Source organism: Ilyonectria robusta (assembly GCF_021365365.1).
Source record: "Ilyonectria robusta strain PMI_751 chromosome Unknown BGZ61scaffold_14, whole genome shotgun sequence".
Lineage (NCBI taxonomy): Eukaryota > Fungi > Ascomycota > Sordariomycetes > Hypocreales > Nectriaceae > Ilyonectria > Ilyonectria robusta.
The window spans coordinates 1-252,649 of record NW_025764448.1 but is presented as its reverse complement, the minus strand read 5'-3'; the positions used below and the strand labels follow the sequence as shown (position 1 = coordinate 252,649).

Below are 252,649 nucleotides of genomic sequence, written 5' to 3'. Positions count from 1 at the left end.
TTTGACTACTACGACGGCCAAGCAAAGGACGTCGAAGCCAAGGCGCAGAAGCCCGCGTTTTCCATTAGCAACAACCTCGGCCAGAACGGCGTTCATCGTGCGCGTTTCCTTGACGAGCTTGTCAAGCTGGCTCCCCCTGAGCTTGCATCCTTTGGGAAACGACTTGAAAAGTTCGAACAGGCCGAGGATGGACAATATACTCTGTTCTTCTGCGACGGATCGACCGCGCAGGCCGATGCTATTCTGGCTTGTGACGGCATCAAATCCCAAGTCCGCCGGTGTCTCTTTGGTGCGGACCACCCCTGCGCATTTCCTTCCTACACACACAAGTACGCCTATCGGGTACTGGTGCCGATGGAGGATGCGGAAAATGCCATCGGGAAAGAGAAAGCCCAAAACGCGGGCATGCATGTATGATTTCTCGATGCGAGCGTTGATGGTTGCCAATGGCGCTGACATACAGGCAGATGGGCAAAGGCGGCCATATTCTAACGTTTCCCGTGAACCATGGAAAGACGCTGAATGTTGTTGCCTTTCATACTACTTCAAGTGACTGGCCTGACAGCTCGAGGCTGGTGGCACAAGCTACGCGCGAAGATGCTCTCCGGGATTTTGCTGGGTTCGGAGATACCGTTACAAGTCTGCTGAAGTTGGCAACGCCAACCCTTGAAACTGTAAGTACTCTCTGACATTTTGATTTACAGAGCGGCACTGACACCATGTCCAATAATTAGTGGGCTATTTTCGACTTGGGAAAGAATCCTCCGCCTGCATTTGCCCGAGGCCGCGTTTGCCTGGTTGGCGACGCCGCGCACGCAACGTCGCCGCATCACGGCGCAGGTGCGGGAATGTGCATCGAAGATGCCGCTGTGCTCGCCCATCTCCTGTCAGACCCAATTGTGACGGGCCGCGGTGAAGTTGAGCGAGCGCTTGAAGTGTACGATAGCGTACGGCGAGAACGCGGATCATGGTTGGTTCAGAGCAGCAGCCATATTGGGAACACGTACGAGTGGCTGGCGGAAGGAATCGAGGATGATCTGGTCAAAATCGAGGCTGAGATTAATCTCCGCAATGGCCTTATTGCCAATGTCAATGTGGCAGAGATGTGCCAGGCGGCGCAGGCTGAGTTGGCAACGAGATGCAGGGCTGGGATGAGTGAACTAGCTAGGATTTGAACATGGCTGGAGGGGACACTTTACTGTATAAAAACCCCCGCTCTGCTCTACGCAATGATTTAATGTTACAATCCTCCCTTCTCTATAACGATATTTTTCCGCTACCCACATTCGTCATGATAAATTAGGTTGCAACTGGAACAACTCTAACCAAGTCATATCCGTCGACTGCGTGTTCAAGTACAGCTCGCTGAATCCATCCATACCAAATGCATCCGCCATATCTGGGCCATGATGTTCGCCAACTTCTGGCCCAGCCGCCGGGGTCAGGCTCCCACCTAATGTCGGAGTCAAATCAGATCCGACTAGGTCTCTCGAAGGCTCGTCTAAGTATGACGCGCGTTAGACGTGAGAATTGATGTTAGATGATATTGACTCGTACCTTGGACATGATCATTTTGGAAGATGCGCATCTGGACTGCCTTCAGCGAATTAATCGCATGAGAAGCTGATTGCACCCTATCTTGATAATGTTCCAGGATCGCCAAGCAGTGGTCCCACCGAGTTTGGAAGTCGACTTGGTTTGATTCAATACTAAGCATACTGCATTTCAACGAGGCCATCAGGACGATCGCTGAGGAGAACGTGACTTGGTAAGATGTTAGTCATTTCCAGCAACAATACAAGGGTTGACCAACAATATACAGCATGCCAGCATGAGCTGCGGTAGGGAGTTCTGAGGCTCGCATAAACGGTGTCGATGAGTCGAAACGCTGTCTGAACACAGAGTTCACAACACTGTTTGATCATGGCGTTGGTTAGCATTGACTGCCCGGTGGCGTCAGGAAACCGGGCTTTAGGCTCGTCCATGGTTATCGTTAAGAGCAATAAAGGTCGCAAGAGAAGCAACCTCGTGAGGAGAAACCTGATAAACAGGTTAGCTTGGTTGGCTGGCTGAGATTATCTCTAAATACCTGCAATCCAGCACGTGATTCTGCAGCATCACTCGATTTGCATCTGGACTGTCTGAGTCCTCTTGAACCGCAACCCTGAGGTATGACGGAATACTGATTGAGAAGTCATCAAGTTGGCGATTCAGATCCAAGACAGCCATTACCATCTCTGTTCTATACTTGGAAGCCTCAAGTTGACTCTCAAAGCTTGGGGTGTGCTCATTTTTGGAAAGAAACTCCAAGACCTTTTCTAGCAACTCCAGGAGTGTGCATGACGAGACGAAGAGTCCAAGGTACGACGGGGTCTCAGGGGGTTGTACACCCTCGGCGTGTTCGCTGAGGAATTCGTCATCGACCATGGCAGGCAGTGGAACCGCATTGCCTTTATTAATCATGGTGGGACGACCAAAAGTCATTGCGAGCAATCTGTGTAGTCAGCTTTTGAGAAATCTTGGTTAACTGAACGAGTGCAGCTCACCGATCGAGATTCACGCAAGTATGCCAGACCCGTCTTCTCACCTCGCGTTCCAACTGAGATGTTGCCTTGCGGACGTCCAGGTCAGCGTGCAATCCAAGTCCTTGGGCAACACGAATAGCCAGGCCTATCGAGTTCCAGCAACGGTTGGCATGCCGGGTGGATTGAAGGTAGATGCCGTTCAAGAGCCACATCTGAACTAATGGCAACGATGCCGAATCCAGAGCATCGAAATTGGACAGCTGCCGCGACTTTTGATAAAACCCATCAGCGGCGGATTCCTTTTGAGCGTCTGGGATGGCGTTGCTGAACTTGCACCCAAGAGCAAAGACCAGATTCATTGTCGATAGGAAGATGACATTCTCCCCTGCGGAATCTGAAGATACATCATCGGCACGGCTCTCGGTGGCCCAAAACTGCTCATACTGCTTGCCAAAGGTCGTCTTGTGCAGCACTGGAAACGTGGGGTGGATAAATTCCCAGTAGCAGAACAGAAACTCGTCCGCACTGCGTCGCCGCGGTAGTTGGGCCATGGCGTCGTTTTGTCGAGGAATGCGCTCCGGAATATGTGCTGATACGAGGCTATGGGTCGGTTGCGTTGTGGGATCGTGACTGGATTTGGTTAACAGCCGGCGAAGGAACGCTACAGTGGATGAAGGTCCGTAAATGGAGTTATCATGGCGGCCAGCTAGGATTGCAAGCCCGTCGCTGTGTGTCGAAGACCATGGTTGGCAAGACGCGTCGCTGGCGGTATTGTTGTCGACGACTCTCTGAAGACTCGGATGACTTTGTTCTGTTGGTAGATATTGCGACCTTCTCGATACCCATTCCGCGTTTCTTGACTCCCGATCTGATTCCGAAGGTATTGCCATTGGCCTACGTCGACGACGCCGGTTTATCTTGTATACACAACTCGAACCAACGCCTCGATCCTCACACGCCTGACACACGGGCTGACGTCCATCGCACCGCGTCTTCCGGTCTCGACACGCGCCACAAGCTTCAGCGACTCGCCGGCGTTTCCGCGCGGCACCTTCGCGTTCCGCATACGCTGGATCCATGATATCGGCGTCTGTTCCAACCGCATCGGGGGCCTGGCCAATTGATGTCCAAAGACGGTACATGTTCGGTCACTCGATGTATGGCGGCTCGGTGTAGCGCGCACGAATCGAGAATGCGGGGAACATGTTGAGTCAGCTCTGTTTCCGAGGTGAAGAAATTAGTCGAGCCGATCGAGCCGTTTTCGAGGCTAAGGCAGCGTAACTTATTAGCGTACGGAGTAGTCCGAATCGAATCAAGTCATTTTTTGTCATTCTGACCATCTGGTTGAGTGGCATTGAGAGTTAATTTCTCCGCAGAGTCGAATGGCGGCAAGGGCATTTATGCAATTGATGCTAGAAAACCCTGGGAATTCGCGAAACTACAAGCTTTGATTTGTATGGACAATCGTTGAACTGCTTTATGCAACAGAGAAAACCTACTACTGGTATTTGACACAAAGATCAACATTGCGGCGATTGTTTTCTTAGGTGGACAGACGATCGTTTGCTATTGCCATCATGTGCCTCGCATCGGCTTTTGACATCAGGCCTGCACCACGAGCAAAGTTTCCTATTAAGATGGAAGATTTTCCCTATTATATTCCAGGAATTTTAGGCGTAGAAATGCCCATCAATATTGTACCGCGCAACGCGAAAAGACTAGGACAGCTCGATGGGTACTTTGGAGAGGCTTTAGCCGCCCGTCCTCAATATGTGAGTCATGCTCTTGAAAATAATATTGCATAAATCTAACATTATGAAGAGGTCGTTGGATATGGATTCTTGAGCTATCATATCGGTGCCAGGCCCTTGCAAACGGGCTGGGATCTGGGACGCGCAGTCGTTATGCGACCAAAATCCGTTCCATCATGCATGAATCAATTCCCTGCAGGGGTCACCATGATCCCAAGGCAATCCGGCATTTGTATAAGCAATCGATATGTACCTTCAATATTAGTGCATTACTCTTGAGCTAGATGCAATTTGATGACCTCACTACCTAATATCCCATCTCGCAAACTGGTGAACATAGCATGCGATTGTGTTTCAGAAACATCAACACCTCCTTCAAGGCTAAAATGATGACGTTGATATTAGAAAGACTTCAAGTTTATGGCAAAGATCAGTGTGTAACAACCGTAGGGTTCAGCTACTGTCTTGTTTAGTGCTGAGTATAGCACTAAATGGATGTCTTTATTGTTTGCAAATACTGTCTGGCGTTAATCTACCCGATAATGTCGAGTAAAGAAAAACAAAAACAAAACAAATACTAGAAATATCGAAGCACTCTTGTTGCCGGCGAAGTTGAGAAAGATCTGGGTTAGGGACTAAGCCCGGACTTGTGGCCGTCGATATCTTTATCTTCTTCTCCATCCTCCTCCTTTCCATCCCCGTTGCCTCAGCCCTTTTTTCTCAGTTCTATCCCCATGGCGCTTTTGCACCGTTCTTTAGTTCCCTAACACCTGTTGTTCATCGCGTACGTGCTCAGTTCGCTCACTGAATCCCGAAGTGGGATAGACGTGCCTTGTTTGCTCTGGATAATGTTGGAAGGGTGGAAGACGTTGAAGGCGACAGAGGTGATGATCATGGGCAGTGCGTCAAAAATGTAGATGTAGATCTCCTTGGTCATGAGCTCCCCCTCCTTGCCTCCTGCGTACTCGGCAACTCGGAAGATCGATCGTAACATTATGAGAAAACTCGTCCCGTATAGGACCATCAGTAGCGTTTTCCAAGGCGCGGTGATTTTGCAGCTCCTGGCAGTGGGCTGGCGGTGAATCCGGCAGTGAAAGATTACAGTGGCAACCATAAACAGGCCGAAAAAGACAATTTGGACCCCAAGACCAAGGAGGATAATTGTCTGTCCCCGGTCTAAGGCCTCTTTAGTATCTGCATTTGAGAGCATTCCACCACCTACGTCACGAGTTAGCCAATTTATTTTTTTCTTATTACCAGCTTGGAGATGGTAATATAGCTCACCCGCTCCTTGCGCGACAATAGATATAATATCGCCGACAAGAAAGAATTTTGTCAACCATTTAAGCCTAATCAGAGAGTAATTTTCCGCATTCAAGAGACGGATGAGTCGTCCTAGCACCATGTAGATAGAGACGGCGTAAAAGGGGGGACCGAGGAGCAGTAAGAGCGACTGCAAAATAAACGGAAGAAGCGTCTGGTAGTTGGTGTCTTGAGTGGAGCTTATAGCTCGGCCAGCATATCCGCCCACCTCAACTGCAGAGCAATGATCAGCTATAACTTCGGAAACACTGATATGAGAGTGCAGGGAGCAGAATCTTACGAAGACAACCGACGAGAAATGGAATAAAGTACCATGATTTCAAGCGGTAAATCTGCCATGTGTGGTACCCAGAAGAGGCCAGAAAAAGCAGTACAAAGATGACGGCGGCCCCAAGAGAGGGGTCGTAAGCATAATAGTTCGTCTCCTCTTTGCCGGCTTTGTCGGACATCTTGTGCTGAAGTCACGGTCACTCGATGCTGGGTAGGGTGTTATTGGGCTCGGAGAGTATTGCGGTCGTAAACAACCCTCGGGCGATTGCTGCAGCGATCAAGGTCGTGGTATCTCTCTACAATGCTGAGAGGTAGTTGAAGTGTGATCTGTATCTTTAGGAAAACCTTTGGCGGCAACGGGTCCGTTATTTATATCATCTTCCCCTTCAGCTATACCGATTAGCCCACGACGGGAACCAGGTTCCCGAAATGAGAGGAACAAGTCTGCGTGCGTGGCTCGCACAGCCCCTATCGGTCACACGGCTCCCTGACGACAGCAAACTACGTAGGTATTGCTATTCGCGGCGATGCAACACTCGTTGTCACCCTCGTATCTCGGGAGGAATCTAGAGCCCACTGAAGAAGAAACACGACAGGTAAGTAGACGGAGCTTTAAGTTGCCAAGAGAAGTAAGTGTCTGGGACCAGGATCCCTGGTCATCGACGTCGTATCTCGTCGTCGTATCTCGCTTTCGTCGTCGTATCTCGCTTTCGTCGTCGCATCTCGCTTTCGTCGTCGCATCGTCCATCCTGTTGTTGAGGCTTAATTGAACTCCATCTCTAAGGTTCTCGGCTGCTCTTGATCATTGCTTCGGCTTGCCATAAGTCGCACTACACTCATGGTGCACATTGGACATTTCTCTGACATTTAAGGCTGCTGCACCAACTTCTAGAATCAGGGGAAGCGTAAAGGTACACAAGGTACACTATCGGATCTACATTATGGAGTGTTTCATTTTGCAGACTGACTCGACAGTAAGATTGGGATTATGGATTCTCCGTTTAACCTCTCCAGAGCTTATATACCTTACATGTTTAATTGTAATCAATCACCTGCACCAGTACCCTAGGCTCCTTCTGTACTGCATTACCTCTTACATCTCCCGTCTATTTCATCAGCATCAATCGTAGAAATGCAAACATGTCCCTGTTTGACAATGTGGTGATGGCCAACAGTAGGGGACTTTGTATCATGATAGGTGACCGTTACACTGCAGTTCCTCAATTCGAAACACCCTGAAGTAATCGGTATCGTGTTCAACCTAGGTAAAAAATGCAAGATCAGCATGATCGCAAAGCAGATGACGAAACCAGCAGGAGTTGTTACCCTCAAACATCCCCCTAACATTGTGATTTGCCTGTCCATTTTTCCAGAGCCTTGCATACAATTTCTCCATTGACTTGGAATCATAGCAGATAGGATTGATCCTTGAGGCCGAAAGTGCGTGGCACGCCATTCTTCTAGCGTGCGAGACGCGTAGCTTTCGCACCAATGCTTCTGCCCTTTTTTGGTCACTCTTGACGGCAGTACGACTTCACGTCCCTCGGCATTCTATCACACCCCCACCGGCCTGTCTCACATAATGTCATAGCTAACAACCGCCAGGGCACTGAAGTCGGGGTCAACAGCAAGGTCCCCTGCGAATAGGTTCTTAGTAGGGAGTGGACTAAGTGACCTCTCGGTACTAACCAACTCTGCACCCGCCTACCTCGCATTCGTGACGACGACGAATGCGAGCGAGGGACTCGGCAATGAAGACTCGGAATTCAGAACTAGGTACACAAGTGTGCACAGCTCACTTTTGTTGCTCGCGTTTGCAGCCCGGTTTCGTGCCGAGCTGGGCCAGTCTTCGGATCGCCCAGGTACTCGGCACTCAGGGAGGCGAACGTGTATTTGGCGAATGCGCAGCACGTTTTCTCGACGTACCCAATTCACAATGCTTTTATAAATACACCATCTTTTTACCTCACTGTGGGCTGCTGTTCTCATTCAGTTCCCATCCCCCTAACAAACACAAACAACCAACTTCCCCTCGACCGTGGCGCCTCGTTTGTCTCCTGAATTCCTCGCACATTGTAACAACTATTGTCCACCGCTTCTTCTTATCCGTCGAACATGGCCGACCAGAACCATCCGACCTACAGCAGCTGCGATAGCGTTAGTCCGCAATGCCCGGTCTCAGCAACACTCTACGGCGACTTCTTCGCCAAAGGCCCAACACTCTTTTTCTCAATCGCCTTCGGCACCGCTCTGCTGGTCCAGGTATACTTCGGGTGGAAGTCAAGGGCATGGTCATTCGTCTCATGGCTCGCCATCGGGACTATCCTCGAGCTCGCCGGATACATCTCTCGCGTCGCCATGAGCTCGAATCCGTGGAACTTTCCCGCATTCGCGACGCAGCTGCTAACGCTCATTCTGGCCCCGACCTTCGTGGCCGCCGCTATATCCATCACCTGCAAATACTTTGTCCTATACTACGGACCCGAGTTGTCCCCAATTAGACCGAAGCTCTACCCCTGGATCTTCGTCGGATCCGACTTTCTGTCCATCGTCATCCAGGGAGCCGGTGCCTTTGTCGCTGCCGCCGCCACTTCGAGCGACCCCCCTAATAAGTCTCTCAGCGACGTGAGCGCCGGCTTGTTGATCACCGGTGTCAGTTTTCAAGTTGCCAACATGCTTGGCTGCGCAGGTCTTATGGTGGTGTTCTGGCGTCGCTATAAGAATAGGCACTTGCAGCAGGGTACGCCCGAGGGCGGTTCTGGATGCGACATGGCGGTCGACATGAACTCCTCTAGGAGCCATGCCGATGTGCGGCTTAACGAACACAAGATCCGCATTTTCGTCTGGGTAGTCATTGTGGCCTTTATCGCCATCATCATCCGTTGTATCTATCGGTAAGTCCTCCTGTCGGAAGCTTTTTCCAGAGGTGTTTAACGAGTCGTGGCTAACGTGGGATTATGCAACATATAGTGTTCCGGAGATGGCCTCTGGCTGGGGCAGTAGCCTCATGAAGGACGAACTTGCCTTCCTAATTCTTGACGGTGCTATGATACTTATATCAGTAGTGCTACTCAGCGTCATTCATCCTTGTGTCTTCTTCCCCTTGGTCGGCAACGAGAAGATGGTCACGGAGTTGAACAAGAACACTATTCCTTTAAAAAAAAAGCGCTCCAGACGGTCCAGGCACAGGGCAGTGTAGACTTTTGCCGACCAGAATAATATCCATCCCTCTTACTTTTCTTCTTCTTTCTTATTATTTTTGGGGACGCTGAGTTTGCCACGGTATATAGAAGCATTTCCATTTCCTCAACTCTGCTTTCCTGTTTAAGACATCAATTCGGGCAGTCTCAATTGATACTTTTACGCATGCACTCATCGTTCGTTCCAATACCTGATGAATGAGTGAATGGGTGACTTGATCGAGTACGTACATGTAGGATGTTGGCGATCACCTCCACAAGACCGATAATGTCGCTGAAGTTGCCGTACCCACACGCTATTCCGCACAGGGGCTTTCCATGGGGATAAGGGACTACGGTGGCTCAAAAAGAAGAGGTGCAACAGTTGAATGGTGCTATGGCTCGCGAATGAGTGTCCCGTCAAATCGGCCAGTGCAGGGAGGACAAGGTCGCCGCTTTAAAGACCTCCCCGAAAGAATACATTGGTCAATTTATTTTATTACAATGAAAACATTTCAATCTCACCGGCAAACTTTAACTCCTTGTCTAGTTGGGCATGGGTTGGAGGTCTATCAAGCTTCCCTCTGCCTGCACTCTAGTGCTGCGTGTCAAGCGTTGAAACAACGGTAACCGCCGTACATAGTCCTTGCATATTCTCGTCGATCAAGTTCAACGGCCAGTCAAGCCATGCTGCCCAATGCGAATCACTCACCTGGTTCGCGATGGCGTGAGACAACGCTGGCGCCCAAGATTCAAAACACCAGGACCTTTCGGCAGCCCAGTGAATGAGAACACAATAATGCGCAAGTATGAGCAGAGCAATGGGGTCTCCTCTTTCAGCCAGGCCGACGAATTTTGGCGGGACAAGCATTGGCCAGAGGAATATGGCTCTTAGCTCGGCTGGTGACGCTGACGTTTGATGGTTGGCGACTCTTACAGTGGCAGCAACTAAACTGTCCACGGCCGAGACCAAGGTTGTCTTCGTCTCACATTCTTGGCTCTCCGACTCAATTGACAACTTGAGCTCCTCAAGTCGAGCCGACAACGACAACACCCTAGTGCTCTGAGCATGAGAGTCCTGGCTGAACAGACCTTCGAGCGGCCCGTCGCGTATGTCGTTTTCTGATGAGCGGAAAACGCTATCCATACCATGTAACATGGTGAAGATCTCTAAGAGGCTTTCGGTAGGCATCGAGCAGCTGTGATTCCGGTGTTGAGGGTCGACTGCCGTAAAAGCGGCAAATTTGCTGAGAATGAGGAAAATCGACGTAACGTAGAGGGTGTGGCAGTTTTGAGGAGTCAAATCCTTGGAAAGACTTTCCCTCAGACCTCTAATGGCAAGGTCTTGGTTCTTTGAGGCTACTAAGAGATAGGTCTGGCGTTTCTCGGGATGGAGATAGGCAAGGTGGAAGCCGGAGAAGGCCATAATCTCCCGCAGAAGAAATGGGTGAGACAGAGCCTCACGCGGCAAGTCAGACTGAAGGAACTTGGCAAGGGCGCCAGTGAAAGAGAAAGTACGGTAGGTGACGGTAGTGTAGTGAATCAGGAGTTCGGCATTGGACACCCAGCAATCCGAAGACTGTGAGGAATCTAAAGAATCTAGGAAAGCTGAGCGTGCCGTGCCAAACGTGGGCTGAGGGCTTGACGTGGAGCTGGTGGCGGGAGGAGGTATGTCACTCTGTGTCTTGGTCAGAAGGGATGCCACGATGTGTCGTCATTAGGATAGTAGACCTGCCTCGGCGCTTCTGTCTCGTGAGCCAGCGGCTGCTGTGTGCAGACTGGCAGAATTTTGAGGGACCTCAAGGCTGCATACTGTATTGTGTCGAATGCATGCTGTACACGGAATCGCTTCATCACACTGCAGACTGATGTCAGAGGAAAAGGCATTTATGCGGAAGCTTTGGGCAAACTTTGGAGCCGAGAGCCAACCGGTCGTCCATGCAGATCCAGCCTGCAAAACGAAGTTATGGGACTGAATTGGGTGAAGATTTTGGGAGGTGGAGGAGAGGCTGGGGCAAGAAATAAATGACTCGCTCACGGCGTACCTTGACACGTCTCTTCTTGCACCTGCGGCATCCGTTGCGGGACTTTGTAAAGCCGAGTCTCTTAGGTCTCGCATTCGAAGCAAAAATTTGACTGTTAGGCGGGGTTGCCATGGTCTTGATGATCGTCAGGGTGGTCGATTCCGACTCTGGCGGCATGCAGAACTCGACGGGCCAGGAGTGAGGCTACGGCTACAAGGGGGAGGGGTTGGATTTGGTAGATGTATCCGCAGGAGAAGAAAAGAGCCGTCGTCACGGAAGTAGACCAATCCCTTTTCTTAAGTTCGTTTGTGGTCGATCAAGGGGCACTTGAGAAAGGCTCAGATCAGCAATGGAGACGTGCTCTCAACAGATAGATTACGTGGGACTAGCAGCTCAGCCACAATTGCCGAGACAAGGCGACATAAACAGCCTGAGCAAGATTGGCTTAGCGTTTGACAAGTGTTACCCCCTGATCCCCGATAATTACACAATCGTGCACCGTTCTCGTCGGAGCCAAATCGAAGCACATTGTGGACCCGCCTAGCCATGCCTCATTGCCTTTATGTCTTTAGCCATCAGGATTGATGTCACGGTCCAGGCTCAGACCAGGCGGTCACAAATAGCAGTGAACGTGACGCCTCCCTTTTCACCTGACTAAAGACACACCCATATATAGGTGAGAGTTTTTATACAATAAACAGAGCACTATGCTCTTCGGCTTCAGCTATCAATTATAACTTGGGTACTTAGCTTACTGCACCTGCCAATGATTCCCAGATTTGACCAGTACAAGGCCCGCTACCGTACTGCTAACCGTCACAGCAGTAACAACTGGCCGCTTGCATCAAACACCTCGATCCGTATTTAGACCTGAACCCCCATGATCTGTACTTACCCTATACCTCATAAGTGGAAATGGATTACCCAAAGGGGCAAAAAGAGGTCATCACCGTCAGGGATGTAAAGTTGAATTACTTAACTTAAATTGAATTATCTAGAGTTCAAAAGGAAGCCCTAAAGGCTGCCTTCAAGGACCCTTGTGGTACAGTGTGATCCCACAGTGTGTGGGATGACAGCACTGTGCCACGTGATGAAAGTGGGCCCTGTCCTTCACATCATGTACAGCCTAAGCAGGGCCGTCAAGAATGTAGACGCTTGGGGCTTTGCAGGTAGAGAAGAGATATGGTCCAGTGGCCGCAAACTTGAGGTTTGACTTGCTTGTGCAGACCCAGATATGGAAAGAAAGTATTGGACGAGAAGACAGACATCGCTCAAGCTAAGGCTTGGCATATGAAGCGAATATTAGCCTTACCCATGTCCATCGTATTTTCAGTTCTCCATCACTTACGCGGGAGTCGGCAAGCGTCTTTAGTTCCTTTATTGGGGATCCGCCCGGACTGAAGTTTAACTCATTTTAGTATACTAGTCTGGAGGATGGTCTGCACTCGTGGGGACAGGGGGCATCTCGTTAATCTCGCATTTCTCGCATTCGCATAACCATGAATATGATTCGTCGTACATCGAACCAACGCCACCGCTTCACCCCGAACTTGCAGGCATTACGGCGCCTGGCGAAACCCTGCGGCTAGGACACGTCATCGGTGCCAGCGAAGACGTTGCGGTCGGCAAAGTCGAAGCAGAGTAAGTCTCTAGACGAGATGAACTGAACATGTGAGATAGGTTTATCCCCCCACCAAATGGAGGCTGAGGAAAAGTGGACGTATGTTAAGCCCCGGAAGGGACCTCTGAAATGGAGTCCAACTACCATTTTGTATTTCGATATCTCGCATCTGCCTCGTGGAGGCCTGCAGCCTCTCCCATGACGACCATCCTTACCCCCACAATCTCCAAGTAGCCTGATCGGAGGGCGACTGTACAAATCTCCTCTGGCCAGCGACCCGGCACGACTGGCCCGTTGTGATGGAGCAAGTTCAGCAGGTGGAGAGCAGCACTAATGCAGGAACAGTGAACTCGTTTCCTGTCGAGACTGCGATTGCTGCGAATAGATCACCGATGCTGCTGCCGATGCTGGCAGATAAAGGGCAAATCGAGGATGTCGACATGGGGGCCGATACGCTACATGCCGATCGATCTGGATGAAGACAGTAGTCACATCGTCCTTGGGCAAGACCCGGTTGCGCCGAAAGATGAGTCGCTGAATTTAACTGGGAGAATCGAGGCTCTGTTTTCAACCGGCGAGCTCCTCGTATCCGTACCTAACCAGAATAAGTCCGGGGTCAGGATGGGCCCATTGTCAATGGAAGTCAACACAGCCGCTGCGAGAGGGGGATATGTGCTAGTACGGAATCCCAAGCTCAAATCAAATCCGCGAGCGAGTCCGGAACCAAGATAATGGCGTTGGTAAACTTATACGACAGGAACTACCTGGAGCTGGTTTCTCGGTCGATGCTAAAGCAAATCTCCCCGCGCGCCAGAGTTGTAGATGAAATGATCCAAGGCCACAAAAGAATGGGCGAGGAGACACGAAACAATGGGAAGGATAGGTGAGGCCAGGAGCTCATTCAAGTTGCCGATGTAGAAGAGTGCTGAGATAACGCAGGGAATTGTCAACAAAGCGTTACCTCACAGCCCAAAACACTGTCCATGCATTATATTACACAGGGTTGGTGGCTGTTATTTAGAGTCGTACTGGCTCTCGAAATATCCAAGCGCAGACGCGCGGCCTCTTGGGCAAAGAAGGCTCCCACTCCACAGTCTTGGGTTTCAAAGACCTAGAGAACGTAGCTGTGTTTCATCACGTTACTATCCTCTCAAGGTTTCAGTATCATCATTGACATTATCCCAGTATTTACAAAATTAAACACCAACATCACCTTGGTGCTATTACCACAGGCTAAATACACCATTTGGCACATCCTGGTCTCGCTTCAGCAATGGGCTCGAAGTATCGTTCCTCGTGACATTTTGAACAGTGCACCCCTCAGTCTTGTAAGCCTCGGCATATGTACCGGTTAAAACTGCCGCCAACCACTCCAAAGCAGCTGAAAGTCCGTAGTAGGCCTCCTCAGAATGGGTACCAAGAGTATTTCTCTGGTACAAAATATTGGCACCAACATTGCAATACTTTTCAACGAGAGCATCCGTGTCGGCAACTTTGCTAATCTCGTCATGAATCGCCTTGTATGCAAAGATGGGCCATTGAGGCACGCCGTGGTAGCCCATAATTCCATCGCGGTTGACAATCTTTATAATCTTGGGGTCGCGGAAGGTAGCAGAGCCTTTTTTGAAGTAGTCGGCGATATTGACGCCCGCGTAAGCGACACCAGCCTCGGACAGAGTGAATTTCTTGGCAGCCAAGAAACCAGTCTTGTTATGAGGCCCTGTGGTCTTGAGCAGAGAGATCAGGTACTTTTGCACCTTGGGATACTGGCTCGTCAGACCCAGCATAGAGCTTGGGGCCAACCCGGCTGCGTTTGTGCCCGAGATGGACTCCAGGACGCTGGTGATATTCGGCGTCAAGCCTCCCAGTGCTGCACCGACGATGGTCTCGGACAGGTCTGGTGCATATTGAACTGCGAGCTCAGAGGCCCATTCGCTAGCCAGTGCGCCGCCAGAGTAGCCCCAAAGCGCGACACGGGGCGATGATGTGTTCAGACCCAGACCGAGCGAGAGCACGGCGCGGACCGAGTCAAGCGTTGCATGTCCAGAGACGACACCCGCAGTAAAGGAAGCCAATGGCCCTTCGTAGTCTGGCACAGAGACGAACAGCCCGAGTCCCAAGGCAGCACCGTACGGAGCAGCCGCATTGGTGGTGTACAAAGAGTAGCTGGGACTAGAATCGACATCGGCAGAGTCGTACGGCACCTGGTAAGACAGAAGAGCAGCCTGGTGAAAGAGGCGAGCCGCAGGGCTCTTGGGACCAAGCTCGGGAACGAGCAGAGTGGTGACGGCCCATGTGGGCTTATACTGGCTATCGGTGGTGCGGAAGAGGATGTTGTACGTGGCAGAGCTGTTTCCAGTGATCTCGGTCAAGTTTCCAGGCGCAGGTCGCACACGCAATACAGTTCCAGGTTCCGTGTCCTCATACCCGGGCGGAGCAGAGTACCAAGGATCCTGACTCGGCGGAAGAATTCCCAAAGGAGCAGCTCGCTTGTGGAATTGAGAAGCACCGGCAGCAGTCGCAAATGCCACGCAAAAGCACAGAAGAGCCAGGGCACGTTGAAAAGCCATTGTGACCAAAGCTGTGAGGTTGGAGAAACACAGGACCCGATCAGACCACGCTGGCGAGGGAGGGGGTTTATTCAAGTGTCCCATCGGAGACTTCCATTTGTCCCCTCGGAGACTTCCATCTCTGATCTGATGATGACGCTAATACTCCAAGGCTGAGCCGAGAATCCCGGCTATGTCGGCTTCGCTCCGCCGCTAACTCCTTCGTAGTATGACGAAGATGACGGCATTAGTCGTGAGGTGCAGAGGGGCGCAAGGAATTCGCGAATCATCACGAGAGTGGCTCAGACTATTGCCAAGAGTAGTGAAAGCCACCGCTTAGTGTGTCCATTTCTGTCAGAACCATTCAGCGTACCTAGATCGGGTCCAGATTCGTGGCACCGCCCGAGGCTTGCTCACCGCATGCGGAACCACATGCAGAGACATGCAGGTCTACGCCAATTATAGGAACCAGGACCGAAGCGATGACCATATTTCATTTGGTAAACAGGTGAAGGGAGTCTCCAGTTTTTTACATTCCACAACCAATTGGGCGCATCGATGTCAATTCATCCAGGGTTACCTTCAGGTCCTGTACAGAATCTTCCTAGTTCCATCAACTACCCTACACCGATCGGCTCTTCAGAAATCACTGTGCATACTTCTTCAGTAATTCCATCACCGATAGGCGCGAGAACTCTTGTACCACACGATCAAACCATCGGAAATGCACATTTGACGATGAGACAATGCTCTAGTGCACATAACTCAAAGTAGTCTCCACGATAGGATTGGGGAATTTACTACTGGTACAACATGCTGTTTGAACTGGCCTCGTACTGATCAAGTTATCTAACACAGAAAATCTTTGTACGACATGGCCTTGTGAACGACAGCGCACTTTAAACGCGGAAGACAAGAACTGCAGCACGTGAGACCGAGGCGCAGTCGCGGGACGATGAGAACAACCGCCAAGCCGATCCCCACCAACAAATGTGAATGACCCCCGAAGAGCATGTTGCACATTTTTTTTTATAAAAAAAAAGAAAGAGCGCCATTCGAAGACCAGAAAAAAAGGTGACAAAGGAAAATGGCTGTATGACGATGGCTTCATTAGATGAACTACCCGGGGAATGGTGATGCACTTCTCTACTTGGACATGTCTTCATCTGCCTGATGCAACACCGTTTTTTTCGCTCCACCCATGGCTAAAAGACGAGTTAGGCGATATGAATGAAGTAGAAGAATTGAGTGTCCTCATTCAACCATACATCTCCGTCTCGTTCAAATGTTTCGAGAGCCATGCAAGTTCACCATATGTGATTGAAGAATAACCCCGCACACTTGAGGTGACTATAACGCGGTCATCCAAGCTCCATACGAGGAGCGACTTTCTCTGCGGCTTGAGGGAAACAGAATGGAACAGAATCCAGGTGTTGTCCGGGGTAATACCTACAACGCACAGCACTGGCAGCGCGAATGCTAGATGAGTTAGAGGCGAGAGCTAGCTGGGGAGAATAGTTGGATGCCCTTGAGGCCTGGGCTTGGATACACAGCCAACTGTGCCTTTTCGGATCCACATTATCTCCGAGCCTAGTGAGGTTATGGGAACGATTGCTACTCTTCCCAGCTGGAGAGTGAGGACCTGGGGCATACCTCAGGGCATGTATGGGAGAATCGCGATAGCGCCGGCGACGACGGACATCGAGATCATGTCAAGGTCGATTTCAAGGGTATATTTTCCTGGTTCTACGATGCGGCGCACGTAGAAGTCGACCTCAAATCCATATGGTACCAGCCACGGAGCATGGGGGACTAGATATGGATGTGTTCAGAATAATTTGGAATCCATCTCAGGCAGGAGAGATGATGCAGCAGTTCTTGGGTTAGTAGCAGCAGGAGGATGCATTTTCTCTTTTTTGTTGCCGTTTCGGGATAAGTGATCCTAGATTAAGATATTGCCCCAGTCTTGTGGAGCTTCCCGTTCCCTGTTCATGCGGAGCCGAGTCTTCCGGGGCCGCTTTTCAGCTGCTACTCCTGGTTGTCATGGGACTATTGCGGGGGCAACGAGTCTACTCCGCGATCAAGAGGCCTGTGCAAGCCCCACAAGGCCGGCGATCCGGATCTTGCTCGTCATCGGTTAGATACATCTGGTGCAGCTCGTGATCTAGAAAGGTCGGATGCGATTAAAAGATAGAAAGATGGAAGGTCTGCAATTACCCCCCTAGAAGAGACAGCTTGAATATGACGACGCCACGTGGATAGTAGGGAAATTAGGGATATAGTGGCATGGGCCTGTCGATATGACTGGCTGATAGGTCAATTGCGAGCAATCGATACCCCAATGTGCAGGAAATCTGATGTGAAAAGGGATGTCCCGTCTAGTAGGGGCCTTACGCCACATCCAGCTTGAATACCGGGTGACTGGTAGAGACAGCAGCCCGTCCGAACGTCCCGACGAGCTGGACGGAGCCTCGGGCACTATATAGCACGTAAGCGTGGGAATTCGAAGCTGATAAGCCAATATTAAGGACCGAGTCTAGACCCATTTCCCCATGTGCGCCCGCCATGTGCAATATCCCTAGCTGAAGCTAAGACGGAGCTGTGCGGGGAGACGCGTCCAAGCCAATGGGCAGCGCGAACGAACAGGGGATCAAAGCTTAAACCAGTCCCATCGGCAGTTGGAGGCGTTTTGGAGAGTCATTTACCGATATGAAAGTCCTGCTGAGACTGGCCTTGTATTCCGCGGCCAAAGTTGTGTCTGCCGGCCTCGGGATCCTGGCCTTCCCCTCAGCCACCGGCCACTTAACGCGTTAGAGGTGCGTTTCCGGTAGTTGCAATAGTCAAGAGCAAGATCAATCTCGCCTGCTAATTGTCATTTATCTTCCCCACATGCCCCACACTCGTAATCCGGGGGCCCCACGAAGTGCAGACCTCGGGACGCGTAGGGACTCGATCGAGCATCTATAAACCTGACGCCCAGTTCGTCATCGACACAGATATATCGACTCCCAGTCTAGGGCCCGTTCAGCACCTAATCCGGTCATCACAACACATTAATCAATCCGAAACACAGTCACAGCGTTTGCGCAATGGCCAAGGACGATGCCGCGCGCCGGGCCGAAGCGGTCCAGGCCCATATCGAGTTTGAAGAAGATCCTCATCGCGCCGCCGTCGAGGACAATCCGGCCGAGATAGGCGTGGGCTACAGGACCTGGCTTGCCATCTTTGTAGGATCTCCCTCTCCTCGCAGCTGGCTTTGATCCAAATCGCTAACTCTCTCAGTCCATGGCAATGTCCTTCGGCCCTGCGGTCGGTCTCCCCTTTGTTTGCGCAGCCGCCGTCGTCGTCCAAATATCGCAAGACATCGGCGGCGCAGATAAAATCGCGTGGGTTGTGGGTGCGTGGTCGTTGTCCACGGCAGTCTCCTTCTCCCTCGGCGGCCCCCTGAGCGACGTCTTTGGTCGGCGGAGTCTTATCCTCGGCGGCCAGGCTGTCGTCACGATAGGCAACATCGTCGGCGGCACTGCGCAGAGCATGAACAGTTTGATTGCCGCTGAGACGCTCATTGGCGTCGGTACCGGCTTTGTCTTTGTGTCGTATGCCGGCGTCCCCGAGATGCTCCCGAATAAATGGCGGTCTCTGGGGTTGGGAATTCTCGAGGGTGGTATCTCTATTCCTTGGTAAGTGAGGACCCGTCCTTTCCTTCAAGGCTTTGGCTAACGTTACGGCGGCTAGGGGCGTGGTTTCTGTTCTCCTCGCAAACGCACTGTACCAGTACGCATCCTGGAGATGGATCTTCTATATGGGAATCATCGTCGAAGCCGTGGCTCTTGTCGGTACTGCCCTCTTCTACTGGCCCACGCCCCGACCCCGCGGCGACTTCGACAAGTCGCGATGGACGCAGTTTAGAGAAATCGACTGGATCGGCTTGTCTCTCTTCACAGGTGGCCTGACGACATGCCTCATCGGTCTGACCTGGGGAGGCACCGCTGCTTATCCGTGGAAGAGCGCCGGTTCCATCGTCCCTATTGTTGTTGGGTTTCTTGCACTTGCCGCTGCCTTTATTTACGACTTCTATTGGGCTGCGGCTCCAGTTTTCCCCCCAAAGCTGTTTAAAATGGTCCGCGGGTATCTGCTGATCTTGGTTGTTTTGTTTATCTCAGGCATGAACTTCAATGCCATGTCGGCCTTGTTACCTCAGGGTTCGCTTTATATGTTCACCACAGATGGTATCGAGATTGGTGTGCTTTCACTTCCGAACACCCTCTTTTCCGGAGTGACGGGAGTTCTTGTCCCGCTCTTTGCGCACAGAATTCGATATATCAAGTGGCAGCTCGTCGTCGGGACGGCGTTGCAGGCGATCTTTATTGCAGCCACCGCAGCCACCGTCAACCCTAACCACAAATTGGCATGGGCATTCGTACCAGCATTTGGCGTCCCTATGTTCGTCATGGTTACTATTCTCAGCTACGCCATCTCCAGTCTGCATGTACCGCACTCCCACCTGGGCGTTGCCATGGGTCTCCTAGGGACTTTCCGATCCGGAGGCGGTGCGGTGGGCAATGCAATCTTCAATACTATCTTCCAAGATAAGTTCCGGACCTATGCTGGAGAGGAGATCTCCCAGGCGGCCCTCAACAGCGGGCTCAATGCTACAGATTTGGGGGCCATTATCCCACAGACCATCGAATACAATTTGGGCGTGCCTGGAACCTTGGTTGACATTCAAGGAATGACGCCGGCTATTCAAGCTACCCTTCGAGCAGCGGTCCGCACTGCATATGGCCGAGCGTTTCAATTCGTCTTTTACATCACCATTCCATTCAGTGTGATTGCACTTATTTGCTCTCTGTTTGTGGAGGATCCCACGGCTTACATGACCAACCACGTCCAGTCCGCCATGGAAGCTAGAGGAATCACCGAGCCGCAAACGAACGCCAATTTGAGCGAGGATGAGAAAGGCACTTCGAGTCGAGATGAGGGAATCGATGTGGGCCATACGGGCACGGTGAGCACGACAGAAGACGTTAAGTCGGCTTGAGAGGATGGTTAGGCCAGATGGAGTGTTGGCACGTCGAAGGCTGAAATGTCAGGTAATTTACCGTGTACGAATTGGGCTGGTGTAGCCGATGTTGATGCCGACAAGCACAAAGTTTGCTTACCTTTCCTGGGTTCAGTGGCAGAATCCTGGGTATGGGCCTTATACTATCATTGTTTGTACAAAATGAAAGCTAGCTAGTTACATAACAACGTCGTTATTGAGAAAGCTAGTGTGAGAGCACTGCATCGCTTCTACGGAGAGGTTGATCAATTTACGCTGTTACCCTATATCTATACCTACGCGAGTGACTGTTCAGCTTTGCATACAGTTGATGTGAAGCCTCATGCGGAATACGGAAGGCCAGAGAATATAACACAGAAAAACAAAATTTATGTACATATTATTATTACTGGTATCGGTATTACATTATCGAAAGAATTGCCAAGTGTAACAGTAGAATCCATAGGCCCACCTTATAGCCACCTGAGGAAGAATTATGTGCTGGTGGAAATATGTACGGTTGCCAGCCACTCTCGTCGTCCTCGCCATCCAAGTTACAGACAGAGGCTCCAACATGTCCATTCTCTGCAGGACTTGTACCGCTGAGATTATAGACAACTTCAATCCACTGGACTTCCAGGAGGGCTGACTTTCCCAGCGTCATGTTTCCCGTCCACGTCCCACCGTTGCCTGAATATTACAAGTCAGCTGCTTTCGTTGAACGCGCCTAGGGATTTAAATGGAACTCACCCCACATCGCGATGGACAAACGGCTGGGCTCAACGGGCACATTGACCGAAGTGTTGGCCATGTGAACACCATTGACATACCATACCACCTGGTCCCCCACCCAATCCATACGGTAGTTCACCCAGCTGTCCCTCGTGACGTTATTAGGGAACGACATGTTCCAGTGTGAGTCGGGAACGAATTTGCCATGGATGTCTATCGTAGGCTGGGTATTGAAGCCGACGACATCCGGTTTATTGCGCGTCAAGAGCTCAATGTCGGCCTCTTGCGTGTCGTTCTCGTACGTAAAGAACGCAGTGCAAGCGCCTGGTGCGCCGGTAATACGTGCGTAGAGACGGAGCGATAGGTGTAGGATGGATTGGTCGTTGAAGTCGATGCCGCTGGACTGGTGCGCGCTTTCGGACTGGCGAGAGCTTACGAAGGCTAAGGCGGTTTTAGCACTGTCGTCCAAGCTGTTAGGTATATTCTCTGCATACCAAGATGAGTCAGTTAATATTCTCCCATCATGAAAGAGCTGCGTGAGTCGTGTTGATCATACCTATATGCACCTTGTCTGGCTGATAGTCTATCGGCAACAGGTTAGCCCCAACATCCGGGCCTGGATATCGCAAGCCATCTCTCCGTACCCAGTCAAGCTGCCACGACATTTCGTCTGTCGAAGCGCCTGCGGTAATATTGTTGGGGCTTTTGGGTTCCTCAACCGAGTCCCAGGTGTCTGCAGAAATGTTCCGGAAATCATAGAAGCGGTAGTAGGCAAACTGCGAAGCAGCGCTGCCGTTTGTGGCAAAGGAGGAGCAATTGGAATACCTGCCCTCTGCGGCGGCTGCGAAGGGGGTAGGAGAGACCAAATCCAGGTGAACAATAATGCAGAGGTGGTACGGTAGGGTTGGAACGCCGGTGGCTGCTTGCCCTGGCATCATGACAGCTACCCGGGCATTAGAGCGGAGTAGAGTTGTGGTAGATGTAGCAACTCGCTGGCGAACGAGGTTCAGCCCGGCTGCGAGTACATCAAAGACGCGGTACGACAACTCCGAAGCAAAGCCTCATGCGTGAAGAAAAGGGAGTGTTATGTGAGGGAGACCATGTTTACTTTGTTGGCCGCTCCGGAATAGCTAGCTTCCAGGTATGAGCAGGCTAGAATTGGATCATTGAGTGGGCTGTGGGGTCTAGATCGACCCACGCGCTTGAGTCTAGAATCCGCGCCAATATCGTAAGAAGGATCTGAATTAGTGTCAAAGCGGGAGATGCTAGTGCATCTTGGCAATGTCTTGCTTGGGCGAGCTATTGGAAGCTGAGCTGCATCCCTTACATGTGGCCCCACAGGAAGGCATCTTTTTATGCCTCTCAAATGATGTTGGAGGACGATTGCCCTAGGTGACCGCGCCGAGAAAGGGTAGAAATTAATACGATATGACACGTATTGATCGTGTCTTGCCTAACAAAAGCAATTGCTCCAGCATGTCTGACTGCGTAATCTTAAGCTTCTTCCGCTCATCGGACATGTGCTGATCCGTGTCGTGGACAGGAATACCGCATATGTTCCTGAATTCGACGACCAAAAGATGTTTGCCTTGGAGAATAGACTCATCCTATGGGCGGAGAGAGGACTAGTTGCAGAGTGCGGTGTTCCGGGATGTGTAGAGTGCTTGCTCACGATTGTCCAAGTCTTCCCGTGATAATCATATTACAACATGACAAAAACAAAAGTAAATAGCCCCTTGAATAGGCGGAGCTATAGCCAAGCCATTAGTTACCTCACAGCCCTGGCTCCTCGCATTACTAGCGGAGCGGCAGTCCCAACTTTCGCACCCCACGCGTCTAGACCATCCATCACAGCCGCCTGTCGATGCAAATCTCCGCATTCAGCTGGGATTACAACCAACCGCTGACACGGCGGCCCTGGGACTAAGGGAGAGGGGCTACCTTTTGGGTAGAATCTAGACTAAGATGGGTCGGAAGATGAATTGAGTTCTGGTACCTGCAGCCGGTCTCACCTGTTTGAGAGATGACCAACACGCAGCGCAGTTTATGGGCTCAAAGGTATTTCTACTGCCGCCATTCATTGACTCCAGGATTTCGGTATCGCTTCTCTTCTCACTGTTCTCTGCAGACCATAGCTTCACTCGTTCCCATGGCTTCTGCTTACACTCGTTGATCATCGTTATAGGCAACTTCCGTTGTCTTCTTCCTCGTTTTCTTCTTCTGATAGTCAAACCCTCATACATTTGTCACCCAGCCCATCATGAGCTCTGTCAATGTGTCCAGAGCGCCTGAGAGCGACCCCATCACTTGTACAGCTATGCCTCCACCACCCTTTCCACTCCCCGTTCACACAGCACCCTCTCGAAAGCCTCCAGCACCACCAGGGGTCTCCATCCAGACACCACGGCCGTCAACAACAGATTCTCCAACGTCGAGCATTTCGCCAACTTCTAGGCCGCGAGCTCCGCGCCCCGTGCAGAATAGTGGCTCCTTGTTTTCGTTTTTGAGCACGAGCAGCTGAGCACCTTCAACCCTCTTCGAGGACGGCGCTGCAGACCGCTCAGCATTCAGCTCAGCCCAAACACTTGGCTCGATCAAATCGTACCGCACAGCCTCGTCCAACTCGCCGCTGTACATGTTCAAAGATCCCATGACGGCCGGAAAGCAGCTTCCCTTTGAGGAGCCGACGCTCAGCAATGAGGATTTCGAAATCTTTTCGAAGCTCACGCACGATCAACAGGCGATCGATGCTCCCGGGTTCTGGTTCAAGTCGGCGGGTAGAATACTATATCTGGCGCTGCTCTTGAACATCCTGTACTTCGGTTTCATCGGCTGGCCGTTCTGGGAGGGCGGTGTGCACTGGTTCTGGCGTGTCTACCACGGCGACGCTGGCGAGCACCAGGTCTGGGGCCTCGTTGCCTTTCTCCTGGCTGGCTCGATTCGCAACTTCCTGCCACAGTTCTTCTGTACATTCGACCGCAAAGAGCCAGACTCGGACGCGGAGAAGCCCCGCGATGCGTCTGAGTGCTGTGTCATCATCCCGTGCTACAAGTCGGCCGAGACGCTTCGCTCGACGCTGCCAGCCTGCCTTGCCATCTTCAACCCCGAGCAGATATTTGTCGTCGCCAACGGCAACTCGCCCGTCCCACTAGACCACACTGCCGACGTGTGCGCCGAGTATGGCGTGAGGCACGTCTGGGTACCGGTTGGAAGCAAGATCACGGCCGAATTTGTCGGCGTAGCGCTGGCGGCGAAGTACAAGTACTGTATGCTGATCGACGATGATGTACTCCTCCCGGCCAACCTGCCTCTCCCTACGCACCTCTTTGGGGATCCTGATGGCAGTAAAAAGGTGGCCTGTGTGGGCTACACCATCAAGAGCGTCGGCGCAAACTCCTCACGCGGCACTCTCATGCAGCAGGTCCAGGACATTGAGTACAAGCTTGCTGGACTGGCCAAGGTCTTTCAGAGCTATTACGGGAGCGTCATCTTCCCTCATGGCGCCGTCGCGCTATGGCGTCGAGACGTGCTCGAGAAGATTTTCCACGCTCACCCTGGATATCACATCTCCGAAGATTGGTATCTCGGCCACACGGCGAGAGCTGCTGGTTACCGCATTGTCATGAACTCGCAGGTCTTTGTCGAGACCGAAACGCCGCCTCGTCTCTTCCCAGCCCTGTTCTCCAAGGGCGACTCGCGCGGCGGTTACGGCGAAATGTCCATCTACAAGCAGCGCTTCTTCCGCTGGAACTTCTTTTTCCTGTTCCGCATTTGGACCAACCTAGCATACCTCATATTCAGTTGGCGACTGGGCTGGCGGGAGCTCTTCACCAAGGTATGGGTGCTTGGCGAGTGTTACGATTCTCTCATCATGCTCTTCGCCCCCATTGTCCTTCCCATCTCTCTGGCGACGAGCTGGCGCTTCACCCTGATTGTTAGTGGCAGCGTTTTGGGTGCCAATTTCTTTCTTGCCTGTTGGTTCAATGTGGTTCACTTGGGACTTTTTCGAAGATCTCGCCCCGGTGAGGAGCGGGTAGCATGGATTGCCTTCCCAGCATACATGTTTCTCAAGTTTGTCATGCTATTTGTTAACGTTGCGAGTGTGTACTGGAGCATCTACGAGTATGCGCTTTTCTTCACTCAGCAGCATCTGAGGGTGACCGAGAGCGTTCCGGCGTGGAAGGTCATTAGGGAAAATACGCAACGTAGCACCCCGGAGTGAGGTGCATCTTGCTTCATCACATGTTCACATATTTCTACAAAGGCTTCTGGATAATGGTGATTAGATATATTGGGATCTGGGATTTGGGATTTCTTAATGGTATTGATCGGCTTAGTTTGAGTAATCACAGGTTCATGGAAATAAACGTTAATTACCTCCTATCCTTATGTGTATGTCCTCTGGTATTATAAATTAGTACTGTGCACATTCAACCAATCGGGCTAAGGGAACCAAAAGCCCTACGTAGCTAGCAGGAGCCTTCTTACAAAATGATACCTCAAGTAGCTATCCTATACATGAGTTAGCTTGTGGATTCTATTAAAGCAGACATCAATCCCTGGATTGCACACACACCAGTCCTAGCAAAGATATGCCTTGAAAATTTCTTGAGTAAATCTCGCATCATCGTCTCGAATCTAATATAACCCAACCTTCTGTGGATAAGTTGTAGGCAATAGCAGCCTACGATGCAATCTAGATACAATCTCGGCAAAGTCCCTATCGTTGTCGGCATTGATAATGCCATGCCGCACAAAGAAGTCTATCATCACACATGCGCAACTAGGCTTAAACTCGCGCCGGTCAAGAGCGGCCTTTACTTCACCGACACTGAGCAACCGCAGCCAATCGATTCCCGCCTCTGCAGGATGCAGCACAGTTGCGGTGTCCACTTCCAGGTCGTAAACATACTGGACACCAGACTCCACCGGGCCCGGATGAATGCCCGATCTTGTATCTTTGATGTTGAACCAAGATACAGTCCCACCGGACACGGCGGCCTTGGCGTCCATTCTTAGCTCCTCCTCCGCCTCGCGCACAAGGCTTTCGAACGGCATCTCACCATGTTTGACAGCCCCTCCCACGGCGTTGTCTAGCATACCAGCGTACATGGGTTTGTTGGCGTCACGCCGAGCGATCCAGATACTCGCAATCGACCCACTCTCACCCCGCGAGAAGACATTTAGTTGGACGCCGGTTGAAACAATTCCGAAGTACGGCGCAATTGCTCGGTCAATTGCAAATGGGAAAGGCGCACCAAGAATCGGAAATTTCTCGCCTGGCCAGTTAGAAAGTTTCGTGAATGAGCCTGCGTCTTGAGCTGCTCTCAAAAGCTTGGTCATCGCAACGGCGCTGGAGGTGACAAGATCAGTGCTGTCTTCCGGCACCAGACGGATGGTTCGAGAAGATTGGTCGAGTTGAAATTCAGACGTCCAGGGCATTTGTGACACAGTAGTTGGGATGAGAAATCCGAGAGTGCGATCATCTCCTGGCAGGTTGATGCGAGGAAATATTTCAGTCGTTTTCAACCTCCTCCGTCAGGTGTCTGGAAACTAAAAACTCGAATTTGGGGAGGCCTCCAAAGTATTATTTTAGTTCCATCGGGGGAGCCTCAATTTCTAGGCTCCTTGTCAACTAATGTCTCCAGACCTGTTGATTCCTAACTTCAGAGACTAGAGATTCGGCCCGAGTAGAATAAAAAATGCAGCTTACGTCTCACAATGGCGGTGCTTTAGCCAATGGAACTACCATGTGGTGTGAAACATGATTGACAACAATAAGTACACCGAAGCACGGCAAGCATTGTATGATGTGAAGACGGCTACGTGATGCTGTTTCTGTGACATGTTTGCGGCTCGCACCAGAGAAGGGCGGTCAGGCGGACCGTGGGTTACACAATTTAGGCATAACTGAAAGGCCACTTGGTTACGTCTCTTGCTATGAAGCCCTGATATTCTCCTTAGAGTTCCCCTCAAAGCCATTCTGCTAGTTTTCTGTTATTTCCTCTTTTATTAGCATCTACATGGAACTGTTATCCCGGGTATCTCCCTACCAAGCAGCTTTTGCCTCGCAATATACAACAATCGAAGCTCCTACGCAAAAAGGGCTGCACCAGGCGGAATCTACAACGGCATACTGAGAGAAGAAACATCACTTATTATCTGGCCGTGTCAACATGTCACCAGAAAACAGTGAGAAACGACTTAAATTCGCTATCGTAGGAGGCGGTCCCGGTGGTCTCGGCGCCGCGATCGAGCTGGCACAGATGCCTTACATTGACTGGAACTTGTATGAAAAGAGGCCGAAGCTTAGTGAGATCGGGAGAGGGTTCACGTTGCAGCCGCAAACATGGACGTTACTCGAGCGCAACGGTGCAGCTGACAACATCGGCATCGAAGACTATTACCGGTTTGCCGAAGGGTTGGTCGAGCAGAGACGGCAAGTACTCCATCATCTGAAGCGTTTGCTCCCAAATCACTATTAACCCGTTCTGACTAGCAACGGAAGGACTGCGGAGTTACTCAGTCAGAAACAGAATCCGCGGGACGTGCTGCCGAAACACCAGAGTTGTCGCCTTGCTCGAGCCAAGCTACAAAGCGCGCTGCTGAAAAAGGTAGACCTGACTCTCGCGTACATCTATCGAAGAGGCTCGTTGGCGTAGAACGTCTGCTAGACAACTGAATTAGAATCTCGTTTGAGGATGGTGCTATGGACGACGTCGACTTTCTGATCGCACGCATCAGAGCCTTGAATGTTTTACTACCAAATTGACAAAGTTGTGGACGAAGCGCTTCGTAAAGAAGATAGACGCATCTCAGAAGACCAGGGACGCAATACGCCGGCTTAGAAAACGGCGGCCAGTCAGACCGATAGCGTTGTTCGGGCGAAAGAAAACGAGAAGCCCACACTGGACCAAAAAGGAATCACGGAATGGGGAGGGGAGGAGGCCTAGAACATTCTGCAGTAGACTGATAGGAAGGAGAGCGGCATACGGATTTGTTGAGATGAAATGATCAAACTAGACGAACGAACGAAATTGCCCCAGAGGAATGTCCCATCACAATCGCATCGCCAAAGTAGCCACATCAGTAGCATGGTACTCATCAGGAAGCCAAGGCACGTTTTTCATATCCCTCTTTAGCCTGTTCTCAGTGACAATCAGGGCATGCGAACGAGTCAAGGAGCGATTGGGAGGAGGAGAATAGCCCGAAACAGAAATCATATCCAACGCCCCTCTTTCAGTCTCGATGAAACGACCACAGGGGGAAAATGACAGTCTGCGAATCACTGCACCTACATCAAGTGAGCTCCTGACTGATTTGGTCTTCCCATCCCAGAATTTGTCGTCCCATTGGTTGAACAGCATGCCAGCAACTGATCGTCTGGCGTGAACGCGACGAAATTGGCCGGCAGAAGCGAGCCGCTGTCAATCTTAACGCGCAGCATCCCATCTTTGCTCCAAACTCGGACGGTGGCGTCCTGTGAGCAAGATACAAGTAGTTCGCTGTCTGAAGAGAAAGCAACTGAGTTCACTGGGCCGAAGTGGCCTCTGAACGCTGCGGTTTTTGTTTGGGTTGACAAGTCCCAAAGGAGTGCGGTTGTATCCATCGACCAAGACACAATGGATCGATTATCCGGCGAGAATGCAATCCCAGTGACTGCACCCGAATGATTTTCCAGGTTGCCCAAGACTGCTCCTGATTCCGGGTACCATAGCCTCACAGTTTTATCGTTTAATGCCGATGCAACTAGGTGGCCGTTGGGCGAGAATGCGAGATGGTTGATGCCGCCAGAATGACCCCGGAGTTCGCAACGCTCTCTACCTTCGAACCATAGCTTGATGTGGTATCTTCCGAGCGAGAAGCGAGCCAGAAGCCATCTAGTCAGAAGACAACGCGAGTAACTCTGTTCGTATGACCTTTGAAGCCTAGTGTACTCTCTGTCCTCACCAGAAGCTGAGTCATAGGGTCGTTGGGTTACCAATGTGCCGGAATTGATTTCTGACGCCCTTGATACCCAAAGATCTAGGTGGTTGAGTTCAATCTAGATTCGAAGGGATCCATGGTATGGCTCCGGTCCTATGCAAAGCTGAGTTTTCCTATCGGGCTGTCTGACGACAGGCTGCGGACAAGCAGGGGCGTGTCTGGCCTGTTTTCTTGCATCGCATGATTTTTTAAATTAAAAAAAGGTGAAGATGTAGTTGACAACTGGTAGGGCTAAAAGGCATCATGATCGGGGTTGTATTGGGAACGACGACCACTCCTCGGGTCCGCCCTGATTGTTTGATCGCCTGGAGGACTACACGGGGTCTCCAAAGCGAAGAAACTTGTTCCAAAAGCCGATATAGGTATTCAATGAAGTCTCGGGACGCCAAACCTGAGAGAAATAAGCCATTTATGCGTGAATGGATCAATAGTTAAAACAGGTGATTCTTATCTAACGAGGCACGTTACGTGAACGGGCGAGACACGTTACATTTACTAAAGGTCTACTCGAGAAGTAGATACATATCCTCTCTCATCTCAGCCATCCGCTACCACACTCACTTAAGAGGCACTCTTCCGATAGTTTGCATCGCGCTAAGGCAGCGTGACTAGCTTGACCAAGCCCTAATTCAACAGTATAGAGTAGTATATCGATCGTTACACAATACTGGTGTGACCGGAAGATGCCAAATGCGGGCGGGAAAAAACTACGTCACGTGTTTTCTTGTGCGAATAGCAACAGTATTATTTTATATCCCTCAGTCCATCCCAGTAATGAACAAAGTTGTGTTGCTTGAACCAGTTATCACCATGTCGCCTTCCCAGCAGTTGCCCATTATCATAGTAGGAGCAGGCATTGTAGGGCTCACGCTCGCTCAAGCTCTGAAGAAAGAAGGTATACCGTTCCAGGTCTACGAGCGTGACCGATCCCTCGACGCAAGATCCGCTGGGTGGGGTCTGTCCATATATTGGGCTTTGTCCACCCTAGAGAATTGTTTACCGCCTGATCTGTTCAAGGAGCTGGATTCGATCCAGGTCGATCCTCAACAAAGTCTCAAAGGTATGGCAAGCGTGCTCGCCACTCATCTTTTTTTTTTTTGGGAAAGGGAACCTGCTAACTGGATGGAACGACCGACAGATACCGGAAGATACGTCTTTTTGGATCTCGAGACAGCAGAACCTCGATACGTAATCCCACCTAGCTTCCGCCGCCGCGTCAGTCGTCTGAAGTTGAGAAAACTGCTCGCCAAGGGGATTGATGTGCGTTGGGATAAATGCATCTCTGGCTTCAAGCACACCGAAAACGGCATCTCAGTATTTTTCACTGATGGCACCGAAGCCGAAGGCTCTGCACTAGTGGCAGCAGATGGCAGCGGAAGCAAGATCAGACAAATTCTCATGGGAGATGAGCTGGGATGTTTAAACAAACTACCAGCACACTACCTGTCTGCCACACTGCGTCTAACAGAGGAGGAGGTCAATCCGTTACGAAATATCGACCCTTTGATGTTTCAGGGTAGCCATCCTGACACAGGCTTCTACCTGTTCTATTCGCTCCTCTCAACACCAGAGGTGAATGGCAGCTCTGAAACAGATGGCCCTTACTATGAGGCTCAGTTCGACGTCAGCTGGGCTGTCAAAGGGCCAGAAGATCATGTGCCCGAGACAAATGCCGACCGGCTTGCTAAAATGAGATCTGCACCGGCAGCTGGCACTGGATTTGAGAAGACTTTACGGGAGATTATCGAAAATATCCCCGAGGGCACGTTCGTTTCAAATATCACCCTAGCGGATTGACCTACAGTCCCGTGGCCAGGCCTTGAAGGCAGGGTCACGCTGGTTGGTGATGCAGCGCATGCCATGACGATGTGTAAGTGTCTCACATATTCGAATCTGGCCACCAAGCTTACCAACCTCAACGCGCAGACCGAGGCCAAGCAGCAAATCATGGAATCACGGATGCCGCAAACCTCACGCAGCAAGTGAAGTTATGGCACCAGGGCAAAAAGACACGCCTTGAAGCGCTGGCGGACTATGAAACAGAAATGATCAAGAGGGGGTATGAAGCTGTGATCTTGAGTCGACAAGCTTGCTTAGATTCCTATAACATCCAAAATCTAAGACCAGATAGTCCTTTGGTTGGGCGAAGGTAGGGGATGGACCAATGTGTTTACACTTGGCTGGAGGGTGTGGCCGTTAAGTGACTCTAGGACCGTGTATCTACGAATGTCGGACACGCAATACCTGGATGGGGTCTTGGCGCGGGAATTTGTGAAGGCGACGATTTCTCTCACCGGACACACAGTGACCGGGTATGGATGCAGATTGGAGTTGTATGTAGGCAGACATCTTAGTATTATGCTAATTACGACACGCTGTTTACGATAAGTAGAATAGTTGAATATCCTCTAGGGCAAAGTAAAACGCACAAATCAAGTACACTATGATGATCATGTATCTAGAAATGGACAAAAGAAATGCTCCCGGCCGCGTGTCCTATGACTACTGTGTCCGCCAGGGTCACTACGCAAGTCGCCTGATACTCGTCCGGAAGCCAAAGAGCATTCTCCCCCGCCTTCCTGATCCAATCTTTCGATGCAAAGAGTGTTAATGATCGGTCTGATGAAGATGAAGAAGAATCAGGAGGAGCCGAGCCAACGGCCAGCGTCCCTCTGTCAGTTTCAATATACCGACCGCAGTTGGAGAAGGACACGGTGCGAATCGCCATCGTGAATTTGAGAATCCTTTGAGCCAAATTGTTTTTCGCATCCCAAATTCTGACCGTCAAATCATCCGAGCAAGATACCACAAGCGTGCCGTCTGAAGAAAACGCTGCCGAGTTGACGGTAAGCGTATGGCCGTTGAGGACACTGCACGCGGCTCCAGCTGTATCCCAGAGTCTTATTGTCTTATCCGCCGAGCAAGAGATCAACAGCTTGCCGTCCGACGAAAACGAGATCGAGTTCACCGTGTCCGAATGGCCCCGGAACGTGTGAGCGACCCCTTCTGTGGACACATCCCATAGTTTGACTGTCGTATCCGCTGAGCACGACGCGAGAAAGCGATTGTCTTCGGGTGAAAATTTGACGTCAGTCACTGTGTCTGCATGACCTGCAAGCCTGCTGATCATTATACCTGTTCCTACATCCCAAATTATAGCTGTCTTGTCCGTAGAGCATGAGGCGAGGAACCGGCCGTCGGAGGAAAATCGGATGAGGCGGATATGGCTAGAATGACCCTGAAGCGTATGCCATTCTGCTCCCGTTTCTGTATTCCAGATCTTTGTCGTCTTGTCTGCCGAGGCTGATGCAAGCAATTGCGTATCTGGCGAGAATGTGAGGCAGGTGATACTGTTAGAATGGCCTTCCAATCGCCAGCGCTGCACTCCGTCTCTAGTCCATAACTTGACCGTAGTATCGTTCGAGCCGGACGCGACTAATTGACCATCCGGTGAACAGACTAAGAGGCTGATCGTGCTTGAATGCCCTTTCACGCTTTCTGCCGCAGCGGCGCTAGCTTCCAGCCTCAGAGCCTTCAACCTTCCGCGCAAGAAGGGCAAGTCATCCTCTTCAAATTCATCGAACTTCCCGCATCCCTCTCCAGTACTGATATTCCAGAGTCGTACCTCGTCGTTAAACGAGCCCGAAACAAGAAGCTGGCTATCGGGAGAGAACGTGACAGCATTGATACCGCTCGTATGACCCCTGAGTGTACCCAGTTGAGATCCGGTACTTGCGTTCCAGAGAATGATCGTCATATCTTCGGAGCCCGAGGCAATGAAACGAGCATCCGGAGAAAATGAAACAGCCATAACCCTTCTACAATGGCCTTTGAGCGTTGTGTGCTCTGTCTCTCCGTTTATATCCCACAGCTTGAGTGTCATATCATCTGCCGCAGAAATGATCCTCTTTCCGTCCGGCGAGAAGCGAACAGAATTGACAGCACCTGCGTGGCCGTCCAATAATAGCGATGTCTCTCTCTGTCTAACATCCCAGACGCGAACCATTCCATCTGCTGAGCCCGAAGCAATCAATGACCCGTCGGGGGAGAAGGCAACAGAGTTGACACAACTTAAGTTGCCTTTCAACATGCAAAGTTCCTGTCCTGTCTCGGTATCCCAGATTCGGATCGTTTCGTCCATGGAGCCTGACGTAAGGAGTTTGCCATCTGGTGAGAAGGCCACAGAATTCACCCAACGTGAATGTCCTTGGAGGTTGTAAAGCACAATCCTTAATCTCAAATCCCAGACCATGACAGTACCATCATCCGAGCCTGAAGCGATCATCAATCCGTCTGCTGAAATCGCAACAGAGCTGACTTTTTCCGTTTGGCCCACGAGTGTGCCCAGTTTAGCTTTTGCCGTCACATCCCAGAGCCTCACCGCTTCAACCACCGACCCAGATGCGACCTGTCGGCCATCCGGGGTGAATGCTATGTCATTGGCAAAGAATGTTTTGCCCGTTATTGGCGTCTTGGCCTTGTCTCTGGATGACTCGGCGATTCGGACATCTTGGATCCAGTGTCGCATCTGACTCTTGAACCGCTGCCGGAGTCTGTTACTGGGTTGGGTGAACGCAAGGGCAGCACAATACGTCTGGAGAGGCGCCACTTCGATGATTGAATGGAAAGCAAAAACGAATCGTCTCGCATCCTGCACAAACACCAATTGACTTGGATTTTCTCTGGCCTAAACATAACGATGTTAGTAATTCGCTGGTGGTATTTACTCGTCTTGTACGCCTGGACACATACCCCAAGGAGAGCCTCGTACATCCTTATTGTTGCAGGTACTTCAGAGAAATGCCCAGTCAAGCTCATCAACTCAAGCCAGTACAGGAAATAGTCCTCGATAAAACGATGAGCTTGGTTGCCATCGCAGAGGCATATCCCGCTTTCTCGGTAATGCTGCACCCAGTAGCGACCTGCATACTCGAGCTCCGGAGGAATGCATTTCTTGATCAGATTCGGATCAAGGTCCTTAGTAAGGGTACCTGGTGATTGCAGGCCGCACATGTCTCTTTTGAGTATCTTCGACATGAGTTGTATGCAGTTGTCGGCCATAGCCTTGTGTACCTGCTTCTCGTCTACCCAAAAGTTCAAGTCATAGCAGCGATCCTTGTTGAGAAGGAAATCACGGAATGTCGGATGATGTAAGCGAATCGGGCGATGCATCTGGTTAGGGATGTTGAGAATCGTATGACAGTCCGCAAGTGTCTCATTGATGTCGCTCGAAGAGAGAGGGAGCAGATGTGATAAGGAATCCATCGAAAGAGGCGAGAAGAGAACAACAATGCTTCCAAGCACCTCTCGCAACATGTCGTACACCACTTGTTTCTCCTGGTCATTGTATTCCTGCTGAATGCAGCCCCTCAGAACTGTCGTATAAATATCGTCCAGTTTCTTCTCAGGGCCTACGCCCGAGCACTGACCAATGAGCAGATCGGATAGGCGGTTTACGGCAAGCCGTCTGCCCTCGCGAATGAAACGACACGCAGTCGAAGCCCAGATGAAGAGACCACCCGAAATCTCTATCAAGCGCCTGATACTTTGCATTCCGGGCCAGTTCTTGTCAAAGCCACGTTCTTCTCTGATCTTTGTGAGGTTGTGTTCAAAGAAAAGACCCAAGTCATGATCCACGATTTCCGGTAGTATGTCGTGAAGAAGGAAGATGTGTCGTTCGGCTTCCGGTATCTGATAGAAGCTGCAGCGGATGGGAATCTCTGGTCTGCTTGTAATGAATACCCGCAGGCGTATGCCTTTTAGCGACTTGGTTGAAGCCAAGAGCCTGAGAATAATTCGGACGTCTCTCTCGCTATTGCACTCATCTAGTGCGTCCATCACTATTACAATAGTTGATGGAGGAGTTTTGCTGCCGAGCTTCGAAAGAGGCTTGAAGATCAACTGGTCCCATTGATCCCGAAGAGATTGATCCGCAATATTCTCCTGGTCCGTGATCGCTTCTCCGATATACCCTCTTACTTGTGGTATCTTGGCAGCTAGCTGCCATGCAAGAGTCGTGAATAATCTGTCCGCACGAGATACATCTCCTCCACCTCTGGAGAAGAAGAAGCTTGCCCCCAGACACCCTCGGTCATGGAATGTCCTAGCTATCGTACGAGCAACAGTGGACTTGCCCGTGCCAGCTATCCCGTTGAGCCAGAAGATGCAACTCTTGTCTGGTCCATCGACCCATCCGATGATCTCTTGGAGCAGTTGGACTCGGGTGCCTGTAAGACACATGGATCCATGCTGATTCTCAAGTGAGTTGAAGGCTGCTTGAGGAATCACAGGAAGTTTCGACAGAAGAAACTTCTGTCTGGTGCCTTCTGCATCCTTCTTCTCGATCTCTTCCTGCAACCGCGTGAATGCGTTGTTTCCCTCTCCGTATATGAGCGGCATAAAGACACCAAAGAGTCCCAGTAAAGAGTATGCCCTGTCTTCCTTGCGCTGAGTTTGTCGGTTCTCTGCCCACGACAAACGCTCGGTCACGCTGAAACTGGTCATTTCAGCCCCACGCAGAGCCCGATGAGGAATCCCGGTGATCTCATGAATCAAATCCTCCAGTGAATTCTTGTCACCCAGTCGTACGCCCTGGATAGAAAAGAACTCAACAGACGTCGGTGCAATTAGTTCCTGAAGAGTCCAGCCTCGACTGAACCACCTGCTTTTTCGAAAAGCTGACTCCCATGGATGCAGAAGGCCTTGGTGTGTCGATTTGAATTCTGCCGCTGAAACATCCGACAGATAGACATAGCACTTAGCGGCGTTACGGTACCAGGAAAACATGGTCGTGATAGCCTCTTGGAGCTCTGCGCTACTTGATTTGTTGATGCAACAGGTATCGACCCAGGAATATTCGAGGCCATCTTTGGCAGCTTGCTCCACGCAGAACCGGATCTTGTCATAGCTAGCAGCTTTATGAAGAGGATGACCCCCGATCATGTCTTCGAAGGAAACCTCTTCGTCGTCGCCCAGCCATGTGTGTGACAGAATAGCGTACTTCGGTATCGTGTTCTCTCGACATTGAATCAGGCGAAGGCTGCCATCTACTTTGCGCTGAAGTAGTCGCATCGTTGCGGGTCTGTGTGGAGCTGGTCTAACGGTGCGTGGAGTCTAAAATCACAAGGGAACACCCTCAGCTTGTTAGCCCACTGTGCATACAGTCCAATACCAGACGGTGCTCATCATGGGTTACTGCTGGACTTACAATAACAAACTGGCTACGCTATACGGGCAAACTTTTGGCGAGTTCCCGCCCAGCGACGATGCCACCGAATTGTAAGGCTGCGACTTCCGAAGGGATCCGATCCAAAGAAAAGCGAAAGATTGCCAGACGGTCTGAGTAGGTATGAAGAGGTTGTTGAGGATGGGTGTCCGGTTCTGTGTATAGACAGATAAGAACCCACAGTAGGGGAGCAGGAGAATAGGAGGCTCTTCAGAGATGCTGGAGATCCCTTTGCTGGTTTTGAAACAAGGCACTTGATATCCTGCCAGCGACCAAAAGCGGGGAAATATAATCATCTGACGATATCCCCTGGTTAATTTGCTTGACTAAGCAAAAGTAGAGACCTCACCCTGCTTGGTATTGTGTTAACCAGCTGTTTAAGCCAACCAAAGGGGGTATGCGGTACCACAACGGACATTCGTCATTTTCTGACAGCCAAATTTCAAGCTTACTCCTAGTACTAAGGGGGCCTCAAAAGCGGCTCCGTGTGACTCGTTTGTCCTACACGAACGAGTCACACGGGGTGGCCGGTTTTGAGGCCCCCTCAGTGTTACGGTAGCCAGCATTATTCAGGTATATGATCCAACACTCGGCAATATTGGAGATACTGTACCTTATATTGCATATTCACTAATACTACCGCATCTCAACCCCACTTTTGCAAAGATCGCAGTATAGTCCAACAGTATTCATGATGGGTTAATCGAACCGGCGAGTCATATCTGAGCCCCTTCTGACTCATGTGAGGACATCAATCTATCAGAGGTTTTGTAATACAGGGTCATGTTTCAACATCGCGCCATTGTTGCATGAATTCCTAGTGTGAGGGCATAAGGCGCCGGATTGGCACAATCCTCTAATATATGAATATCTTGACCTTGGTCAGAGGACTAAAACCCCGTCTAACCAAAGAGCGGGTCGGGGGGGCCCAGATCAACGCAATGACCAGATTCAGGGTTCACACTTAATCTAACAAAAAATCCTTCATCGAATGTGTCGTACAGTCTACAAGGATTACAAATGTCAGCTTGAAACTTGCCCCGGTTTTGTAGATACCTTATCGTTGGCACTGATATACCCTTAAAGTAGGGTACCTCAACAGGTCAATTGTAGCAAATTGTAAAGTCTTGATCTACCAGGACCGACGAATAGGGGCATCTTCCGACGTTCGAGAGCCTCTCAGCATTCGCTGTTCTAGGTGGCGATATACTGTCAACCGGCTAACATTTGTAATCCTTATGGGCTGTACGCTATCTAACAAGTACCACATAGCAGATCACGATGCTTACTCTCTCTGAGGACCTGAAGCTGGGAAGCAATTGGACGTTTTACGGCTGCCTAGGTAACACAAGTACGCAATGCATAGGCAACACAAATACGCAATGCATAGGTAACACAAATACGCAATGCATTTCGTGGCAGCGCTCGATAGGGGTATATGACACCCTCTCGGTCAAGCGGGGCTGCAGGACATCCTGGATTAGCACAATCATCAGATTCCGAACGAAAACTTCAAAGCCGTATCCAACAGTGTCACAATCCAATAAAATCACATTGGAGCACCAATAAAATCCATACACGTCACTGTGTTTGTCGCTCAAATTGCCAGTCAGGTACTCTAGCGGGATATATCAGGGCCTACCGTCCGCCACGTAGTATGACATGGACTAATTACTCTTTCTACCGAGATAACGCCAAAATGTACAGTGGCACTCCCTTCGGACTTTCCATTCTGTTTAACCTCGTGGCCGTTGCCGTGTTCGGGCACATTCTGAGGTCACTATGGACGTACTGGAGGCGGCCCTACTCATCTGTTCTTGCGCGTGTCCGAGGACCCCCGACGAAACATTGGTTCTTCGGTTTCCTCACGCCTTCCGAGGCCAAGTCCTTGAGCATGTCGCCGAAGATGCTGCAACTCTGTGACGACTTCGACGATATATGGTATGCCACCTTCACAAATCGACGTCCGACGCTGTGAGTTTGACCAATCCTTCGCATCTGTGCATACCCGTCGCAGGGGCGTTTATGAAACTGCTTTCTTCAGGATGCAATACGGCTAACAGATACTGTTTTACTTAGTGTCATAAGAGACCCAGAAGCTATTAGCTATGTACTGAATGATAGCCAGACGTATGTGCGGACTAAAGCGCAGACAAATGTCACCCGACTGATATTTGGCGATGGCCTCGCAACCGTCGATGGCGAGCAGCACCGGATGCAGAGAAAGGTCATCGGGCCCGCTTTCACGGCTAGGGCAGTCGAGGGAATGGCCCCCGTCTTCTACGAAAAGGCGCAAGCTTTGGCTGATGGTTGGGCACATAAGCTGCGCAATATAGCTGGCCAGGAGACAAGAAGCATGGAGATCAATGCCTACCAGGAATTTGAGGCCTTGTCTTTGGATATCATCGGCACCGCGGGCTTCCAATATGACTTTCACTCGTTGAGCGGGCATCGGAGTGAGTTGGAGGATGCTTTTGTCAATGTCACAAAGAGCGCGGCGACGGGATCTTCATACTCGACTCTGCGATCTCACTTCCCTTGGGTCGGCATGCTGGGAAGCTTCTTGAGCCAGGAACAGAAGACTCTGGACAAACATAAACGGCAAATCTGGCGAGTTAGCAAGGACCTTTTCGAGAACGCTAAGAGAGAAATGCAAATACAAGGCAGCCAGCGGACAACCGAATCAGGTTGTAGAGATATCCTCAGCCTCCTCGTTGAGTCGAACACCAGGGCCACAGCAAAGGACCGTCTGGGTGACAAGGAGATTATCTCCATGGTCCCGACATTGCTCTCAGGAGGGTACGATAACAATGCGTCAGAGATGTCGTATGCCCTCTTCGCGCTTACAAACTTCCCTGAGACGCAACGCCGTCTCCGACAAGAACTGCTCAGCCCGCCCCCGAACGGCCGGGACTGGCACAAGGACCTCAGATCCCTCGAGCGTCTTCCCTATTTAGACGCCGTCGCCAAAGAAACCTTTCGGTTGTACAGTTCCGCGCACTCGATCCCCCGAACCGCCGCAAGAGACGATTGTATTCCTGTAAGTAAAAATATACAGCTCCGCGATGGAAGCTGGGTGAACAAGATCCGCATCGGCCGCGACGACGACGTGGTCATCGCACAGAAGTGGGTGAACGTGGCATCGCGGTTCTGGGGACCCACCGCCCATGTCTTCAGGCCGGAGCGGTGGATTGAGGATACCAAGCATGAGCATTACGAAGGTGGACTGCCATGCACTGTGACGGGGGGAAGGGAAGAAGGGAAGAAAGAGTTGCCCGGATGGAGTCATTTAATGACTTTCTCGATTGGGCCGCGGAATTGTCCTGGCTACAGAATGGCAGTTGCGGAGTTCAAGGTCGGTTTGGCGGTCCTAGTCTCAAGGTTTGATTTCGTAAGGCACGAAGCTATGGATGAGGTGTATGGAGAGGTGCAGATTGTAGATCGACCACGGGTAAAGGGGAGAGAAGGGTATTATATGCCGTGCTGGGTTAAATCTTTAGAGTAAAGTAATTGCTGCCGGGCTCGTAGCGTCAGTCGAGCCGACGATAGTTCTTGTGGATGAAGCAGGCATGATGACTTCGATATGTGAGATGAATGAGAAGATGATATGTGAAGGAGGGAAAGAATCAGGCCTCAGCTTCTTAAGCCGACTACAGCTTATATATTTATACAGGTTTTAACCTTTTTAAATTAAAAGGCTTTATACTTGGTTATTATAGTAGTATTAGGTAATAAACACTTGAATTGTAGATAAAACTGTATTTTTTTGACCTTGTGCCGGCAATTTGCTTATCTTGAGGGAGCAGACAGAAGTTAAATTAGTTTATAAAATCTATTATTATATTATTACTATTGTTCTTAAAATCCTTCAATCCGTTGTTAAAGTCGAATTCACCATCCAACTCATAGTATCCCAGAACCCCAAATTCAATGCCAGTGTCTTGTCACTTAACTTGATGCCCTTCTTGGAGAAGAAATCGACAGACTGTGGAGCAAGGAGCTCCTGGAGCGTCGAACCACGAGTAAACTATTTATTGTTGCGAAAAGCTGGTTCCCATGAAGTTGTGGGGGAGTGTTTATTTCTGTTATGCCCAGTTTCCTGGCTTACCGAAACATCCGTTAGGTATGCCTAACATCGAGATGCGTTACGGTACCAGGAGAAATTGCTTGTCCACGCTTTCGAGAGGATGGCGCTGCTCTCCTTATCGGCGCAACATGTATCTAGCTAGAAATATTCTAAGCCGTCCTTGGCCGCTTGATCACCACAGAATCGGATTTTGGCATAACCGGCTGGCTTGGTATGGATGTTTCCTCGTTGCAGGTCTTTGAAGGTGACCTCGCTGTCGTTGTCCAGTAGCCAGGTGTGTGACAATATGGCATACTTGGGCACCTCATCTCCCATCAAGTCTCTAGTGAGCTCAAGTGTGCCGTCTCCTTTGCGATGGAGAAGCCGCATATTGAGCTACAGGCCGCGGAAGATTCAAGCAGGAAGGGGTTTCGGTCAAACTGATATGTTGGAACAGCCAAACTGGTCTTGCCAAGGTGTGTAGAAGTTATACAGATAGCTCAAACGAGGAAGGTCATAAAAGGTTCGGTCTCTCGACCAAGGAATGTGAAGCTATTGTGGGCGCGAGACGAGTGGGAAGTGGGATTCTGGCCAGCTATGGGGGATGGGCATATATGTAGGCCAGAGACGGGAGGCAGGTAACAAAGCAACCTGCTGATACGATCCCTAGACGAAGGATTGACGCTGTGTAGCCGGGCCTCGTTTTGCACAAAAAGGAGGCCACAACTTGGTCTCACCTCGGTGGAGAAATGCAGAAGCCCGCAGCCGTCACCGGAAGCCCACATCGGGTTTCTAGACCCAATAGCCACGGCGGGGCTGCGGGGGCCGAATTCCCTGCAATCTTTGCACGTTAGAGCTAAAGTTCCGTTATTGGCGTAATAAAGGTCTGATGGGGGCTATGAGGACTGGAAGGTACTGCCTACGTACTGTATCACCCTGCACATCCGGTACATATCTGTCTGCCTTGGGAAGTTGTCAAATTCCCGGCCTTCGTAGAACGCGTGCTTGAGAAATTGCGGCATTTTGTAACGGTTATGTTTCATGTAACACTGCAGCCTCCTCCGAGTGTATGGAAATAATTGGTCGAGATTGGGGGTCGACACCCGCCTCACGTTCTTTGTTATCGTTGTTATCGCTTAACTTTCTTCCTGATGTTAGGTTAACGATGTCTATTCATCATGTGTATGACCAACCGGCTAGGCGAGTGCATCTAGGGGGAGTAGGGACCGGCTGGGTGTGGGCTTCCTTCAACACTTTCTCACTTCGTCACTCTCACAGGTGCTGTTGAATCTAGCAGATAGAAAAGCTATTACTATTAATCCTATCTAACAGAGGGTCTTTGGGTCAGTCTTATAGATGAATATGACTTCGCATGACCTCGGACTGCCAACAGGTTCCAGCTGACTAAATTAAAAAAATAAAAAGCTAGCCCTAGGCCTAGACCGATAATAAGACAGGTGGCAATGGAAGCCCGTGATAAAGGCGATATGTGCCTATGAAGGAAGAAAAACTTCGCCGCCGTCACAACCGGATTCCTCTTGAGATTCGGAATGAATGACAGTCCCCGGCGTCACAACCGAATTTCCTCTTGGGATTCGGAATGAATCACAGTCCCCGCCGTCACAACCGAATTTCCTCTTGGGATTGGGAATCACAGTCCTCGCCGTCACAACCGAATTTCCTCTTGGGATTGGGAATCACAGTCCCCGCCGTCACAACCGGATTCCTCTTGAGATTGGGAATCACAGTCCCCGCCTTCACAACCGGATTCCTCTTGGGATTGGGAATCACAGTCCCCGCCTTCACAACCGGATTCCTCTTGGGATTCGGAATCACGGTCCCCGCAGTGACAACCGTAGAAATCCCATTTTCCGACACATTTGACACGCGAAGACAACTGTTGATACCCAGCGAGCGTTAGCCGTTAGCCACGTCAGTGGGGAGGATCTGAGCAGTACCTGTACCTTCCAACCACCCTGGGCCATGAGTTTCTCGCCAAGTACTCTGCTAGTCCTCAGGAGCTGCTGGTCACGGAACCTGGGGGCTACAAGAGATATGCCGACAGGCATGCCGTTTGCCCCGACAAACGCGGGAACGTTGATGATGGGCATGTGAAACCCCTGTGTCAGGTTAGCAAGATCATTAATCACGCAAATAGATGCACTCGCCGTCCACATGGTATTGAAATGTGCGCGCCCCATGTCAGAAAGCCCGAGTGGAGCTTCGTCCACGGCGCTAGGTGTGAGTATGACAGAATAGTTGTCGGCGAGATCGTTGACGATTTCCCGCATGCTGGCGCAGGTCTCGGAGGCCCTCACCAGCCCTTCGCGTGTGCCGTTGGACGTGTTTTCGACTATGTCACAGATCTCTTGAGCCAGGCTTTCCTTGCCGATTTGATACTCCCTGAGAAGGCATGCCTGGGCTTCACCAAGAACGATGACCTTCAGTATTCGCCTCAGGCCGGGTCCATCGGCGACCTCGGGTGGAAACGCAACTTCTTGGACCTTTGCGCCACTGTTCTTGAGGATTTCCGCAGCCTCTTCCATGGCGGACACTGTACCGGGTCCTGCCAGGGACCACAACGGGGTTTTCATCAGGGCAACAGAGGTTTTCTCCAGCGGCATGTCCTGGAGGGGATTGTCGTCCTGGAGGGCAAAGACATCTGCAAGCAGCTGTAGATCTTCAACGCCGCGGGCAAAGAAGCCGAAGGTGTCAAAGCTCGGGGCAAATGGTTTGTGGCCCTCGACTGAGATTGCATTGAAGGTTGGTTTCATGGCAAAGACGCCCGTGAAGGATGCTGGGCGAATGATGCCCCCGCCGGTCTGGGCTCCAAGACTCAGCGGCACATGAAAGTCGGCTACGGCTGCGGCAGATCCGCACGAGGAGCCGCCTGGGGTGCGATCTGGGTCGTGAGGGTTCGTGGTGTTGGGTCCCGAGTTGGTGACGGCGAACTCTGTCGTGGTTGTTTTGCCTGCGAGTGAAATTAGGAAGGGAGAGAAGGGAAAGTTATGAGCCTACGAACCGAAGATGAGAGCTCCAGCCGCTCGTAGAATCGCCACTGCAGATGAATCAAAGCGTGGCTGGTGCCCCTTGTAAATGGGAGAGCCGAATTGCGTGGGCATGTCTAAGTTGCTTTAGCCAAGGGAGCGGACGTGGCATTGATAGTGCGTGGTACCTTCGGTGTTCATGATATCTTTTACGCCTATCGCCACTCCGTGCAGTGGCCCCCTCTGGGCGTCAGGGATCTGGTCCAGAGCTCGTGCCTGGCTGAGTACGAGCTCGGGATCTGATGCGAAATCAGCACACGTCTCGGCACGATTGACAGGTCAACGAGAATAACAAGCAAGGCGTAGGCTTACCGAGGTACGCCCAGGCTTTGACAGTGCTGTCGTGCGCCTGGATGCGGTCCAGGAGAGAACTAGCGTATGCCTCTACCGTGAGCGTGTTGTTCTTGAGTAACTCAAGCACTTGGGTCGCTGTCAATTTGTACGGCGATGGCATCATGGCTGGTGATAGTAGCAACTGAGAAGGAGGCGAGAAACAGAGATGAAGTGGACTGAAGGAGAGAGAGGGCGGGAAATCTGAGAATCCGCCGACTGCAGCTTGTGTGCAAGGCGGAGAAAGGGCGCGGAGAAGGTAAAGGAGCCAACGCCGCATGGTGTGAGGTGGAGATGCAAGACAGTGAAGTGAGGCGGACGTGAGGCAGATTGCTTGGAGCCTCAATTGTGCTGAGTCATCCGCGTGGAAAGGGAAAGTGAGAGTGAGAGTGGCATGGCGCATGCACGAAGGAAACAGTGAGGGGTGAGGCATACGGGATTTATTATTATTATTAATATTATTGAGTCGGGGTTTTTCGGTCTTTAGGGATCAAGGTCATCTGATTAGATGCTTGCAGCCACTGGGGCTAGGATTGGTGGATTCCTTCAACAGGAATCTGACCGATTGGGACCATAAATTAAAAAGTCTCTGACAGGATATATTAGACAGTATTGTCCCTTTTAGCATCTCATTCAATTGACAGTCTTTTAGCCTATTCTTTTGAGACCTCTCAGAGATCTATTTAATTAAATAGTATCAGCTGGGTGGGTTGTGTGTTCTTAGTGCCCTCTGCTCACTTCCTCACTTCTTATTCTTCTTCTTAGTATTAGTATTAGTATTAGTATTAATTATTATTATTCTTTTTAGTATTAGTATTAGTATTAATTATTATTATTCTTTTTAGTATTAGTATTAGTATTAGTATTAATTATTATTATTCTTTTTAATATTAGTATTACTATTAATTATTATTCTTCCTTTTAATATTAATATTGGTATTAATTATTATTATTAGTCTTAGTATTAGTATTGTTATTAACTATTATTCTTAGTCTTATTATTCTTAGTATTATTATTTATTATATAAAAGGCCGGTGAAGTTTTTCTTCCTTTATAGGCATATATCGCCTTTATTACAGGCTTCTATTGCCACCTGCCTTATTATCGGTCTAGGCCTAGGGCTGCTGTTGGCAAATATGACCCGCTGGCCTGGACCTACAGCTTTGCTTACCCTATGGCAGCTTACTGACATCGGACCTAGTTGTACATATCATCCTGAGCGAATAAATGTAACCATGATTATGCTATTGAGAACCGCGGAAGCCTTGTTTTAATCACTTTCAATCACCATGCACCAGGCTGAAAACTGTTGGGCTGTAACTGCGGGATAATGTCACCCAACACGCACGCTACTACGCCTTGAGCAAAGCACCAGAGCCTTAGAGCCTCATTAGGTAAATAGATCATGGGCTGACGCCCGGAATCTTTACTTCACAAGTGCACACAGCGTAGGTGCGGGCGCACACGTCAGGCCGGGAATTTGTGATCAAGCCGGCAGTGTGCATGTCTATTCTCGCATAGCTGCCCGTGTACACGTCAGGCCCAGCTGCAAGGCGTATCCATGAGGCTTACAATTTGGAATCAGGCTGGCAACTTGCATCATTGTTTTCGCCCAGCTGCAGGTGTACACTCAGGCAGCAATGTGATTATGCATCTTCGTTAACAGCAGTCCAATCACCCTCCTGCATGCCGGTGCCATATGTCTTGGTTGCCGTAGTACAAAGGCGACTCGGGAGCAAAATGTCCACCATGTCTCACAACTGTAGCTTACGGAAGAAGTTCCGACGGGTTCCGACGGAATTGCTCATGTGGCGGGCTGGACCAATAGAGATCCACTCGGTGAGCAGCTCAGACAACGCCTTGCAACGAGGCTAGTGAATATGCCTACGCTAAATGACTCTCCAAAGCCTCCCTGCATTGTCAGTGACACAATGCGTTCTGGATTGATTTTGCGTATGAGACAACACGGCCTGGATCCTCCTGGTGAGACAACTACGGCGCTTCCGTTTTGTGCTTGCAGGGACTGGCATCTCATACGAAAATTTATTCCCGCCACACCTTTTGGTACGTTTCGTACGACTACAAATTTCTTACAACTCATTTTCAAGGCGTTCGAGGAATAGCACGCTAAATTTGGTTTCTTTAAAAAACAAACTCAACAAGTTGGAACAATGAGTACATCTGGCTTGCGGGACACGTATGGCTCGGTGGGCTATCGCACCTGGAGAGCTACCCCATAGCAATGTTCTGGCTCTTAGAAAAGGAAAAAGAAAACCTAAAATTACTCCCATTTACGTATATCTTTCCGCGTCTGCTCCATGTCTGACTTCCATCCCCTTGAATAGACGGAAGCCACAGCTGAAAACTACATCTCAGCCTCCTTACCCCTTACACCTCGTGGCGGTGGCTATTTTTCAGCTAGGGTCTTATTAAGATCCGTGTCTGAAAAAAACATGCCACACGCTTTTTAAAATCAGGGCGGCAGGGCCAGCCACGCGCTTGTGGAGATTAATCAGGGCCAGATCTTGTTTATTTTTGTCGCAGATCCCTTGAGGTGGATCCGCTAGTATTCAATACAGTCAACAATATTGACGCCTGTCATTTTACAGCGACGAATCATGGATCGAATATGAACCCTTCAATTTAGATTTCCTCGGACTCGACATTGTCCTTTTGTTCGGGAGGTGACTTTATTACGTGTCAAGTACCGATGCTCCAGCACACAACGAACGACAATTATGTATTCTACCGTAGAGACTCGACAAATTCGCCCGCAATTTTGCACACTAATACACGCAAATCACTGTGTAGATGTTTGACAGGTCTGCTAACGACCAATAATTTTGGAGCCCTTGGCCTTAATGCCTGTAGATCCCTTCCTCATACAGTTAAATGAGAGGCATTTGGCGGGCACTATTGTGAAAAATTGCGGGCGAATTTGTTGAGTCTCTACGATAATTCTTTCCATAGCATTTGTCTCAAATTTAAAGATTCTTTTATGCTTGAAATCTAAATGCCAAGATGATCTAGATTGTAAAGCTGTAGCCCCCTTTTGTATGGTAGCCCCACTTAGAACACAATAGTTCATATCTTAATCTCGCAGTATTCGCTTGTATGTGTGACTTTGAGCGAATGAAGCTGCAGATCCGTCGCTACACCTTTCCGAAGCAGGCTTTTCAACAATGACCCGGGCGACCAACACCCGAGTCTTGACATAGGAACAAGTTCTGGAACCTGAAAGATAGACGAGTTAAGGGATTGGAAGGCTCCAAAGGAGGGAGGAGAAAAAGGAAAAAAAGGCAAGGGAAGGAACAGTTGGCTGGTTGTTTCTTCCCCCTCTCTCTCGGGGTATATATGAAGATCAAAAAGATACTCTCCAGTCATCATCACACACCTTCTTTCCCAAGCCTCGAGACACACATTTACTCCATCTTCAATTGGTGATTTTACTCTAAGTGACTAGCGGCCCTCCTCTTTCACATCGTCAACCCCAAGTGTGAGATATTCCTGTTCTTGACAAGAGGATGGCGCAAATCAACACTTTCACAGCCACTCTCCAGAAAGATTCGGCACTCTCACTTGACCTTCTGAGCAAGACTGCTCTTGAGGGGCAATCATGGCTGAGCCACGAGCACAAGCGCAAGAGTGGCCTTGAGACGCCACCGTCTGAAGCCTCAACTCCCGTGATCGAGAAGGACCTCGATCAGCTTCTGGAGCGAGCAGACACTTGTGTGGACGACACTCTCTCAGTCATTTCACCCGGTGATGCGCCTACGGTCGCTGTTCTGGGGGTTGGCTACGTCGGAACTCATCTCGTCAGCACCTTTGCCACGAAGTATCCCGTCATCGGCTTCGACGTCTCAAAGACCCGGATCAACGACCTGCTGGCTGCACAAATGCATGATCCCGTCGAGGAGCAGAAAGACATCAAGTATACCTCTGATACTGCCCTTCTTCGCCGAGCCACCCACTTTTTGATTTCGGTACCCACGCTCCTGCGCCCAGATCGCACCGTCGACGCGTCGTTTCTTTGCAGCGCCCTTCAGACGGTGGAGAAGCACGCCCATCGAGGTGCGACTGTTGTTATCGAGAGCTCTTGGGGCCACTGGCCATGCGAAGGGGGCTGTTTGCCGGCATGTCTCCAGAGGTGAGCACTTCCCCATGCCTTTTCCACGTTTAGATGTACTGACCAACTTTCAGCGTGTTGATCCCGGGCGTAAGGATCCGCCTCTTTCTTCGATCCCTAAGATTGTCTCTGCCCTGGACGTCATTCGACCCGGCTCTCTCAGTGCAATTGTCCAGCTCTACTCGACGGTATTTGACACTGTCGTGCCTGTTTCCTCGCCAGAGGTTGCCGAGATGACCAAACTGTACGAAAACTGCCAACAGATGATTTGAATTGCGTACGCCAACGAGATGGCCGATGCCTGCACCACACACCGCATCGACCCGTACGAGGTCTGTCGGGCCGCATCAACCAAGCCATTTGGCTACATGAACTACACACCTGGCCTGGGTGTTGGAGAACACTGTATCCCAGTCAACCCCTTCTACCTGCTGTCCAACTCGAGCTTCCCGCTACTGGAGGAGGCGACAAAGCGCATGCACGAGCGGCCAACGCGCATCGGGGCTCAGATTCTTGAGGGACTCCGCGCCAGGATGTCTTCTGGGACCTTTGGTCATAGGAAGCCACGTGTCTTGGTTGTCGGCATGGGTTTCAAGAAGGGCCAGTCGACCTTGAGCCATTCACCTGGTATCGAGCTTCTCAAGACACTTCATCTCGCTGCAGAGGCCGATGTAACATGGGCCGACAGTCTGGTGTCTCAGGATGCCATCTTCAGCGTGCCAAAGCTTCATGATGAGCATTGGAACAGCGACGATTTAGCCGCCTTTGACCTCATCCTTGTCGTCTTTCTACAGCCGGATATGAGCCAAAAGGTCCTCGAGACTTTACCTGCTCATGTAGAGCTCGACTGGCTGAGCATGCGGCCAAATTAGGCTGGATCTGAGTACATAGGACTTGCACGTTCAATCTTGTCAGTCTTTGTCGTTGCAAATATTGTTTATAGACGATACATGTACTATTGTGGATGGTGGATGGTGGATATTTAAAAACGTTTGTTGGACATATCAAGCCTCCACTACAATGGAAATCGGGGGTTCAATCCGGACGATTTCCCACCCCGTCCAAAGATTTCTTTCATCGTAATTAGCACTTTCAATAGTCAGCTTCAACCTTTCGTATTAATTTTAACAATATAAATTCGCCTTCATCTTAGAATCTAGAGCCTTCAGCTCAAGTCCTAGTAAAGAGAGGCATTTCGGTTCTTCCACCTCATCCCTTTATGTCCCAACCATCCGATCCTTGACCGCGTCTGCCCAGTATGCTGAATGATATTGGGAAGCCTGTCTGTTCCTCCATGTGTACCCTAATCTTACACCTGGCATGTCACGATCTCAACAAAACAATGAAGATTGTGACCATCAATATTTCTGTTTTAGGCGGAACATTACGTTCCTCAAGTTCATAATATACCTGAACACATATCATGGGGAGCACATAAATAAAGATTATCGTAGTAGGAAACGATCCTCGGCATAATCCCCCTCTATATATTCTGATATTTATCCCTTCGATCTGTTTTGCAATGTTCCCCGCGGAAGGCAACACATCTGCGTGCCTTCTAGTAGGATTGGTTATCCAACAACACATCTCGAATGCCGGTTTAGATGTGGGAGGGTCTACGCTGCCCATGTGATAAGATTCAATAGTTCCCGAACTCCCTTGTACGTGACCGCTCAGATTGGGTCGTAATGCGGATCTAGCTATACCAGGTTCGTCCAATACATTTAGATTGGCTCAAGATATCCTGCTCCGTATGTAGTGATGGCCGAAGACCATCCGAAAATCAAGGAGTTACTCCCGAAGGACTGCACAGCGCCGAAATGCCGGAACACCCCGCCGTCACAACCGGCTTTCCTGTTGGGATTGGGAATCACGGTCATCTGAAGTCATCGGCTTGGATGCAATACTTTGCGAAATGAATTTTTGGCCTCTCACCCGACAGCCGTATCCAATGTCTGTTGATTTACTACGGTAAAAGGTATATTTCGAATGCCAGGTCGTCTTACGTGCCGAAAACATCGGACATTCGGTTGGAATAATATAGCAACAGCCGAGGTCAAGAAGCTACCATGTACACACTACAATTTAGAATCACCCATTAAGCAGATCTCCCTCTCAATATTACCACTGCAAGAGCGGTAATAGTGCAACTTGGAAAAAAATTCGTATTTAAAGTAATCAGTAGGTGTAAAACTTTTCCTTCATCAATTTAAAAGATATTACAAATGTCTATAGATTTGAGTAGATCACTCCCACTGAATCCGCAGAGAAGCGCCAAACCATCCACGGAAATGTGAAACTAGGAATTGGCCCAGTTGTTACAATTTCCGGCATCCTTATGCGTCACCCTTTTGTTGCATGTTGCTCACAGCAGTCATCTTCCGTCTCTTTGAAGCATCCCAAAGCGCTACACTCGTCTCGAGCAGGTGGATAATAAAGAAGGGAATGAGGTTGTACTGCCAGCCACGCATAATGCGCAGGTGGCTATTGATGTCGCTCCTTTCGCTGGAATCAACCAGGTCAAGCTTGAGAAAGGCGGAAAACCAGTTTTGCGGCGTCCAGGAATCAATGTCGTACTTTTTGCCGTCGAGGCTTGCCGCGACGCTGGGGTCAATCGTTTGACCCTTGTGGTTGTTTGTGACGACGAAGGTGTAGATGAGGGCCGACAGGACGAGCAGAAGGCTGAGGACATTGGTGACCAGCCAGGCGTGGTAGAAGGCGATGGTGATTTTGCCAGGGTTTGGTCTCGAGGAGAGCCAGAGAATGAGGAAGCCGCCAATGCCGATGAGGATGAAAGCCGTCCCCGCCGCGCCATTGCTGGTGTGCCCTTGATCCACGATGAAGTTTTTGGGTTCGCCTTTCAAATCGTACGTCGAGCCGTCGAATGCGAATTTAAAGGTGCCGCTGGCAGTGGCATGCAGCCATCCAACCATTGCCGAGATGAAGGACAGCTCGATGATGGCCACGACCATCAACAGCGCCAGAGAGGCGTAGAGGGCGATGCGAGAATTCATTTTGACGTCGAAAAGAAGGATGGAAAGCCAAGGTCCAGTGCCGGGCGCGGGCTGGTCTGGGAGACTTGTTTTTAAAGCTGAGTTGATGATGGTCAGCGTAGTATAAAATCCGCTTCAGCATTAGTGCTGACCGCCAGTGACTAGAATCAAGACTCATTTCCACTCCCGTACGGAGCGTACCGTAAGCATGACCTTACATCATCCAATAATAGTGGCAAGATTAGCACACGTCATGGTGCTTACAAGCCACGGTGTACACACAGCCACTGATGCAATTTATACATTGTGCCGCCAGAACTGCGGTTGGATCAGCGGTGAACTAGCCCCATATAAGCCGCTCTTTGGGGGCCGCTGACTTCAACGATTTATAACTCAAAAGTCGCCCCAGGCTTACTCCGGGGGCAAGACTCCACAAGCGCTGAGCTACCAATGTACATCCCCTATTCCGATTCGATATTACCGTGGATATTCTTCCTGGTGGCTAATCAATGACCCTGGTACGGTGAGTGTTGATGTTTGACCAGGTGCACATTTTGACGGTCCCGGCGAGCGCATTCATATCGGATTCTATACCCGTGGCAAGATCTCTCGTCCGATGGAAATGAAAAGGACACTCATTCATAAATTTCCACGGTCCATTCGACCTGGCTGTTAAAGTTATGTGGCACTCAGGCTTGAACTAACGAGGTCAAAAAGGTACGTGACTTGGTTAGGGACTAGACTGAGCACATTCAAGCCCAAGCCAAAAAGTAGGTATATGGGTAGATGGTTCGGCAACCAAACAACCGCTGCGACTGCCATCATGCGTCCTCTGGCTTCTGCGCATACACCACGTAGCTGGAGAAAACATCAGTACACACCCCAAGACCAATGAACGCTACCATCGCTCGCGAGCCATGGATGGAGGAACATGTCTAGGGCTCACTCACTAGGGCCAATACCCGTGCATCCGCGGGTTCTTCACTTCCCTCCTCAGGAACGCCAAAAACACGACGACCTCCTCGTCTGACCAGCCAAGGCCCTTCTGGAACATCCTCGTGACCATGGCCTCTAATCCGCTGAGGAGGTTCTCCATCTCCCAGGCACCCAGAAGCTTCATGCGTGGGTCTTTGGGCCACGGGTTGAAGGGCAGCTTGAAGACCTTTTGGGTGACGTTCTGGTAGCCTCGTTCCTCAAACCAGCCCTTCCATTTTATGGGGTCGGTAAGGCTGGCGCCGTACTGGGAAGACGCCGTCTCCATCATGCCGGAGAACTTGCGCAAGTAGCTGTCCTCGGCGATTGAGTCGTCGTCGCACCCGAGGAGGCCGACTATGGCCTGGAACTCAACCCAGCCCCCAGGCTTCAGATGGCTGAGAAGAGGATATGTCAGCAATATTAATATTGGACTGTACCGGCAGTGCTGGTAAGACCCGCAATCCGGTCCAGGATTTGGACGGGGACTTAAACGCACGTGTAGGTTTGATCAATAAGGGCCGGCCAATTTCGAATAGCGAGCAATAGGTCCCGCGAGAAGATGAAGTCGAGGCTGTTCTCCTTCCACGTCCATTCCCTCTCGATGTCGTCGAGTTCAAAGCTGCAATTAGGCGGCACCCTACAGGTTGATATTCAGCCGTTATGTCGATCAGTGCCAAGATCCATGCTGATCTGTTCTTACCACTCGGGTTGTGTTGGGGCCACGTCGGTGCCGACGACCTATTTTCCAGTAAGCCGCCAAAGATGAGTAGAGGAATATACGCATGCAGTCAATGGCAGTCTTTCCCCTTCCCACATATCTTCTGCCACTGGTCGCAAGGCCATGGTCGGATGGACTTACCTCAGCGCCGGGGAACTCCTCGGCCATTTCAATCGCCCAAATTCCTAGGGTTTAATATCATCAGCGCGGTGTTCCCACATGGAAAACAGCACGACGAGCGCTAACAATTGAGGGAAAATACGGACCGGTGCCGCAACCAAGATCCAAGATCTTTTGAGGGTTGGAGATGGGCGCCAAGTAGCGGTTTTTATCGATGAGCGCACAGTACTTGACGTGGCACATGTCGATGCGGTCGAGTTCGGCCTCGTCCATGGGCAAGCCGTATTCTAACAAGGTGAAAAGTGTCGTTAGCATACTTCCAGGCAAGTTCGCCATCGGGGGCTTTGCGCTCGCACTATGAATGTCAAGAATGATGACCAGATACTTCAAGATGCGGCAGAGTTGAAGGGGTCGGCTATTCGAGCGATCCAAGGTTCAGTTCTCTCACCTTCTTTGCCATAGACAGCGTAAGTCCTCCCTCCTTCAACCATGCCACTCAAAACCGACGATGTCAAAGATGTCAAGGACGATCTATCGCTCTGATCATCGTGGACCTAATGCGGGAAAAAGGGCCACGGTTAGCGGGCCGATCCATTAGTCGGTGGAGTTTTCCACTCCTACACGAGTGGAGCGATGCAAGCGGTCGATCCCACGTGGTGGCCGTCGTGATGGCACACAAGGCATTTCAACTTGCCAGGCACTCATCCGACTAAGTAAAGTGGCAGGGCACATCCATTTGGGAGTGGGTTGAAGTCTAACCGACGTGAGCAAACCTGACGATATGAAACGATACCAACCTCATCTTCATCGACACTCGGTTGGTTCTGCGGAATACCCGAGGTCAGCCTAAGTTTTCCGGTCCTCGACAGATGCTAATACGTCACAGCTGCTCCAGGCAGATGGAAGGGACGTACACCATCGGGTTGAATGAATAGTTCCTCCTCCTGGCGGGTGTTGGGGGAAGACATGATCGGCCGACCCAGTGGAAGAGGATTCCGCCTGGTGTTTCGCGTGATGCTTCACGAGCTGTCAACGCAAGCTGGCTCCTTTGCGGTAAGTGGAAATCGTGTGCGGACTCGACTATGCTATACAAGAAGAAAATTTTAGATATAACGGCGCATATTCTTCGTGTGAATTTTCTGCATGGTCGTGACAGCGAGAGAGTCAGTCAGTGTCCAACGATTGTGGATGAAGAAGATGGGACGACCAGGAAAATGCAAATCCGGGGGACGAGGCCAGGTCAGGCCAGGGCTTCGACACACCGGTGTCGGGAAAAGCAAAACCAAGAACCGGCCTCGTTCTAGAGGAGGGCCGTACGCAATACTCTCCAGCCAACCCGTTTTCCGCGCGTGCTTCTTGGCGGGGAGATTCCTTCGGTCGGTCTCGGAGAGCCTCGGGCCACTGATTGGACTGTTGGTTGTACGGCAGGACGGTGTGATACGCTGTAATACGTGAGATACAGACGGAAGCATAGCTCCGGCGAGCATGTCCACACCTACTAACCCAGCTGGGGAGGCTCATGATGGCCCGCTGAGAGCCTGGGAGGGCTACGAGTCCCTTGCCTTGTTTGGTTACTTGGCCGGAGCATTTGGGTACCCGCTAATTCAAGAGCCGCAGAAAGAGTCTAAATACCTCAGTGAGAAAGCGCACAGTCCTGCAAAAACCTCCCAAACTATCTCCATGTCCATTACATCTCAGTATTCATCCCCATTCTCTCCTCCCACTATTCCAAGGGAGACTTAGTAACTCGCCGTCTCTACTCTAGAGGTCTCTTCTGCGTGAAAGCCGAGGCGACGTGGGTCATCTGCAGGTTAGTGGCGTGCATCTCCTACCGCCCTCACCTGATAATCGACGTCCGCCCCCTGTAGCCATCGACTGACTGACTGTCCCGCCTTTTTAAAACCCCGCCTGCCTCACCTATTACTGCATATACTCATTCAGTTACATACGTGCCGTCACAGCCCAAAGTCACACAAATCTGTCCACGGAACATTCGTGAGGTGTATCTACTGAACGAGCCATTACTGGGTTATCCGGATTGCCGGGTCGTCCACTTGTAGTTCGAGCTCACCACTCTTGCCATCCAATACACTACATATCATTTATCACACCCCCCTTTACTCCCCCTCCTTTACCTTAGTTTCCGTCTCCCCGCGTTTAAGCCCTGGAAACGCCCCAAAAACGCTCATCCGCAATGGTTCACCCCAAAGTCAGCAAGGCCCTTGAGGAGGCCAAGAAACTTGTCGCCGATCTCGAGGCGTACGAGGACAATCCCATCAGCCACCAGGCCGTCATTAAGCAAACCGAGCGCGTCCGCACCGCTCTGCAGGAGCCCATCGATTTGGTGACACGCATGTTCGAGTTCCTCAGTCTGGGAGGCGCATTCCACACTATCCTGGGTATCCGTGCCTACCATGCCATGCCCAAGGATGGCAGTTCTATCACCGCCGATGAGCTAGCCCGAATCACCAATGTCGACAGCACCGTCATCCACCGCATCTACCGCGTTGCTGTTAATCACGGCCTCTTCACAGAGACGGCCCAGGACACGTATGCCCACAACGACCTCTCCCGCACACTCGATCCGAAGGGTCTCGGCTCGTTCTTCATAATCACACTGGAGTTTACCCGCGCCTGGATCCATCTACCAGAATACCTCAAGTCGCACAAACCTGAGGATGTATTTGACCTGGTCAAGTCTCCCGCCGTGTACTCGGTGGGCAAGGAGCACCTGGGTAAGTCGTACTACGAGCTGCTCGACATCGACCCGGACCCAGAGCGCCGCGAGGTTTGGAACACCAACATGTTCATGGTCGACCAGCTGATGCCCGTCGTTGGCATGTTTCCATTTGCGTCCCTCAAGGAGGAGGTGGAGCAGGATCCCGACCGTCCATTCCTCGTTGACATAGGTGCCGGCCGCGGTCAGTCATGCTTCGCTATCCGGAACGATATCAACGGCGCTTTTAGCGGCAAGTTTATCCTGCAAGACCTACCCAGTGTCATCAACAGCATGAAACCAGAAGACTATCCGGGATTCGAGCTCATGAGTTACGACGCCTTTACGCCGCAGCCCGTCCAGAGTACGTACTTTGCTAAAGCTTGTCCCTGATTGCCGTAGGGACAGCAATGTCCTCAATCTGCTGTGAAGACCCTAAGCTAAAGCGTTCATTGTGTCTGTTACAGACGCTCACATCTATTTTATGCGCCGCTTCCTCCACGACTTCTATAGCCCGGTCTGCATCGAGTTTGTTAAAAACACCGCAGCAGCAATGGGACCGGACTCGCGGCTCCTCATCTGCGACATGCTAGTCCCAGACCTGGTCGAGGTTTACGAAAACATGGACCTCTATTGGCTTGACTTTGCCCTCCTATGCATGACCGGTCAGGAGAAGAAGAAGGCCGACTTTGTAAAAATATTTGATGCCGCCGGCCTGGAACTCGTTAAGATCTACCCCTCCGCTTATGGGCGGACAGCGATGCTCGAGGCTAAGCTAAAGAAGTAGTCAGTCCCAGGTCACTCATGACAAACGGTAGCAGTTTTATGCAAAGAACCATAGACAGGGTATGACCGCAATCAAGCTACAGCCTTTTATGGTTCTTCAATCATGCACTCTATTGCCGAATCTGCGACAACAGGACCCTTGAAGTGGTACTGCACCTCAGAAATCGCTATGAGCCTGGTTGACGTATCTCAAATCCCAGACACTACTCGTTTTAATTAATGGCGATCGCGGAGCGGTGCAAGGTGACTCGTCAGAGGTGAATCGCAGCCCTGTCAACCGACATACACAAGCCTCACCGCTTCCGAGCCGATGGTGTTGCTGCGCACCTGTACCCTTTTTTTCTCTGATAGAAGATAATTGCCTCCGAAGAATCGACTAAACCAGCTCTGGATATAAGTAATAGCCGTTAGTCTCGATTTGCGAACTACGAATAGCCGTAATTTGTCAAACACGACCATCCTTTTCACGTCCAACGGAGCAGAAAGTGGGTTAGTGTGCGAGATCACCGAGCAAATTAGCGGGTCATGTCCGAAGACGCGCGTCACCCTGCCCCGTAGATTGACGATATCAATCTCTCGACCTCGTAGACAGTGTTGTGATAATACCTCACGCATACTTTTCTGAATCTCGAGTTCCATTCAATCCTGAGAAGCCCGCTTCCATGAGCCTACGTTCTCTCCTGACTGCCTTCGTGGCGGTTTCGGCCGTCCCGCCAACGCTGGCTGAGCTCTCGACCCTTGAAGGGTTCGGGCCAAGCGCCGAAGTCGCTGCTCAGCGAGGTCCTCAAGTATTCAACTCGGTGTACGATGCACTAAGGAAATGGGGAGCCGTCGTTCACCCAAATGGCATGTCCCTCTTCCTGGCCACGGTCCCCGAGGGTGTCATGCTGCATCATGGCAATAACCGCAACCAGACTCCCACCCAGCTCGATTGGCTAGCCTACGAGATTGAGCATTCAGAGATGTTCGCTCGTCCTCGAGGTCCTCCAGGAGGTTCCCCAGGAGGTCCCCCAGATCACGAAGGAGCATCAAACCACCACCACAAACGGGAAAAGGATGATCAGGCGCCTCTATTCGACTACGGCGCCATGCCACTCAAAGACGAAAGCGCAAGCGGCTGGCTGCACACTTATCGAACCACGAGGCCGCTTCGCTTCCTCTACATCGACGGCATGAGTGGCAACAAGGGCAGTTCCGGTGTCAGCGATACCCAAGACTTCCTTCTGCGTGGCGTGAGAGACGTCGACTCAGACTGGCCCCCGAGTCCCAAAGACGGCAAATCGACGAGGGGACCTCCAGGCGAGCACCAACGCGCGCTGGATCTTTGCCAGCTCTGCGCCGAATGGGACCTACAGGGCGTTATCCGAACCGAGAGCCCTGGCTTCGAGATCATCAAGTGCAACTTCTTTGACGGGCTGGAGCAGATCCAGTCGCTGCAACGGTCGGGAACAAGCGGCAACCGTCCCCCAGGTCCGCCTCGAGGAGACAAGCCAGGAAAATACGGTGGTCCTGGGAAGCCGAGGGGGCCAGGAGGACCTGGAGGACCTGGAGGACCTGGAGGACCTGGAGGAGGTGGATGGCGCCGAGATGAGGCAGATCGGAATCGCGAGGTTGGTTCCAGCCGCACCCTCTTGGACTACTCGTCCATGGTCTCAGCCTATTTCTTCCCGGTCAACATCACAAATCCTGACAGCAGCACACCGGAGCTTCCGCGGCTTGTGAATACTACCCAGGCGGAGATGGCTGTCGTCAAGGCGTATCTGGCCAAGGTAGTCAAGGAGCGACACGATGTCCCCATCTCGTCCTTCAACTGGCGCGATATCGCAGACCTTGTCGTCCGCCGCTACGCCCCCAGACTTCCAGCCATGGCTAACAAGACCGAGTCGGTGGACGACATGGCTCAGCAGATTCGGTTCCTGCTCGAGGTTTTCATCGACTACTCTGTGGAAGATGCTGAAACTCGCGACGCAGAGGCCCAGGAGCGCTGTGCGACCTTTTATCTTCAAACGATGCCAATAGAGACGGACGCCGATCGGTTCATTTATGCTGCGTTCAAGGCCGTCAATGAGGAGATTTGTGCTGCCCTCTTCAAGGTTCGAAGCCTCGTCGTCCTTGACCCAGATGCCGGAGACGAGTTACTCGCAGAGGCCAAGTCTATCGTGAATTCACTGATCAGTTATTTGGCGTGGACAGTACTGGAATAGTATGTGTATAGTATCTGATGCAAAGTTGTAGATATAAATTCAAGGAAATTCAGTAGCTAGTTGTGTTCATAACTAAAGGTCTTCGAACTTCAAGATAAATCAAGACTGGTGCAGCTATTCCTACTCACACAGCTCCTTTCTAGGACGATCCACGAGTTTCCTTCGCGATCTTGTCGTCGTTGATAGTATCGCTGGATTCGCCAGAGCCGAACACACCGTCCTGATCATTGCACCCCGGAACTTCCAACCTCATACCAGTGCTCTGCATCAAAACCGTCGAAGCACTACTCGCGCCTTTTGTAGCACCCAGCGTATCAAAAACATCGCCAATCGCTACCATAGCTCTGCTCCAATTGCGGCACTCTCTTAATCTTAGAATATGGCCAACCATAAATGGGATCCGCCACTCAGATCGCAAATAGTTTGGCCCAAAGCTCTCTCGTAACAACGCGTCGCATTTCGTTTGAATTGTCTTCATCAACCCCCAGTTCGGTTGGTGCATCAGAAGGTACGGAAAGGCGAACTCCACGACTTCGGCTTGCATTGCCAATAAAAGAGAGCCCAGCAGTTCACCAGCCAAGAAGCGCTGTTTCGTAGCACCTGCGGCTCTTTTACTCCTAGGGTCTCCCCGTCCTGGCTCTTGGGCACCCCTGGTGCCTCCTGCGACCCTTACACCAGCGATTTCCTCTTCTTCCAATCGGCTTTTCAAAAGAAGCTCTTTGATAGACTCCGGACTACAGGTGCTAGGGCCAGTAGTATACCGGTATCTAGTCAGGAGACCGCGGGTAACAGTAGCACCGAGTTTGATGAATCGCCCACCGGCTTTAGAGTAGTGATACCTGTTCGGTACGGCCCCTGGCGTTAGACGCCTCCGGTTTGTGAAAAAAAGATGCAGAAACTCCAATTTGTAGCAGGAATCGCTTGATATAGTCCACGCGATTCGTTGGTCTTGTCCCCACGAAGAACTGGTCTTCCCCAAGCTCCTTGAACAGAAGCTCCATCTCGTACCACACACAACTAGTCAACCTCTCGTTCGAAACGGCGTTGTAAAGGTGTGCTGGCAGTATAATGGTGCGCCATACATTAGTAGCAGCAATTCCGATCTGATGCATCAAAGCTCGGCAATGATACAAGACCAATCCAGCCACAATCGGAGAGAGCCTCAAGAGTCGATGCTTCTTGATTGTTTTCGGTAATTCAAGCCTCTGGGGGCCTTCAAACTTTATATTCGATATATGCAGAGGATCCTGTATTATCTCGTCAATGAACTCTTGGCTATCCTTGAGGTAATCGTCGGTGGCAGTCGACTCAAAATGAGTCTTCAAATTCTCGTGGAATCTGATGTGCGATTTAAGAGTTTCACTCATGCTCGACAATCGGTCCAAAAGAATAGTGGCTGAGGTTTCACCGTGGCCTCTGAGTCTGTGGTGTATGTCGAGTGTCATTTCGGCCGCAAAGGTGAGATAGAACGGAACCTTCTGGGTTTCATGGAATTCCCGGACCCCGCGGATGAATTCATCCACAATGAGGTAATCGGGAACGTGATGAACAATCGTCAATGCCTCCATGAACAGCTCGGTGAGGATCATCTCATCTTCTTTGAACTTCTCGTGCCCGGTCTTGGCCTCCCAATCAGTTGCTGTGTCGTAAACCCCAAATGCGCCGTCTGGATGGATTGGGGCGTAGTCTTTGAATAAGAAGCGGGCAAGAGACTTGATGATGATACCGGTATTGAAGTAGCATCCCGAGGCGGCGTTGTAGAAGTCACGTTTGGTGTCTCCTTGCGTCCATGCCCGGATATCCTCCCCAGAGTACCCTCTTTTGACCAAAAGCCGCTCAAAATACTCTTTGCAGACGCTGTGAGTGCCACCATAATCCTCAAATGCAGGCGAGGCGTTTTCTATGAGGATTCTGGCGAAATCAATGCCGGTGTTTGTCGCCAAGGCCATAGCGGCCGGGTCGAGAAACTTGTCCGCTCTTTCAACAGAGTCTGACCATGTGTTGGAGATGAAGTCTCGAATTTTTGCCAAATCATCCAACATCATCCAGAAAACGACAAGAGCATCCTCAAGCGAATGTGGTGGCTCGGCTTCATAGATGATGTTCTCTGCCCCAGTCTTGCCAGGTCTCTCAATGTCAGGTGCATTGAGGAAGGCTTCAGACGGTTCGTAGACCTCGAGACCATCAAACCTGTTCAAAGATTCAATGGGGTCAGAGGAGTCAGAGGAGGTAGAAGCAGCTGTAGACACGAGCGGGCTGAGAAGGTCTCGGACTTTCTCTAGGACGCCAACAAAGTAGGAATGTTCGACGACAGACTGGGCATCGGCTTCCACTCCGTCCACGCTGAGTTTTTCGCCAAACCTAGACCTGACCGCAATGACTCGGTTGAGTGCCATGGAAAATGCGACTGGGATCGAAATGACAGGGTCTTTGGAAGCAGAGATGCATTCGGCCAGCGGAATGAAGTTCTTCATCGCAATGACGTATGTAGTCGCGGCTTGAGGCGCAGCTCTAGACCCTGCCTTCCCTTTCTTCTTGCCTCCCCTTCTGGGCTTTCCATTCGATCGACCACTCGTTTTCGGTTGTTTTGGAGGAGTTGGAATTGGAACCAGATCAGCGGGAAATCCGCAAACCTTGGCTGTCGAAGCGAGCCATGATGCCACCAAATTGGTGTCCTTCTTGTACTCTTGATACACACTGACCAGAGAGCTGGGCAACATGTTGACATGACCGGATTGTCTCAGGTGCGGGGAAGCCACGCATGCAGATGTTGTGATGTGTCTTGCAGCCTTTGCTGACAGGAGGCGGTTATCTCAGTGGTTGCTTTTCCGTGACTAAGCCAACGCCGAGACGCATCGCTGTTTCATTTCACTCAGAATCACATTGCGATAGATAATGAGACATTATACACAAGTATCAACTGGTCCTCAACAGGCTGCAACAGTAGTTTTGGGTTGGCAGCTAACTTAAGTTAAAATGTCAAGAAGTTTCCCGATGCGCTAGCGAACAACATCAGTGAGGTTACCCTATATCAACCAGGCAGTTTTGATCCGATTAAACATGTCCCAATCAAATAGCTTTTATGCTTGTAGTTGCAAGTTCGGACAGTAATATCCTGGATAAAATAAAGAAGCATTTTCTAGAATTTCTTATAGCTAATTTGCCCTAAAAAAGTAGAGCTTTTGTTAAAGTGAAAGGTGATACTCACATTCTGAGTGACACCTGTATCCGTCCAACTATCGAGTTAGCACATACAAGCCAGCCATACTCCCTCTCCCATCTTGGTTCTTCATTGACTAGTCCTTCTTTTGATCTAAGCCCGCCTGACGTCCGGTAGCACCCTGAACTTTGGCCGCCATAGCCGCGACCACAGCCTTTAAGGCAACAGGGTCCGCACCTCTGAGTCTGTCGACAAGTCCATCCTCCGTGAAGCTGACAGATTGACGGCCTTTGATTCCTTCAACAGCTACCGCCTTGGGTTTTCCATTCTCGAACAATACAAACGTAGGCATGGCAGAAACGGAATACCGCCCGGCCACGTCATTTACATGGTCGACGTTGACTTTGGCAAAAGCCAGTTGGCCCTTGGCCGAGTGAGTATCAGCTAGTTGAGAGAAGATGGGCGCAATGGCACGACAGGGAGGGCACCAGTCCGCGTAGAAGTCGACGATGACATGAGTGGTGGATGACAAAACAGCATCAAACTCGGGTGCTTTGGTGATCTTGAAAACCTCGCCGGATGTTTCGGGAATGGGGGAGCGGTCCGCGAAAATTGCCTTGCAGACGGTTAGATTCCGGTTCGAGCGATTGAAGTCAATGAAAGAGGGGTGGTCGAGGCATAGGGCGAGCGGTTCATATCGCAAGACTCAGTATGGCGAGAGACAGCAGTGAATGTCTTGAGAAGCCATGCCTCTAGACGACCTCGATATGACAAGATGCAAGTGATGTAAAAGTGACATACCGGTCCGATGATGAAAACGGCGATAACCGCCAGTATGATATAGTAGATGGTCTCCATTCTTTGGTCTGAGCAAGTCGCCGGTTTATCGTAAGGAGTGATGAATATGAGTGAGCCGAGGCGACGTGAGACTGAGGTGACAGCGGATTGTTTTGAATTTGATCACGTTACTCTCCTATACGGGTTAGCTCGTGTTCTAATGCCGACCGCCTTCCTCTCTGGGCTGCTGCAGTACAAACTTGCCAACAGGAATAATTCCTGGGAGTGCAGTGCTTTAAAGACTACTATTATTCCTTACTATAATAATCCTTTTGGTAAGTAATTTAGTAAGTCATTTAGTATTAGAGTGCTGAGAGTGAAGGCAGACTGGGTGGCAGAAAGTACTATGTCAAGAATACCACTCAGAATAGTGAACACCTCAAAACCGCTCCTATATCTAGTCGACTAGAAAAATAGCTGCAGAGGAATCTAAGAAATTATTGGACTACTTAATACGATAATTTGAACGTGGTAAGCTGGCCGGCTAGGATAACGGCACAACCGTTGCACATATGCCTGTGGAGCGTAAACTTGGACCCCAGCTCGGCAGCCATGTCGCGGACGCCGATGCAGACAAGCTCCACTTCGCGCAGGTAACACACGAAGGCTCAATGACAGTTGAATAGATTGGCGTGGGCGTTTGATCATTTTGGGACGGTCTGAAGTGTACTCACTGTTAAAATGGCAGAGAGATCTGTATCGGTAAAATAACGCACACAATTCTCTAAACCTTGTAACCTCCTCGACATGTCCTGCAACATGATGCGATGCTTCCTACAGAGCAGCTGTATGTCCGCCGTTCTCGTTAGACGATCTCAGCTTCGCCCATTTCAGGCTCAACACACAATGAGTCAAGATCAACACTATCTTGTTCATGAAGGACGAAGTGCCCCAGTCGACGATATTGAGGCAACCGGTTTGACCATGTTCCGAGTTGTTCTAGCATAATGCATACAATGCGACGTGTCGTTGTTTCGTCCTGGAAGTAGTTATAGCCGAGCTTCAAAGGCATATAAGAAATTTTCCTGCCTTGGATGACTTGCACATCTGAGGTGTCTAGAAAGATCTGTACACGGAACTCGCCGGCAGAAGTCTGAAAAGTGACAAACGGCAGATCGACAAGCTCGCAAATTGCCGGTATGACTCTGGCCCTGAGGACAGCCGAGGCACGTAGAACGGTGGACATCTTGTCTGGCGTGCTGGTTTCTACTGTCGTGCGCACTAGCTCTACAAGACATTCTGCCTTGGCTGACAGTCCCCATAGTTTGACAGGTCCATCAACAGATGCCCAAGACCAGGACGGAGCTCGGTAATCTTGTGTGAGACGTGGTTTAGGCTCATGTATTCTCCAGTCCAGCATGAGCTCAAATCGTGATTTCCACAAACCAGCCACGTATTCATCGCCGGTAACTTTCTCAAACCATTTAGCAACCCCAGCTATGGCGTGAAGTTTGTCGGAGGGATGCGTAAGCTCACAACGAGAGTACTCTGTTATCAGACGACCCCAAAGGCTCATTGACCTCACATTCTTTACGTTGTTCTGTGGGGAGGGCGCTTCCAGCTCTACCCTGGGGAGGTTCAATGTCTTATCAGAATGATGAAAGGGAACTCCTTTAGGAAATGCTTCGCATTTGTGCTCAGTCCAACATTCCCAGAGAATCTGATGTCGTCCAAAGAAGAGAGTGCGTGGCGAAAGATGTCGTTCTTGGAATACCCAACCACGATTGTGTAAGGGGCCCTCGTGGATCTGGCGGTCCCAATAATTGTAGTCCAAGATGTAGAAAGACTGGGGCTCATCAGAGCACAACGTGCTTTGAACCATACCGGGACGAATAAAGGCTGGGACTCCCTCGTGAAAGAGACTATCATCTGGGCTTGTAGACCCCGAGGCAGCAATTGTGCATACAGAGTTGGAGTAAACAAGATGCATGGTTGAGGCCTCTCTGGCCCAGTCGTCCTGCTGGTCTTGGATGATACATAGAGCATCTATCCAGACGTAGCGAATATAAAATTGCCGGGCAACTTCGAATACGTCTCGAAACAAGACGGGAAGTTCAGCGATTGGCCAACCTCTGCGAAAGGCTTCAACGTTGGAAGACAAGAGACGAATTGGATTCGAGCCCCAGCGGTAGCTGAGAGTAAGGTAACGTGCTGAAGACGGTACCGCACCTTCGGCTGTTACGCAGAGTCTCCAGCTTGTGGAATCCTGGCTGCCAATATCCAGCATCCGCGTAGGATGCCAGCTTTTGGGTGAGAGATGGCTTTCTCTACAAGCCGGGTGGGAAGCGCGGCAGTGCGTAAGCCATTGGAGTCCGGTCGCAGTCGCAGCGCTCGCCGATAAGACATTCTGAAGGACTGCTGTTTCAAGCCTCCCCTTGTATTCGGCGTCTGAAAAGGGGAACATCAGCTCGAGGTCCATTTGATTTGAGGTTAGAGCATACCGTCAATAGAAACGAGAGAAAAATGAGCTCCAGCACCATTGCTCGTCGAAGGGTTCGAATAAGAAACATACAGCTCAAAGGCCGCATTCGAATCTACAGTTGCATTGAACTGCATAGGCCTCCATAACTCAGGCGATTCAGACCATCGATGACGATATTGACGGCTCAGGTTCCATACGACGGAGCAGATGTAACACCTATTTCGTACAGCTTCCCTGAATACTTTGAAGGTCTGCTCCTCGATTATGACAGTCTTCTTAGAAGCGTCAGATGTCTTGACGAGAAGAACGCCCCGGCAATCTGAACAAAGGCCATCCTGAAGTTTGACATGGGCTGCCATAGAGAGCTTGGATGGTGTATTGGCGAAGGGAAGTAGTGGGCATTGTCCATCCTCTATGGAGGGAAATATGGGAGTCAATGGGTTCACGGGTATCTATTGGCTTCCGGCAGCGGCAGATCTTTCAGCCGGTGAGGGGCTTCGCGACTGGACGCGGGGTCCAAGATCTGTAGCAAAACACCTCTCGACATCTCTCAACACATGGGGAAACAAAAAAAGAAACGCGCCCAATCCCCCGCCAGCATAAAACCCAGCAAAGCTCAGGGTTGTTGTTACCTTGGGAAACCTAACCATCACTGGCGGCAAACCTTTACCGTTTAGAGAGGTCAAGAAGGCCCCTGGGTCAAAGTATGCTGGGAAGGAAAGGCTATAACAGCTCCTAGCTCCTTTATACATCTGATGCAACGCAACAGCGCTCCTCACATAACAACACTGTCTCGGAAACAACTTAAAACAAAGGTTCCAAGGAGAGCCCGATAATAATTCCGACATTCCACGTCTCTCACGCCTCGCGCTCCACCGAGAAAGCCTCACCAGAGGTTCTAGAAAGATACCACTTCACCCCAATACCACAACCTCTCTAGTCTGCAACAGGTTTGCGTCGATTTTTCTTTCGATAAGTTTGATAGTGGAACAATCTGAAGTAGGGCTCATGCACAGATCAATTTACGACACTGTTGCTAACTCGCAAACCTAGAAACGTCTTTCTGCTGCTTTCCCTTATTTCCATTGCTCCAGCATGTCAACTCCCCATAAGGTCATTCTGGTATCTTCCCAGAACCCAATCAAGATCAAGGCAGCCAAAGAAGGGTTTATGCAATTGATTCCTGGAAATTATGACATCAGAGGGGTCAGTGTCTCTTCAGGTGTGCCTGAACAACCCTTTTCAGACGAGGAAACACTCCGAGGCGCCGTGAACCGAGTACAAAATGCCAGACACCTTACTCCCGATGCAGACTATTGGGTAGGAATCGAGGGTGGAGTGGAAGATCGTGACGGATCGATCATCAACTTTGCCTGGATCGTGGTTGAGGGTCGGGAAGGCCGAACAGGCAAAGCACGAACAGCTTCCTACAACCTACCGGAAGAGACGGCCGAGCTTTTGCGCCAAGGAATGGAGCTAGGACATGCGGATGACAAGATATTCGGCAGGGTAGACTCGAAAAGAAGCAGTGGCTCAGTTGGATTACTTACGGATAATGTCGTAGATCGAGCGAGTTTTTACACTCAGGCCGTCATCTTGGCGTTGATTCCTTTCAAGAACACCAGCCTTACATTCAAATAGAAATACTGCGTTGACTGATTATAGACCTTATATCGCTCATAGCATCAAAGCCATGATCATATTTATCTACAGCATTGAGTCTTATAGTTGTACTGCTGAGTTGCCTTTGGACGATGGCGACAAAAAGGTTACGAGTCGTTCAAGAAGTGGGTTTACACGATCGAGCCAAAGCTGATACTAATAGTCATTTAATCTAGGAGTTTACGTACTCTAACCCATGTTCTTTTGTATTCACGCAGACAGCATGGGATTCGGCCACAGGTAGGGAGCCATTCACCTGACATGCGACAAGAATATTCCCAACGAAAAGGAAGCCGGGAAAGGAATTCGAAGTTAGAGAAATAGACAGAGAGGGCTTTTATACACCAGGCGCTCCGAGAGGTCAGAGGGACCAAGCACCTGTCCAGTCATAAGAGAGTGTTGCACAATAATTGTCACAAACTCTGCTAAATGAAACCTATCACGATCGGCTCTACCCCCAATAATGGGACATGCACGTACAGAGCCCCTCCAATAATGATATCAGGGCCACTCACGGCTATGCATCATTGTTAGTGCGACCAAAGGGATGAGAGTTTGGAACCGAGTGATGACAATTCATTTCGACTAGGATGTCAAACATGGGTCGGTCAAAGTCGGGGTCATTGCGCGCGTTCATTGCCGTTTTATGCAAATGTGAGCTAACTTTTACCTCAGAAAACGACATGTTGCATTTATGTGACTGAGTTCAACACTTCCTCTTAACCTCATGATACCAGGCCACGTCATCAGGATGCGCGGGGACAGTTACATCTCGGGTACACACAGATGTGGACACGGGCTCGCGTACATTAGAACCCGCCATTGGACAGGATCCGTCGCACATCATCCACAACGAGAATTCACGACATGGGGATCTCGTTCAAAAAGGTCGCAGTGCATTTTTACCGGGGAACCTAGTGAGAAATGCTGGCATGCTCATAAAATATAACAAAGAGAGTCCCCGAAATGACCGACAATGCGGACCTTGAATGAGCCAAATTAAGCCGACTGCCAAAAAGGATGACTGGAAGAACTCCGGAGGCTTCTGTTGGCCCTGATGACCTGGTTCGTGATTATGCTCGCCAGGATAGCATTTATGAACCGAAGCTTACTTTCTTAGCCGGCGTCTGATGCCGACTCGACCTTTGGCGACGTAAGTCGGTCTTCTTTAGCCAATCCACAAGGGGCAATATCCTGACACTACTTTTCTATTAAGGAGTTATCGTCGACCACTAGTGTCACCGACTCTATTCTCCAATACCGCAAAGAAAATGGGAGGACATACCATGCTTATAAGGATGGAAGTAAGAAACCCTTCTGATGTGATGATTGATGCGAATCTCGAGCCGATTTAACGTGTTGAAGAGTACACTTTGCCGAACGATGAGATGGAGAATGAGAGACTAGGTACCGTATCAATCATTCTATTCATTCAAGAGCGAATTCTCATATGGAAAGATCTCCAACATAATCTGCTTATCCTTACGCTTAACGACAAGCTCGGATTAGCACCACCAAATAGCCCCGACGCGAAAGTTAAACATGTCTTGGATGTCGGCACTGGTACTGGAATCTGGGCTCTTGACTTTGCGGATGAGCATCCAGAGGCCAAAGTGAGTGAGGACTTTGAAGTAGGGATACGATTTAGTGTCACTGATAAAAATGTTCAGGTCATTGGCGTTGACCTATCTCCGATTCAACCAAGCTTGTAAAGAAAACCGGGCTGTTATTCCATATTGTCAATTGCTGACGAAACAAAAGTGTTCCTCCAAACTTGACCTTCCAAATCGACGACATTGAAGACGACTGGACTTACTCGACGCCCTTCGATTATATCCATAGCAGCTTCATGACGGCCAGCATCGCAAACTGGACCGAATTCCTGAGAAAGTGTTTCAAGTACGTCCATTCCGTTATCTGATTTCACTACACTGGATCCGACTGTGTCGCTCAAACTCCATTTCTAACATTTCTCAGCCATCTCGAACCTGGGGGCTATGTTGAGATCCAAGAGCCAGACCTAGCGTGGAAGTCTGACGACGGGACGCTGCTTCCCAACAACGCGCTACTCCAATGCGCCCAGCTCCTTCAGGGGGCATCGGAGAAGTTTGGCCGTGCCTACCAGGACATACCATCGCTTGTCAATATTATGACTGAAATAGGGTTCGTGGATGTTGTCATCGAGGCGTTTAGGTGGCCGAATAACCCCTGGCCGAAAGACAAGAGGCTGAAAGAGCTGGGAGCGTGGGTTTACACTAACTTTTCAGGTGGCTTAGAGGGCATCACGATGGCGCCGCTCACCCGAGCGTATGGCTGGACACCTCAAGCTGTTGAAGTTTTTCTGGTGGATGTGAGGAAGGTTTTGGGTGACAGAAACACTCATGCCTATATGCCGATGTGAGTGTTTCCTGGGTATTTGTGACCGTCCACCTCTGACTTGATTTTAGTTACTCGATTTATGGCAAGAGACCAGAAGCTAAGCGCACAGCATAAAAGAATGAGAACCTTGCGTATGTCGGAACTCAAAGTGTCTCCCTTGAATAAATCTCATTCCAGTATCTCAATGCTAAATTGCGATATCCGAATGCCTTGAAAGTAATGTTGGGGTTCATAGCTAGCATAATACTTATTGGAATAAGTACGTCCTCCTCAACTGCCGTAGGTAGGCTGGCAGCGCCCTCGCCCGCCTCATGGAGACCCGCGTTACAATGGACACACGTATCTCAATAAGGCAGACAATTTCAATAGTGGTAGGTGTAGTGAGCTGGCTGATTGATCGAGTATGATCAACCAGCATTATTTATTGGCAAAATTCCATCACTAGACGACTATACAATAAAAGAGGCTATGATCAAAAGCGTGGCAGTGAAAACCGCACCGAAGGCGTATGGATTTGAGTTAGAGCCCGCGTTCGTAGAAGTCTCTGAAGCCTTTGCCGTGTTTGAGGCAGCTGTTGCCGTGTTCGATGCAGCAGTTGCCTTGTTCGAGGCAGCAGTGGCCGTAGCCGACTTGGTCGAAGCAGCTGAAGCAGAACCAGACTCCGTCGTGGAGGATTCAGAATCGGCGGTCTTGGTCTCCGCGGCAGTGGCCACTGTGCCGATGGGAGGAGGGTAGCCGGGCTTCTTAGTAACGGTGATGTCGTCGGATGACTGCTTGTAGAGGTCGTAATACTGTATTCCACCCATCAACGCTCCGCAGGTTCCAACATCCGGGTCATCGATGTAGCAGAAAGCTTTGCATCTGTCGTCGTCCGAAGTGACGACACTGATTCCCTCGAGGCTTTTGCTGGCACACCGACAAACGTCTCCAATGGCGGCGAAGTGGCTGCCCGTCTTGGAGGAACCGCACTGAGAGATGCAATCATCCTGAGAAAGAGGCTTGAACTCGGTGGGGAAATCCTGGCGATCGATCGAGACACAGCCAACGCGGACCCATCCGTCTGGCGGGTTGGGGCGAGAGACACCTGCAGCGGCAGCAGCAGACGCGAGAATGGAGAGGGTCCCGAGGAAGAATATTCCGGCCATGGCTTTAAATTGGCGTGGAAGCCGTGGCAAAAACCGAGGGAGAATGCGACGTTGTGAAGCTGGTTTAAATGCTGTCAAAGTTGGGATCTCGGGCAGATTCAAGAAACGCACCCCAGGGAGCAGAAGCGCGCCTTGAAAAGGAGCTGAGAACAATGAACAATAGCTTGGAAAAGCGCGGGGAAGCCATCACGTGGGAAGCTTGGTTAATCTCGGCTCCATCCAAGGGCAACAAAAAACGCCTCTCAGCTCGTGTCCCCAATCGCGACTAAACACGTTACATAATTTCCGCCAAGATACGGCTTTTTGATCTATATATAGGACTTGAATACGAGACGGCCCAAGATTCGGCACAGTCTGCCGAGATTCTGCCAATAGCGTTCCCCTTGGGAGCTCGCTAGGCTTAGGCTGTCCGAGCTGAAATTGAGCGGCACCATTAGTTCGCAATATACGGGATTCCGTTACTTCGTCTACATTTAAGACATATCCGCTTACCCGTAACATTATGCTATCGGGTTAGCTCCATATCGGGTTCTTGGGCATCATATTACGAGTTTCTGTTCCTCATTCTGGTTGTTGATAGATGACATTCTTCATTCCTCTCTCGGGGCGATTGATGAGTTCATCTTGCTAGCGCGTGTCCAATTTTATCACGTATTACAACATATCGCCTATAAAATGACCATTGGCTTTGTCGCATCTAAAAGGGCCACTGAAGGCGGGCAAATGTGCTGAGGTGGTATGGCAAGAAGCGATTGATGTCGTCACTGTGACCGTTCTCAGACTTGGAACGTCCAACTACAGCCTACCCATGTCGCATCCACTGGTGCGGCGACAGACGTGGCCGCACTTATCGCCAAATGGAAATGCGGTTGCATCAATAACTGACTGAAGCCGAAGTTCCTAGTCTGAGAACCACCGCCGCATCGGCATTCCGGCATCTGCTAAGCGAAACACATATAAAACTTGGTGGATTTCTCTCCAAGTAATTACCTCGCGGATCTTCTCCTCGGTTCTTTTAAGCACCTTGCACTGTTTTTCCCTTTCACATCCACCAGAAAAGACGTGCCAAATTATCAGGGTAAGGTAGTCGTTGATGCCCATAATAGCTTTCGCATCCTACTGATGACCTTGCGCGGAAACAAATAGTACTGCGGTGATGGGGCTGACCGGCATACTGGGGATTAATGGCAGCAGGTCTAGCTTGACCAGACTAGAGTCTAATTAAATGAACGGCTCTTCCCATAGTAGAGAGGCATGCTTTCCCCCCCTTTTTCAAATTTGAACTTTTCGAGAGTCCTTGTTATTAACTTGCCATTTGACCAGTCGCAGCAACCCTTATCCATTCTTTATCGTTCTTTTCCATCGTATTGTATGCAGAAGCATTTGATCAAGTTTTTATCTTTCTTTTCTGGCCAAATCCTTCCGCTGGTCTCTGCTGTTGGACCTTGTTCCCGCCCGAACTACAGGGTATTTCAGACTCTTGCTGTCGCCGGCCCGCTCTGCACTAAGTGCATCTCCCACCATCAAACTGCGCCATTTTAAAGCGCCAAAACAGTGTTTAGCGAAGAGAAATTACAATTGAGTGGTTAAAATGTTTATTTGAAAGCTCTACTTCACCGCTTTAGTTCCCTCTATTCATATAACATCATTTCATGACAGCCTTGGAAGGCTCATCATCGTGTCTCAATTCTAGTTGCTTCTGGTACGAACAAGACAGTACAAGGAGCTTTTAAGCGAAAATACCAGAGTCGCAAGCCTTGACAAAGTAATTGCTGGTGGTAGACAGGGTCTGGCCACTAGGAGTCCGGATCTGGAAGTGGCTGCGTCCAACACCACCACCATTGGCCCACAGCCAGGTCAAAGGGATGGCATCTCCCTGGTTCAGAGTCAAGGTGGTAGAGCCACCAATGTAGCCAGCCTGGGTTCGGCTGGCCTTGTAAGCGGTGTTGGAGTCAGACCAAGCGCTTTTACCACTCCTTACTGGTACCACTTAGGCTATTTCCCACGGTGACTACTCTACTCGGCCGCCTCCTCCGCTTCCATCTTGGCCCTGAGCAGCGTCTTCAGATCGGTGTGATTGCATCCGGGCTGGAAGCCGGGCATGGGGTAGCCGTCGTAGTAGATCATAGCCACGAGCGTGGGGTTCCAGTGCATGTAGCCCCAGCCCTGGCCGCGGTTCTGGCAAAAGTGGTACCAGAGGTCATCCGTCATGTCCAGGCCGTCGTCCCGGTGAAGTAGCCCCGAGGGCACTGGTCCTGGTTGCGGATCGTGAGCTTGATCGAGCCCCATCCCCAGTTGAACTGCTGCATGGATGTTGTATTCAGATAAACATCAGCTACTATGATTACTTGAATGCAAGTGATGCGGCAAAAACTTACGGCCGATGTAGTTCCAACTCCAGCGTTCGTAGCCCTTGAAGATGGCTTTGGCATACTGGAAGTCGCTGTGGTAGCCCTGGCGCGAGTTGGCGCTGAACCACGACGCCCACTCGAAGCAATTGCCGCGGACGTAGACGCGCTTAGCCAGCAGCGGGTTGTCTGCGCCAGCCGGCGACTGGCCGAAGACGTCGAGGACATGTCTGGAATGCCGTGAAGCTGGGGGATACAGGCATATTAAATATTCGCTCAAAACATGTGTTTGACTCCGTGAACCATATATTACTGGAGAATACTACACCCATCGACCGGAGATATTCCCAGTACTGGCTTCGGCTGTGGAGAGTTAAGGATCCCATGTGCTACCGCGGCAACCTGTCACCTATTTCTTACTGTCCCTTCTTAGGGCTCTAATTCGTCACTCTGTACTAATATGTAGTTCCACCCGTTCGCAGCGAGTGAGTTGACCATACACGTGCTCCTCATGCGAGTGGCATCGTTCAGCAGAATGTGATGCAAGTAGATCGCCGACAGAATTGAGCTTCTTCCATCTCCTCCAATGAGGTTGGCGAGGTAAATAACTTTCGACAGAGATGCACAACTTAACGTTACATCAACCTCATGAGTGGTGGAATAAGGAGAATTTTACTAGCAAAATTCCCCGACGCTACGACAAATTCAGATTCCTTTCCAGCTGATTCTTCGAAATCAATAGATGCGTGCTCGGAACCGGCAATGCGGAAAAGCTCTGTCATGTGGCTGCTCAGTTGCCCCATTTCCGGACAGAGTTGATGAATCCTCGGCCCAATCCGGCCGGATCCGTCCCAAGGGTCTTCCTTTTCCCACCACTCCCGGGCACCCCGACTATTACTTACAGGTCAATGACTTTCGATTTAGGAGCTAGCGGTGTTCTTGTGACCGAGGATAGAGAGCGGATCATGCAGGCCAGTACCTCTTTGAAGTTTGGCCACCGAACGAAAACTAAGTGCAGAGAAGAACAGGCGAAGGGAAAGGTGTCCCCGGAATACTGTTTTTGATACACATTAAGTGCTTGTAGAAATAGTGCAATATTCACTACGATCGAAGTAGTATGTGGTATTTGGTTTGACTATTATATCTGTGGCAGATAATCGATGAAAATAAGTAGGCTAACTAGACAACGCATATCCCCAGCCTCTATATCATAAGCGGCATCGATGGCAGTAAGACCTTAGTCTAAGAGGTGCTACAGACGTTCAATCCATTGGCCTTTTAGACAATACGAGTTCCAAGGGTAAGGAAGCAAGATCAAATCTGGATATATAGCCAGCATTTTCAATGCGATAGAACTCGTTAAGATGGGCATGTGGGTGAACGGCTTTTGAACATATTGGCTAGGATTCATTGGGAGTAAGCTGCTCTGGTTTCAATCAATTTAATGTACTTATGGACACTTGTCCCATACCCATAATACTTCAGCAGCACATTCTTGCCATCAGCATAGACGCTTCAGTACACAAGCTAGTATCGTCTCAAATGCCCGAGTCACCCTCAAAGAAATCCATTTCGTTTTTCTGCCACTTCTTCCACGCACGGCATACACGTTTTGCTTCAATCATATTCGGGGACTTTTTCGGGAAAAGTTTGTGAGCATCACTCTGACGTTCCAGAATCTGCAACGCAAGACCTTCGGACGCATGCCGAGCTATGTGGCAATGCATGAGCCAACTGCCAGGGTTATCCGCCTTGAAGGCGATGACGACGAAGCCACCAGTCGGTAACAGTACTACATCCCGTCGTGGAGGATTGTCAAGTTTGAGGTCAAGACTGCTTGGGTCGTACTCCTTACCCTCGACCTGCTGAAGGATGGCAAAATCGTGGCCGTGAAGGTGGATCTAATGAGATGTGATGAGCTTTCTTCCTCGTTTCTGACACCACAAAGGAAGTCATAACATACCGGGTGTGCCCCAGTAATAGAACTTCCATTTTCCATAGTCAACACAAGGTATACCTAAGAACAGTATTAAAACAGTAGCCTTAGTCAAGTACTGAAAGGTCGACCATACCCATTGCTTCTCAGTGTAGTCTTCAGGGATCACAACCCATTTTGAGGGAAAGTTGTGGCTAGATTCACCTAAATGCATCAAAGTTGGGTTCGAATAGTCAATTTGAAGCGGTGTGAAATCAGTAGGCGCGCTGCCAGATCGCTGCAACGAAAACGCGGCCAAGGGATAGTGGGCGAACAGCGGCGTGTTCTTTGCCGTCGTGTTCAAGGTGACATTGAACTGTTCACCAAAGTCGTCGAACTGGGCGTTTGCAGCTTTACCTACAGTCCAAGGGATCTTCGGCCTCAGCGAGGTGTATGTCTCATCGGAGCATGCCTTGCTTATTTTAGCCCAAGGCTGCGATGTTGGCAAGTCCGGGCTGTCATGGTCGTATCGCAGGATACCAGTCCTTTCATAGCCTGGGCCTCCAGGTTTTATCCCACATTTATCCGCAACCCAAGTTCTGATCCAGAAATTGCCATCGTCTGGGACGGGGTTTCTGTCTCCTCCGAGGGGGTTGGCTTCCACGATGACATTGTATCGCTGACCGATGCCTATCAAGACGGACGTGTTGAAATAAGGCTCAATAGGTACGAAGTCTGCCGTCACAATTTGAAGCCAATGGTTATCAATGGAAAAGACGAATGTCGAGTCAAATGACGTGTTGATCAAGCGAAGCAAGTATCTTATTGGCCGCCTGGGCTTGTCGGTTGGCGTCTTGTTGAAATACAACTCATAATTCGGTGGTACCGGGAGTGTGGGAGTACCTCCATAGTGGGACACGTTTCCGCGGCCATTCAGAAGGATGGTCATGTTCCCTGAATTGCGATTAAATAGAAGTTGGTAGGCACTAGTGTGAGCTTTTGTGGTTACTCGCTTTAGCACTCGAACATTCTCATATTCATACGGTAATCACTTACACCAGTCAGTCATTAGCAACGGGCGCTTCGATGCATCAAAGGGCGCCGAAGATGGACCGTGGATCGTCTGTGTATTTTTTCAGCTGATTTTCAAGGCGGAGCCGGAAAGCTGTAACAAATAGACGTGGGTAAATTGACTTACTAGTGGACCCTGCAAGCCATCTGCGTATTGCACAGAGTAGTGGCTATGATACCAAGAGGTTCCATACTGGGTAGCTTTGAAGGTATATGTAAATGAGTCGCCAGGTGCGATAGGGCACTGCGTGATGCCGTTGACACCGTCCATGTCCATCGTCTGCTTCTGTCGAATGCCGTGCCAGTGAATGCTAGTGCCATTCTTTTTCATTTTGTTGACTATCGTGATTTTCAGGGTCTATTCATGAGTAAGTGTGCGGGCATAGCATGACTGCCTCGCGTAGCACTTACATCTCCCCAGCACGCTTCGAGCCAGGGTCCGGGATATGTTTTATTAAACAGCTTGGCATCGACGAAGGGTAGGCCGTCTGCGTTGTAAGAACTCTCAGTAACATTCAAAGTGTAATATCGAGTAATACCCCGAGGGGCAAAGTTCTCGTAGTCTGTATGGATGTTATACTCGCGGCCATCTTTATGTCGAAGCCAGCATTCTCTGTTCTCGGGGATAGAGCAGGGATGCCATCCCTTCATTCGGCTGTAATCGCACTTGAAGTCATGATCGCTCGGGTTTCCTGCTGGGGGCCTGAAAACGGGAGGATCTCCAGGTAGTAGTCCAAGTGGATGCTGAGATGGATGAAGCCCGAATTCGGCCACAGGCGACATAGTCAGCCATGTGGTAAGGTCCACGACAGCATGCCAAAAGCGACCGATGAGAGTCATTGCGATACCGATGTATAGATTTGCCCGTTCAGATCTCCTCGAGTAATTGCTAAGATTCAAAGGGCTGACAAGAAAGGGAGGCCGATTGAATGCATCGGCGTTATTGGGTTCTTTTGTTAACGGAGAGCAGTCGACGCATTCTCGCCCTACGTAAGAGGCGCTGTCGTTCCGGACGCCATCGGCGGCATGAACTAACTACCAGATGATAGAATGAGACTGGGTTTCCAAGTTTGCACCTTGATTCCGGATCCGGCCAAAGCTGAAAAAAAATGAGGCCGGCTGAAGGACGCATCGAGTTTCGAGTTCTCGCAGCTTATCTAGACTAACCACTAATGTGACTCAGCCAGCCACACCGCATCTAGTCCGCTCAATAGTCACAACGATTGGGTATAGCTGGGGCGTGGACGGGACGGAACGGCAAGTCCTGCGGTTTGTCCTAGGCAAATGGCCCACGTGCCGCCGCCACATGGCATCCGGCAGTCCTTAATGGTAGCATTCGGGTCTTGTTGTTTACATATGTGACCATGACCGCAGAAGACTGTGATGGATTGGGTCACATGCCGGCGGAATTACAATAGTGTTGCTGTGGCGTAGTCTAGAACTCCGGCTTGTGGGGATGGTTCCGAGACAGTCGTACAGCATGGTCGCGAATACAGAATGAGTGCACTTCATAGGCAGACTCGATTTTGAGGCAGGATAGATAGGTGGTCATCAGCGAATCTCAGAACCAACCCAGTTAATCCCACCTCCAAGGTTGTTATATTCCGTTTTCAAATAAATTTGACCAGTAAGTGAGATATGTTAAACAGTGCATGTGCTGTACAACATGGTTTCTTATCTTACCAGCCTCGCTAAAAGAAAAAAGTAATTTCATTGCTCTTGGAGGTAAGATCAGTACCCAATGTTGGTTTGCCCCCTGCCAATCCGCCAACTAGTCACATATTGCGTGCCTTGACCGGTGTGGAGAATGCGCCACTGCATAATTTCGTCACATTCCCTTTCCCTGCTGACCGCTATTGCACAATTCCATGTCAGTAGCGTGTGGGAAGGAAGGCAACCACCCAAGCGAAGCAATAATGACAGGAAGAATGGCATTTCCGCTGGGAAGCAAATCAGTTAGATTGGATCTTCGCGGATAAAACAATATCTCTCCACTTAAATATAGTCGACCGACTTTTATCTCGCATCTAGTTCTCCTTAATGTCAACCCGTACATGTTGTGAAACGCCTTACCCTATACACATTAGGTTAGAATTGAAGTAAAAGTTGTGGTTTAAAATCGGGTGCAGAACATGATTAAAAACATGGAAGCGTAAATAAGTTATTTATTGAATGTGTGCAGTTGCGTGATCTCTTTTCTCTATCCCTGCCTTTTAGATGAATTCTAATAATCATTTGAGTTGCTTCCTTTTTTTTTTGGCTTTTCAGTCCGTAAGCGAGACGAGACGACTCGATCACTACACCATGAGTTATGCGAACTTAACCTTGATGAATTCTACTTGTACCCCCCTAAAATATTGAGCGATTTCTGGTTCGGTTTTTTTATAATTTTTTCATTTTGGAAATCATCCCCGTCGTCGTCATATTCACTCTCCCCAAACATTGCTGGGACACTCTCATATAGCTTGTGAGTTCGTCTACGATTTGGCTTTGAAAACGTGCATAAGCACTTCAAATGTCGCAGTGACAATGCGTGGGCAGTGTGAGCTGGTTAGAAACATCGAAATTCCTGCTTTACATCTCGAAGAGATGTTCTCTCACCCGGTAGGTGATGCTGCAGCACGACTGTAGTATAGTCGCCCTGGAAATCAAATTGCATGACACCGATTCTGTTGTGGCAAGGAGTAGACATAGCATATGTTTTAAATGAAAACCATTCAATGTCACAAACACAAGCAAATGGGAGAAGTGGTGCGGATTACAAATAAATATAATATTACGGATTAGTCTGGTGTGTGAGTAGAGAACGTAATATGAACCGGCTATCCGGTCATCTGTAATCTCAGGGGAAATATGTGCTTCGCTCTTCAACTATATGCGTCGTCTCTCTTCATCCACGACCCTTCATCGGCGACCCTAAACTCCAGGAGTAGTGAAGCCCGGCAAGTTGGGCCAGTTGCCCAGCGAAGCCGGGTCGCCACCAATGCGGACCCAGGTGGCGTGCGACGGCGTGGGACCGTCGAGGATGAACATCTGGTACCACGACGGGGGGCTTACGAAGCCATTGGGCGGCGCCGTGACGGTGCAGGTATTGCCAGAGCAAGAGAAGGCTGGGAACAGCGTGCGTTGGCCCATGGTGACGCCGTGGGTAGACCCAATAGAAGCCATGAGGGAGACGCGCATATTGGAAGCGCCCTCAGCCAGTGTCGAGGTCAACGTGAAGCTGTAGGTGCCGCCGTACGCCCAGTCACGATCAGTGATGGAAAACTCAGGCTGTGCGGCACCTGACAGCAGGTAGTCGGGCCAGAAGTACTCAAGGCGATGCTCCTGGGGGTGCTTGCCCTGGTCCTGTGGGTCAGAGCCCGAGATCAGCACCTTGCCATCGCTGAGGAGAACACCCTCGGAGTGGTACATGCGGGCAATGGTGGTGTTGGCCAAGACTGTCATGCGGTGGCCGAGGGGCTGCGAAGGGTCGTACATGACGGCGTTGAGGTTGGAGTTATCAGCCAGACCGAAGCCACCACGGCCAACCTTGGCACCGTTGACCATGAGGTAGCGGCCGTCAGGGAGAGCTACCATGGTGGGCATGACACGCTTTGAAGGCTGTTGAAAGTTAGCATATGCAAGGTAGAAGGTGACTAGAAACACCAGGGAGATTATCTTACCATTCTCTCAATGGTCCACTCGGCTCCAGGGACCTCAGGCTGCATGATGACACAGTTGTCGAGAGCGTTGTTTCCAGGCTCAGCAGTAGTACCACCGCATACCAGAACGGTCAGAGGATCTGTGAAGGGGGCCGTTTGGGGCATAATCATCATGGTGCCTTGCAGGGGATAGTTGCGGCCAGTCAAGGGATTGTCGACGGCGCCGGGCATGTCAGGCAACTTCCGGATGGACTGGAAGGTGGTCTGAGAGATGATGCGCGTCTCGTTGAACTGGGCAAAGAAGATATCGCCAGTCGGCAGGATGGCCATGAAGGGGTATGAGTTGCGGCGGTTGATGGTATCGGCATGGGCGAGGTAGTCGAGGTAAGTAGACTCAGTGACACCCGCAGGATGAGGAAGAACCTCACACGATGGCACCATGGGCGCGTCAGAGCCAGACTCGCCACCCATAGCGAGCAACGAGCCGTTGGACAGAATGATGGCCGTAGGATACCAGCGGGGATCAAAGAGGCGCAGGATTGTGTAGTCCTCCTCCCAGTTGTTGGTGCCGTTGTCCACACCCTGCGGGGAGTCGGGAGTGAAGAAACGGATACCGTAGACAGACTCGGCCGACCAGCCACCGATATTGATCATACGGCCGGCTTTGTCGGGCAGGGTGAAAGAGGCCGCGCAGAAAACATCAGTCTTGAGAGCGAGCTCACGGTATGTGTTGGTGGAGTAGTCGAACTCAAAGGAGCCTTCTGTGTTGTCCAGAGACGTTCCGTGCTTCTCAACGAAGACGACCTTGTTGTTGATGCCAACAGAGGAGATCAAGGGCACGATGGGTGACGTTGAGAAGAAGTCATACTCGCCCGCAGCATTGCCAGATGCGTAATGGAACGTGTTGAGCGAATCACCCGTCCATTCGTAGTAGCTGATGTGGTTGCCGGCACCGCACGTGTAGTTGCGGTCGCCAGGGCAGGGCATGCTGCAGAACGAGTCCGACTTGAAGACATCACCGCGAGCCTCGACGGCGAGAAGATCACCACAGACGCACTGGCGACCGTACTCGACGCCGCCGGCCGAGTAGCCGAACTTCTGGCAGCGCTTGAGACAGAGCTCGACCGTCATCTTGCTGCTGGCGTAGTTGGGGGCGTCCTCCCAGAGCCACTCGAGGACGTAGGGGTTGTTGTTGTCAAAGACGCAGCCCTTGTACTCCCAATCTCCAGGCAGGTCGGTGTCCTTGACCACGGGCACCGGGAAGATGGTGAAGTCGCCCTTGGAGTAGAGGGACAGACGGTTGCCGGCACCGCACATTTGGGTGTTGTCGCCGGAGCAGGCCATGTTGCAGTCCGACTCTTCAGCCTTTTTGGCGCCGTTGTTCAGCGCGTTGCCGCAGTAGCACTCCTCCGAGTACTCCATGCCGGCAATGTTGAAGCCGTTGGCGATGCATGTGGCGATGCACTTCTCGGGCGTGTTGCTGGACGAGGGAAATCCCGGAGCGCCGTCCATGGCACGGCCGGGAGGGTCAACATAGCAGCCCTTGTACGCCCAGCCGCTAGGCAGGCCGGAGACGCTGGCAGCTTCTGACGAGGTTGAGGACACGGCAGAGGTAGTAGACTCAGCAGTAGTAGACTCAGCAGTAGTAGACTCAGCAGTAGTAGACTCGGCAGTAGTAGACTCAGCAGTGGTAGTAGACTCAGCAGTGGTGGTCTCGCCAGCAGTGGTAGTAGACTCAGTCTCACTAGCAGTGGTAGTCTCGCCAGCAGTAGTAGTGGACTCAGCAGTGGTAGTATCACCAGCAGTAGTAGTAGACTCAGCAGTGGTAGACTCAGTCTCGCTAGCAGTGGTAGTCTCGCCAGCAGTAGTCGTAGACTCAGCAGTGGTGGTAGACTCAGCAGTAGTCGTAGACTCGGCAGTGGTAGTCTCGCCAGCAGTAGTAGTGGACTCAGCAGTGGTAGTATCACCAGCAGTAGTAGTAGACTCAGCAGTGGTAGACTCAGTCTCGCTAGCAGTGGTAGTCTCGCCAGCAGTAGTCGTAGACTCAGCAGTGGTGGTAGACTCAGCAGTAGTCGTAGACTCGGCAGTGGTAGTCTCGCCAGCAGTAGTAGTAGACTCGGCAGTGGTAGTAGACTCAGTAGTAGTAGTAGTCTCAGCCTCACTAGCAGTAGTGGTAGACTCAGCAGTGGTAGTAGACTTAGTCTCACTTGCAGTGGTGGTAGAATCAGTCTCACTAGCAGTGGTAGTCTCCCCAGCAGTAGTAGTAGACTCTGCAGTGGTGGTGGACTCAGCCTCGCTAGTAGTGGTAGTATCACCAGCAGTAGTGGTAGACTGAGTCTCGCTGGCAGTGGTAGTATCACCAACAGTGGTAGTGGACTCGGTCTCACCAGCACTGGTAGTGGACGTCTCATCTGAAGATGAAGTGACAGATCCCGTGACTATCGTCGTAAAGGACGAAGCCACAGAGCTCGAGATGGCGGTGGAGGAGTCCACCGCGGTGGAAGAGTCCACCGGGGAAGGGCTATCAGAGGACACAGGTGATTCTCCACCCAGACTCCAGGCATCGAGGCGGTTGGGGCCACCACAGGTCTGGGTCTTATTTCCATTGCACCCCATGGTGCAGCCGTCAGCTAGATCACCACCGCCATTCTCATACTCGTTGCCGCACCAGCACTCGCCAGCGTACTCAGTGCCGGCCAGGGTGAAGCCATTGTCGTCACAAGCGGCGACGCACCGCTGGTTGGTCATGGAACTGGCACCTCCTGATAACCAGACTTGGCTGGTCAGAACGCGGCCAGTAGATCCCTCCCTGCAGCCCAGGTTAGCTCATACACGGACATGACAGATGCTGCAATCAGAACGGAGATCACGTACTCGATGCAGCCGAGATAGGTCCAGCCCTTGATGGAGGGAGGCACCTCGGGAGCAGGTACAGCAGGCCCCTTGAAGACAGTCAACCTGTCCCCAGCGCCGCAGGGCTGATCGGCGTCGCCAGAACAAGGCATGCTGCAGTCCGAGTCGTCCACCTTGTTGGTGGGCGCCTTGTTTCCACACCCTGCAAGGCGCGATAGTCAGTCCTCGGGCTCATAAGCTTTGGGTCTGGTGGGTCGTCACTTACAGCACTCGGCCGTGTACTCCATGCCGGCGTAGGCGAAGCCAGACTCATCGCAGAAGTCGACACACGTCTCAGCCGTCAAGCCGTCGATATCATAGTGGACGGCACCACCAAGGACGCGTTTGTCAGCGCTATCAACGAAGCATCCGAGGTAGCTCCATGCAGTCTTGGGAGTCTGCGGCGGCGTCAAGTCCCTGCGGAGAATGACACTGGCCGAAGTCAAGTGAAGGAACGCTGCAGCGAGTGCAGCACACCGAGTGACGGCCATCTGAAACCAAGCGCCAAGAAATGTTGATGACCAGAACGAATGTACTGTGAGAGGCTAAAGGCCTTTGCGTGATTTCCTACAAGGAGTAGAGGAGGGAAACCCTGGTGGCTCGAAACCTGCACCTTATATCTCTTAGTTACACAGAGACGACCAGTCATCCCAACCTCCCCTTCCCCCGACCACGGCCCGCCTCTGTCCAATAGTTCCAGTCGACTCATCGCTGAACACCGACCAAGGCTGATGAGAGCAGGACTAAAGCCGAACCATGGTTGCCATCATGCGATCCGACGGGGGCCTTGGCCAAGCTGGGGTGAAGCTGAACAGCCCCGTGGGGATTGCAAAAACAATAGTCGTATTCCAAGCAAGCCTTGCAATCTCCACGGTGCTGCCGTACGGTGAGAGTCTGGCGCACGCTGCCGTCTGCCGGCCTTGGAGGGTAGCCAGGCGTCGGGGACGGCAGCAGAGCGTCTAGCTTGGCCATGCAGCTCTCCGAGATAACGAAGCAACCAACCATGAGGGCGTAACTCGGCGAGCGTTGGGTTAGCCCCTGAGCGCCATCCCGGGTGGCGCACAGCTCAGGACAGGGGTTCGAAGGATTGCCTGGCCACGCTCGTGGCTGTCAGCCTGCAGGTGTTTAGCTGAGGGTGCATCCAGACCGCTGCGGTACCGCGGGCACAAGTATAGCCGAATTGGGCTGGCGGTTCCAGGTCGAGACAGTGTTGGCTTGTGCCAAGGCTCACACTATCGACAGGTTGATGACGAAAAGGGACGCGAACAGCACGTGTGAATTTATGTTGGGAGCTGATTCTTGTAATTGTTTGACACGATTGCCCCTATGGGAAAGCGTCTACATCACAAGCGTGTATATCAGAAGCGTGTCCATCAGAAGCTTTGTGCAATTAGTCAACATGGTCGCCGAATACGAGAATGAGCAAACATCAGAAGCTTCTCGGCACAAACAGCATCTGCACGAACTTTTCAATATCAATTGCAGTGCCGATCCTTGCCAATCTCTCTTAGACTCTTACACATGCCACGCTTTCCCGCGGCTAGGGCATCAACAGCCTAGCGTCCTCGGGTAGATCAAAGCACCCACACAGAAATTGGCGTGGCATTTAGGGAGCAAATACTCGGCGGCTTCAGTGACGCGTTGAGCTCCCTAATCTTTAGCCTTAAAAATAGACGACAAGCCAAGGAAAGACGGAGAGCAATAGTGCAAGTAAGTACAGCACAGGGGGGCTAGATCCAGATGCGCCACGTCCATATCGGAAGGTGACACTAGAGACGCACTCGTCATTGGCATCCATACGCAGCTGTGCCAAGCGAAGGCGAGGTAGATAACAAGAGAGTGCATACTGCATAGTACAGGCATCTGCATAGTACAGGCATCTGCATAGTACAGGCATCTGCATAGTACAGGCATCTGCATAGTCCAGGCAACTGCACAGTCCAAGGCACATTGTGCATTGTGACGTGTTGGGGGTAACACTAGATCCGCGGCCTGGTGCATCGGCCATCACTCATCACATCTTATGCCGATGCAAGATTTCTCGTATGGGAATCTACGCCGTCCTTATCGGCATGCATGGATGCACTTGGACGGAGGAGGGACAAAAGATCCCGGACCGTTTGAGACGGAGGGAGCACGATACGGCATGTCAGACACGTTGAGCAAGGAGGGTCAGTGACGGCATTAGTATATCTTCTACAGGCTACTACAGAGTAAGCTCCCAGTATGAGAAATATAAAACAGAGCACTACCAAAGCGACCCGACGCCGTAGCCCGATTCCAGTCTAGAGAATGATCCCAGCTGCCAACCAACAGCAGCTCCACCGAAACACACACATTAGAGGATGTTAATCCCGGCAGGGTAGCATTGTTTCCCCTGTCGGTCCCCACTCGGTGTGCGTGATAACAGTTCCCCGGTACTAAGGTTCTGTTGGGGGGCGTTTCTAATTCGGCGCGATGCATTGGTGCGCGCGCACTCAAAAGTAAAAAAGAAGCAGAAGAAGAAGAAGCAGCAGCAGCAGAGAACGGGAGGCAACAGCACAAGCAGAGGCGGAAAAGAGCGCAGTCTAGGACCGTCGCTTAGCACTTTCCCTCCTGCCACATCTTGACCGACTTGATGACCATGCCACGCTCCTCCTTGGGACCCCAGCTCGGCAGCCAAGTCGAGTTGGACTTCCAAAAGTCCCGCATGGGCGTCTCGCTGTTGTCGGCCCAGGGTTTACCACCCACGGCGTCGCTGCGGTAGAAGATCAGCGTTAGCAACGGGCATCGACGGGACGAACGGTACTAAGAGAGGGACTAGGAGGAAACAACGGGGAATTAAGTGAAAATCGTGAGCTTGGGAGAGAACAAGGCTGGCCGGCCAGGGGAAACGGGCAAACGTGGGGGGGCGGACAAGCCCAGCTCATCTCGTCAGTGGGGGGGGGGGGGGGAGGGGGGGGAGTGGGTGTGCCCGAGACTTTGTGTGAGTGGGCCAACAAGCATCTATTTAGACTTACGGGAACCAGCCATTCGTGGAACCGACGGCGACGTTTAGGATGAGGAAAAAGGACTGGTCGAAGGGCGTGTTGGCGCGGCCGGTGCTGCTCCAGGGATCGACAGGCACGGAGCCGTTGACGGACGAGCCGGCGAACTCGCCGTACGTCCACAGGTTTTTGTTCTTGGTGAAGTCGAAGAAGATGACTTGCTGGAGATTGACGGCTGGGATTAGCGCAGTTCTCTTCAAATTACAGGGTGGAAAGGGGAGTGTTAGTTAGCTGGAAAACGAGGGTGGAACGCCCAGCCGCATCGTCGCCCGGAAGCGAGCCGCATCGTGACCCGGCTCCAAGCTAATCGCCACCAGCCCGCTCGTAGCGTAGCCTTATGGAACCAGGCGAAGCACAGACGCGGCTGGCGGGAAGTTGTCGTGGGGGGCAAAATGGAAGAGGTCTGGGGAAGAAAGAGGAGCTCGCGCTAGAAGCAGAGAGAGAGAGAGACATGGCCGCTCTCTACAACACCACGAGATATCGAGACTCACCCGAAGACGCCCATCCAGCGTGGTAAACAGATACTTCTCGCTCCACTCCAGCCCGTACGTGTGGAACTTCTCGCTGTAGCGCACCCGCTTGCCGCCCCATTCGCCGTAGCTCCTCCGCCAGCGATCGTTGACCGAGGCGGTGCCCCAGTGAAGGGCCGAGGAGACCAGGTTGTCGCCCATGTCGTAGCTGCGCGCATCGTTGCCGCGGCTCTCGGCGATGTCGATCTCGCCCGACTTGGGCCAGTCGCCGTAGACGTTGTCCTGCGGCATCATCCAGATGGCCGGCCACAGCCAGTCGCCCTTGGGCATGCGCGCCGTCACCTCGACGCGGCCGTAGCGGATCGTCTTCTTGCCCTTGGTGTTGAGCCGCGCCGACCGCACCGGGTTGATGATCTGGCCCTTGGTCGTGTTGCTGACGGCCGCGCAGGGGTATCGCGCGTCCAGGTCGTCCATCTGCGTCTCCGTCGCGGTGCATTTGCCGTCGGCGCGGCCATCCGTCGTCAGGTTGACTGTGTGGCCGTTGACCAGCTCGTCGTAGGTGATGTCGGTGCTCTCGAGCGTCATGGTCGGCACAATGTGCAGGCCCTCCGCATCGACGTACGAATTGGCCTTGTCCTTGGTGGTCCAGTCAAAGGAACCGGTGCTGCATCGTCATCGTCAGCCCTGCTACTCGCGACCAGGGGGATGGAGTACCCGAGATAAGTTCCAGGGAATAATCCCCGTCAATAACCGATCAAAGGGGGGCGATGCAACGTACCCGAATCCATTCATCTGCACCTCGTAGTTCCAGTTGTCCATGTTCTCGAAGCGATCGTCCATAATCAGGCAGTACTGCGACACTCGGTTAGCCAAGGTTTTGGGTGTAAGTGGCATTGCCTTGGATGGCACTCACATCAGGGTTGGGGATGTTGCGGGTGGCATTCCAACAAAGGTATCCGCCGATGCCTGGTTCGAGGTCAATGGTCAGCGTATGATTCGGATAGATTGGCAGGGAGAATGGCAAGGAAATGGGCAGAGAGGTGATAACAGAAGGGCCAAGCAGATGATGGGAACCCACCGAGACCGATGCCGATGGCCGTGTAGAAGATGATGCTGTCCCAGTTGACCTGCTTCTTCCCCGTGTTGAGCCACGGCTTCTCGAAATCGCCAACGAGTCGGCTGCTCTTGAAGCGCCGACGCGGCCCTGCGACTGGTTTGTGTCAGTTCAAAGTCAACACCAGCGAATCCTGCCTCGTGCGCATTCAACGTACCCTCATACGTGGAAGCATTCCGTATAAACGTCGCTCGCCGAGACGTCAGAGAGGGCGCAACTGGTGTCGCGGCGATGGGAGTTGCAAAGGGGTTCTCGGGCGACTCATTACCCGGTGTTCCCAAGGGATTCACCGATGTCGAGGCGGCTTCCTCGACCGTGTAGTTGGCCGTCCTTGAGGATTCCATTGTCCAAGCGGGTAGCAGTCAATGTGTGAAGCCTCGACGTGCCCAAGAGCCGGATGCCAAGCGAGAAGACTCTTGACTTGGTCCCAGGACGTCGTGATGATATGGAAACGCTGCTCCGCTCTGAACGGCCTTGTTCTCGGAATCCAAACAAAGCTGGAGCTAGGCTGGGTCTCGAAACATTCAAGGATGACAACACTAGCTAGGGTCGAGATATCAAGGTGGTCGAGACCTTGATATGGCGCCTGAGAAACCGGCTGAAATGCAGCCATGTATGACATGGCAATGGATCTATTGAATGCTATCTCCTCGATGCCGTGATTTGAATGCCGCCTGGAGTCATGGACCGAGATACCGCCTCGCCGAAACCCCGGTCGACTGGGAACAGGGATTCGGGCTGTGGGATGCCCAGCCACGAGGGATTGTGTACAAGACGACGAGGTACAAGCCGACAAGGTACCAGACTTCGGCAGTACTCCAACGGCCTCCAGGCATCCAGACCAGGTCCGGAAGGCCAGGATCATCTGTCATCGAGATACGGATACACCAATGCGTCCAGCCGAGGGCCAGCCTATCTGTGCATGCAAGTGGCGTGCATGCATTTGCAGGGGACCGTTGGACGCGCTGAGGCTCTGATAATGGAGTCAACGACTCCATCCCGGTCAGCGTAAGCATCTTTTTAGCGTACGCAGCAACTCAAAAGCCATTTGGGTGGATCCTGCAGCACGTTCAGAGCAGTACGACGTAGTATTCCGTTGTGGCTTTAGGCTGCGTGGGCTCCAGCCAAGACGACAGCTCGAAGTTGAGTGCGCATGGTTGCATTGCGCTCCCCTGGTTCATGCGCCGCTAAGCCGCAAGCCGTAAAGCACGCGGCGGCCACATCGCCACCATCTTTTTATAAACAGGCGCCACAACTGCGTTGCCGAGTTGTTGGTGGAAGTTGACCTGATAGTGCTCCGTTGTTGAGGCTCTTGGCAGCGCATCGCGAGATAGGCGACTACGACGCATACTCCCAGGTCTCGGTTTAGGACGCCCTCCGATTGGGCGTAGCGCTGCCAGGGTCCGTCCTGACGGGCGCGTTTCGCATGCGAGACTAGGGAAGCGCCCGTCATCGAGTGCCGGAGACGAGATATTGTGTCTTCCGAAGGCGAGATAGAGCAATCGTCCGGTGGCTGGTTGGTCGAGTCCCACGTTGAGCTCTCGCACACTCCCATTGTCTAAAGTCGCCGAGGCCAACGCAAGCTGCCCCTGGCTATCATGGATCCCCTAATGCACCGTCAGCTGTGCCAAGGTCAATAAAGCTTTTCTCCTAGACAGGGGACATATGGCGCGGATCTCGGCACAAACAGGCTCCATTGAGGAGCCCGGCAGTTGCCATTTTCCCTCTCAAGGCGGCCCTGGCCTTATCGATCTTGCGGACTGGGTCCAGGAGATTCCGCAGTCGTACACTGCCCGTGGGGTCTCGGGTAGATCCACTGCGGGCAGGGCAGCTTAAGCCTTGTCTCAACTCAGGAACAGGCTGCTATCAACATGGGATTCTTAATACCGATCGAAGCTGGGTCTGGTGTACAGTCAGCGGCCTAAACACCGCCAACGCGGCAGAAAAGAAACCGGGAAAACCCAACTCCCTATCCATCGTCTGGTTGGTGGCTGTTTCTCGAGCCGCCAAACACAACAGCAACACACCATGATTGGCCATGTCGTATACGGTATCGGATTGACGCTCTCTGCAACCTCCTCTGCAAACCCCTTGCTAGTTACCTGCACCAACGGCCGCACCAGCTGGCTTGACCATGTCCTCCTGGGCGGCCTAGCGTTGGGATTATCGACGCGGCCCTACGTATTGATAAAAACTGCAGCATGATTGTCTCCATCTGGCTGCTGACGGCAGGACCGCCACGGGGCCTCGATGGTCCCGAACCTTGGTTCAGCTGGCAACTAACCAGCTTCCCTATCTGGTGGCGGTTGCTGAGTTGTCAGGTCGAGGCGGCGTTTGCGTGCCAGCCTCGGCCGTGTCAGCTCTCCGACCTCACCGTAACCCCTGGGCAAATTTCCACACCTCCACCAGCCGCTCTGGGCAATCTAGAGCCTTGCCAGGTTGGCTGAGAGGAGGCCGGTCCATCACAATGCAGGCTGCCGACCCGGACACGAGCTCCTTCGAGGCCCGAACAAGGCGTAATCCCCCTCAGGCTCACCAAACTTGGACACGCATCTGGAACACGGTCCGACGAGTAACTTTCATAACATGGCCTAGGGTCGTTCGCCCTCTGCCTCCCCTCTTGGCCTGATTAACTTGACTTGATTTCCGTCTTCTTCCCAAGGCCTTCCCCCTTTCCTCCCCCGAGGCAGATCTTCAGGTTTGTGTGGAAAAGGATTCCTGCGTGCAAGCTTTCCCTGCGAGCAAGCCCCCATCCTCTCCAACAATGGCCTCCGAGAAGATGCGCTCTCGCTTCCGCGAGTCGATTACGTCTATGCCTGCCACGCCTTCTGCCGATGCGCAGACTCTGAAGAAGCTTGAGGGTGATTTTCCTTCAGTCCTTTCTCCTCAGTCCCCCGAGCGGCCTCTGAGAGGATACCCTCCATCACGGTCTGGTCACAGCTCCTTTTCAGGGACGCCTGTGATGAATCCTCCCGATGCAAAGGAGCCGGCACTGGTGAGTCCTTTGACACATGTCTATCTCGCTTCACTCACCCCATGCACTGCCCACGCAGAGTGACCACGTTGAGGGTTACCCTGCCACTCTTGTCTTCCTTCCTTACTGGGGCACCCCAATTGTTTCATGACTCTACCCTGACTTTATCTCCTTCACCCCTGCCCATGCATCTGTCTGCAACTGTGACGAGCTTGCAGCTCTCATGACGGAAAAATCTAACAGGGCTTAGGTTGCCAAATACCTCGCCCGTCGAGCAACCCTGCTCGGCTGGTTTGAGGAACCTGCCGCGGCCGCCATTACCAGTGGCTGGTCTTCTACCTGCGTTGCGCTGAAGAAGCCTGACGGCACTTATGCCTATGCACCAGATGACCCAAGCCCTGACCTGGTGGCTGCTGTCGCCCGCCTGGAAGAGAATGCCGTCGTGTCCATGGCCTCGGAGGTGACCAACACCGTCCTTGACACCATCACGCCTGACCAGGCGAGCCTGCTCGTGGAAAGTACCGGCGCCCGCATTCCCATTGTTCCCAGCTTGGCCGACGTCCGTCAGTCGCTTGTGCACTCGACCAGCTCATGCATCGTCGTCCAGGAGCGCTGCGTGCTCATCTGGTCCAACGTACCAAACACGGTTATCAATGTAGCACACAACGTTGAGAAGCAGCTACTCGGCTTTGTAAGTCGCGGTTGAACCCGTCCCTCCATCTCACTAGCAAGACAAACCAACCGCATTTGGCAACGTCTTGGGGGCCAATATTTTAAGAAAAAGCGTCATAAGGAAGGGGCTGACTCGTGATTGGACAGATTGTTGGCCCTTCAATGCCCCGCGGATTGCTTGCTCAAACCGAGGAGCAGTCAATTGACGGCCTTCCTACGCCTGTCCGTGGTGCTATTGACGAGAAGAATTCGGTCTACCAACTCGCCATCAAGGTCGAGGAGGGCGAGGACGCAGATGAGGACCTCGAGGGTAATCCGCCTGTGCGGCCTGCCCTGAGGGTGCACTCGTTCCGAATTGGTATCGTCATGATCTTGGTCATTCTCACGCAGAGCATGGGTGTTTCCAAAGTGAGTTGATTATGATTAAATCCAATCATAAAACCTGCCAGAAACAAGGCGCGCTAATCGACAATCACTACAGCTTCTGCATGAATTCACTTGGGACGGCGATTACAAGCGATTCATCTTGGTGAGTTGTATTGGTGCTGTGACGCTGTTTGAAAAAACTGACCCCAAAATAGGTTGTCGTTATCCCACCTCTCTGCCTCCTGTCACTGGTAAGTGTTTCTTCCTATCCAGACTAGAAATTCGCAATTGCTGACTGACTGATTAGTTCTTCTTCATTGTCGTTGTCAGCAGTGTCTTTCAGCTGCTTCTCCCGGCCGGCATGTGTTTGAGAAACTCGAGATACCATTCTGGTGAGTAGCGCAGGCTGTCGCCCTTTATAGCAGGAACTTGGAGCTGATCTTATGTGTGCCATAGCTGTCAAGCCCAATCGCAAGCGCTACGTCAACTATGAGCTGCCGCACATCACCGTGCAGATGCCCGTATACAAGGAGGGTCTTCGCGGGTAAGTGGATTTATAACACACACATGATTTGAAATTCTCTAACTCCAATCGAATAGTGTCGTTGTCCCAACTATGGTCTCTGTCATGGCTGCTATCCAGTACTACGAGAACCAGGGTGGCACTGCATCTGTCTTCATCAATGACGACGGCATGCAGTGCATCCAGCCTGAGCTGGCCGCAGCCCGTAAGCAATACTACCGCGAGAATGGCATTGGATATTGCGCACGCATGCCCACCATGAAGACCGCAAAGGGTGGCGGCTTCCTCTCGTGGTTCAAGCGATCTCCCCCCGTTGACCCCGAGGTGGACAACCAGGATGAGAGCGAGCTCAGCCCGCAAGGTCGCGCCAACAAGCTTGGCTTCGTGCGCAAGGGCAAGTTCAAGAAAGCCAGCAACATGAACTATTGCCTTGCCTTCTCCAACCGCGTCGAGGACGAGCTGCACCGCTTGACGGAGCTCGAGTGCACCAACCGCAACTGCACCTATGAGGAACTATCTGCCGAGGACGACGATGCACTCTATGAAGTGGCCCTGCAGAACATGCTCGACGCTGACGAGGGCAAGACTTGGGCTGAGGGCAACATCCGCATGGGCGAGATCATCCTCATTATCGACTGCGACACCCGCGTCCCCATTGATTGTCTTCTCTATGGCGCTCTCGAGATGCATGAAAGCCCCGAGGTCGCCATTCTGCAGCACGGCTCAGGTGTCATGCAAGTTGCCCACAACATCTTCGAGAACGGCATCACCTACTTCACAAACATTGTCTACACGGCCATCAAGTACGGTGTTGGCACCGGTGATGTCGCTCCCTTCGTCGGCCACAACGCCTTCTTGCGCTGGAAAGCCATCCAGAGCGTTGCCTTTGTCGATCCCTCCGACGGCATCACCAAATGGTGGTCTGACTCGCATGTGTCCGAAGACTTCGACATTAGTCTGCGCATCCAGGTAGCCGGCATGGATTGTCGTCTGGCTACCTACCATAACGGCGGCTTCGAAGAGGGTGTCTCGCTGACTGTCTACGACGAGCTGAACCGTTGGGAAAAGTACGCCTACGGGTGCAACGAGCTTGTCTTCCATCCCTTGTAAGTTCTTCGATATGCCAGAGCCCTGATACGTGACTAAATGCATTGTGCAGCTACCAATGGCCCTACAAGGGCCCCGTCACGAGGCTGTTCCTCCGCTTCCTCTGGAGCAGCATGCCAGTTTCCAGCAAGGTTTCCATCATTGCTTATATCTTTACCTGTAAGTGCAATTCTCCTATTCTAACTCCTCGGGGCTCACGAAGCTGACTATTGCAGATTACGCCATCGCTGCCGGTATGCTGCTTACCGTCGTCAACTATGTGCTTGTTGGCTTGTTCTTCATGGAGCTCGACCACTTCTATACTCCTTCATGGGGTATCTGGGTGTCTCTCCTGGTCGTCTTCAATGGTGTCGCCTCCATATCCTTCAGTATGACGCGTCACCGGCTCAAGGAGAGGTCGTTCTGGGTCACCATCCTCGAGACCGTCAAGTGGTTACCGTTCCTGCTCCTATTCTTTGGTGGCATTAGCATCAACTGTGCCAAGGCACTATTGTGTCACGCCTTCTCCGTCAACATTGAGTGGGCTTCCACCTCCAAGGAGCTTGGCCCCACGGGTATCTATATTGGTCTGAACAAGATGATGCACCGGTTCAAGTACACATTCTTGATCTGCTTCGTTATCGCTGGAGGCATGATCTACATGGCCGTCGGCGCGCCGTGGGGCTGGACCATTGCCCCTGGTCAGTTCTCGACCGGTACCTACGCCATCGTTCCGCTCGCTGTGCAGGTGGCCTGTTCGTTCACTCTCCCTCTGTTCCTCGGCCTGACTTGAGCGGGTGCCCTCAGGAAAAGTTAACGACTTAATAACCTCTGTGCTCTATATGAGCGAAGAGGAAACATGGATGTCGCCGTCCCTAATTCATTCCTTAATGTTCCGCTAGATTCACTTCTCTGCGGATGGCTTGACAGATATACTACGCTATTGGATCGGCGTTTAGAGTTATTGCGTTATTGAGTAGGACTTTTCATGTGGAAACATAAGATTGGATGGAAGTTTACGGTAAATAGTGGGTATTTATATAGACATGGGTATATTTAATAAGAAGCATGGGGGTAATAGACTTTGTGGTCCCAATAGTCAATCCGGATCCTGCCCATTTGGGGGATTAGCGATAGGTGCTAATTCGAATGATGATAGACTCTTCCCATGTGGCACAAATCGAAAACAATGTGAACGGTGACACTAAGGACCAATCTTTTGGCAATGCAAAACCATGTGTCTGTTAAATCCTTCCCCTATTTTATGTTTCTATTTGAAAAGCATTGGTAGACCCGGAGAGTGGGAGAATTCCGAAAGTCAGATTATGAAAGAATATGACAGCGCTCTTGGACATGTCTTGCCTGTAGTCCTGAAGTTGATACAGTAATCAGTGAGAATGAACTGACTTTCTCAAAGTACTAATAATCTATCTAAAGGACATTACAATAAATTTCACACAATGTCAATATCCTACCAAGTGGTAGGTTTGAGCTGCCCATCCTCAACTGAGTTATTTAGACAAATATCTATATAACTGTAGAGATAACAATCCCCGATGAACCTTGCTGTGGGGATTGAGATCTAAGAAGTGGTCCGTTGCTGTAGCCTGCATTAAATGACATCAATTTCACAAAACCCAGCAGAACTATTCAGATAACCACAAAATCTCCCACATCTCAGAAACTCTTCCAATTGTGCCTCTCATCCCTGCTTTTGCTCCCACTATTCATACAATCGCTTCCGATTCAAACCAGTTGAGACCGTGGGCTTGTCATCCTCCTCGTCACCTTCTTCCGAGTTAACCTGCACCACTGAAGGAACCGCCCTCAACGCGACATAGCCATTCTCATCGTCAGGCCGTACATCAGACAGCTCCAGTCGCACGTCTCGCAGCCGTCTTGACCTGTCTGTACCATCGAGGTGCGACCCTCCCGGTGGCAGAGGCACGTACGGGTTGTCCCTGGTCATGGAACTGGCGAAGCCCAAGATGTCTGGTCCCCGGATGAAGGCTTCGAGCACTAGTCCAGAGATGGCGAGTATCTGGAGAACCATCGTAGTGAAGAGCAGGATACCGATCCAAATGCTATTCGCCCGATATACCTCGGGAGATGTTATTCTTGTTCCAATTGTTGTATTCATGAATGGCTGGTCAGTTGTCTGGTTATTCATAAGACCAAGAACGTTGTGTTCAGGGATAGTATCGAATGTGACGTTGGTGTGACCATGAGGGTTGAGTGTAGAGGTCCAAAACGTGTTGAAAGCTGTAGTAATCCGGCTAGAAAAGACTGATGGGAACACTGAAAGGTCGCTTTCTGTCAAAGGCTTGACAACCTCGCCAGAATAAGGGTTGGAACCCTTCATGATGTAGAGGTCAGTGGGGCTCGCTATATATTCGGTCTTCTCATTAGATATAGCAGCCCAATCCGCCAACATAGACTGTGCATCCTCGGCTGAAACAGCTGTGGGCAGTCGGGCAGATGGGCTGTCCAAGCGACGCTGCCTTCTCGCCTCGCAACTTGTCGCCGGATCGCCGGGACCGCAACGAATGGCAGTTTCCAGCAAAATCTCGTGCATAGAACAATTGACAATGTAAAGGTCACCCCCACGCAGTTGCTTTACGTATTGAAACCAGTAGACCTCGGAGTTTTCCTCCCAGTCTTCATTAATAACGTAGAAAGATGCGAATGACGGGTCGATTGCCTGTATCAAAAGGCTCTGGTTTAGGTCAAATCGTCGCGTAACGGATTAAACGTGTCAACAAGGTCGCAGCTAATGTCAAAATATGAGGTTTGGACACTAAAATCGAAGTGGGTTCGGAAGTTTGTTCCCGCGAGTCCCTTGATGCTAATGCCGAGTAGTGACGAATAGAACTCCTTTCCAGATTTCAGATCTGGTTGGCTCACGTTATATAATCGATTGTTTGTTCTGGGTCGTGGCCATTGAGGAATCTTCGGAAGTCCCCAGAGGTCCCTTGGCGAGCCTTTTTGTTCTGGGGACGAAAACAGGCTTGTTGAGTACAATACCTCGGTACTGGGTCGAGACTCTGCGGTAATCCTCCTATCTGCCACTATTGAATAGTACGACATCTGATAAGCTGGATTGGCGTAATAGACAGTACCGTTTGATTCGAAAGAGGTGACACCGTTGTACAGTAACCTTGATGCACTTTGGCCTCCCAGAGGCGACATAGCCCATGTCAGGAGGATAACAGAACCAACAACGGCTTGAGTACGGATAAAAAAGACTCGTTCGAATGCTGCAACAAAGCTCTGACTGCCGAAGATCTGTTCCAGAACGGCCAGTCGGATTCCGCCAGGCTTTTCAAGATACCACCGAGCGAGGGCCTTGTAGAATCGACTGACAATAGCTGCAAAGAGGATAGGGTAGATGGTTGGACTCAGCCGGGTCAATTCGACAACTCTTTGTCCAAACTGGGAGTGCGGCTGGTTATCCAATCTAATAGCAACGAAGGCAAGAGCTGAGAAAAGAAATAGATTAGACCCCAGAATAATAACCAGTGCACGAGGGGGAAAGTATTACCAATGAAACAGAGCGGAAGAAAGGTAAGAACCAGGTCCCAAATCCGGTCCAGGAACCAAGTAATATCTGGGCTATGCAGTCGCTTCGGGCCTCCGTGCCAGTTGACCGGTAGATCAATATGACCAAGGGTATCATCTCGAATGCCGGACTGGGGTTTATCCTGGCTCGGTTCGTATGCCAAAAAGGGAGGGTACGTCGTCTGGCGTAGAGGATGACGTTTGCTCAGCGTTGAGGTAACCCTGCGTTGATATCAGTTCCATGACGTAAACAGTTAGTATCTTAAACGAAAACGTACCTGAATCTCCAAAAAGAAAACCAAGCAAAAGCAACACAATCACGAGAACACTAGCACATATTCCCGCTACCATACCTGGGCCTGGCGTAAATTCACTCGCCCAATCGCTGTCAGAGACATCCACAAATTTGAGTGATTGAGTAGATTCTGGAGCTGGATATGATGCCGAACCAGCCATGCTCTCATAATCAATATCCGGTTCAAGAAAACTTTTGCGGAGAGACTCGTTAACAGGGAGCGTCGCCGCAATAGTTTCGTTCATCGGACACCCAAACTCAAGTCCACACGCCGCAACACGGCAACATCCATAGAAAGACGGCTCAGTATAAATGCATGCGTACTACGCGTGACTGCGAGTGGGATCATCGCAACCCAGAGTGGGTATTTGTCCATAGAGGCTCTGAGAGAAAGCCATCTGCCTCAGCTTGCCTTTGGGACAGACACCTTTCCCACCAACGCAAGGGTCGCTGTTACAACAGCCGACGAATTCGGTTTTTGCATCTTTGCAGATGTAGAACTTGCCCCCTCCCAGGCACCTGAAGCCATAGAACCAGAGGATGTTGCTGTAGTTCACAGTCATTGCGGATGGGGCGGCGCGAAGGAAGTATGGAAATAGTTCGGTGGGCGAATATTCAAGACAGAAGAAGGGGAATTGAGGCGAAAACAAGAAGGGGGACGGAGGGGCTTATAATAAGGCAGGCGTTGGTCAGAGATTTCAAGGGCAGACGCCACCAATATATTAGCCAAACATATTAACCCGATTGTGAGGTCTTGCAGTTGCCTGAATACCATTCTGTTTGTTACATAATATGCATGTCTTACGCAGCTATCAGCGCCTTCTATTGGATTGTAATGCACTTTTAGTCTGATCAATCAGAGTAAGTAGGCGGTATAGGAGTAATTGCGGGTGCTCAGGCTTTAAAACCCACTTCTAGAATAATATATATATAGCTTAATAGATATTAAAAGCTTATTAACTCAAGCTCTATAGTTATATATAAAAGCCTCCCTCTAATTAAAAAACTCTTTACTTATAGTTAACTTTTAGCTTAAAAGCTTTTTATTTATAAATAACTTATAGCTTTTTTTAAGGTTTTTATAGTAATTTTAATAGCTTTAATAATTATATATTATTTTAGTTAATACTATTTAATTTATTTATTTTAGTAATTATATTATTAATTATTATATTTAAATAAAAAATTTTTTAAATTATTATTTATAATTTAATAGTAAAAAAAAAAAAAAAATTAACACCCAACATATTAACTTACCCTAGGGGAAAATACACAAAGAGTCATCGCACAGGCATCTTAGCTGGTTAGCCCGAAGCTGCACCAGATTACGTATATAAGGTCGGATCAATCTGAGGCTTATATCTCCTAATAGGGAAGCATCTTATAAGATAGAATATCGGGTCGGTCGCAGGAAAGTTCGCTGGCAAGGTATCAATGGGGCCTGCAGCAGCCCGATATCTAAGGGAGGTTGAAGACGGAGGTTGGACAGGGAACGGAGTAACAGCAAGAAGGTTCAAATAAATCTCTCAAAAATGAAGGCAATTAATTAATAGACTCCATAGCAGCCTTAAGCCCTTCTGGCCTCTCTAACTTCTAGGAAGAATCTCTAATAAAAGAAAAGATGATGATTTTCCCCAGTGATAGCACTGACCTCCCCTTTTAACCCCATCCGGGTCACCCTAGAGATACCCCAGCTAGCGACTAGCTAGCCCAGGCATCCCTAACTGTCTGTTATAATAATAAGTTTATTTTAAATTTAAATTTACTAACTAAATATAAAATTATATAATATTTTTATTTTAATTTCTATAATATTCTTAAGATATTAAATATATTCTAATATTAATAGGATAATATTATTTAAATTAAAAAGGAATTTAATATAATTAAAATTAAATATTAAATAATATATTAAATAATTATTAAATTTATTATATTAATACAATTAACGACAGTTCTCAACATAGAGACCTAGAAGCCAGGGAAAGGAATAATAGCTTGGATCTCTCGCTTAGATCGTCAATCTCGAGGACTGGAGCTAGGAACGTTCGGACCCCAATTGCTGTCCAGTGCATTCCGAGAGCAGTCTGTAAGCTAGGGAACCAGAACGGAGCAGTATCTTAGCACAATCATTCTGGCAATCCACCAATTCATTCGCAGGGCGCTGGAAGAGGTTTGCGCGGATGTCAGAGTTCGTGAAGAACTGATGTCTAGCATCAAGCCTGCACTCCTAGTTAGGTACCGGTACGGGATGAAAAACGCCATGTCCTTGTTAGAAGGAGGGAAAAGGAACCGTACACCCTCAACCATTACTTCAACAGCAAACTGCAAAAGTCTGGTAGTATCAGAATGAGAAATGCACTCGAAGCCAGTGCTCTCAAAGAAAAGAACCCGGCATTCGGAAACCTCGTCGTCGACCTCCAAATCATTCTATTTGCTGTGAGTAACAGGAGCAACGCGGAGCATACAGCGGAAGACCTTCACGACATCCTTCATGCCTACTGCAAAGTGGCCTGCAAGCGATTCATTGACAATGTCTATCACCAATCGGTAGACCACTTTCTTCTCTCGGGACCCCTGAGCCCTCTGGGAGTTTTCTCTGAACAATGGGTGTTTCGATTGGAGAGCGACAAGCTTATTGCGATCGCGGGAGAGTCCCGTCGGAGTGGGATAAGCGAGAGAGACTGATGAAGATGATTGAGGACTTCGAAGAGGCTGTCAAGATTCTGCGTGGGTGAGATGTGGTTATACGTGGTGCTTTGGGAGATAGACTTGTAAGTTTGTGAGACTAGCAGGTTGAATAGTGGTGTAGAGGAATATGCTCCATTCTTTCCAGTACCTGGTGAACTTCCCTCTTATATTGTGTTATATACCGTGAATATCCTATTGTTATTGACCTTTACGTCTGTTGCAAAAAGACCAACGTCTCCTGCGAGGCTGCATACCCCCTTATATCCTTTGCAACAACGTCACTAGGCCGGAAGAATATGTGGTTGTGAGTAAAGGAGTTATTTAGCTAAACACGACTACTTAATTTTAGGCAGGGCTTACATACAAATTGAAGGTACCTTTTTTCATTTGTTGAGTCAACGACTTTTTGCTTGGCCAGTGACCCGCCATGTCATTTTGCATATGCCTGCACTTCGCCACATCTAACCGACCGAGCGCTCTGGCTCGTGAGGCTGTGCCCAACCTAGCTGTGTGCATAATCAGTTTTCTTTGCTCTTTCCACTGCATGCGCGATTATTGTGCTAGACCCCACCGCTCGGCATATTCACACTCGACATCTTCTACGAGTGGCTGTGATGAGGTGGGGAGCATCTCACTTTCTGCCTTGGCACACTCAAGGGAGAGTGCCTTACCATCGTATTTTGCGTTGTCCCTTGCTCGGCACTCAGCCCGAGAACCATGGCATAGCCCAATGACGCCATCGGGCATCAGTCAGTACTTATTTATGTCCGCCATAGATAGCAGTTCAAGGAGTGCAAAAAGTCCTTACCAGGTTTGAACAGTCCAAATGCACAAAGAATTTCACGGAACCCTCCGAGCGCATTCTAGTGATTATCCCGCCTAACAAAGTTCGACTACTATCGTGATCATGTGGCTACTCGACGCGAAGTCCATGCGACTTGACCGTATCGATGACGAAGAAAAAGTCCCACCGTACGCGATTCTTTCACACACCTGGGCCAATGATGAAATATCATTCAAAGAGATGAGATCTGTTGATACCGGCACCAACATGACCACGAAGGCCGGATGGTTGAAGATAGAAAACACCTGTCGATTAGCCTTGGAACATGGACTCAGCCATGCCTGGGTTGACACTTGTTGCATCGACAAGTCTAGTAGCGCTGAATTACAAGAGGCAATCAACTCCATGTTCAAATGGTACGAGCATGCAACCATCTGCTTTGCTCACCTTGCAGACGTCGCTGCAGACGAAGATCCTGCTGATGAAGGATCGGCTTTTCAAGGCTGCCGCTGGTTCAAAAGAGGCTGGACGCTTCAGGAGCTACTTGCTCCATCTGAAGTCGAGTTTTACGATAAATGTTGGAAACAAATTTCTACCAAGTCGCGTCTTCAAGGCTTGATCGAGAAAGTCACGGGTATCAAGTCCTATTATGTCTGCCCGTCGGGTGGACTTGAAGGCGCATACGACAGACTATCAGGGGCAGGTATCGCGGAACGAATGTCTTGGGCAGCCGAAAGGGAAACAACACGGATAGAAGATCTTGCGTACAGTCTCCTCGGCCTTTTCGATATCAGCATGCCTATGCTCTATGGAGAAGGTCCCAAAGCCTTTCAAAGGTTGCAGGAAGAGATTATGAGAGTCAATGACGATAGCTCTTTGCTCGGTTGGGGATATCAAGAATCCTGCGACGATTGGCGCTGGGGGACGGATTCTATTCTTGCACCGCACCCGCTATGTTTTAGGAACTGTCGAACCATTGTCGCTTGCGCACTCAAGGGGTTCAGATCAGCTTCTTTTTCCATGAGCCAAAGGGGATTACAGATGAAAGCCCCTGTGCGGGCCGACCTAACACATAAGCAACTCGTATACATGATTTTGGGTTGCGGGCCACGCTCAGAGAGAGGGTGGTATCGGCAGGAAGACGACTCCTGCTCCTTTATGGCGATACCGCTGATTTGCACAAGCGCATGCGATACAATTCAGATCGGTGATGGACTGCAGGACGGAGAGTATCTGCGTCCAAAGTGGTGCAGGCCGGCTCTGGTCTCCGAAGAATTCTTGAGCCAGGCGGAATGGAAGGAGCTGGTTATCCGACGACCCTCCCGGCAATATTCCAGACTTCGAAAATTGCCAATATCCATCGCAATTGCTCCCATTCCGAACCAAATCCACAGAATAATCGGGACTTACCCACCTCAACCGATCGGGGCTCAATTTGTTTCTCTTTGCCAACATCCCGGGCATCAAATCGCCCCATGGGCAACGAATACCCAACACCTATCCGAGGTCCAACAAGCAGGCGGGAATACCAACAGGAACCTAACGCCTGGACACTCCGCAGAAGACCAGAGAATGATTCAAATTGAGATCCCGTTCCGCGGAGTCTTTCTCTTCGTCCTCGATTATACGGCAATAGTCTCACACATAGGTCACATACCTGTGTGGCAGTGTTCGGATTTCCGAAGCCGGGTTTTTGCCTTTCCCGACCAATTCAGCCTAGAAATCATGCACAGGCTGTCCGTCACTCAGGATTTCAGTCACCTTAAGGAATTAGACACCCAGTGCCAGGGAGAACGCTATATGTTTAAAATTGACGACAAACCTCATACATTTCTAGAAATTCAGTTGGAAAAATTCTCTCTCATTACAGATATTTACATTTCGATCCTTACGAAATCAACAAGTCCTCATTTGACCATGTTGCAGGAAAGGGCTGGAGAATCTTTGCTCAACTGGTTGGAAAGACGCAAGAGAAGAAGGGAAAGGATGCCTGGTAAAGGGAGAATAGCAGCCCGAATTGCTGGCCAGAACGGTGTGTTATGAGGCTAGTTACAGTACTATATCAGCAGCTGGCTGCTACATTTCGACGGCCAGGCCGATCTCCTTACGGACTATCGCAACTAGACTACACCTTCGCCTTGGACTAGGTTAACAGGTTAGACATCTATCCGATTTGGCCTCTGTCATTTTAACTTATACCGCTTTGACCTCTGTAGCTTTGGCCTCTAGACTTTCTTTTTATATCTATATGGCCTCATTTCTATCAAGTCGCTCACTTTCCTATCAGATCGGCCTATTTCCTATCTTTCCTAGTAATACCAGTCTGTTCCTATAAAACCAGCCCTCTCTCTACTATTCAATAATGACCTATATAAGACCATCTGTTAGGCATCTCATTAGCTAGGAATCAATAACTTCTCTACACTCCCTTCCCACCTAAAGTTGCGATAAGTACCACTGCTTTCCTTAAATACGATTACGTCAAGCATAGCTTCATTGACTCTTTATATCCAATTTTCAGCAGGGGCTGGTGTTTTCAAGAGCGAGTTCTGGGAAAAGGTATCTTATATTTCACAAGCGCGGGAATCATCTTCGAATGCAACGAAATTTGTTTTGAGAATGGAGTCATGGAGTCTGGGCCCCTATTCCACCCCAAAATCTGTATAAGCGATCTCTGAGCAGTATCTTGGCGCCCCCTACATCGGCAAATGACCAGCAATCGCAAACTCTGACCGCACATCGCTCGCGAAGGAAGGTCTTTCAGCGGGTTCTCTCGATAATATCCAAGACAGTTTCGCCACCCATGGCTTCGAATGTCAACAACGACAAAATACGAGACGCCAATAAACTCTGGCACAGACTTGTTGAGCAATACTCCGCCAAGCATCTGACTGTTGTACGGGACGTGCTCCCCGCGTTATCTGCGGCCGCTCAGCAGACCAAGAATTGGGTATTGGGTGAATACCTGACAGGGATGTAGAGCGGTTGCCTTCTGGAAAACATTCTATGGGAAGCAAAGCTCAGGCAGATGAGCACAAGGCCATCGGAGTACCGAGCACCCTCTTTCTCATGGGCTTCGACTATCGGGCCCATTACATATCGTGCCACCCCAGAAGGTGCGGAGTCTCGCATCACCATTCTCAGAGTACGATGCCACCCAAAGTCGAAAACGTATCCGTTCGGAGAGGTCAAGTCCGGATATTTGATCGCCACCGGCCAATTGATTACTGCGCAATTCCATCCGCGGACATGCACCTGTCGCGCAAGACAAGAATGGGAGGAGGCTTCTTGCCATGTATTTCGGCACGGCCATCGCGTACAGGACTTCCAAATTGACACCATTGACGATGCGATGGATGCAGTTGGTAAAGAATTCTTCTGCCTATTGATGATGGCAAGTTATGACTGGGAGCACCCTTCTTTGAGAGTCGGTTGGGAGAAACTCGCAACCGCAGTTTCTCAAACCATCACAGAATCAAGGAAGCGTTTGAGCGGATTGGGGTTTCACGGGAAGTCGAGGTGGCCTTTTTCGAAGGGTCTATTCAACAGAAAATTAAGATAATCTGACATAAGAGGAATATAGTGAGCGCATTAACGCGGTCCTTATTCAAAGCATGATATTTAAGAAAATAGAAAGCTTCCTCTCCCAGTCCTTCCTACAGCCCCCTGTTCTCTTAGAACTTGCACTGCTTTATCGTGGCCTCCGACCGCGGCGCTCTGAAGCGCAGTCTGTCCTCTTACTCTCCTAAAACTGCAAGCATTTACATCAGCACCAGCTGCCAATAATCTCTCGATGACATCTACGTGACCCCTCTCAGCTGCAGCATGTAGAGCCATTCCATCTCCGTACTCGCCTCCCAATGCGTGAACGTCGGCACCTTTGTCAAGGAGAAGGCCGACCACTTCGATATGACCTCGTAAACATGCTCCCTGGAGAGCAGTGTAGCCCTTGTACTTTGCTGCGGCCCCATTGATGTCAGCCCCGTGTTCAAGGAGAAGCTTCAGTATTTCCGTGTAGCCGCCGCCGGCAGCAGCCTGTAATGCCGTGAGGCCTGCTGATGGTGACGGAGGAGCATTTACATCTGCGCTCAGCTGCAACAGTCGTCTAACCAGATGCACATGTCCTCGCTCTGCTGCTGCCTGCAGTGCTGTTCTTCCGTTGTACCGCGTGACTGAAACTAATGAATTTGTTGACCCAGGTCTCCGAGTTGCGGGAGTTGAGGATACTTCGTTTATCTTGGCCCCCGCACTCAGCAGAATGTCGACGACCTTCTCGTTCCCATGTCCGCAGGCGATTTGCAAAGCATTCCTCTTGAAGTTGTTCCCGTTGCAGAAGTGGATATCGGCTCCGGCGTCGACCAACATCTGGACGGCCTGTTCGTGACCATGCATGCATGCAGCTTGGATGGCCGTCTGGCCGTAGTATCCGCACGGGGGTTCGTTGACGGCGGCTGGGTTGGCGGCAAGGATTTCCCTTATCTTGTCTATTTCTCCGCCTCTCGAGGCAAGCTGCAACGGCGTCCAGCAGTATTCCTCGCCGTCCTCAGTCTGCAGGGTCGGATCCCACGCCGCGTCCAATGGTGGCAAGGATGTCTGCATGGTATCGCTTGTGTAGGACAGCCGAGGTTCGAAACGGGTACTGCAGAATCAGGATGGAATCACTTGGCATGGAAACCGTTGGACGATGGGGCTTGTTGCGGAACTCTCAAAACAAGCAAAGGTGCCTAACGAAGCCAGTTAAATTTATGAGTCGAGGATGAGGGGCTTGGTGCTATGTTGTTAGATATGTGACTACCGGAAAAGCGCTGACATGGTTGAAAAGAGAGGTTGAAGCCAACAAAGAAAAATAACCCAAAAATTATGATTAGTTAAAAAATTGCAAATTAAATCCACTCGAAAGCTATTTCATCATATCTGAAATACATCTTCTGTACCTTCTCCTCCCCCCATTGTCTGAGGCATTTTAGGGTGTCCATTAAGTCCCGGACGTGGCCAAAATCGCCTGCCTAATTGGGATGTTTTGTCTGACATGTGGTAGTTAACCATGTCCACTTGATAGCTTACACTCGCTATCTTGTGGCCCGCATCCTTGTCATATTCGGCATTCGGCACGGATTGCGGGCGCGTGGACCGAGATCGACGAGGAAGATGCGGGGACAACAAGCCGTGGGTCTACTACGAGTTATTCTAAGAACTAGACTGCTGCCCTTTAGACCCCTTCGTATGTACTTCTCTTGAGGAGAAGTCAGGAAGCTGGCCCGAGATGTTTGCTATGAGATTGAAAAGGCTGAATTGAATCTAAGCTTTCTCGAGTCCTTCCGTCTGGCTTAGCGTAAATTGGGGTTGATGAGGAGATTGTTTAGACTAAATCACGTTCTCTCATGCCTCTTAATGAAGATAATGTAAAAATATGATCATAGCATAGTACCGGTGTATCAAAAGACATCTCACGTTAGTGCGTCTTCTGGGCCGACTATCTGTATATTTCGCCAGGCCAACTGCCGCTGGACTCCGCGCAAGGGGATGGTACCCTAGCAAATAGCCTTAAAGGAGAAGCTATCCAGCATGAGACATCATAGTACTCGTGGTCGGGCTGTTACAGGTGAGTGATGTTCTGTGCTGCCTTGGAGATGAGATTGGGGTTGATCTTGGACCGATCCGCGCGACCCGAGGCATTTGTAGTCACCTCTTTAAGCTGGATGTAGTGACGGGCTGATCATGAGCCTGTCAATCCCGAGTCTCAGCTGAGTGATTGGAGCATCGCATGCATATTCCCGAGAAGTCAGTCTTGGGGACAGTGTCTGTGACACCCCAGATGAAGGCGCTTACCTCTCCATGCACCTTCAGGGCTGTTCACTGGCGGATACAGCTACGCGCACCGTCAAAATGCACGACGAACTTGGCGTGAATGACCCTGACATCGATGTCTCGCGCAGGTCATTGCGGAAGAGACTATGGGAGGCCTGCGTTATGCTCGTCGTGACTTGTTGGGCTGGCGCCGCCTCCTCCTCCGTCAGGTGTTGCAGTCTAGCCTTTGAATTTTGTGTATTTAATGTCAACCTTTTTTCCATGCACTTTCTAGTTAAAGGACTACTACTTTCTTCCCTATTCTGAAATGTGTCAAGAACAGCATCGCTACAATAAGCTGCTCCTACATTACTCGCTATTTGTTGCATGCTGCACTCTGAGACCCATATCCTCTCGTTCACGTCAACGTGGAAATCCTCCACCAGCAACTCCACGACACTGAGGTTAGGAATATCGCTCTAGACTTCGTCTGTGATGGAAGATTTCGGGATACTTTCGACGTTGAATTGTGGGAATGACCCTTCCCTCCGATTGTGACTCCCCCGCCGGCCGGTTGGCGTACCACAACCCTGCTTTGGATCTATCCCCAAAAGCATGCCAATCCCCTTGCCCAAGTGCGCTTTTCGCCTCGCATACAAATTCCCTTGGCCAGCGAGGTAAAGCCGTGCTGCACTAAGAGGGCAAAGTGACTACGATGGTATTCGTCCCGCAGATTGAGGAGAAATCTGGCCCCGCCCTGTGGGAGGAGAAACACCACAGTCTCGGGTCTGCCGCTTCTAACAGCGTAATCAAGCGGACTGAGTCCATTTTCATCTGTCGTGTTAATGCCATCGATTTGGCGTCTGTGACCAACGCGGTTCGGGGGAAGGGTCTTTGGCTCTGCGGGTGACTTTCGGGGTGATGCTTTACGCAGCGAACGCACGAGTTTGCCGACAAGGTTACACTCTTCTGCGCGAGTTGCAAGATGCAGTGGCGTGAGACCTTCTTGTGTAGTGGAGAGGAAATGAGACCGGCTTGGGCGATAAACACGTTGCAGGCTGCAGATAGTTACTTAAGTGCCAGGACATATGTCAGCTGAACCAAACTGTATTTAACATGGCTGCATGCATCTCCCTTATTGGTATCGCTTCCCAGTTCGTCCGCTGCCTTGCGAACTTTTGCTAGAATTAGCTGCTCGTCGTCCGGGCTCGTGGTCAGCCGTAAAATGCCAAGGCTCTTTCGTGGTACTGATGATGTGCGCGTGACACCTCATGTACAAAGCCACTTGCGTCACAGCTGAGCGTGGATGCAATTTGTACACATTACCCCACAGAGAAAGAAGAGCTAGAGGGAAGAGGCTCAGCCAGCCTAGTAAAGATGTGTGGAAACTTAGTGTTCGCGTGGAAACTCTCAATACAGCGTGTCAGATTATAATGGATCGCAAACTCCTTTTAAATTGTTGGTGAAGACCAGTGGAATAAGTAGCAAATTTAATCAAAATAGCCCCTTGAGGCTGCTGGAGACAGACACCCTGTTGGCTACCGTCACACCTTTAGTTGAAAACATTTTTGAATGCTTTCAATCACCAAAGGAATGCACATTGATTTATCTCAACAGTGTTGTTGACACCTACATTTGTAAAATGAGCTGGTCAGTAGAGTCGTCTGATGTGACATCTACCTCACACCTGGACTGAGTCCGAGGGACACAGCATCGGGGGTAATGGGTGAGAAATACAACACGCAGTAAATAAATGTAGATGTGAGTTAGGTGATGAGACTTGGCAAGTTCAAGCGTCGTTGTGTAAAAATGTTTACCAGTTGAGAAAGTTCAATGTCAATTTTTTGTTCGAAAGTCAAACCGAAAACGGAAAACACATTGAGGGTTATTTAAGCAATCTTGGACAAGATTCACTTGATCATTTCTCTCACAGCCTCTTAAAAAATCCAATCGGTCTATAACAACAGTGCCCAGTACGCCACGTCTATTCCCAATTGCATTACCCTACACCTTGTATGCATAAATGAAACCTAAACTTAAAGTAGTAGTGCTCTCCTCTTGCAGATTAACTCTAAATGCTGTTGCGTGTGATAGTCGAAAGGCTATTAAAATCGCGAGCTCATCAAGAGGCGCGCGCGACGGATTTTAACAGTAAGCTTAGACCTTGGCATTGAGTAAACTCTCATTTAAGAATTAAGGACCGCCTAAAACGTCCGGAGAATTCACTATGATCATTGAGTTCAACCCTTAAATCTTGGCACTCCCGGAAAGGGAAAGGAAGAAGAAAGAGGAGGATGGCACCACCAACTCCCTTCCCCTGTCGGAGGGTTACAGCGCACTGCTCTGACTTGACTGCGGTAATAACCTGCCTATTCTTCGCTCAGGGGACCACCTCTGAGGCCGGCGTATTTGCATCTTGCTGGCATCGTTCATTCGCGGCCAGCTCGGGCTGTTACTGGAGGTCGACGTGCCGTGCTCGATGTCAGCTTGGGCGACTTGAGGCTACGCTTGCATCCCTGTGCAAGCAGCAGCCGTAACCGACACGGCTTCGGCTTCTTCACTTGATCGCGCTACCTCCTAAGCCATGTTAGTTTAGCAGGTCGGCGGCTTGCGCTGGCACCGCTGCGCACAGCGGAGCCTCTTCCCAGAAGCCTGGCACTGCCTCTCAGCAATTGGCTGCTGACGGATTATGCATTCCTCGCCTTCGCGAGGAATGCGCCACAACTTTGTCCAACATGTCTCCAACCTGCGGTCTGCCTTCTTTGTAGGCCATGCCCAGGGTAACCGAGTCACAGTATTGATTTTGAAATTAATTTGAACTTATCGTAAGGCGGAGCGCACATATATCAGGGGCTTCCGCCAATTGAACCAAACCTATCATTAAATCATTCGTTGACATCCATCTTTGCAGGCAACATAACTTCAATCTTCATTCACTTGAAAAACTTCACTGTCATGGCTCGATCCATTCTCCTCGCCGCACTCATTGTGCTATCCGCTGAGGCCGACAACGGTGTCCCTTCACCAGATCCAATCCAGGGCTGGGAGCACGTTGGCTGCGTTCAACTCAGTCGCAAAGAATTCACCTTCGGGTATCCTCTCGCGGCCGATCAGAATAGCTGTCTCAATTCGTGTGATTATTACGAGAGCAACTACGCCGCCATAGGAGAGTGGTGCTGGTGCGGCACGGAAAACATAACCCAAGTCTCTGTCACAGATGCCCCAGAGTCGAATTGCGAAAAGTTCTGCTATCCGGACGCGCCAGACACTGGAAGCTGTGGAGACTTCGTCAACAACATCCAATACTATGATCTTTTCAAGAAGTCCGATCCGGGAGTTGTGATCGTAAAGTTACCTGCCACCCCCAACACTCCAACGCCAAGCTCTTCTACTCCAAGCTCTCCGACACCCGGCTCTACTATTCCAAGCTCTTCAGCGCCTAGCTCCCCTACTACCAGCTCTCCGAGTCCTGGTTCTCCTACTACATCAAGCTCATCAACTTGCCCACCTGGGGGATGTGTTGCTCAAACCATCACATCTTCTATCCTCTCTACAGCCACGAGTCTCACAGATACTGTTTATCAGGGATCTGGGTCGAAGACTACGGCCCCCAATGGGTCGAGCGAGACAGTGATAGTGGATCCTGGATCTGGGTCAACAATTACAGTCCCCAATGGGTCGGGCGAGACAGTTGTGGTTGGTCCTGGCTCTGAATCAACGACCACAGTCCCTACTGGCTCAGTATCAACACTACCGGAAACCAGCAACGCTCACTCCGGTCACAAGCCGTACCCTGCTATTGTTTTGACACTTTCTGCATTTGCTGTACTGGCGTCGTACCTGGCATAGTCCATACTATTCATGTACTGAGTGATTATTAAATAAGCTAGGCTCGAAGCTTATTATTCCCAGATAGCTTGCTGACTCGTATTATTGACAGTTAGCTTGCGTAGACTAGCTACTCAAAGTCACTCTACTGCTTGAATACTGTATCAGCCAATATTTAATTTTCTTCTCCGACTTGTACCCAGCGTGGCTTCTGATAAGATCAATAAATAAGTACTCCATACGTGTGTAATCTAGAGTTGGCAGGGTTGGCATTGTTTGCAGGGGTACAGTAATAAATCGGCGCGTTTGAGAATGAGCGCGATGCGGGGTATTTAGTACAGACGGGTCAGGTCTATGTTTTGATGAGGCCAAGAAGCTTACGCGTCTTCTCATCTCAACATTTAAGAAATGACACAGGAAAGACTTGCCGAGACCCAACGAAGGTCACAATTATGGCATCTTAGGAGGATCCGCATCTCCAGCATTCTTTGAATCACCAGTACTGTCCACACCGCCTGGCTAGCAAGGGTTAGAATTCGAGACGTGTTGAGGGCTGTTGGTTGCTTCTCTGATCAGGGATAGACCTCCGAGCGGCTTTTAACCCTATTGGCTAGAGAAAAATACCTCGCTTTACTAGATCAAATATGATTGATTGTGCAGCTGCGGCGAACCATATGAGGATGTGACACATGTCTAGAACCCCCATGGTCTGATAACGCGTGGTGGATATGAGGTGATCGGGGAGACAAGAGCCAGGTTAAAAGAGGGGTTCGCGCCAGCTTAGCCTCCCATTCCTATTTCCAACTTGTGGTTTTGAGATGCTCTCACCGAGTATTTCCAGCAATCATGTGTCCAGAAACGGAAACGGATCCTCCGGCACAATTGCTGGGATCGCTAGCTGAGAACCCATTGCAAGCGGACGTGAGTAACCACTTCAAGCAATGCGGTGTATTTTCTTGCTGAGGTATGAACTCACACTGCTCTTTCTAGGAAAATCCCCTAGACGACGATTCCGCCCTTGGAAGCTCGTAAGTCTTGCTATTACTCATTCAGGAAAATCGTGCCTAAAGGTATGTCCAGCTATGGCTCGGCTAGTTACCAAACAACCCTAGCTTCCAGTGTAATGAATTACAAGTAAGCTAGCCCCAGATTGTTATAGATCTTTGATGAGTTTTATTAAGCTGATGTCTTTACTTGTTTTAGATATGAAGTTAGTTCCAGAGAACAGTCGGTTGCTTCATGAAACTGACGATTCTTTAGAATGGGCGACGTTATCATGCATTTCGCGAAGGCTCCTATCTACTTGTAATTCTTCATCAAACCCTTGCTGAAATGAGAAAGATATCTAATTTCATCACAATAGCCGAACGATGAGGAAGAACAAGATCGCATGGATCTAGTACACCACCTGTATTGTCTGGCTCTCGGAGGCAAGCTCTTCTTTGCTCCTATCCAGGACAAGCCCCAGCGAGTGCTTGATCTAGGCACTGGTACTGGGATCTGGGCAATGGACTTTGCAGAGTGAGGCCTCTCACAACATCAGTGTCCTTAGGGTTACATCTAACACTCAGAACTCTAGCCAATATCCATCGGCGCAAGTCATTGGGACTGATCTAAGCCCCATCCAACCCAAATGGTGCGTGATATATCGCGCTTTGAACTTCTTTCAACTTTATGTACTCGTCTCTGATCACCTTTTTATAGGACTCCACCGAATTGTACCTTTGAAGTTGAAGATTTTGAGGCAGAGTGGCTCTACGAAAAGCCGTTTGATTTCATCCACGGTCGGGAATTGGAAGGATGCATAAGCAATGACGACCAGCTATTCCATCGAGCGTTCAAACACCTGGCGCCTGGCGGATATATTGAATTCCAGGCGACTAACCCCGGGTTTCTTTCTGATGACGATACCGCTAAGGATGCAGTGAATGCCCAGCTGTGGCTGAAACATTTAGTCGAAGGAACAGCGAAGTTTGGTAAGCCCATGGATGGTGTGTTTATGTGGAAAGAGAAGTTAGAGAGTATCGGGTTTATTGATGTTCAGCAGCTAATCTACAAGGTGAGTGAAGCTTCCCATTAGACGCCTCTGGAGTGGAGATATGTCTATCGTTTATTTACTGACTAAGTAGGTTCCTGTTGGTGCTTGGGCTAAAGATCCAAAGCTCAAGGAGCTTGGCAGATTCCAGGGAATTCAGCAGGTGCAAGCGGTCGAGTCATATACACCGGCACTCTTCGCTCGCATTCTGGGTTGGACTGAAGAGGAAATCCAGGTCTTCATTGCCAAGGTTAAGAAGGACCTGACGAATCCAAAGATCCACCTTTACATTCCAGTGTTTTTCGTCTGGGGACGGAAGCCAACTGCCGGGAATAGCGAATGAATTATTACGGCGAGAAGACAATTTATCTCCATTACAGCGATCCGTGCAACTCTAATTTGTGATAACCTACTTGATCGTACTCATTTTTTACATCCGGGCTCTACTTCTCGATTTCTAACTCTAATAAGTTGAACACTCGATCCAGTCAGCAGTCGCTATACCCAGTCCTGCCAAACCGTAAAGAGAACATCTCTCCTAACTTTTTGTGAATTCAGCCCTGCAAATATTTCCCACGTATAATTGGTGGAGTCCTAATTCGACCGATCTTTGAGGCGCCATCACCACATTGGCTCGCGCGGAAGGACATGTTCCGTAGTCATGAATTCTGTATCTCCCCGAAGGCCGAACGCGACACTACCTGCACAAATCCACAAATAGGCAAAATATCCTTCTGAATTTCGTTTGCCATTGTGTGCCTCATTGGGACAATTTCATCATCGGGTCAGTGAGTGCCGAGCTCAAACATTCGACGCTACGTAACGGGAGTAGGATTGGGACGCGTCCCCATCTACATCCATTGATCGACAAGTGCTAGTGCTTGCTGGAACAATTGTTTTCCGCACTAATTAAGTGACCTTGGTCACAATGTTGCATTTTGAATATCTACAGTTCGGCATCCTGGGTTAATACTGGACGAATATACCTGCATTGCATATGAGTGGAAATTCGGAAGTGGCGGGGATAAAATAAATATAACTCGCCACGATGCCACTGCGATTGTCAGATGGGGCATCCGTAGACTCCAGCCACACTGTCGGTTCTATAGCAGAACAATCAAGATGATGTTGTCCGTTATTTTCACCTTCCTCTTGGCGTGGACTGTCTCAGTCCTCGGCATAACTGTCACCACGACCACTTCAGCCTACACCATTAACACGGAGAGCAGCTATGGGTTTGTTGTCGCCATTAGTCGTTCGACCTGCGACATCACGTCGATGAAGTTCTACGGGACTGAGTACCAGTACTCGAGCACCTATAGCCACATTGCATCTGGCCTGGGTTCTGCAACCGTTTCATATTCTACCTCCGGTGAGCGTCTTCTGAATTGACTAGTCTCGTGCCAAGGCCGTGCTGATGGACCACTCCAGGGGACTACGTGATCGTCAAGTGCGTCGCCGACAATGACTCGTTTGATCTGACACATTACATGGTCTTTGAGGATGCTAGCAACAGCATCTACATGGGCACATATACCGTCTCCGAGCCCACTGTTGGCGAATTGCGCTTCATTTTCCGCCTAACAGGCCTGACAACTGCGTATCCCTACGCCACCGTCTCCGACACCAGTGGCGGCACCGCAATTGAGGCTTCCGACGTCTACACCGTCAGCTCGCAGACGCGCAGCAAGTTCTACTCGTCGGAGAGATTCATTGACGACAGTGCCTATTGTGCTACCAACTCGGATGCTTCCATCCACGCTTGCTGGGTGCGTCCCAACCAGAAAGCTACCGAGAAGAGCAGTGGCGGACCCTTCTTCAGAGATATAAACCTCAACTGGGGGGGCAGCTACCATAGCGTCACGTACTATATGAACTCGGGCCATGTGCAGACCGAGAGCAATCGTCAGGGTTTCCACGGCCCATACGTGTTTAGTTTTAGCCGCAGCGGCATTCCCTCTGCATCGGGCTTTGACGTGTCTTTCTTTGACAATCTCGGCTTGACTGGCTACGTTGGCGCTTCTGGTCGCGGGTACGTCAAGGGCACGGCATCGGGCGTGTCGTCCAGCTTTCCCATCGTGGTCCACTGGTACAACACCAACTATCAAGGTTGGGCATACGCCTCTTCGTCAGGCGCATTCACCAGTCCAGCGCTCGTGGCGGGCACCTATACGATGAAGCTGTACCAAGATGAGTTCCTGGCTGCTACATCGACCGTTACTGTATCTGCAGGCGCCACGGCAACAGCAAATATTGCCGCAAGCAACACGATCCTCACAAGCAGCCACACGACGATTTTCAAGATGGGTGACTACGATGGCCAGCCGACCGGCTTCCTAAACGCCGCCAATCAGCTGCGAATGCATCCGTCCGATAGCCGCATGTCAAGTTGGAGCCCCGGCACGGTAGCCTCAACTTCCGCTTCGAGCTGGCCCATGGCTATGTTCAAGGACGTCAATAACGGTCAGAAGATCTCTTTCTCTCTCTCCTCCGCCATCAGCTCGACTGCTACTCTGAGAATCGCTACCACGCTGTCATTTGCCGGTGGGAGGCCACAGGCCACTGTGAACGGCTACACTTGCTCTGCCCCGGCGGCGCCCGCGACAATTGACAGCCGGGGCGTCACGAGGGGTGCTTACAGGGGCTGGGGAGATGTTTACGACTGCAGTATCCCAAGCGGGAATCTAGTCAGTGGTACGAACACGGTCACAATAAATGTCATCTCGGGAAGTAGCGGTACCGCTTACCTGAGCCCCAACGTAGTAAGTATTCCTATGTATTAACCTGCTAACAAGTTTCCTTCTCCCGCTAACCTCTTGCCAGATCTTTGATGCCATTGAACTGTTCTACTAGAGCTGAAAGGTACCGATTGGGTGGATGGTTGAAGAGATGCTACGATTGCTTGACAAGAGACGACGACCACCTCCAGAAGCAATCACTGTCAATGTGGAGGTTGGACGAACGTAGTATATAAGGGGACTTACTGACAGTACAGTTTGGACGATCCATACTCGGTTTCTACATAGGCTTCCAAGGCTTGATGAGAGGATTTAGATAACTTTATATCGTCAATGTACTCAGTTTGTTCTTGTTTCAGCAAATTTGAGCTGCCAAAAAGGTTCAATATGTAGGCACAAGTAGAGATAGTTACTGCCCGAAAACAAACAAGCTACATAAGAATTAAACTAAACAATGTAGTTAGGATAATTATTACGCTCTGGTACCACGGGGCACAGGATGTAGTTCGTCCGCCCACCTCCAATATGAATTGCGTTCTGGTCTTCTTCGCCATGAGTTTCGCCATACCAGAGTCGCATACCAGGGGATTTGTAGCCAGGGATGTTGGGCTGATCTTCAGAAGGGCAAACGTCCAGTCGCAACTTCCAACCCTTGCGGACTCTGGCAGCTGCTGGCAGAATCTCGATGGCGATTTCCACAACATCTTCCGCTCCACGGAGTGGTCCAAGATGCTCCTTCAGGTGGGTGTGCCAAGGCCTCCAGGGAAGTGATAGCTCTGGATCTGTATGGCGATGGCTGACACGCAAGAAACCTTTCGCAACCGGCTCGGGGTCATCGCTGGAAGCTCCGTAGCTGACAACAGTCCCTGTCTCATCAACAGCCCAGAGAAGGGCAGTAACGTCAGCATCGGCTGCGGTTGAAGAGACACTCAACACTGCAACGAAATGTCCCGCGAGATCAACGTCTTCCGTGAACGCAGGAGAGTGGAAGCTCACACCGGATCTGCCTACCGAAGGCGCCCTCGCTGAGTATGCGAGTCGAGTCTCTGGCGTTCCCTTTTCCAGGGGTGTAGACGACAAGCCACCATCAGGAGTAAGATGCCAGTTCGTGTATTTTGTTCCGGGAACCGGCCAACTTTGCTCAGTGCGCCAATACCAGTCTCGATTGCCAAGCCTCATCTGGATACCAACCCGTTCAGGCGCCAGGGTCTCTTCTCCTTTGAGATAACGGTCCAGAAACTGCATAATCTTGGTGGAAGATTCCCGGCTCGGCCACGAATAGTAGTTGGAATCAACCAGCTGGAGATGCGTGTTCTCAGGACGTCGGGCCATCCACGCTTCAAAAGCACCCCTTCCATGGATCATGAAGATCTGAGATGCTGCCAGGAAGCATGGGATGTCGATCGACGCTTCTGTACTGCTGTCGAGCATCTCCCAGAATTTGCTGTACGTCTCGTTGGCCTCCATCAGAGCTTCCACGTCCATGGAATCCTTCCACTTAGGTGACACCTCGCGAACTCGCGCGAACCAATTCTTCAGATACCGGATTGATGGAATGCCGCCAATATTTGCGGCCTCGCGGTACGAGTCGATGTCGGCTGTCAACATTCTGGTTAATAACCCTTGCCGCATGCATATAGAGGGACTTCCAAGCAACAGAACTTACTTGCATAGGGCACAAAGCATTTTAAACCCTTTGGCTTAGCTCCTGCTACTGCCCACTGGGTATTTGCTCCGTAAGAGCTTCCGACTAGGCCGGCATTGCCATTGCTCCACGGCTGCTTGACTGACCACTCCACCGCCGCCAAGAAGTCATCAGGCAGGTCTCCAGGAGCCCATCTTGTACCGGGTGTCTGGGAGACACCCTTGGGGTCGATCTTGACCATAGCGTAGCCGTGGGGTACATAGCTAAAGGTGTTAAAAGTGGCAATGTTCTCGAAGCCTCTTTGTGTCGGGAAAAAGCCCAACCAGGGGCCTGCATCATGCAAGTCGACCTCAACTCCTTCAGGAGTCGAGTGCCAGTGATCTTCCGCCCTCTCAAACCTCATGATATCCTGCTCATCCTCAATATCTGGACCACTCCAGGGAACTCGTCGTCCGTAGAGCGTACAGCTAAGAAGGACTGGAAACTTCTTCCTGGGTTGTAATGGGAGATATACATCGGCGAGGATGTATCCGCCATTGGGAGAAGGGATCTGAAGATCTCGCAGAACCTTAAACCCGGCTGTTTCCCGGCGCAGATGGTTCCGGGCATGAGGCACCGATTTTGGGCGGAGACCGAGCTCGTTACAGATCTTTCCCAGGGGACCATCAAGCGACGACAGGTCCTCGGAGTCCAAATTGATCTCCTGCGCGTATTTGCCGATGGTTTCCTCGACCTATATGAGGAGATTGAGTTAGCCCAGAAGGGTTTCGGCAATGGGGGGGGGGGGGGGGGGGGGGGGGGCGGTTAATTGCAAGGATGCTAGGTCATGAGCATTATGAGGGCTTCTTACCTTCTGGTCAATTTTGATGCCTTGTTCGAACCCTTGACCCGGCGTCAGGCTGAAGAGTAATCGAGCTCGATTAACCAGGCGGGGGTCAAAGGTTGGGATGTCAACGGAGACCAAGTCAGAGACAGTGACCAAGGACTTTCCCACACAGGAGCCCAGTACAACATTGCCAATAGAGAATGTCACCTCTTCGCCGGGGTTATACGAAAATTCCGAATGAACAGTCGTTTTCCCAATGACACCACCAGTCTTATAGGAAAGACCAACCACGTCAACAAAAACTCCAGTTAGAGTCATGATGAGTCAGAACGCCTGTATTTTTGGTGTTGGAAATGGAGAGTTTGGATTTTATCGAGAGAGAATAGAGCTCGTCAATGTTGATCTGAGGAGGCACTTAAATTCAGCGTGTATTAAGGCCATATATATATATATATGTATGCCATGAGAAGCTGCCTTTACGGCTTGTGAAAGTGCATGAACATGGGTCCGTTTGACGGGGGTGGAGTTGTTCCATTGCCGGGACACATGCCAAGTTCGGCATTATGCTGCTTCACTCCTTACCTCGGAGCTATTCCTATTTGTCATTATTGAGAGTTGCGGAGTAACCAGAGAGAGTCGTGGCTATTCCTCCCCAAGAATTATCCCGATAAGCTGTCGATGCCTCGCTTCTCAACCACCGGCAACTCGGTGGATTTCCTAATAAGGAAATCATCCAGAAGTTGGCGCTAACTGTAACCATATTAGCCCTTGAAGTCTCTTGGCACGTCACTCAGATATCACCGAGCCGAGTCCTCTTCGCCCGATGCGGTCTTTTAATAACCCGTCTTTGCTATAAAGCGATTCTAGTCGCGGCCCCCTGGCATGGCCCGATTCTGTCATGACCGCTGCTCCACCAACCAAAAGTTGATATGAATTTTGAATGACAGATCCGGCAACAGACATGACGCAAAAGGAAGAGAGCGATAACGCGCCAAATTCTGTGCGGATCGATCCCGGCGGCAATGGTACAACTCTCGACAATAATCCACCGCCGAATGAGGAGAACCGCACATTGTATACTGCCTCACATGAACCAGCTCGTGATGCGGAAGCAAATCACCTCGCTCAAGACGAAAAGGACCCCTTCGACGTCGATTGGGATGGTGGTGACGATGACCCGCTGTGTCCAAGAAGTTTTAACAAAACAAAAAAATGGTTGATTGTGGCTATTGTTTCGCATGTCAGCCTATGCCTGTGAGCTTATATATCTGTGAAACTTCACAAATACCAACTTGACCTTGAACTGATATCTCTTGATAGTACCTGCGCCAGCTCCATTTACACATCAACGTACAGTGGGATGCAGAAAGATTTCCACAACTCAAGGATCGTTTCTGTTCTGGGCCTATCGACTTTCGTATTAGGCGTCAGTTTTGGCCCGATGTTTCTTAGCCCACTCAGCGAGTTCTATGGCCGAAGGCCCATTTACCTGGTTTCATGGACAATGTACGTCGTCTTGCTCATACCCCAAGCCGTCGCCAAGAATATCGCCACTATTATTATCTTTCGTTTTTTCGGCGGCTTCGCAGGCAGTGCATTTCTAGCTGTATCTGGTGGGACAGTTGGAGACCTGTTCTCCAAGAATGAGCTACAAGCTCCTATGGCGTTGTTTTCTGTGGCACCATTCATCGGTCCTAGTTTGGGACCATTGCTCGGAGGCTTTATCAACTACAATGTTGGTTGGAGGTGGACATACTACGTTCTGATCATCTGGTCGTTTGCGGTTTGGATAGCCATCGTCTTTTTGGTTCCCGAGACATACCGTAACTCTCACCGTGGATATTTCTCAATGTCTGTAATCTGCTGACTTCAAATTAGACCCGATATTGCTGAGAAATAAAGCCCAAATGATGCGAAAGGAAACAGGAGATAGCCGATGGGTTGCCCCTATGGAAAAAGTTAGGAAGTCGCCTATCCGAGGTCTCGGTCTCTCGCTTCTGCGCCCCTTTCAGCTCCTCATCTTTGAGCCTATGTGCCTCAACCTGTGCATATTTTCCGCCCTCTTGCTGGGCATCATCTATCTTTTCTTCGGTGCATTTCCTCTAGTCTTTGGCGACATATACGGGTTCAACCTTTGGCAAAACGGCGTATCGTTCCTTGGAATTATGGTATCCATGCTGCTTGGCGTAGCAACTGACCCTATATGGCGTAGGGTCCGCGACAATCTCATTCGCAAACATGAACGTGAAACTGGGCTGAAGGGTAAAAGCGAGCCTGAATTCCGGCTCCCGCCCGCAATTCTCGGCTCAATTCTTGTTCCGTGTGGCTTATTCATTTTCGCATGGTCAACATATCCATGGGTTCATTGGATAGTTCCAATTGTTGGATCGGGCTTCTTTGGAATTGGGTGAGCATTATTCCTGCCCTTTCATTGCGCTTCACACCATACTGGACCAACTCAATTATCACAATTCAACCTATTGGTTGGAATGTGATACCTTCCTTGTTTGGGATAGATCCAGGTATTATGCTCCAGGATGCACTTGGGAGATGTTGCATTTAACTGCAATATATGATAGCTTAACCACCCTATATACCCACTATTAACACAGGCACTTCAAAGCTGACATAGCGGGTTGTGTAGGAGTGTGCTTGTGTTCACAGGTATCTTTACATTTTTGGTGAGTGACAGTGCTTAAAACAGCGCAACATAATGAGGAGTAAAGCACTAACAAGCTTCAATAGGTTGATGCGTATCCGTTGTATGCTGCAAGTGCTCTGGCCGCCAACTCATTCTTGCGCAATATTTTTGCTGGTAAGACAAAAAAGAATAAACTCTTTAGAGCATCTCAAACTCCTTCACTGTCCCGATCAGATACTTGTCACTGTTATTCAACGTTCATCTGAAGAGAATGCTTACTTAAGACTATAGCTGCATTCCCCCTTTTTGGAAATCAGATGTATGAGTCACTAGGTTATCAATGGGGCTCATCTCTCCTTGCATTCCTCACTCTTGCTATGCTGCCGTTTCCATACATTTTCTTTGTAACTGGGATGAAGATTCGACGCAAGAGTAGATTTGCCACATATTAGAACTATAGAGGTATCGGTTTAGGAAAATGACGCTGCATTAACAGTCCAGCCTAGTTAGACTATTTGATTTATTTTTGGCTTTACTCAATATCATCAGATCGATTAAAGCCATATAGTATTTACTTATAACAGACGCATTTGTCTTGCAATATGTCTGCTATCCGAAAATACAAAGATAAACAGCTAAGTGGTTGCACATTCATTTTTGTCTAATGCTTGTCATTCAACCCTACTGTCCTCAGCCTTGTTAACTATAGACAATGGCCTTGGACACTACAGATAATACCCTCATCCTGAGTCATAATATAATAAGGGCTGACGGTTTTCGCCGTGAAAAGGTCAACTTCTCATGGTGGAAAGTATCCAGCAACTATAACATAGGCGTTTGGGAGATTCTGCTATGGTATCTTTAAATCCGAGACTACAAGAGTTAGGATGGCTGTAGGCGGAAAGGTTAGATAGGCTTCCGAAAGGTCGACCAGAAAGAGTTTGAACCCAAACGTGGGCCCTGGAACATACGCAACGAAAACGCAGTATGTGCAAACGTCGGGTCCCATCATCGAATATTGGACTATTAGTCCGGACTACAATACAAAACTAAGAGTAAACTCCGCCAAAGTGCTCTACAAACTTTCCTCACTAATATCATACACAAGTGTCTTTTGTCCAAAACCAAAAGTCTGCAGGTTTAAAATGCGGTAGACAGTTAAAAACGCCACCATAACAAGCTCGTTAAACCAGAGACGCCAGGGACCCGTCTTTTTGCGCATTGCACCATTTTTCTTTGCTGTCTTGTATATCTCATCAACCCTTGGTCTGCGCTTCCCCTCATATCTGGTAAAAACATCGTTCAGTTCAAGCGAAGGTTCACCCAGTAGACGAGAAAGAAAAAGAACATCCTCGAGCGCCATAGAAACGCCTTGGCCAGCGTGAGGCGACATTGCATGGGCTGCATCTCCCAATAGCAGACATCGCCCCTTGTGCCATACTCCACCGAGAGGAAGGGTGCATATAGGGTGAAATTTCAAAACTTTGCTCTTGTCGATGAAGTCCGTCAGCACATTGCCCCACTCCCCCTTGACCTTACTCGCAGCATTGCGCATGACGGGCTTGAAATTGTGGACAGTCCCGTCTGGGTTTGTGCTTGAAGTTGAGGCAGGAAACTCAGAGGAAAAGAACCAGTAGTTGACATCCCTCGATTTTGTGCAACACATGAGTGCAAAGAATCCATCTGTTGTAAAAGTTGCATGGGTTGCTCTGGGAAGTCCGGTTGGTGTTGGGTGGTCAGATGTCGGAACAAGGGAATAGATGTCTGATATCCCAGAGTATTCGGGTTCAGTTTCAGGGTCCACATACAATGTTCGAACGCCTGACCGAAGGCCGTCACAACCGAGGAGAAAATCGGCTGTATCTGTCGTCCCGTCCGAAAAGTTCGCCATGACTTCCCGGTCTCGTTCCTTGATTTCCACAAGGGTCTTGTTATAGTGAATCTCAAGGTCTGCTTCTCGAGCCGCATCGCAAAGCACTTCCATGAGATCGACTCTCCGAATCTCCAACTGGCAACACCCGGTCTTCTTTTTGCTCCAAGAAACAAAATCGAGCTGGCCCATGACTGAGCCCCGAACAGAATGTAAGGTTACATTGGTTCCGGGTGACCCTCTGGCAATAAGCTCATCGTACACGCCCAACAGCTTGAAGATTCGCATGCCGTTCGGCTGGATTCCAATCGCGCCGCCGATTGTGGTTGGCTCGGGACAAGCTTCATAGACAACAGGTCTTAGGTGATTCCTCTGCTTCAAAAGTAATGCCGCCGCAAGTCCAGTCGGACCACCCCCGATGATGACCACCTTAGTGCAAAGTTAGACTCGCTCCACAGCTCAAACGCAGAGTCAAGGAAAGTGACTGTACCTTTTTTAATTCGCTCATTTCAAGAAGAAGTATGTCGAGTTATAGAACGCCGATTGAATACTTGATCGAGTCACTCACATGCAGCTTTGAACACTGCGAGTTGTGTATGGTCAGGCTTCGGTGGATGGACCTATACTGATAGAGTACCTGAAGTTGAGACGGGTGGAAACTTAAATGCGAGATGACTGTCCGGTACGGGTTCTTCAGACTCTCCGACTCCGACTTCCGTCACTATGCCCAGTCATACTTGCATGTGTGCTTGAATTCTCAGCTCACCTGTCTTTGCCATATCCCTGGTCGGAAAATGAATCAGGGGCACTGGGTTTAGGCCTAAGTTCTTTCTGGTAATGTTCCGGTTAAAGAGTTGGGTCGAGCTATTTCTTAGTGGAGATCTCCCCTGAATGCCTGAAAAGTCAGATTGACTCTAAATTCGGTAACCCGGAGGTTTTTATAATGTCCGTTCGCCACGACCAACTCGGATCCCTGTAAGTTCATAAATTTTGCGGACTGGTTGCACCAACCACCCCCGAACGGCGGCTTTGTTAAGGGTTCATTAGAAGAACCGTGATCCGAGACTCGGATGAACGCCGTGTTTCCCATTGTGTTTTCTATTGTTTACATGCTTGAGAAAAACAATAACTTTGATCATTTTTGTGACGTACGCGCCGTTACGAGATTACTACCTTTCTCAAAAGCTGAATTGCATTACTCCTTTTTTTTTTTTTTTTTAAAAAAAGAAAAGAAAAAGAAACCCAGGCCGACGCTTCTGCCGGCTTTCATCGCTTCCATTAGCTGGACTGTGATGTCAAATGTGCAATTTCCCCGAGAGTGAACAACAGGATACTAACTTCTTGTAATCCGAGCGCCCAATCTTCTCCGTCTCTTGCCGCAATTACTCTATGGGCCGTATTTTTCCTTGCTCTCTCTTTGCAACAGTGCTAAATCGAGTCCAGATAATCAGCTGTTAAGGATATATTGTTCTTGACCACGCCATGTTATCCAATAACTATCAGAGTCCAGGACTAGGATCTATTTCTAGTCTCTACTACTTCAACAGGCGACGAGCTTTGATTTCATCAAAATATCCTCCCACAATACATGGCGGAACGAGGTACGAGTGTTCTGGTAAAAGTGGGAACTTACCTCATGGGTCAAACAACCACACCAATACCACAGGACATTTAGGGTAGCTGAGATAACATCATCGCAATTCTGCCAAAAAAATACGATCTTGGAAGAGAATGGTCCCAAGGCCAGACTAGATATCATCAATCGGATATGAGAGAATGTGTGATGATATCATTTTCAACAGACAACATCAAAATTCGGGGAGAAAAGAGCAAAATTGCCACCTTATAGGCCCCTGTTTTGACAAGGATCCCCCTTCAAGCGTACACCTCGTCAATTTCTTCTCACAGTGAATTTCACTGCTTCTTATCTACAACATCGAAGTCTACCGGGTGGGAAATCGAGGAACTATTGTGTGTCTATCCTCTGTCTACTCTACCAATGCGCAACTTCAAAGCATAACTGGCCCTCTGTTGATTTCCATCCTCCTGCATCAAAGCGACTGCGGTGGGAACAATGGAATTTGGTCCGCTGAAAAACGTGTAGAACACGTCGTATCCGTGGATGGGGGGGAGGTTGCTGAATTTATACCGGTACGAAAGTGAATCGAGTTGGCGGAATGCTTTTTGCAGGTAATACGTGTTGCAAATGAAGCCAGCCTCGGCTAGCGACAGCTTGGCGTCGGCGAAGAAGTCGACCTAGGGCTGGCTGCCGTCGAAGGTGGAAGGGTAAAGATCCTTGGAGACGTACTCGACAACGGCCTCCTGCGCGCCTGGGAATGTCGTCCCGAGATTTTTGACGTTGGCGGTGTTAATGATGTTGTTCTCGCTGGTGAACGACAGGGTCTCGTTGTGGTTCCAAGCGGCCATGATCTTGACAGACTTGTCAAAGCCACCCTGCGCGAGAGGTGCTGGGCGATTGCGAAAAGCAATGGTATCGAGCTGGCCGACTTTTACGAGTGGAATCCGGCTGTGCAGACGGACTGCTCAGGACTGCAGGCCAATGTGTATGTGTGTATTGGGGTGTAGAGATGCGTTAGGGAAAAGAAAAGGGGGGGACATGGTACTGCTGAAGCCAGATTATAAGACCTCCAATCGGTCTTTTGGCTCAAGGATATATACCGATAATATGGGTTCAGAGCAATGACGCGACTGCCGACCGTCCCATCTACCATGTTTCTGGCTTACCATGTTTCTGGCTTGCCCTCGTGGTGCTTCATCCACCAGTCATCCTTTGCCCGGTATCCCATCACCGTCAGCTGAGTGTAGGACACATGGGGTCGTTCAAAATAGGGATCAAATACATCTACCGTGGTGCCTGTGCCCAGCTCGATATTGCAATCACGAAAAGGGTTCTCGCCCTCACCGTATAGAAAGTCTTCAGCCTCACGACTGACGCGGTTGTGCATATTGGGCAGTTGGTTTTGTTCCCGAGCGTGAATGATGACCCTGGGCCTCTTCCCAGGCGATCGTTCCCGCCAGTCCAAGGTGCTCCTCATGTCCTCCAACAAGCTTTCGTGGCTGCCCTGGTCAAGAAAGGCCAGGAAGCTCAGCTCCACCGTTTGAAGCGTGGGAGACAGCGCGAGGAGCAGGTCAATCAGATCTCCTTGCTTTATGATGACGCGAAAGAGACCAAAGTCGCGGAGATGGGACCAGGTATCGATGGGGAAGATGTCGCGCAGCGGGATAAAGTGTACGTCATTGTCGCCCATGTCCCACAGGTTAAAGTCTTTGTCATTGCCGAGGTTCGTCGCCAAACGTACACTCTTGAGGCCTGGCACCGCCTGGAGAGCTCTCCGAAGATGGCCACTGCGAAAGGTCTGCCAACGTGTTGCATCCTGGCCGTTGATGAAAAGGGCGAGGTCAATGCGAGAGAACCCGGGCCGGCTGAGGATGTCGACAAGATCCTTGTACACGACGCTATCGCCCTCTTCAAAGATACGACAGTCGATGCCCGTCAAGAGTTCATTGGTGTCAACGACAAACTCACACAGGCGCGCAGCGGGATGCTCACGGCCAAATCGAGCGACGACTCGTGTCACGAGATGGAAGCCTCGCCAATGGACCTCTCCGTTGCCCGCCCACGGCTTCGCTTCGGCCGTGTTGTCGTGATCTTTATTGACGGGCCAGCCTTGAGGCAGCGGATAGATGAAGCCACGTGGCAGCGAGCGGATCATGGGCGTCTCGTACAGAGGCCGCACAGGACTACCGTGGACGGCTGGCGTGATAGTGACTCTTCTGAGATTTGGGAAGCGCTCGAGGCCGTACTGGAGTGCCTCTTCGTCGCTGTTTGTGTCAATGACCTGGTCTTGCTCGCGGAGCAGCATTTGATAGAGCCGGTACGATTCTCTGACATTGGTCCGGGTCTTGTACCGCTTGATCACTTCGTAGTGGTGCAGCCGCTTGACATCCTCGCGCCCGTAATGGTCTATGGTGAAAGAGTTGTAGCGATAGATGCGCCGGTACCAGGCCGGGATTCCTGATGAGGATGGATCGCCTAAGTCTTGATACTCTTGTCTCTCGTAGTGAAGACGTGCGGCGCTGTTAGAAATGTTATAGCTTCTATCTGTGCCGTGCAACTCATGAGCGAAGCGTGCATCATCGTACACGATCTCGACAATGTTCTTTCTAAACTGCTCGTGGTCCGCAACGGCCCTGAATACCTTGACGTCACGGGGACTGGCGGAGAGAAACACGCGACTGAAACGCAGCTGAACAACGCGGCCGAGATGAATGCATGTTGCGCGGAGGCTCTTGAGGTCACAGTTGGGCAGCTCCGAGAGGACGATTTGCAGGATTTCCAGCGGGAGGTGGACGAGAGATGGCCGAGACATTTGCTCTCTTGCATCGGGAGGGTCCATGACAAAGCAATGATTGGTGCGCAGGCGGAGGATGAGAAGAGGATAACCCTGCAGGAGTTGGTTGTTGGTTTGAAGGTATTCAGACCCCGGCCATTCGGAACGAGAGGTTCTTCCGCGCCCTGATTGTGCTTCGCCACGCTAAGCCACAATTCAAGAACCCATAAGCCACGATTCTTCAGTTTGTCGGTCCTGGGTGTGTCCCTGGAAGAACATCATGGATGTGCAAAGGAGGGTGTTGTAGAGAATCAGAAGATAGAATGGAGAAGACAATTGTGAGGTCGACCCTCCACGGCTACAGTTGGTTGAAGTAAAAATAAAAATAAGTCTTGTAAATTCAGGCTCTTTAAGTAGACAGTATACCGAGTAAGATACTGGCTAATTTTTTCTGCCTCTAGAGACCAGTTAGTGTTTCTTATCCAGTAAATAAGCTTAATTACAAATTGCCCCTGTGTCTACCGGTGTTAGTCTGCGTCTTCGTATCCCTCGCTCTATGATTGGGTGGCCTATGCAATCCTGATGAGGCTCAGACAATAGCCACCGTATCGCGCTAAGTTCCATGACGCGAAGGGGGTTTTATTGGATTGTGGAGGGGGGCAAAAGCACATTAAAAATCGACGCTACTGATTTAAGATTTGACAATAAACTGCGATTCGATGAAGTGACATACAACAGGTGACAATTACGGGAGCCTCCGACATGCGGGCATTCCGCCAAGACAAAAACGCCTTGCGGAAGAGGCTGTGCGAGCGGCTAGCTGATGCCCTGTACGAATTACGGAGTATTTCCATAAAGTTAATTACAAGCTCGTTCTCGCATTACTACATGATTGGCTAGGGCATGAAGCGACGCTGGACACTTGGCGCACAGTCCGGTTAGATCAAACTGGACAGAGCCTATTCCACCTATTCCGCCTTGTCTCAACGCGCCTCAGCCATGCCTGATCGCGTCATGTTTATGGCTTGTCGTGGCGTACCAGAAGCCGTTGTTGGGTCGTCAGTGATGCACCGCCTCCGTACGATTCGAGGAGCTCCCCGTGAAGACGTATAAACAAAGGACTGCGGTTTTCAAGTACCAGGGCCACAAATACTCTCGTTTTCTCATTGTTCGAACACGTCACATACACCCTCGTCATTCTCACAACCACCCGAGATGAAGCGCCTCGGGTACACCAAGTCACGCAACGGCTGTTCGCGATGCAAGCAGAGACGGGTAAAAGTAAAGCCATGCCCCCCAGCCCGCCACTACACCCATTCCATAAGCAACTTGTCGCTGACGCTCAGCTTCTGGCACAGTGCGATGAACACGCGCCATGCCAGGCATGTTCAAGACATGGCGTGCGGTGTAGTCTTCAGTCAACCGGCTCGAAGCCCCGCCCAGATTCAACATCCTCGCAGTTGCCTGAGAAAGTTAGAAAGCCACTTGTTATAAGAAAAAAGGTGAGTAATCTTTCCGAGGGCCAATTCTACCCTGTATTAATTACTTCTCATCTCAGCGGCAGACAGCGTCACGCCCTGTGCCCTCCCTTATTTCCACCCGTGCCGGATCGTTTCTTGAGCAAACCCTGAAACAAGAATCCGCAGCGACGGCGCCGCCCCCGTTTACTTACTTCTCAAAGTTCTTATGTGAGATGAACACGGGTGCCCGCACTGGCTTGATCTTAGACCTCGAGCTTATGCATCACTACACTGGTGTTGCACACTGCACAATCTACTCGTCTTGCCCCCACGTGTACAAAGTCCTTCAGCAAGATGTCACAAAAGAGGCTTTCTCCTTCCCGTTTCTTCTTCAACAATTGCTTGCGTTCTCAGGCTTTCACATGGCGTTCCTGCACCCGGATCGCCGCCATCAGTATCTGTTTCAGGCCTCACAGCACCAGAGTTTGGCAATTGCCGGCATGAGCTCCATCCTCACGGCAGACTTGATTCCAAGCAACTGTCATGCTCTGTATGCAAGCTCGGTGTTTGTCATCATCAGCGCGTTCGGCGCGTACCCAAGCTGTGACAGATATAACAGCTCCTTCCAGCCAATCGATAGTTTAGTCGATATTTTCATCCTGATCCGAGGCATGAGTATGATTCTCGATTCTTCGGGTCCCCATCTTAGGAATGGGCCTTTGAAAGGGCTCTTTGGTTCGTGCTTGGGTCCCCAGGTGGACTTGACGAAACACCTCCAACCAATAGCCGACCAACTGCATCAAGTCAAGTTACACCTAGCAGAGCAAAACTCCAGTCTGGATGACAATGAAAGAGACGCCTTGCTAGACGCGGTCACTTCACTCACTGATCTCATCGCCGAGGTTACCAGTAGCCACAAGATGGCCGCAACGCCTGAGTTGAGGGCCGTTTTTGCTTGGCCCATGAGAATCTCGACCACGTACCTCGACTTAATGCGGCGTTGTCATCCCTTAGCCCTTGTGGTTCTTTCATATTACTGTGCCCTATTGCACTCAAGGGAAGGCAACTATTGGTTCTTCGAAGGATGGGCTAATGCATTAATTAATCTTATCAAGGAGCAACTTGTCGATTCACCCTGGGCGGAACGCATTCAATGGGCAGTTGAAACTATTCAAAAGTCAGAGGTTTAGAAATAGTGCAAAAGACTAAATGTTGATTTCATAAACCGTATTGTCAAACTGCAACTAGTCAGATTCGTGGTGAAAATAGGGGCTCATTCCCCAAAGAGAGACGGGCTCCAAATCTCCCAATTTATCGAAGACTAAGTATCTGATTTTAAAGGTTTCAGACCCTGCTAGCGAGGGTAACAGTGGCAGTTTACGTAGTCTCGCTAGGCGGAACCAATAATATCCTAAGTCAAGCTGAAATGTTCGCCCTAGTGATATTGCTCAAAATGCTAAGAGAATACAGGTCGATCTTGTAAAGACCAATGCGCTCCTGGCAGCCACTTAGTGCCACCTTGGCAGGCGTATCGACGTTATGACTTACCTACAGGACGAGGCGAGCATGTCGGTCAACCGGGTCGAGTACCATTGGGACAAAGAGAATCCCGATGCGTGCAAAATAATGGGTCATGACACGGCGCTGCACTGCGCGGTGTCGAATAAGCACCTTGAGAATGTCAAGTTCTTGCTTGACCGAAGAGCTGATCGAAGCATTAAGAATCCACACAGAAGGACGGCGGTTGAACCACCAGGGAGAGGGGTTTCAAAGAAGTAATTGACCTGCTGGATCTTGGAGAAGAGAAAATATCACGGGTTCATGAACAGAGGAAATATTTTGTCCTATCATCTGGCATAAGGCACTGTTTTTATCTGATTCAATAGTCACTGACCCCGTCTCCTACGGCCTCGTTCGTTTTCGCCTCCGTCTTTGCCCTTTCGATGATATCCTCCCAAGTCTGAGGCTTGCACCGTCGATCTAAAGCCGCCGCTTCTGCATCAAAGCCAAACTTGAGCAGCGCATCTTCACTGCACCATTCACCAGCCGCCATTAGACCAACAGGGACCATGCCCTCAGTCTCCTTACTAGCAACTTCGCCAGCTCCTCTGCTGCCCTCGGGAATGACATAGCCTGCCGGCACGCTCAAAGCCGGAAGGCCACAGAAGTTGGCCAGCCATACGTATTCCATGCTCTCCAAAGTGTAATCTCCGTTGTTGAGGCCGTAAGACAATTCTGTTTGGCCACCGCGAATCGGCCATCCCGCGCATGCTGTTGTGGGTGTGATGATGAGCATACCGGGATACGTTTGCCAAAGGTAGGCCAAGTGTTGCATCAGCAGGCCACGCAGCTTCTGCGCTAGGAGATAGTCGGTAGAGGGAGTTGTGCGACCGAGAGATATGAGGACTTTGTTGGCTGCCGTGATGCCTTCTGTGTCATCAAGGAGGGTCGCGGCATCGGTCAGAACAGTAAGCGCATGTGCCATTTGCCCTTCGGGAGCAAATGGAATTTCGATGGGGACGACATTATAGTCGTACTTGGCGACCAGAGTATCTACAAGGCTGCGAACTAGGGTCTGAACCCCGGGCTGTGCTCGGGAGAACCACGCTTCGTAGATTCCGAGGACTTTCGTCACTGGAGGCGCTGGCTGAAGGGCCAAGGGAGGGTATTTGGTTGATGGATGAGGTTCTGCGATGGCCTCGTACACAGATACTAGAGATTTCATATCAATCGCGAGAGGGCCTTGGACCGCGCAAGTTGAAGAGTGATTGACGCCAGGCCAGGTCGCAAGACGAGCATGCGTGGGCTTCAGACCAAAAACAGAGCAGAACGAGGACGGGATGCGAATGCTGCCACCTCCATCGCTGCCAAGGGCGATGGGGATAATGCCAGTGCCGACAGCGTAACCCGGACCGGAAGAACTCCCGCCAGTATAGTAACCTGGGTTGAACGGGTTGGGAGGCGTGCCTTGGATGGGGTTATTTCCAGTCGTATCTGCCAGAGTCAGTAGTAATACACAGCAAATGAGAGGCTATAAGGTAGACATGCCTAATCCAAATTCATGCATGTGCAGTTTACCAAGAATTATAACGCCTGCCTCCTCAAGCTTGCGGGCCAACCAGCTCGTCGACGATGTCTCATCAGATACTGCAACGGCGTAGTCTGTGGCGGAGCCGAGGGTAGTAGCGTAACCATCAAGGTCGTAATCGTCCTTGATACCTGAAGGAATCCCATCTAGAGGTCCAAGAGATTGCTTGTTCTTGTAGCGTTGAGTCGAAGCCTCGGCTGCTTTCATGATCTGATCTTGCTTAATCTCACTCCAAGCTATGGAATGCTTTCCAGGCTGGGCGCCATCGCGGCGTATGAGAAGTAGAATAGCTTTGACAACGTCCGTTGGGGTCAATTCTCCCGACAGGTACAGAGCACGGTAGTCAGCTACCGAGTATAACCCAAGATCGTGAGGCCGGTCATTTGCTTTCAACAAAGCCGAAAGCTGGTCCTTTCGCCCCCGGGCTTTTGCTTCTGACTCGTTAAGAGGAAGCGGGATAATGGTCGGTTCGTAATGAGGCTCGTAATCCTTAATGTAGGCCTTGATCTTGCGGAGTGAGTCAAAGCCCGCGTTGCGCCACGCCGCTTCTCGGATGATCCGGAACCATTCCATCCTAGGAGAGGTAAGTAAGCCAAGGACGGTAAAAGCGTCTGGAACGGCTCACAAGAAGGCAGCCACAACGAGAAAAAGCCCGGTCAAGACGGGGTTCGAGCTGCTTTTGATCGAATAGGGTACACTGGGCCTGGTAAACGTGTCAGCTTAAAGTCTGTCCTGGTGTGATACCATTCAACACGTTACCCTTTCTTCGGCACCGGATAGTTGAAGAAACTCGTTCTACTCCCTTCTTGACTCATGTTGGCGGCTGGCTGTTGTCTGGATAAATAATATTATGAAATGAATGATCAGTTGATTGAGGGAAAAAGTAATTTGTTGGTGTGTGAGATGAGATTTTGTAGGATTGAGAACGACGGCCGCCGCGGACACCGACCAACTTACACGTACCAGGTAGCCAGAGGGATCCGCCAGCCGTGATGACTAAGGAAGCGAGGGCCTCGGAGACGGTAGATGGAGGAATCCCTCGCCGGTCAAGATGATTAACAACACAGTCAATGAATCAATCATGGCCACTTTATCAAGGTCGTGAATATCGTTAATTCAGCCAGTCTATTTTGGCTTCATCTGATGGTACATTTCCCTGTGCCAGAGGTCGCGAGATCTAACACATGTACACAACGCATGATTTGCATGTGCATGGATCAATCAAAGCCTCGGCACTTGGATAAAAACAGCCCCATTTTGTTACCGTTCACGCTCAGCCATGATTAATTACGTACTGTGCAGGGATTATATCGGTTGACTTTGTCCATCTGTTCATCTTTGAACTCTTTGTCACCTAACTTACTGTGTATCGCGCACGCAATCGACTAGCGCGTAGACAGGGTGGGGATAATTTAGTGTGTTTTTTAGCTCCCAACGGTAAAAGTATGCCTGAGCAATGATGGCAAGCATAAGGCTTCTCCTTCGTATCGATAGATAGGTGAGCACTCATCAAGGCTCACTTTGGCTGTGGAGGGATCCGGACGTGTTCATTCATGCCTCACAAGGTGCTCTACACGTGCAAACTCGCGAAGACAATAATAGATTGTAGGGGTTATATCTGGGAATTGAAGAGTTCCTTATAGTGAAGTGTATTAGTTTTGCGGTCAAGGATTGACAAAACTACTTTGACACGTGTTCCATTAACACATATTTATTCTAGACATTCTTCTGCGTTGCAATATCCAGTGACAAAAATGAGGTTATGAATATACAGCCCGACTGGTCCTTCGAATCATTCTCTGCCTCTCGGAATAAAATGTTCTTCTTTCCACATCCTCGCTCCCCAACGCTCGGGCCGCATAGTGCCCTGTTCGAACTGCACAGCTTAGCTTGGCCTGACTCGTGTCTCCGATACTACTGTACCATGCTAATGAAACGTGGAAAACAGTGTCGGGGCCAGCATTTCTGGATTTCTAGATTTCTGGATTTCTGGCGCGGCGGCCGAACTAGATTCTTAAATCTGTCATCTTCTATTCTATGCCCGTATCGCAGACGCATGATGGAGGGTCTCCTTCCTTTGATACAGTTGGCTGGAACAAGAGCCCTGGTACGTTCAGACAATGAGACGAGCTACCCTGGAGCGAGACCTCCTCCGCCGGGCGTGACACCAGATTTGCAGCATCCAAGCGGCCCCGGACACAAGGCGAACCTCATCGGATTCATCGTCTGCATTTCCGTGGGCACGTTATTCTTCGCGTTGCGGTCATACGTCAAGATTCGCATCGTCCGCAATTCCTTCCTCGAGGATGGTATGACCCCTGGGCCCTTTGCAGACGCAGCGCTTCCGAGACTGATAGCTTGAATCAGTGACTTGCACGATAGCCTGGGTACGAATGGCATCGCTCAGGAGGTGAAACCGGACTGACCGAGGAACAGGCCCTCATCACCGTCTACTCCGCCACCGCCTTGCTAAGTACGTTGTACCCTTTGATCATCCCCCCCCCGGCTGATGACCCCAGTGAACCACCATGGCGGGGGATACCACGTATGGGACATCTCACCGGAGGCATACTCTCAGGTGCTCAAGGCAAGCTTGATTTTGACCTGCAGACGAGACCCGCTGACGTTGGCAGTGGCTATATGCAAGCTCCATCGCCTACTGTCCGGCAGCCTTCTTCACCAAGGCGACACTCCTGCTGCTCATCGCGCGCGTCTTTACGGTAGAGGAGCGCGTCTCCCGGGCTATATATGCCTTCATCATCTTCATCTTCATTCTGTACCTTCCCATCCAGGTGCTCAAAACGGTCATCTGCAACCCGATACGATCGTACTGGGACGAGCGCGTCATGGGGCACTGTCTGAACCAACGAAAGATCTTCCTCGTGGACCTCTCCGTCGCCATTCTCACTGACCTTGTCATCCTGCTCCTCCCGATCTCGTTGACCTGGCACCTGCGCTTTCCCTTCAAGACGAAGATGAAGGTCGTGGCTCTCCTGGGCGCGGGAGGTGTCGCCGTTGCCACGACCGTGTACCGCATGTGCAAGGCTGTCGAGTTCATGCACACGAATGATCCAAGCGCAGATATCATTGCCTTGGACCTGTCAACGTTGGTCATCAGCCTAGCTCCTCCCCCAGCATACATGATCTGAAGATACGCAGGATAGTGGAACTCACGATTGGGCTCATCTGTGCCTGTCTCCCGGCTCTCAACATGCTCTTCCAGCATCGCCCGAAACCACGCCCTGACCCCAACTCACCTCGTACTGGCAATCGAAAGTCGTGGCCCGGCTGGCGCGGCAAGCTGGCCTCGTCAAGCACGGGGACAAATATGACTCGGCATTCGAAATCACAAAGCACAGAGCCGTTCCGCGCTGGTGATTCAGAGGCAGCGTCCAAGGTGCCTGTCAACTTCGATATCGAGCTAGCGATGCTGTCGAAGGGGGTCAACAATGCGAATACCGACACACCCGCTCCAGCAGAAGGATGCCCGGAACAAGAGCACTGGTTTGTCGGCGAACGGGCGACGTCTCTGGATGGGCGACGCGAGGGGTGGCTGAGCCGTGACACTAAGCAGCAAAACCAGTGAAAACAGACTGGAACCGAATCTTTGATGGGATCTGTGATTCCTCCTCGGCGCTAGGGATTCTTACGAGATTGACGGCGTGGCAGAATACAGCCCAAACGACGAGCAATTGTAGACCATAATGCCTTATTATTTATTTGCCGCCATGTGAAGCAGAGGTTCACCCCCGAATAACTACACGTTGTCGTGAAGATTATGAACCTCAGGTGACGGGCTCACGCATGCCCTAGACCTCCTGTATAGACTAACCCCGGCCGTCACACATCCTCCGCGGCTGCGTCTCCGAAACCGTCCGTGGTCGTTTACCCTGGAGGATTTAGTCGATGTGGAATAGGGAGCGCTGGCTTTGCGATACCAGGTAGGCGCGGTGAAGCAGCATGCCTATGGTTAGCGTCGTACTGCCAGTATAGGTATGGTGAAACATACAGAAGCCGCGGTTGCTTATCCAGCCAGGTCTGTGAGGGTTGTCTTATCCTTAACTTCCTTAGCTGTCTCAATCTCCTTCAGGTTGAAGTTGACAAGCTCCTTGGCGCTGAACTTCTCTTTGGTAATAGAAGTATCAGCCAGGCGCTACCACACCACCTGGAACTGCAGCGCCTCAGCGTACGTGCAGGTCTTTTAAAGGCAGGATAAGACTGACTGTGGCAGCCCTCTAGATCTCGCCGTCCAGGCTTAACTACAGGTACGGCGACAGAAGGGTCGGGCTTACTCTAATAAAGGAAGATGGAGAAAAGTACTTCATTCGCCATGTTGGGACTACGAGTTGGGCGAGGTTCAACCGTCACCGCGGGGTCTGGGATGTGAGCCCGCGGTTAGATAAACTTAATACACGAGTCTGATAAGCTGGCATTCAATTGATATATCTAGGTACGCTTGGTTCGATTGTGGATACGTGGAGCAAGGCAAACTTGAACTCTCTATTCCTGGATTGAAATATCCCCTTCGGCTTCCCTCTGTCCTGTCTAACAGTCTGAGGGCCGAGGAAAGATGGCGAGTTGTGCTTACATGCTCTAAGTTTAAAGCTCCCTACCAGGTGTTCATCTTTTCATCCCCATGGCGCATCTTCTCATTTCTGGCACGCCTCATTCATCACATTGAACCGACTTGATACAGTGGATCTGGTGGAGACTGCTTTGGTGGTTTAGGTGATGATACAATATTCTAAGTAATCTAATTGCCGGTATGTTCTATATCCGGATTCCCATTCCCATCCCTGGGAGAAAGAGCAAGTTTCTAACAAATTTTGACCGACATATGAAAACAAATAAAACAGCTTGAGATGAAACCAATGTTATAAAATCACAAGGGCGCACATAAATGTTGCACCCGGTGCTGAAGCCAGGGTCAGGGATCAATTAGCCAAGAGCACAACAGCCAAAGCAATACCTACAGCGAGCGCATGCTTGCATCCACGCAAACTGGCGCCACTGCTTTCAGCCGAAAAGTCCTCTTTGATAATGAAACCAGGGTCGTAACTTTCGACACGAGTATCATTTGTCTTGCCGTCCCAACAATACCGGTCATAGCAAGTGCGGCACGCTTCAGGGGCAGCTTGTCCTGATTTCCACCAACTCCTGCTCAGGATCGCGCAAGCGACACACACAGGCCACTCTTGGTCTACGGTGGCGTTGCCTTGAGTGGCCGAGTTGAAGCCGTTTGTGATGATTGCATCCCGTTGCTCGATGGAATAGGATGACTTGAACGTGGAGACGTTGCTAAAGGTGGTGTAGGGGGCATTCGGGATGTAGACAACCAGAGGTGGCACAACCTGTCCCTTGGAGAGCGTGAAGTTGTTCGCATCGCAGCCGAACATGGTCGGACGTTGGTTCAGGCGGTTGTTGACAAAGGTCTCGGCAGATGGTACCGGGGGAAACAGGGTGCCGTTGCTAATATCTTCCAAGGAGCGTTCATACGAGGCACGCAGGGCAGTGCCATTGGGCCAGTTGTTGCCCGTGTCGGCAGAGGAGTCAACAGCAAAGATGACGTCGACGCGGCGCATCGGTTGGATCAAGGGATGGAGGGGAAGATTCTGCAAATCCTCGCCACCGTCTACCAGCGACAGCTGGAAATCCTTGTGGTTGGGGTTTGTCGAGGGATTCCAGCCTAAAAATGGATTGGGCGAATATTGAGCAATGTCGTTTTCTGCACCGTCGAGGGCTTCGAGGACGTGTTTTATGGTCTCTGTGACGAAGTCGGGAATATCGGAAGCCTCACCGACGGCGGTGACGTTCTGAAGCAAGAATTGGTTGAAGAGGGATGAAGAGGTACCCATCATGAAGCCGAATTGGTCAAAGCCTCGGACGCACACGCCGTCGTGGGGTATCGAGCCCTTGGTGAAGTTGGAGGCTAGCCAGCGCAAGGGAGCGAACCCATATGTTGTGGGATCCCAGGTGCCGAGTTCGTAAGGATTGAACTCGAAGACGGTGGCGTTGAACGAGATGATTTTGTCACCAGGGGCTCGACCATCGGTGACAAGGATGGGAAATGGCGTCTCGGCATCCTTGAAATTAGAGGAATCCTGGATTGACGAGAATGTGTAGGCCGGGCCACCTCGAGCATCGTTGATAAGTTGATATGAGAGAGCACGACCCCAGAAGTCGGTAAGGGACGTATCCCAGCCGTCCCCCTTGCTGGTGACGTCTGAGACGATTTCAGTCCAATACTCGACGGTATTCAGGGCTCCAATGCCTGACTCCTTCGGTCCCTTGAAGATGGAGCGGTCGAAGCGCCAAAGAGCAGATTCATCACTGCCGCGTTGCAGGTCGGGAATCGAAGAGAAGTTGTTGGCAAACATGGAGCCGACGAGCCAGCCTCCGCCCGAGAGGCCAGCGAGGTAAGTCGACGCCTGCAAGAGACCACTGACTGCGTTCTCATTGCCGTTGTGGGCATCAGCGGCCGACAAGAAGCCAGCGCCGTTCATGAGGGCGCGATAGCCTCCGCCAGAGACGGCGATGCCAATGTTGGGGAGCGCCGTCTTGTTATCACTAATGCCGTCGATGTACGATTTGGCGTCAAAGTCTGGGATAGCAGCCTTCTCGAGGAGCGCGCGCAGAGGACTGATGGTGTTGTTCCTGCGGATAGAAATCCACGAAGCTTCATCCTCTGATAGCGTGTCTGCCGCACGAATAACGGGTCGGTCTCGGGGGCAGTCTACAACCTTGGGGGAATACTCGCCGCTGGGAGAGTCTGGCAGAGCTCGTAATGAGAGGTCGGTCTCCGCTACAGAAATGCTATGGGAGGCTTCTCGGCGAGCCGCAGGTAATCCATGGGCATCAACATTGCCCGCACCAAGTAGATTTAAGGCTAGGATAGCCGAGACGCACCATGACCGAGCCATAGCGATGTAACGCACTGGGATGGGGAAGAAAAAAGAGCGTGATGATAGCAATGCCGAAAAGGGAAATACTGAAATGAGAGGATGAATAGTGACGAGACCAGGAGAGAATGCAGAAGGAAAGACTTAGATAAGATGATTTTATTGCAGTTTCGTTGACGCACTCACGACATAAATATAGCACCACAAGCATGAATGACAGGAGGCCTGTAGAGTGAGCAAAGATCCTTTGTAACACAGGATTGTCTGGTGGAGACTTGAAATCAGCGAAGAACCAATTAACAATTGACCGACTGATCCCTGTTTATACGCGACAACCAATCAAGTTTGAGAAGGGCCTCGATATCCGCGGATTCGAGTCTAGGCTGAAAATCCTCTCAAGTGGACCAGATCGAGCCGGCGTTGCCGGTTCTCCGAGACCCTTAGATGGGGCCACGGTAATTAGATAGTGTGGAGGTACATCGAGGTCTCTCCGTGTTCAACTCGAGCAGTGTAAAGCTGCGATTTTTGTCACGCTCCTATATCTTGCTTCTCAGCGGCTTGTTTCCAAACTAAGTGGTGACTGCCCTATTCCTCACTCACGAGACTATTCTGCGCTTCGGCCTCATTTACGCTTACGCCTTTGCCTTCGCTGGGCTATGATGCATTCCGTTCTCCATTTGTCATTCCAAGACGCCGAAACTATATCGTAACTCTAGTCCTAGCTTCCCACCGAAGATCCTCAACGCGCCGCGGCTTGGTCCCCACCTCGCTGCCGCATGTCAAGCATGGCATGTGCATTCGTCGATCCCGTAGGAGAGTTGCGTCGATATACAAGTAAGCGACTGTCGGCCTTGTGAGAAGCCTTGGTGCCCCTTTTCACTACCATGTAGTTGGCGTCGCCATGTCCGAGATGGTGTGGGTCAAAATAATTAATGACTGTGCGTGAATGTGGCTATGTGCAAAGGGACCCTACGAGAAGGGAGACATCGAGTCCAAGAGGCGAGGGACTGCGTTGTCCAAATTATCCTTGCTTTCCACGACACTAGAACACTCTGCCTAGTACTTAACTCATCCGCTCCCCTCTGTCGTCACTATCATTCTTCACCAGTCCATCTACAAAGTAGCTCTTACACTCTCTCAAACCATACAACAACAACAACAACAACAACAACAACAACAACAACCTCAATCTTCTCTATCCTCGCCACCCCAATTTGCCAAAGTCAAGATGGCGTTTACCGCAGGGTAATGTTCCCCGCTTCCTCCTAGATCATCTATCGTCGCCAATTTGGGGTCACTAACCTTCTTCAAGAGATATTTGCAAGATTTTCTTCGCCATTATCCTTCCTCCTCTCGGTGTGTTTATGGAGATAGGATGCGGAGGTAGTTTCTGGCTGAACGTTCTCCTGACCATTCTGGGTATGTCGATTTTAAACCCTCGAGCACTCAAATACTGACCGAAGAAGGGTTCATTCCGGGCATCATTCATGCTTTGTATATCATCATTAAGCATTAAGTGCCACCCGCCATTTGAAGACTGCCTCGCGCGGGCGTATCGGTTGTTTCGGCTTGTGCGCTGGGAATAATAACGGAGTTGGTTTAGATGGAGCTCGGAGACAGATCTTAGTGTACTGTACCTATTGGCGGGTTCGTATAGTCAATTGACGCTAGCGATTCCCACGGTGGTTTTTGAATCTAAAACGACGAAATCGTGAAATCACTGTTGTAGCTATTGCGAGGTCTAAGAGGTCATATCACGATCCCCCATCTCACGCTTGTAATTACCACTCATGGCCTCAATTTTCTCGTTCGTGCGTACCCTGGACCAGAAGATGCGATTCAGATATAAGGACACTGATTGGCTCCCGCGTATAAAATGACCATCTGTGACACCGCCCCTGTCGGACTAAATTAGCATCTCCCTGACTCGAGTGTCAGTTTACCGACGGGCCACCGATTTAGTGCTGTGGAGCCCCTGAAAACCTGATCCAGCTTGCCACTCTCCTCTGCATCCGGATTCTTGTTCCTTACACCGTGTTTCTATGGGCCGCGACCAAAACTTACGACAATGACTGCCAGTAATACGGTACCCTCCAAGCCCAAGTTCACGCGTGCCTCTGGCCCCAAGGTCCGTACAGGCTGTATCACCTGGTAAGTTTTAACATGACCCCTAACACGCTGTCACGCTCCCATTTCAGGGCTAACCCAGGCCTTGTTATCTTGCAGCAAGTAAGTCCGTTTATTCGTCCCCTCGTATATTTTTAGCTGTCGAGGCTCGCGTGGCTGACTGTGTTTAGAAATCGACACTTAAAATGCGACGAAGACCACCCGTTCTGTCGCCGTTGTCGCGATGACAAGGTCAAATGCGACGGCTACGCAATGCCTAAGCCCAAGAAGCCACGCAAACGACGGGAGCCAAAATCAAAAGCTGTACAGCCAGTTGCTCAGGCGACATTTATTTTAACCGTCAATGTGCTCTCCTCATTGACAGACTTCGAAACACACCACTTCCAGCATTTCTTGCAATGGACCACATCGCAACTTTCAGTTTCTCCAGCTTCAACAAACTTCTGGCTCCGCTATGCCTTCCCAATGTCACACTATTCTGAACCTATTAGGTACAGTATGGTCGCCGTGGGTGCCTGTCATCGCCTCTTTATGGCCAAGTCAATTGGTCATTCGAATCCTTGGGAACTCAAGCGGTTTGCCATTCATCAATACAACAAGGCCATTGCATCAATCGTGCCTACCATGGCTGTCAGAACGACATCGAATATGCACTGCATCTTAGTGTGCTGTCTGCTCTTCGTCTCATTCGAGAGCCTTTCCGGTCGGTACACCGAACTTTTCAAACATCTCCGCGCCGGCAACGAGATCTTCCACTCACCTCTACGCGCCTCTACCCCCGAGGAGCGTGCCGTGACTGAGAAGCTTGTCGAAATGTTCTGCCGACTTGGAGTGGAGTCGTCTAGCTTTATGGATGAACATTGCCTTTCAGGACTGTCGCAATGGTATTGTGACAATTCTACCACGAGCACGATATCCTGCCTTCCGTTCAAGAACCTCGACGAAGCTTCATATGAGCTACGGCAGCTGGACCTCCGACAGACAGACAAACCTTGGGATGTCGATAGGGAACTCGAATCGACAGACAACAATGGCGAAGGGGGGGCGCCATGTCTTGTCCTTGACGATGCCTTTCGTCGATGGAATTTGCGTTTTGAGGCATTGACTCAGTTCCAGGAAATATATGTATCGACCAAAGCGGGACCGCAACTTCGAAACTTGCGCCTACGCCAACAGTTCTGGCAGATGACCATGAACGCTTTCTCATCAGAAGATGCATTGTCAAATCCTCAAACATTTACCCCTCTCATGACTGTGGCCGAAAGCGTGGCAGCGCCGTTCATTGACATGAACCAACCGACCTTCTCTCTTGATGGCGATCTCATATTTAGTCTTTCTTTAGTTGCGTCGATTGCACAGAACGATGGAATCAAGTCACAAGCACTAGGTTTGCTACGCAAGCTAAACCGTCGTGAAGGCATCTGGGATAGCCACGACGTCGTTGAGATGCACGAGTTGATGATGTCTGTTAACCGTGGTGAAGGTGGGCTTGAGGAGCGGGATTGGTGTTACGAAAGGGAAGCACCGGCTGGGATACCTGGGATTATCAAACAGCTACGTACGAGATTAGGTAACTCAACCAGGACCAGCCTAGTCACGTAAGACATTTGTCGACAATACTTGCAAAAGCGCCCTTGTAAATACTTGATTAATTAACTACCTTTAATTCTTTCAATTATTTTCTCCAGTATCTCTTTGCAGTTTTCATCCCAAGTTATCTGAGAAATATCATTTACTTCCCTAGAATTTATATTCTCCATTCTTCCCAATACCGTCTTAAATGGCAACTCGAGGAACGTACCCACAAGAGGATACTTATTACCCCTCGTAAGGTTATCAAATGCGTTCGTCATGCCTCTACAGCCTGTCAAGTCCATATCATTCTCATCCAGTAGCCAGCTCGAAAAGATCAAGAGGGCGGCGAGCCCAGAAGCTGCAGCTGTAGCGATGCCGCTCCCCGATTCATGCGACACTATCTTTCCCTCGTTGTTAGAGAAGGGCACGTTCTCCCCCGGCAGGAGGAAATGGGCTGTGTCTTTATGTAGCCTGTTTGTTGGGTCACCCGCGTTAGTCGCACTGGCGATCTCGATAATGTCGTCGCTGAGGTATTCGTAACCGTCAGTCGGACTACTCTGATCGTTACTTGAGCAGAACATAATGATACGTTGCTCTTTTGCCATCACGACGGCACGTTCGAAGTCGCGTAGCTCGGTGCCGCCTTGACTAGGCATCTTGATTACCCAACTCATAGAAATAATATCAACGCCGCAATCTGTAGCCCATTCAATCGCCTAGAAATGCGTGAGGCTTAAATCCAATAGCGCCTCAAGGAAAATTGAGACGGTTCAGGGAGTAGAACCTACCTTGGCAGCTGATTTAGCAGTCATGTGTCCTTGATAGCTTTCTGCAGTCTGTTGTTCGTGGAGCCTTGCAACATATAGTTGAACCATAGGACACACCCTGCAGATGAGCATTGCCATATATGTCCCACGGTTGCTCGACGAAATAAACCACGGATTCATTAGGTTACCCGAGTTGGCATTCGAACTAAAAGACTTTCCAACGGCAATCTTGCCATCGAGACTAGTGATTGACGCGTCCACGCCATCATCAAGAATGGCAATCTTGACGGGGCGAATGCTTTGCGAATCGGGGGCGTTTTAGACCAGGCGAGCAACCTTCGTCAAGCTGCCGATCCATGCATGTTTTCTGTGACTTGTTAGCCAAACTTGGGATTGCATGGGTCGAATAACCTTGCAGCTACGGGGTTAGGAGGCAAAACACACCGATCTATTTCCCGTTCAAATTGGTCTGATTGTTCTGTCATGGCATGGCCGTCGAATGTTACCAATACCTCTCGTTTGGCTTTTTTGACAACATCGGAGAGTCTACCAACGGCCATTATGCCTTGGAATTTCTTGTAGAGATTCAATGTCAGTCCTCTCACGAGAAATCTGCATATGCGTACTTACCGCATCGCCTTTGATGGTTATTCGCCGCAGCTAGAGTGTTGAAGTCGCTTGGTTAGCATCGTTTCGAGAACTGTTCCTCAGAATCACCAAGGACATGGGCATACCTACCTCCGGAAAGAGGATCTCGTTTGCAAAGCCTCCACTTCCACACCAGTCTTCCAGAATGGTTTCGTTGCCCGAAAAGTATAATGTCAAGTCCTTGACGACGCTACTCGAGCTAGCAATCACGCTGCTTGTGATATCGCTTCTCCTCCAATCCCAGATCTCTACCTCGAATCCCTCAAGCGCATTTTGAATACTCTCGTCGCTATGGGAAGACTCCTCGGAGTCAATCACCACAATCTCAAGGATCTTCCGAACACCTCTCTTCCGCAGCCAGGAGAACATCCGGACTGCATCTCTTCGATTATTGTCACAGCGTTTAAGTACGCTAGAACGTGAACCACACTATTAGCTTGCTCTTTGCCCTTTCCCATCGGGTAGAGATTCACGAACCTGCCGACGTCATTACTGGCCTGCTGCAACGATTCGAACTTGAACTTCGGCAGAATGACGGATCTCAGTGTGGACTCGAATGCTAGATACCTCTCCAACTGCCCAAGGAAGCCCTCTGGGATTATTTCCGGTCCTCCTATCATCGTGAACTCGATTTGGCGCTCTGCCTCCTTGTTAAACTCACATTTCACCTCGGTGGTTTCGGGCTTGCGTTGGATCCTACCTTCACCGGGTAAGTACAGTACCCGGCTTATCTCATCGTGATTGAAATTCCTGATGACGTAGGTGCGGATATAGGAAAGCATAGGGTCGTCCATAGAGACTTCGCTCAAGTTATGAGGATGTTTCCTCCCCTTGTCGAGGTTGGATTGGTCACTAGATTTGTCTTGTGCCCCTTCAAGATCCTGAAGCAACAAGATTCGCTGTCTGTATGGTGTGTTGCCGTAGAGATTCTTTAATAAAAGAGTCTCCGGGCATCGGGCAATGAGGTGGCGAACCGTGTCGTAGGAAGAAAAGAAAGGCAGCCTTTGAGCCATATGAGAATCTTCGGACGATGTTGTTGCAGCAGCCGAACTAGCAGCAGATGACGGTGTGGCAATTCTCCCTGTGGAATCGTTTTGTTCATCCACCACCATGACAGCCACGTCGAGAGGTGTACGACCTGTGTCGTCTTGGGAAGAAAATATGGGATGCCCAGGTGAACAGACCCCAATGATTCGAGCGGTGAATGGGGACTGAAGTGAGATGGCCAGGTGGAGAAGGGAGTCCCGCACTAGGATGGTGTCTAAGATGTTGGGATCACATACCTTGAGAGATGTCTCAACCAGAAAATGGTTCTCATCTTCCAAAGCAATCTGAAGAAGAGTGTATGATCTGTGTTCTCTTACCCGCTGGGAAACCCTATCCGGATGAATGTCAAGCACCTGTTTAACAGGGAATTCCAGATGATCCTGCTGCCCATACTTCGGGTCCAACCTGAAGAGATCATCGAGTGTATGCGTTGGATACTTTAGAAAGGCATTGGCCAACTCCCCCTTCAAATCTTCGACTTTCGTCAGATCCGATAGGTCCAATCTCTTTACGTCGTCGAAAAGCAGTCCCCATTCCCGCCTGGTAAGACGTTTCCCCCCTGACTTCGGCTTTGTGCTGGTTTTTCGGTCCATCATGGGTTGAAAAGGCAGGGACTACGCTAGAGAGGAGTGAGTTGCCGATTCGTAAATAAATGATATCTAGCCGGCTGAAAGCCAGTATGCTCGGTAACGTTGTGGACGAAAGTGGAGCTGGTCGTGCAAGGCACCAGTCTACGTGGAATGGCCTCGTTGGGTATAGAGACCGCATGCCCTGCAGGATTGCTGATTAAACTTATTCGGCCCCCAAAATGTACAAGCCACCAGTTTACGTGGAATAACCTGGTTGGGTATAGAGACCGCATGCCCTGCAGGATTACTGATTGAGCCTGTCCGGCCCCCCAAACCGTACAAGATATCAGTCTACGTGTAATGGCCTGGTTGGGTATGGAGACCGCTTGCCCTGCGGGATTGCCGCTGATAGGTGAGCCAATAGATCAAGAAAGCTGTCGAGAAAAGGGCGGTGCGGAGGAGGGCAGGAAGTCAGGCACCGATAATCTCTGCCAGGTTCGCAGGACGTTAGGAACATCGGATCTCTCTTCCCAAGGGACTCGTTACGTCGCCCCCCGATCGAGAGAGGAGAGTATACTTGACCTGACAGATAGTGGCCCTCGAACCGCTGTCACTATGTATTCCTTGTTGCATTTGAGTTGCGTGGGCCCTCTCGCTCTCCTGAGCCTGGTCACCATCGCCTCAGCCAGTGGCTTGGACGACTTCTCCAACGACCTTGCGACCGACGTCGGCCCGCTCCTGGCACTCTTCGGTGAGAAGATCACCATACAATATTTCAGTGAAAGCACATCCTTCCTCGACTACTTCATCTTCGCCATGGCGCCCATAGGCATTGTTACTGCCATGACTTCCGCCATCCGAGTCTGCGGCGACCCGTCTTTACGGGCATTCATTGGTAGAGCTCAGGAGGGCGACGGCACCACTGAGGCTGAGCTGTGTACGTCGACTAGCCGGGATGTCTGCGAGCTCTTTCACGGAGGTGGTATTACACGCGTATTCGGAAAGCCAAAGATCTCGGAGATTGTGCACATTTACGGGGTTGATGAGGCTTCCAAGATGGAAAACAAGCATCATTTAATGGGAACGTATCTCTTTCGAGATTATCTACGGCGACAGGAAAAGAATCCCACGGCTGCGTGGACGCCCAAGGAAACCCAGACATGGATCCCCACAACCATTGCGAAATGGTTGTTCCGGCGTCGTCGTCCCAAATGCCCGGATATCGAGCATGCAGGCAAGAGCAAGAAGGCGGGAAGACGGGAAACGGCACCAGAGAACACCCCCTTGGGAACAGGCACTCCAGAGTCACCAGAGCCGCCTCAGCCATCCGATATATCGCACCCAGGTAAGACTTCGGAGTCCCCGTCAGAGATCCTGGCCCAGAACCCCAACATCTCGATCAACATCGGAATCATGAAGCTCCCTCGGTGGCTCTTTCGTATCGTCGCCCTTCTGGGTCTTGTTCTCCAAAGTGGCGTAATTGCCATGGCCGCTGTGATGTCGTGGAAGTTTCAGTGGACGAAGGATGGAGCCCCTGAAAGCCTCGTGGACGTCCCAGCTGCAGTTTCTAAAAATCGGTCACCAACGTCATTTATCATAGGTACCGTGTGCCTGTGCTGTGGTATGTTCGGGTGTGCTGCTTTGATCGGCGAGAGTACCAAAGAGCGGCGGTATCAGAGAAGAAAGAGAGAGACAGAATCAAAATCGTCGCAACTCTTCTGGGTCCAGCCGGGAAATCAAGTTATCGGAGACGAGACCTTTGATGCCTTCGCCTACGTCGAAGACGCAGACAAGAAGCCTCTGTTGGAGTATACGACATCGAGCAAACGGAATGTGGATCACTTCCACCCATTCACTTGGGCTGCGGTTATCCTAGCGCTCGGCGGATATATCGCACAGTTCATTGGACTGAGAGGCATGAATGCCTCGGTTTCGATCGCTCAGCTTGGGGTCACTCTGTTTATGAGCCTTCTGCGATCGTGTCTCCGCATTCGGCGTCTCAAGCGAACGGATAATCGGTTAGGTAGAATGCCCGACATTGTTCTTCAGCATGAACTTGACTGGCTCGTCTTCGAAGTCGCAGCGGACAATATGTCGAAGCAACGTACTTTGAAAGATGGGAATTCTGAGATCGATCTGACTGAGGGCAAGATATGCGGCTGGATTGTGATTGGACAACCTGACACTGGGATACACGAAATCGTGGAGAAAGGCCCGCAGCAAGATATGCAGGGGAGCATGAAGGGTAACCAGTCGGAGATACTCTTGAGGTACAGGACGAGATTAGCGGACCTGACAGGCCACTCACCGTCCACTTCCTTAAAGTCACAGAGCTGCCAAGTGTGGAGTATTGACCAGGTGCATGTTCGAGCCATGGCCCAAAAGTTAGCCACCGCGTTGTCCCGCACTGCTGAGGCACTGTTTGGAGCCGGAGATGGCCAAGACGCCGTGACGCTGGGGTTGCGCGTTGATGTGTGGAAGTGGCAGTTGGATCAGCAATCTGCCAGCCATACACAAGCCGGCGGCCAAACCAATGATGAATTTCTTGAGCGGACATGGCACAAGGTTTCAGAGCCGGAAGTAATCGAGGTGGTTATTCAACCTCCCCAGGACTTGTCCCCGACCAGCTGGAGCGTCGATTCTGCAATGCTTGAGGGCATTCTGGGCCTATGGCTGTGGTCGCTAAAGACTGCCGACGACTTTCATGAGAAAGGTCACGAAGAGAGGACACTTCCACCTGCCGAGAATCCCCAGATGGCTCGAATTGTTTGGTCTCCGGGGGAGGGTGAAGAGAGCCAGAACGCGGACGACTTCGGTGCCATAGAGGACGAGCTAGGCCTTTGGCTAGGCCAAGACCGTGTGAAGCTGCAGCGAGGCAAATTTAAGTATCAGCTGTCGTCGAAGGTGCCATATCCTTCCGGCCTGTGGGCGTCCTCAAGCCAGAAAAGCGAGTCTACAGACCCCCGTCTGTTGGCGCAAACCCAGACTCTAAAAACCGAGACGCTTCAAGGCCATTACACGCGGTTCTTTGGATGGCAATCTGTCCCACTCTCTATCAAGAAAGAGAAAGGGAGGGACGGTGGAGATGTGATTCATGTCCTCTATACGAATTCAACAAACAACCTTCTCACGGAATGCTGTCAGGACCTCTACTCTGCGCTTTTAGTTTCATTAGCGAAGAAGATCGACTGTAATTTCGATGGTGCCACCGTTTCGGGGACGGCCAGCCAGATCCGTCTTGAAGACCCAAAGATATCGGCCATGATCACGGCATTCACAGAGAACAGCTTGGGATCCCGCTCCGACGCCGTTCTATGTATTATTCCCGGTCTTCGGAAGCATATAAAACTTAGAAATAATGACTCCTTGCAGTCATCCCTCACGCGAGTCCTTGGGGATGGCGATGGAGAGAACGGCAACGCCGAGGTTCTGCTGAACTGGATTCATTCCCACTCTAAGGAGTCTGAAAGAGAAAGCAGTTCGATCACGAACCAACAGGTATTCGCGAGTAATCTCATCACCGTCTGCGAGTCCTATCGAATGATGTTTGCAGGGAACCAGCCCATGGAGGTCAGGCACTCTGGATATCGCAAACTGCAGCGTATAATAAAAAAATACCGTCCGAAGGCAGACCACGGTGGTGGCGAAGTCGGCAAGATATTGGAACGATATGGCGTTGTTGCTAGGCAAACGGCGATTGGTCACGAGGACACCCTTTTGGAGGAACTGCCCTACGAACAGCTTTCAGAAGTCCCGGAACCTGCAAACCTTGATCTGGTGATTGGGAACAAGAAACGAACCGAAACGCTGTATCTGCTCAGTAAGGTGTCCTCGGAACTCCTTAGGACAGAGCTCGAAGCTGCCTTGCCCCTGGCCTCGCGGAATGGATGGGATGAAATCACGAAGGCACTCTTGCGTCTTGGTGCCTTAGTGGATGGCCAGGACGAGGAGGGCAGAACAGCTCTTTCATATTACTGTGAGAGACCAGGATCTGTGTCGATGGTAAAAACACTCCTAGATAGTGGTGCACATCCTGACTTACCGGACCCGCACAAGTGCAGTCCACTCGGTTGGGCAGCTCGAATCGGAGACCGCGAAATTGTCAAAGCCCTCCGAGACACCGGGAAGGTCCTCCTGGACTCGGTGGATAACCAGGGTCGATCTCCCCTGTGTCATGCGGCACAGAACAACCAACGGGAAGTCGTGAGGATGCTCCGTGATTCTGGCCTAGTCGAGCTGGATCTCACCGACACTAGCGGACGGACACCGTTCTCCTACGCTGCTGAGAAAGGGTATGTGGCTATCGTCGGAGATCTAATGAATTACCCGAGAGTCGGTGTAGACACTAGAGATGTAGACGGTCGCACACCATGTTCATGGGCAGCAGGGAACGGTCAAGTGCAAGTGGTGGAGATCTTAAGCGCTATGCATACCGTCGTTGACGTCAACTCCAAAGACAGCCAGAAGAAGACGCCCCTGCGGTGGGCTGCCGAAAACGGTCATGTCGATGTAGTAAAGAAGCTCTACGAGAATAAGAGGGTGGATTCGAACGCAAGGGACATTTATGGGCAATCAGCCTTGGCTCGAGCTGCGCAGGTTGGCTCGGAGAGCATCGTCGAGGCACTGCTCTGTCCTGACTCCGGCGTAGACATATTGATTGCCGATGACATGGGACGTACGGCTCTCTGGTGGGCTCTCCGTGGTGGCCATCTCACGACTGCCGAAATACTACTCCGTCACACTACATTCGATGCAGGTCTTCGCGATGATACTGGGCGCACACCGCTCTGGTGGGCAGCGCACGACGGACACGAGCCTATCGCTGGCTTTCTCCTCAACAAGGGAGCCGACCCGGCAGCCCGCGACTTGGTCGGCCAGACGCCTCTTTGGTGCGCAGTGCGCAACGGTCACACAGATATCGTGCGGCTCCTGCTTGAAACGGGGCGCGCCGAGCCTGACGCAAGGGGTAGCGTGGGATGGACACCGTTGATGTGGGCTGCACGGCGTGGCGATCTTGAGGTCGTAAAGATGCTACTCGAGACTGGGAAGGTGAACGTAGCGGTGCGGGACGACGCAGGCAGATCTGCACTCTCCTGGGCCTTAGGGGCAGGGCACTCTCACGTCGTTGAGGCGTTGTATGTTGCGAGCGGACGGATAGAGAAGGAGAGTTGGGTAGAGGAAGTTGACTTTGAAGGGCGAGTATATAAATACGTATGGTAGAGCGTCATTGTTGAAATCGCTGTTCTGAGTACTGTTTCAAATTCTGTATCATGTGCTTGCACGAGTGTGATGAGGGACTTGATCTATTGATCGTGAACTTAATTACAGTCTTTTGCTTCTTCTAGCCCCCAAGCACATAACCTCCTCCGCAAAATCCCTCCATGGGTTCCCTTGGGTTCTTGTGGTCATCGATTGTGAGTCACTATATCGGTCTGGGGGGTAATACGGAAAGACATCTTCGGTTGGTTGAGTGGTTGGTTGAGATGTGTGTAAGGATGGAAGGATGGAAGGATGACTGGGATGGAAGAGGCGAGGCCTGCAGCGCTTTTATGTCCATCGGGATTTTGCCTTGTCCAAGATCTAGCCTTTCTAGCAGATCTAGTATTTTTAAATATTCAGCTATTACTGCAGCTTATTAAGGTGTTGGAAAAGGTAATTAGTTAGACTAGAAATCTTAGTCTATTTGAGTAAAATGTTGAACTTTGAATGGACTGGGTACCTATATGTTCTGTATTGTTGATACTATTGTTGGTGTTTTTTTTTACTGTTGAGCTTCTAGTATCTCCTCTGGGTATGTGTACTAGGGCACCCTAACCTCTTAATATTTATACTAAAGCTGCCTCCAACATCTATATCAAATAGCCACACCAGTTGCAACTAGCTAGTCCATAAAATCGGTGACTGAGGTAAACCGACCAATTCCAATAGCCAGAGCTATACCCGTAACGATTATCCCGACACAATCCATTCCTTGCACCATTCTTCAGCTTTGCTTCATAAGAGACAACCCCTGCCTCCCCACCAGGCTTCTTTCACGACACTGGCGATCTGCCTCAGAGCTTATCGTAGCATTGGCCCTGCTGGTAGTATCCGCATCGAACCGAGTAAGGAACGCTGGCACTCCCCTGCGTAATAGTGCGGTCGTAGTCCCGAGTCGAGCTCCGAGCGCCGCGGCAGACGGTGCATTTGTTGGTCTCACTGCCTCTATTTTTGATGCCGACTTCGTTGTTGGCGACGTTTCCACCAATGTCCTCGCACATAGAGACGGCTTTGAGATCCCGCCACACGTCCAAGTTGCTTGTACCAGACCACTTGTAGAAGACGGCGCAGTCCTTGGCGACAGCTAGAAGGGGGCCGGCGGCGAAGATGGCGAGGACTGAAAAGCGCATGCTATAAGCGTGTTAGCTAAGGTTTGTTGGCTTTGGGGAGTTGACAGTAGGTATTTACATGACGAATCTGTCAACCCGATGAATTAAGTAGACTGAGGGAACCAAGATGGACTGGTTGAACCAAGTTGGAGGTATAATGTAGAAGCCTTTATAGTAGCAAGAGGAAGTGCAAAATGATGAAGCGAACCAGCTGGGCTCCCAGAAGGTGGAGATGCCAATACGTGGATACGAGGATGCGAGTATTCCATGGCACTAACAGCTTAAGAGGGCGAAGAGAGTTCACACCAGCTTCTTAAATCCCCGCTTGTCATCTCAAACAGCGGGAACACACGGATTCTAATTTCGCATACTCCGTAGAAGCCGCGCAATCCGGTGGAGTGGATGACGTCGGTTTTGAGAAACGCAATCATATTCGTACTAGCTGCCTCTTGTCAGCAGGCGATATGTCGGTGTGTTGCTTGAAGTCTAAATTAAATGAGTGTCATTTTTCAAGGAGCGAGATGCAAGATTCTAACGTTGAGATCCCAGGGCAGAAATGGATTTGGGATGAAACACTGCGCATTTACTCTAGTTACTGGCCGACGGCACCGGTGTATTCAGATTTGAGCATACGAAGAAGCGTCCTCGCAGCAGGAAAAAGAGCATTATCAAGGAGTGGCTTACCGTAAAGCAGGACCCGTGGGAGCCGCGTTGTAATTACAGTGTCGAATCGCAAGTTGTTGTACGTAATTCACCAAGCCCTGGGCAAGGAACTGGCCACAATTCCGTACGCTTCGCCGGGGTGGTTCCTTGACAGACCTCATGACCAGCAGACGAAGCAAAAGGCCGGCTTCTTCTTAAACCCTGTCAATACATGAACATGTCGATAGGTGCAATTGGTCCTCAACGCGGTACCCATCTTCCTGCCACTTTGCCCTAACGTCTTGGCCGCCCATGTAACGCTCGAGTCCCAACCCTGTCGCCAACTCCTGGCAACTTTGAAAAAGTCCGCGGCAGTCCACATGGGGAAGAGATCGACGGTCTCGTTGGCAACGACGAGAAGATGGAGAAACTACATGAACTCCATCGCCGCTAGAATGCTTCCCTGTCGTGACAGGCCAAGTGATATCACGGCGTGCTAGAGTGCTAAAGTGGTCTAAATGAACTGTGAACGTGTACGCAAAAATTCCGCGAGATTGCCCAGTGCCATTGAACTTGCCAGCCTTGTGAGAATAAATGAGATCCAACGCCAGCAGTGCGAATGAGAATCTCAGTTGGTGCATCCAAATGCACAGAGGGACCTTTGTTGCTATCATTTATGAGGGGAGACCCTTCAAGTGCCGGTTTACTAAACCTCCCAGTACTGTACAACCAGCCATTTCCCAGAATCTGGGTCTATGGGTAATACGGCAAGACTATTCCCGCTGTCAGGGTCCAATTCTCCCTTGATCTTCTTGACCTGAGGGCTGCTATTGGCTCGCGTTATCTAATGCGCCACCGGACATGTCCGAAAACTCGTCAACTAAACTTTGACTAACGGTCCGGTTCAATCTCTGCTTCCTCATCCCTGCTTATGCTTAGAGCTCCCTGGCCTTCGTCACGGGAAGAACCTCTCATTCGCAATCGCAATCGTTGTAGAAGGGAATGCATCGAATCGTTGCCTGGAAAACGCACTCACGCTGCTCGACACCGACTTCTTCTTCTCTTCCCTATGGACGGTGCGCAATTGGCCTCCTGGTTACAGCATAAAAGTAGGGATCACAACCCGAGCTTCCATTTCATTTACTCCAGGTCCCTACTGCCAGCTCTATTGAACTGTGTATCCATGTTGATCTTGGGGGTCCAGTAAGTTGCCGACCAAGATGTGAACTCGTGGCCCAATCCGGAGAAACGCTCACAACGTTGGTATCGCTGCACCTGCCGGTAGAAAGAAGCGAAGAAGAAACAAACAACACTATACCCTTTGGAGCCCTTTTACGTCATCCGCATGTATGTATGAGAACGCATTAGGTTCCTCGGCAATTTATGCTGAATAATCGTTGAGAGGGGTAGGGTCAGCTTTCGGTGGTGTTATATAAAAGCTCCGTCCTACCCGGGACTACAGCCCGCATATAAATTGCCAGGCCTACCATGGAGATTTGGTTCTAAATTATTTAAGATTCCACTGCATGTTCATCTTCTATTCGTAAACCAAAACCAAAAAATAAACTCGCATTTATTCCCTCTGAAATGGAATCACTCAAGGATCAACAGCCACAGTCTGCAACCCAAGAACTGGACCAGAAACCACAGAGAGGATCTGAGGAGTCGTCATTGTTGAAATTCAACCCAAACAGTCATCCAAATTCAGACGGCATTTCTTCGAGAGGTACCTCAGTTCCAAAAGGAGTACCGGTCTGGGCATTTTGGCCTCCTCTATCTGCTTATTAGGTTAGTGCAATCATGATTTGAGATCATGAGGGTGTATTTTCATGTTTCTAGAGCGACCTCTTTCCCGCAATGACTACCTTCTGCTGCCGCCTAATGAAGTCAGTACATGCCGTTAGCCTTGACCAAGGATTAGTTAATTGAGATACTATAGCGTCACTGAGCACACGCCTGGGATGATTATGTAGTGTCGGGTCCTTTAAAGGTTTTCTTTGGTAGGGCAGATCGTGGAAAAGAGGAAGCATCTTAGAGATGATGGAAGCCACTCGAGAACAAGCCGGCGGATTTGATAAAAATATTATCTGTCTCCAAGCCACAATTTAATCCCGCGCTTCCAGCCAGATACTTTAAGTACTTGTAACTCCACAATCTCGTAACACGTTTCATGCCCACTTGCCAACCAAGGCCATAATTCCAGCGCCAAGAAACAAGCAAACAATCATGAAGGAAAGACGAGTTTTGTCATTTGTTCGTTCGGGGTTGAAGAGGAAATCTCGCGCAAGCATCTCGACGAAACCGGTGTAGATGAGAATGCCGGCCGAGATTGAGTCAAACAGCCCGTTGACAAGATTGGCCGTGTAGGATGAGTTGTCATACGTGGTCCGCAGCCCCAGACCGATGGCAATGGCAATAGGAGTCGTCAGACCATATGCGGCACATAGCAGCCAAGGCATGCTGGAGAGACGACTCGGAAATGGGATTGCGCTAAGCCTTGCTCCGATACCGAGACCTTCGAAAGACTGATGAAATACCAAGACAGGGAACAAGGAGTCGAAATCGGAGCGGCCGGCTACTCCCAGGTTCAATCCAATGAAGACGCTGTGAAAGAGGACTCCGAATTCTAAGATGAGAAAGGCCGCAATCTGCGTCATAAAGGCGAGTTCCGTTTCCGGGGAGTCACCTGAAAGATTCTTCAACTCCGTCATGTCGCCATATGCTTTCTGGCTCGTTGATGAGGCGCGCCCCTGTTCGAGAGAGTCGTCCACATCTCCGGAATGTAGTTGTTGGTGTGTGTTCCTCCCCTCTGTGCTGGTGATGGTGTCCTCAACGTCAACCACATTATGAGGCAAGCCATAGCGCATTTGAACGTAGTATTCTGCCATGAAATCCAGCAAGAAGGTGATCATGGCCGCGGAAAGAGCAATAGCTGGTGGCCATGAGTATCCGGCCCAGCCACCAGTCATGCCGACGCACGAGGCTGGACCGATTTCCGAGTACGCAGGGTCAAGCAGATGGACAAAGGCAGTGGCGATGATTACGCCTGAGCCAAAATATCGAGCGAAAAGATAGACGTAAAGAGGGATTTTGAGGCGGGGCACGCGGGTCGCCAGCACCGGGAAGAATGTCACGGCGGTTGAGATGGCGCCGATGACGAAGATGGACCCTATTCGTATGCCTAGATCGCCATCGTATTGGTTTCCAGCTTCGGCCAAATAACAGGTAATTCGAGTTTGTAGAGATCCATCCCCCAAAGCGTCGGTGAGGTTGACGCGCGTAGGGTCAAACGCAGAGTCAGCCATGACTGAAGCTTTCTCGACGTATGTTTAGATGGAAGCGAGTAGCTGGTGCTTCGTAGCTGTGGTAAACCTCGGGTGTAATGAAGAACGAGTGAGAAATTCGGTTAGTATGAGAATGAGGCAGACTTGCCATGCTGTAATTTATATCAGCAAATTTCTCAGGCCAAAATAAAGAACATGCCGATACTGCCGTCCAGGACGGAGACAGTACGGGTTTGTTTTCGACTCAAGCTGAAGAGTTTGCCGATTAAGCCGTTTGACTGGCTTGCTTATACGCCCACATTTAGCAAATGTGTACCTTGATGGCCGTTGGCGCCGCCTATCAGGCAAGCTAATAATCGTATCGTTGCCGGTTAGCCGAGAGGTGAAGACGATTCTTCTGCCTTGCCTTACGACTGTCAGATTCTGATTTTAGAAAAGAAGATAGATAAAACGAAGAAACGAAAGAGATCTGAATGCCATTTCTATATGAGAATTTGAGAAACGGACCTCGAAACTTTGCGCCATTTCATCCGTATTCAGCGAGTCTAGGCGTGATGAAGATGGAGAGAGAGAGACAAAGTGATCCGCAGCCGTTTCCCAGCCACCAAGGTTCACTGGCTCTTAATTCTATCATGTGATAGACGACAACCCCACGACTAATCGAGAGACCATTTCCATCGCGAATTATTAACCTTAAAGGGCTAGAATGGGCCGTAAGAAAGCGTACTGCCTTTGTCACAGTCCTTGAGTGGAGATGGGGTCCTACTGAGTACCTTAACTAAACTTTCAATTTTCGATATTCAACTACCCAATTTATTAGAATTAAGCATTCAATGCACTTCGGGTAGCGACTGGCGTCTGGAGACTGGCGGTTGGGTAATTGTGTCGTTTATATTATGACCCAACCTACCTATTTTTAACTCAAACAGATGCTCTATACCATTCCGTAATCTATCTTCAAAACATCGGTCCCAATTAAGTTTGTCAAGGCTTCACTTGCCTAGGCTGCTCCTTTAGCTGGGAGATAGGATGATTTTAGGTTTTACTAACTCAAGATCATTTGTCACCCTCTTTGGCATTGAGATGCCATTCGGATCTCTCATCATCAGACTCAGGTTCCAGTTCTCTTTCTCCTTATGAGAAGCGCGAGCGACTCAAGTTGCTTACCTTTAGATCTAGAAGAGTTGTGGCTCTCGTCATAGATCTCGTCGTAGATTTCGTTGTTGTCGCCGCCGTTGGCTTCGTCCTCCTTCTGTTCAGCATCGTCGGAATGATGTTTCCTTTTAGAAGGAGGGATAGCCATCTCTCGCCTGGAGGTTGAGCATATGAGCAGTCCGCCGGAGCCGGCTGCGATTGCAGTAGCGAAGGAGCTCCTAGTTTGGGCTTCCGAGGTGCTGTCGCTGTTGCGGATGAGGATGTTCTGGCCCGGGGGATCGAGGCTTTGGGGGGCAGCGAGAACCTCGAGGCAATCTAAGATGTTGCCTATGTAGGTGGAGGGTATGCATGATCCGAAATTCCCATCATTGGTCCTTTATATGTCTGTCTTCCTTGCTCAACCAGAACAGGGTGTTTTGCTCCAAGATCATGTCCCAGGCGTTTAGCCTTACTGATCTCGGCTAGACAGTGGCTGGTGCCGGCTGCCCGGACGTTTCCTTCTTGTTCGATGAGGGTTTCGTGAAGCAACGCATCGCCAAACTCCACGAAACAGGACGTGCGTAGATAGAAACTCAATATTACCACGTGCCTTAGGAAGTTGATTGCCGAGCGGCTTGGTCAACAGCAACATACACGACCCCCGTGGTCAATACATGCATCACTAATCTTTCGTGTCCCTAGGTCTCTTGGTAGCCTTTCTCGTTAATGAGGCAACGAAAATGTCACCTTTGCTTTTAATGATGATCAGTTATCTCCTCTGATAATTTGATACGGAGATGGAGAGTTGCTTCAAATGCGGTTGAAAACTCACCCTCGTAGATTTTGTCGAACAACAATCACACTCTTCGCTTGGAACCAACCAACGCCGGTATCGAGCTACAAGCGGGTATAGCACAAGCCTAAGGGTTCCCATTCTGCGTACCCGTGTTTTTATTCTGACCTGTGCACCTTCTCCCATAGTCTACGACAGAACCCTCGGAGTCTCAGCGGTCTTCAATCAAGCTACAGACCCCCTCTATCTTATCCATCCGTACGAGGTCCACAGCTTCTTCGGTCCCTCTACCCACGATCTGCTCTCTCAAGGGTACAAAACTGTCAACCAGGTCATGTTCCCTCGTCGGTTCAAGAATATCTACAATCGCGAGCACCCTTTGATAAATTTACTCGTCAGCGATGTGCTTGTCAACAAGGGGATCACCTCACAGCGCTTCGTCGGGCCTCCCGGGCGTCTCCCAATCCATGCACCGAAGCGTGACAGACTGGCTAGAAAAAGCTAACACGTGGCAATAGAGCTAACCTCACACGGATCATAGACGGAATTGGATATAGTTACCCCAACACGACGCCACGAGATTTAAGGGACCTGCAGTCAAGGTGATTGTGAGCATTGGGCGATATGCGTTCAAAGTATGAGGACTAAGATGCGATCACCTTCTTGCAAACAAATTGCATCCGGAAACAACCATTCAGTTGAGAGTCTACTGCGTTTATTCTCTCATAAGGCTCCCAGAGACCCGATTGAAGAAGTTGACAACCATTGCCTTGTCCGAGAGTTCGCTGCGCGGGAAGGCGTCCTTCGACCAATCTGGCGGCCTTCCACAAAGATGCCGACAACAACCAGGTCGACCACTACGCCTGGAAATATTGGTAGAGAGGAAGTTGACAGAACCAATATGCTTAGCGATCTGCAAGCGACGGGCTGCTCGCGACCCTCTGTAGGGAACTGGCACAGCGAATCGGCTCTTGCGAGCGGAAGTTGCGAAATCCGGGGAGCTTATAAAGAGCTGAATAGGGCTAGGATCAAAGATGATTCCCGTTTCATGGATGAGAATAAGTCTGGCGGTCTCGGCCTCTTTGCGTAATTGACTTGGAAGATATAACCATTATGGTGCGGTGCCAAAACAACCAACACCAACGAACTCTTGTTGGGACGGTAAACCGCAGAGTCCACTGCAACTTTTTCGTATGCCCTCGTAAAGGAAATTCTTTTCACTTCAATTGGGCGGTCGGTCGGATGAGCCGAGATGAGCTCGGAGATGGCTGAAGCCGCCGCAGCCTGATGCAGCTTCTCGATCTGGTCCAAGGCGATGAAGAAGAACTAATCATCACGCAGTGGTCGTATCACCGACACTCTTATTCCGAGAGGCTTGTCGTCATTGGCTCGAAGCGGCATTCCGGCACACGGGTACGAAGATGGCGTCGAGGCACAGCCACGAAATATCTCGCCGTGATTTGTTGGATCCGGGGCCGAAATGAGTGACTTCATTGTGGGGCAACGGATCGTGTGCCGAGCGTTGGGGAGGCGTTGAACGACAATTACATGTTTCATCGAGGGAAGAGTTCTGTCGTCTCGGGCTCTCAGCTAGCTACCCAGGTTCGCTAATAACATTCACATTTTCGTCTTTTTCGATGATATATTCAAGATAGTAATTACCTAGATGTCCAATTGTATTCACCGAGCACACCCCAGGGTCCAGAGGTGTATCTGCTCGGGCTTACACGAGAATACGGAGAAAGCACATTCACGTATTATAGAACTTACAACGCAGATTACGGGCTACTGACGCCAACGGAAGAAACGGCAAAGATGAGACCTAGAGTTGCTGAGGCATAAAAAATGAAAATTTGTCTACCTTCATCGCTCGATCCTCTTAAAGGTTCTAGACTCAGTCCAGGTGAATATTTAACAACCCGCGCGCCCGTCCACCTTGATTCTAGTGTTTTTTTATTCTCATCTCATTAGTTCTTGAGCATTTGTTGGAAAAAGCCCTTTGAAAACTCTACTGTCACTTGGCCTCTGAATCCGTCGTCGAAGCCATTGTCGCATCGGCACACAGCTCCCATCCACATCTGAATGAAAATGGGAAAAGCCCCAACCGCGCACACTGGCAGTATCCAAGCTTGGTACTTGACTTATCACCCCAGCACTCTACCTCTTCTCAAGTCGATGAAACCCATTCAGCCACCTTTGGATACCTATGGTTGCCCTGCCATAGATCACGAGTCGGGCGTCTGGGCTTGTCTTTCGCGGCAAAGACCTTGAAATTCCCTCCGTCAATCTCATCGAGCCTCGACTGATTTGCCGACCCTTTTTTTTTTTGGAAAAAGAAATTTTACCAAGAGTAAGTTGTGCCTTGGGAGTCGCGGAGATTTGATTCTGATATTGTCTGTCAAGTTGATTAAATTGAGATAACGGGAACAATGGCCCGCGTTTGGGATGCCATTCGAGTCCCTGGGGCGAAGGGAGAGATCGCTGAAGCTGCGCCCACGCAGAACGTATCTGTTACTATGAATCCTCCAGGTGAGAAACCGGAGAATATGTGCGCAGTCAGACCCGGGGATTCGCTTCCAGACAATATCACTGGCTTCGTCCCCAACACGAAAGCCAGGCTTCTCGACCGCTGGCTTGATGTCGTTGTCCGCTTTGCCGGCTCCGAGCCCGTATTCCTATCCCTTATGTCTGGGCTCCTCATTTGGGCATTCCTAGGCATCCGGTTCGGCCACTCTGTGCAATGGGCGGTCGTTATCTCGAATGTCCAGGCTATTGTCAGCTACATCTTCGACTCCTTCTTGATGCGTCAGCAACTGAACGACTATGATCGAGACATTCGAGCGGCAGCCATGCTCAGATCCCGAATCCACAGCCAGAAGCGTATGCTGCGCGAGATTGTCGCAAGCAACCGCTATAGACTGCTTACAGAGAATGAACTGAACCAGCTGAGCCAGACTATGGGTGACGCCAAACTCCCCACTGAGAACTGGCTAGGACGCGTCTCGACATTCCTCTCTGCCGTCCTAGGACACATCGTCACAGTTGGGCTTTTCTGGGTTTGCATCTTTGTCTGGATTGGTTTCGGCCACTCTCTGGGATGGAGCGACCAGTGGCAGCTGTATATCAACTCCGCTACATCGGCCTTGATGCTTCTGATCTTCGCCTTTCTTGCAAATATCCAAGAGCGACACGGCGCGCACATTGAAAAATGCCTGGACATCCTCTTTGAAATGGACTCTGCCGTCGAGTCTCAGCTTCGGACTATTACCGGGGACATTACACCAAACCCTGTTGTTACAGTTCCCGCACCCAACGTCGGCAGGCTCCAGAGGGCTATTTTCTATTACGCAGATGTGGTGGGTACTCTTGTGGGAATTGCCATTCTGATCACGGTGATGGCTGCCTGGCTAGCCGTCGGCCCTGTCATGTCCTTCAACTCAAACTGGTGGCTCCTGATCGGCACTTATGCTGGGTTGATTGGGATGAATGACGGATTCATACTGGATAACGTCCAGTCGAAACTCAATTCGTACGTGGAAGAGGCATTCAAGCAGGTGTATTACGATGACATGGGCCTCTTTGAAGATATTCATACTCAGGAACAAGCCGAAAAACAAGCGCAGAAGACAACAATCAGCCAACGTCTATCTGCCAGGATGAGTCGCATTTGCTCGCACCCAGCCACCATCGTTATCGGATTTTTGTCTATTGTCGGCCTACTCATTGGAGCTACGGCCATGAAATGGACAATGACTGGCCAGCTCCTCTGCAACGTCCCTCCGAGCATTATTGAGTCCTTCTTCATGATGGTTCTCATCACGAGCCACAACATGTCCGATGACAAGCGACGAGCTGATCTGCAAGCCATGTATCTGCACCGGCTTCAGTTGCTGTGCTGGGTAAAGGAAGTGAAGATTCTGGAGGTAGAGTAGAGAGTGGGGGAGAGAACACCAGCGCCATTGTGGTAGGTCTTTTGACTTCACTTAGCAGAGGTGCAGGTCGGGTTCGGGGTGCGAGGCGTGTCGGCAGGATGGCCACTGATATTGGCAATTGTAGACGGTGAAGAGAGCGCATAGCTTGAACTTATCACCATCGAACCGCTATTTTCGAGTCTACAGCGTGGCGCCAGTGTGATTCCAGCTTCCCTCACTCCATCTTCATTCAGGTCATTACAATAGAGAATCTTCAACGAGCTTATTTACTGCCGTGATCTCAACATCTCGGTCAACAGTTATAGGGAACAAGGATTATACAATTTAATTAGCTGCATGCTTGCAAATATCTACAAACAACTGCATTAATGCCTAAGTCCTAACAGAAATTCTAAGGTCTTACGACGAGCATCACTCACTACTAATCTAACGTCTGTCTGCTCCCTCAAGGTGACCAGGTTTTCATCACTCACTACGAATTGGAAATAAGGTACAAGGCAGTAGAACCTAAAACGAGTCCCTTGCGGGGTAATATGCATAGATACGCCGATTTAGTCGTTGTAATGCTTGTGGTCTGTTGCTCTGCAGACACATTTACGAGGGGGCCTGGGGCCGCGCGGTCAGCTTCGGGGATCATCTTGTCTTCTTCCTGTGTCTGATATTGTACTACTAACGCAGTGACCTAGAACTGCCCTGACAGTAGCAGCTGCGTAACTCCGGCCCATCCGAGAGGTCGTGGTAAGTTTCACACGTTGCGGATATCAATTCTTGATTCGTCATTCTAGGCGAGGGCCGACAGCTTGAAACAACGGCAGTTCTGAGTTTCAACAAAAGAGATGTCGTCATGTAAACTATATTTCAATTGCCGGCGTCACGAACCTGCCGAAACTAGCTAGCCCCATGGCTGAGAAAACTGCCGTCGGCGAATTCAGCCATGGCAGTGCCAATAGCTGGGGCCTATGCCAACATATAAATTAACAGATCCTGCCTCAAATATCTGAAAGCTTCCTGCCGTCCATCCACCTTTCCAGCTCCCTGTATTTTTCTCATCTGCGGCACAATGTCGAAATACAAAACTCATCTTACCGCCCTTGAACATTCTGCTGAGGTCCGTCCGTTGTCTCCAGCGTTGAAAATACCTCATTGGTCTTCAGATGGAGAGAAGTTCCTAGGCTGGAAAGATGTCACCTTTGCACAGTTTTTGGGAGACGTGGAGCAATCTGCACGGTACTGGTCCCATCAGCTCTCGGGAAAAGGGATTGCAGAAAGATCTGTTGTAGGATTATGGTACGCAGAAGACCAAGACAGCGGACTTGAGCCTCAGATGGTGCCACTAATCATTTTCTAGGATAAAAGGAACGTCGTATTTAGACGTGTTGCATATCTGGGGTGTGTCGAGGGCTGGGTTTACACCTCAAGTCATATCTCTCCGCCTCACAAGTTCCAGTGTCGTGAGGGAGCTCCTCGCTCGGGCTGGAGCAAAGGCGCTCATTTTTGAGCCAGCCATGCCTCCAGCTCTCGGAGACGACGTGATCAGCTTTCCGGCCATCGACTTTCAGTCATTGAATCTGGATGATACGTCTCCGTTACCGGAGTTGCGGACACCCTCAAAGGGAGATGAGATCATAATGATTATGCATTCATCTGGTTCCACTTCTGGGCAACCTAAGCTGGTACCGTTAGAAGCTAGGTGGCTAGACTGGAATATCGAAAAGGCCAGGCACTTCACTATCCGCACACCCGAGTTCCAAGATCAGGATATCATGACATTCACGTGAGCAAGTCACATCTTTCAGATATACTCGATCTAACATGGTCCCGAAGCGGGAGTTTTGCCCATATTGCAGCAATGCTAGCCCTGATGAGCTTTGTGGACCGAGGTGGCTGTATAGTGATGCCTACCAAAATTCCCTACTCGTCCCAAGAGCTTCAGCAGATGGCGAAAACATGTGGCATCAACATACTCAACATGTTCGCCTCGTTCCTTGGCGACTTCATTCGAGAATCCCGCAAGGATCCGGCGTTGCTGGCTACCCTTCAAGCCTTCCGAGCCTGTTCTCATGGGGGGCTCCCGTTAGCGACTGAAGAGGAATCTTGGGCCCGGGAGAAAGGCATCAACTTGCTCACTCTATTTGCGAGCACGGAGGTGGGTTGTATCATGCAGTCGGCCACGGGCCCGGGCCTCGAGGGACGATTCTTGCAGCCATTTCCAGGGACATCGTTCCGCTTCGTCCCCATATCCGATTCATCAAGCACCGTCGTTGGCTCAGACAACCAGTTGGTGGAACTTGTGATACCGAAAGAAGCGCCCGATTGCCCACATCATACCCTTCGAGACAAAGAAAGCGGTGACTTCAAAACGGGCGACCTCTTTTCAGAGGTGGCACCAGGCCAATTTCTATTCAAAGGACGCAACGACGATTGGATCAAAATGAAAACATCACTTCGTTGCGACACGCGAGCCATTGAAGACAACGCATTGGAGCTGTGTGGTGAAGATCTCATCAGCGCTGCTGTTGTTGTAGGCAGTGGGCGCCCGTCACCCGCTCTCTTCGTCGAGGCGCGACAAGAGAGCATGCAGGAGTCGTTGAGAGATGCCTTAGCCTTGAAAAATGAAATCCTCCGCCGAATTACCCCGTTCCACGAGCGCAGGTACATTCATGAACGTATTGAGGATGCGCGGCTCATTATTCTCGTCCCCAAGTCAACCTTGCCACGAACCGGTAAAGGCACTATACAGAGAAAGATGATTGAACGGGATTACAGAGAAGTGTTGGACAGGATGTATTCGAACGTGTGCTTGTGAAAGCCAGTCTGGCTACCCAAGTGTGGCTCGGTAGCGGCAGAGGTTATATCAGTGCCGTGAATGTTGGTAAAGACATCAGACCTTGCTCCCTACTTTCGCATTTGACTGGTAGAATACATGCTTGAATTGTGTTTTTTGACTTTGTGCCGGCAACTTGCTCACCTTGAGGGAGCAGACAGAAGTTAGATTACGCGGAAGTGGAGGCGATTATCGCACAACTTTCGGAGCTCTTGTTTAACCTATTCAAATCCTAAAAGTACAGGAGACATAACAAGGGAAATGGAGCCCGCTGTGGGAAGTACGGTGGAAGCATGTGTCTTCGTGATTGCTTTTCATGTTCGGAAACTGCTGGATGGCAGATGGTACAGTTGCTATTGCGTTGGCTAAGACGAAATGTTTTAGGTTCCCGATAAACGTCAACAGGTATGCAATCTGCATATTCCGAGGACACTGCATTATGAAGATGTTAGCATCACACCGCTCAGAGAGCTTCCCAAGGGGTACGAACCTTTTCTACTCCATGATATCCATGGAGCACCAGGGACTTCGTCACGGATGGCCCAAACATGTTCCAGACATTGCAATATCCTGGATCCGCGGTTGAACCAAGTGTCCGGAAGATAGCTTACTTGCTTGCGGATGGTTTCTCGCGTCGAGGAGCCGACAGCCTCGCAGCCGGCAAAGTAGTAGGGGAAAATGACTGCCCTGGAGATGGGCGATTGTAGGTCTAGGTGAGAAAGTTCGGAGCACGCGGTTTGGACATGGCTGCGAATAAGCGCAGAGGTCCAGGGCATATCTCGCATTCGGGTATAGAAAATGATGACTGCAGCAGAATACACCGCTTCGTTGAGATGGAGGAGGTTGCCGTCATCTTGATGGCTGGCCGACAGAGCCGCGATATCAGCATCTCGGGCCTGAAGAAGCTCAATCTCCAAGGCGTCGATTTCGGCCTCGAGACCAGGGTAACGGCCTGGCGAGACGTCCTCGTTCTGTCGTGCTCGTATGAGCCTTGCCACCTTCAAAAGTGGTTTGACCAGACGTCTGGAAAACCCATAGCGGATGGATGATCCAGTTTCGGAAAGCTCCCGAGGTGCCGATATCATCTTCTTCCACCGTGCACTCCATCAATCGATGTATCGGCTCCTCTGAGAGTTTCGCATCTAGCTTGGGGGAACACAAAACGCATACTTCGCACCACCTTATCAGCATCATGGCGACGGACCGCTGGTCTCGGTCAAGCCGGGCTCGTGATGTGTTGGTTATCAGGCAGGCTGCAGCACTGCGGGCTAGAGGGAGCAAGTCGGTGTACTCTCCAGGGCTAGATACGCAGAGCAGTGTTATGCAAGTTACCGTGTGAAGAAAGTGCTGTGGACCTGGTGGCGTGTACGAGGGAGGATTCGAGAGAGCTCGTATAGCTCTTTGCTCGAACATCTTCTGCAAGTTGCTCAAGGTATTGTCTCCGGTCGAACTGGACTAGTGGAACGCGGACAGCGCCAAAGCCGCATAATACAACGGGGGGCTGCTTGTAGCCATCGCTGGCAGGCCAACTGCGTAGGGATCCTTGATATCTTGGTCCCGGAAAACAGTTTGAGGATCCCAGACGAGGAAGCCCTTCGCTGTATGTTGGACGAAATGATGCCAGAGGAATTGTATGTCGACTGGAGATTGGAGGTCCGGCATTGCGACCGAGAAGGTTCGCAACGTGGTAGCCGCAGACGGACTCGCCGAGTAGGGAAGGGGGGAGTAAGTATCAAATGGAGCCTCGAAGACGCCATATCCTCCGTTATTGCAGTCTGACAGGTATGGCATTGTCCCGCCTGATTCGACAGGCGTGGGACTCGGACAGACGAGGTCGCCGGTATCTGCTTGTTGTGATTCGGGGGAGTCTTCGGCATCTCCTTCCTGCATTTCGACAGGATCTTCGGCTTCGGGCTGCGGTTGGGCAGATTCATGATTGGAAGAGGGACTGGATGTTTCTCGTCGGGGCGGCTCGGGACATTGTTTGCGCAGTAATCCATTGCGTGTGAGCGATGGGCGCCAAGTGTTTCGAATACCAGGATGGACTGTGAGCAGATGAGTTATCCGACGCCTGGAGTGTCACTCACTAGATTAGGCGGCTGAGCCAGCCTCTTCGACGGCCCGGCTGCATTTGCCAGAGGGAACTTCACGGACTTGAAGGTCTGCAAGACACAGACATGGCCGCGTCTGCTACACCGAGAGCACTTTGGCTGGATCTGGTCGCACTGCGAGGCGTGAGCGAACCCCTCAATCAGCGACAATGGTATGTTTGGCCTAGGAGAAGCCGCCCTGGACTGTAGATGGTCTGGGGGAAGTCATGCGGTGGAGGAAACGACGGGAGGGCGCCAACCTTTTGTTTCGCCTGAGCACAGGCGCTACAGGCTCCTTCGGCGCGGCGCGGCGCAGGGTTTTCCATATTGAACTGGAATTGGCTGCTGTACACTGCGTTCGCGGCTGGAGTACTCAGAGACAGCGCGTCAAAGATATCACGAAGAGTGAGATCGGTGAGCTCAGCGCGGGGAGAATGACCATCTAGTTTCCCAGGTCCAAGCGGCGCTCCCTACACGACCCTAGTCTCTCCAGATAACGAAGTGCCAGAGCTTCACTTAGAGCTCATTGGCAATTACCGGGCCTGTGATAGCGCGCCGCCACCCAAACTCTCCACTCCATCCGATATGGAGAAGTAGGCTGATGTTTACTGTGTGCAGAGATCTATAGATAGTGAACCTACCTACGTATACACATGATAGAGGCCTGCCGCCCTGTCAAGTGTCGTGGGGTCAAGAGAGGCCGACGCCCAGGGTGGTCCGGATCAATGAACACTCCAGGTACGGAGTCGTCTTTCAGGACCTATTCAGCCCTCGGCTCCGCGGCCAGTGACCAATCCAGGGCAATCTCCGCAGAAGCATGCTCCCAGGATTCCCCAGAAAGGAGGTTGGGGAGAATAGGAGAGTAAAGGCTTCAAAAGTGAATTCCCACCACGTTGCCAGTGCCATAATATACTGGTGATCGAAGTACCGGGCGAGCGGAACGCAGACTGAGGCTTTCTACAACCAAGCAGACCACCAAAAATCCCGGCCTACATAAGCGATTGACCGAGTGTACAGTCATGGGTCAGTCAACTCCACTCTCGGTAGCTTCGGACTTTCCGATCGTCCACGGCTCCGGCATGACGATTCGTCGAATGCATGTCCCTTGACTCTGTCCCAAAAAGGAAAATGTCCCGTCAAAGTACCTGCGAGACGAATCTCAACTCCCGAGTACGGCTCCAACCCAAATGACGCCTGAGTACAGCCCAACCAAACGAGGAAATATTCTCGGAGTCTTCAGATCCACCCACTCTGACACTGAGGTAACCTCTTAGGGAGTGACATATTTGAAGCAGTCTCGTCTCAAAGTTCGCAATTCGCAAAGACACCCCGCTTCCGTTATTACCCGAGTCGTATTCGCGACAACCACATATACTACTCCGTCGCTGCTGAGGAGGATACACTGTGGACATCTCGGAAATCCTTTCTAGGCCGCCATCCTTCCGTCGACTACACATACGTCTAAGCTCAAGTACTCTTATAACGATGGGCGCCGAGCATTCTCCCTGTATGTCCAAACCCCTGCTATGCCTATTATGCCACCCAACCCTCACACGTGAAAGGCACTGCTGGGATTCTTGAACCAGACCTTAGATCCTCCGCTGATGCCACCGTCGACGAACGGAGGCCATTACTCCCTGCAGCGCACCACCAAACAAGTGGTGACGTTGGTGAAGGGGAGGCGAATGGTGATGATGGCCAACTCAGCACCCTCCACCTTATGATTCGCGAAGCCAGATGTATTTCTACAATATCTCTTCCCGTGATCCTATCGTACGCTCTGCAGGCGTCGTTCCAGACAGTGTCGATTTTCATCGTCGGGCGAGCCGTTCCTCATCATCTCTCCACGGCCGCATTCTCTTACGGTTTCGCCACAGTAAGTGGTTGGCTAGTTGGAGTCGGAGGCTCGACCGCGTTGGATACCCTTGCTTCATCGACCTTTACGGGGGGCAAAAGCAAGCACGCCCTTGGTATTCTCCTCCAACGAGCCACAATTGTTCTGACCTTGATGTACATCCCAATCGCAGTCCTCTGGTTCTTTTCACGCCCCGTATTCGAGGCTCTTGGCTAGGACAAACAGCTCTCGCAGGACAGTTGTACGTTTTTGCGCCTTCTCATCCCGGGCGGGTTGGGCTACGTCTATTTCGAAACCATCAAGAAATACCTACAAGCACAAGGCATCTTTCGACCAGGAACATACGTTCTGCTATTTACGGCACCTCTGTCAGCGCTCCTAAACTATCTGCTCGTCAATACCGCAGGCTACGGCGTGTTTGCTGCTCCGATAGCTACCGGCATCGGTATCTGGCTGTCGTTCCTGGGATTGGTTGCCTACATCAAGTTTGTCGACGCCGCCGAGTGCTGGGGAGGATGGGACTCACGTTGTCTGCAGAGGATGGGTACCTTTGCCTACCTTGCAATCTTGGGAATCTTGCATGTTGGCACCGAGTGGTGGGCGTTTGAAATCGTCACCATCATCGCGGGCCAGCTTGGGACCAAGGACCTGGCGGCCCAAAGTGCCATAATGACTCTCGATGCGGCATTGGCTACGTTGCCGTTTGGCATCGGAGTCGCTACCAGCACCTGGGTCGGCAACCTGCTCGGCCTGCGAGATCCCAGATCAGCTGCAAGCTCAGCACATTCGGCCGCCATTTTCAGTGTCCTCGTTGGAGCTGTTGTTGGTCTTTTGATGATTCTTTTCAAGACCCAAACCGCACGTCTCTTCTCGCCTGACCCGGAAGTTATCCAACGTACCACCAAAGTCCTCCCGCTTCTTGCACTATATCAGATCGCTGATGGCCTCAATGCCAGTTGCGGCGGCGCACTCAGAGGTATAGGCAGGCAACACGTCGGCGCTGCGGTTAACGTAATTACCTATTACTGCCTGGCACTTCCGCTGGGAGCCTGGTTAGCTTGGCATGGCTGGGGAGTTCAGGGTCTATGGATCGGCCAGTGTGGCGCCTTGATCTTGATAGGTTTCGCTGAGTGGGTTATTGTTGGCATCACGAACTGGGACCTTCAAGTCGAACGTGCGTTTGTAAGAATGGACTGAAGAAATCTCGGGATGCCCAAGAGTGAGCACCACGAGCAGGAGCTGGGCACTTCCTGTTTTCGGAAAGCAGTCGATCCACGTAAAGTCTAGATCGGTATAATTGGCACTTTGGTCTGTTTGAAGCTTGTTGAAAATATGGACTGAGTGGTGGCAACTTTAAACAAACGAGACGGAGGGAATTAAGCTATGGGGGATTTTTTTCATTAGCCTTATATAATTGTAACAACAAGCATTTTTCAACCAGCATGCATTCGAGTGCTAATTCCTTTCTCGTGGATAGGTGACCACGCTGCTCTTCGCCACCCACAGCACCTGGACACTATATGGTTCACTGGCTTAACCGTGTTGCTTTGTGGACGCTCTGCTTTCACGGAAATTGATAATTACGAGTAAGAAGTCTTGGATTGGTTCACGGCTACTTCCGATACAGCATGCAGCTCAAATGCAAATCGCCCTTATTTGGAAACTCGCGGCTGACATCTATGCGTCTCGCATATTCTATACCCTTACCAAGGACACGGACTTCGTCATGCCTTCCGTAAGCGACTTGATTAAGGAATATGATTTCCTGGAAGAAGATGATGCATTATTGAAATGCCTAATCTGGCCGACCTTTATGGCAGGTGCAGAAAGTACTTGTCCAGAACACCGAGAGTGGGCTCCGAGGATGTTTGACCGTATTTGGCGTATCACGTTGAGCGCAAACTCCAAGAATGCAAAATGGGTCTTGATGAGTCTTTGGGAAAAGCAAGATGAACACAAACAGCGGCCAGAGACACAAGTGGCTGAAGATTGGGACTAGATAGCTGAGCTGTCTTCGCAAGAGAGTCCTTGGATTTTTTTCTGAGGATTCAAATCTAATTTTATAATAAATCGAACCACACCTGCGCTAGACAGTAATAATTTCAAGCCTAGCGGTTACAGTACGTCAGGGATCGGCCAGATTACCCCGGTGACCACTGTTGCGATGTGCATGATTGTCTAATAGCAACTAACTCCAAGTTTCCTTTTGCAGGTACAGCCACTCTGTCAGGATAACGAGAGGTGCGTCGGGGCAACTTTGACCTCCGGCAAATAATCAGGGTCAGATACGGGCTGCCACTTGATTCACTTTGCTTATCTCAAGTTCGCCAAAGATAAAATCTCGGAGACTTTTCGATGGAAGATGTAGTTATACAAAATCCCAAGTCACAGCCCGGCTATCATTGCAATTAATCTAGATCGTGCACGATCTGAAGAAGCCGCAAGAGAATGATGGCAGGCACGATACCAATTGCCACAACTGGCTGTTCTGATGGTAGAATCTGGTCCTACTCAATATGAAGGGCTGATCCACTTTATCATACCTAGGTACATCATCCACGTCTCGGGCCTACCCTGTACCATTAGGAAGTACCAAACGTCACAGTTCTATCATACTGGAGGCCAAGCAAGCTATGATGTTAATTGAATTGCGCATATATAATCTATCCTACTTTTTCTTGCATCAAGGCGCCTTTACTATCCTGCGGTGGCGCCACTCTAGTGCTTTTTCCCTCTTGAGGTCGGCTGAGATGAACCAATATTGCATCGATCCTCGTCCATTGCTACTGAATGCGTTTTTCTGCAAGTTCAAAGACGCGTCCTACTCGTGACCTATAACGGTTATATCACGTACTAAAGACCACTTTACCACATGGCAAATATGCAAGGACCTCGGACTTGTACCGGGTACAAGCAGGCTTTCTAAATCGTCCAAAAAGACGAGTCTTGTGATAGCTGGCTTCCGCTCGCAGTAACTATCGACATCCAGTCTTGACTTAAGGTCTTCCAGCCAACCTCCTTTCCCTTTTGCTATTGTGCTATTCCACGTCAAAATTTACTTCGAATCCACTTCTTCGGGTATTTTTAATGCTTTAGTAGGCTCTATGTTACATACGAGTGGAGACTTGGGCTGATGTGATCAAGTCCCGAATGGCGTATTCGAGTATCCACCAGCTAAATAGTCTCCTACGTTACAATATGACCTCTCAAAGTGGCGGGATCATTTCTCCAAGAGGAAGGTGCTTTTACTCCGGTGGACTTTGGGGATAATACTCCGTACTTTTGATCTAGGATTGACTACCAACTCAGAGATCGGCGGTACACGTTACACTTGAGGACGGTGGTTTCCACTGCGGCGACAGCTTGCAGAAATTTCTGCATCCATGTAGAAGTTCTCCATCATATTTGCTTGAAATGGCACCAGAGATTGTGAGATGGCGCGGCTGGGATATATAAGGCGCTTGTTACCTCGGTGCTCAGTCACGTCCCAGTTAGTTGATAGAGAATAATATAACATGGCCGAAACTGCCCCAGCCGTTCCCAAAGAGGGGACTGTCCTCGACATTTCCACGACGGAAGAGGGGCCCCGTGACCCTCACCCTTTCCCTCGCACGAAGCGATCCTGGCATCACACCACTCTCTTCAATGCCTTTGTCATAGGCGGCGTCGGCTTCCTGGCACCCGGCCTATGGAACGCCATGAACTCGCTCGGAGCAGGTGGAGCGCAGAAGCCGTACCTCATTAACGCGGCCAACGCGCTGGTATTTGGGCTGATGGGTTTCTTGTGCCTGTTTGGTGGCCCCATTGCCAACCGCATCGGCCTCTCGCGGACGCTGTTCCTGGGAGCAGTGGGATACCCCGTCTACTCGGCCGGGCTCTACTGCAACAACCGCTTCGGCAATGTGTGGCTCGTCCTTGTCGGCGCCGTGTGCTGTGGCGTCTCAGCCGGCCTCTTCTGGGTCTCCGAAGGCGCCGTTGCTCTGGGATATCCCGAGCCCGGCAAGCGTGGCAAGTACATGAACATCTGGCTCTGGTTCCGCACAGGCGGGCCGTTGGTCGGAGGCGCCATCGTGCTCGGACTCAACCACAGCGCCGGGGCCAAGAAGAAGGGCAAGATCGACTCCAAGACGTACCTGGTCTTTGTGGCCCTGCAGTGTGTGGCTGCTCCTCTGGCCCTCGCGCTGTCACCGCCAGAAAAGGTGCAGCGCTCAGACGGTACTCGTGTTATCGTCAAGGCCGAGCCCAGTCTTAAGGCCGAGTTCAAGGCGTTGTGGAAGGTCAGCACGCGCAAGCAGATTCTCCTCCTGCTACCGATATTCTGGGCCGCCTACTTCAACCAGTACAACGGCAACTTCCAGACGTACTACTTTGGTGTTCGCGCCCGTGCCTTGGCTGGATTCGTCACAAACATTGGCACGCTGCTTTCTTCTCAAATCATGAGCACGCTGCTGGACTATAAAGGCCTGGCCGTCAAGCGCCGCATCGAGATTGGCTTCTACTACGTTGTGACCCTCCACATCGCCGCGTGGGTGTACGGCTGGGTCATCCAAGAAAGATACACGGCCAACCCCCCCGTCTGGGACTGGGAGGATGCCGGCTTCGTCGAGGGTCTCTTTGTGCTGCTGCTCTGGGACTTTTCTCGCCAGGCGCTGCAGAACTGGCTGTACTACTTGTTGGCCACAATGACCGACAATATCTCCGAGCTGAGTCGCTTTGCGGGTATTCTGAGAGGTCAGGAGAGTTTTGGACAGGCTGTTAGCTATGGCTTGAACTCAACCGAGTGGCACGGTGGCAGAGTGCCCCTGGCTGTGAATACGATTCTGTTGGGTGAGTCTTGACAAGGGTTGCTGAAACTGGAGAAAGACAACGCTAATTTATATACAGTTCTATCTGCCTTTCCTGCATGGATAGTGATGAGGAACCATGTTCCGGTTGAGGCAGGAAAGGCTGCTGCTTTGGATCACGCGAGCGACGAGGAGAACGTGACTAGGAAGTAGGAGATTTACAGTTGTACGTGTACTGCATAGGTAGCGGCAGGTCTTTACGATTTCGGATGATATCTTTTGCCATGGTTCCTTTCCAATTCACTTCGCCATGCATAATTTAACGTGTCACTTGAATACGTATGGAACGCAATACTGCGACTGCCACCCCATCATCTGACTAAATTACCTGGTCTCGCTGGTCTCGCTGGTGAGTAGCGCCTCATCCTTGCATCGATTTTAGTTCTTCCACGCTCCCACTCCTGGAACCAAGTAGCCACCTGATCGTCCGCTACAACTATCTTAAATTTGTTATTTTCATTATTCTACCCGTGGATTACACGACTTGGAGATTTTGGGAGCAATGTTTGTGTCGGTGCCGTAGATTAATGACGTCTTGGATGTCCCCCAATGTATCTAGAGTTTGTAGGGCGGGGTATCCCTTTGACTGTCGTAAGGCAGCACTTGCGCTAGTGGCAGGGATGTAGACGAACAAATAATCACGAAAAAAGAGGTACGCGAGGTCACACCTGTTTTATATGGCGATAGAAGTCACAGTTCTTGGAGACGGAGTCGAGCAGCATGCCGTTGATCCCCGTGCTGGCTTACAAAGGGATAGCTGAGGCTTACCGCTCCTTGGGGCCAAAGCCCTTCCTAGGCAACGAATGTGATCGACCATCGTGCACTTCAATGAGCCTGTGCTATGTCTAGGCGATTGGGAAAGTATGGGTCCGGATCTGGGGATCTGAGTCAGGTCTTGGCGAATCGCGCGAGCACAAGCATGTAAGCGACCCAGACTCTGAGTCAATGACGGCAGCAGTTAGCTAGGCATAAGTCAACGTGTAATCATCCGGTCATGTTTGAAATGGTGACGCCGGGACTCGATCATTTGCGTCAACGAGCTTGAATAGTAGACGCTACTGAAGCACTGCGGGGGCCTTCTGATCTATATAAACAAGCACATTGACCCGTCCAAGAGCTGTTGTTCTTTTCATCACCAAAGCAAGTTCAACATCACCACCTGCGAATAATTTCACAACACAATTAAAACTATATTCCAATATGTCTGATACATACAAGCCCACTGGTATGCACACGATCGACAATCCCCCCGAATATAAATTCATGTCATCTAACAAGTCCATTAAATAGAGCACGGCGGTCTCCGCGAAGACGGCAAGCCCGACAAGCGCGTTGGCACCGGCGAGTTCGCCTATGGCAAGGTCGATCCTACTGAGGCTGGCCAGCAGGGTGGCAAGATGAGCGGCACCACCCAAGCCACGGATGAAGACGTCAGTAAGGACACTGGCAACAGTGGAGGTAGTGCCAAGGGCGAGTTCGCTCATGGCAAAGTCGATCCCCACGAGGCCGGCCGCAAGGGTGGAAAGGCGAGTGGCAGCAGCGACGAGTAGATGATTAAATATGTATCCAAAGTCACATCAAGGTAGCAACAGTGGAAAACCAATTGACTGGCTCATGAATATCTGTGATTCGGTTTCATTAGCCTGTGCAAACTCAGCGTGCCGCATTCGCTAAGGAAGGGATATATGGTCATTGTAGCTCAACTTTCTCTAAATAAGAGGCTTATAGTAGGCGCCTCATAGTTGAGAGACGAGAATGGGAAGAAGAAATTTTCGGCGTGCAAAACAACCTCCGAGAAGTTGTTGCAGAAATTGATTGGCGTGTAGCAACGATGTTACACATATCGCAGCTTGATATCAGTGACATTTCCTATCTGGTCATGGCGAACAAGAGCATACTCGTATTGAGAAACTGGCAGCACCTTGTTAGGAAAAGAAAATATGAGCTTTTCCACACATCACATCAAATACACCTGCATCGTCACATACGGCAAACAAGTGCCTTCTTCGGGGTCATAGAGAAGCCATAGAGACAATGAATTTGTAAGAATAGCGTAATCTGGTGAAGTTGAGCAATGCGCCATCTTGCTGAGATTGCTAGGTCAATCGCTGCTCCTGGATGAAGCCACTGGATGAGATTTCCATAGGTACCGAAAGACAGACCCAAAAAGCCCTGGGAGATGACTGTTGAAAAAATAAGAGAAAATAGACCAAGGCGAGACACCTGGTAGTAGATTATCTTATCACTCACTACTCACATAGCGGTAGCACACAGGGATTGTTAGGGTATGTACACCGCTTTGGTGCGGCTGAACGCTTGTCACGACACAGCCCTGCATCTCCGCAACCATGTTCAACAGTGCACAAGGACACGACACAGCGGCATCTGGATTTGTTAAAAGCTCCTACATATTCTCACAGAGAATACATTGCTTATTTCGCGTGAAGTGACTGTTTATGTTGTGTAGTGTATGCCATACCCCGTCATTCTTGGGGTCGTTCTCAAATCTGAATCCTTCAAAACCACCGCCTGTTTGCAAAAGCTAGTTCAATGACTGGTCCTGCAATTTTATATCCAAGCCTTGACTAGGTTAGCGTCGAACGAGATATTACACAGCCACAGTTTAGGAATCTGTCAGCAGTGCATATTTACCTATCTGCATTATTCCGACTCAGCCCCCCAAGGCAGATTTCTGAGCCGTGGCGGCTGATGCCTGCTGTGCCTGAAAGATGCGAATAACCCCGCAATTATATCAGAAGCCTGTCTTGAGATCCTCTTCTTTCCTTGATCAAGCATTCGCCATTTTGCCTCATCATGCCCAATCCTCAAGATTATACCGTTGGATGGGTATGCGCCACTATTTCAGAATATGTGGCTGCGCAAGAGTTTCTTGACGAGGAGCACCAAGACGAGGAGCAAGAGACTCCCGGCACCTTGCACCCAGACGACGCCAATCACTATACCTTGGGTAGGATTGGAAAGCATCATGTCGTCGTCGCATTCTCTTCGAACCGCCAGAGCGGAGCGGCATCCGATACTGCCATCGACATGGTGCGAAGCTTTCCCAACATTCGCATAGCTCTTCTTGTGGGGATTGGCTACTGCGCCCGGAACAATGCCCGTGATATTCGTTTAGGGGACGTCGTCGTTGGCGACGGCCGAGACAGTGTCTTTCAGTATGATTTCAAAACCACCGTCGAAAACCAATCGTTCAAAGACGTACGGTTCTTCAATCAGCCGCCATTGGCGCTCCAGACAACCATTGCGGGAATGCGGGCCCAGTACAAGAGAAGCGGCCATCAGCTTGAGCAAACCATCGATTGTGTTTTCGAGAACAACCCTAGATTACAAGACGAATACCAGCGACCGCAAGCTTCATGCGACTTGGAAGCCGATGGATCAAATACAGTACCAGTACCACGACAAGACAACCCAGCAATCCACTTTGGCACGGTCGCTTCATCAAATGAGGTGATGACGGATGCTATCGAACGGAATAGGCTTGCAGCGGGTAGGAATGTCCTATGCTTTGAGACGGAAGGGGCGGGATTGAACACAAACCTCCCTTGTCTGTTTATTCGGGGCATATGCGGCTACTCGAACTCGAACAAGAACAAAGAATGGCAAGGATATGCGGCCATGGCAGCGGCTGCATACGCCCACGACCTTCTCTCACGAACCTCGGCCGAGAAGCTACAAAATGAAGCAACAATTTTTCAAATTCTATCGTCGCTGCCAGTTCCAGAGGAACGGATGTCCGCTGGAAGACAGCCGATCCGCGAAGAGGAGCCCCTCGAGTACCCGAACGAATGGACACCTCTACACTTGTCTGCGTACTTTGGCTTTCAACCAGGATCACCCGTACCCCTAGGTAATCTGAAGCATGTCGATGCCAAAGACAGCCTTGGAAAGACACCTTTATCGTGGGCTGCTGAAAATGGCCATGGCGTCATGCTCAAGAAGCTGCTCGACACAGGAAAGGTCGATGTTGAGTCTCAGGATGCACAAGGCCTGACGCCCTTTCTTTGGGCTGCTCACGGGAGTCACATGGATGTGATGAAGATTTTGCTGGATACAGGAAGTGTCGATCTCGAGTCCAGAGACGTGTACGGCCGCACACCATTAGCTTGGGCCGCTCAGTTTGGCTACGAACCTGCAGTGACACTACTACTGGACATGCAGGTGGAAGTTAACACCAAGACCTACTCTGGCCAAACGCCATTATCATTGGCTGTTGGTGGAAGCTTTGATTCAATTGTTGCGAAACTACTCAATACGGGAAAAGTCGACGTCGATTGGAAAGATGTCCATGGCAGAACACCATTGTCATACGCCGCTGAGAGGGGCAACGGTGTATTGGTCAAGATGCTGCTGGATAGAGGACTGGCTGAGGTCGACCCAAAGGATATGCTCCATCGGACACCACTCTTATGGGCAGCAGCCAGAGGCTTCAAGCCCACCTTTAAGATGCTGCTGGATACTGGCCGGGTCAATGTGGAATCGAGAGACGAGCAAGGCCGAACACCGCTGTCCTTGGCTGCAGGCAACGGTAATACCCTTATTGTCAATCAACTTCTGGCGACGGGAGTGGTCGACGTCAACTCGGAGGACAGTACTGGACTATCACCGCTGGCGTTTGCGGCCATAGAAGGCCATTACGATGTGGTCAAGGCATTGCTAGCTATGGAGGATATCCAGGCTGATTTGCAAGACATGACGGCCCGAACCCCAATCTCCTGGGCTGCTCAAAACGGACATTTACATGTCGTGAAAGCGCTTTTAGACACAGGAATGGTCGACCCAAACTCCAGAGATCTCAACAACATGGCTCCACTATCATACGCTGCTGAATCCGGCCATGCCATTGTGGTTAGGATGCTGCTGGATATAGAACGGGTTGATGTCGACCCAAAGACTTTTCGATGGGGTCTAACGCCGTTGATGTTGGCTGCCGTCAACGGGCATAACACTGTGGTGAAGATGCTTCTGGACACAGGAAAGGTCGACGTGGAAACAAAAGAGCACTTCAACGGCAGGGCAGTGCTGTGCTTGGCCATCGAGCAGAAGCAACCCGCCGTCGTCAAAACGCTGCTAGATGAAGGGAGAGCCAACGTCGAAGCAAAGGACAACCACGGCATCACACCGTTGTTGATGGCGGGAGTGCTTGGCGCCAAGACCATTGCTACCATTGTGCTAGAACGGATCAAGGGTGGCATCAACTGCAAGGATCCATACGGCCGAACAGCATTGTCGTGGGCTGCTGGAGAGGGCCACAGTTCCGTCGTCAAGCTGCTAGTAGAAGCCGAAGACATTGAGATTGATTCAAGGGATGACAATGGCCGGACACCACTTTTCTTCGCGGCCAAAAATGGACATGAAATCATTGTCAAAACGCTTCTCGATACGGGCAAAGCCAACGTCAACTCCAAGGACACCAAGTATAGCTTAGCACCACTGTCAGCGGCTGCCCAGAAAGGTCATCACCTTGTGGTTCAAAGGCTGCTCCAGGAGGATAAGGTCGATGTTGACCTGAAAAACAACGAAGGTCGAACTGCGTTGTATTGGGCCGCTCGAAACGGACATGTTGTAGTGGTGAAGATGCTTTTGGAAACGCACAAGGTCGACGTCGAGGCAAAGGATGAGGTCGGCCGCACACCACTGTTCAAGGCTACCCAATCTGGATCTTTCGAGGTTGTCAAGCACTTGCTTCTGGTAGGAAAAGCTGATCCTGATCCGAGTGACTCTGAGTACAATGCAACACCACTGTCCTGGGCAGCCGAGGATGGTCACCTCGCCTTGGCCAAGTTGCTCATAGACACAGGCAAGGTTGACATCAACTCCAAAGACGTCAACAACCGGACACCGCTGTTTCTGGCAGCTAGCAATGGCCACGGCGATATTGTCAAGCTGCTACTGGAGACTGAGGCCGTGGATGTGAATGTGAGGGACAGTGATGGCCAAACACCGCTCTTTGCGGCGGCTCTAGGCGGGCGTCGTAGTGTCGTGAAGATGCTACTAGACACAGGCAAGGTCGACATCAACACAAAGGATATTCGTAGCAGAACAGCGTTATCCTGTGCTATCGGGAGGGGCTATGACGAGGTGGTAAAGATGATGTTTCACGACAAGCGGATCAACGATGGTGAGCCACCGTCGTCACAGACTGCCAAGACAGGGACTGAGCCAGTGGGTAGATCGCGGGATGTCGAATGGGTAGGAATTGACATGAAGAGTATGGAGCCTGGACGAGAAGGTGAGCCGCGTTAGGCAGAAGGTTACTTGGAGACCCAGATTATTTGGTTCAGCGACTGTCATTACGAATTCCATATATCAGCGTGATTGTTTAAATTAAGTGTAAAAATAAACATTTTCCAATGTGGACCCATGTGTGATAAGATTGTTCTTTTAATAGACATCATACCGGGGACTAGTTGTGGAGGAGCCTGGTGGCTAATACGAAGGCTCCGCCACTCGCGCAGGGCAATACGATGAGCAGAGAGGCGGATGCTGACGTCTGACAATCTCAATGGGGCAGGGTGGGATATCGTGCTGACAACTCTTGATTCAATAATTGGGTGCCTTTTGTTCATTCGTATGCATCATCCTCAGTTCCGTCAGCAAGGAGGCAGTCGCCCATCTGGTGTGAGTGAATACCACTCGAATCTGACTGTATATTCCACCCCACTCTGCCAGTTATTCTATACAACCGATTTTATGAGGGCTCTCACTTTAATTTTTATTTTGGTACAAGTCTGTAAGTTCTAACATTATTTTTAGACAGCCGCATCCTCCAACCGGGGACCTGGGCTGCCAAGTATATATAATTACCGCCAATGCCCTGGACATTCACATTATGAATCAACCAAATTCACTTGCAAACATGTCCAAGATGACTATTTTCTTGCAGGCTGCTGCCTCCATTCTATTTTATGGGCTCGTCGGTGCCCAGAACCACTCGGCACCTACCAACAGCTCCCTCACGTTTGTTAACCCGCCACGGAACCTTACTACCATTGAGATTTACGTTCAACCCAATCCACTGTCGTCCAACGGATCTGAGAACACGTTTGCTGTTCAAACTCAGCAAGTATCTTATTTTGTAAGAGATGGATACGCCGTGATTGACGGCGACGTTCTCTTTGGCACAGAGGCCGACATCGAGGCGGCAGCAGTTGACGCCCAAAGTACCAAGCGCGCTGCTTCTGTATTCAAGTTGGCCAACGGAAGCAAATGGCCAAAGGGCGAGATTAAATACAGATGGGAGACGGCACCGAATAACAAGGTCAGATCAGACTGGGAGGGGGCCATCAAGCTGTGGACGGACCGACTGCCCTTCCTCAAGTTCGAAGAGGTCGACAAAGGGATGCCCAACAACAAAATGGAGGTTGGCGTGGTCAACCTCCGAATCCAGACTGGTGGAAATGCTTGTTTCTCGCCAATCGGCATGTCCGCGACTGCCAAGGACAGTGTTATTATTCTAGACGACTGCGGCGTGCTCACGACGGCACACGAACTGGGACACACGCTGGGTCTATATCATGAACAGCAACGGCCCGACAGAGACGACTATATTGAAATCCACTGCGAAAACCTGATTCCAGACCAACTTGGAGTAAAGGCATTTTGTGGCGATGGCGTTTGCCGTGGCTGGGGCTGTGCCTTTCGCAAACTGGGCGAGACCGAAGTCGACTGGTCTGGTCCGTATGATACGGAGAGCATTATGCACTATGGCGAGTCCGACTTCAGCTACGACTGGTATAATGTCCCCGTTCTCGTGGGCAAGGGCAATGTGAAGCTGCACCGTGGATTCTCAGCCCATCCTTCCCTCTTGGACGTCGGCCGTCTTTGCGACATCTACGCGGAGGACTGTCGGGGCGTCTGCGGCGACGGTATCCTGGCCCCTGCCAACGGAGAGGAGTGCGATGACGGGAATAACATTGACGGCGACGGATGCAGTGCCAATTGCAAAAAGGAATCGACGGGAGAATACTGCGGAGACGGAATTGTACAGTCTGGCGAGGAGTGTGATGATGGAAATAATGCTGACGGCGACGGATGCAGTGCCACCTGCAAGATCGAAGCTCAGTCTGGACACTGTGGCGATGGCATCATTCAAGCGGACGAAGAGTGTGACGAAGGCGCCAATAATGGCAGTCCAACATGCTCCTTGACGTGCAAGCGGCCATCCAACTCCGCTTGCAGCACTTGCAATCCGTCACCAGGAAACAATCAATGCCATGTCACCACCAGTTGCATCGCCGTGGCTAGCTCGTCGAACCACTACTGCGCTTGTGCTCCTGGATACAGGGCTGGTGATGCTGGCGATCAGTTCAGACTGAACTGGCCAGGCCAGGAAGGGCGTGTGTTTGTGAGACCGGGCGTCGCTTGTAACCAGCTGTGCGATGAATGGACGTTGGGAAACGGTGGATGCAAGGAGGTAGCTGTAAAAGATGAGTGTTATTGATCGAAGAGCATCTGTCTTTGGGAATGGGTTAGGAGTTTGGTATATATTGCTGGCATAGGGCCTTTGGTATGAGCGAAAAGGCGGCGACTGGTATAGTATGGCAGTAGTAGAATTAGATTAGCATAATATCCGTTGATAGGTGAACGTGGATAATCTCAGGAAATGCTCGTTAGACGGCGATCCGACTGTTCAATTTCAAGAATTATCATTTGTGTCACGCCGGACAGCCGTCCTGGAGATGTTTCCATACGGTGGTCTAGAATGAAGCTAAACAACCTATAGTATGCTGTAAAGGCGTGATGCACCCACGAGCCATCTCATAATCCCGTTTTACCCTCTGTAAAGATTGATGCTAAAATAATAGGACTACCGTGGACTCACTTAAATTGGTTGCGCCTTTAACATGCTCCCCCCCATTTGGTACGTCACTATATCAGGAAACAAGATAAACCACCGTTTGCATCCTTAGCTCAGATTCTCAGGCTTCTGCGCACACAGAGAGTGGAAGTGCACATAGGAATGCACCGACGTATCCATCAAATCCTTCCGCACCTTGACAAGAAAGACTTCGACCTCCTCAGGCTTCCAACCAAGGCCACGCGTGAAGGGCCCCATCGTGATGGCTTGGAGACCGTCGTAGATTACACTCCTGTTATAAAGGCCAATTTTCTTGAGGTTGGAATCCTTAGGCCACGGTCCGACGGGAACCTTTTTAATTTCGTGGCGGACGTTTACAAAGCCTGCGTCTCTCAGCCTGTCTTCGTTTTTTTCGGAGGCGTGCATGTCGATGCCAAACGTAGCCAACCCATCCCGGATGTTGGCCACCATCTGTGGTGGCGTATAATCAGGGTGCATGGTTCCATCATCGCATCCGTACACCCAGCGGAACTCTGGGAGCTCAATCCAGCCACCTGGCTTGAGCGTCCTGGACAGATAATGGATTAGTTACAAGGTAGCATGTGGTTTTACACGCAAGGCTCGGATTTATCATGTACCTGTACGCTTGTGCAAACAGAGCCGGCCAGTCTTTGATGGCGGTGGACATGTTCCGCAAGTGGATAAGATCAAGGGAATCGGGTCGGTATAGCCACTCCGCCTCAGCATCGTCAACGAGAAACTTGACATTTGGAGGCACCCAAGGCGATTGGATAGGGCTCAGATCAATGCCAGTGACTTCGGCGGCCGGATATTCGTCGCCCGCTATTGAAGTGTATCAGCATGGCTGTACCAAAACAGTCGACTTCAGGTAAGGTAGTTTGGTGGCGAACCGTCATTAGCCCAACTTCCTGTTCCCGTGCCAATATCTAGAATCCTTTGCGGATTATCCAGCGGCGCATTGTGAAGCTTCCCTCCCAAGAGGTGGACTGCGACGGTATGCTTCATATCTTCTCGCTCTTGCTCGGGCGTGTCGTTGGGGAACTGGTAGAGACCCTCCTTGAACCTGTGATACCTGCGACTGTTCTCAAAGCGGTAGTCGCGCACGCTGGAAGACAATGAAGTCGATACAGAAGATCCTGATCCTGAATCGGATACGTAGCCATCGTCTGCTGGGGTATCGTCCACGTCGATCGACTGCTGTTGTGGCGTCGAAGCCTCCGGATCTGTCAGCGCATCTTGGCGAGGCGATTCTGACTCCCTAGAAATGGGCGGCGCTTCAGGTTCGGCTTCTGCCATTGGTGCATACGACCCTGGGAGATGCCAAGTTTGGCTGGGCAGGATTAACTTAGGCGAGCAGAGAGGACTCCGTTTGACGTGTTGCATCTAGATGAGTGAAGCAAAGATCGTCCCATTTTCAGTCCTCAAGTTACCCCGCATGCGAGCTGTCATTTTATTTGTCAGCAAATATCGGGGCCCAGTTGTGATGAACCTGAAGACCTGAAGCCAGATAGATTCCATCAACTACATTGATCTGAGGAACACCTCACTTTGCCAGGCAACCATAACCTAGTCTCTTTTTACACGAACCAGGGAATCACCATGGACAAATTCAAACTGACCCTCGCCGATATCACCATCCTGTCGAGGATCCACAATATTCCCACTTGGCCCATCCCTTGAGGCTCTAGCTTTCTTTGAGAATGGGGCTGTCACAAAAAGACGAACGTCCTTTGCGGGACTTCTTGTCATGTGCTATAGCCTCTATCCGCCAACAGATACTTTCTCCCACCGCTGTAGGCGGAATTTGGGGTGACGAGTATATGGTCTTGTTGCGGGTGCAATTGTCAATCTAGAGGTTAAGCACTATCTAGACTCCACTAACATCGTTATTGATAACAGTGACTGTTTTTTTTCCTCAGCAAAATCAAAAGTGGAATCCCAGTCTGAGGTATGTCGCAGAATGGAAAATTTAGGATAGAGAGCACTAGGGAGGCATCTTGTTATGTGTAAGAAACTTAATGGTTCAATACTTAGATTTGGCGCTATGCCTCCTCGCAGTCACTTCTACCCAAAACTAGAGCCTCAAATCACTCTAGATTGCAATCCTTCCCCTCTGCGTCACTATTCCGCTGATAATCGCCTGGTATGGCGCTTGTCCCCCAGAAGTAGGCGTTCTCCCAGTCATGCTGATTCTACCTGAAATACGCCCATTACTTCCAAAGACGAGGTTGAAACCTCCAGTGGCCGGGTTGTAGATGTTGGCTAGAAGACCACTTCTGGCGTTGAATACTGAAATCTGATTGGCGGCGGCAATGGAAGTATCGACAGAAACGGTCACCGTACTGCGTGTAGCGGATACCCGTGCAAAGTCGAGGCGTGTTGTATCCCTCCTGCCGCTAATGAAGGGGTTGAGATATCGGTTGGTAACGTATGAAATACTCCCAGCAACCGGGCTGCCGATTGGACTGCCGATTGAGATGACAACATCGACTGGGTTCAAGCCATTTTGGGTCGTAGGGAAAGGGATGCCGTCAATAACGAGTAGTCCGCCTCGTACTACAAAAGGCTGCCAGTTTCCTTGATTCCGTCCGTCGAAGGTAACGTCAATCAGGATATAAGCCAGGTCAGATGCGCGTTTCTCGCCGCTCAGGTCTCGTGGCCCAAGGGTGAAGTTGAGCAGACCGAGGTCAGGTTGATTTACGACGGGAATCGAGTCGTCATCAAATATTGAGGGGTGAGTCGGCCGTCCCGGGGTAGGCGAGGCCAAGACGCAGCCTAGGAGAGCAAGGAGGGGTAGATGCCGCATCATCGTCGAGATTAAGCGTTTGATGGCGGGAATGAAGGTATAGGTGCTGATATTCAAAAGGCAACAATAGCTGTTACGAGTTGGGAAGTTGAAGGACTGACCTCTGGGCGGTAGCAAGTGTATTTATTGCTCAAGACTCACTCGGACAGCACATCCTAGAGAACGGGCCTTTCCGTTGAAACTTTTTAACCTGGCATGCTCCTAAAGCTAGTGGCGCTTACATTTTTCAGCCGCAATAGCAGGTCTTCCTCTCACGAGCTGTGGCTTTCTGAACTCTCCTAAGCTGATAAGCTTATATTTGCGGTTGATTGGAAAGACTACAAGACATTTCGGTCTGGGCCCCGTCCATTGGAATGCAGCTGTTGTCACATTCCATAGCCCGTTCCAGAACAAGGCGGCGGCGCTTCACCTTCTAAGCCCCATATCGGATCCGTCGATAGCGCTCTTATTGCCACATGGACTTGGCTTGTCAATTTGCGGGGTTCCAACATTTCCGCTACGACGGCACTGCCATCGGATGACCCATCACACCTATGGAGAGGGGGGAGTAAGCCTGTTGCTAGCTTAAGCAGTCCCTACATAAGGCGTTCGGTCCGCTTGAAAGATAAGAAGGCACGGTTTTTCCGTTCTTTCATTAATATAACACCTTTAGTCCCAGTATGCTTATTCTATTATAGCTGTCGCAGCAGCTCATAAAGATATTTTCCTTTCTCTTCTTCTTAGAGAGATTTAGAAGCAAATAATCAACTGCTTTTAGTATCTTTTGCTCTCAGGAGTATAAAACTCTAACTTGTACTTTAAGGATTCTCCCTGAACCCCATGCGCTTATAGGCTTTCGGAGCTCCATATACTGCGTCAATTCACTTACGTAAATCGTTGAGAGTTTTCCCAGCATGGCACTAGCAAACACACGAGTTGTGTGTCCCGAGAATGGGATTTTCGTGTTCAATGCGCCAGCCAGGAGTGATTGTCGTGATTATTTGTCGGACTTTCTCAACGTAGCTAGATGATACCTCGTTGAAAGGAGTGGAAACAGCTCAAAATGCCACTATGTTCCATTAGTGCAAAGCAGGAAAAGTTTCTTCCTGAGGTGTCTATCTAGTCTTGGTGTAGACGTCTCAACACTGCTGAGCCGAGACTAGGTATGTCGTCTATAAACGAAAGCAAACCGTTGCTTCAATATTGAGTTTAGTGATACATTAAAAAAAAACAGAATGTTCGCAATATGTCCTGTGGATCATATTACATACATGAGTATCAGTTGTGAATTTGCCAATCGTTGACGTCCCAATTTGTTGATACAATGCCATCAAGCCAGCCTCCTTGCGGCACGCGTGAGATGTTCCAGGTTGTTACAGTGGTGAGGCGTTGTGGCCAGTATTTAATTCGTGCAAGTCTTACTGTCACGTGTGGACATGCATGCATGCCACAAGGCTCTGCGTCTTTATTACGCGCCGTGATTCTGCTGTTGACACCAACATGCCTCATTGCAGAATTTAAGGCTTAGTACCCTTTGAGCCTTTCCTCAATACGGAAAACCGCCTAATACCGAATATGCAGCCTGAATCTCTCGCCATGGATGACTTGCCAGCCACTACGGGAGCAGCAACAGCTGAAGCGGCATCCAGCCAGTATTCCAACGGAGAAGACTTCACATACACGCTCGACCCCCATACCACAGACTCCTGGTGGGCATCTGCAAGTCGAGGCGTAGCCAGAAGCGAGCGAGGGAGCGCAGTTGACGGCGCAGACGACTCTCAGCCATTGCTGTTTGTGCTTCGGAACAGTATATCTGACAGCTTGGTGGACGATGTGGTGTTATGGCTGAAGCGAAATGCTCCTCCTGATATTGCTCAAGTGAGCATTACCGAGCTCACAGACCAGACACGAGAGCTGCGGGACTTTATAGCTGAGCAGAGCGAGTCACGGTCCGCAAATGCACTTATCAATATGGATCAACTGCCAACAGAATCACAAGACCAGGTTAGAGACGCATGGCTCAGATTCACGGGGCGTCTCGTCCACTCCCTCAGGCACTTTGGCCTTCAGGATTATAAGGACATGAATTGGTTTATCCGAGACTTCGAAGCCAATAATAACTCTCTCCGCAGAACCGTCGAGCGCGAGATTCTCACCACACCTCAGCTCTACGAGGCAGAACATCTAGAAAGAGGCATCCAGCTACCGCGCTCCCAGATTCTCGGCCTAGCCGATGCCTTTCGTGTACGGCTCACAAACATACTCCCGGAGTCGAGTCTCAACCACCCTACCCTCGACATGTCAACCACTCAGCCCGGGTTCAGCGTCCTTTTGCATCCGACGGCTCCCAACAGCCTGAGCATCGAGAAACACAAACAGTGGGAAACCGAAGTTCTCGTCGAGTGGAAGTAGTCCGAGGACCTCGACTCCGCAAAACAGGACATCAAACGCTTGAATCGCCTGGCCGAAGCGCTGAAGGCTGCCAGCGCAGGGCACTTTCGTACACTTGCCTGCCTCGGCCATGTGGTTCTCCCGGTGGCGACCAGCGCAAAGTACGGACTGGTTTTCCAGAGGCCCCGAGGAGGATGCGAGCCAGTCACGCTCTACACGCTACTTCTAGAGCAGCAGAGTCAGGCGAGGAGGACCATCACCATCCCAACCCTCGGTGAGCGCATCCGGCTCGCCTTTGAGATCGCCCAGGCCTTGATGCGGTGGCATCTGGCCGGCTGGCTACATCAGGGTATCGCTAGCTTCCACATTATCTTCAAGACCAGCCCTACTACTGTCGACTACAGCAAGCCGTATCTCGTTGGCTTCAACTACACCCGTGAGAACGACTCTTCTTCGGCCACGAGAGCAGGCGGCCCGACCACGGCCGAGAAGATTCGTGACATGTATCGACATCCCGAGCGCCAAGGCTCCAGACCCCCAAAGAAGCACCTACGCAAGCACGACCTGTACGCGCTTGGCCTGCTTCTCATCGAGATCGGACGCTGGATCTCGCTAGGAGATGTATTCCATAGCGCCGTGTCTAATACCCTCGGCGATCTGTCGTCAGTTCCAAAGGCTGCTCGCAAGCTTACCGAGCGGGTGCTGGCGTTTAATATGGGTGCAGCCTATCGAGACGCAACAGCTGCAAGTCTTCAAGGCCATCTTGGTGTGGTTGAGGATGATGAACACGGAACGAGATTCATTGCCGACTTTGAGTCCCAGGTTGTTCGCAAGTTGGAAGCTGGATTGAAGATTGATGAATGACGACGAGTTTACTAGCGGTGTGGACCTCAGCGCATGGGTCAGAGTTGATGTGTCTGACCTACTCTAGCGGAGCAGGCAGCGGCTGTTAATAGTGGACTACAGCTAAGGCAGACAGTCCAGTTATTTTCCTGACAGGTAGAAAAGCACATAATAAGATACTATATACGTCTTTCCATGAAATGGTACAATCTCAATCCTTCAACGAAATCACGCCATGAAGTGCTTGTCGCTGGTCTAACGTTGTAGAAGAAAGCATCCGTAAAATACTTGATCTCTGCTTCGGGAACAGGGCCAGTGGCAACTTCTCGTGCGATATCCAGCATAGCGGTACAACGACGCCTTCGAATCCTCCGCAGAATCGCGAACAGACTCAAGAGCTTGCAGCTGCGGAGCTTGGTCGTATGCGCCAACAGCTGGAGGTGATATACCTAGGGGACGATTGGACGGGGGTCACACGCGCGAGAGAGAGAAGGAGGCGACAGAACAGACTCCATCAGAGGATTTATCGTAAGCCGCGAACCACCTCATCTATTAGCGAGTGAGTTCCATCTCTAACTTAGCTAGGATTTCCTGGCCATGAGCTGTTGAAGTCTGAGCATACGAAAATAGCGTTACCTTACAAGCTAATCATTACTTCTATTGACTTCCCGCAATCAAGTCGAACTAACAATATTTGGTTATATATAAGCACATCTTTAATTGGGGTTATTAATACAACGGATAGATTGCGTCGGGAAATGCCTATCCATGTCGGGCACGTCGCGTGAGAAGTAAATCGCCGAGCCTTTGCAATTAACCTTGCTACAGGATTGTTAGATGTGGCCCGCGATACATTATTTTATTGCTTACGTGTATGCGTAGCAAAACGACTTCTTGATATGATGTATACTTTTGATTTCGAATCCTCTATTTATATATTAGCAAATGAGAACCGAAGTAGTCAGCGATGAGATGGGTATCAGTCATACATCTTGTTGACATTCGAGCATCCATACCCGCGGACATCAGCGTGGGCGCCCTTGTAATTCCTCTCACTAAAGTGCCTGGACTGCCTCAAAGTCAGTCAGTTGTTTCACCACCCGAGGAGAGGGAAAATACCGTAATAACGTCCGTCGCCGCTATCGAAGTGGCGACAAGAAACGTCAGAAAGTTCAGAGGATGCATTGCTGGGAATTGTGATATGTCTCCGAATTGAGTGCGTTGCCGGCGAGATCCCAGACGTCTCTAAGCAAACCTCCCTCGTATGGTGAATGGAAACGGACGCAGAAGTCACAGTCCAACGAAAGCAGACACAAGCCGCGTCTTAAGACATTTTTCAGCTGGCAGGGGTGACGGAGCCTAGTTGGTGATCATGAGGGTTAGGCTGCAGGGTTCCCCAGCAAGCGCTTCCTCTTCACCAACTGGTCCTATCATAGGCCCCGATTAGCGAGTGGCTTGATCAGAGGACCCGTCATGTTGCAGCAGCTGAAGATGAAGTTCTGGTGAGCGCAGATAAGCTGAGTCAAGCTTAATAGCCATCCTACCCTAAACCCCGACCTTGCTGCCCTCGTATGTGGCCAGATGTATTGAGACGCCCACCTCGTTACGGCTTGCATATTCGCCCGGACCTTGGCGACATTCGTTGCCTTGCTCTGGTGTGAGGTTATAGCTATCTCTGCAAATTGTTTTTAGGTTCACCTAACAGTAGCAATATGTCCCATTGCCAGTATCAGCCTTCGCACACAGAGTGATTGATTTAACAAGGCTCAATTCAGCCAGGCGCTGGACCTTGTTCTCCGAGTTGACCTCGAGAATGTCCCGGTGTAGTTCACGACATAGGCTGGCAGCATTCTGGTTTTTATCCCTAAATATACTTCAATCGGTGGTTGGCTCCTACTCTCTTGCTGACTGTCGCGTATTGGTTGTCGTGAACAAATCCCGACCGACTTTTCATGTGACCAAGGACTGGTCGAGATAAGTGGGAGACCTATAGCTGAGGCCCTGTTGGAGCTTCTCAAGGCCAGTACTGTCTTTGATGGCTACTGCATTCTTGCCTTGCACGGTCTCCGAGCTTTACCACAGCTTAGAAGCCGGCATTATTAGATGGCGTTAGGGTTGCCGAGAAGACGTGGGTTGGGGTTATATCCGACTAGCTCAACACAAACGACATTATCCGGGAGAGACTAACAAAGTCTCGGATGGCTACACTTCTGTTCTTGCTAGATTTTCCACGACGGATTCCGCACCATCTGGGTCATGATTTTGTGGGAGTGAAAGCAATGGCGTGGACTCCAAGTGTCAGACGATATGACCCGGTATGTCTGTCTAACCCTCTGCGCGTGGACCCCCCCTGTTTCCACGGAACGCACGGCCGACGAGGTTCTGGTGCGAGTCTTGACGGCCGGCATTGCTGGCGTCGACAACATGCAGCGTGTGGGCGGCTACCCGGATCCTCGCTGCTCCAAGCCCGGCTTCACACCAGGCTATGAATTTGTCGGCGAAATTGTTCGTCTGGGTCCCTCCGTGACGTCCCAGGACAGCTTCGCCGTGGGGGACCGAGTCGCCTCCATGTGTACGCTCGGCGCCCATGCAACCCACGTCGTCATCTCGTCTGCCGAACTTATACACATCGACAACCAAGACGACCCCATCAAGATGATCGGAACCTGCTCGCCGCAAAAATTCGAATACGTCAAGTCGCTCGGTGTCATTCCCGTTGATCGCTTTGCCCCCGATCTCGTCGACCAGGTCTGCTCCTTGAGCGGCGGCAAGGGTGTAGATGTGGCCTACGACGCTGTCGGAAGCGAGGAGAGCCTGAAGCGAAGCCATCAGGCCACCAAGAAAGATGTTGGCCAAGTCATCTCTATCGGAGTGATGGAGGGGACCCAGGAAAACGGCAACGGGCTCCGTCACACTCCCGAAGAATTATTCCCACTTCTCTTCTCGCGGATGCAGGCCCGGACGAGCTTATTCACCGTCGTGCCGTCCAACGACAAAGAGTCGAAAGCTGTCGTTGTCGACGATTTCCGGGCAATTGTAGCCAAGGTTCGGATGGGGAAATTGAACCCCGAGATTGTGAAGCTGTATCGACTGGACCAAGCTGTGGAGGCGCAGGAGGCTATCATATCTGGCAATAATATCAGGGGCAAGATGGTATACGTTGTAGATGGAGAGTTGGCAGCGAGACAAGATCTCTGAAAAAAAGGGTATTTGATGAGACCGAATCGTAAGCGAATCGGAGGCGGGTCGCTTAGAAGAGCCGCAAGGAGCAGAGCTGGATGCTGTAAATCACAACAATAAATGGACGTAAACTAAGGCCCAATAAGTCCCAAGTAAATTATTGTTCTGCTCAATTACACCCCGTGAGCCGCCCTGAGAACTAGAGTGTAAAATAGGGCCCGCTCTTCAAAACACCATGCTCGTCACGAGGGGAATTGCCAGTTCCCGTCAATGAGGTCTTAGTTAGCCCAGTGAATCGTTGCACCATACACTCCATCCAACCGGATATTGTTTGAGCTGGGGACTCAGGGGCTCTGCAACTCGGATATATATTTGCTCCCTCATGTTCCGTTATATTATGCTAGGGAGCATCTATCTGGGAGGCCGAGATATCAGTTGTATGAGGCGTGCCTGTGGCTGATTGCTTGATTAGGCATAGTTGAGGTAGAATTCCCACTACGTAGATACTTTTCTAAAACGCCTACAGCCTAAGGCAGCAATATACTTCAAAGTCCAGCGCTATTCCAAAAGAGACTCAGCAAAAGCAATTACAGCGTCGCACTATCCTCGTCTCCGGACGCGTTGTTGAGATGCGTTTGGGCAACGCCTCCTTTTTCATTTCAGCCCAATTTCGTCTCTCGATCAGCCGTCTACTATGGCATCAGGAGACACAGCGTCTGGAGCTCCTGTGGTCAAGCTCGAGCAAGACCATGTTCAAACCCAGGTTGAGAGTGGCGACATGAGGATAGACCTCTTGCACGCGCTGCACAGCATCAATACGCCAGCATCTTTTGCATGCTTCGGAGCATTGAAACGAACACCGCCTGCTAGTCTCTTCGTTGAAGGCGTTGGAGACATCGAGATGCCACTGAGCGAGTCTCAGGCGCGTCAAATGATTGCGGCTGCTCGTCAAGCTCCCTACGGCAAAGGAAGCGAGACTCTGGTTGACACCTCAGTTAGGAACACCTGGGAGCTGGACGCGAGCCAGTTCACCTTCAAGAATCCCAGTTGGCCAGGTTATATCCAGAAGATAAGCGCTGCTGTTGGGCAAGATCTCGGTATTAATACCACCATCAAAGCCGAGGTGTACAAAATGCTTCTGTACGAAAAGGGTGCCATGTTCAAGTCGCACACCCAGTAAGAATCCCTTGTCATACACCATGAGCGGAATCTGACCAACTCCATGATAGTACTGAAAAAATCCCTGGCATGTTTGGCAGTCTCGTCATATGTTTTCCGTCGGCGCACCAAGGCGGAGAGGTATTACTCAAGCACAATGGCCAGCAGAAGCTCTTCAAGTCATCCGAGTACACGCAATCTTTCGCGTCCTGGTACTCGGACGTCCATCACGAGGTTCTTCCCGTCACTTCGGGCTATCGCTGGGTCGTCACCTACAACCTCGCCATTGATCCCCAAGAAGCCCGCCCATCGACAGCCCTACTCACACCCGAGACTCGAGTTCTCCGCGAGGTGATGAGCCGTTGGCTTTCCAAGGACGCGCGTTCACGTGAAAATGAGTTCCTCTACCACCGTCTCGACCACGACTACACCGAAGCCAACATTTCACTCAACGCGCTCAAGTCCCAAGATTTAGCTCGGGTCCAGGTGCTGAAAGCTTTGAGCAACGAGTTCCCCGTCGACATCTTCCTTGGACTTCTCGAGAAAGGAGAATCGGGGCCCTGCGAGCGCCACTTTGAATGGGGCAGTTATCGTGGCAGGAGCCGCTATGATCGCTACGACGAGGACGATGAGGACGACGAGGATGAAGGCGTCTTCCATCCTCTTGAGGAAGTCTTTGAATTGACCTATACAGTCAAGACTGTTGTCGACTTGGAAGGTCATCTAGTTATCGAGAATCTTGCCTTGAGTGAAGAGGACATCTTGGAAGAGAACTGTTTCGATGACATTGAAGCTGAAGAGGAATACGAAGGGTATATGGGAAACTCTGGGCCTTCAGCCACACACTGGTATCGTGTCGCGGTAAGAGCATCCACTTCTTTCCTTCATCTCAATCTTCAAGTCACTCACTCACCTACCAGGCCGTCGCCATCGTCCCTCACGACTCGATATCGTCCTTTTTCAATTCCATTGACCCCGATTCCAGCTTGATCAAGCCAAAGAATCACTCCCAGCAACAAGCCCGTTACTTCGCCAGACAGTACGTGCAAACGCAGGCCCCAGAGGTGTACTTTACCGAGTTGGTGAAGCTCTGCAAACAGGCGTGGGTTTATCCACCCCCGAGATCTAACTTCAAATATGACCCGGGGCCATCGATTGACGGCGAGAGCATGCGAGATATCCTCAAGATTGCTCTCCGGCGAGGGGATCATGCTCTTTTCGAAATGGTTGCCGTTCATCATGAGGGTCATTTGCCGCTCGACTTCTTCACCTGGTTGCGAGAGTCGCGAGGGACTAGTAATGGTCTTATCCAAGATCCCCCCGTTGCCGTCTGGAAAGGGTAGGTTCTGGCAGCTAAGAAGACTGAACTCGTCCTTCCGACTAACTGCAGTAGATTGACAGCTGCCATGTTATCCTACCCTCACCTTTCCGACCAGTATTGGGCCATTGTCAACCTGCTGCCCATTACTGGCATCTCGACTCTAGATGCTGCTAAAACGCCCGACTCGCTTTTGGTTTGGATTCGTGAAAGCATCCGCTCTTGCGTCGAGGCCTGCACATCCAAAACCCTTGGCCAAGCTGATGGACTGGCCATGGTTGGCCTCGCACGTTACTTAAAGGACCAAGTTGCCTTTCTCTCAGAAACGTGGGTCCAACTAGATTCTTCGATTGATACTCTTGATCTGATGCTGAAAACTACCAGTGCGTTGCCTATAGTTGAGAAGAAGATTGAGTGTTCATCATTTGTTCTCGCATTTCTCAATGAATTACGAAAGCAATGCAACAATGTAATTCTGCCTACGGATCGAGTAGTTCCGCTTTACCGTGCCGTGGCGAACTTGGTCTATACGTCGATGGATTTCGCCACCTTGAAGAGTGAAGCTGGATTCAAGCTCATCTCAACCAAAAGACCACGCCATTACAATTTAGCCCCACCATCTCGGGATGAGCTACGAACAGTGGTTTCCCATCAGTTACTGGCCGATCACTTTTCTGCGATGATCCAGATAAGCACCGACGCAGATGACCTTGTGCAACCTCTCACCTCCAAGATCATTGCTGCCGTTCCCCGATTCACACCGACCGAGTTGAATCTGCTATGGCTCCCTTTCCTACGCTCTCTTCTCTCCGTCCTCGGCTCCAATCGGGTACCCTTCAGTACTCCATACTACCAACAGCTTTTCCGAACCGTTTCAACCACATACATCACCAAGTATGTAGGCCGTGAACCGAGTCGAGATACAAACCTCGCTAGGCCTAGAGTAAACTGCGACTGTAGAGACTGTGGCCCGCTCAACACCTTTCTCGTCAGCGCCACAGAAAACGTCGCACGCTTCCGCGTCGGCAAGCAACGGCGTCAACACTTGCATCAGAAGCTAGACTCAGCTGACATCGACTGCACACACACGACCCTGAGAGAAGGTTCGCCCCAGACTTTGGTGGTGACCAAGTCATTCAAACACAACGCCGTGGCACGTAAACTTTGGACCTCGCGGCGGGCGGAAGCCTCGGCACTGTTTACCTCGTTTCCTCAGGTTCGGCTCGAGCTTTTGCTGGGCCAGGACTACTCCAAGATTGTCAACATGGAGGAAATCTCGGTGGTGCGACGGCCCCCTGTTTCAGCCGCTGCCTCGCGGTTGACCATGAACCAGGCAAATGCTTCGCTGCCACCAGCCAACATGAAGCGGAAGCTGCCTTCAGATGAGCTTGAAATCATTGATCTCACTAACGACTAGTCTCTAACTATGGGCCTCCTTTTGGAAATGAGTGAATTATGTTGACTTGGGTTCAACATTGGTAAAGTGTACTGTTCGTCATCGATTGTCCTGTACTTGAGTTTGGAGCCGACATAATATACGTGGGTGTTATGTAGAGATCCGCGTGAATGATCGATGGGTTTCATTTTCATGTACATCTGTGGAGTTCCATTATCTGTCGCTCAGTCTAATGGACGCCATTCAAACAATGTGGGTTCTAACGGTAATGGCACCGAAGTTAAGTACAGTGAGTGAAAGCCGATCCACGTGCCCATCATCGACAAGTCCTGGGCACATTGATATAGCTGTGCGAGACAGGTAACTTTCACCGGGCGTTGGATTCCTGGACATCACTAGACACCCAATGTAGCCGCTAGAAAGTTAGGGCTGTCAAGATTTCAGATCAGCTACCTCTTCAAAGCTGTTGATCGTTTTTCAGGAGGCTGTGAGGTCAGAGACACCTACGAGGCGTAGTTTCGGCGATTGAACCACTCTATAAGATATCTGTGCAAGACAAGCTTCGAATGGGATGGTGGGGGCGTGGGTAAACATGAAGCAAGATAGAGGCAATGAGAGGTAATTTTTTAATGAGCATGGGAGCCTTGGCGGAGTCTAAATGTCTCTAGTTGAGTCTTACGGTGACTGGTAGCAGCCATGCCAGTTAGAGTCGCATCAAACGATAACAGGCTCCGCTGTGTGATAGTTTGACAGCTATCCGCTTGTCTACTCATACATAGAATGGTTCACTCCAACATCACGACAGCGCAAGTATTTCCATCCTATACCTCGTCGCCACGGCTGTCTAAAACTGCCGAGCCCCCGCTCCACCTTCCATCTCATGGAATGGATCAGCCGAAAATCTTCGCTACGTCCGGCTGATCTTAACTAAGTCTGGGTATGGATACGGCCGGCTTGAAACTTGGATTACATTATGTGAAGGTCTATTGGCTCCATGGTTCAAGATCTTCAAAGCCTCGGCCATTTAACTTGGTTTGGAAGGTGTCTTTGCAGAATGGAACCAACTATCCCTGAGTCATTGGTTCTAGATTTGAGAAAGCTGGGGGAGTCTAGGAAAATCCACTCCGAGAGCAACCCTAGATTTCAACACGGACTTCACCTGCAACAGACCACGTCAGCGACTAGTCACGCTTGTTGAGGCTAGCACTATAAAACCATATACTTTCCAGGTTGTTCCATGCTGACTGTGAGATGTTCTATTCCACCGTTTCTAACTATGGCGCTTGCAATCACTCTGGCCAGTGTGGCCTCAGCATTGTTATTAGCCATCCTTATCAGAAAATGGATGACTGGAAGCAAAGGAACACAAGCCAATCTGCCACCTGGCCCCAAAGGACTTCCGCTGGTTGGAAATGTACTTGATCTACCGAAACCTGGTGAGCTGGAAGCTCATCATTGGCTCAAGCACAAGGATATTTATGGTGCGTCGCTTTTGAATCACCCGCCTAGATGGAAGTCAAAGGCATCGCTAATCATCCACTCTATTATAGGACCCATTAGTTCAATAACGGTATTTGGCCAACACTTAATCATTATTAATGACGTCAAGATCGCCACGGAACTTCTGGACAAAAGAGCGCTCAAGTACTCAGACAGGCCCACGCAAGTCTTTGCCGCTGACATGTAAGCAACCCTGTTGACGACAGATGAGACAAAATCTGATAATTCTTCAAGGATTGGCTGGGGCGATTCCCTCGCATTCTCCCAATATGGAGATCGTTTCCGAACGTATCGCAAGAACATGAGCCGCATCATTGGCTCCAAGTCGTCTGCAGGGCATTACAACAAACTTCAAGAAGCTGAAGTTGGACATTTCTTACTGCATGTTCTCGAAAACCCGGATGGTCTGGTAGATCACATCAAAAGGTCGGTGAAAACAAGTAAAAAGGTAACAAGTTGTTCCTTACTGATATATGGACCGTCTCAGAGAAACCGGTTCAATCATCTTGGATATAGCCTACGGCTATCGCTCAGAGCCCTTCAAGAATGATCCGCTTATCGACATGGTTGGAAATGTCATGGAGCAATTTGCCGTCGCTGCTGCACCAGGAACGTGGCTCGTGGACATTTTCCCGTTTCGTAAGTCTACCTTTATCTTGGATATTTATGTGTCAACCTCCTTCTAAGAAGCTCGCAGTCAGACATTTGCCAAGATGGCTTCCTGGTACATCGTTCAAGAGAACTGCTGAGACCATGCGCTCCGATCTGCAAAACGTCATCGATATACCCTACGCATTCGTTAAAGACCAACTGTCACAGGGAACACACAACACTTCATTTTTATCGAATCTGCTTGATGCTGGTGATGATTCGGCGGAGGAAAAACTCAGGAACAAGTGGTCAGCGACGGCGCTCTATACCGCAGGTGCTGATACAGTATGTTTTCCATGTTTGTTGCTGTTGATCTACCAGCTCACATTCCCAGACTGTTTCGGCGATTGCTTGTTTTTTCCTTGCGATGACATTGCATCCAGAAGCTCAGCACAAAGCCCAGGCGGAAATAGATCAGGTCGTGGGTAAAAACCGTCTTCCTAACCTATCTGATCGTGACAGCTTGCCATACGTCGATGCCTTGGTTAAAGAAACCCTACGTTGGCACCCCGTTGCTCCTATGGGATTGCCTCATACAAGCTCCCAGGACGATATGATAGACGGTTATGCAATTCCCAAGGGCGCCATGCTACTTCCTAACATTTGGTGGGTTTCAATTTTGAAACTATTGAAGAGTGTCAAAGTTAATGGCAATCAGGCATTTCACACACGATCCGGAGGTCTATCAAGATCCGATGACATTCCGACCCGAACGCTTCCTCGAGACCGAAGGTCTGAACCCAGAGACAGATCCGCACAAATTTGTCTTTGGCTTTGGTCGCCGAATCTGCCCAGGACGTGTTCTCGCGGATCAAGCATTATTCCTCAATGTCTCACAATCACTTGCTGTTTTCAATATTGAGGGGAGTGTGACCAAGAGAGGGAATGCGGTTTCCCAGTTACGGTTTACACCAGGTGTCATCAGCCGCCCGGAGCCGTTCGAGGCTTCCATCACACCGCGATCCTCGCATCACGAAGACCTCATACGCTCGATCGAAAAGACATTTCCGTGGAAGCAAGGAGATGGAGAGCTGTTGAAGACGTTGGAGCGCCGATAAGAAAGTGCTCATGCATAAAGCAACGCGATGATGGAATTTTACATGAGGGAAAATTATTTTCAATGCTTCCAAACCCTCCTAAACATCCTGGAAATTTGCTACGTAAGCCGATGATCCATTTCTTAGCATAAACTCGGTCTTCCGCTTGTCTATCTAGTTCTTATCAACCACGGCTTCCATCTTCATCAGCACTGAAATTCCGGATGCTTTGCCACTGTAGAGTGATGTAAAGGAATCGAGTCTATAAAGCCCGTTAGAATCCGAGTCCCGTTTACAAGGAAACTCTTGGTATATTACTAATAATCTGAAACTCGGGACGAGCTTTGATAACGCGTCATTTTATCTTCCTCCATCCTTTCATCAATTGGCAGTCCTCTTCTTGTTCTGCTGCTCACCTAATCCCCGCATACTCACCATGCTTGCTAACCGTTGGCTCGAGCATCTGATTAAAACACTAGGGAATTAGAAACAACGGCCCTGTTTAATGGTGTCGGAAGTTTTCGATTGTATCCACTGCCGGGAAAGATCCGCGGTTGGCTTCGGCTATTGTGCCTGTCAGGATCAGTCCACTTTCGATCTATCTGCCGAAACAGAAATCCGGGGCTCGTATGATTTAAGGTGATCGCAAGCATGCTTTCGCCTTATCTGGCAGGTACGGTGGACACATAACTTAAAACGCGGGGAAACAGCATCTCGAAATGGAACCGTGACATCAGATTCTTTGCTTTTGTGTACTGATCAGACCGGGGCTGAGCGAGGCGAGAATATCCCGGAAGCCGGCGATTCTGTCCAAGTGGCTATAGATAACACACTGAGATACGCCAGTCCAGACCCGTAAGTGGCGCAGGTGGTGCGGTTGGCACATTCCATCATCACGGGATGGGACTATGAGACACGAGGCATCCAGTTGGATAGCCAGATGGTGGCCAGGATTGACGTGATTAATGTCGGAGAGAGGCATCATGCGAGTAAGTGGCGACTGCAGCGCCTGATGGTCAGATCAGACCGGCTCTTCGGTTCAGGGAGGTCTGGCTGTGATGACGGCTACTGCATGGTGATCATCACGCCACTGGTCATCATAAACATGCGACATGACCAGCCAGGCTTGAAATCACGAGAATCATCAATTCAATGAGAATTATATAATATCTCATCCTCTCCCAGTAGCAAATTTTCATTATTTTCACTACAGCCACAATCACGATTACAATTACAATCACAATCATCGTCGCCGATAAAATCGCTGAGGGTCATCCCTGCATTCATCAAGATCCATACCAACGAGCTCCACACAACATCCAAATGATCCCTGCTACAAGCCCCATCTTAGTCGGCCCCAAGTAAGCATCAACATCACTTCAACCAGCTTCGCCCATGCTAATTAAGTATCAGGGTTCTTCCTGTCCTTCTGGCCGTCGGAGGCGCAACGGCTGCTGGCGGATATGTCCGCAACCAAGGGCGCAATCTCGATCGACGTTACCAATACACCACTGCACAAAGCGCGCCGTCGCGAGCAGCACCAATAGTGGAGAATACTCCTCAGCCTCGATCAAAATCACTCGACTTGGTTCTCGAGTCCATCTTTGTATAGAGAGGCTGGTTTGGGACGGGGAATGACATGTATGACGGAAGCAATGACGAAATGAACTGTACATAACAAGCGGATCCCGGTATGAATGGCTTGCAGCTATTCTTTTTTTTATAACAACTTTTCATAATTTTACCTTCTAATTCTACGTTGCCTGTACCGATACGCACTGTCAGCTACTCGACTTGAAGCGTCTACATGTACCCGCACTCCAGCGCGCGCGAAGTAGACGGTCGATGCTTCGTATTTCCGCCGTAGTCTGAAGTAAGACACAATTTCACTTAACAAACGAGGAGGTTCTCAAGAGGTGACTGGAACGCTCGGGTTGTTGCCGAGGGTATGTAGGGACATTGGTATCTGTACGGCGGCGGCACCAAGATGTGTCCCGGTCGGTCTTTGCTTTTAGAGGTCAAAAGCAGAAGAGCCCTTCCAGCACTCGAGACATGCTCAGATGGGCACCATCAGTCAACTGAGATATAAACCGGCGCTCCAACATCGCGAGTACGGTTGATTTCTTGGCTAGTTCTTACTTCTAACTAGACCCCTGCGCGTTCCACCGCCATCTTTGCCAGCCTAGGAACTGCTGCCCAGTCTCTTGTTCCAGATACGCTTAAGGGCGTTCAAGTTGCCCTTGTTCGCGTTGTACTGTTCCTGGGACAGCCAAATACCCTGGTACTTGAGCCCCTCCTCGGCCGTCGTCGTGTAGTGAGGTTCGAAATGTCGGTCGAAATAAGGTCGGCCAACACCTAGATCGCGAAGTTCCTGCACTCGACGGCGAATGGAGTCCTTGACAAAATTGACCAGCTGCGCACGCTCATGCACGAATGAAGAGCCAGGCAAGGAAAGCAAATCTTTCACCGAGGTTTGGTGTTGAACGAAGTAAGTCACTAGACCTCTGATGAGTCCATCGTGAACGACGTTGGTGCGAAATGCACGAGTTGCTTTCGCGATGCTATTCGGAGCGAAAAGAGAGTACACCGCCGATTCCTGCAGTGATGTTGTACCTAGTGGCGTGACGCCGTTGACCGTCTTGGCTCGTTGTTCAATGTATGTATTCCAGGTATAGAGCTGGCTTCTCCAGCCATACTGGGCGCCGGTGAAGTCAATCGCAAAAGTCTCGCCAGTTTGTAGAGTGATGCGTAGAACACAATGACCAAGGTGTGAGTCGTTAAAACCATGAGTTAGGACAACGACTATTGCTGGATCCTTGATGCAGACTTCTGCCTCTTTGATATCTTTTGTGATTGCTAAAGACCAGTCAGTGATGCAATTGCGCAAGTGTCAGGGAATATAACATACGCTTCAAGAGGATGTTGATGAATGGAATTCCCATAGAAACCACCTCAGAGCAAGTGTTGTCAAAAAGCACAGCTTTCTTGACTGCATCCGTGGCGTTTCCTGGAACGACGTCACCGGGAAACTGCCTCAGAAAAGAGTTCCCCGTCCATGCTCCCTCGCGAGAGTCCCTGTCTTTGAGTGTAAGAAGTACTTTGTCGTTTCTCTCATTGACGAAACAAACACTGGTCGCAAAGGTTTCTTCCTCAAACGTGGTCCAGAGCTCCCTGAAGATCAAAACGGCACGGGAGAGACGGCGACGCGTCTCACAGACGTCCTTGTGAGCCGCGGCATGCTGCGCTCGACAGGATTCGGTGCAATAGAAGACGCGCAGCTGGCCGACGTCGTTCTCAGCACACTGCTCGCACCAAAGAGCCGAGTGAGGCTTGGTGCAGTTGGCGCAGTTCTTGCGACCGAAAGCAGCTTCTTCGGACAGAATCGGGGATCCTGTTGGTTGAGGTGGCTCTCCCGACGCATTTGGTGACGATCCGCCCACCACGAATTCGAATTCCGTGAAGTCGGAGTTCATGGCAGCGGTGAAAGAGAGGCAGAGAAAAGGGGCCTAGTGTGACAAAGAGTATGAATGCAGTCGGTTTTGTGAAGGTGCAGATGTGAGAAAGATGAAGAGGTGAGGAAGATGAAGTGGTGAGGGAGATGAAGAGGCAAGGAAGATGAATATATAGGAAGACGAAGCAGGAAGGTAAGAGTAAGAAGCGAAGAGGCAAGTCATGGAATGTGCCATCCGCAACAATCAGTTTCCCTCTAAGCAACAATAAGTGACTGCAAGCATATTGTCATGTCATGTTTTACACTATGATTGCTGCTTGTTGTTTGTGACCAAACTCTGGCTGTGTTGTGAGCAAACGCCCGCGGGGCAAACAACACAAACGCGAGAAACGACCAATTACATTGATCCGCATTCACGCCAATACGTTTGCAAGCGTGTTTGCGAGCGTGAATACTCCCCTTGTTTGAATATGCGAATGCAAAAAGCAGGAGAGATTTCCGTTTGCTGACGTCCAGGTTTGATCCCGGTACCTAGTCGTTCTAAAAGACAAACGATGTTCAAAACGGACAAATGAGACCACAACGTGAAACAATCCACCAAATCCGAACTGATTGACGATGCTTTGTTGGTTTGGACATGCACCGACTCAGTTGTTTCTTGTTTGTCAATGAGAGATCGATACTTGTTCCAGGCAATCTTGATGCGGGTCAGCAATGATATTTCCCGGGGACGCTCTTTATTCAAGTGAGTAGATCTGTTACCTGACAAATAAAACGTCACTATCTCGTAAAATTTGACAAAGCAGCGATCCCACGGGACACTAGTCGATGGTGAAGCTACATAAAGTAGTCGGGAGAAGCCCGAGACCACTGGCAAGGTTCAAAGCGACGTCACTGGGAGGCAGATGCTCGTCGTGGCTCAAGTTGGTGGTCTGGCATGTCGCCGGTTTCACCATCACTACTCCATGGCCATAGCGGCTCCTTTCTTTCTCTGGCTCCTTTTTCCTCTCATTCAAATGAAATGGTGTATGGAGGAGCTCTTATTGGTTGGTGTCGCAGTGTATGTGAACAATCTAATCATCTCTTGCCTGCGTGGTCCTACTTCTCAGAACATAAGGTATGAAAGGCATCTGGCGTAGGTCTCTGGGCCTAGCCGGGCCACGGAAGATTCAAATAGCTTCAAGCTCTGATCAAAACCCGAAACCCTCCTATGCGGAAGTTATTCAGCCCCATGACTTCGCCCTTTCTATCTAACTCTCATTTAACAAGAACAAAGCTTGGAATGGCGTCCAAGCAACCTGTGGCTGTGGTGGCTTGGAACTACTCGAAGTCCGGAATTGCCCACAAGTCGGTGCCTCCGTAGGTCCAGCGCCTGGCAAACTTCTCATCGGTTGACGAACAGATATGTCAATGCATTTCTGTCCCAAGGTCTCTGTGATGATTGGTGGTGCTGGGTCTGTCTTGTTCTTGCCGCCCTTGTCTGATGATGCATTCCCTGGCTTGGTTGCCTTTGCACATTGGCCAGATCGAGTCTTGGTAGCCTCGACGATTTGCAACAGCTCATTAGATCCCATCGACTCAGCGCTGAACTTGCACATCTCCGATTCTCTATTGCATCGCTGCACAACCCATTGGGCGACAACCTTGTCGATAGAGGCAGCTAGCTCTTCACGCGCCTCCAGGCTACCGAGTGCTGGATTTTTTATTACTTCCGGAATCTGTGGAAGCAGTTCACATAAAACCCGAGTAATATTGGACGCCGGCCGGCAAGGGAAAACTTGATCGCTCTCACGTGTGGGTAAAGCGAATGTTAATGACGAGCCGAATTTAGGTCCACGCACTTGTTTGAACTTCTCCAGCACTGTCTTCCACGGTTTCTTGATAAAACGTTGACCGTATTCATTTCCGCCATCGACTGGCAGAAAGTTCAAAGTAGCCTTGATTGGCGGGGTCTTGAATGAAATCATTTCATCCAGCACTGCGTCGAGAATTCGTCTTTCCAGTTCTTTCGATATCTCCTCAACTCCAGTTTCCCACACTTCAGCCACTTTAGCAGCAGGAAGGGACGGAAAACAACACCCAACTCATTAACTTACCCTAGGGGGAATGCACAGAGAGTCGTTGCACAGGCGTCTTGGCCGGTCAGCCCGAAGCTGCACCAGATTACGCGTATGAGGTCGGATCAGTCTGAGGCTTATGTCTCCTGATAGGGAAGCATCTCATGAGATAGAATATCGGGTCGGTCGCAGGAAGGTTCGCTGGCAAGGCATCAATGGGGCCTGCGGCAGCCCGATATCTGAGGGAGGTCGAAGACGGAAGTTGGACAGGGAACGTAGTGACGGCAAGAAGGCTCAAATAAATCTCTCAAAAATGAAGGCAATCAATTAATAGACTCCCTAGCAGCCTCGAGCCCTTCCGGCCTCTCTGACTTCTAGGAAGAATCTCTGATGAGAATGAAAAGACGATTATTTTCCCCAGTGACGGCACTGACCTCCCCTTTTAACCCCATCTGGGTCACCCTAGAGACATCCCCGCTAGCGACCAGCTAGCCCAAGTGTCCCTAACCGCCTGTCACACCACCCTCTTTTTTGTCATGGCTTGCAGCGCTGGCTTTGGGTCCTCTCGGAGAAGTGGTTTGTTGTTCTCTCGTCTATCCATGACGATGGCATGGCTGGGATTTAACCAAGCTACGACATGGGTCATGACCTGCATCATGATCCGTCCTTCTTCTTTCGTTGTCTTGAGAAGCTTTTGGACATCTGAAATACAATTTCAGGATGCTCACAGATGTGATGATATACACTATGATAGTCATCGCCGTTCATTTCCTCGAGGAAGCCTCTGCGGCGTTGTAGGTCAGTTCCGTGCATATCTTGGACCAAAGAATCGGACTCTTCTAGTTGCCCAGGGTAGAAAAGTTTGGTCACTTCCTTGGCTGAATATCCGGCAGGCAATATGGCGACTAGTTTAGCCCAATCTGTTGCATGTATGCTGTTGGTGGAGTTTTCTGGCAAGTCCTTCAGTGTTTTCAGGACCTGCTCGAATGTTGAAAACCAGTACTAGAGGACACAGATGCGGTAGGTTACCTATACTTCTTGATTGATGGCAAAGGATAGACTCAACACTGTCAATGCCATAGCTAGCCATCCAATCCCAAGTCGAAATGTTGAACGTAGCTCTATCGATCTCTGTCTCACACCAACGTGTGATCATGCATCTCCATCGGTTATTCTTCCAGAGTGTCACGAGTCGATATCTCTCGGCCTGCTGTCGGGTAGAAGTGCCGTCCTGAAGCTCTCGTGGCTGGGTTTGCAGTGCTCGTGGACGCTGTCGTTTTGATGCCGCACCGGCATCTGCATGCTGTTTGTCATGGACTTTGCGCTTCATTCTTAACTATAAGGGATGGAGATGGCTGAGAGGGTCGACAGTGAGGCAAATAAGCTATATCATCGCCAGTTTTGTTATGAGCGGGACTCGAGAGATGGCTTAATTAATAAGCAATATTACACCTCGAACGGTCTATTTAGATCCCGTCCCGTCTTCAACCCCAGGGTCAGAGGTGGGGCTCGGAGTTTTAGCACCGCTAGATCAGGATAATGAATAATATCTACTACTTACCAATCAGTTTGTTATCCAGCACTGGTTGATCGATACGGAGGAATACTTGCACAAGCGAAAGAACAATTCATATAATGACATAACTAACGATGGACTTGACTACAGTGTATTTAATGCCCTCCCCGTGCGGTTCAATGTCATCTCCTACATCCATTGCTTTGCGTTAACGACATTGCACTCAACTGGACACGGAAAATCACAATGACTCCTCTACAGAACGTTGCCATAGCGGGAGTGAGTGAAACGAATGTCTCAATTCCAAACAGACCACCCCTAATACGGATTAAAGGCGTCTGGCAACATTGGCGAAGTGGTGGTCAAGGAGCTTCTAGCCTCTGGCTTCCATGTTACTGCCCTACAAAGGCCATCATCGACTGCGACCTTTCCGAAAGCTTCACGGTCAAAAAGGTCGTCCACGATTCCTTCGATTCTTGGAAGGCAGCTCTTGAGGGTCAAGACGCAATTATATCGTTTCTCACACCACCGGCAACGGAGTATCAAAACCTGGCCGCGGATGCTGCCGTCGCTGCCAACGTGAAACGTTTTATCCCCTCGGAATGGGGCATGAACACAACGATTCTCGACAATACAATCTTTGGCAAACTGCTGTCAGACAAAACAACCACACAAAGCCATTTGGCCAAGCTGTCCAAGGACAACGATTTCTTCTCGTGGACGGGGATTTCTACTGGATTGTGGTTTGACTGGGTAAATTGACATTTTGGAGCCTAGCGAAGGAGTCTTGCAATGTAATACTGACGATTACTGTAGGGTCTGGAAAACCTCTCGCTGGGCTTCGACAAGAAAACCCGCACGGTTGACATCGCCGACTCCGGCAGCGAACATTTCCAGACGACAAACCTCAATACCATCGCCGAAGTCGTAGCTAAGGTCTTGAGAAGCCCTGGCCAGACCGCTGACAGATACATCACCATCGCTTCATTCAATATCTCGCAGAGGGAGATTCTCGCGCTTGCAGAGGAGATATCGGGCCATAAGTGGACAGTTAAGCCCTACAACGTCTATGAGGCCCAGGGAACTGCCGAACAAGCCCTGAGGATCAGAGATTTTGAGAATGCATTTTACCCTTTGCTTCATGGCCGCCTCTTGACGGATGGTGCTAATCTAGCACTCAAGCCGGACCAGAACTTTGTCCAGGATGTTCTGGGCTTCCAGGAAGAAGACCCAACTGATGCTATCAAGGCTTGGCTTGGACATGGACAATAATGTGTTCAATGACGTGCGGCCATAAGTTACGAAAGATTCTACACATTAAATGTGAACGATCTCTTCGCAATAATGCATTTGATCTATCTTCCCGAGGCTAGGGATAGTCATACGTAAAATTTATCAGTCGGAACTCCAACCTCTCCTACATTTTGTAAGAAATGTGACAAGTTGAAAAGCTTGGTATTTGGTCATCGTGGCAGCATTGGGTAACAAATACTTGAATTGTGGATAAAACTGTGTTTTTTTGACCTTGTGCCGGCAACTTGCTCACCTTGAGGGAGCAGACAGAAGTTAGATTAGTAAGAAATGTGAATTATGTACAAAAAGCGATGGTTTCACCTTGGAGCTTGTCATGCGGAGATTCCAGAACCATTGCATGGCATGTTGAAATCGACTCTGTTATAGCAGTCAGTCCATCTTACCCTACATCCTCCAACGAAACTCTTTCAGCTTAGTTTTTGATGGCATTGCAATATATCCGAGAAGTGAATGTCTCGACTCGTTAATCTAGGTCTACTTCTACTGATGAAAAACAACCCAAAGATGTTTGCAGCTAGGTGCTCAAAGCTACCATGGCGATTACGAAGTAATCCAGCCATGCTGTTTTCCGCGACTTCAAACCCGGCTGAACCTGGTTTCATTTAGTCCCGGGTCCCAGCACTCCATCGGGATGCTTTTGAAGCATCCAATCTTGATGATCCATCATCCAACGATCCCCTGAGAGCCCTATTCTCCAATCTTCAGAATCTGGGCCGCCCGCAAAACGGCGTTTGCGCTCCTCTCAACCCACTCTTCAGCCTGTGTCAAGTTCCCTTGGTCCAAACTGTCCTGGATGGCGGGAAATACATCGGCCCCGTAGCCGCTCTCCAGCCCGGGCGCGCTCACCACGTTGTAGTACGAGAACCTCCCAGGTAGCAGGCCCTCGCTTGCAAACCCGCGGCTGAAGTCACGGTACGCAGAGTTGACTGCCGCCAGTAGAGCCGTGTCGTTGAATGTCAGGGCGTTTTCTGCGATGACGGCAATGCGTTCAGCCGCCGCTTCGAAGGCAGCGACTGCGTCATCGAGAGGACTCAGATCTACGCTGTACTCGGGGAACTTTTCCTCAAGCTGTTCTTCAAGATCCACAAAGATGTCGCGGAGCGCGGATCCCGCATTGGGTAAATCCCAGGGGATCAATGCATCATCGGCAATGTGGTACGTGAGAAGTGTTACGAACTGGCCCATGGCAGTATGGAGATGAAATCCTCGGTCCGCGTACTCGGTCATCCAGCGATGAGTGTCGTAAAGGCTGTTGCTGGGCGGTTAGAGTCTGGCACAAGTCTCTCCACACACGGGAAGTGTAAGCTCACCTATGATACATATAGACGGCGTCCTTGGGGCCAGGTCCTCCCGAAATGTCAATCTAGTAGACAATGTTAATCAACTCCCGTGATAACGAGACAAGCTGTTCCGAACACTTACAGAGCTGATGCCGTTGTGGTAAAATGCAGCAAAGTCGCTACCGCTACCAAGTGGGCCAATGACGCCCTCGGTAGCATTATACCACGCATCGTACAGCGTAGGACCAGCGCCATATCCTTCGGGGAAAATGACCTTTTTCATCATCTCAATGGCAATGGTTTGAATCTCTCCAGATCCCACGATTTCTGCTCGGGGCCCAGAAACAGCAGTGTCGACATTGATGTACGCAACCGTCTTGCCAATGAGCTCCGGCAAATGGTCTTCGACCCATTCTGTTGAGCCCATCAAGCCAAACTCTTCGGCATCCCACGAGCCCAGGATACTGCCCACTGTCAGACAAAAACTTGTGAGGGTGGCATGTTGGAATTGAGAGACTCACATGGTTCTCCTGGGTTTCCACCCCTGGTCGAGAAGCTTTCCAAAGGCCTTGGCCATCTCAATGAGGATAGAACCACCAGAAACAGCGTCTGCAGCGCCGCCTGCGGTCCAGCCATCACGGTGGTTTCCAATAATCACGTACTCGTCGGTGCTCGTACCGTTGATGGAAGCCAGGACATTATACGCTGGTTCCAGTCTGGCGTCCATAAAGTTGATGAGGTCCAGTGTGGCTCCCGCCGCAGGGCCGCTGCTATAACTGACGTTTGAGAAAGCTCCTTTGTAGTTGGTGCGATTAGCTTCCTCGGCCGAGATACCGTGCCCATCTAGAGCGTGGAGCAGCTGGAGCCCGTCCCTCGGACTGATGGGGATTGACGGGATCTTGGGGCCATAGGCACTGATGTCTGCTCGTGGAGCATCTTTGGTGGACGCATAGCCTATGGTCGATGGATCGCCAAATGAAAGGGACGCCCATCTCATGCTACCTCTCTGAATGGCAGATGGGTGCCTAGCGGGGCCGTCTAAGTGAGGCCAATGTCAGTGTCCTATGCGCAGACGCCAACAGTACGTTACGAACCTGGGTATGGTAAATAACCGTTTTCCTCCGTCATCTCGCCATCTTCCAGTGGGTCGGTGTACAAGATCGCACCGATCATACTGTTGGCCTGCGCACATGGTGAGCGAGAAAGGAATTACATGGGTCAATGTGCACCGTAGGTCTTGGAATGTGCTGCTCGTAATACTTGGGCGCATGTTTGAAAGTATGAGAGAAACTAACCTCGGCATTCTTGATCTTCACGCCACGGTTGGTGCCGCCATATTGAGCCAGAGCAATCTTTCCTTCTAAGATGACACCGAGATCCAGTAGGCGCTTGAAGTCATCTCGAGTCCCACGCCTAGAAACTCGTTAACCATCTGGAGTCCACGTGAAAAGATGATTCCATACGTACCCAACGTAGACATACTCGGCGGTGATATTTCCGCTACCACTGAGGGCGTGGTATGCCGGCTTTTCATTAGGATTGGACGTTTGGGGGTCGATCTCCAGCGAATCCTCCAACAACTGGGCCGAGTGAGATGAACCGTCAGGGCGATTCAGCGTAAGGGAGCTCTCAATCGGCTCTGTGTACCAGATCCAATACTCGGCAATCCAAGACTCCCAGCCGAGGTCGATCCATTTTTGCTGCGTCCACTCGGCCTGGGATCTGTTGTGACCAGCAAGGCGGTAGCCTGAGGTGTAGTAGAGTGACCAGTCTGAAATGGAGCTGTTGTCAAACGAATTGACGAGGATGGACTCGGTGTCGGTCAGAACAGGGGGAAACTCGACGACATCACGCTTTAGATGACGACTGCGAACTTCTCGACTGTAACGTCTAGCAAGAAGACGTTCCGTCTCTGCCTTGTCGGGCAAGCAAGCATAGGCGCAGGCAGCGGCAACGACACAAGCCGACAGAATCTTGGACATGATGGCCGATTCAGAAGACCCAAGCGCGAAGAATCCTTAGTCCAAGACACTTTCTTCAGGTGCCCTGGATCTGTACGTATTTGTAATCTTGTTTATGTACCACGGCCCTCGGGTTCGTCAAACAGCCCGTCATTCAAATACCTCATAGCGTGCGGGGGTACAGGATCCGCATCCTAGAGTCCTGGTCTCAACGCAGGCAGACGTACAAGGTCTTACACCGCTTGAAGGCAATCCTTAGACTGTATCCTAAAAGGGAATGTCAAATTAGAGTCCCGGCGTGCGGGGAAGATAAGGTGTGGCGTCATATCATCATGGTTTACTTGGCGTATTGTAACCATCTGGCCTCACCTTCCTACTTGGGCCTCCATTTGCGTAACGTTGTCACACTTTGACGTCAGAACAAGGTTTTAGTAAGCTTAAAAGACCATTTTTTTGCTTTCGGACTCCGCAAGTTGAATTCTCCCTCGGTCACTTGATTTACCTACCTGGTGTTCTGAATACTAACGTGTATTTGTAATAGGAAGGCCCGGAAATAGGTAGGTCAGACGACAGCGCAGAGGTGACTGTCAAGGGACGTGCCCAATCGGTCTTTATATGGACACTACTGGCCTGACGATTGAATTCACGACTATCCAGAAGGTGCCCGCAGCGTATAAGCGCTTAGTCTCGTTGGTGGAGGCTCGCGTTTCCCCTGTAGGATCAGGTTAGAGAAGCTGCGGCATTGTTTTCAACGAACTGATCTCTCCTCGGTGTTCCGTCCAGGCTCAACATATTGACCATGGCGTGGCGCCGCTCTCATTCTGTTCAGAATGAAGATGTGACTTCCCACGTCTGCTCTGGTCACTTCCAGTGGGCAGGGATAGTAAGCGATGCTCTGGGGCAATCAGTGACTGCCTCGCCACACTCACCTTGACCACCCACCTAAGATATCATAGGTAGCTTCATCCTCTTCTTCCCTTCTTTAATGGGAGGAAGGGTGAAAAAAGACTCGTTATGGTGTTTGAAGTTTGTGTTGTTGCATTTTGAAGCAACGCCAATACCCAACTCTAAATAACGCTCACCTAGATTCAGAGCATCTTCCTGCCTCTTATGGTCGAGATTACGTTTCGCTCATCAAATTTGCGAATCGTTTGCCTCAGAGGATCACTTTCGACGATGGCAACCGACCCTGGTGGAGATTGGATCGCGTGGAAGATACTATGGGTTTTTTGCTACAAAGGACAGTTGCAAATTTGTACCAACAAACATTATGCATATAAGTTTTTCTTGTGAATGCAATATCTCCTGCCGGATTCTGGTATTCTTACGATTGAAAGACCCCGAACTTTCCAAGTCGTTCCTTGGGCGTCTTAGCAAAGAAATCTCTGACAGTGACTAACTTGACAGCAGGGTAGCGGTCATTGTCCAAAGGTAACGGCAAAGTTGTTTGGCCGTTGATGGAATAGTACGTGTAGAACAGACCCAACCAGGCTGGGGCATTGTCTGGATTCTGGTCCCGTTTCTGATGCATAAGCTTGAACAGATCTTCCAAGCTTCCCAGTCGTTCCAGTCCCGGCTCTTCGCCATAGACGGTCTGGAATTCTGCAGCGATCTCTTTGATATTGACGTGATCGCCACGGACTATACAGTAAATCATTAGCAGGTGCTTTTTAGAGACTTGGGATATGATGTCTGGAAGAACTTACATGAGAACCATCCAACTGCATTATTGTCTACCGCCACCTCTGCGGTGAACTGGGCTGCGTTCCGATATGTTGTGAACTCCCATCGCTCATCTCCCGTGCCCCAGTACTTGAACAGGTTACGCTTGGGATCCCAAATTCCCACCCACGGTCGTTCTAAGAAGCATGCGTTCAACACGTGGACGGCTTTCAACAGTCCAGCGGCTTCCTTATCCTCTAGGTATGCTTGCACAAGCTTCATCGGATCCTTCGGAGGGTGTTGGCCAAGTTCCAGCTTCCGGAAATCCATCGACCAGTCACCGGCAATGTATCTAGGGACGCCCTCAGCGATACAGGCGTCAATGAGTAGTTTCTGGCCGTCAACCATCAGGGAGTTGGGACCGAGATAGCAACAGATGGCTACGTCGGAACCACGTAGGGCATCACGGAGCGCGGCGATGTCGGTAGAGGATGTGGCATAGACGGTGAGACGGGGTTCATCGCGGAGTGACTGGGGGAGCTTGGTAGGCGTTCGGCAGAGCCCATGGATGCGGACATTTGGCTTGGCCAGGAGGTATTCAGCGATGAGCTTGCCGAGACTGCCAGTGATGCCAGCAATGGCGACGGTGGTGACTGCATCGGTGGGCATGGTGTGAGTAGACATGATTAGATTTTACGTTGGAATCGAATACAATCTTTGGCTTTGATACCAGCAGTTGTTCAGGTAAACATAGTGTCTTAAATACGGGCTGGTTCTCTGCTTGAATGAGTTGCTGGACATTAGTAATCAACTAATCACTGGTACTGGCTGACAGGTAGTTATTCCCGCGCTTACTTTGCATAACAGATAGGTAGATTGTACCGGGATGGCGGCCGCGTAACGCCGGGTGACTCATACGCCGAGAGTCGCGTCCGGTTATATCCTGGCTCGGGCTGGGAGGCGCTGCCGCATGGAAGCTTTGCATACTTTCAACTGGTGCATGTGCTTAGCTGGGCTTGTTACTGTCGTTATCTAGCATCTCTTGCTCCCTAGCCTATCTGTCCCCTCTGCTCCTTGGTTCTCTGCAAGCTTGTAAACCCTGCAACTAATTCCCCTGTTGGAAGCCTTCTTCTTCTGGCTGAAAAGGGCTCGTTTACGGCATCTATGAACTTTCCAATGACGCAGGCGCCGCTGATGGTGGTGTTCTTTAAATGAAAGAGAAAGGTTGCCATGAGGACCTTCCCTTGTTGACAGAATCGACCATTTCGCCATCCATGATTCCATGTACAAAACTGACAACCCGACAATATTAGCCCACTGAAGTATATGGTAATGGAAATGAATGCTAAGAGCTTACCATTCTCCAACCATAGTGTAACGATTGTTTGTTGTTGGCCGGACCACGGTAGGGAAGAAAGCGCCTCGCAGGACACAGACTACGTCGCCAGCTTGCGTAGCGGCTGGCCCCAGCCCGAAATGGCCCGTTTTCGTGATGAAGAAGCGTCTGTCGCCAAGTTTCTCAAGAACCGTCTTGGGAGGAGGGGCGTCGACGATGCCTGCCCGCACTTCGGCTTCCTCCTCTGCGGTTGTGGGAGGCATTCCGGCAGCTCCTCGTGGGAGTCTCTTGTCTCTCCGGTCTGGGGCTCCGGCCAGATAGTCTCGATCGGTCAGCAGGAGATCAAAAGTCACGGTTCTCCAAAACGCCTCGAGAACGGAACCTTGGCCTCCGGCGTACTCGTCGTCCCCGTTCAAGACGAGCCTGCGCCATCCGTCGAAGACGGCTTGAAGCTGAGCTTCCCGCCGTTTCCATCCATCGGGAAAACGGGGACAGACGTCACCTAGCTGTTTGACCTCGTCCACTGACGCTCCTTCCATCAGCAAGACGTCGTCGTCGTCGGAGAACTTCGGCCGGGCCCAGCCAGCATCGCCGAACAACGCATTGTACAAAGACCCGAGAACCAAGGACATTCCAATGCCGCTTGTAGCCAGGTTGATGGTCTTGAAAGAGTGCAGGATACCAAAGTCTGGAACCCACGAGGGGAGAGTGGCATCTCGCTGCTGGTCGCAGTCCTGCAGGAGGTGGAGCGGATGCGCGTTACCATACCGCTCGAGCATGGCTTTCATGGCGCTCTTGTAGACGTGCTTCTTAGTCTTACCGTAGTCAATCTCGATGGTCGTTTTCTCCATCGACAGTCCCAGAAGAGCGTATATCACATCTCGAGGGTCCGTTGCCTGTCGAGTGAGCAACTGCGACCAGGCCATTTTCTCGAGATGTATGTCTACGTCGTAGGCCACTCTGTATGAGAGGTCATCGAGACCGCTGGCGGCGGCGTATAGCTTCGACACCCGGGCTGTCATCTCATCAAACACGGCCTCGTCCATAGGCCGTCCCCAGCTCAAGGTGTTGTAGTGAGAGACCTCGAGGGCAAACGCGGCCAATTTGCTGAGATGACTCCACGAGGCGAATTTCGCACCGCATCTCAGGGTTGCCGATTTGGCCAGCACAATCTCTTGGACTGTCCAGACCCTCGTCCACCAGACATTATTCATCAGCTTGACCAGGCCTCCAGCGACGGCGTCATAATTGTCCAACCCATGCCTCATTCCCAACGCTTGGAACACAAGCTTGCGTCGCTCCCACGTCAGACCGTTGTTCTCAACGATCAGCTTTGCCATATCGGGGTCGAGTTTTGACATGCCTTGGATGAAGTCGAGTGCCACGTTAGTGTCGTCATCCCCTTCGCCCAGCCAGACGACAACCTCTGTCGCAGAGGAGTAAATGGCTCCCATTTGCCTCACCTGGTGATTTCGCTCGGCGATGTCCGACTGGTTGATACAGATGGAATCGACCCAGAGCGTCCGCGGCTGATCCGTGAGGCGGAGCTCTTTGAGGGCGCCGTAGAGATTGGTTCGCACCAGCACTTGTTCTGCGTCGACGAGAATGCCGTGGGAGGCATCTTCCTGACCCCAGACGTAGGAGAGGGCCTCATAGGGTCGCTCGTTGATTCGTACCGGTAAAAGATGGCACTCAAGTTGGGCGTCGCGATCAGCGGATGGCTGAATGGACAGAAGCCGGATGCAGCCATCTGGTAGGGCGCTATATCGCTGCACAAGGGTTGCGGACTGGCCCATGGTTGTGATGGCGCTTAGCTCTACGGTAATTGGAATAGAGCTCTGTATTCGAATAGTGAAACGCAAGAGCCAGATCTGATGAATCAACGAGTTTGAGAAGATGGATTAACTGTCTGGGATGGTGGATTGACTGGCGGGTGTGGGGTTACTTAGCCACCTTTGTCTGCCTGCTGCACTGCCCCAGAATGAAGGCGGCTGATTGAACACATGCTGCTGATTGAATGCAAGCTGCACAGGGTGGATGCTCTCATGCGAGGACTCAAGAATCGTGTGATTTTCTTTGCAGTGGTCGTGCATTCTAGAGCTGGCAATGCCATACATAGTAAATTTTATTAAATAATTTGAAACGCTTAGATGACACTAGAGTAGGTACCTCGAGACTGAGCCTGGCGATGCACACGGTAGTCAGGTATACCAACTATATCTCCAGTCTGACCAAGACAACCCTTTGGACTGGCAACTAGCGGAATCTTGTTATCTAATACTTTCTATTGCGGCTGCCTCACTTCTAAACTTGACGCTTGCTTTCCCGCACTCATACCCATTCACTACCTAGTCAGCCCTACGCCTAAGTACAGCGACGCACTCAAGTCGCTTCTCGTCGGGGCAGACCCCAAGGCAGCCCCAAGGCAGATTCGCATCTTTCCATGCCACATTCTCTACCACCTCATCTGGAACAAGTTTCCTTTCGTCGGTACATCACTTCACTGCGCTGTTCTGGGTGATAGCAAGGTGACGGCTAAGTTGCCGGTGCAGCATGGTGTCAGAACTGACATGCTTGACGTGCTGAGACAATGTCCATGTTCTCTTGCAGCTGCACGTAGAAAAGCATCGGTTCCGAACTTCCGACATCCGCCAACTGCGTTCCAGGTCGCTTGTGGCCACGGATTCTGACACATTGTCAAAGAGCTCTGCAAAGAGTCCCCAACTCTGACTTCTTCCAAGAGCACCAATAGCACTACGGGCCTGCACTTGGCCTGCAGTTTTGGCCTCCACGAAACTGTCAAATTGTTCGTCGGCTTGGAATTGGCCGACCAGCATTTCGTGGCCGAAAACAAAAAAACATCTGCTCTTCATCACGCAGTAGAGACATCCAAAGACCAGTCTGTGGTGCAGTTGCTTCTCAAGACTACAGCTAAGAAATATCAACTTAAAATTGCCGTTCTTGACGGTGCCATGTCTATTCCCTGGTGCACCGAGGGTTTGGTGAGACTGCTTCTTAGCGGTCTAGAAAGTACGTATCGAAAGTGTCCAAGGAGGAACGGACCACGAGTCTCGCTCGTGCAGCAATCACATATCCCTCTACCAGCTCAGATGCGTTCACGGCAGTCTCAAAATACTCTACGCTCGATGTGATATTCCTCATTGCCGCAGCGGAATTGGGAGGCTCATTGGCAGGGCATCGTCACGTTTCAATGCGGCAACGGCAATACAGTTCGGACTTGGTCATATTTCCTCTTTTTCAAAGTCATGTATCAAAGACAGCAAAAATCACCAACTTGGACGACCTGTCAATGGTTTTAGGCGCCGATAGCTCATGTGACTAGCCGCCGATAAATCAGACAGAGTAAGGGAACGGTGCAGAAACATCATCCCCCTCCGTTTGCTTCCTGTCCCGAAGCTTGTACCAACAGATCGAAAATGTCGGTCGGCAGATCATTTTCAGCACAAGGTCTCTGGTCAAGGGCTCATCTGGATCATATTCCCCCATTGTGTGACCCATGAGCGGCCGGACATCGTGGCGACAGTACGTGCAGAGGGCTTCGACATGCATCGGCGCCAACGGCTTCTTATCACGGCGCACGACAATGACACTCCCTACGTTGTTTTGCCACTGCCAGCCTGCCCAGGACCAACCAGGACCTGATGGGTAGCTGTCCGCCTTGGAATCGCAGCACAAGTGCAGGAATGTGGCATCTTGGTTGTTGCACGGGCTCTGGTTGCCGAAATCAGGCAACCTCTTCTCTCTTGCCCATCGTAGACTGACGGGACAACGGCGTGTTAGAAGAGGAAGACCAATGCGGTCTGCAATGTCGGAGGTGTCATGCCAGAAGTCATTGAAGACGGAGTCTGTGGAGGGGACATCTACCGGCTCAAAGTGTGGTTTGCCGAGGACCTGGCGATCACCGAGGCAGTTGATTCTGATCCCCTTAACAACCTTCTCAGTAGAGCTCATTCCCGAGTCAGGAATATCCAGCGACCAGCGACCATATGAGATCAGGTAGTCAGCAATATACCGGAAGTCGTTCATATCGAGGTCTCGACATTGGAGAGGGTCGATGCCCTGCCCTTTCTTTCCGACAACGATGATGGGACCCCGCCAATCATGAGACTGGCCTGGCAACGTCGTAAGAACAGCTGCAGCGCTTCTGTTTGGCATTGAACCATCAACCAGGAAGCCGTCGCGATAGCAAATGTTGATGGTATCTGGAAGGATTCTTTGCAGGACAGCGTCCGTCTGTATTGGAACGCTCTCGGGCCAAGAATCAGGGCCAAGGAACAGCTCCATATCTGGATCCTGCCATTTGATACCGTCATCCTCGTCATCATGCCATGGACAGTCGAGCCAAACGGCCTGTGGCTTGGGTCGATCCTGGGGAAAGAAGATGCCTCGGAAGTGAGTCTCGGATGGGCGAGCCGACATGTCGAAGCTGGAGAACGATGCACAGAGGAGTTTGTGGACGGGCCAGTCATCGAGCTGGCATTCCTTGGAGCAATAGTGGGAAGATTTGCAGCGAGCGCAGGCACGGGCGCCTGGTGTCTCGCATATAGTGCAGTGACCTGTGCTGGAGCTGGCCATGGCGAAGGTTTGATACGAATAATGATCCGAGTGTGTGTAGAGAGAGAGAGAGAGAGAAAAAGACAGCAAGTGTGAAGGGTTGCAGATATGCCCAACGCCTGAGCCTTGGGCCCCGCGACGTTACTTTTTCTATTTGGAGGGCCTCCCGCAGTTGTTTTGCCCCGTTGATTGGAGCGCTAGAAGCTACGTCTCGCTCCGACCAAGTGACCAATTATAAGCCAAAGAATTCAACCATCACTTCGTCATTTCCACCATCTTGCATGGGAGCTCTACGGCTCTGTAATGAAGTCACCAAGCACCTGGCTCGGCAAGCTTTCAAGTAGGCCATCTACAAGAAAAAGAGTCACCAGCCGCTCTTCCATACCATAAGGTAGACACACTGTCCAAAGAATAATTCAGCCCCGAAGTCAGAAAGCGATAACAGAACACCAGCTGTATGAATCAAGCCGTGCATTGCAATTCCAGGACTGGTTGAGCCCAGGTTTGGTCAGCAAGATAGTTGGGGAAAGAATGACCCAGGAACGTTATAGTAATAAGCCATAACTTAGGTCAATAAAAGGAGCAGGCAGTCCTGCGGGCTCAATCTCATCTCCTGTCCAGCGAAGAGTGCAAAAGATCGCCGAGTGAGAGGGAGATGAAATGGGTAGAGCGTGTTTTGGCGCCACAGTCACGTGATGGATTTGATTACTTGTTCCAGCCCAGCCCAACTTCTCGCAAGTGTCCTTTCCTCTCGCATATCACGACCTATTTTCAATCCAACAATTGACCAAGTCGACGAACGATCCCATGGCCACACTTCTGAGGCTCCCACCCGAGGTGCTGCAACAGGTAAACGCCGTAACACCCAAGATTCTGACCCTATCGCTGACTGATCTAGATCCCGTTGCACGTCCACGATGGTGTTCCAATATACCCTTTTAGTGGACACCAACCGCGGCCGGGCCGGTACGAACTGAAAGCTATGAACCATCGGGCAAACTTGACTTGTTTGCGTTTAGTTAACCGGCGGTTTCATCAACTGGTCACGCCATTACTGTTCCAGCATGCCGTCATCAGTGCTAAAAGTGGCACAAAGCGTCTCCAACAATTATCAAGGGTTCCTTTACTCAGTCGACTGGTCCGTCGCCTAGAGATCTGCGTCGACGTCGAGTCTGTGGATGACTATGAGCGTATTCCAGACCGGGAGGGGGATGAACCCAAGAATCTAGCATATCTCGACCGACTAGCCATCGTCATTCATAGTACCTTGCCGAGGTTCTCTAACCTCGAAGTCTTGAAGCTCAACTTGGTGGAAATCCCGTATCGAATCGAATGGGACTATGAGGATCCGGAGAGCTTCAGCTGGAAGCAGGACACGGCAAATCTCTTCGAATCGCTCGCTACAGCTATGCGCACATCTCAGCTCGACAAGCTAAATGAGGTCGACCTTTCACTACCACTGGCATACGACTTTGGTCACTTTTTGAACCATGACACCAACAAAGATGGCGAAAACCACGACACAAAAGGGCACTCAATGGCGGCTCTGTTTCAACGACTCAAATATCTCAAACTTCGCTGCGGGCTAAGTACCGACGATGGCGGGGGCATAGAACTCCGCCATCTGCAACCAAATGAAGAGTACAATGAAAACATCCGACAAGTACTGGCGCTTGCACCGAATATACACTCTCTGAAGGTCACGGGCTCGGGCAGCCTAATACTCGATCAGCCAGAACTATCTCCCTTACATTTGCGATCCTTGACTCTAAAAAGCATGTCGATACCCGGGAATCCCCTCATTCCGCTTATCCAGCAATCCACGGCACTCAGCGACGTCGTTCTAGAGCGCGTACATCTCGAGTCTGGCAGATGGAAGGACGTCCTCTTGGCGATGAGCCAGTCATCGATTATTTCCTTCCACATTGAGTCGTGCGGCTATGAGGCGGAGGGAGAGAGCGGGGTCTTTCAACCAAAGGATCAACTCTTGCCCTCCACCGATGTATACATAGAGACCACCGAAGCGGACGATCTCGCTGCTTGCGAGGCGGTGTTTGCGCGCATGCTGGAGAATAGACGTCAGAAGTACGGGAGTGAATATGACGAGCAGGCGGACTGGGAGCGCATGAGAATCGAAGCAGAGGAGGCAAGAGTGAAAGGGAGAATGCTTCTTGAGCATTTGAGAACCATCTATGCTCACCAGGTGGCTGAGTATGGCTCTTCACATGATGAGATGACTGATGAGATGACTGATACCGAGGAATCTGACAGTGAGTAGATTGCCTCAGGTTAAGGTGTATATAATCAGAGCGTAGATGCCATTCATCCTCGCTTTGGGGGTAGGGCATAATAATCCGAGTCAACCCGCCAGGGCAGCACTTCTGGAACACTAAACATTCTATTATTATGCACTGCTATTAGTATTATACTGTTTTTCGGTGTCCTTACAGGCTTGCTGAACCCGATGCAGTTCAGGAGGCTGGAATTCAGCAGGATTCTCGTTGAGCACTACTATGAGATAGTCAAGTTTCGAGCAAGCAAAAAGCGGGCGAATGAGAAGAGACGCGAACCAGCAAATGGTAGCAGCGGCGGGATGGCGAAGATGAGAAGCTGAAGGTGGGCATCTTTTACTGCGGTGCGCCTGTCGTGGACAAGATACTAGCCGATAAGTGCAGGGAGTTGACGACTAGAGCCGACATGATGGAAGCAACATCGAGTATCACTTTAAGATGGTAGTTTGTAGTTAAAACGTCGAGAATGTTTAGTTAGGATTTGGGAACACGGCTTGTCGGGTATAATTAAAATCTGCTGTGTACCCCGTTGTTATTTACATCTTGACCCAGAGACACCAATTCTGTTGCGACAGGTCGGGTTTGCGATTGCATCAACTGGCTAGGATATGCGTTGCTTAATCAATTAGGATTAGTTTCATTGGTTGACATCAAGGTCAGGTCCAGTACCTCCAAAAGAGAACTGTCAGTGATAGCAACAAGGTAGATGGAGGAAATTTAGGTTGGAGGCATTGCCGGATCGAGTCCCAATGTGGCAAAAATCCCAAGTAAATCCCATGCCGCGCGGTTAATCGACGCTAGTTGGGATCCATTGCACCCCAGCCTAATATGAATACGCGCGCGCGGATCCGTCAGCATTTATCAGCTTCATTTCAAAGCGCCGATGATACTCAGCTACCAAGAGGGTCGGTTGTTGAATCAAATCGAATATATATAGAATAGATTCATCTGCTACCAGGACTTTGCGGCGAACCATCACGATCGCCTAAACATTGCATCCTGACCAACTTTCATCTTCAACGCATTCCAACTTGCGCTTTTCTTTCCCCAGCCTTTGCGACTAAACCAGCAACCCTTGTCCAACAAAGCAACCAGCCATGCCGCAGCTAAGAGCAATCAGAACCATCTTTGCTGCAGCAGAACAATCAGAGGGCGCTGGTGCCCGAGTTCGCCGTTCAATCGGCAGCAGAAGCATGCGCAACTTCTCGCCCTTTCTGATGCTCGACCACATGGGCGAAAATAACGGCGCAGGCTTCCCGGACCATCCGCACCGAGGCCAAGAAACGGTGACGTATATTCTGAAGGGATCCGCCGAGCACGAGGACTTTCTCGGAAACAAGGGCGTGCTGCATGCTGGCGATTTGCAGTTCATGACGGCAGGACGAGGCATCATGCATTCCGAGCAGCCCTTGGCAGATGCCGATGGAAGCCCCGGGGCCGGGTTCCAGTTATGGGTCGATCTCCCAAAGCATCTGAAAATGTGTGAGCCGAGATACCGAGATCTGAGAGCACACGAAATCCCCATTGTACGCCTCGACAATGATAGAGTACTAGTCAAGGTTATCTCGGGCAGATCTGGTGGTGTCGAAAGCGTCAAAGACTTGGCATACACCCCCGTGTGGTATCTGGATGTTGAGATCCAGCCGGGCGGCAAACTCGTCCAGCCTGTACCCAAAGACTGGAACGCCTTCTCCTACGTTTTTGAAGGCCACGTCGACTTTGTGACCCCAAACGACATCTCGACAAGGGCTGAGACGTACGACGCAGTCATATTCAAGCCCGGAGGGGACGCCGTAAGCGTCCAAGTTCCGGAAGACGCACAGGGTAGTGCGCGCTTGCTTCTCGTGGCGGGTCAAATATTGGACCAGCCGATTGTTCAACATGGACCGTTTGTAGTGACTAGCGCGGAGGAAGTACAGCAAGCATTTGAGGATTTTTACCGTAGTAAAAATGGATTCGAAAGGGCCAAGGGATGGCAAAGTGAGAATATGAGGCGGAGAATGAGTATTTAAAAGAATGTCGATAGAAATGCACACACTGTTTGCCAGGCACCAAGACAGCTGCGTGCTGAGAGGGATTCGCATTTTTTACACAGCGACTCACCGGTGCGGCTAATGGACTAAGTCATTAAATAAGAAATGAGGCATCTTCCGTTCCCTCAAACTGAGGCATAGCTGGCTATCAAACCCCCAACTTGTGCGAACCGCTATTTCCTCTGCAGAGTTACATACCTCCATATTCTCCCCATCACCGTCCGGCTATCCGACACAGCCTGTCCGTCTTCTACAATCCCTAGCTTTTCTCGCAACCACGGAATCTCCTCTAGTGAGTATCGATATGCCCGAAACAAGGCGTTGGACTCTCCCGGAAACAGCTTCCGCGTCGGTTCATCCGGATAAGCGGCGAAGTGGGGATTGACAAATTCCCAACAGATGTACCCGTCCTGCGTCACTTCAAACAGACGCCCGAAGCCGCTCTCGCAGACCAAGGTATTCCCGTTGGCGAGTCTCTGCGCGCTGCCCATGAAGGGCGTGAAAAAGTACAGCATCTGCGAGCGGTCTCGATACTCCCACACAATCTGCTTGGTCGCGCGGTCGACCTCGATGACACGCGAATACGTGATGGACTCGCCGCTGCGAAACGCACCGTTGTCGAAGATCAAGATGTTGCCGTTCTCCAGCTCCGTGGCGTTGTGCTGCTGCGCCAGCACCGTCGAGTCGAGCTTCCACACAATGTCGCCGGTGGCCTTCTCGATGATGATGACGGCTGACACAGACCGCATCGACGCGAGAATGTGCTTGCCGTCGCGCATGGGAAAGACGGCGTTGATGAGCGGATAGTGCTCCCGCGTGTAGTGTGGCTGCAGGGGGAATTCGTCGCGGGGGAGGCGATCCGATACTTTCCATTGCCAGAGCAGTTTGCCGTGCTCATCGACTTCATTTATCGTGTCCGCATAGGTTATTCCGTCGACATCCGTGTCGGGAACTCCGCCCAGGACCTTTGCTGAATCGGCAAGGGAGAGCGCCTCAAGGCTGGCGTACAAGATGCGACCATCACCATAATGATATTGGTCATGGTGACCCAGAGGATCGGTGAACTGGCGTACTACTTTGCCGCTGGGGTCCAGCTCACTCATGACGCCTCCGCCGTACTTGTGGAAGAACGGGAACGGGTACGAGCCCCCGTTGTTGGTATTGTCGTCGGATGCTGGACGGAGCGTGTTGACGGCAAGGTTCCCGTTCTTCAGGATTCTAGCGTGTCGGCCAATTCTTCCTGGGAGCTTCCACGAGTGCACTTCTCTTCCGTTGATATCTATCAAATGGGCCGTGTCGCTGGTCAGAGGACAGAAGAGGGTGTAGCCCCCGAAGGATCGCTCTTTGTCGACACCTGTCAGGCCAACGCCTCTTCTCTTCAGAGTGTTTTGCTCCATTTCGACACTGCAATGCGGGACTCTGGGAGTGTGATCCGGACTGCTATGGCTGTGAAGACCAAATTTGACAAGCTGAAGATATTTTGGTAATGGTGCGTAGTGGTGCATGGAAGGAAAAGGCTTCGTACGAACATTTTGTCTTTCTTATACACGACATCACATTTAGTATTGGAATTGTCTCTTATCCTTCTTGGGGAAAATCATGTCCACTAAATCCTATCCGCATCCACAACACCAGGCTTATCAACACGCTAGAGTTGGCCTCTCTTCGCATCCGTCGGCATGCCGGCGGCTTCCCGAAGAGACCCGCCGGCTTACCTACGGCATGGCGCTGCACTAATGACGTTCTGAGAAAGATACCCTATCGCCGACGGCGCCACTGGGAAGGCTATTCTTACTATAGGTCAATGGCTATCATCAAACCATTGTCGCTGATATGTTATCATCAATAGCTCAGATATCGAGCTATCACCTCATCCAACGCGATGCTCTCACCTTCGCTGCGATGGTATGTATAAATCCAGCGACAAGTCCGGTTGGAAGACGAGACCCAAGGTAGAACCAGTACAGAGGGTAGGCAGAAGACCTGGAAGCAACAAGCTGCAAAAATCATCCAGACATTCAACAACCCTCAGCTTGTTTACAATGGGATCCTTTTCCAAATCAACAGCTCGGGTCGAGCAGCGAAACGCCGATCTAACAAATAACGCTATCCCGGATGTAGCAATCGACGTCCCTGGCTACGACTCCAGCTTGCAGTTCACCCCTAATGAGGAGAGGAAAGCGTTGCTCAAAGTTGACTTGCTCATCTTGCCCTGCATCGTGCTTTGTTTCTGCTTCCTCCAATTCGACCGCACCAACATCAGCAATGCCCTGACCGACACCCTGAGACAGGACATCAACGTCGAAAACACCAACATCAACCTGGCGCAGACTCTCTTCACCGTCGGCTTCGTCATCACCGAGTTGCCCTTCAACGTCATCAGCAAGCGCATAGGTCCTGAACGGTTTCTGCCCATAACCATGTTTCTGTGGGGAACTGTGACCTGGTGCCAGATCTTCCTCAAGAATGCATCCGGACTTTGTGCCAGCAGATTCTTTCTGGGAGCTCTCGAAGGCGGTTACATCCCGGGATTCGCCCTCTACATCTCGCAGTACTACACCAACCAGGAGCTCGGACTGCGCTATGCTATATTCTGGGCTTCAAACAGCATCGCGGGCGCACTTGGTGGCCCTTTGGCCATTGGACTGCTGTCGCTTCGAGGACGAGGGGGGTTAGCTGGGTGGCAGTGGCTGTTCCTCGTTGGTATGTTCAAATTCTCTACTCCGTTCCTCCGCCTCACGACTAACAATATTCAGAGGGTATCTTGACGTGCGTCCTCGCCGTCGCCGCGTACTTGTACCTTCCCCACAACTCCGCGTCACCAAAACGCATCTTCGGAATGTCGTTCAACATGTTCAGCCAACGAGAGGCATCCATCATAGTCACGCGTGTCATCCGTAACGATCCCACCAAGGCCTCAAGATCCAGAGAGCCCGTTTCGATTTCTCACATACTCGAGACGTTCGCGGATTGGCGGTTATACGGCCATCTCATAGCCGGATTGCTGACCATGGTCATGATTGCACCGATGAACACGTATGCGCCCTCCATCATCAAGGCCCTCGGATTCACTTCCCTGCAGGCGAATGGCCTCAACTCGGTGGGCAGCGTCTGCGCCTTGATATGGTCTCTCTCTCTGGCCTTCAGCAGTGACAGGTTTCGCGAGCGTGGCTTCCACATCGCTCTAGGGTATTTATTTGCGGGAGCTGGTTTGCTTTGGCTGGCACTAGCACCAACCCACGTTGGGAAATGGGGTCTCTACGGTAGGTCACACCAATTTACATGACTTCCAATGTCTATTCACAAAGCTAACTCACTGCGAATAGGTGGTGTTGTTTGGACCCAAATGAGCATGGGATGTGCCCAGGCCATCAATGCAGCCTGGCTCACTGCCAAGATGGAAGACCACAAGCGCCCCATCGCTCTGGCGGCCTATGTCATGAGCATTCAGCTTGCTAATTTTCCAGGGAATCAGTTATTCCGAACACAAGGTACGCATTCAAGGCGCGTGGCATGTACTATTAGCTAACTCTTTTCGATTCAGATGCGCCTCGATACAAACGTGGGTTTTTAATTGCTGCTGCCTGCGTTATTTCTGGCGCAGTCGTGATTTTGATCTGGAAGCTGTTGTACCGCCTGTTTGATCATGGCGACGGTGGTGTTGAGGCCAGGAGATCGACAGTGGCCGAGGAGCAGGAAACAGTCGAGTCTAAAGCATAATGTGAAACTCCGACCGCTTATATTGGATTCAGATACCAAGTCTGATGAGGTAGAGCTCTTTGGATGAATTCGCTCCGTTTTCTATCCGACGGGACCACCGTCACGGTCTGAAAGTTGGCAGATGAAGGGCTACTAGGGAGTGTTAGAAAGATAAGCAGAGACGTGATAGCGTTTTTGTATTCTGAAAATTGCGTTCCTTCTTCTGTTCTTATCTAAGCTCAATTTGGTACATGCTCGTTTGTCGTCGGTGAAGAAATGTTCCCCTGTCTGTAATCGTAACCAGCCCGGCGATTACGTGCTGAATATGTTATCAGCGGTGCTATCAATGCAAATCACTTCAAATTAAACCAAATTAAATCATTTCAAATTTTAGAATTCCTACTAATTTAACTAAAATCATTCAGATTTAGAAATGAATTATTGGACTATTAATTAATTATCTACTATAGGGTAGGGAGGATAATAATCTGTAGTATTTCTTGGGAAATATCTAGTTAACTCCCACTATTTCTAATTTTCTTGCTGACCAGGAGCTTAGGATTAATACAGCTTAATTGTCCTTTAAAACACATCTTCAAAGATAAAAGTTATAAAGGAGACTACTAGATATGCTCTTGGATATGAGAACGGATATTTTTAGGTACGACCCATAGTAATATTGCCCGATTTGATCAAATCATCAAATCAATTCAAATCCCTCTCCTACAAGCTAAGTTTGGCATCTCGTAAGTTAAATAATGTGAAAAGTCTGCTTGATTTGAATTGATAGCAGTGTTGTTGTCATTGTTTGGCGCTTCTGGCCCACGTGACTCAAAGCACGACATTCCTTATCAAAACCTCACCATTGCGTAGATAAGTAAACAACACTAACAAATAAACGCGCTCAAAGCTTTAGATGGTAGCCACGTCATGCCTCCCTTACGATCTGGCAGAGCCTCAAAGGCGTGTGATCTGTGCCGCAAACAAAAAACTCGATGTTATGCCTCTAACGATGCAAACGGCATCTGTCTCCGATGCCAAACCTTGTCACAGCCCTGCTCTCTTATCTTTGCCGCTACCGAGAGCCGATCAGCTTCACCAGCAGGGACTCAACGACGACAGATTCTTTCGGCAGCCCCTGAAGATTCAACCCAATCAAAGTCGAGTGATGCAAGGTGTGACCAACCTCTTCCTCTGATTTAAACCGCAAGAAGAAATGACCAACCTGCCCCAACTAGGCTCGAACGACTGGAAAAAACTGTCGAGACTTTACTAGATAGACTTGACGCTCTCACTAGCATCTCGACCCGGAACGAACCGTCACCTAGACCTATCCAGTCCAGTCTTCCGTCAGAACCGAATTCAGCGCCCGTGTTCGTGATCCGAGATGCCGCCACCGATGCTGGTGTATACTCACCAGAGGTTCACGGAGTTCCAACTGCAGAACCAGATCTAATCGCTGCAGGATTCATTGCAACCTCAACTGCTCACTCTCTACTCAAATTGTCAGTTCCACCTCAGCAATGTTTGTGTAGCCGCAACTGACAGCACCTAGGTTCCGTACGCATTATGGGCGATGGGTGAGGTTCTCCGAAGAGATACCAATCGAAGATCTCGTGTCACAAGTCAGAAGGTCACCGCTGCTTCTTTGCAGTATATTTTTGATTGCGGTCAGACACACGACGCAAGAACTTGCAGACAGCCTAGCGCCCAGGCTCTTCCAGGAAGCGAAGCGCCTCGTTACCTCGTCCTTACTCGTGGTACCTCAGTCGATGGAATTTTTCCAGGCTACGCTTATACTCAGTCTTTGGTCTACGACAATTGGACAGGTGCCATTAAGCATTGACGGTTGGCTCTTGACGGGGTATGCCCTTCAACAAGGCCTGGCGAGTCCAGAATTTGCAGAGCTCCACCAGGCAAATTCGGTGTCATCACTTTCAAAGTCCACTGTCGATGCTTGTTACCTCTGGAATCATCTATGCATTGCTCATCTCCAGTCGGTATTTTGACAAAGTCTTGTCGGGAAATGGACCACTGATGCAGCTCGTAGATATTGTGTCGGCACCCGCAGACAAGCCCTGCTCAACGAAACGCAAATCAACCGCTGTCTTCGGTTTATCGATACCACAAAGGCCCCCAATTTCGAAGCTAGGATGGTGGCCGAGGTTAAGCTCTACTGGCTGATTTACGAAAAGTGTTCCGGCCCTCAGGTCAATCTTGCCGAAACGAAGCTTGCTCTGCAGTCCTGGTTGCAAGACTGGGCAGATTTATTCAGTGAGTCGATGGCAAAATAGTAATCACGATGAATCTGACTGGTTCTTGTAGATCAACCTCGCTCGCAGTTTCTCCAGATGGGTTTTCATTTTGCTCATCTTCTCGCCTACTGCCAGTCACTCAAGTCAGAAAAAGTCATGGTGGGAGACGGCTTTCTTGCGGAAATGGTGCGACTGTCTCAAACCATCATTAACCTTGCCATTGACACCACAGACGAACGTACTCGTCATCTAACCGACCATATCTATCACATTGTCACTTTCTCAACGCTGACGCTGTGCCGGCTTGTTCATACCTACGAGTCAACACTGCGTGCAGCTGATTATGATGTCGCTGGTTTGGACACTCTTATCCAGAAGCTCATCGCCTGGCTCAAATCCATCGGCCTGCCCTGTCATGCGACGCATATGCTGGGCGACATTGTCTCTGCACGTTTCAAAAAATTACGACCACACTTCAGTCCCGCCACTGGTGGCTCAACCAGTGATGACGGGGCAGTTTCTGACATTGATTATCAATTTCTGTCAGCTGACCTTGCGTTTCTAGACCCAGAGTATATCGGCGCAGACCTGTTCAATCTAGACTTCAGCTCAGGCTTATGATTTTATACGGCGACTTTGTTTGTATTGTCATTTTATGTTTCGTTACTACTTGATTTAAAGTCAAATTTGATTCGGCGCAGGCGAGATTCAGTCCCGGCCATCCATCGTCCCCTACCATTACCATCTAAGAGCTTATTTGTGACTATATTCCTCCTATCCAAGTTCTGGAGTTAATCCAGTGTCTCAAGTGTATTCACCTTAAGTATATATACCTCAAGTAGTAACTGGAGTTCAAGTAAAAAGAGAAAGAAATAGAATATATAATAGTATTGTAGACTAGAAACCTTAGTCTGTCTGAGTATACTGTTAATCTTTAAAACTGGTATGTATTGTTGGCACTATTATTGGTTTTCTTTTTACCGTTGAGCTTCTAGTCCCACCTCTGGGTATGTGTGTACTAGGGCACCCTAACCTCTTGATAATAAAATACTAACTTAATATATTTCTCCAGCTTTAATCTACTTTAAGCTTGCTGCTTTCTGTCTTTAAAAACGCTGCGTCTAAATCAGCGAAATCAAAAGGTTGGTAGTCTATATCACTGTCAGCTAGGAATAACTCGAAGTCGAAGTCGAGCACATCACTCGATTGCAACGGGGTAACATGTTCCATACTTCCAAAACCCTGTAACTATTTGTCAGTACTCGCGTATAAGAAGATATGTGGGAATGAATTGACATACCGTGTTTCTAGAACTGTGCATGGACAGGGCCTCTCTATCCTTCGCGTCGATCTCGGCCTTGCCCGTATCAAGTAGGAGATTGACGACGGCTTTGTGACTGTTCTCGGCGGCATATGATAGCGGCGTCCGGCCATTCTTATCTTTAATATTGATCTCGGCCTTGCCCGTATTAAGCAGCCGATTAACAATAGTTTCGCAGCCGCTCCCGGCAGCGTATAACAGCGGCGTCCGGCCATCCTTATCTTCTGCGTTAGCATCGGCCTTGTCCGTATCAAGCAACAGATTGACGATAGTTTCGTAGCCCATCCCGGCGGCATGTGACAGCGGCGTCCGGCCGTTATTATCTTTCGCGTCGATCTCGACCTTGCCCGTATCAAGCAGCAGATTGACGACTGCTTCATGGCCGCTCCTGGCGGCATATGACAGCGGTGTTCGGCCATCATTATCTTTTGCACTGGCATCGACAGTGTCACTCTCAAGAATCAGCCTCACGAAAGCTGTATCTCCTTTCTCGGAGGCATGCGACAGCAGCGTTCTTCCGCTTTCCTCTATGGCAGCGCGGTTATCAATGAGAGGAAGTAGTAACTTGACGACGGAGTCTCGCCTGTTTTTCAATGCGTAATAAAGGGCTTGTCGACCGGCGGGATCCACTTTGTTGACGTCGACACGCCCACTGGACAACAGCAATTTTGCAATGTCAACCAATCCTCTGCTGGAGGCTAAATGGAGAGGGAGAACAAGAGGAAGTCCGGAGTGAACCCCTTCCCGATAATCCTTATTGAGATCCAAGGAAGTGTCATTGATGAGCAACTCGACGGTTTTTAAGTTCCCGCAGTCAATTGCTATACTTAGACATGTCCTCTCAGCGAAGTCTTGACCCGGGAGGGAGGCGAGGCCCCTGGATATGAAGGCGGACAGAGCGTTGTTGCAGCCCTTCTTCGCAGCAGTGCCAGCAGCGGTGAGGTCATGCGTATCTTTCAGCTGCGGAGTTACCTTGGGTTGAGAAAGTAATAGATGAGTGAGCTCCGCGTCATCTTCCCAGGCGGCTATGTGCAAAGCTGTTCGTTTATGGCCCAAGGAACCCTGAAAGTTTACGTTTGCTCCTTGTTCCAGAAGATACTGGCAGATTTGTATGTGGCCTCCTTTCGCAGCGAGAAATAATGGAGTCTGCCCTCCCTTGTTGTTCGTTGTTGTGTCGATAGGGATCCCGGCAAGGAGACATGCCTTTACTTTCGCCAAGCTGCCCGTCGCTGCGGCTGAGCAGATTCCTCCTAGTTCACCTTTTGGGAGGCGAGGTGAAGCGAAGCGGATGGTGGGTTGTGTCAAGTGAAGTCTCTCGGTATGCCGACTCAAATCAGACTCCGAGGGGAATCCAACTTCTTTCCCATAGCAGCCTTCTATGGAACATCTGAATGGTCGATTGTGTTCAAGAAGGTGTTGGTCTCGGTCTTCACGTCTCTCGAAACCGGTGCAAAATGATTGACACCAAGGCTTAGGACACTTGTATCGGACTACGCCGTACAATGTGATAATAGCACAGTGCTTTTCGGAAGCGCCCTCTTCATTCAGTAATACCTCAATTCTGTTTCTGATCGCTCGCGTTCGAAACTCGATATTGAAGTTATTCTCCCATTCGCGTGAGTCTTCGCCCAATTCTTCGAGACGGCGTTTCACCACGTGGGCAGGGGACTCGTGCGGTTCAGGCAGACTGTTCCTGGTGTTGCCGTATGCCTCCATGGCTCTCGCTACCGCCTGCAGCGTTCTGTTGTAGAGGTCCTTGTCGATATCTGCTGCTATGTCTATCACCTGATAGGCATGTTTCCACCAGAAGGCCGCTGCATAGTCCTGGAATCCATAATAGCCAGTTATGGCGTGTTTCTCAATCTCGCTGTCACTGAGTCCGAGGGTGAAAGGAAAGGACGTGAGGTAACGTGCGCAGAGCAAAGCCATGTTAGCATTTTCCCTTGAAATGCACAACCTTCCACTTTGGACCAGGTATCTGGGAGCCGTTTAGTTTCCAAATACTCACTGCCCAGACTTGCAATTGAAGATGGTAAGAGAGAAGCAGAATAACTTACCCCCTCGCTGTGTGATGTACAAGCTCTACTACATCATCGGATTCTAATTCAGCGATGTGGCTACGTTCGAACTCTACCAGAGATCCGCACAGATGCTTGCATGAATCTGACAATTGACGGTCAACATCGGCCGTCTCAGTGTCGATATCTATGCAAAACGTGCTTTGAATCTCCTTCCACATTAGAGAGCGTTCAGCGCAGATGATCAAGCCGAGGATCTTTTTTGCCGCAAGCCTCTGTGGCTCGTTGGGGTTCTCAAAAGCTCGGACAACAACTCGCTCGTACCTGACGGAGTCAATAAAACATCTATGCAAATTTGGGAGTCTAAACACTCACGCTTCGTCGAGACCTTTGGGGAAGTTCTCTGCTTTCAGCTGTTGTTTGAACTGATATGTCGAAACTTGGTCGAGCAGGTTGCTAAGAACAATTTTCGCGTAGATGAACATGCCTGGATCTGACATCAGAAAGCGTCAATGATAGTACCGAACGATCCGGTGCTGACCTTTGGCTCTTGATGTTACTCTGTTCACTAAGTCTCTCTCTTCTTCTGTGCTGAATCGAAACCTCTTATGCATCTCCGCAGATCGCTGTTTTGCGTAGGACTCTATATCCCTGTTATGCGCTGCTTCCGTTTCCAGTTGAATAGATGGGTACGACCTGAGCCGTTCCTCCAGAATGCCATTCCGCTGACCAGAGATGAACAGTCTCATGCAGAATTCGCCGTTGCCCGACTCGTTGGAGTCTATGTCTGTCGTTAGATCTTCAAACCAGTCAATGACTTGCTTCTGTTCGTCGGCTGGATTGGCTGAAGGACCTCCAACACATTCGTCCAGGCCGTCGAGAATCACGAAGCATACTCTCTGTGACTTGAAAGCGACGGACGCTAGATCGCGAATTGTATCCAAAGAGCGAATTTTGTGCTGGTCGACTGCGAGGCATCGCTGGTAAGTTTGCTCCAGAAGGACATCATCTTGATGAATGAGCTGGGATAGAAGTGCCAACAACGATCCGGTCAAGGTCCGCTTATCCGGTTGCATATGGTTGAAATGGAAGTAGACAACAGAAAAATTATGACCATGAGCTGAGTTGGTTGATTTGAGTTGCTTTAGGTGCTCCACGACTTTGGAGGTGAGAATGGTTTTGCCTAGGAAGAAGTTAGACTAGTTAGCCATCCGATAATCACCGAGCTGGAGATAAATAAAATCGCGACGGACCTGCTCCAGGGATACCGCTCAGATAGAGCGTGCTGCTCTGTGAAATTTTCAAATCGGCCCATTCTTTGAGGAGAGGGTGGTGAAAAATCCAATCCCCCGAAGAATTGTGATTACGGCGTGCCCATAGGGCGTGCTCGAGGTCTCTGTGACAGTCTAGTACATCAAACTTGTTCAGAACAAATTGTAGTCGTCGACCACGTTGTTCCTGAAGTTTCAATGTTTCTTGTTCCTTTTCCTCTAACCGAAGCTCTGTCATCTGTCTTGACAAGGCTTCGAGCTTTTCCTCCACATGTTCGCGGAAGTCTCGAACCTCACGGATTGCGATTGTCAACTTTTCGTCCGAAATGAGTTCTCGATGCCGCTTGAGACTACTTAGAATTGGCCCGAATCTTGTCTTGAAAGTCTTCCATGCCGAATGGAATACGGTCTTCCATGCTTTGCGAAGTTAGATTGATGTTGGTTCAGACGATGAGGTGAGGGGAAAGTCAATTATGTGTACCTGGCCGTGAGAACACATCAAGAGCATTCCTGTGGAAACTAAGAACATCACAATAGTAATTTTCGAGATGCACCTTCAAGTATGGGTGCTGCCCGAGCATGTTTCGAAACTGTGTCAATCCTGGAAGGATCTCGCCAATTTCGGCGTAGGTATCGAGCAAAAGGTCCAATGTTTCAACCCAAGTACTAGCTGCCTATTGTACAAGTCAGCATCCATGTGTTCTGTCGATACCGGGCTTTCAATTCCAACTTACGACAAGAATGAATTTAATGGGCCCCTGATGTCTGTTTAGTACGAGGAAAAACTCTGTCAATACAGTTTAGTACTAACCCAGATGAGTGCGACTGTCCTCTCAACGTTCAGAAAGACGTCGACTACTTGACCTAATTGGGCCATCGCTTCGATGAACTTGGATATCCTCTTCATGTTTCTCAGTCGCCTTTGTGAGCCAAGACGGACCTGGATCTCTTCGATAGCTGTCTCAACGTCCTTCAGTGTGCACGGCGCAAAATCGCGTTTCTGTTTATCCGTGAGGCTGGCTCGGAATTTGACGAGCGCATCTTCAAAGCTGGTATCCATGGCTCCAGACCCAAAGAGCGGTGGGTGGTGCTGAGTACCTATCGTATCGAGATGCCAAACGAGGGGCTGGGACGCCTGTCAAAGGCGACCAAGCAGCGGATCAATCTAGGATAGGATGTAGACCATCGAAAGTCCTGATGGTGAAGAAGTGAAAGAATGGAGATGCAACCACTTTCATCAAATGGCCTGGAATCGACAAAACGATGACCAGAGCGGCTTAATGAGAAGCCTTTAGCATAGCCTCACAGTCGGGCAGCGACGCAGGCTAGAAAAGGTGGTTATGTATAGGTACTCTTAAAAAGTCACTACCACTCATACGGTTGGTGTGGTAGAACAAGGTGGGGCAGTAAAGTATGTAGGCCAGAGCCCAAGGTATTTGAGGATAATTTTTCAGCACAGCCCCCTAGTCGGGCAGTGGACCAGGTCAGAAAATCTAGTATTGCAGAGCCTCTAACTAGCAGACCCTCATTCATCTGGAGGCCCGGCCTGATCTGGTCTTTGAAGCAGCATGCATGGTAGAACAAGTTGTAGTTGCATTGTGGCGGGTCGCTTCTGTGAGTCTCTTTGTGTCACCTTGGAAGGGCGTAGGCAAGGCTCCATCACAGCACCATAATGTTGCAGGACCCGTCATTGCAGGTAGGTAGGCTACTTGACACTCCGTCCGGCATGCTTCTTCGTGATGAGTTGAGGCTCTGTCTTGGGCTCTGGCTTAGGTCATGATAGAGGTGATCACGCGATGGAGAGCTCGCCTCATTTCGGAGCTCGCATGGTGCATAGCCAGCGGTGAATTCTGCAGATCACAGGGCCTATTACCTACTGCACAGAATCCTCTCGGTCGAGGCCCTGGCTCAAGTGAAGCGGGCTGTGCGGGCTCTATGGGCTATCAACTAATCACATAGTTAGGCGTGGTAGTACAAGGTGGGGCAGTGAAATGGGCAACAGAAGCGACCTGCAGGTAGCCTGAATGCCTAATGGGAAGCCTGTAGCATAGCCTCACAGTCGGGGCGGTGAAGCGGGAAGAGGCGCATTCCTAGGCGGACTGCCATGGGGCTCCGGCGAGATATGCATGTTTTCGTCTCTACAAACTACTCAATCAGACCTCGAATTCTTGCGGTATGAATTAACCCCTCAAATCAAATTTCAACCGGTTAGGGGAGTTAGCCTCGGGATAACCGGCTTTCATCGCTGCTGTGTAGCGCGTGCTCCTAACCTGGCCCATTCGAGCCGCAAACTTGCCAAACTTTCAAACGCAACTAGGTGGTCGCTACAGGATTCCCAGCGGTTCATGGCTGAGTTCAACCCATCGGCAGATATGCGGCTGCCGAAACGCTTACAGGCTTTCCATCCTATAGCATGCTCCCAGAAACGGATCTGTGTGACCCCGGATCGAGGGAACATCCCAAGCCCTGATGATGATCTGGCAAATCTCCAGCCCAGATCGCGAGAGGATATCACAAGTGGGCCAAGCAGCAACACCGAGGCATTTTTGGGACAGTGTCAAGATGTCTACATGAGCGATGACAGCTTCAAAACTCTCCCTTTCGCCGACCCAAGTCCAAGCAACATAGGGGATAAAGTCGTTGAAGGAGTTGAGGCTAACATCCAGGAGATTTGCTACGGCGCAGTAAGATACTGAATCAACCCTGAAGCAGCAGTCTCATTCATTGAAACTAACGGAACAACAGCTCTGTGACGCCCATGCACTGCTCAGCGGTTCAACTAAGGGGAAGTCTATAGTACAAGACAACACACGCTTCCAGAAATTTCATATCATCCTCCACGAAGACTCCTTCTATCTCTTGTCAGGAGAGAATGAAGTCGTTGCAGTGCTTGACGTGGACACTTGCAAGGCTCTCCAACAGTTGCATGGTCACCAAGGGGTCAGGGCAACCGCCTTTGTGGAAACTTCAAGATTGACGCAAATGCGTGCTAAGGGGAGTTCTAAAGGCAGGTTCCTTCTCTCCATCAATATATTTGGCACACAAGCTGAGGCCAACGAAATTGGAGATAAACTCTCCGAGATGTCCGCATTCCTTCAGCACCCAATCTTCCTAGAACCTGGGTATGAGTACTTCAATCCCCAGTATTATCACAGTGGAGGCGGAATAAAGTACATGACGTACCTCGTAGGGTTGAATGAGACTGAGTATCGCCAAAAACGGATATCGGATGACGTCGAGGGTGTTTTCGATTCTCTCGACACCATGAGTTCGGATGACGTCGACACCATCCTGGATGCGCAGCCTGATACCATTATGACTCCCTTAAAGATGTACGATTTATCCTTGCCATCTATCTCAGTTCCTAACTTTGTCATAGCCACCAGAGAGCAGCCCTTGCCTTCGTCCGGCGGAGAGAAAACCACAATGCTTGCCAAAGAGCCAACGAAACCCTTCGTCGTTTTATTGGAATATCGTCAGTCACTCGCAAACTACAATTCTACATTGGTGCAATATGAGACTAACTGGGTGTGGTAGGCCCAAAGACTATACCCCTTCTTATTCCATGGGCGGAATTCTGGCTGATGTTATGGGATTGGGCAAGACTCTGTCTATGATTTCGGCCATTGTGTCCTCACTTCCACATGCGGTCAGGTATGCGACGGCAGAGTATCAAGATTTCGCTTCGCCGACATCCGGATGCCAAAGTAGAGCGACTTTAGTTGTTGTGACATCAATGCGTGAGCCCTCCGTCTTTTTGTCTCCCTCTCTCCCTCTCTCTTTTATGTTGATTCTGACCCTTTGGCCTTTCTAGAGGTCCTGGATGTTTGGAAGAGAGAAGTTTCAATGTAAGTATTTCGCGCTATGCATGATAGCATGCTTACGAATTCTCGCAGCCATGTTCAGCCTGGTACCTTAAATATCTGCACATTCCACGGCTCGAGTCGCCCGAAGTCGCCCGAAGTGGTCATCGATCACGATTTGGTCCTGACAACCTACGCAACTTTATCAGCCGACTTCAACAATCTTAGGGTACTACAGAAAGTCGAGTGGTACAGGGTTGTCTTGGACGAAGGTAAATCACTCCACCTCTATTGAGGCAAGTCACTATGAGTATACTGACTATTTCGAACAGCTCACTGGATTCGGAATCAGAATTCGAACCAATTTCGCGCTACTGAAAGCCTCACTGCCGAGAGAAAGTGGTGCCTTACTGGGAGTCCGATTCAAAATCGGTTGAATGATATGGAATCTCTTTTGAAGTTTCTTCACTTTGAGCCTTTCTCACGTACTTCCATCTTCTTGAAGCACATCCTTACACCGCTCAGCAGAGATACCCCTGACCGAGCTGTGAATCTTAGAGCACTGCTCCACGCAATTTGCTTGCGTCGGAATGAAAAATACCTCGATCTACCAGACCCTCTCTATGAACAGATTAATATCGAACTCGCCGATAAAGAGAGGCTGGTGTACAACAGCATCCTGAAAAAGTGCGCCCGGGACATCGACAATTTGGTCAGCACCAAGGGGAAAATCAAGAAATACCACATTCTGTTTGCCGCCATCATGAAACTACGAAGGCTTTGCAATCACGGGACTTTCTCCTCAGCTCAAATTTCGCACTCAACCACGTTTCAGAATAGTGCAGATGATGAGCGTGACTGCGACTTTTGCAGTGGCGATGATGAAGATGAACTAGCACTGCTCAGTAATAATGAGTTTTGCACAGAATGTGGCAGACGTCTGTCCAGCACGTCACGAGGACCTGAGTCAAAAAGCCTTGGCTTAGGTAGTGGCGCATCTGTCCCGTCATGGGATGGCGATCCGAATGTCTCCCAGCCCAGTTCTCAAGGCTTCTTGAGTCCCGGGCCTGCGCCTCAAGGGCTCTCGACAAAGCTTCTGGCAGTGGTGAAAAACCTGGAAAAGTCTCCGCCAGGCTCGAAAAGGTATGGAGGTCTGTCTTATGTGAAGCGAGGCGGCACTTACCACTTACTAGTCTCGTCTTTTCGTATTGGACATCAACTCTGGATTTGCTGGGGGGTTTTCTGCAAGAGAGACAAGTTCGCTTTCTGAGGATCGACGGGCGAGTCACGTACAGCGAGCGTCTAGGAGATCTTGCCCTTTTTTCGCAAAATCCGGAGATCGCAGTCTTGCTGATGTCAATAGGGACGGGTTCCGTCGGGTGAGTAATGGTGGTACCCAACGAGGCGCGTCGAAGCCAAACGCTAATCAGACGATAGTCTCAATTTGACGGTTGCGAACTACGTACACCTTGTTGAGCCGCAGTGGAATCCATCAGTTGAGGAACAGGCTGTTGCAAGAGCCGTCCGTATAGGTCAAACTCGCCCAGTTACGGTCATGAGATATATCACGAAGGGAACAGTTGAAGAGGTTCGTAAAAATTGAACTGAGTTTGATCAAGCTGTGTGCTGACTATCCCGTCAGAACATCCTCAGTTTGCAAAAGAAGAAAAGCAATCTAGCAAAGTTTACTTTGGACAGTGAACCGGAGGAAGGAGAATCAGGGAAACTAGAAGTTTGTGTCTCCTTTTGTCTCTTACTATCTCTCTTATTGCTTTATTCACTTTCAGTATATCTCTCTTATTATTCAGTATAGGCAACTTCCGCTAATAACTTATATAGGATCTTAAATTTATTCTCGATTTAAATTTAACTTAATAACGGAAATTCCCAGCTTAATACTAAGTTTAATATTATTCAAATCACTATTTTAACTACTATTTTAAACTTCATACATTTATATACTATTATTGATACTATTATTAGTGTTTCTTTTTTTTTACCGTTAAGCTTTTAGTCCCCCCTCTGGGTATATATACTAGAGCAACCTAACTTCTGAATTATAAAAAACCATTTTTAGCTTAATTTATTTTAACCATTATATTTAGCTATAATAGTAAATACAATTTAGCTATTTTAAAAGATTTCAATCTCTTAATATAACTTAATTCTCTCCTCTAAAATAAAGCAACCTTAGCACCTCCAGGTACTAGCTCAGTAAAAACTCGGTCAGGATCATACTTATCCCTGACGTCCTTAAGCTTCTGTAAGTTCTCTGCCCCGTAGGCCGGGAAGGTGTCAGGGATTTGAGACTTCTGTATGTCGCTGAGGTACATAAACGGAAGCGGTCCGAGACCGGCCGCAGAAAGGTTCTCTCTTATCTTGGCGTTGGCTTCGGCGTGTACCGCAAGCACGCGCTCGTCATCTTCGGGGTTCGACCATAGAGGGCTCTCAACGTACCAGATCGCTGGGCTGTCGTCACTTCCTAGACCCATTGCGTTTCCGGGTGGTGCCGCAGTCACAATAGACGTGATTGGGAGCATGCTGAAAGCGGTCGAGAAACCTTCGACGTCCGCCAAAGACGCGATGGACTCGTAGTATGTGTCGAACGCGATTCTCGCAGCTGTAGCGTTCGCAGCGCTAGTCAACCAGTGAAAGATAGCTCGCGTGCCAAGAGGAGGGGCATAGTTGAACTCATTTGACCAGTTACCCATAGTCGTGCGTGTGAGGTTTCCTCTTGTGATGGGTAAGATGGGTGCGGTAAAGTTCTCCAGTCCAAGAGGTACATCACCCTCGCCGCTGTACCAAAGGTATCCATCAAAAGAAATCTCGCTGCTGCGGGACGGCACCCAGCGGGTTTGGCCCTCGAAGGAAGCCTTGGGGTATTGTGCGCCGTGAAGCGCAAACTGCTCCACACTCTTGATATACTGCTCTGACACGCCGGTACCCCAAGAGACTGTTCCTATAAGGGCTGAAGAGATTGGAACAGTATTCAGAGTAGCCTCTGTGACAATACAGTAGTTGTTTCCGCCTCCAACCAGCGCCCAGAACAGGTCTGGATGTTCATCAGCACTGGCCGTCACCAGTGTTCCATCAGCAAGAACGCACTAAATTGCGGCAAGAACTTGTCAGCTGGCTGGATCTTCAATATGGACGGCTGCTGGACATCACTTACATCCAAAGATGAAGCAGTATTCGACATTCCGTATTCATAGGCCATGAAACCGAAGGGTCCGCCTCCTAGAATTGCACCAACGACTCCACCATCACCAGAGCGAATGCCGTTGGCTGTGACACTGAATTCATCCAGATACGCATACAACGGAGGCCATGTCACACCAGCCCCGATCGTGACGGTCTGGTGGTCGTCTGAGATAGCCATGCTGCTTAGATTCGTCATGGCCATCATGATACCCTCCGGACCGATGTTGGCAGCGTTGTCGATGGGCATGGCACCTCCGCAGCGAATGGCAAACTGGACTTGGTGCTCCTGAAATGTGTGAAGCGCGAATTGCACATCTTTGGTGCACTGCGGAGCGAAGATGCAAGATGGCCCTAGGTAGGTTGTTGAGGTCCAGGAGTCTACGCACCCTATGTCAGCGATATTGGATCGCGCTCAAGGCAAGGTAATCTTACATTCATTCTCAAACTTATATCGCTCTGAGCCGGGGAAAAAGGTCCTGTCAGGATAGCGAGAAGCCAACGCACTGCACCCGTCGTCGACGGCAGCGGATGACACAGCCGTCAAAAACGCGGCGAGTCCGAGTATGGAGGCTTTGAGAGACATTCCGATCTTAATTGAGCGAGGGCAAAACGAGTAACAGTTCTGAAGCGCAGTATCTTGTAGATATAAGGGAAAATACTTTTCTTGGGACAGACGCCTTCATATTTATATATTCACTGAGTCTAGGAGATCACACAGCAGATGTACTAACTAGTTAGCATGTCGATTCTCAGGCGGGTCGAGTTGTTCCTTGATTTCAAGTCCATAGGAACCGTAGTATAGTGAATAACGGCATCTGGTATTGCCAAGGCTGAGACCCCCGCCAGGGGCAAGCTGCGGCCGCAGGGTTTTTTTAGAGCGGGATGCAAAGAACGAAGCTATTCTCGGAGCCTACGGTAGAAGCAGAGGCCGCGCCGCTCTTGGATGCCGGCTTTACGGCGTATCCTGCCGGACTTAAGATTTCGGACGACTTTGACCACGATGCCAAGCCTGTCCAAGTCCCAGCCAGCGTTACGCTCGGCCATCAGGGCATGATTCTCTCAGTGGAGGACATTGGTAAATGCCTCGAGTCGCAATTTGCGGAGTACCCGGATCGTTTCGAAATTATCATCTGTGCGGGATGTGGGCATCGGTTTGCGGGGCGAGCAGACCCAAAGACGGTGACAAAGAATTAGCCGGCTGAGAGGGTTGCTTCGCAGGCGATCGATTGGTTCAAGAGATTCCTCCGGTGGGCTGGTGATCTTCTTTGGGAATCCTGCTTAGAGTTTCATTCTACACAAGCCATATCTAAAGGGGTGATTCTTTTACATGCTTTCACTGTTGTCTCGTCAGGAAGTGAAAGAGGCTGTACCCCGTTTGAGGTCAAAATTGGACCACAGGCTCAGGCCAAACGATGAACTTATTACAGGAAGCAAGGGGCAAACCAATTCAATACCATTATGTCTTCAGCATCGCATCCGGAAAAGCTGTAGAGTCCGAAGCTAGCATGCCGTTGCCGATCTCCGTTTATGCATACCCTATTAAGCTTAAACAGATCACGCTGACTTTCGAGTATTGTCCCATGTACATTTGATTCGTGCTGGAACCGGAACCGAAACCGAGACCGAGATCCAGATCGACCCGGCAGTTAGGGGAAGATCGGCTGCAACTTGGCAACTGCGCATTATCACTTTCCAATCTCGGTAATATCGCCGTCCAAACCCCGTATATAGCCTTGGACCGTAATGTAATCAACCCCACAGGTACCCGACACGAAACATCTGTGCTGTTTCGATGCCAGATCAAATCCAGCGATCTGATATGACCAATCTCTTGCATTCGCCCGCCTGAAAACGACTGGAAACAACCTTTGACTCATCTCCTCTGTCTTCATCTTCCATCAAAGACATTGACCGATTCATTACGAAACGAAACAACCCCGTCGTCGTTCGAAAAATGCTTTCTCTTCACTGCCTCGTTGCTATTTGCGGCTTTGCCTCTGCAGCACACATTTCGGAGTCAAATCTTGGCGACATCATCCAGCATGTAGGCGAACCTGTTGGAAGTGAGCAGGTTCACGATGGAGGTATATTCACAATCTTTCTTGTACAATACTTGTAGAAGCTAACTTTCAATCAGTCACTATGTATATCAGCCCAACACCTCAGGCCAATAACCCCAAGATGGGGGTCTTATACTTGACAGACGCATTTGGACTTCCACTTCTGCAGAATAAATTGTGAGTATCAAATCGAGATATTCGAACTGAAAGTTGGGGCCTCAAGGTTGACACAGCCATAGACTAGCCGACAGCTTCGCCAGAGCTGGATTCACAACCATCATGCCCGACATCTTTCGCGGCGATCCCGCGCCTCACGACATATACTTTGATGCCGACGAATTCCTTGCAAAACACACGACAAACGTGACTGATCCTGTTATCGAGACGACCATCCGCTACATGCGTGATACGCTCTGTTTCGACCGAATCGCCGTGACTGGTTACTGCTTTGGTGGTCGATATGCCTTTCGTTTCCTCCAGGAAGGCCGAGGAGCCGACATTGGTTTCGCCGCCCACCCTAGTTTCCTCCAGGATAGCGAGGTCCTTGCTATCAGCGGGCCCGCAAGCATTGCTGCAGCTGGTGAGTCGTGCAATTCCCGCTTCGAAATTGAGTCTTGAACGTCGCTTTTCTCGTCACTTTCTCTCTAGGCGCGGTCGCATACTAACGGGTTCTACTTGCGCAGAAATTGACACCCTTTTCGAGCCGGCACGGCGATTTGAGGTTGAGAGCATGTTGAATCAAACTGCTCATCCATACCAAGTTGCTATTTACTCCGGCACGTTTCATGGATTCGGGACCCGAGCCAATATCAGCATTCCGGAACAAAAGTTCGGCAAGGAAGAGGCCTTCTTTCAAGCAGTCCGTTGGTTCAAAGCCTGGTAGCAGCCGGGACAGGAAGTGCGGGTTAAAACAAATGACACTCGTAACGTGGAATCGAAAATGTCTAACTTTTCGTGTAATTGTTTCCTAGTCACATTCCAAGTGAAGAACAACTTGGTAGATTACAACACTAGAAGTTGGACCTTAGCTTATACCATAGTGTCTTATCTAAGTCTCCCCTTGTATTATCCCTCGTTTAAAGTGGCGCTGGCAACTGGCAAGGTTTTGAGGTCGCTCGATAGCAGCAGTATCTACGCCAATTTGAGAACACCGTATTCAATCCTATTCAAAGGAAAATTTGCGCATTCTTGTCATTTGAAAATATTTGAATGGAGTGAGTGTTTCAGCTCGACTCTAAGCTCGCAGCATCCTTGGTTCAAGACCTCTCGCAGTCCATATCTCTTTAGTCATATTTGGGCTCGTTTCGATAAGCCTGGGACCAGATTCGGCGGTGAGGGATAGTTTCGACTCGGGCCTTCGGAGAGATCGGCAGTGTCACTGTCAGGGGTTAACTGACGGAGTCCCGGGTGTTCAGATCTCCGGGAAATGGGGTCAATGCAAGTGCCTTACTGGTGAGCACGGAACAGGGCAACATTGTTCATTTCCCTCTAGTTCTTTTGTACAACTACCGAGGCTGTGATATACCGATTTGTCAGGATTTGAAATGAAATAACGTTATGTTACATCCTCTTTCGCCTTCACTCCCGAATACGGTTTCTAGATTGGATTCGGAACAAACAGCGCCTCGAATTCACCATGGAATGGCTGCTGCAGATCGTTCACATCGGATCTGAGCAGTATAAAATGGAGTCAATGACTTTGTTCAAGTAAGAAAGCGTCCTCACAACGAGTATACGACCAACCTGCAATCGTCGGATATTCTCGAGAAATATACTGCCCCTCCATCTTTGCGCTCATTCCAATGAAGCTATACACATTCCTGCCATGTATTGCCATTTCGGCTTGGGCTATCTCGCCAGGCAATGCCGCTACTAAGGCCTACAAGACATGCCGCAAGCTTCCAAAAGATCCCGATTGGCCAAGTCCTGAAATATGGGAGGCAGCACTAACAGGTGTGATCCCGATACAGGCCAATTCTACGACTGGTCCTCTCCCAAATTATCGATTCCGTGCACACTCTATTGAAGAGGTCCAGGATGCCGTACGGTTTGCCACAGAACACAACATCCGCCTGGCCGTTGTCACTACAGGGCATGACCAGCTTGGCCGGAGCGACGCTGGGTCAGGTCTTCTGCTTGATCTGTCTTTCCTGAGAGGCATCAAGGTTCACGAATCTTTCATTTCAACTGAGAGTGGTACAGACAGGCTAGACCACACGGAGGAGCCCAATGTCATCATTCCAGTTCCGGGGGTTCAAGCTGCTGCTACGTTTGGACCGGCGGCAGCTGGACTCTATCTCAACTACGCACTTGATCCCTCTGGCTTATTCAGCATGAGTGGAGCTGCAGGTAAGTTCAAGGACAAGAGAAGGCATGCAAAAATATGCCTTGTCTTACTGCCAGTAGAGGCAACGGCTAATTTGGTGAAGCCACCGTGGCTATAGCTGGAGGATGGGGCCAGAATGGCGGCTATGGGCCACTCACCTCTCAGTACGGGCTCGGAGTCGATCAGTGGCTGGAAGCCAAAGTAGTTACACCTGACGGGCAGCTTCGCATCGCAAACGACAAAATCAACAGGGACCTATTCTGGGCCATTCGTGGTGGAGGCGGCAGTACATTCGGCGTCGTAGTCGAAGCCACCTGGAAGGTTTATCCTACAGTCCCTATGACCGGCTTCAACTGGTGGATCAACTCAACTATTACAGGTCCAAATTCGACTGACTACGAAACTGGCCGAACACCGATGAGCGAGGCTATGGAGTACTTCTTGTCCGAGTTACCGGGCCTTCAAGAGAAGGGCATCACGGCTTATATTTATGCCTCACCGAGCAGCGTTCGATGTTACGCTATACATCCAGCAGATCGTTCTGGCGTAGCCAATGCAAACGCCGTATGGGGTCCGATTTTGTCTAAAATGCAGGCATTCCCAGGAATGACTCCTTTTCAGTCGCGGCCTTACGACTTTGTCGATTACAAGAACTTCTTCGACACAACTTACGGCCCGCTTCCAAATCCAGGGGATGAGCCCGCCCCGCCTTACAATCGCGGCATCGTCACCTTTGACAGTCGATTACTCGGCGCCGAGCACTTCCGCAGTCCCAACATAACCATTGCGTTACGGGAAACAAGAGGCAGCTATGGTATTCTGGTTTGCTCGCCCGGTGGGAGATTCGGAGATGGATCTGAGACCTCAAACAACCCGGGATGGCGGAAGGCTGTCGCGCTCGTCGTTGGCTACAAGACGAATACAACCAACGTAGACGGGCTACGGCGTCTCGCTCCCTATATGGGGACATATATCAACGAGGTTTGTTTGGCACCCCACAGAAAGGCTTCCTCGCAAGCGAAATCAAAATAAAATGCTGACATGTCACTCTCCAGGCGAGTACAGAACAGGAGCACTGGACTTCAGCATTCTGGGGCACGAATTACCCGCGCCTTTCTAAGATAAAATCTGAGATCGATCCAAATATGATGTTCTGGATTAGTCCTGGAATCAATGCCGACCACATGGAAGTGGTCGATGGGCGTGCTTGTCTCATCAAAGATCCGCCCGACGAGCCCTCTCTGATCCCTCCACCAACCGACAGACGTATTGTGGCGGATATGGCCAAAGATGGGCATTTTCTTTTTGGCAACAGAGAACTTATAGGCACCACGTACCCGGCTCCTGGAACGTGGGAAGGCTTACAGCTTCCCGAATAGGAATTAGCCTAGTTTATTTTATATTTAAAAGTTAAGATGATATGAATATGAAAATAAAACCCTAACAGCAGCTCTGGTATTAACTCTGCTATTGACCTGACAATTGAGCCCCGATTCTCTTCTTCCAATGCCACAGCCATAATGGAGCGTTTCACAGCCTGGAATTCCTTACCACATCAACTCTCTGAAGGATGTTAAGATGCCACTTGAGCTCCTTGATATTCCCGCTGAACCGAGCCAAGATCTCTTGACCCAAAGCGATACTAGCCTCTAACGAGGCTGGTAAGATATCTCGGAAGATTGAGCAGACAGAAGATACCATCAGTATCAACGTCATGGTGAAAACACTACATGGAATAGTTAGTCAGAGCATCTCGGAGGTGTGCTGATCGACATACGCCATCCCCGTTGCAAATAAGCTAGTTATGCTGTTTGCTGGCTGAGCCCCGAACAACTCAACGAACCCTTGACATCCATCCAGACACATTTTTGCCTTTTTCAAGACGTCGGCCTTGTATGGGTGTGAATCCAAATTGGCAATGTTGAGCAATGCGAATTCGACAAATGGCCGGTGAATTATGTACTGCCCAGCGTAGTACCGTCCTCTCAATCGGATGACATTCCACGGCCTGTTCTGCGAAGGTATTCCGTCGTCCATGTGAGTGAAAAAGCTGTTGATGGAAGGCAACTGGGGTTGGCTCCTAAGTAAGATATCGGGCAGGTTCTGATAAATTGCTTCATGATGCGACCACAAGTCGTCTGAAATTCTGAGTAGCCAGGAGGCGTAGTTGACTCGAGTGGTGCGAAACTGCTCCTTGTAATCGTAAACGACACTGTTAACTCGATTAAGAAATCTCCGGATTGCGGCATTAGTCGATATCTGGAATCCGAATAACTCTTCTTGCGATCGATAAGCGGGAGGTGATGTTGCTGCATGGTCCGGGCTTAACTGAGGATGCTGAATGCTAAAGTCTGGATATGGCACTGCATCCTCATATCTGGCAATACCAGATGGCAATGTGATTGATATCTCTGACACAAAATCCGCCTCATAAATGAAAGAAATCCAGTAAAGTCGACGGAATGAATCTGGAGCAGCCTCGCCTTTCCGTGAGATTGATCGTGCGATTGTTTCGACTTTGACGGCCGTTGAGTGAGCCCAGAAGAAGGATTCAGCAACATTCCCTGTTGCGCCCATGTAAATGCTAGAATCCGTTAGAACCTCTGTTTGATCCTCAAGAATACGATTACTCACGTAGCAAGCATTGCACATTGTGCTGCCGGAATTGATATATCTGAGCTGAGCCATCCAAGACATAACTTTGCTTTATTCCACAGCTGAGAGTGCATCTGGTCTTTCTGAGTGAGCGATGTTTCGCTGTGACTCGATTCTGTATCAACCGGAATGATGGTACGAATTTCTTCGTCTGTGACTAACATGGCCAAGCAAAGAATCATTAAGACCAATGCATATTGGGCAGTCGACACCTCAAGTTCCTCACCAGTCCTCAGCTCGGACGATAAAGTTCTATCAAGAAGTACGGCACATTCGTCCATTAATAGCAAAGGGAAGAACACGTTGACCTTGAGGAAATACTCTTGAAGCAATGCATGATATTGAGCTGCTGCCAAGGGAAGTTGCTGGTTTTGAGATAGCCTCCATGTCTCCGGAGGGTGGGAGATTGGTGAATCGTAGGAGCTGTGTTCAAAGAAGACGTCCGTTGCATCGCCTGATCTCCAATCCAGCGACTCAGACAGAAGCTCACGAACAATAGGCCATGAAAAGACATGATTTGCATTTGCAGTGTGTGAGATGGGAATCTGTAAGTCAAACGAAGCCGGTTCTCCTGACCCATCTTGCCGGTCCGCGGCCGACTCTGTGGGTGTATTTGACGGCAACGAGGAGAGAACTCGCTCCTCCAATATCTCAAGACGGTCTAACAAGACTTTGGTGTTGTGATCGATGCGCAGCTGCTGAGCATCTCGATAGACGCAGTCGACATTCTGTGTGGTGCAGAGGCTGCATTTCGGCTGAGCAGCGTCACAACGTGTCTTGCGCAATCGACAATTAACGCAGGCTTGGGTAACACGGCGACGCTGCGGAAAATGGCCAGACGGAGAGAAACTTGAGGCCATATTTGTTGTTGATAAATGCCGATGCGGTGAAAGATTGAGCAAGAGGTAAATATTTAGTCCGGTAAACATCGTCATTTTAGTCACAGCAAAAAGCACGTGAACTTGGGCCCACTGTAATTAGTTGGCACCTTGAGTAATGTTTTCAACCTCGGCCATTTTCACTAATAGCGAGCCGTCATGATTGAAAATCAGTTCAATTCAATTAGCCGGTCTAGCTCCCGTTGCTTGGCCTGCTCGCTTCAAGCTACGGAAATAGGAGTAGGCTGAGTATCTGGGCCCTTTTTCTCATCAGGGGCAAGTTCGAAAACGCCTACTCCCGACACAGATTGAGTCGTGCTAAGCCCCATCTTGTCCGACTTTCCCTCTTCGGCCAGGATGACTTTGCCTACGAGTCGCGTGTCGTCAGCCTTCATTGGAGCATATCGGCCCAGTACTTGGTTGAGTCGCTCTCGCTGCACGCAGTTCTCGTACTTCCAGCTGGCGGCCAGCTCATCCAGCTCCTCAAATGACTTGCCCCTGAAGTATTCAGCCCACTCTGGAATTAGGTACTCTGCCATTGTGATGCCTCGAATCCCCCTAAAGACATGCATGTGCATTCTCCACTGCCACGGGTACTTCTTGGAGTGCTTCGATGGGATGTTGTCCTCGAACCACTGATGGAGTGGACCAAAGAGCCCATCTTGGAGGTGTGCATCGTCGTACGCCCACGAGTCTACTGCGAGTTCCCGTTTCTTGTTGATCATCGGACCCAACAGCTTCAGCCATGCTGAGTCGGGGGAAACATACGTCATTCCCATGACGTTAATGTCCTTATACGCCCAGATTGACCAAGCTGACGGCACAGTTAGTGGGGCGTCAATTTATGTGTGCTGGAAGGGTCACTTACCGATGCTCTCGGATGTGTAAATAGAAAGTTGGCGGTCGAGCATATCATATCTCTCGTTGTTATGAACCTCCCAATCCTGGTTGTACTCCTCACGTTCATATATCGGACCAAACTCGCCTTGAGAGGTTTAAGAATTAGCTCCATTCGATCAACCACCCTACCCCCTCACGAACTTACCGTTCCAGATAGGGACATTGTGCTCTTTCATAAAAGCAACTTTGCGGTCGTACATTCTTCTAATGTACGCATCTTGCTCTTGAAGGCCATGGTATCGGCCGATCCGATTCGGAAAACCAAATCCGCAGTAATCATGAATAGCGTAAACAGAGTTACTGAAGACCTTATCAAATCCGGTAAAGTCCATGCTGAAGCTATGCCAGCAATCAAATTAGAATCCATCGCCTCTCTCAAGGTCTGTGAAATCGGTACATACGTGTTTCCCTCGAGGAAGAGGATATGATCCGGATCGATGTTTCTGATGGCAGGTACAATTCTGTCATAAAAAGCCAGCAACCTGGTCCATTCAGAGTCGGCGGGTTCGTTCATTGGATTATATCCCGCAACCCAAGGGTTCCCCTTGTAGCGCTTTGCAATGTGCTCCCAGAGACCGACAGCTCTGTCTTGGAAATGCTTGTGATCCCAGAATGCAGCATACCCGGTAGGATTGTCCGAGTGCCAATCTTGGTTCTGGCCCCCAGGAAGGGCATGCATGTCGATGATGGTATAAATATTATGCCTTGCACACTATGAATTACAGCCATCAGCATACGGTGGAGGCCATGCATTAGCAAACATCGGCGACTCACAATGTCGATGACCCTGTCAACGTGCTTGAACCCCTCCTCTTTGATGACAAAGGGATTCATGTCATCTTCGAAATGGTGATAGTTCAAGCTTAGCCGGAGGCAGTTGAATCCAATCGAGGCGAGAAATTGGGCATCCTTGTCCGTGAAGAAGTACTCCAGAAACTTGTCAAAGAAGAATTCACACTTGTCTTTGCCAAGCACATTGAGCAATGCGCCTCGAATTTGACATTCTCGACCTGGAAATCCATTCATGAAATTTTCCATAAGCATCCATCCTCCTAGGGCAGTCTTTTGGGGCGGATGTTAATCTGGTGTTGTGTGCAGATGGAGATGAGGGGGAACTAACACCTCGAAGCAGGACCTCATTGCCACTAGAATCAACGATTCGCGCACCGTTGGTTTTAAGAACTTGTGACATATTGAAAGAGAGACTTGGAGAAGCCAGAATCAAGTGTAGAAACGCAGGAGGTGTTGGGTGTGGGTGTGGTTTGGTCCATAAGAACAGTGTCTCCCTAAGTACTCTCCAGCTGACTTCGAAAACTTGCTCCGCTCTAGCATTCGAACGAGAAGAACAACACAACTGGGGTATTCTGGAGCACCAAGTGGATCCCTTCGTATTCAGGCTCAATTCTGGATGGAGAATTAAGACGCTTGCATACAGTCTCTCGATACTGATTTGACAATTCCCTTCGGGGCAGCATTGAATGAAGCCCCGAAAACGCTACCCTAGAACTGGGGCTTTCGGGGGAAGCTTTTAGCTCCCCCATAAGTGGATCTCAAGTGGATTCTCAAGTGGATTCTCAAGGGGGAACGATTTAGCTCCCCCGAAGCCTTCTTATTTGTCTGTTTGTGAACCGAAACCCCACACGACGTCGTCTTTTCGCCCCTTGTGACGAGCCGAGGTGGTGTTTCTTCCGGTCTCATTTCCCATTGAGTCAGTTGTATCACAGGAAGTGGTGTGAGAAATGCGGAGAGACCCCAGATCACCCTATTCCCCGCGATTATATCCCACTTCTCCATACCCGGGGTTGCATACTAACTGAGACCAGGTAGTCGATGAGTGTTACCCATCGCAAGGTAGTGTATTGCGAGTTGAGGGTCATCGTCGATACAAAAACAGCCATGTCTCCCACTTTATCATCAACTTATCCTCCTCAGATCGATAACATTCATCGCAACAACACCAATAAAAGATCAACTGTCGACACGAAATGAATCATCTCCGCCATCGTTTGCCTGCCCCTCGGCTGGATCGCATTGCCTCCAAAGCCCGTCGGGATCAAGAAACAGGGTCCGAATCCAACGCGTACCAACCCTCTCGCCTTACGGAATTGGCCCAGCAGGCTCCGCCGTGGTATCAATCTGCTGCGCGACGACATCTGTATTTGCTCTTGTTTCCGGCCTGTGTCATTTCCTACGCAACCAGTGGCTACGATGGATCGATGATGAATTCCTTGCAAACAGTCTCGTACTGGGATGAGTTCTTCGGCACCCCTCGTGGGTCGCAACTTGGGCTCATGAGCGCCATCATGTCTCTAGGCAGCATCTGCTCCACGCCTGTGGCTCCTTGGGTAGCCGATCGTTTTGGACGACGATGGGGAATCACCGTTGGCAGTATCATCATGATCATCGGCGCTATATTGCAGTGCGAGAGCACCACCTTTGCCATGTTCGTCGGTAGCCGGTTCGTCTTGGGCTTCGGTTTGTCATTTGCAACCACCGCGTCTCCGAGCATGGTGAGCGAGCTGGCACATCCCAAAGACCGCGTGACAATTACCGCCATCTGCAACACATGGTATGTATACGTAACCCTCCATGCCTGCTTCAGACTCGTGGTTGACAATAGAGGTAGCTGGTTCTTGGGTAGCATTACTGCTGCCTGGGTCACTTATGGAACACGAACGATTCCCAGCACCTGGTCCTGGCGTCTCCCATCTCTCCTCCAGATGGCACCGAGTGTTATTCAGCTCTCAACAGTGTGGTTTTTGCCCGAATCACCTAGGTGGCTCATTTCGAATGACCGCGACTCCGAAGCACTCGCAGCTCTTTCTCGGTATCATGGCGACGGAGCCGAAACCGAACTGGTTAAAATGGAATATAACGAGATTAGATCAGCCATCGAGCACGAAAAATGTACGTCTTAGTGTGCTTGAGCCTGAGTTTGCTGAAATCTGACTTGGCATTCATTAGCGTCGGGACAAACAACTTGGAAATCTATGATCAGTACCCCGGGCAACCGTTATCGAATGTTCTTGGTTGTTTGCATGGGCGTTTTCAGTCAATGGAGTGGCAATGGCCTCATTTCTTACTGTATGTTTACGTCTCTCCTCAATCTTGCCCAGTCCATCCTCTCACACTTGCAGATCTTTCTCGAATCATGGACTCGGTGGGCATCAAGGATAAAACCACCCAGGCCTTGGTGAATGGCCTTGTCAACATCTGGAATTGGGCTCTAGCCTTGACAACCGCCTTCTTCGTCGAGAGGATCGGCCGTCGCCCACTGTTCCGCGTCTCAACCATTGGCATGCTACTCGTTTTCGCTGGATGGACCGTGGCGTCTGCACGCTTTGCAGAGACCGAAGCCCGTTCAGCAGGTCTTGCTGTCATGGCACTGATTTTCATCTACGAGATCTTTTACTGCATAGCTTTCTCGCCGCTGCCAGTCGCATATTCGGTCGAAGTACTGCCATACTCTATCCGCGCAAAGGGTATGGCCACTTATGTGTTTTCCACCAAAGCCGCGGTTTTTGTCAACCAATTTGTCAATCCCATTGGCCTCGAGAGAATTGGCTGGAAGTTCTATATTGTTTATGTAGTTATTCTTGCCGTGGAGAGCTTTATAGCCTATGGGTGGTTTGTGGAGACGAAGGGTAAAACGCTCGAGGAGATTGCTGTGATTTTCGATGGCGCCGAGGGTGATTGTGTTGCCGGTGCTAAGACATCAAAGGTTATCCAGGTTGAGGAAACAGAAAATGCGGGTTTGGAAGCGGGAAAATAAAAGACTTAGGAGTGTTTATAGAATAAAATATATTCTAGGTAGTAATCTAGCTTTATTTATTTATTTTTTCTTCACTTGCTCTGACGATCGAAACGTAACTCTGTCAACTGACACGCTACAGCTGCAAAGTGTTCTCAACTGCGTTGAAGCTGAAACAAAACCCAGATTGGATGTTGACCACCAAGGCTGATCAGGTAGCCAAGGACACGCGGCGCCACGACATTGAGAGGAGGGATTAATAGGGCACATGTAGCACACGCCTCCCGGCTGGTCGACCCAACTCGGCCGCAGTAGTTGATGTTGGATCCGTTACAGTTAAATTATATTTGACTGGTCAAATACGCCATCAAAGATGGACCCCTGCCACATGAATTCGAGAGTTTGCAACATCGGGCTGTCAATACTGTTGCCCGAAACGCACCAAGCGCCACAGACCAACAGGCAGCGCACTGAGAACCATGGAGGCCCCAGTAAAGAAAACAATGCCCGTATATCTACCAAGCCCGTATGTCTCGGTAGACACAGTCTGAGCCAATAGATTACCGCTGATGGGTCCAGCAAGAACATTGCCTATTCCTTTACCAAAACAAAACAGGCTGAAAATGAATGGCGCTGTCGTGGGATCGCTGCTCACTGCCGTAACCATTCGTGCCCACATGGCCACGTAGCCAGCGCCGAAGAAGCCATAGAGCAGCACAAACATGACGAGAAGCGGCAGAGAGCGAGCAAATCCCCAGAGTGCAAGGACTGCGGCGGCTGAGATGGCTGTGGATGCCGTCGTGAGCACGTTGAGTGAGACTTTGCGGTCGGACAGCAGGCCGAATGTGAGTTGTCCTGCGACCTGGGAGACGCTCATCAACGCCAAGAGCAAAGCGCCCTCTACGCTGCTCAGGCCGAGAGATGCGGCGTATGAGGGCACGTACAACGACGGGAAGAAGTAACCCATGCCTTGCATGATATTGGAGGCAGAGTAGACCCAGAACAGAGGCGCCCGGACGAAGCTCCAGTCTGTACCTGGACTACTGCTATGCGAGGCGATTGGGAGGCGTCCCTTAAGCAAAGGTATTAAGGGGCCTGTTAAAACGAACAGCCCCACGGCGGTAGCCCGCAGTGTAGTCCTGTAGCCATAGCGGTCCAGCAGGGTCTGAATGAGAAAGGGCATGGCTGCTCCAGAAACGCCCGAGGCGCTACATAGAAGGCCGTAGGCCATTCCACGGCGGGCGATCCAGTACTCGTTCACCATGTTGAGGATAGGGTAGTAGAATATCAAGAATCCCAGACCGTAGGCTACGCCTTGAGTAAGAACGAGCGTCTCGACGCTGGAGCAGAAGGAGGCGAGCGCGATCCCAAGGATGCAGATTGGCCCTGTTTATTGGTGTCAGCCAGAATATGTCGAAACCAAAATGTCTGTACTCACAGCCAACCCAAATCATTTTTCTCTGCAACCGCGGGAAACGGTTGATAAATGGAGTGATTAGGGGAGCTCCTAGATAAGACATGCCCGAGGCGACAGTGCCTACGACTGAGATGTAACGGCTGCTGGCAAACTCGGGTTGTTTGGAGTAATAATTCTGAAAAACGCCGAAAGAGAGAGGAAACCCTGGATACCTGGCATCAGAATTCCATACAATTCGCAAGGGTGAATCTGGTACAAACCCCATAGTAGAGCCTCAAAGACAAATGCTGCACCCAACAGCTTCCACGCAGGTAGTCCTCGATCAGCAGGCGCAAGCTGAAATTCGGGGCCTCGAGCCTCCTCTTCCAGGGGCTCCGCAATGATCTCCCTCCTTTCATCGGCGTGCCCAAGCCTCTGCGAAGGCGTAGTCATCTCAAATGAACTCATAGTCGGCTTGTTGATGATGCAAAGGCTATGTTAAGAGTATAAAGGCTGCGTAATTTCTGTTCTCATCACACAGTGGGTTTTAGATGACAAGTGAAGGGCGTAGATTGCCGATAAGCCGAGGTTCACAAAAAGCTGGTGCTGGATACTGTCCCATGACGCTAAGGGCTGTCTGCCAGAATGTCCCGCACAGCCGGATGACGAAGTAAGGAGGGGGTCTAATAATTAGCAAAAATAACGAGTAAATTCCTTGTAAAATAAAATCTAGAGCCCCAGGCCAGTACTATGCCGAGAAGGTACGACAGTGAGTCGTCGAGGTCGATGAGCATGCTAGCTCCGATCAGCGAGGGCGACCATTGCCACAAGAGCCAGCCCCAGTTGACGGGACCGATGATGCTGCGGCCTCCCCATGCGTAGATCCACCAGAACGGGTTCCACCATTGTGGATGGATGCCCGGGGCGTACGAGGTAGCAATGGACGAGACGAGAGACGCCGAGAACGAGTAGCCAATCGTCTTGATCTGCCTTGTCTGCTTACATTGGACTTTTCGAGCGTCTTGCATTTTTTCACAGCCGAAGATGGCGAAGGAGAGGGTTGCATCGGCACCGAAGCCGGACTCGAGGCCTGAACCTGTCAGATATGCCGTCTTTTTGTCGAGCAGGATTGGATGTGTCTCACCGAGATACAGATTTGAGCAGGGAATCGAGGAACTGGGCACCGCCTGTCAAGAATACCAAAGAGCTCCTCGTACATATGATTGTTCCATCTGCTAGATACAACAATACATTGAATATCTTCTTTTGCCCGCATTTCTATTTCCACTAAGTCCCACAAACCCCTCCTCCAACACTGCTGATCACCAACACCCTCGGATTAAACTGCTGTCTTAACTTCGCCTACATAATGCCACTCCATTGGATCAGATGAGGTGAATTCCCATTCATGGATTGCCCCATTAGTGATTCCGTATACCCTCTTGTCAGCATGAATTGAAATACCAGTAAAATTGGAAGCTGCCGAGATCCCCTTTGGCGAATTTTTAAGTATTGGTGCATTAGAGTC

The 252,649-nt window shown here is 50.4% G+C and overlaps 101 protein-coding genes across 101 annotated transcripts in view; 52 read left to right on the top strand and 49 right to left on the bottom strand.

The window, feature by feature from the left end:
• The window catches only part of BGZ61DRAFT_423451 (putative salicylate hydroxylase), a 1,873-nt gene extending 345 nt beyond the window's left edge, over positions 1-1,528 (top strand). Inside the window, exons 1-3 of the mRNA XM_046243565.1 lie at positions 1-411; positions 468-674; positions 735-1,528. The exon at positions 1-411 is cut by the window's left edge and continues 345 nt beyond it. Coding sequence (XP_046102221.1) covers positions 1-411; positions 468-674; positions 735-1,175 — 1,059 coding nt within the window. The 3' untranslated portion in view covers positions 1,176-1,528. The remainder of the gene's footprint in view (positions 412-467; positions 675-734) is intronic.
• On the bottom strand, positions 1,233-3,665 carry BGZ61DRAFT_55273 (fungal-specific transcription factor domain-containing protein). Its single transcript, XM_046255538.1, has 5 exons — positions 2,547-3,665; positions 2,090-2,494; positions 1,814-2,040; positions 1,558-1,764; positions 1,233-1,501 (listed from the first exon to the last, which is right to left on the bottom strand). The coding sequence occupies exons 1-5, from the start codon at positions 3,602-3,604 to the stop codon at positions 1,290-1,292; spliced, it is 2,109 nt and encodes a 702-aa protein (XP_046102220.1). The 5' UTR covers positions 3,605-3,665; the 3' UTR covers positions 1,233-1,289.
• A 1,097-nt stretch (positions 3,666-4,762) lies between these two features.
• Positions 4,763-6,190, bottom strand: BGZ61DRAFT_393581 (RTA1 like protein-domain-containing protein). Its single transcript, XM_046242875.1, has 3 exons — positions 5,880-6,190; positions 5,561-5,812; positions 4,763-5,494 (listed from the first exon to the last, which is right to left on the bottom strand). Exons 1-3 carry the CDS (start codon positions 6,046-6,048, stop codon positions 5,040-5,042), a joined length of 876 nt encoding a protein of 291 aa, XP_046102219.1. The 5' UTR covers positions 6,049-6,190; the 3' UTR covers positions 4,763-5,039.
• A 1,794-nt stretch (positions 6,191-7,984) lies between these two features.
• On the top strand, positions 7,985-9,068 carry BGZ61DRAFT_356225 (RTA1 like protein-domain-containing protein; the record flags this gene model as incomplete). Its single annotated transcript, XM_046240778.1, has 2 exons — positions 7,985-8,763; positions 8,840-9,068. The coding sequence occupies 2 exons, from the start codon at positions 7,985-7,987 to the stop codon at positions 9,066-9,068; spliced, it is 1,008 nt and encodes a 335-aa protein (XP_046102218.1).
• A 575-nt stretch (positions 9,069-9,643) lies between these two features.
• BGZ61DRAFT_548823 (uncharacterized protein) lies at positions 9,644-10,621 on the bottom strand (the record flags this gene model as incomplete). The annotated part of the gene is made up of 1 exon (XM_046255411.1): positions 9,644-10,621. A coding segment is annotated over one exon (978 nt), but the record flags the coding sequence as incomplete, so codon positions are not given.
• Positions 10,622-10,705: 84 nt separating this feature from the next.
• BGZ61DRAFT_454867 (uncharacterized protein) lies at positions 10,706-11,235 on the bottom strand. Its single transcript, XM_046246292.1, has one exon. It carries the CDS (start codon positions 11,165-11,167, stop codon positions 10,766-10,768), a length of 402 nt encoding a protein of 133 aa, XP_046102216.1. The 5' UTR covers positions 11,168-11,235; the 3' UTR covers positions 10,706-10,765.
• Positions 11,236-13,916: 2,681 nt separating this feature from the next.
• BGZ61DRAFT_534207 (secretory lipase-domain-containing protein) lies at positions 13,917-15,263 on the bottom strand (the record flags this gene model as incomplete). Its single annotated transcript, XM_046254117.1, has 1 exon — positions 13,917-15,263. One exon carries the CDS (start codon positions 15,261-15,263, stop codon positions 13,917-13,919), a length of 1,347 nt encoding a protein of 448 aa, XP_046102215.1.
• Positions 15,264-18,331: 3,068 nt separating this feature from the next.
• Positions 18,332-20,283, top strand: BGZ61DRAFT_519299 (fungal trichothecene efflux pump; the record flags this gene model as incomplete). The annotated part of the gene is made up of 3 exons (XM_046252395.1): positions 18,332-18,469; positions 18,525-18,922; positions 18,978-20,283. 3 exons carry the CDS (start codon positions 18,332-18,334, stop codon positions 20,281-20,283), a joined length of 1,842 nt encoding a protein of 613 aa, XP_046102214.1.
• A 421-nt stretch (positions 20,284-20,704) lies between these two features.
• On the bottom strand, positions 20,705-21,950 carry BGZ61DRAFT_534205 (concanavalin A-like lectin/glucanase domain-containing protein; the record flags this gene model as incomplete). Its single annotated transcript, XM_046254116.1, has 3 exons — positions 20,705-20,973; positions 21,034-21,501; positions 21,572-21,950. 3 exons carry the CDS (start codon positions 21,948-21,950, stop codon positions 20,705-20,707), a joined length of 1,116 nt encoding a protein of 371 aa, XP_046102213.1.
• Positions 21,951-23,275: 1,325 nt separating this feature from the next.
• Positions 23,276-25,345, top strand: BGZ61DRAFT_507295 (glycosyl transferase; the record flags this gene model as incomplete). The annotated part of the gene is made up of 2 exons (XM_046251904.1): positions 23,276-23,498; positions 23,580-25,345. 2 exons carry the CDS (start codon positions 23,276-23,278, stop codon positions 25,235-25,237), a joined length of 1,881 nt encoding a protein of 626 aa, XP_046102212.1. The 3' UTR covers positions 25,238-25,345.
• Positions 25,346-25,653: 308 nt separating this feature from the next.
• BGZ61DRAFT_356445 (uncharacterized protein) lies at positions 25,654-26,511 on the bottom strand (the record flags this gene model as incomplete). The annotated part of the gene is made up of 1 exon (XM_046240792.1): positions 25,654-26,511. A coding segment is annotated over one exon (858 nt), but the record flags the coding sequence as incomplete, so codon positions are not given.
• Positions 26,512-27,191: 680 nt separating this feature from the next.
• On the top strand, positions 27,192-27,677 carry BGZ61DRAFT_534202 (uncharacterized protein; the record flags this gene model as incomplete). Its single annotated transcript, XM_046254115.1, has 2 exons — positions 27,192-27,436; positions 27,515-27,677. 2 exons carry the CDS (start codon positions 27,192-27,194, stop codon positions 27,675-27,677), a joined length of 408 nt encoding a protein of 135 aa, XP_046102210.1.
• A 2,105-nt stretch (positions 27,678-29,782) lies between these two features.
• BGZ61DRAFT_507294 (FAD binding domain-containing protein) lies at positions 29,783-31,438 on the top strand. The gene is made up of 4 exons (XM_046251903.1): positions 29,783-30,061; positions 30,140-30,767; positions 30,831-30,871; positions 30,928-31,438. The coding sequence occupies exons 1-4, from the start codon at positions 29,812-29,814 to the stop codon at positions 31,152-31,154; spliced, it is 1,146 nt and encodes a 381-aa protein (XP_046102209.1). The 5' UTR covers positions 29,783-29,811; the 3' UTR covers positions 31,155-31,438.
• Positions 31,428-34,052, bottom strand: BGZ61DRAFT_393561 (WD40-repeat-containing domain protein). The gene is made up of 2 exons (XM_046242874.1): positions 33,754-34,052; positions 31,428-33,688 (listed from the first exon to the last, which is right to left on the bottom strand). The coding sequence occupies exons 1-2, from the start codon at positions 34,036-34,038 to the stop codon at positions 31,460-31,462; spliced, it is 2,514 nt and encodes an 837-aa protein (XP_046102208.1). The 5' UTR covers positions 34,039-34,052; the 3' UTR covers positions 31,428-31,459.
• A 262-nt stretch (positions 34,053-34,314) lies between these two features.
• Positions 34,315-35,400, bottom strand: BGZ61DRAFT_356172 (uncharacterized protein; the record flags this gene model as incomplete). Its single annotated transcript, XM_046240775.1, has 2 exons — positions 34,315-34,941; positions 34,981-35,400. Coding segments are annotated over 2 exons (1,047 nt in total), but the record flags the coding sequence as incomplete, so codon positions are not given.
• A 2,525-nt stretch (positions 35,401-37,925) lies between these two features.
• BGZ61DRAFT_356155 (cytochrome P450) lies at positions 37,926-39,731 on the top strand (the record flags this gene model as incomplete). Its single annotated transcript, XM_046240772.1, has 3 exons — positions 37,926-38,200; positions 38,315-39,447; positions 39,496-39,731. 3 exons carry the CDS (start codon positions 37,926-37,928, stop codon positions 39,729-39,731), a joined length of 1,644 nt encoding a protein of 547 aa, XP_046102206.1.
• Positions 39,732-41,958: 2,227 nt separating this feature from the next.
• BGZ61DRAFT_495292 (amidase signature domain-containing protein) lies at positions 41,959-43,796 on the bottom strand (the record flags this gene model as incomplete). Its single annotated transcript, XM_046250860.1, has 6 exons — positions 41,959-42,189; positions 42,257-42,412; positions 42,461-43,263; positions 43,315-43,416; positions 43,468-43,578; positions 43,652-43,796. 6 exons carry the CDS (start codon positions 43,794-43,796, stop codon positions 41,959-41,961), a joined length of 1,548 nt encoding a protein of 515 aa, XP_046102205.1.
• Positions 43,797-47,194: 3,398 nt separating this feature from the next.
• On the top strand, positions 47,195-48,668 carry BGZ61DRAFT_495291 (uncharacterized protein; the record flags this gene model as incomplete). The annotated part of the gene is made up of 4 exons (XM_046250859.1): positions 47,195-47,719; positions 47,764-47,817; positions 47,871-48,020; positions 48,087-48,668. 4 exons carry the CDS (start codon positions 47,195-47,197, stop codon positions 48,666-48,668), a joined length of 1,311 nt encoding a protein of 436 aa, XP_046102204.1.
• A 1,295-nt stretch (positions 48,669-49,963) lies between these two features.
• Positions 49,964-50,863, bottom strand: BGZ61DRAFT_454859 (uncharacterized protein). The gene has a single exon (XM_046246291.1). The coding sequence runs from the start codon at positions 50,808-50,810 to the stop codon at positions 50,133-50,135; it is 678 nt and encodes a 225-aa protein (XP_046102203.1). The 5' UTR covers positions 50,811-50,863; the 3' UTR covers positions 49,964-50,132.
• A 747-nt stretch (positions 50,864-51,610) lies between these two features.
• BGZ61DRAFT_534194 (S-adenosyl-L-methionine-dependent methyltransferase) lies at positions 51,611-53,570 on the bottom strand (the record flags this gene model as incomplete). The annotated part of the gene is made up of 8 exons (XM_046254114.1): positions 51,611-51,647; positions 51,740-52,159; positions 52,261-52,401; positions 52,465-52,502; positions 52,624-52,667; positions 52,749-52,889; positions 53,051-53,156; positions 53,517-53,570. 8 exons carry the CDS (start codon positions 53,568-53,570, stop codon positions 51,611-51,613), a joined length of 981 nt encoding a protein of 326 aa, XP_046102202.1.
• Positions 53,571-54,796: 1,226 nt separating this feature from the next.
• BGZ61DRAFT_495288 (putative O-methyltransferase) lies at positions 54,797-56,105 on the top strand (the record flags this gene model as incomplete). Its single annotated transcript, XM_046250858.1, has 2 exons — positions 54,797-55,682; positions 55,786-56,105. 2 exons carry the CDS (start codon positions 54,797-54,799, stop codon positions 56,103-56,105), a joined length of 1,206 nt encoding a protein of 401 aa, XP_046102201.1.
• A 595-nt stretch (positions 56,106-56,700) lies between these two features.
• On the top strand, positions 56,701-58,400 carry BGZ61DRAFT_454850 (uncharacterized protein). Its single transcript, XM_046246290.1, is given in 2 exon segments — positions 56,701-57,645; positions 57,664-58,400. The coding sequence occupies 2 exon segments, from the start codon at positions 56,767-56,769 to the stop codon at positions 58,306-58,308; spliced, it is 1,524 nt and encodes a 507-aa protein (XP_046102200.1). The 5' UTR covers positions 56,701-56,766; the 3' UTR covers positions 58,309-58,400.
• A 678-nt stretch (positions 58,401-59,078) lies between these two features.
• Positions 59,079-61,028, bottom strand: BGZ61DRAFT_519290 (uncharacterized protein; the record flags this gene model as incomplete). The annotated part of the gene is made up of 1 exon (XM_046252394.1): positions 59,079-61,028. The coding sequence occupies one exon, from the start codon at positions 61,026-61,028 to the stop codon at positions 59,133-59,135; it is 1,896 nt and encodes a 631-aa protein (XP_046102199.1). The 3' UTR covers positions 59,079-59,132.
• Positions 61,029-61,407: 379 nt separating this feature from the next.
• Positions 61,408-62,394, bottom strand: BGZ61DRAFT_454847 (thioredoxin-like protein). Its single transcript, XM_046246289.1, has 2 exons — positions 62,270-62,394; positions 61,408-62,084 (listed from the first exon to the last, which is right to left on the bottom strand). The coding sequence occupies exons 1-2, from the start codon at positions 62,324-62,326 to the stop codon at positions 61,605-61,607; spliced, it is 537 nt and encodes a 178-aa protein (XP_046102198.1). The 5' UTR covers positions 62,327-62,394; the 3' UTR covers positions 61,408-61,604.
• A 311-nt stretch (positions 62,395-62,705) lies between these two features.
• On the bottom strand, positions 62,706-65,132 carry BGZ61DRAFT_423403 (heterokaryon incompatibility protein-domain-containing protein). The gene is made up of 2 exons (XM_046243564.1): positions 64,747-65,132; positions 62,706-64,693 (listed from the first exon to the last, which is right to left on the bottom strand). Exons 1-2 carry the CDS (start codon positions 65,084-65,086, stop codon positions 63,111-63,113), a joined length of 1,923 nt encoding a protein of 640 aa, XP_046102197.1. The 5' UTR covers positions 65,087-65,132; the 3' UTR covers positions 62,706-63,110.
• Positions 65,133-65,672: 540 nt separating this feature from the next.
• BGZ61DRAFT_55095 (inosine triphosphate pyrophosphatase-like protein) lies at positions 65,673-66,454 on the top strand. The gene is made up of 2 exons (XM_046255487.1): positions 65,673-65,726; positions 65,781-66,454. The coding sequence occupies exon 2, from the start codon at positions 65,823-65,825 to the stop codon at positions 66,366-66,368; it is 546 nt and encodes a 181-aa protein (XP_046102196.1). The 5' UTR covers positions 65,673-65,726; positions 65,781-65,822; the 3' UTR covers positions 66,369-66,454.
• A 955-nt stretch (positions 66,455-67,409) lies between these two features.
• Positions 67,410-68,882, top strand: BGZ61DRAFT_495283 (S-adenosyl-L-methionine-dependent methyltransferase; the record flags this gene model as incomplete). Its single annotated transcript, XM_046250857.1, has 8 exons — positions 67,410-67,454; positions 67,606-67,693; positions 67,755-67,796; positions 67,848-68,002; positions 68,060-68,097; positions 68,151-68,288; positions 68,367-68,786; positions 68,837-68,882. The coding sequence occupies 8 exons, from the start codon at positions 67,410-67,412 to the stop codon at positions 68,880-68,882; spliced, it is 972 nt and encodes a 323-aa protein (XP_046102195.1).
• A 113-nt stretch (positions 68,883-68,995) lies between these two features.
• Positions 68,996-70,091, bottom strand: BGZ61DRAFT_55055 (uncharacterized protein). The gene has a single exon (XM_046255470.1). It carries the CDS (start codon positions 69,911-69,913, stop codon positions 69,218-69,220), a length of 696 nt encoding a protein of 231 aa, XP_046102194.1. The 5' UTR covers positions 69,914-70,091; the 3' UTR covers positions 68,996-69,217.
• A 1,838-nt stretch (positions 70,092-71,929) lies between these two features.
• BGZ61DRAFT_479769 (uncharacterized protein) lies at positions 71,930-73,064 on the bottom strand (the record flags this gene model as incomplete). The annotated part of the gene is made up of 3 exons (XM_046249128.1): positions 71,930-72,216; positions 72,292-72,507; positions 72,938-73,064. 3 exons carry the CDS (start codon positions 73,062-73,064, stop codon positions 71,930-71,932), a joined length of 630 nt encoding a protein of 209 aa, XP_046102193.1.
• Positions 73,065-73,646: 582 nt separating this feature from the next.
• On the bottom strand, positions 73,647-76,553 carry BGZ61DRAFT_454838 (multicopper oxidase-domain-containing protein). Its single transcript, XM_046246288.1, has 6 exons — positions 75,659-76,553; positions 75,375-75,605; positions 75,233-75,299; positions 74,334-75,172; positions 74,225-74,278; positions 73,647-74,162 (listed from the first exon to the last, which is right to left on the bottom strand). Exons 1-6 carry the CDS (start codon positions 76,085-76,087, stop codon positions 73,800-73,802), a joined length of 1,983 nt encoding a protein of 660 aa, XP_046102192.1. The 5' UTR covers positions 76,088-76,553; the 3' UTR covers positions 73,647-73,799.
• A 1,610-nt stretch (positions 76,554-78,163) lies between these two features.
• BGZ61DRAFT_519284 (glyoxal oxidase N-terminus-domain-containing protein) lies at positions 78,164-82,327 on the bottom strand (the record flags this gene model as incomplete). Its single annotated transcript, XM_046252393.1, has 4 exons — positions 82,010-82,327; positions 81,766-81,946; positions 78,913-81,700; positions 78,164-78,850 (listed from the first exon to the last, which is right to left on the bottom strand). Exons 1-4 carry the CDS (start codon positions 82,272-82,274, stop codon positions 78,164-78,166), a joined length of 3,921 nt encoding a protein of 1,306 aa, XP_046102191.1. The 5' UTR covers positions 82,275-82,327.
• Positions 82,328-83,959: 1,632 nt separating this feature from the next.
• BGZ61DRAFT_454829 (concanavalin A-like lectin/glucanase domain-containing protein) lies at positions 83,960-87,000 on the bottom strand. Its single transcript, XM_046246287.1, has 7 exons — positions 86,551-87,000; positions 86,358-86,489; positions 86,193-86,245; positions 86,058-86,131; positions 85,301-85,943; positions 84,783-84,970; positions 83,960-84,520 (listed from the first exon to the last, which is right to left on the bottom strand). The coding sequence occupies exons 1-7, from the start codon at positions 86,735-86,737 to the stop codon at positions 84,364-84,366; spliced, it is 1,434 nt and encodes a 477-aa protein (XP_046102190.1). The 5' UTR covers positions 86,738-87,000; the 3' UTR covers positions 83,960-84,363.
• A 1,515-nt stretch (positions 87,001-88,515) lies between these two features.
• Positions 88,516-88,900, top strand: BGZ61DRAFT_454828 (uncharacterized protein). Its single transcript, XM_046246286.1, has one exon. The coding sequence runs from the start codon at positions 88,595-88,597 to the stop codon at positions 88,838-88,840; it is 246 nt and encodes an 81-aa protein (XP_046102189.1). The 5' UTR covers positions 88,516-88,594; the 3' UTR covers positions 88,841-88,900.
• BGZ61DRAFT_423386 (glycosyl transferase family group 2-domain-containing protein) lies at positions 88,883-93,139 on the top strand. The gene is made up of 10 exons (XM_046243563.1): positions 88,883-89,388; positions 89,618-90,058; positions 90,187-90,447; positions 90,521-90,568; positions 90,621-90,656; positions 90,713-90,797; positions 90,862-90,949; positions 91,006-92,034; positions 92,088-92,194; positions 92,251-93,139. The coding sequence occupies exons 1-10, from the start codon at positions 89,158-89,160 to the stop codon at positions 92,805-92,807; spliced, it is 2,883 nt and encodes a 960-aa protein (XP_046102188.1). The 5' UTR covers positions 88,883-89,157; the 3' UTR covers positions 92,808-93,139.
• A 598-nt stretch (positions 93,140-93,737) lies between these two features.
• BGZ61DRAFT_495278 (uncharacterized protein) lies at positions 93,738-96,430 on the bottom strand (the record flags this gene model as incomplete). The annotated part of the gene is made up of 5 exons (XM_046250856.1): positions 93,738-94,055; positions 94,116-94,715; positions 94,775-95,493; positions 95,556-95,776; positions 96,192-96,430. The coding sequence occupies 5 exons, from the start codon at positions 96,428-96,430 to the stop codon at positions 93,738-93,740; spliced, it is 2,097 nt and encodes a 698-aa protein (XP_046102187.1).
• A 1,786-nt stretch (positions 96,431-98,216) lies between these two features.
• On the top strand, positions 98,217-98,555 carry BGZ61DRAFT_534180 (uncharacterized protein; the record flags this gene model as incomplete). Its single annotated transcript, XM_046254113.1, has 1 exon — positions 98,217-98,555. One exon carries the CDS (start codon positions 98,217-98,219, stop codon positions 98,553-98,555), a length of 339 nt encoding a protein of 112 aa, XP_046102186.1.
• An 813-nt stretch (positions 98,556-99,368) lies between these two features.
• On the top strand, positions 99,369-101,745 carry BGZ61DRAFT_454824 (heterokaryon incompatibility protein-domain-containing protein). Its single transcript, XM_046246285.1, has one exon. It carries the CDS (start codon positions 99,466-99,468, stop codon positions 101,383-101,385), a length of 1,920 nt encoding a protein of 639 aa, XP_046102185.1. The 5' UTR covers positions 99,369-99,465; the 3' UTR covers positions 101,386-101,745.
• Positions 101,746-102,956: 1,211 nt separating this feature from the next.
• Positions 102,957-104,185, bottom strand: BGZ61DRAFT_454823 (ankyrin repeat protein). The gene has a single exon (XM_046246284.1). It carries the CDS (start codon positions 103,939-103,941, stop codon positions 102,964-102,966), a length of 978 nt encoding a protein of 325 aa, XP_046102184.1. The 5' UTR covers positions 103,942-104,185; the 3' UTR covers positions 102,957-102,963.
• A 5,575-nt stretch (positions 104,186-109,760) lies between these two features.
• On the top strand, positions 109,761-111,375 carry BGZ61DRAFT_454822 (S-adenosyl-L-methionine-dependent methyltransferase). The gene is made up of 9 exons (XM_046246283.1): positions 109,761-109,878; positions 109,948-109,985; positions 110,038-110,091; positions 110,161-110,167; positions 110,218-110,262; positions 110,321-110,478; positions 110,537-110,593; positions 110,662-111,016; positions 111,087-111,375. Exons 1-9 carry the CDS (start codon positions 109,804-109,806, stop codon positions 111,333-111,335), a joined length of 1,038 nt encoding a protein of 345 aa, XP_046102183.1. The 5' UTR covers positions 109,761-109,803; the 3' UTR covers positions 111,336-111,375.
• Positions 111,376-112,114: 739 nt separating this feature from the next.
• Positions 112,115-113,775, top strand: BGZ61DRAFT_495274 (Rhamnogalacturonase B, N-terminal-domain-containing protein; the record flags this gene model as incomplete). The annotated part of the gene is made up of 2 exons (XM_046250855.1): positions 112,115-112,364; positions 112,424-113,775. The coding sequence occupies 2 exons, from the start codon at positions 112,115-112,117 to the stop codon at positions 113,773-113,775; spliced, it is 1,602 nt and encodes a 533-aa protein (XP_046102182.1).
• Positions 113,776-114,177: 402 nt separating this feature from the next.
• Positions 114,178-116,519, bottom strand: BGZ61DRAFT_495273 (Alpha/Beta hydrolase protein; the record flags this gene model as incomplete). The annotated part of the gene is made up of 3 exons (XM_046250854.1): positions 114,178-115,328; positions 115,397-116,108; positions 116,226-116,519. 3 exons carry the CDS (start codon positions 116,517-116,519, stop codon positions 114,178-114,180), a joined length of 2,157 nt encoding a protein of 718 aa, XP_046102181.1.
• Positions 116,520-117,141: 622 nt separating this feature from the next.
• BGZ61DRAFT_495272 (major facilitator superfamily domain-containing protein) lies at positions 117,142-119,294 on the top strand (the record flags this gene model as incomplete). Its single annotated transcript, XM_046250853.1, has 6 exons — positions 117,142-117,455; positions 117,522-118,024; positions 118,080-118,608; positions 118,846-118,882; positions 118,947-119,016; positions 119,134-119,294. The coding sequence occupies 6 exons, from the start codon at positions 117,142-117,144 to the stop codon at positions 119,292-119,294; spliced, it is 1,614 nt and encodes a 537-aa protein (XP_046102180.1).
• Positions 119,295-119,917: 623 nt separating this feature from the next.
• BGZ61DRAFT_423376 (FAD binding domain protein) lies at positions 119,918-121,517 on the bottom strand (the record flags this gene model as incomplete). Its single annotated transcript, XM_046243562.1, has 2 exons — positions 121,203-121,517; positions 119,918-121,141 (listed from the first exon to the last, which is right to left on the bottom strand). Exons 1-2 carry the CDS (start codon positions 121,218-121,220, stop codon positions 119,918-119,920), a joined length of 1,242 nt encoding a protein of 413 aa, XP_046102179.1. The 5' UTR covers positions 121,221-121,517.
• Positions 121,518-121,986: 469 nt separating this feature from the next.
• BGZ61DRAFT_454818 (uncharacterized protein) lies at positions 121,987-122,467 on the top strand (the record flags this gene model as incomplete). The annotated part of the gene is made up of 1 exon (XM_046246282.1): positions 121,987-122,467. A coding segment is annotated over exon 1 (193 nt), but the record flags the coding sequence as incomplete, so codon positions are not given.
• Positions 122,468-123,453: 986 nt separating this feature from the next.
• Positions 123,454-125,103, bottom strand: BGZ61DRAFT_356257 (uncharacterized protein; the record flags this gene model as incomplete). The annotated part of the gene is made up of 1 exon (XM_046240781.1): positions 123,454-125,103. The coding sequence occupies one exon, from the start codon at positions 125,101-125,103 to the stop codon at positions 123,454-123,456; it is 1,650 nt and encodes a 549-aa protein (XP_046102177.1).
• A 1,132-nt stretch (positions 125,104-126,235) lies between these two features.
• On the top strand, positions 126,236-127,728 carry BGZ61DRAFT_507273 (uncharacterized protein). Its single transcript, XM_046251902.1, has 3 exons — positions 126,236-126,345; positions 126,423-126,566; positions 126,623-127,728. The coding sequence occupies exons 1-3, from the start codon at positions 126,280-126,282 to the stop codon at positions 127,712-127,714; spliced, it is 1,302 nt and encodes a 433-aa protein (XP_046102176.1). The 5' UTR covers positions 126,236-126,279; the 3' UTR covers positions 127,715-127,728.
• A 612-nt stretch (positions 127,729-128,340) lies between these two features.
• On the bottom strand, positions 128,341-130,522 carry BGZ61DRAFT_454814 (amidase signature domain-containing protein). Its single transcript, XM_046246281.1, has 4 exons — positions 130,372-130,522; positions 130,238-130,315; positions 129,573-130,186; positions 128,341-129,518 (listed from the first exon to the last, which is right to left on the bottom strand). Exons 1-4 carry the CDS (start codon positions 130,425-130,427, stop codon positions 128,404-128,406), a joined length of 1,863 nt encoding a protein of 620 aa, XP_046102175.1. The 5' UTR covers positions 130,428-130,522; the 3' UTR covers positions 128,341-128,403.
• A 1,149-nt stretch (positions 130,523-131,671) lies between these two features.
• On the top strand, positions 131,672-133,338 carry BGZ61DRAFT_548756 (uncharacterized protein; the record flags this gene model as incomplete). The annotated part of the gene is made up of 4 exons (XM_046255410.1): positions 131,672-131,921; positions 131,980-131,999; positions 132,246-132,718; positions 132,772-133,338. The coding sequence occupies 4 exons, from the start codon at positions 131,672-131,674 to the stop codon at positions 133,196-133,198; spliced, it is 1,170 nt and encodes a 389-aa protein (XP_046102174.1). The 3' UTR covers positions 133,199-133,338.
• A 992-nt stretch (positions 133,339-134,330) lies between these two features.
• On the bottom strand, positions 134,331-136,684 carry BGZ61DRAFT_454811 (lysophospholipase catalytic domain-containing protein). The gene has a single exon (XM_046246280.1). It carries the CDS (start codon positions 136,530-136,532, stop codon positions 134,547-134,549), a length of 1,986 nt encoding a protein of 661 aa, XP_046102173.1. The 5' UTR covers positions 136,533-136,684; the 3' UTR covers positions 134,331-134,546.
• A 1,055-nt stretch (positions 136,685-137,739) lies between these two features.
• Positions 137,740-138,027, top strand: BGZ61DRAFT_534167 (uncharacterized protein; the record flags this gene model as incomplete). Its single annotated transcript, XM_046254112.1, has 3 exons — positions 137,740-137,756; positions 137,824-137,930; positions 137,978-138,027. 3 exons carry the CDS (start codon positions 137,740-137,742, stop codon positions 138,025-138,027), a joined length of 174 nt encoding a protein of 57 aa, XP_046102172.1.
• A 518-nt stretch (positions 138,028-138,545) lies between these two features.
• Positions 138,546-140,296, top strand: BGZ61DRAFT_423361 (uncharacterized protein). Its single transcript, XM_046243561.1, has 2 exons — positions 138,546-138,740; positions 138,809-140,296. The coding sequence occupies exon 2, from the start codon at positions 138,891-138,893 to the stop codon at positions 140,238-140,240; it is 1,350 nt and encodes a 449-aa protein (XP_046102171.1). The 5' UTR covers positions 138,546-138,740; positions 138,809-138,890; the 3' UTR covers positions 140,241-140,296.
• A 46-nt stretch (positions 140,297-140,342) lies between these two features.
• Positions 140,343-143,276, bottom strand: BGZ61DRAFT_548742 (uncharacterized protein; the record flags this gene model as incomplete). Its single annotated transcript, XM_046255409.1, has 9 exons — positions 142,993-143,276; positions 142,912-142,959; positions 142,106-142,839; positions 141,719-142,010; positions 141,611-141,640; positions 141,425-141,555; positions 141,002-141,221; positions 140,440-140,929; positions 140,343-140,356 (listed from the first exon to the last, which is right to left on the bottom strand). Exons 1-9 carry the CDS (start codon positions 143,269-143,271, stop codon positions 140,343-140,345), a joined length of 2,238 nt encoding a protein of 745 aa, XP_046102170.1. The 5' UTR covers positions 143,272-143,276.
• A 583-nt stretch (positions 143,277-143,859) lies between these two features.
• Positions 143,860-145,323, top strand: BGZ61DRAFT_356317 (uncharacterized protein; the record flags this gene model as incomplete). Its single annotated transcript, XM_046240785.1, has 2 exons — positions 143,860-144,282; positions 144,493-145,323. Coding segments are annotated over 2 exons (1,254 nt in total), but the record flags the coding sequence as incomplete, so codon positions are not given.
• A 2,694-nt stretch (positions 145,324-148,017) lies between these two features.
• On the top strand, positions 148,018-148,413 carry BGZ61DRAFT_308002 (ankyrin repeat-containing domain protein; the record flags this gene model as incomplete). Its single annotated transcript, XM_046238764.1, has 1 exon — positions 148,018-148,413. A coding segment is annotated over one exon (396 nt), but the record flags the coding sequence as incomplete, so codon positions are not given.
• A 637-nt stretch (positions 148,414-149,050) lies between these two features.
• On the bottom strand, positions 149,051-149,849 carry BGZ61DRAFT_519273 (uncharacterized protein). Its single transcript, XM_046252392.1, has 2 exons — positions 149,692-149,849; positions 149,051-149,634 (listed from the first exon to the last, which is right to left on the bottom strand). Exon 2 carries the CDS (start codon positions 149,631-149,633, stop codon positions 149,298-149,300), a length of 336 nt encoding a protein of 111 aa, XP_046102167.1. The 5' UTR covers position 149,634; positions 149,692-149,849; the 3' UTR covers positions 149,051-149,297.
• Positions 149,850-152,228: 2,379 nt separating this feature from the next.
• Positions 152,229-153,650, bottom strand: BGZ61DRAFT_454807 (zinc transporter protein). Its single transcript, XM_046246279.1, has one exon. The coding sequence runs from the start codon at positions 153,557-153,559 to the stop codon at positions 152,423-152,425; it is 1,137 nt and encodes a 378-aa protein (XP_046102166.1). The 5' UTR covers positions 153,560-153,650; the 3' UTR covers positions 152,229-152,422.
• A 729-nt stretch (positions 153,651-154,379) lies between these two features.
• On the bottom strand, positions 154,380-155,025 carry BGZ61DRAFT_454806 (uncharacterized protein). The gene has a single exon (XM_046246278.1). It carries the CDS (start codon positions 154,839-154,841, stop codon positions 154,650-154,652), a length of 192 nt encoding a protein of 63 aa, XP_046102165.1. The 5' UTR covers positions 154,842-155,025; the 3' UTR covers positions 154,380-154,649.
• Positions 155,026-155,844: 819 nt separating this feature from the next.
• BGZ61DRAFT_54885 (uncharacterized protein) lies at positions 155,845-156,619 on the top strand. The gene has a single exon (XM_046255412.1). The coding sequence runs from the start codon at positions 156,103-156,105 to the stop codon at positions 156,553-156,555; it is 453 nt and encodes a 150-aa protein (XP_046102164.1). The 5' UTR covers positions 155,845-156,102; the 3' UTR covers positions 156,556-156,619.
• Positions 156,620-157,894: 1,275 nt separating this feature from the next.
• On the top strand, positions 157,895-159,397 carry BGZ61DRAFT_495260 (putative low affinity iron transporter; the record flags this gene model as incomplete). Its single annotated transcript, XM_046250852.1, has 2 exons — positions 157,895-157,994; positions 158,046-159,397. 2 exons carry the CDS (start codon positions 157,895-157,897, stop codon positions 159,395-159,397), a joined length of 1,452 nt encoding a protein of 483 aa, XP_046102163.1.
• A 1,025-nt stretch (positions 159,398-160,422) lies between these two features.
• Positions 160,423-162,207, top strand: BGZ61DRAFT_393485 (acetyl-CoA synthetase-like protein). Its single transcript, XM_046242873.1, has 3 exons — positions 160,423-160,684; positions 160,746-161,171; positions 161,222-162,207. Exons 1-3 carry the CDS (start codon positions 160,458-160,460, stop codon positions 162,201-162,203), a joined length of 1,635 nt encoding a protein of 544 aa, XP_046102162.1. The 5' UTR covers positions 160,423-160,457; the 3' UTR covers positions 162,204-162,207.
• A 246-nt stretch (positions 162,208-162,453) lies between these two features.
• BGZ61DRAFT_534160 (fungal-specific transcription factor domain-containing protein) lies at positions 162,454-163,306 on the bottom strand (the record flags this gene model as incomplete). Its single annotated transcript, XM_046254111.1, has 2 exons — positions 162,454-162,653; positions 162,712-163,306. The coding sequence occupies 2 exons, from the start codon at positions 163,304-163,306 to the stop codon at positions 162,454-162,456; spliced, it is 795 nt and encodes a 264-aa protein (XP_046102161.1).
• Positions 163,307-163,676: 370 nt separating this feature from the next.
• On the bottom strand, positions 163,677-164,111 carry BGZ61DRAFT_534159 (uncharacterized protein; the record flags this gene model as incomplete). Its single annotated transcript, XM_046254110.1, has 1 exon — positions 163,677-164,111. The coding sequence occupies one exon, from the start codon at positions 164,109-164,111 to the stop codon at positions 163,677-163,679; it is 435 nt and encodes a 144-aa protein (XP_046102160.1).
• Positions 164,112-164,909: 798 nt separating this feature from the next.
• Positions 164,910-165,219, top strand: BGZ61DRAFT_454798 (uncharacterized protein). The gene has a single exon (XM_046246277.1). It carries the CDS (start codon positions 164,965-164,967, stop codon positions 165,175-165,177), a length of 213 nt encoding a protein of 70 aa, XP_046102159.1. The 5' UTR covers positions 164,910-164,964; the 3' UTR covers positions 165,178-165,219.
• Positions 165,220-165,562: 343 nt separating this feature from the next.
• On the top strand, positions 165,563-167,363 carry BGZ61DRAFT_507263 (putative MATE efflux family protein subfamily; the record flags this gene model as incomplete). The annotated part of the gene is made up of 3 exons (XM_046251901.1): positions 165,563-165,818; positions 165,955-166,361; positions 166,392-167,363. Exons 1-3 carry the CDS (start codon positions 165,797-165,799, stop codon positions 167,361-167,363), a joined length of 1,401 nt encoding a protein of 466 aa, XP_046102158.1. The 5' UTR covers positions 165,563-165,796.
• A 1,940-nt stretch (positions 167,364-169,303) lies between these two features.
• BGZ61DRAFT_54853 (major facilitator superfamily domain-containing protein) lies at positions 169,304-171,234 on the top strand. The gene is made up of 2 exons (XM_046255399.1): positions 169,304-170,993; positions 171,051-171,234. Exons 1-2 carry the CDS (start codon positions 169,682-169,684, stop codon positions 171,161-171,163), a joined length of 1,425 nt encoding a protein of 474 aa, XP_046102157.1. The 5' UTR covers positions 169,304-169,681; the 3' UTR covers positions 171,164-171,234.
• A 976-nt stretch (positions 171,235-172,210) lies between these two features.
• Positions 172,211-172,560, top strand: BGZ61DRAFT_534156 (uncharacterized protein; the record flags this gene model as incomplete). Its single annotated transcript, XM_046254109.1, has 2 exons — positions 172,211-172,235; positions 172,301-172,560. 2 exons carry the CDS (start codon positions 172,211-172,213, stop codon positions 172,558-172,560), a joined length of 285 nt encoding a protein of 94 aa, XP_046102156.1.
• Positions 172,561-173,811: 1,251 nt separating this feature from the next.
• Positions 173,812-175,203, top strand: BGZ61DRAFT_548724 (nucleoside phosphorylase domain-containing protein; the record flags this gene model as incomplete). The annotated part of the gene is made up of 2 exons (XM_046255408.1): positions 173,812-174,765; positions 175,170-175,203. Exons 1-2 carry the CDS (start codon positions 173,825-173,827, stop codon positions 175,201-175,203), a joined length of 975 nt encoding a protein of 324 aa, XP_046102155.1. The 5' UTR covers positions 173,812-173,824.
• A 19-nt stretch (positions 175,204-175,222) lies between these two features.
• On the top strand, positions 175,223-176,929 carry BGZ61DRAFT_303800 (ankyrin repeat-containing domain protein; the record flags this gene model as incomplete). The annotated part of the gene is made up of 2 exons (XM_046238714.1): positions 175,223-175,573; positions 176,702-176,929. Coding segments are annotated over 2 exons (579 nt in total), but the record flags the coding sequence as incomplete, so codon positions are not given.
• Positions 176,759-177,227, top strand: BGZ61DRAFT_423342 (uncharacterized protein; the record flags this gene model as incomplete). Its single annotated transcript, XM_046243560.1, has 2 exons — positions 176,759-177,152; positions 177,205-177,227. The coding sequence occupies exons 1-2, from the start codon at positions 177,020-177,022 to the stop codon at positions 177,225-177,227; spliced, it is 156 nt and encodes a 51-aa protein (XP_046102153.1). The 5' UTR covers positions 176,759-177,019.
• Positions 177,228-177,890: 663 nt separating this feature from the next.
• Positions 177,891-179,474, top strand: BGZ61DRAFT_534154 (uncharacterized protein; the record flags this gene model as incomplete). The annotated part of the gene is made up of 1 exon (XM_046254108.1): positions 177,891-179,474. One exon carries the CDS (start codon positions 177,891-177,893, stop codon positions 179,472-179,474), a length of 1,584 nt encoding a protein of 527 aa, XP_046102152.1.
• Positions 179,475-179,628: 154 nt separating this feature from the next.
• On the bottom strand, positions 179,629-181,231 carry BGZ61DRAFT_454791 (S-adenosyl-L-methionine-dependent methyltransferase). Its single transcript, XM_046246276.1, has 3 exons — positions 180,743-181,231; positions 180,470-180,674; positions 179,629-180,399 (listed from the first exon to the last, which is right to left on the bottom strand). Exons 1-3 carry the CDS (start codon positions 181,146-181,148, stop codon positions 179,940-179,942), a joined length of 1,071 nt encoding a protein of 356 aa, XP_046102151.1. The 5' UTR covers positions 181,149-181,231; the 3' UTR covers positions 179,629-179,939.
• Positions 181,232-181,387: 156 nt separating this feature from the next.
• On the bottom strand, positions 181,388-181,909 carry BGZ61DRAFT_454789 (uncharacterized protein). Its single transcript, XM_046246275.1, has one exon. It carries the CDS (start codon positions 181,599-181,601, stop codon positions 181,419-181,421), a length of 183 nt encoding a protein of 60 aa, XP_046102150.1. The 5' UTR covers positions 181,602-181,909; the 3' UTR covers positions 181,388-181,418.
• Positions 181,910-181,919: 10 nt separating this feature from the next.
• BGZ61DRAFT_393467 (uncharacterized protein) lies at positions 181,920-182,658 on the bottom strand (the record flags this gene model as incomplete). The annotated part of the gene is made up of 1 exon (XM_046242872.1): positions 181,920-182,658. One exon carries the CDS (start codon positions 182,656-182,658, stop codon positions 181,945-181,947), a length of 714 nt encoding a protein of 237 aa, XP_046102149.1. The 3' UTR covers positions 181,920-181,944.
• Positions 182,659-184,233: 1,575 nt separating this feature from the next.
• On the top strand, positions 184,234-185,892 carry BGZ61DRAFT_519263 (uncharacterized protein; the record flags this gene model as incomplete). Its single annotated transcript, XM_046252391.1, has 2 exons — positions 184,234-184,881; positions 185,077-185,892. 2 exons carry the CDS (start codon positions 184,234-184,236, stop codon positions 185,890-185,892), a joined length of 1,464 nt encoding a protein of 487 aa, XP_046102148.1.
• Positions 185,893-186,437: 545 nt separating this feature from the next.
• Positions 186,438-187,056, bottom strand: BGZ61DRAFT_589739 (uncharacterized protein; the record flags this gene model as incomplete). The annotated part of the gene is made up of 4 exons (XM_046256595.1): positions 186,438-186,693; positions 186,742-186,798; positions 186,861-186,940; positions 186,991-187,056. The coding sequence occupies 4 exons, from the start codon at positions 187,054-187,056 to the stop codon at positions 186,588-186,590; spliced, it is 309 nt and encodes a 102-aa protein (XP_046102147.1). The 3' UTR covers positions 186,438-186,587.
• Positions 187,057-188,178: 1,122 nt separating this feature from the next.
• Positions 188,179-189,069, top strand: BGZ61DRAFT_548715 (uncharacterized protein; the record flags this gene model as incomplete). The annotated part of the gene is made up of 2 exons (XM_046255407.1): positions 188,179-188,394; positions 188,527-189,069. 2 exons carry the CDS (start codon positions 188,179-188,181, stop codon positions 189,067-189,069), a joined length of 759 nt encoding a protein of 252 aa, XP_046102146.1.
• A 760-nt stretch (positions 189,070-189,829) lies between these two features.
• BGZ61DRAFT_495252 (uncharacterized protein) lies at positions 189,830-192,944 on the top strand (the record flags this gene model as incomplete). The annotated part of the gene is made up of 5 exons (XM_046250851.1): positions 189,830-190,227; positions 190,281-190,881; positions 191,265-191,548; positions 191,603-191,854; positions 191,912-192,944. 5 exons carry the CDS (start codon positions 189,830-189,832, stop codon positions 192,942-192,944), a joined length of 2,568 nt encoding a protein of 855 aa, XP_046102145.1.
• Positions 192,945-194,268: 1,324 nt separating this feature from the next.
• On the top strand, positions 194,269-196,132 carry BGZ61DRAFT_423332 (putative cytochrome P450 oxidoreductase OrdA-like protein; the record flags this gene model as incomplete). The annotated part of the gene is made up of 7 exons (XM_046243559.1): positions 194,269-194,404; positions 194,474-194,606; positions 194,658-194,849; positions 194,911-195,062; positions 195,121-195,359; positions 195,409-195,680; positions 195,733-196,132. The coding sequence occupies 7 exons, from the start codon at positions 194,269-194,271 to the stop codon at positions 196,130-196,132; spliced, it is 1,524 nt and encodes a 507-aa protein (XP_046102144.1).
• A 1,302-nt stretch (positions 196,133-197,434) lies between these two features.
• BGZ61DRAFT_534146 (uncharacterized protein) lies at positions 197,435-197,723 on the top strand (the record flags this gene model as incomplete). The annotated part of the gene is made up of 2 exons (XM_046254107.1): positions 197,435-197,472; positions 197,525-197,723. 2 exons carry the CDS (start codon positions 197,435-197,437, stop codon positions 197,721-197,723), a joined length of 237 nt encoding a protein of 78 aa, XP_046102143.1.
• A 570-nt stretch (positions 197,724-198,293) lies between these two features.
• Positions 198,294-199,584, bottom strand: BGZ61DRAFT_534145 (uncharacterized protein; the record flags this gene model as incomplete). The annotated part of the gene is made up of 2 exons (XM_046254106.1): positions 198,294-198,967; positions 199,020-199,584. 2 exons carry the CDS (start codon positions 199,582-199,584, stop codon positions 198,294-198,296), a joined length of 1,239 nt encoding a protein of 412 aa, XP_046102142.1.
• Positions 199,585-203,381: 3,797 nt separating this feature from the next.
• Positions 203,382-204,407, top strand: BGZ61DRAFT_495250 (uncharacterized protein; the record flags this gene model as incomplete). Its single annotated transcript, XM_046250850.1, has 4 exons — positions 203,382-203,418; positions 203,492-203,526; positions 203,589-203,888; positions 203,952-204,407. 4 exons carry the CDS (start codon positions 203,382-203,384, stop codon positions 204,405-204,407), a joined length of 828 nt encoding a protein of 275 aa, XP_046102141.1.
• Positions 204,408-205,136: 729 nt separating this feature from the next.
• Positions 205,137-207,711, bottom strand: BGZ61DRAFT_534143 (uncharacterized protein; the record flags this gene model as incomplete). The annotated part of the gene is made up of 7 exons (XM_046254105.1): positions 205,137-205,698; positions 205,760-205,812; positions 205,872-206,193; positions 206,251-206,767; positions 206,824-206,911; positions 207,025-207,142; positions 207,197-207,711. The coding sequence occupies 7 exons, from the start codon at positions 207,709-207,711 to the stop codon at positions 205,137-205,139; spliced, it is 2,175 nt and encodes a 724-aa protein (XP_046102140.1).
• A 1,303-nt stretch (positions 207,712-209,014) lies between these two features.
• On the bottom strand, positions 209,015-210,021 carry BGZ61DRAFT_356070 (NmrA-like family protein; the record flags this gene model as incomplete). The annotated part of the gene is made up of 2 exons (XM_046240766.1): positions 209,015-209,331; positions 209,397-210,021. 2 exons carry the CDS (start codon positions 210,019-210,021, stop codon positions 209,015-209,017), a joined length of 942 nt encoding a protein of 313 aa, XP_046102139.1.
• Positions 210,022-210,340: 319 nt separating this feature from the next.
• Positions 210,341-212,595, bottom strand: BGZ61DRAFT_454774 (heterokaryon incompatibility protein-domain-containing protein). Its single transcript, XM_046246274.1, has 2 exons — positions 210,710-212,595; positions 210,341-210,644 (listed from the first exon to the last, which is right to left on the bottom strand). Exons 1-2 carry the CDS (start codon positions 212,482-212,484, stop codon positions 210,560-210,562), a joined length of 1,860 nt encoding a protein of 619 aa, XP_046102138.1. The 5' UTR covers positions 212,485-212,595; the 3' UTR covers positions 210,341-210,559.
• A 1,033-nt stretch (positions 212,596-213,628) lies between these two features.
• On the bottom strand, positions 213,629-215,168 carry BGZ61DRAFT_454773 (uncharacterized protein). Its single transcript, XM_046246273.1, has one exon. It carries the CDS (start codon positions 215,126-215,128, stop codon positions 214,043-214,045), a length of 1,086 nt encoding a protein of 361 aa, XP_046102137.1. The 5' UTR covers positions 215,129-215,168; the 3' UTR covers positions 213,629-214,042.
• An 847-nt stretch (positions 215,169-216,015) lies between these two features.
• Positions 216,016-217,685, top strand: BGZ61DRAFT_589732 (uncharacterized protein). The gene is made up of 2 exons (XM_046256594.1): positions 216,016-216,112; positions 216,162-217,685. The coding sequence occupies exons 1-2, from the start codon at positions 216,071-216,073 to the stop codon at positions 217,539-217,541; spliced, it is 1,422 nt and encodes a 473-aa protein (XP_046102136.1). The 5' UTR covers positions 216,016-216,070; the 3' UTR covers positions 217,542-217,685.
• Positions 217,686-218,651: 966 nt separating this feature from the next.
• BGZ61DRAFT_534138 (RmlC-like cupin domain-containing protein) lies at positions 218,652-219,566 on the top strand (the record flags this gene model as incomplete). The annotated part of the gene is made up of 1 exon (XM_046254104.1): positions 218,652-219,566. One exon carries the CDS (start codon positions 218,652-218,654, stop codon positions 219,564-219,566), a length of 915 nt encoding a protein of 304 aa, XP_046102135.1.
• A 194-nt stretch (positions 219,567-219,760) lies between these two features.
• On the bottom strand, positions 219,761-220,984 carry BGZ61DRAFT_534137 (uncharacterized protein; the record flags this gene model as incomplete). The annotated part of the gene is made up of 1 exon (XM_046254103.1): positions 219,761-220,984. The coding sequence occupies one exon, from the start codon at positions 220,982-220,984 to the stop codon at positions 219,761-219,763; it is 1,224 nt and encodes a 407-aa protein (XP_046102134.1).
• Positions 220,985-221,489: 505 nt separating this feature from the next.
• BGZ61DRAFT_495245 (major facilitator superfamily domain-containing protein) lies at positions 221,490-223,307 on the top strand (the record flags this gene model as incomplete). The annotated part of the gene is made up of 5 exons (XM_046250849.1): positions 221,490-221,514; positions 221,655-222,290; positions 222,344-222,850; positions 222,914-223,078; positions 223,132-223,307. 5 exons carry the CDS (start codon positions 221,490-221,492, stop codon positions 223,305-223,307), a joined length of 1,509 nt encoding a protein of 502 aa, XP_046102133.1.
• An 880-nt stretch (positions 223,308-224,187) lies between these two features.
• On the top strand, positions 224,188-226,259 carry BGZ61DRAFT_519255 (uncharacterized protein). Its single transcript, XM_046252390.1, has 5 exons — positions 224,188-224,461; positions 224,525-224,791; positions 224,842-225,282; positions 225,337-225,560; positions 225,612-226,259. The coding sequence occupies exons 1-5, from the start codon at positions 224,217-224,219 to the stop codon at positions 226,160-226,162; spliced, it is 1,728 nt and encodes a 575-aa protein (XP_046102132.1). The 5' UTR covers positions 224,188-224,216; the 3' UTR covers positions 226,163-226,259.
• A 229-nt stretch (positions 226,260-226,488) lies between these two features.
• BGZ61DRAFT_454768 (ankyrin repeat-containing domain protein) lies at positions 226,489-227,233 on the bottom strand. The gene is made up of 3 exons (XM_046246272.1): positions 226,842-227,233; positions 226,774-226,783; positions 226,489-226,692 (listed from the first exon to the last, which is right to left on the bottom strand). Exons 1-3 carry the CDS (start codon positions 227,145-227,147, stop codon positions 226,616-226,618), a joined length of 393 nt encoding a protein of 130 aa, XP_046102131.1. The 5' UTR covers positions 227,148-227,233; the 3' UTR covers positions 226,489-226,615.
• A 50-nt stretch (positions 227,234-227,283) lies between these two features.
• BGZ61DRAFT_548682 (uncharacterized protein) lies at positions 227,284-231,343 on the bottom strand (the record flags this gene model as incomplete). Its single annotated transcript, XM_046255406.1, has 9 exons — positions 230,963-231,343; positions 230,886-230,909; positions 230,633-230,825; positions 230,134-230,568; positions 229,422-230,063; positions 229,256-229,367; positions 228,920-229,204; positions 227,334-228,840; positions 227,284-227,295 (listed from the first exon to the last, which is right to left on the bottom strand). The coding sequence occupies exons 1-9, from the start codon at positions 231,209-231,211 to the stop codon at positions 227,284-227,286; spliced, it is 3,459 nt and encodes a 1,152-aa protein (XP_046102130.1). The 5' UTR covers positions 231,212-231,343.
• A 963-nt stretch (positions 231,344-232,306) lies between these two features.
• BGZ61DRAFT_393439 (SNF2 family N-terminal domain-containing protein) lies at positions 232,307-235,890 on the top strand. Its single transcript, XM_046242871.1, has 11 exons — positions 232,307-232,835; positions 232,897-233,483; positions 233,531-233,626; positions 233,689-233,891; positions 233,966-233,999; positions 234,048-234,226; positions 234,287-235,097; positions 235,148-235,333; positions 235,392-235,542; positions 235,597-235,686; positions 235,794-235,890. The coding sequence occupies exons 1-11, from the start codon at positions 232,497-232,499 to the stop codon at positions 235,827-235,829; spliced, it is 2,712 nt and encodes a 903-aa protein (XP_046102129.1). The 5' UTR covers positions 232,307-232,496; the 3' UTR covers positions 235,830-235,890.
• Positions 235,891-236,128: 238 nt separating this feature from the next.
• Positions 236,129-237,738, bottom strand: BGZ61DRAFT_495242 (uncharacterized protein; the record flags this gene model as incomplete). Its single annotated transcript, XM_046250848.1, has 3 exons — positions 236,129-237,058; positions 237,127-237,506; positions 237,588-237,738. 3 exons carry the CDS (start codon positions 237,736-237,738, stop codon positions 236,129-236,131), a joined length of 1,461 nt encoding a protein of 486 aa, XP_046102128.1.
• Positions 237,739-238,037: 299 nt separating this feature from the next.
• Positions 238,038-238,349, top strand: BGZ61DRAFT_534131 (uncharacterized protein; the record flags this gene model as incomplete). The annotated part of the gene is made up of 1 exon (XM_046254102.1): positions 238,038-238,349. One exon carries the CDS (start codon positions 238,038-238,040, stop codon positions 238,347-238,349), a length of 312 nt encoding a protein of 103 aa, XP_046102127.1.
• A 760-nt stretch (positions 238,350-239,109) lies between these two features.
• BGZ61DRAFT_534130 (dienelactone hydrolase family-domain-containing protein) lies at positions 239,110-240,098 on the top strand (the record flags this gene model as incomplete). The annotated part of the gene is made up of 4 exons (XM_046254101.1): positions 239,110-239,239; positions 239,293-239,392; positions 239,455-239,795; positions 239,899-240,098. The coding sequence occupies 4 exons, from the start codon at positions 239,110-239,112 to the stop codon at positions 240,096-240,098; spliced, it is 771 nt and encodes a 256-aa protein (XP_046102126.1).
• Positions 240,099-241,017: 919 nt separating this feature from the next.
• Positions 241,018-242,920, top strand: BGZ61DRAFT_534129 (uncharacterized protein; the record flags this gene model as incomplete). Its single annotated transcript, XM_046254100.1, has 3 exons — positions 241,018-241,564; positions 241,645-242,522; positions 242,597-242,920. 3 exons carry the CDS (start codon positions 241,018-241,020, stop codon positions 242,918-242,920), a joined length of 1,749 nt encoding a protein of 582 aa, XP_046102125.1.
• A 151-nt stretch (positions 242,921-243,071) lies between these two features.
• Positions 243,072-245,056, bottom strand: BGZ61DRAFT_356426 (uncharacterized protein; the record flags this gene model as incomplete). Its single annotated transcript, XM_046240791.1, has 3 exons — positions 243,072-243,267; positions 243,319-244,125; positions 244,176-245,056. The coding sequence occupies 3 exons, from the start codon at positions 245,054-245,056 to the stop codon at positions 243,072-243,074; spliced, it is 1,884 nt and encodes a 627-aa protein (XP_046102124.1).
• Positions 245,057-245,295: 239 nt separating this feature from the next.
• BGZ61DRAFT_356523 (glycoside hydrolase superfamily) lies at positions 245,296-247,166 on the bottom strand (the record flags this gene model as incomplete). Its single annotated transcript, XM_046240795.1, has 6 exons — positions 245,296-245,888; positions 245,943-246,054; positions 246,112-246,313; positions 246,376-246,686; positions 246,749-247,036; positions 247,095-247,166. 6 exons carry the CDS (start codon positions 247,164-247,166, stop codon positions 245,296-245,298), a joined length of 1,578 nt encoding a protein of 525 aa, XP_046102123.1.
• Positions 247,167-247,686: 520 nt separating this feature from the next.
• On the top strand, positions 247,687-249,746 carry BGZ61DRAFT_589726 (general substrate transporter; the record flags this gene model as incomplete). Its single annotated transcript, XM_046256593.1, has 4 exons — positions 247,687-248,543; positions 248,601-248,881; positions 248,939-249,058; positions 249,112-249,746. Exons 1-4 carry the CDS (start codon positions 247,960-247,962, stop codon positions 249,744-249,746), a joined length of 1,620 nt encoding a protein of 539 aa, XP_046102122.1. The 5' UTR covers positions 247,687-247,959.
• A 433-nt stretch (positions 249,747-250,179) lies between these two features.
• On the bottom strand, positions 250,180-251,478 carry BGZ61DRAFT_315958 (major facilitator superfamily domain-containing protein; the record flags this gene model as incomplete). Its single annotated transcript, XM_046238866.1, has 3 exons — positions 250,180-251,111; positions 251,164-251,346; positions 251,403-251,478. Coding segments are annotated over 3 exons (1,191 nt in total), but the record flags the coding sequence as incomplete, so codon positions are not given.
• Positions 251,479-252,649: the final 1,171 nt, after the last annotated feature.

Bases quoted from the DNA above. Each gene is read 5' to 3' on its own strand.
- BGZ61DRAFT_55273 (XM_046255538.1), bottom strand. From the start codon at position 3,604: ATGGATCCAGCGTATGCGGAACGCGAAGGTGCCGCGCGGAAACGCCGG. The intron at 2,041-2,089 runs GTATTTAGAGAT...CCTGTTTATCAG, and splicing joins AATCACGTGCTGGATTGCAG to GTTTCTCCTCACGAGGTTGC. The intron at 1,502-1,557 runs GTACGAGTCAAT...CGTCATACTTAG, and splicing joins CCAAAATGATCATGTCCAAG to ACGAGCCTTCGAGAGACCTA.
- BGZ61DRAFT_393581 (XM_046242875.1), bottom strand. From the start codon at position 6,048: ATGTCCGACAAAGCCGGCAAAGAGGAGACGAACTATTATGCTTACGAC. The intron at 5,813-5,879 runs GTAAGATTCTGC...ATTGCTCTGCAG, and splicing joins ATTTCTCGTCGGTTGTCTTC to TTGAGGTGGGCGGATATGCT. The intron at 5,495-5,560 runs GTGAGCTATATT...CTCGTGACGTAG, and splicing joins TATTGTCGCGCAAGGAGCGG to GTGGTGGAATGCTCTCAAAT.
- BGZ61DRAFT_454867 (XM_046246292.1), bottom strand. From the start codon at position 11,167: ATGCGAGACCTAAGAGACTCGGCTTTACAAAGTCCCGCAACGGATGCC.
- BGZ61DRAFT_507294 (XM_046251903.1), top strand. From the start codon at position 29,812: ATGTCGCCTTCCCAGCAGTTGCCCATTATCATAGTAGGAGCAGGCATT. The intron at 30,768-30,830 runs GTTCGTTTCAAA...CCTTGAAGGCAG, and splicing joins GAAAATATCCCCGAGGGCAC to GGTCACGCTGGTTGGTGATG. The intron at 30,872-30,927 runs GTAAGTGTCTCA...CTCAACGCGCAG, and splicing joins AGCGCATGCCATGACGATGT to ACCGAGGCCAAGCAGCAAAT.
- BGZ61DRAFT_393561 (XM_046242874.1), bottom strand. From the start codon at position 34,038: ATGTCGAAGATACTCAAAAGAGACATGTGCGGCCTGCAATCACCAGGT. The intron at 33,689-33,753 runs GTATGTGTCCAG...CGTTATGTTTAG, and splicing joins TGTACGAGGCTCTCCTTGGG to GCCAGAGAAAATCCAAGTCA.
- BGZ61DRAFT_454859 (XM_046246291.1), bottom strand. From the start codon at position 50,810: ATGAATTCTCGCATCGCCCTCTACGCCTCTCTGGCGCTGTTGATGGTC.
- BGZ61DRAFT_454850 (XM_046246290.1), top strand. From the start codon at position 56,767: ATGAGCCTACGTTCTCTCCTGACTGCCTTCGTGGCGGTTTCGGCCGTC.
- BGZ61DRAFT_454847 (XM_046246289.1), bottom strand. From the start codon at position 62,326: ATGGAGACCATCTACTATATCATACTGGCGGTTATCGCCGTTTTCATC. The intron at 62,085-62,269 runs GTATGTCACTTT...ACCGTCTGCAAG, and splicing joins CCGTTTTCATCATCGGACCG to GCAATTTTCGCGGACCGCTC.
- BGZ61DRAFT_423403 (XM_046243564.1), bottom strand. From the start codon at position 65,086: ATGGCAGCCCATGTCAAACTTCAGGATGGCCTTTGTTCAGATTGCCGG. The intron at 64,694-64,746 runs GTATGCTCTAAC...TCCCCTTTTCAG, and splicing joins TTCTCTCGTTTCTATTGACG to ACGCCGAATACAAGGGGAGG.
- BGZ61DRAFT_55095 (XM_046255487.1), top strand. From the start codon at position 65,823: ATGTCAACTCCCCATAAGGTCATTCTGGTATCTTCCCAGAACCCAATC.
- BGZ61DRAFT_55055 (XM_046255470.1), bottom strand. From the start codon at position 69,913: ATGGCCGGAATATTCTTCCTCGGGACCCTCTCCATTCTCGCGTCTGCT.
- BGZ61DRAFT_454838 (XM_046246288.1), bottom strand. From the start codon at position 76,087: ATGACTCTCATCGGTCGCTTTTGGCATGCTGTCGTGGACCTTACCACA. The intron at 75,173-75,232 runs GTAAGTGATTAC...TAACCACAAAAG, and splicing joins GTTGCTAATGACTGACTGGT to CTCACACTAGTGCCTACCAA. The intron at 74,279-74,333 runs GTATGGTCGACC...TACTGTTCTTAG, and splicing joins ACTACACTGAGAAGCAATGG to GTATACCTTGTGTTGACTAT.
- BGZ61DRAFT_454829 (XM_046246287.1), bottom strand. From the start codon at position 86,737: ATGGAATCCTCAAGGACGGCCAACTACACGGTCGAGGAAGCCGCCTCG. The intron at 86,132-86,192 runs GTGAGTGCCATC...CGAGTGTCGCAG, and splicing joins GCAACATCCCCAACCCTGAT to TACTGCCTGATTATGGACGA. The intron at 84,971-85,300 runs GTGAGTCTCGAT...GTCAATCTCCAG, and splicing joins CGCTGGATGGGCGTCTTCGG to CAAGTCATCTTCTTCGACTT.
- BGZ61DRAFT_454828 (XM_046246286.1), top strand. From the start codon at position 88,595: ATGATTGTCTCCATCTGGCTGCTGACGGCAGGACCGCCACGGGGCCTC.
- BGZ61DRAFT_423386 (XM_046243563.1), top strand. From the start codon at position 89,158: ATGGCCTCCGAGAAGATGCGCTCTCGCTTCCGCGAGTCGATTACGTCT. The intron at 92,035-92,087 runs GTAAGTTCTTCG...TGCATTGTGCAG, and splicing joins GAGCTTGTCTTCCATCCCTT to CTACCAATGGCCCTACAAGG. The intron at 92,195-92,250 runs GTAAGTGCAATT...TGACTATTGCAG, and splicing joins CATTGCTTATATCTTTACCT to ATTACGCCATCGCTGCCGGT.
- BGZ61DRAFT_454824 (XM_046246285.1), top strand. From the start codon at position 99,466: ATGTGGCTACTCGACGCGAAGTCCATGCGACTTGACCGTATCGATGAC.
- BGZ61DRAFT_454823 (XM_046246284.1), bottom strand. From the start codon at position 103,941: ATGCAGACATCCTTGCCACCATTGGACGCGGCGTGGGATCCGACCCTG.
- BGZ61DRAFT_454822 (XM_046246283.1), top strand. From the start codon at position 109,804: ATGTGTCCAGAAACGGAAACGGATCCTCCGGCACAATTGCTGGGATCG. The intron at 110,263-110,320 runs GTAATTCTTCAT...TCATCACAATAG, and splicing joins GCGAAGGCTCCTATCTACTT to CCGAACGATGAGGAAGAACA. The intron at 110,594-110,661 runs GTGCGTGATATA...ACCTTTTTATAG, and splicing joins AGCCCCATCCAACCCAAATG to GACTCCACCGAATTGTACCT.
- BGZ61DRAFT_507273 (XM_046251902.1), top strand. From the start codon at position 126,280: ATGAAGCGCCTCGGGTACACCAAGTCACGCAACGGCTGTTCGCGATGC. The intron at 126,346-126,422 runs GTAAAGCCATGC...CTTCTGGCACAG, and splicing joins GCAAGCAGAGACGGGTAAAA to TGCGATGAACACGCGCCATG. The intron at 126,567-126,622 runs GTGAGTAATCTT...TTCTCATCTCAG, and splicing joins CACTTGTTATAAGAAAAAAG to CGGCAGACAGCGTCACGCCC.
- BGZ61DRAFT_454814 (XM_046246281.1), bottom strand. From the start codon at position 130,427: ATGAGTCAAGAAGGGAGTAGAACGAGTTTCTTCAACTATCCGGTGCCG. The intron at 130,316-130,371 runs GTAACGTGTTGA...CACGTTTACCAG, and splicing joins TATCCGGTGCCGAAGAAAGG to GCCCAGTGTACCCTATTCGA. The intron at 130,187-130,237 runs GTGAGCCGTTCC...TACCTCTCCTAG, and splicing joins CTCGTTGTGGCTGCCTTCTT to GATGGAATGGTTCCGGATCA.
- BGZ61DRAFT_454811 (XM_046246280.1), bottom strand. From the start codon at position 136,532: ATGGCTCGGTCATGGTGCGTCTCGGCTATCCTAGCCTTAAATCTACTT.
- BGZ61DRAFT_423361 (XM_046243561.1), top strand. From the start codon at position 138,891: ATGCCTAAGCCCAAGAAGCCACGCAAACGACGGGAGCCAAAATCAAAA.
- BGZ61DRAFT_519273 (XM_046252392.1), bottom strand. From the start codon at position 149,633: ATGCGCTTTTCAGTCCTCGCCATCTTCGCCGCCGGCCCCCTTCTAGCT.
- BGZ61DRAFT_454807 (XM_046246279.1), bottom strand. From the start codon at position 153,559: ATGGCTGACTCTGCGTTTGACCCTACGCGCGTCAACCTCACCGACGCT.
- BGZ61DRAFT_454806 (XM_046246278.1), bottom strand. From the start codon at position 154,841: ATGGCTATCCCTCCTTCTAAAAGGAAACATCATTCCGACGATGCTGAA.
- BGZ61DRAFT_54885 (XM_046255412.1), top strand. From the start codon at position 156,103: ATGAGGACTAAGATGCGATCACCTTCTTGCAAACAAATTGCATCCGGA.
- BGZ61DRAFT_393485 (XM_046242873.1), top strand. From the start codon at position 160,458: ATGTCGAAATACAAAACTCATCTTACCGCCCTTGAACATTCTGCTGAG. The intron at 160,685-160,745 runs GTACGCAGAAGA...ATCATTTTCTAG, and splicing joins AGATCTGTTGTAGGATTATG to GATAAAAGGAACGTCGTATT. The intron at 161,172-161,221 runs GTGAGCAAGTCA...ATGGTCCCGAAG, and splicing joins CAGGATATCATGACATTCAC to CGGGAGTTTTGCCCATATTG.
- BGZ61DRAFT_454798 (XM_046246277.1), top strand. From the start codon at position 164,965: ATGATAGAGGCCTGCCGCCCTGTCAAGTGTCGTGGGGTCAAGAGAGGC.
- BGZ61DRAFT_54853 (XM_046255399.1), top strand. From the start codon at position 169,682: ATGGCCGAAACTGCCCCAGCCGTTCCCAAAGAGGGGACTGTCCTCGAC. The intron at 170,994-171,050 runs GTGAGTCTTGAC...ATTTATATACAG, and splicing joins TGTGAATACGATTCTGTTGG to TTCTATCTGCCTTTCCTGCA.
- BGZ61DRAFT_454791 (XM_046246276.1), bottom strand. From the start codon at position 181,148: ATGGCAGAAGCCGAACCTGAAGCGCCGCCCATTTCTAGGGAGTCAGAA. The intron at 180,675-180,742 runs GTTCGCCACCAA...ACACTTCAATAG, and splicing joins AGGAAGTTGGGCTAATGACG to CGGGCGACGAATATCCGGCC. The intron at 180,400-180,469 runs GTACATGATAAA...TTATCTGTCCAG, and splicing joins CTGTTTGCACAAGCGTACAG to GACGCTCAAGCCAGGTGGCT.
- BGZ61DRAFT_454789 (XM_046246275.1), bottom strand. From the start codon at position 181,601: ATGACAAGAAGTCCCGCAAAGGACGTTCGTCTTTTTGTGACAGCCCCA.
- BGZ61DRAFT_454774 (XM_046246274.1), bottom strand. From the start codon at position 212,484: ATGGGCCAGTCCGCAACCCTTGTGCAGCGATATAGCGCCCTACCAGAT. The intron at 210,645-210,709 runs GTAAGCTCTTAG...TCGGGTTGTCAG, and splicing joins TACACTATGGTTGGAGAATG to TTTTGTACATGGAATCATGG.
- BGZ61DRAFT_454773 (XM_046246273.1), bottom strand. From the start codon at position 215,128: ATGTCGGCTCGCCCATCCGAGACTCACTTCCGAGGCATCTTCTTTCCC.
- BGZ61DRAFT_589732 (XM_046256594.1), top strand. From the start codon at position 216,071: ATGGCCACACTTCTGAGGCTCCCACCCGAGGTGCTGCAACAG. The intron at 216,113-216,161 runs GTAAACGCCGTA...TGACTGATCTAG, and splicing joins CACCCGAGGTGCTGCAACAG to ATCCCGTTGCACGTCCACGA.
- BGZ61DRAFT_519255 (XM_046252390.1), top strand. From the start codon at position 224,217: ATGCCTCCCTTACGATCTGGCAGAGCCTCAAAGGCGTGTGATCTGTGC. The intron at 224,462-224,524 runs GTGTGACCAACC...TGCCCCAACTAG, and splicing joins TCAAAGTCGAGTGATGCAAG to GCTCGAACGACTGGAAAAAA. The intron at 225,561-225,611 runs GTGAGTCGATGG...TGGTTCTTGTAG, and splicing joins AGACTGGGCAGATTTATTCA to ATCAACCTCGCTCGCAGTTT.
- BGZ61DRAFT_454768 (XM_046246272.1), bottom strand. From the start codon at position 227,147: ATGGGCTACGAAACTATCGTCAATCTGTTGCTTGATACGGACAAGGCC.
- BGZ61DRAFT_393439 (XM_046242871.1), top strand. From the start codon at position 232,497: ATGGCTGAGTTCAACCCATCGGCAGATATGCGGCTGCCGAAACGCTTA. The intron at 232,836-232,896 runs GTAAGATACTGA...ACGGAACAACAG, and splicing joins AGGAGATTTGCTACGGCGCA to CTCTGTGACGCCCATGCACT. The intron at 233,627-233,688 runs GTCAGTCACTCG...TGGGTGTGGTAG, and splicing joins CGTCGTTTTATTGGAATATC to GCCCAAAGACTATACCCCTT.